The sequence below is a fragment of the Spermophilus citellus genome (assembly GCF_964194105.1).
Source record: "Spermophilus citellus genome assembly, chromosome: 10".
In the NCBI taxonomy this organism is placed as follows: domain Eukaryota; kingdom Metazoa; phylum Chordata; class Mammalia; order Rodentia; family Sciuridae; genus Spermophilus; species Spermophilus citellus.
The window spans coordinates 38,364,351-38,652,708 of record NC_138197.1 but is presented as its reverse complement, the minus strand read 5'-3'; the positions used below and the strand labels follow the sequence as shown (position 1 = coordinate 38,652,708).

Sequence of the window (288,358 nt, the reverse complement as noted above, 5' to 3'; positions counted from 1 at the left end):
GCCCATATGTGCTCTACTAAAACTTAGAAAAACAAGCTAAAAACAATACTTTCGCGCCTGCCAGGCTGAAATGTGATCTACTTCTTAATATTCACTCAACCCAGAGTCAAATGCTTTAAAATGGTAATGATTCCAAAGTGCAGCCCAGGCTCAGTGGATAAACAACAGACCTCAAAATTTATGTTTCATTCCTAGCTCTGGACAAGCCACTTAATCTCATGGTTCCTTCTCAATTTTCTCAGCTTTAAAATGGGGATATCGGTACTTGAGAGGTGTTTATGAGGTACACTAAAATGATTGTAAAGGCCTTTACAAATGTTTAATAACTGATGCTCTTTTTATAACTTGGCTTTAAAACATCTTTTATTATTCATTCAGTGGTGTAGAAATAAGTGAAGACAACCCAAGTGAGTACACAAGATATTTATTCAGGGCTTGCCATTACTGAGGGAGTCAGCCACCGTTATTTGCATTTGGCAGAGACTCAAGGCAGGGAGGGGAGTGGGAAAGGTTTCCAGTGAAAGAGGAAAGGCTTTGTGGACGCCAGGATTGCAGGGGATCAGCATGGGGAGGGGGAGGTGGGCTACCAAGAAGTCAGGCATCTTATGTGATTGGTTTGAGGGAGGACAAGTTTGCTTTCATATTTGGTTGGTCCTGAGTTGGAAAGAGGGTAGGAATTCTGAGTTGGAAGCCAAATGGTTTGGCACTCGCAGCTGGTTGCTGCTGAGGGTGTGGGCCAGATTTCTACGGCCATGTATGGTCTGGTCATTGTCCACTGTTTGTATATTCAGTCTCTCTGGAAAATTAAAGGTGAGAGAGAGGGGTCCAACTATCCCAGAGGAAAAAAAAATCACATACCTGCCTGGTAGCCTAGGGTGTAACTTGTATTTTTTACACCACTTAATCACTTTTGGAAGGAGCAAAAGACATATTACTAGAAGACAAATTACTGAACCAACAGCATTCACTCCCTTGAATCAATGGGCACACCACTGGAGTAGCAGTAAGGACGGCCGGCATCTGGACGGGAGGCTGTCATGTACTGGGGGAGGAGAGAAGAAGGAGGAAGAAGTGCCTGAGACAAGTCATATTCCCTCCCAGGATCTCAGTTTCCTCATAAATAGGCTGAGAATTCCTCCTATCTGTCTAGCCTATCTCAATGTTTGGTTTTGAGGCTAAATGGTCTAATGTTGTAAAAGGATTCTTATAAAACAGGTATTTAAAACCCTATAAAACAGGTATTTTAGAAAGCATTTTAGAAGTGTGGTAAGGAAAAATGTGGTGTAAGACTTTGAAGTTCTACCTAGTAGACTGGAGTCTTGAAAATTTCTATGTATCCTGGGGAGACTGCCTGCATCTCAAGCTCATCACCCTTCCCACCCCCACCTCCACCCAGCCCACTCCTTCCCACAACTCTACTCCTCCACTTTCAGTCCCAGTGAACGAGACCACCAGAAACACAGGAATCTGTCTCTGCAGGAAACCTACATGTTTGACTTGTACCTCTCACTCATTCATCCATTTATTTAAAAGTAATGATTTCTTATTGTTATTTAACATGCAGCAAATTGGGTTTTTTGTTTGTTTGTTTGTACTAGAGATTGAACCGAAGGGCACTCTACCACTGAATTGCATCCCCAGCCCTTTTTATTTTATTTTTTAAATTTGAGACAGAGTTTCACTAAATTGCCCAGACTGGCCTCCAACCTACAATCCTCCTGCCTCAGGTTTCTGAGTTGCAGGGCATTATAGGCAATAATAAATACTTTTTAAAATTTCTCTCTCTCTCTTTTTAATTTAATTTAATTTAATTTTATTTTATTTTTTTGGTACCTGGGATTGAACTCAGGGGTGTTTAATCACTCAGCCACATCATGCAGCCCTTTTTTATATTTTATTTAGAGACAGGGTCTTGCTTAGTTGCTAAATGCCTCACTACATTGCTGAGGCTGACTTTGAACTTGCAATCCTCCTGTCTCAACCTCCCAAGTCTCTGGGATTACAGGCATGTACTACCATGCCTGGCCTAAATTTCTCATTTTTAACTTCTAATATAGTGGATTTTTGATAGCAATCACTAACATAAATAAAATCTTTTTTGGGCCTTAAACAATAACTAAGACCACAAAGGCATCCTTACACTAAAAACTGCATCAATTACTGCTGTAGATAATCTAACCCTTTCCCCAGTAATTCTACATCTAGGATTCTAGTTTAAGGACATAGAATTGCACATAGAAATTAATGCACTATATTTTCATTGCAGCATATTTATCATTAGAATCAATCTAATTCTCTAAATAAGATTAGTTAAATTATTCATAATATTCATAAACTATAATGTTATATAGTTACTAAGTACATTTACAAAGACTTTTAGTGATATGGGAAAGTGTTAGCAATAGGAAGTAAAATAGCAGTATATAAGACCATGTCGAGTCTGATTCCAATTTTGTGTTTACATGTGTGTAAGGCTTAAAGAAAATATACTAATACAACAAACTGTTCACGGTGATCATTCATTTTTAGATTATCAGACTTTGGGTGATTTTGCCTCTTTATATTTTTTCTGTATTTTACTTGTCTATAAAAATGTAAATATCATTTTTATAATGAGAAAAACAAGTTATTTTTAAAACACATAGAACAGGGCTGGGGATGTGGCTCAAGCGGTAGCGCCCGGGTTCGATCCTCAGCACCACATACAAAAACAAAAGATGTTCTGTCCGCTGAAAACTAAAAAATAAATATTAAAAAACAACTCTCTCTCTCTCTCTCAAAAAAAAAAAAAAAACACATAGAACACACATTTATATTTTTAACACAGAAGCTTCCAGCCCCACAAAAGGACAAGGATCCACAGTTTACTTTTTTTTTTTTTGAGAAGCATTAGCTACAGCACTTACAGGTATAGAAACCTAGAGAGCTACTGCTTGCATAACGATCATATTTCTGGAGACTGAGAAATCTCCTTTATAAACAAATCCCAAACTACACCAGGACAGGCCAGAAATTAGACACAGATTGTGGGCATTGGGCTGGACCTAAATGCACAGCTGAGTTGGTTTTCTTTGGTATGAGACTTGGAGAAAATGGCAAGACCAAAAGATAGGCCTAAATGGGAAAGATAGACTCTCACTTCCAAGAAGTCAAGTCACAGAAGCATGGAGGATCTGTCATGCAGGAGGCACCAGGCCACTGTCAGGTGATTGAAAGGAGGCCAAAGAGGCAGGCCATTGGCAACAGGGAGATCTGACAGCAAAAGCACATTTTGCTAGTCCCAGGTGTTAGGAGCTATAGGTGACCTGAGGCAATGGAGGAACTAAGAGTGTATAGTACTTCAAGTGAGGGGGCCATGAAGAAAGTGGGAAAATTTGGCTCTCAGAGACATAGATGAAGTACCCAGCTCAGACATACTCAGCTCAGCCACCTGAACTGGTGCAAATTTCTACCTTATGGTAGAGATTAAATAAACTACAACAAGCCAGGCTCAGAGACGCAGGCCTGCAATCCCAGCAGCTTGGGAGACTGAGGTAGGAGGATCAGGATTCAAAGCAGCCTCAGCAACAATGAGGCACTAAGCAACTCAGTGAGACCCTGTCTCTAAATAAAATAAAATAGGGCTGGAGATGTGACTCAGTGGTCGAGTGCCCCTGAGTTCAATCCCTGGTAACTCCTCAAAACAAAACAAAAAAAACTACAACCGATGAAATACCCAGCGCAAAGTCTACATAGTAGAAATAAATAGAAGCCACCATTTATTGACATTTACATCATTATTACTTTCTTTTAAAAAATTTTTTTGTAGTTGTAGATGGACAGAATGCCTTTATTTTATTTGTTTATTTTTATGTGGTGCTAAGAATTGAACCCAGTGCATCACTTAGCCTAAGCAAGTGTTCTGCCACTGAGCTACAGCCCCAGCCCCTCATTACTGCTTTCTTGACTCTCATAAAATGGAGAGTTGGGTGTATATAGTAAGAATCAATGTGTCATAGGGATATTTTGCCTAATGAGATACACCCAGAAATTCTCCAGTAAAGACCACACCAGGACATATGCTATTTCAAAACCTGCAGAAACTCTTGGGTCAAAGTTCTTCAGGCGAAGTCTTTCCCCTAGAGCAGCAATTCTCCCTCTGCAGCACACATATGCTACCTCTAAAAATGAGACTTTACTCCTTTTGTTGCTTTGTCCTTGGTGGAGTATGACGGAACCAAAGCAGAGCTTACATTCTTCTCTTAAGTATTAAAGTCATAATAACACTGACAAATACCCCATATTTTGTGAATTAAAAACAGAATTACACATATGGATTATATATTATATCTTAGTTCAGAAGGGTATCCAATACGTAATATAGTGGGAACATTCCTGGGGATAGAGAGGGTTATAACTATTTACCTTAAAATTCCCAACCTTTGAGCTGGGGTTGTGGCTCAGCAGTAGAGTGTTCACATAGCACGAATGAGGCCCTGGGTTCGATCTTCAGGACCACATAAAAATAAATAAATAAAATAAAGGTATTGTGTCCAACTACAACTAAAAAATAAATATTTAAAAATAAATAAGTAAAATACAAAATAGGGCTGGGGATGTGGGTCAGTGATTGAGTGTCCCTGAGTTCAATCTTGGGTCCTCCCTACAAAAAAAATTTTTCCAACATTATATTAACCTTAATGAGGTGAGGGGCAGCGAAGATTTCCCTTACTAATCTTTATCCCCTTCACTCAAAGTTTAGAAAATATGCCCACATCTTTTTCTACTACCTGCCTTGGATCCTGCATTTCCCAGCATTGTTTAGTTACAGATTCAAACCCAGCCCCGCCTTGATTCTGAACTAAAAGCCAAGACTTAAGTAAGCAGCTAGCAATTTCTGTTCAGACCCAGCATACGGACTTAGAGCCCTAGGCACAATGATGCCACTATAATACTGTGGATGTTTCATTTTTTTCCCTGCCCAGTATAACCTCCCCCTTCTTCTGGTAAAACTATCCTAGTTTTTTCTTTGGGTGAGAGAATGGGAGAGGAGAGATGGAACTCTAACAGAGCTCTGCTCACCCAGCATAGGGAGGGGCTCTGTGTTTATGAAACATAAGATTCTTCAGACTTCAGATACATGCCTGGGTATTTAAGTAGTCGCTCTATAGGACATCCCCTGAGATTCTAATTAAATTGGGACCAAGGCAATTTTCTAAGGTATTTCTAAGTTCTAGTGTTTTTAAAAATCTAGTATGGAGACAGGTTTGAAATCCAGTTGATCAGAACAGAAAAACCATGACACAGGAACCCTGAGGTCTCCTACCCTTCCCCAACTCAACAGATTTTCTCTTTTCCCTTTCTCCAGGCTTCTCATTTTTGAATCTCTATCTGGCTTATCTATATTATAAAGTAGGTGTTTTTCTGCTTTGTTAATGCAGAATTAAGTTTAGATTAAAATAAAGACCTGTTAAAGTTGATGAATCAGTTGTGACATTCTTATTATTCCTAACCTAACTTTAGGGTTTTGTGCTATCCTTAATGGATATGTTAGTTAGCTTTCCATTGCTGTGACAAAATACCTGAGAAAACTGACTCAAAAGAGGAAAGGTTTATTTTGACTCACAGTTTTGAAGATTTCAATCTGTAGTTGATTTTGGGTCTACAGTGAGGCAGCACATCATAGTGGGAGTGCATGGTGGGGAAAGCCCTCACCTTGTGGCCAGAAATAAAAGAGAGAAACAGGAAGGGTCCAGTGTTCCAATATTCTCTTCTAGGGCACTCTCTCATGGACTAGAAAGCCTCCCAACAGGCCCCACCTCTTAAATGTGCCATCACCCTGCAATAACATCACAACCTGGGAACAAAACACACAGGCCTTTGCAGGACACTTAAAAACCATACCAATAGACTTAGTTTCCTCAAGGATGGAATATTTGTGTTAACAGGAAGTCAATTATGTCAGCAATATGAGAAGAGTAGTGAGAAGCAGAAAAGATGGTTTGGAGGCTGTTTTAATGGGCATATTTTGAAAATAGTACCCTAAAGTGGAGAGGGACGAATGGCCCCATCAGAAGAAAATGAGCCTAGTCATTCTGCAAACAGGCATACTTTTCTACTTTTTGTGCTGTCTGGACACCAGAATTTTGTTTCAGATACTCATACAGGGCTCATGTGGTTCATGTGTTAGATATATCTACATCTTCAAAATACATTTTAAATTCTTTAAACTAGGAATTTATAAATGTATCTAAATGGATTTGTTTGAAAAGGCAGAGCCCATGCTTGGGATGCAAACCATGTACAGCTTACTCTTACAGAAGTGCATATATGTAAACATAACCTGATACTTCCCATTAACATTATTTAGTATCTCCCCAGCAGCAGCAGCTAGAAATCACAACTTAAACATTTCACGCTCAGTGATCCAAGGACTCTCAAGGCACAGAGCTGCAAGTACTCAATTTGGTGTTCTGAGGTTTTCCTTCCGCCCGATTCCAGCTCAGTGACCAAGATACCAATTGTAAATCTGATGGAAACAAATAGAAGTCAATGATCTCTGGTTGAGCCACAATTTTTGTTGGTGAAATGCAAAGGTACTATGCTAACAGCTTTCCTCATTTCACTCATCCATTCAGTAAGCATTTATTAAGCAACTTCTCTCTGTCAGGGACTGGGGATTCAAAGACAATTAATACACAAATAATTGTAACCAATTGTGCCAACCAAGACCTTAGAGATAGAAACAAAATAGTATGGAGAAACAAACTTTTCTTAGGAAATGTAAGATATTTTTTCATCAAAAACAAAACAAAACAACAAAACAGGGAGTCACATATTTGTTGGGTTTCAAAGAGTCAATAGGAGTTTCCTTAGGACAAAAGTGGAGAATAGTACTGGGGGTGAAAAGAACAACATGTATAAAAGTATATGAGTGGAAAAAGCATGGAAACTTAGAGAACAGAGGAGAAATTTAGAGTCACTAGAGCAATGGGTATGTGGGAGTAAGATTGTACATGAGGCTGCTAAGGTACCTTTTGTGGTTTGAATGTGTTCCCAAAACACATGTGTTGGAAACTTAATCATCAGTGCAATAGTGCTGAGGGAACCTTAAGAGGTGATTAGGTCAGTGTCCTTGTGAATGGATTGATGTCATTACCTCTGGAAATGACATTGTGATTGTCACTAGAATGGGTTTGCTATAAAAGTGAGTTTGGTCCTCTCTTGCTGTCCTGCCATGTAATGCCTTCCACCATGTTATGATGCAGCAAGAAGGCCCTGGACAGATGCAGTTCCTCAATCTTGGACTTTCCAGCCTCCAGGAACATGAGTTCAATAAATTTCTGTTCGTTATGAATTACTCAGTCTATGTTTTATTACAGGAGTAAAATGTAGACTAAGTAGGATTTTAATTTTGTGTTTTGTTTCATTTTTGGTGAAGGGTTTTGGAAAGTATTGCTTGAGAATTTAGACTTTTACCCAATGAAAGCACAGAATAAAGTTGGCATTTCCAAGCACATCATATTTTTGTTGCCAAATAAGATCTACCAGTCATGTGAGAAAAAGACTAGAAATGAGAGGTAGAAAAGCCAGTGGTAAGATTATTTTTGCAGCACTGCTTCATAACTAGGGAGATTTTCTTTTTTTTTTCTTTTACTCCCTAAGTTTAGCCCATGACCCGCTTCATGAATGAAGGTTCGAGTTGTGAGAAACCACTAGGGAGTTTTGAATTAAAGAGTCAAGACTCTAATTACCTTTAAACCAGCTCCAGGACGGCTCTTCCTAGCTCCAGCCTCCAGCCACCTATTATGGTAGTAGGTTTACTAAAGAGGCTAGTGAGAGAGAGAGAGAGAGAGAGAGAGAGAGAGAGAGAACACATCAGGGAGTGGACTTTTATTGGGGAACAAAAAATTCTGGGGAAAATCCTATCCAATGAAGATTAATGGGGGGAACAACATGGCGGCGGGCGGAGAGGCAGTACTTTCAATACCCCCTCAGGGATGGGGTCATAAAGACGCATAGATAACGCTTAGATTTTACCAACGGAGAATCTCCTAGCAAAATTCCACTGAAGAGAGACCAGATGCAAGGCTGGTTCAATATACGGAAATCAATAAATGTAATCCACCACATCAATAGACTTAAAGACAAGAACCATATGATCATCTCGATAGATGCAGAAAAAGCATTCGACAAAGTACAGCATCCCTTTATGTTCAAAACTCTAGAAAAACTAGGGATAACAGGAACTTACCTCAACATTGTAAAAGCTATCTATGCTAAGCCTCAGGCTAGCATCATTCTAAATGGAGAAAAACTGAAGGCATTCCCTCTAAAATCTGGAACTAGACAGGGATGCCCTCTCTCACCACTTCTATTCAATTTAGTTCTTGAAATACTAGCCAGAGCAATTAGACAGACAAAAGAAATTAAAGGCATAAAAATAGGAAAAGGAGAACTTAAATTATCACTATTTTCGGATGATATGATAATATATCTAACAGATCCAAAAGGGTCTACAAAGAAACTGCTAGAGGTAATTAATGAATTCAGCAAAGTGGCAGGATATAAAATCAACACGCATAAATCAAAGGCATTCCTGTATATCAGCAACAAAACTTCTGAAATGGAAATGAGGAAAACCACTCCATTCACAATATCCTCAAAAAAAATAAAATAAAATACTTGGGAATCAACCTAACAAAAGAGGTGAAAGACTTATACAATGAAAACTACAGAACCCTAAAGAGAGAGATAGAAGAAGATCTTAGAAGATGGAAAAATGTACCCTGTTCATGGATAGGCAGAACTAACATCATCAAAATGGCGATATTACCCAAAGTTCCCTACAGGTTTAATGCAATGCCAATCAAAATCCCAATGGCATTTCTTGTAGAAATAGATAAAGCAATCATGAAATTCATATGGAAAAACAAAAGACCCAGAATAGCAAAAGCAATTCTAAGCAGGAAGTGTGAATCTGGAGGCGTAGCGATACCAGATTTCAAACTGTACTACAGAGCAATAGTAACAAAAACAGCATGGTACTGGTACCAAAACAGGCAGGTGGACCAATGGTACAGAATAGAGGACACAGAGACTAATCCACAAAATTACAACTTTCTTATATTTGATAAAGGGGCTAAAAGCATGCAATGGAGGAAGGATAGCATCTTCAACAAATGGTGCTGGGAAAACTGGAAATCCATATGCAACAAAATGAAGCTGAACCCCTTTCTCTCACCATGCACAAAAGTTAACTCAAAATGGATCAAAGAGCTTGATATCAAATCAGAGACTCTGCACCTGATAGAAGAAAAAGTTGGCTCTGATCTACATATTGTGGGGTCGGGCTCCAAATTCCTTAATAGGATGCCCATAGCCCAAGAGTCAATAACAAGAATAAACAAATGGGACTTACTTAAACTAAAAAGTTTTTTCTCAGCAAGAGAAACAATAAGAGAAGTAAATAGGGAGCCAACATCCTGGGAACAAATCTTTACTCCTCACACTTCAGATAGAGCCCTAATTTCCAGAATATACAAAGAACTCAAAAAATTAAACAATAAGATAACAAATAACCCAATCAACAAATGGGCCAAGGACCTGAACAGACACTTCTCAGAGGAGGACATACAATCAATCAATAAGTACATGAAAAAATGCTCACCATCTCTAGCAGTCAGAGAAATGCAAATCAAAACCACCCTAAGATACCATCTCACTCCAGTAAGATTGGCAGCCATTAGGAAGTCAAACAACAATACGTGCTGACGAGGATGTGGGGAAAAGGGTACACTTGTACATTGCTGTTGGGACTGCAAATTGGTGCAGCCAATATGGAAAGCAGTATGGAGATTCCTGGGAAAGCTGGGAATGGAACCACCATTTGACCCAGCTATCGCCCTTCTCGGACTATTCCCTGAGGACCTTAAAAGAGCGTACTATAGGGATACTGCCACATCAATGATCATAGCAGCACAATTCACAATAGCTAGACTGTGGAACCAACCTAGATGCCCTTCAATAGATGAATGGATAAAAAAAAATGTGGCATTTATACACAATGGAGTATTACAAAGCACTAAAAATGACAAAATCATGGACTTTGCAGGGAAATGGATGGCATTACAGCAGATTATGCTATGTGAAGCTAGCCAATCCTTAAAAAATAAATGCCAAATGTCTTCTTTGATTTAAGGAGAGCAACTAAGAACTGAGCAGGGAGAAAGAGCATGAGGAAAAGATTAACATAAAACAGAGGCAAGTGGTGGGAGGGAAAAGGAGAGAGAAGGGAAATTGCATGGAAACGGAATGAAACCCTCAACGTTATATGAAATCACATATAAGAGGTTGTGAGGGGAAAGGGGGGGAAAACAAGGGAGAGAACTGAACAACAACAGATTAGGTAGAAAGGGAAGATGGGAGGGGAGGAGAGGGGGGATAGTAGGGGATAGGAAAGGCAGCAGAATACAACAGTCACTAATATGGCATTATGTAAAAATGTGAATGTGTAACTGATGTGATTCTGCAATTTGTATTTGGGGTAAAAATGGGAGTTCATAACTCACTTGAATCAAATGTATGAAAGATGATATGTCATGAGCTTTGTAATGTTTTGAACAACCAATAAAAAATACAAAAAAAAAGATTAACGGGGGCAGCATCCCAAGGTCAGGGGCAACGATTGGCCCTTGGACCTGGAGAAGGGTGGGGAAAGCTCTGGACACAAGGATGTGTCTAAGCGCCTCTCACCTAGCCAGGGAGGTAACTCAAATCACGTGAGAGGATGGCCTCCCACACCTAAGGACATTTGATAATGTCTAGAGACATTTTTTATTGTCACGAGAGAAGTCTATATTAAACTGGTAGAAACTAGGGGTGGTGCTAACATCCTCTAGTGTATAGGACAGTCCCCCACAGTAAAGAATTAGACATCCCCAAAATGACAATAATGCGTAAATTTGGAAACCTTGTTATAGGGTAAAGTGAGAATTTTCTGCTTTTGGTTGCTCTGTGTCCATTCATTCCCTCTCCTTGTAAAAGCACCCTGATTTTTTATTCCACCATCCTCTGTAAAACCTGTGAACTTCAGGGGGAACTGAACTCACCCACAGAGATGAGAGTCCTGATTAAATTAATTCTGTCAGCTCCTCCTGTTCCCCTAACATTTTAATTTGTGTAGAAGCCAAGCTATGGGAACAAAGAGACTCAAAAGTAGTGGTTTAAATAAGATTGAAATTCACTTCTGACTCTTATAAAAAATAGTGATCAGATATCCAGGGCTAGCAGGGTAGCCCTATGCCATCTGACACTAAGGAGCAAGGATTACTTTTGTGTCATTGTACCACTATCTCCTAGGGGGCTGATACGTAGGTGATTATCTAGAGTTGCTCAGTCCTCTCCACATATACTGAACTAGGGAACATTAAAATATCATGATTGTGTACTTTTGGTGGAAATGTAAAACGGTGTGGCCATTATGGGAAACAGTATGACAATTCCTCAAAAAAAGTAAAAATAGAATTTCCATATGACCCATCATACAGTATATATCCAAAAGACTTGGAAGCAGGAAATTGAACAGTTTTATGTACACTCATGATCCTAGCATCACAGATACATGTACACCACGTTCATAGCATTATTATTCACAGTTCCCCAAAGCGAAAGCAGTCCAAGTATCCATCAATAGATGAATGGATAAACAAAATGTGGTATTTATGTTTGGAAAGGAACATTATTCAACCTTAAAAAGAAAGAAAATTTTGGCACATGATAGAACATATGGATAAATCTTGAGGATATTATGGTAGGAGAAATAAGACAAGAAGACACATACTTGGGAGGCAGTGCTGAGGCAGGCGGATGGTGAGTTCAAAGTCAACCTTAGCAACTTAGTGAGGTTCTAAAGCAACTCAGTGAGACCTGTCTCTAAATAAAATATAAAAAAAGGGTTGGGGAGGGCTGGGGTTGTGGCTCAGCGGTAGAGTGCTTGCCTAGCACGTGCAAGGCCCTGGGTTTGATACTCAGCACCACATAAAAATAAATAAAATAAAGGTATTGTGTCCCAACTACAACTAAAAAATAATTTTTTAAAAAAGGATTGGGGATGTGGCTCAGTTGTACTGAGTTCAATCCCTGGTACCAAAATAAATAAATACATAAATAGAAAAGACACATACTACACGTTATATGTTTCTATTTATACAAGTACTTACAATAGCCAAATTCACAGAGACCAAGTAGAAAAATGCTTGCCAGTGCCTGGGTGAGAAGCCAATTGGGAGTTGCTGCTGAGTGGGTATATAATTTGGAAAGAAGAAAAAGTTCTAGAGGCAGGCTATTGTGATGATTGTACAACAGTGTGACCATATATTGGAAATGCCATTGAACTGTATAATAAAAATTATTAAAATAGCCAGGCATGGTGGAGCACACCTGTAATCCCAGTGCCTCAGAAGGCTGAGGCAGTAGGATCGAGAGTTCAAAGCCAGCCTCAGCAAAAGCCAGGCACTTAACAACTCAGTGAGACTCTGGGTCTAAATAAAATACAAAATCTGGTATGGCTTAGCGGTTGAGTGCCCCTGAGTTCAATCCCTGGTACCTACTCCCAAAAAAAGATTAAGATAGTGGGGAGTGTGATGGCACATGCCTCCCCTGCCCTTACTCCCTCAACAACTGCTCTCCCTCTCACCTGTGCCTCTGTTGCTCTGCTGCCCTCAGAGGTGTTCCTCAAACACTCCAAGCACCTCCAGGCCCTTTAAGAGATATTCCCTCTGACTCAGATGCACATGGTTGTCAGACATGGTGGCAAAAGTCTGAAATCACAGCTACTCCGGAGACTGAAGCAGGAAGATCCCTGGTTTGAGGCCAGCCTGGGCAATTTAATGAGATCCTATGATAATATAATACAACAATATAAAATAGGCTCATTTTATGTGCAGCGCAGTGGTGTAGCAGCACTTTCCTAGCATGCATGAGGCTGTGGGTTCAACCCTGGTACAGAAGAAGGAGGAGGAGGAGGAGGAGGAGGAGGAGGAGGAGGAGGAGGAGGTTAAGATAGTACCACAATTAAAAGTGTTTAAATATTCTGACCACAAATTCATATATCGTTGAGTACTATTTAGCCATAAAACGGAAGGAAAATCACATTACCCTTGGTGCATATATGATTGCACAAATGGTGTGACTCTACTTCATGAACAACCAGAGAAGTGAAAAGTTCTGCTCCATTTGTGTACAATCAATCAAAGAGCTTTATGCTGTCATGTATAACTAATAGAACTAATAAATAAATAAATAAATAAGGAATGAAAACATTATCTATGTTTTAATATGAATGATGTGGGCTCCTGCCAGCTGTGCAATCACAGTACACAGTGCTGAATTCTGGGTTTGAGATGGGGGAAGGAAGCGGTCCAGTTCGGTTCTCCACCAGTCAGACCACAGAGGAAGCCAGCGGCCACCATCTTGGAGAGTTGACGTCATCATCCCTGTTTTCGACTGATGGCAGCTCATTCAACCATAGAACAGGTAATTTCAGGCTGCCATTTGCCTGCGTCTCGCAGACAAATTACTCAGGCGCAGTGCTAAAGAACCCGCGGAAATTGCTTCTTGGGGCCTGCTCCTATCAGAACATACATGGAGCCCGGGGCCGCCGAATTCTGGCTCCCGGAACTGCTCTGGCCCAGGGCTAAGGAGCCCGCGGAGGCTGCTTCTTAGAGCCTGCTCCTATCAGAGCATGCACGGAGCCCAGAGTGGCCGGGTTCTGGCTCCCGGAACTGCTCTGGCCCAGGGCTGAAAAACCCGCGGTAACTGCTTCTTGGGGTCTGCTCCTATCAGAACATACACGGAGCCTGGGGCGGCTGAATTCTGGCTCCCGGAGCTGCTCTGACCCAGGGCTGAGGAACCCATGGAGACTGCTTCTCGGTCCAGATCCTGCTGAGTGCTGTGGGGGCCAGAGGGGCAGAGCAGAGCTGCAGCCCGCATCTGGAACAGCCCCAGCGACCCGCCGGCGTGGTATCACTTCACCCCAACTGCGGTGGGGGCCGAGAAGAGCTGCCGCCCGAGCCCGCAAGGTAGGCAGACCACCGGCTGATAGGCGGAACGGGCCCAGCGGCCTGCCAGCGTGGTAGACACGTCACACCAATGGGAGTAGGGGCAGAGCAGGGCTGCTGCCCGCGCCCGGAGTGGGCCTAGTGACCCGCCAGCGTGGTATCACTTCACCCTAACTGCAGTGGGGGCCGAGCAGAGCTACCACCCGAACCCGCAAGGTAGGCAGACCTGCGACTGACCAGCGGGACAGGCCCAGCGGCCTGCTGGCGTGGTAGACACATCACACCAATTGGAGTAGGGGCAGAGCAGAGCTGCCGCCTGCACCCGGAACAGGCCTAGTGACCCGTCGGTGTGGTATCGCTTCACCCCAACTGCAGTAGGGGCCGAGCAGAGCCGCCGCCCGAGCCCGCAAGATAGGCAGACCTGCGACCGACAGGCGGAATAGGCCCAGTGGCCTGCCAGTGTGGTAGACACGTCACACCAAGTGGAGTAGGGGCAGAGCAGAGCCGCCGCCCGCGCCCGGAACAGGCCTAGCGACCCACCGGCGTGGTATCACTTCACCCCAACTGCAGTAGGGGCCGAGCAGAGCCACCGCCCGAGCCCGCAAGGTAGTCAGACCTGCGACCGACCGGTGGGACAGGCCCAGCGGCCTGCCGGCGTGGTAGACACGTCACCCCAATTGGAGTAGGGGCAGAGCAGAGCCGCCACCCGCGCCCGCAAGGTAGGCAGACCTGCGACCGACCGGCACAACAGGCCCAGCGGTCCGCAGGCATGGTAGACACGTCACACCAATTGGAGGAGGGGCAGAGGAGAGCCGCCGCCCACGCCCGGGACAGGCCCAGAGGCCCGCTGGCGTGGTAGTCACGTCACCCCAGTTGGAGTAGGGGCAGAGCAGAGCCACTGCCCGCACCCTGAACAGACCCAGTGGCCCGCCGGCGTGGTAGTTACGTCACACCAATTGGAGTAAGGGCAGAGCAGACTGCTGCCTGCGCCTGCAAGGTAGGCAGACCTGTGACCGACCGGCAGAACAGCCCCAGGGGTCCGCGGGCGTGGTAGACACGTCACACCAACTGGAGGAGGAGCACAGCCGCTGCCCTCCCTGCAAGGGAGACTTTTCAACTATACAAGAGTAATATAAATATATAGGGGGAAATTTTCAAAAACACAACAGTTTCACCAAGCAGAAAGAAACGCGAGCAGTATGAAACGACAAGGAAAGAAAGGACCACAAGCAATGCAGGTCAACTCAACTTTAGAAGAGGTAATAGCTGCAGCAGATGGAATGTCAGATAAAGAATTCAGGATATACATGCTTCACATGATCTGGAGTCTCAAGGAAGACATGAGACAGCAAAATCAGTCAATGAAAGATCACTTCGACAATGAATTACATAAACAAATCCAAGAAGCAAAAGATCAACTATACAGGGAGATAGAGGTAATAAAAAACAAACAAATAGAAATCCTAGAAATGCAGGAAGCAATAAACCAACTTAAAAACTCAATTGAGAATACTACCAGCAGAGTAGATCACTTAGAAGATAGAACATCAGACAATGAAGACAAAGTATTTCAACTTGAAAAGAACATAGACAGCTCAGCAAGACTGTTAAGGAACCATGAGCAGAACATTCAAGAAATATGGGACAACATAAAGAGACCAAACTTAAGAGTCATTGGGATACAGGAAGGTATAGAGGTCCAAACCAAAGGAATGAGCAATCTATTCAATGAAATAATACGAGAAAACTTCCCAGACTTGAAGAATGAAACAGAATTCCAAATCCTAGAAGCCTACAGGACGCCGAATGTGCAAAATCATAAGAGATCCACACCTAGACACATTATAATGAAGATGCCCAGCATACAGAATAAGGAGAAAATTTTAAAAGCTACAAGAGAAAGGAAGCAGATTATATTTAGGGGTAAACCAATCAGAATAACAGCTGATCTTTCAACACAGACCCTGAAAGCTAGAAGATCCTGGAATAACATATTTCAAACTCTGAAAGGAAATGGGTTCCAACCAAGAATCGTGTATCCAGCGAAATTAAGCTTCAGGATGGAAGATGAAATTAAAACCTTCCATGATAAACAAAAGTTAAAAGAATTTGCAGCTAGAAAACCATCTCTTCAAAACATCCTTGGCAAAACATTTCAGGAAGAGGAAATGGAAAACAACAATGAAAACCAACAGTGGGAGGTAGGACAGTAAAGGGGGGGAAATAATCAAAGAGGAAAACAAACCATGTTTAGTAACATAAATAAACAAATATGGCTGGAAGAACAAACAATATCTCAATAATAACCCTAAACGTTAATGGCTTAAACTCACCAATTAAGAGACACAGGCTAGTAGAATGGATCACAAAACAAGACCCACCAATATGCTGCCTACAGGAGATGAATTTGATAGGAAAAGATATACATAGACTGAAGGTGAAAGGTTGGGAAAAATCATATCACTCATATGGACTTTGGAAACAAGCAGGAGTGTCCATACTCATATCAAATAAAATAGATTTCAAGCCAAAGTTAATCAAAATGGATAAAGAGGGACACTACATACTGCTCAAGGGAACCATACACCAACAAGACATAACAATCATAAATATATATGCTCCAAACAATGATGCAGCTATGTTCATCAAGCAAACTCTTCTCAAGTTCAAGAGTCTAATAGACCACCATACAATAATCATGGGAGACTTCAACACACCTCTCTCACCACTGGACAGATCTTCCAAACAAAAGTTGAATAAGGAAACTATAGAACTCAATAACACAATTAATAACCTAGACTTAATTGACATATATAGAATATACCACCCAACATCAAGCACTTACACTTTTTTCTCAGCAGCACATGGATCCTTCTCAAAAATAGATCATATATTATGTCACAGGGCAACTCTTAGAAAATATAAAGGAGTAGAGATAATACCATGCATCTTATCTGATCATAATGGAATGAAACTGAAAATGAACGATAAAAGAAGGAAGGAAAAATCATGCATCACTTGGAGAATGAACAATAGGTTACTGAATGATCAATGGGTTATAGAAGACATCAAGGAGGAAATTAAAAAATTCTTAGAGATAAATGAAAACACAGACACAACATATCGGAATCTATGGGAAACATTGAAAGCAGTTCTAAGAGGAAAATTCATTGCTTGGAGTTCATTCCTTAAAAAAAATAAAAAAACCAACAAATAAATGATCTCATACTTCATCTCAAAATCCTAGAAAAAGAAGAGCAAAACAACAGCAAAAGAAGTAGAAGGCAAGAAATAATTAAAATCAGAGCTGAAATTAATGAAATTGAAACAAAAGAAACAATTGAAAAAATTGACAAAACTAAAAGTTGGTTCTTTGAAAAAATAAATAAAATCGACAGACCCTTAGCCATGCTAACAAAGAGAAGAAGAGAGAGAACTCAAATTACTAGCATACGGGATGAAAAAAGCAACATCACAACAGACACTTCAGAAATACAGAAGATAATCAGAAATTATTTTGAATCCTTATACTCCAATAAAATAGAAGATAGTGAAGGCATCGATACATTTCTTAAGTCATATGATCTGCCCAGATTGAGTCAGGAGGATATATTTAGTTTGTTTAGACAACCTAAACAGACCAATATCAATTGAAGAAATAGAAGAAACCATCAAAAGACTACCAACTAAGAAAAGCCCAGGACCGGATGGGTATACAGCAGAGTTTTACAAAACCTTTAAAGAGGAACTAATACCAATACTTTTCAAGCTATTTCAGGAAACAGAAAAAGAGGGAGAACTTCCAAATTCATTCTACGAGGCCAACATCACCCTGATTCCTAAACCAGACAAAGACACTTCAAAGAAAGAAAACTACAGACCAATATCTCTAATGAACCTAGATGCAAAAATCTTCAATAAAATTCTGGCAAATCGGATTCAAAAACATATCAAAAAAATTGTGAACCATGATCAAGTAGGATTCATCCCTGGGATGCAAGGCTGGTTCAATATACGGAAATCAATAAATGTTATTCACCACATCAATAGACTTAAAAATAAGAACCATATGATCATCTCGATAGATGTGGAAAAAGCATTCGACAAAGTACAGCATCCCTTTATGTTCAAAACTCTAGAAAAACTAGGGATAACAGGAACATACCTCAACATTGTAAAAGCAATCTATGCTAAGCCTCAGGCTAGCATCATTCTGAATGGAGAAAAATTGAAGGCATTCCCTCTAAAATCTGGGACAAGACAGGGATGCCCTCTCTCACCACTTCTATTCAATATAGTTCTTGAAACACTGGCCAGAGCAATTAGACCGACGAAAGAAATTAAAGGCATAAAAATAGGAAAAGAAGAACTTAAATTATCACTATTTGCAGATGACATAATTCTATACCTAGCAGACCCAAAAGGGTCTACAAAGAAACTATTAGAGCTAATAAATGAATTTAGCAAAGTGGCAGGATATAAAATCAACACGCATAAATCAAAGGCATTCCTGAATATCAGTGACAAATCCTCTAAAATCGAAATGAGGAAAAACACTCCATTCACAGTATCCTCAAAAAAAAAAAATACTTGGGAATCAACCTAACAAAAGAAGTGAAAGACTTATACAATGAAAACTACAGAACCCTAAATAGAAAAGTAGAAGAAAATCTTAGAAGATGGAAAAATATACCCTGTTCATGGATAGGCAGAACTAACATCATCAAAATGGCAATATTACCAAAAGTTCTCTATAGGTTTAATGCAATGCCAATCAAAATCCCAATGGCATTTCTTGTAGAAATAGATAAAGCAATCATGAAATTCATATGGAAAAACAAAAGACCCAGAATAGCAAAAACAATGCTAAGCAGGAAGTGTGAATCAAGTGGTATAGCGATACCAGATTTCAAACTATATTACGGAGCAATAGTTACAAAAACAGCATGGTACTGGTACCAAAACAGGCAGGTGGACCAATGGTACAGAATAGAGGACACAGAAACCAATCCAGAAAACTACAACTATCTTATATTTGATAAAGGGGCTAAAAGCATGCAATGGAGGAAGGATAGCATCTTCAACAAATGGTGCTGGGAAAACTGGAAATCCATATGCATCAAAATGAAACTGAATCCCTTTCTCTCGCCATGCACAAAAGTTAACTCAAAATGGATCAAGAAGCTTGATATCAAATCAGAGATACAGCATCTGATAGAAGAAAAAGTTGGCTACGATCTATATACTGTGGGGTCGGGCCCCAAATTCCTCAATAGGACACCCATAGCACAAGAATTAATAACTAGAATCAACAAATGGGACTTACTCAAACTAAAAAGTTTTTTCTCAGCAAAAGAAACAATAAGAGAGGTAAATAGGGAGCCTACATCCTGGGAACAAATCTTTACTCCTCACACTTCAGATAGAGCCCTAATATCCAGAGTATACAAAGAACTCAAAAAATTAGACAATAAGATAACAAATAACCCAATCAACAGTGGGCCAAAGACCTGAACAGACAATTCTCAGAGGAGGGCATACTATCAATCAACAAGCACATGAAAAAATGCTCAGCATCTCTAGCAGTCAGAGAAATGCAAATCAAAACCACCCTAAGATACCATCTCACTCCAGTAAGATTGGCAGCCATTAGGAAGTCCAACAACAACAAGTGCTGGCGAGGATGTGGAGAAAAGGGTACACTTGCTCATTGTTGGTGGGACTGCAAATTGGTGCAGCCAATTTGGAAAGCAGTATGGAGATTTCTTGGAAAGCTGGGAATGGAACCACCATTTGACCCAGCTATTCCCCTTCTCGGTCTATTCCCTAAAGACCTAATAAGAGCATGCTACAGGGACACTGCTACATCGATGTTCATAGCAGCACAATTCACAATAGCAAGACTGTGGACCCAACCTACATGCCCTTCAATAGATGAATGGATAAAAAAAAATGTGGCATCTATACCCAATGGAGTATTACTCTGCATTAAAAAATGACAAAATCATAGAATTTGGAGGGAAATGGATGGCATTAGAGCAGATTATGCTAAGTGAAGCCAGCCAATCCCTAAAAAACAAATGCCAAATGTCTTTTTTTTTATTGGTTGTTCACAACATTACAAAGCTCTTGACATATCATATTTCATACATTAGATTGAAGTGGGTTATGAACCCCCAATTTTACCCCAAATGCAGGTTGCAGAATCACGTCGGTTACACATCCACAATTTTACATAATGCCCTATTAGTAATTGTTGTATTCTGCTACCTTTCCTATCCCCTACTATCCCCCCTCCCCTCCCCTCCCTTCTTCTCTCTCTACCCCATCTACTGTAATTCATTTCTCTCCTTGTTTATTTTCCCATTCCCCTCACAACCTCTTATATGTAAGTTTGTATAGCAATGAGGGTCTCCCTTCATTTCCATGCAATTTTCCTCATCTCTCTCTTTCCTTCCCATCTCATGTCACTGATTAATGTTACTCTTTTCTTCCCACTCTTCCTCCCTGTTCTGTTCATATTTGCTCTCATTATATCAAAGAAGACATTTGTTATTTGTTTTTTAGTGATTGGCTAGCTTCACTAAGCATAATCTGCTCTAGTGCCATCCATTTCCCTGCAAATTCTATGATTTTGTCATTTTTTATTGCTGCATAGTACTCCATTGTGTATAGATGCCACATTTTTTTTTATCCATTCATCTATTGAGGGGCATCTTGGTTGGTTCCACAGTCTAGCAATTGTGAATTGTGCTGCTATGAACATCGATGTGGCAGTATCCCTGTAGCATGCTCTTTTAAGGTCTTCAGAGAATAGTCCGAGAAAGGCAATAGCAGGGTCAAATGGTGGTTCTATTCCCAGCTTTCCCAGGAATCTCCAAACTGCTTTCCAAATTGGCCGCACCAAATTGCAGTTCCACCAGCAATGTACAAGTGTACCCTTTTCTCCACATCCTCGCCAGCACTTATTGTTGTTTGACTTCATAGTGGCTGCCAATCTTACTGGAGTGAGATGGTATCTTAGGGTGGTTTTGATTTGCATTTCTCTGACTGCTAGAGATGGTGAGCATTTTTTCATGTACTTGTTGATTGATTGTATATCCTCCTCTGAGAAGTGTCTGTTCAGGTCCTTGGCCCATTTGTTGATTGGGTTATTTGTTATCTTATTGTCTAATTTTTTGAGTTCTTTGTATATTCTGGATATTAGGGCTCTATCTGAAGTGTGAGGAGTAAAAATTTGTTCCCAGGATGTGGGCTCCCTATTTACCTCTCTTATTGTTTCTCTTGCTGAGAAAAAACTTTTAAGTTTAATTAAGTCCCATTTGTTGATTCTTGTTGTTAACTCTTTTGCTATGGGTGTCCTATTAAGGAATTTGGAGCCCGACCCCACAATATGTAGATCGGAGCCCACTTTTTCTTCTATCAGACGCAGAGTCACTGGTTTGATATCAAGCTCCTTGATCCATTTTGAGTTAACTTTTGTGCATGGCGAGAGAAAGGGGTTCAGTTTCATTTTGTTGCATATGGATTTCCAGTTTTCCCAACACCATTTGTTGAAGATGCTATCCTTCCTCCATTGCATGTTTTCTAGCCCCTTTATCAAATATAAAATAGTTGTAACTTTGTGGATTAGTCTCTGTGTCCTCTATTCTATACCATTGGTCCACCCGCCTGATTTGGTACCAGTACCATGCTGTTTTTGTCACTATTGCTCTGTAATATAGTTTGAAATCTGGTATCGCTATACCACTTGATTCACACTTCCTGTTTAGAATTGCTTTTGCTATTCTGGGTCTTTTATTTTTCCATATGAATTTCATGATTGCTTTATCAATTTCTACAAGATATGCCGTTGGGATTTTGATTGGCATTGCATTAAACCTATAGAGAACTTTTGGTAATATCGCCATTTTGATGATGTTAGTTCTGCCTATCCATGAACAGGGTATATTTTTCCATCTTCTAAGATCTTCATCAACTTCTCTCTTTAGGGTTCTGTAGTTTTCATTATATAAATCTTTCACCTCTTTTGTTAGGTTAATTCCCAAGTATTTTATTTTTTTTGAGGATATCGTGAATGGAGTGTTTTTCCTCATTTCCGTTTCCGAAGTTTTGTTGCTGATATACAGAAATGCCTTTGATTTATGCGTGTTGATTTTATATCCTGCCACTTTGCTGAATTCATTTATTAGTTCTAGTAGTTTCTTTGTAGACCCTTTTGGGTCTTCTAGGTATAGAATCATGTCATCTGCAAATAGTGATAATTTAAGTTCTTCTTTTCCAATTTTTATGCCTTTAATTTCTTTCGTCTGTCTAATTGCTCTGGCCAGTGTTTCGAGAACTATATTGAATAGAAGTGGTCATAGAGGGCATCCCTGTCTTGTTCCGGATTTTAGAGGGAATGCCTTCAACTTTTGTCCATTCAGAATGATGCTAGCCTGAGGCTTAGCATAGATAGCTTTTGCAATGTCAAGGTAAGTTCCTGTTATCCCTAATTTTTCTAATGTTTTGAACATAAAGGGATGCTGTACTTTGTCAAATGCTTTCTCTGCATCTATCGAGATGATCATATGGTTCTTATCTTTAAGTCTATTGATGTGGTGAATAACATTTATTGATTTCCGTATGTTGAACCATCCTTGCATCCCAGGGATGAATCCTAGTTGATCACGGTGCACAATTTTTTTGATGTGTTTTTGTATTCGATTCGCCAGAATTTTATTGAGGATTTTTGCATCTAGGTTCATCACAGATACTGGTCTGTAGTTTTCTTTCTTTGAGGTGTCTTTGTCTGGTTTCGGGATCAGGGTGATGTTGGCCTCATAGAATGAATTTGGAAGAGCTCCCTCTTTTTCTATTTCCTGAAATAACTTGAAAAGTATTGGTATTAATTCTTCTTTAAAGGTTTTGTAAAACTCCACTGTATACCCATCCAGTCCTGGGCTTTTCTTGGTTGGTAGTCTTTTGATGGCTTCTTCAATTTCATCCATTGATATTGGTCTGTTCAAATTGTGTGTATCCTCCTGACTCAGTCTGGGTAAATCATATGACTTAAGAAATTTATCGATGTCTTCACTATCTTCTATTTTGTTGGAATATAGGTTTTCAAAATAATTTCTAATTGTCTTCTGTATTTCTGTAGCATCTGTTGTGATATTGCCTTTTTCATCCCGTATGTTAGTAATTTGAGTTCTCTCTCTTCTTCTCTTTGTTAACATGGCTAAGGTCTGTCGATCTTATTTATTTTTTCGAAGAACCAACTTTTAGTTTTGTTAATTTTTTCAATAGTTTCTTTTGTTTCAATTTCATTGATTTCCGCTCTGATTTTAATTATTTCTAGCCTTCTGCTACATTTGCTGTTGTTTTGCTCTTCCTTTTCTAGGGCTTTGAGATGAAGTGTGAGCTCATTTATTTGTTGGTTTTTTCTTTTTTTGAGGAATGACCACCAGGCGATGAATTTTCCTCTTAAAACTGCTTTTATTGTGTCCCATAGATTCCGATATGTTGTGTCTGTATTTTCATTTATCTCTAAGAATTTTTTGATTTCCTCCTTTATGTCTTCTGTAACCCATTGATCATTCAGTAACATATTGTTCATTTTCCATGTGATGTAGGATTTTTCCTTCCTTCTTTTATCATTGATTTCCAGTTTCATTCCATTATGATCAGATAAAATGCATGGTATTATCTCCACCCCTTTATATTTACTGAGGGTTGCCCTATGGCATAATATATGGTCTATTTTTGAGAAGGATCCATGTGCTGCTGAGAAAAAAGTATATCCATTTGATGATGGTTGATATATTCTATATATGTCAGTTAAGTCTAGGTTATTGATTGTGATATTGAGTTCTATAGTTTCTTCATTCAATTTTTGTTTGGAGGATCTGTCCAATGGTGAGAGAGGTGTGTTGAAGTCACCCATAATTATTGTGTTGTGGTCTATTTGATTCTTGAACTTGAGGAGAATTTGTTTTATGAATGTCGCAGCACCATTATTTGGTGCATAAATATTGATAATTTTTATGTCTTGTTGGTGAATGGTTCCTTTTAACAGTATATAATGACCCTCTTTATCCCTTTTGATTAACTTAGTCTTGAAGTCGATTTTATTTGATATGAGGATGGCCACCCCTGCTTGCTTACAAGGACTGTGTGCGTGATATATTTTTTCCTATCCTTTCACCTTCAGCCTGTGTATGTCTTTTCCAATGAGATGTGTCTCCTGGAGGCAGCATATTGTTGGATTTGTTTTTTTAATCCATGATACCAGCCTATGTCACTTTATTGGAGAGTTTAAGCCATTAACATTCAGAGTTACTATTGATATGTGGTTTGAACTTCCATCCATGTTTGATTGTTTATCCTTTTTTTAAAAAAAAAAATTAGTTTGTTTCTTCGTGATTATCTTTCTCCTCGCCCTCTGTCTTTACTGAGGCACTTCCCACTGATCGTTTTGGTTATTGTTTTTCGTTTCTTCCTCGTGTAGTGTTTTGCTCAAAATGCTTTGCAATGCTGGTTTTCTGGCTGCAAATTCTTTTAACTTTTGTTTATCATGAAAGATCTTTATTTCGTTGTCATACCTGAAGCTTAATTTTGCTGGATACAGAATTCTTGGTTGGCATCCATTGTCTTTCAGTGTTTGAAATACATTGTTCCATGACCTTCTTGCTTTCAGTGTCTGTGATGAAAAATCCGTTGTTAACCATATTGGTTTACCCCTAAATGTAATCTGTCTCCTTTCTCTTGTAGCTTTTAATATTTTCTCTTTGTTCTGTATATTGGATATCTTCATAACAATGTGTCTTGGCGTTGGTCTACTGTGATTTTGTGTGCTCGGTGTCCTGTATGCATCTTCAATTTGTATATCTGTTTCCTCTTTTATTTCTGGAAAGTTTTCTGTAATTATTTCATTCAGCAGGATTCTCATTCCCTTGGTTTGAATCTCTGTACCTTCTTGTATCCCGATGACTCGTAAGTTTGGTTTCTTCATGTTATCCCATAACTCTAGGATGTTTTTCTCGTGATTTTTTACCAGCCTTTCTGAGTTGGCTAGACTCTTTTCAAGATGGTATATTTTGTCTTCATTATCTGACGTTCTGGCTTCTACTTGCTCCACTCTGTTAGTGATACTCTCAATTGAGTTTTTAATTTGGTTTATCGTTTCCTTCATTTCTAGAATTATTGTTTGATTATTTTTTATAATCTCTATCTCCTGATAAAGATGCTTAACTTCTTCTTTTAGCTGTTTATGTAATTCATTCTCAATGTGTTCTTTCACTGCTTGAATTTGCTGTCTTGTATCCTCTTTAAGGTTCCATTCCATCTGTCTAAGGTGTTCCTTGAGGTCTTTATATGACAATTTTTCTGATGACTCTAGGTCCTCCTGAATATTTAGGCTGTCCTGCATTGTTTGTACTCCTTTTCTTCCTTGCTTCTTGAAGCTGCTCATGTTGCTTCTTGTTCTGTTTGACTGCTGAGTTACTGTTTACTCCTATAAATTTATTTGATGCTTGGGAGGAAAGGTATTAGAAGGGAAGGGAAGAAGTCACTAAAGAGAATGAGAGTAGGCAGATAGAATTCAAGGAAGGGGGGATAAGAAAAATGAAAAGACAAAAGAAGAAAGAAATAGGAACTAAAAAAATAAAAAAAAAATAAAAAATAATAATAATAATTGAAAAAATTAAAATTAAAATTAGAAGAGAAAGAAGAAGAAGAAGAAAGAAAAAAAGAAGAAAACAAGATAGAAAAATGAAGATGAAAGAAAAACCCAAATCAAAAAAAAACAAAACTAATAAATGCCGTCTTAGAGTTTGATTAACTTCTCTTCCACTAGGTGGCGCTGTGCCCACCAGGTCAAGTCTCTCCTGTCAGTACGCGGAACCAATCACTGTGCAGCAGCTCCTCCCAGACTGGGCGAGTCTCCAATCCTGAGTGCCTAGGGCCTCCTCTTGTGTCCAATCACTTCCACTTTTCCTCTATCCAGGCCCCTCTCTCCACAATATTGGCTACAGGCCAGGTCTGCTGCTCCCGGGAGCCCTGTTTTCATGAACAACTGGTCTCACTCCTCCAGTTTGCCATTCCCTCAGACCCTACGTTTGTAGAACTTGGGGCTGAGAATCCTCAGCGAAGTTTACTTGCCCTCCGGTAGCCACTCCCCCGTAGCTGGTGCAAGAGACCTCAGCTGTCAGCCCTGGCGGGAGCGGCAGTCCCACACCACGGGTCCCGCACCACCTCTGACTCCCTCGGGCTGACTGTAGCACTCACGGGAGAGCTGGGAGGGGCCCTTAAGGTTTCCCCGATGCGTGGAGAGGGAAAGCTAGGGGGTTACCCACCTGTAGCAGCAGGCTTCAATGAAGTTATCTCCTTCGCCGCAGCCCTGCGACGCCAGCCCTCCGCCACAGTGGTGTCCCCCGCATACGGCGACAGTTCGCCTCCCCCTGCCGGGCGACCAACGCAACGGGCGGGTCCCCACTGTCTCTCCCAAGCCCCACCTGGAACCTGCGGCCACTACCCACGAAGGCCCAGCAGGCATCCACCTCCGTAGGATGGGAAGGGCTGACCAGCCGCCTCAGCCGGATGGATTAATACAGAGTCGCAGCTGTCTGTCTCAGCTTTTCAGACGCGGCGGCGTGGGGCGCGGAGCACGGAGAGGCTTACTCACTTCCTGCCGCCATCTTCCTCTTCTCGCTATTTCAGGATGATGGCGGGGCTCTCTCTCCGCTCCCTCCGGTGTGTCTCAGCCTCGGGCTCCCACTCCAATCTCCGCCGCGGCCTCCACAGCCAGCGCTGCCCCGGTCACTCTCTCCGCCCCTGGCGTTCCTGGCTTCTGGCCGCACCGAGGCCCGCTCCGTGTCTCTCTGGCTCGCGGCTCCAGCGGCGCCCGGGGCCGGGGAGGCGACAGCCCCTCTCCGGCAAGTACTGCAGTCCCCGGGCCCCGAGTCCCGGCGGCCACAAACTGTCACTTTTAATAAACCTACCAGTTCCCGGCAGGACCCCTCTTCACGGAATTTTGCTAGAAGTTCCTCAGTAGGTAGACTGCCGCTGTTCCAAAGGGTCTTTCTGATCCCCTTAATGTGGAGACATTAGAATCGCTGCTTCCTCGTCGGCGGCCATGTTCTCTCCCCTGCCAAATGTCTTCTTTGATATAAGGAGAGTAACTAAGAACAGAGTAGGGATGAAGAACATGAGAAGAAGATTAACATTAAACAGGGATAAGAGGTGGGAGGGAAAGCGAGAGGGAAGGGAAATTGCATGGAAATGGAAGGAGACCCTTAGGGTTATACAAAATTACATACAAGAGGAAGTGAGGGGAAAGGGAAAAATAATACAAGGGGGAGAAATGAATTACAGTAGAGGGGGTAGAGAGAGAAGAGGGGAGGGGAGGGGAGGGGAGGAGGGATAGTAGAGGATAGGAAAGGCAGCAGAATACAACAGACACTAGTATGGCAATATGTAAATCAATGGATGTGTAACTGATGTGATTCTGAAATCTGTATACGGGGTAAAAATGGGAGTTCATAACCCACTTGAATCAAAATGTGAAATATGATATGTCAAGAACTATGTAATGTTTTGAACAACCAACAATAAAAAAAAAGAAAAGAAATTCTTAGTAGAGAAAATAATAATGGTGATAACCAATCAAATTAGTTAAGAGGGATCAAGGGCCTTCCATTCTCCACCCACTCCAATGCAAAAATTTGAGGTTCCTTTTTTGACTTTGAAGTATCTGTCAACATCTGCAGACATCCTAAGGGAAATTGGCACAAAATAAATACATGCATGCTATTTTTACTCCACTGTGTTAAAAAAAAAGAGCAAGGAGAAATTAAAAGTTTCTCTACATGAAACTAGGAAGAGAAATGTTTTTCTAGAGTCTACCTAAGCAAAAGGAGAAAAAGAAAATTAGTTTCCCAACCTCTCACGGCTATCTCCAAATGAAACAAAAACAACAACCACTACTAATCTCTATGTAATATATACCCAGGCTACAAAATATCCTGGATATTTGTGTGCTTCAAACTTTTTAATCTTTTTTTTTTAACATCAGGCTTTAAGATTTGTTGGTGGTGGTGTAAATGAAAAGGACTGGCAATTGCATTCTATTTTATTTTGGTCCTGGGGATTGAACCCTGAGGTGCTTTACTACTGAACTATCTCCCCTGACATTTTTATTTTTTTATTTTGAGACAAGTACTCACTAAATTGCTTAGGGCCTCACTAATTTGCTGAGTCTGGTCTTGAACTTGTGATCTTCCTGTCTCAGCCTCCAAAGGTGCTGGGATTATTGCTGTACACCACTATGCCCTGCTGGCAATTGCATTTTAAAGAAGATATTCAGTAGTATGTAGATGTTAGAGGTATTTATCAGGATGTACAAACCTGCAAATAACAGAATCCCTGACCAACATGAACACCACTTGGGAGTTTGATAGAAATGCAGAATCTCAGTGTGCCTTCTCTCTTTCTCTGTCTTTTTTCCTTTCTCTCTCTCTCTCTCTCTCTCCATCCATATCCCTTTCTCCCTCTCTTTCATGCTTTCTCTCTTTCTTTCCTGAGATAGAGTCTCACTGTGTTGCCTAGGCTGGTCTCCAACTCCTAGGCTTAAGTCATCCTTCTACTTAAGCCTCTGTCACAGGCCTCCAGGCCTAGAACATACATTTTAATGAGATCCCCCAGGTGACTCATATGCACATTAAAATTTGAGAAGCACTGCTCTAAATAAATAAATAAGAGTTTATTATTTCATATAGCAAGAATTCTGGTTAATAAGTTACAAAGTGGTGTTAACCAAGGTGTTTTCAAACTTTTGGCTCTGGCATCCTCAATGTATTGCTTTTTGTCCCCTGAAGTAAATTTTCATTATAACAAAATGACTGCCACAGCTCCAAACATCACATCCTCACAAAAAATGTAGTCAAAGGCAGGAAAGGCAAGGTCTCCTTGTGGTTTCTTTTTTTCTTTCTAAAGGGGGAAAAGCATCCCCAGGAATCTCCCAGCAGTCTTCTTCTATTTCTCATTGGCCAGAACAGAGTCATAGACTTATCATCAAACTAATCATTGGCAGTGGGAACAGGATTACTGTGTTGGTTTAAATCAATCAATTCCCTGGGTCTAGGAAGGGGCCTACCTTTCCTAGGCACATTGCCAATGGGTACCTGAACCAAATGAGGTATTATTATTTTTAGTCAAGGGGACTAATCTCTATTGAATAAGTGCTAATTGGATATATTACAAGAACAAAAGCAGTATTAATAAGGAGAAACAAAATTAGTTAATAAAGAGGACATGTGGAAAATGTTCCAAACCCAGAGCTTTTCTCACAAACTGGAGGACAGGTGGTCAACAATATGAGATCTGTGTCATATTATAAATTTAACAATGACTGGATCTGATGATGGAGCTACAAGAAATCTTCATGATAAATGGAGTGATAGACAGGGGATGGAGATTACAAGAGGATAAAAAATGAAATTAGTAAATTGAAACAATTTTAAAAGTGTTCAAGAAAAGAGAGACATGGAGTCAGCATTAAGGAGTAGCTCTGATGAGGAAAGATGAGTATTTGTCTTCCCTTGGTTCCCCTCCACCATGCTAGAGTGCAGATCTAAGAAAGTGGAAAGAAGAGTGAGTTAAGGAAGAGGGACAAGATGGAGCCAGGAAGGAGCTAAGTCCTGAGTCACAGGGGACCTTGATCTTCTTGGTAAAAGGACAGGCATGTTATCTATTGAAAGAGAGATGTGCTAGGTTGGTAGCCCTCAAAGTACACTCCCCAGACTTGCAGCACCATCTGGTAACTTGTTAGAAATGCAAATATTTAGGCCATACCTCAAGCTAACTGAATCAGAAGTGCTGGGGATGGAACTCAGCAATCTGTGCACTAAGCCCTGCAGGTGATTCTGATGCACAGTCAAGTTTGAGAATAACCATGCCAGGGAGTTGTTTACATAGTACCTACTTGTATGTGTGCCCTTGCAGTCTAATTATTTTGAGTTTTTTTTTAAAGTCAGGAAATATTCTTCACTTTGTTCTTCATTGCTCACTCCAGCCAGGTATACCTGTGGGTTCAGGTAAACTCATATGCTGAGGAAGGTGTCGAGAACTCTAGACAGACTAGAAGATCTTTAGTGTAACATTTTTGTTTTTATTCCTGCTAGGCTTGTTACCTACATATTTTTTCCCCTTGCCCAGGTTCTTTTTGAGTTCAAGGAAATAGGCCACTGATGATTTTTTTGTCCTGCTAATATCTCTCTATTTCTGAAACATGAAAGCTTATACCCCTTAGCATGGAGGGCCAAAATCTCAACTCTGCTCATTTCTTGAGTCTCCTACCTTGTTGATGATATAAGGGAAATTCTCTCTGGCAAGAGGTCTGTGGAAGGGAATTGAGAAGAATCCTAGCACTATTTGATCTGCTCAAAGACCTTTATGACCTGCCTACTATGTGCCAGGAATTCTACCAGGGACTGGGAAGAAGAGATTCTTTACAAAGAAGCATAACATATACTGAAATAAACAGCCTGTCTCAGTTTGAATTGCACATAGACTGGTAGCTTAAATAATAAACATTTATTTCTCACAAATATAGAGGCTGGAAATTCCAAGCTCAAGCACCTGGCAGGTCTGGTATCTGGTAAGGGCCCGATTTCTGGTTTGCAGATGGCTGTCCTCTCACTGTATCTTGCATGGTAGAGAGAAAAATAATCTTTCTCATGCCTCTTCTTATAAGGGCACTAATCCCCTTGGTAAGGGGTCTGCTCCCAAGGATCTATTTACCTACTGCAAAATGCTCTTCCTAATACCATCACATTGGATGTTCCGATTTCAACATATGAATGATGGAGGCACATTCAGTCCATATCATATCTAAAGTGGAAAAATGCTTTAAACACAGTGAAATCCAATGCTAGGACAAAGGTCTGAAGGGATAAGGTAGAATCACAAAGAAAGGACACCTGGGCTGGCATTGTGGCTCAGTGGTAGGGTGCTTGCCTCACATGTGTGAGGCACTGGGTTTGATTCTCAGCACTGCATATAAATAAATGAATAAAATAAAGGTCTATCAACAACATATAGATAGATAGATAGATAGATAGATAGATAGATAGATAGATAATAGATATAGATATAAAGAAAGACAGACACTTAAGTCAAGGAAGGTCTCCTAGAGAAATTAGCACCTACTCTTCAGAAATGGTTTTGAAGGTAGACAGAAGCTGAGAGAAGAAGGTAGAGGTATGCACTTCCAATCAAAGGAATAGCATAAACAAAGACAGGTAAGTTGAAACAGGACAGAAAAAGTGACCAGAAGTTGGAGCTTAAGAGTGGCTGATCAGCCAGGAAAAGAAGGAGATAGATAGCATCCCAAATCCTGTTTTGCCCAGAACTGTCCCAGTCTTTATTGGTAGTTGCTCCTTTCAGTTCTGGGAAGACGAGGATGACTGATCACAAAAGGATGGAAGCTATAATAGGAGCAGAAGTTCCTATGGGCCACAAAAAGAGATATATTCTTGATTCATTGTGAAGTTAGAATCACTAGAAAGGACAGGGTGTGTTTGGACAAACATCATAAGGTTGCATTATCAAGCACAGGAGCCAAAGTAGGCAAACCGTATGCAAGACTAGGGAAGGCAAAATCAAGTCGCCTAGATTTTACTATCCCACACATGTGAGAAAATGGACACACATAGAGAAAATTTGTTAAAGAGGGAGGAAGACAAGTCAAATAATCCAACTGAGGATGAGACTTAAAGTCTGGAGTCCTGTGTTCATTCTTTTCACTTACTCACACACCTCTGTAAGCTTCCACATCTGTGAAATGGGATAATACCTACCTCCCTGGTTTGTTTTGATGATCAAACGACAGAGTGCATGTGAAAAAGCTTGGTAAACTATAAAGCAGAATATGAGTATTACTAATAGGACCACTGCCACATTCAAAATGTGTCTAGCCACATCAATCTAGAAAGGTAATTTGGGGTGTAATTGCATCACATTGCTTTCTGCTTTTCTATAGCACTATGTCATCATTAATAACTCCTGGGTGTCAGCTGGCTCAAATGGGGTGGAGTGGATGGGAAGGATTTCTAGGGAGGAGGCAATCCAGAGTTTTCCTTTGATCTTACCACAAACATTTAAACCAAGTAAAATGGGATTAAAAAGAACAAGAGAGCAGGCATGGTGGCATGCACTTATAGTCATAGCTACTCAGGAGGCTGGGGTGGGAGGATTTGAGACCAGGAGTTTGGGATCAGCCTGGACAATATAGTGAGATCCTGCAACAAAAAAGAAAAAGATGGACTGGGGTTGTGGCTCAGAGGGAGAGCACTTGACTAGCATGTGTGAGGCACTGGGTTCGATCCTCAGCACCACATAAAAATAAAATAAAGGTATTGTGTCCACCAACAACTAAAAAATAAATGTTTTTTAAAAAGAAAAAAATAATAAAGGAAAAGACTAAGCAAAAAAGAGTAATAGGAGCAGGGACAGAAGAAAATGGAAGAGATTTGTTGTAGATTGCAAAGTACGGCTCAAAACATTGATATTTAGATCACACCCTGCTTATATACTTTTAATAATCCCTTTTGCCAAGAAGACAAAGTTTGTGCTTAATACGGCTCCTACTTAACTATCTGGGTTTTCTTTAGTCTTCTCGCCCCATAGAGCTTAGATTCCATCCAGGACTAACTACTCAATGTAGTGGAGTGCGTTTTGTTCTCTTTCAGATCTTCTTGTCCACACAAGCCCTTTCTCTGACTTTCCTCCTGGAGTACCTCTTCTCAGACTTCAAATATGAGCTCAGATGCCACCACCAACGCGAAGTCTACTTTGGCTTCCTCAGGCAAAGTTAGACATCAGTGAGCCCGTAGTACCACGAATGCTTCTCTAGAATAGAGAAGAGCATGCGATATTGTGTATTAGACAAGGGCATTGGATTTCCAGTTACACTCCAGATTTAAGGCCCAGAACTAGCATTTTCATCTTGGGATGAAATGTAAGAGGTAGTCATGAGAATTGTGAAGAGCATAGATTCTGGAGCCAGATGACTGGCTGTGGGACCTTACACAAGTTACATAAGTTCTTGGCTTCTCAGCATCCACAATAGGTAAAATGGGGATGACAATTAAGTGTCCACTTCATAGCATACTTGCGAGGAGATACACACACACACACACACATGCACATACAGACACACATACACATTTGAAGCACTGAGAACTGCCTAATACATGTTTGTTAACTTTTGTTGTTAATCTTGTAATTTCTTCTTTTGTGAAATGCAACAACACTTACTGGAGAGAGCTGATATGAGGATTACTAGAGACAAGAAGAAATGATGGCATAGAGAAGGTTCAAAGTAAACCTTTTTCTTACCTTTCACTTCTTTCCCTTTGTATTAGAATTCTTCATTTATATATACTTCGACACAGAAAACTCATAACTCCTTCAGGGAAGAAATGGGTTCATCCATCTCTGTGTCCTCAGCATTCACACATAGTAAGTGTTCAGTGCTGGTGAATAAACTGATAAAAATATATTAATAGGAAAATTCAAAATGGCTGGGCATGGTGGCATACTTGGGAGACTGAGGCAGGAAGATTGCAAGATTGATGCCAGTCTGAGCAACTTGGCAAGACTCCGTCTCAAAATAAAAACAAAGAAAGGCTGTGGGCATAGCTCAGTGATACAGTGCTTACTTAGCATGGGGGAGACCCTGGGTTCAATCTCCAGTGTGTGTATGTCTATGTAGAGGAGAATGTATTGTGTTCTTGTGTTTCTTTGTGTCTGTTTTTTCCTGTCACACCTTCTTCTCTGTACGCTGTACCCTGATGGACAGGTTTTCTCAACTTGGTTCCTAAGCATTCCTTATTATGGGAAGCAGGATATTTAGTAACGTCCCTGCTTTCCACCAACAAGTTGCCAGTAGCATTTTGCACTTATGAGTGTAGTTTTTTTCTTTAAAAAAATTTTTATTTGGGGGGTAAAAGTTACATTTTTATGTTTAATACTTTAGTAATTAACAAATGGATTTTTAGATTCTCTTATTTCTTTATAAATATGTATCTGATTGCTTATGTGTACAGAGTACATATTTTTAATTAATTAATATAATTTAATTTTTTTTGGTGGTGCTAGGGATTGAACCCAGGGCCTTGTGCATGTGAGGCAAGCACTCTACCATCTGAGATATATCCACAGCCCTCTAATTTATTTTCATTGACATGTATTATTTGTATAAATTAATGGGTTTCATTGTGATGTTCCCATATATGCATATATGGTGCATTGATCATGTCCACTCTCCATTCTACATTCTCTCATCCTCCCTTCTCCCACAGTTCCTTCCCTGTCCCTAATAGCCCCTCTTTTACTTTCAGGCTTTCAGGTTTCTTTTTTTCTTTCTTCTTTTTTTTTTTTTTTCAGTTTCCACATATGAGAGAAAACATGGGATAGTTGTCTTTTTGTGTCAGACTTATTTTCTGTAGCTTGATGGTCTCCAGTTCCATCCATTTTCCTGCAAATGACAGGATCTCATTTTTTTTTCTTTTAGTTTTCGGTGGACACAAAATCTTTATTTTTTATTTTTTTTATGTGGGTGCTGAGGATCGAATCCAGCACGCCCCACTCATGCCAGGCAAGCGCGCTACCGCTTGAGCCACATCCCCAGCCCGGATCTCATTCTTTATGGCTGAATGATACTGGATTGTGTATATATACCACGTTTCGTTTTAATCCATTCATCTGTTGATGAACTCCTAGGCTGACTCATATTTGGGTATTGTGAGTAGTGACACAATAAACATGTGTATGCAGGTGTCTCTTTTGTATGCTGACTTTATTTCCTTCAGATATATACCCAGAAGTAGATCATATGGTAGTTCCATTTTTAGTTTTTAAAGGAAACTGCACTGTTTCCAAAATGGCTTTAGTCATTTTCATGCCCACTAACCCACTTAAAATTTCTTCAGATACTGCTGAAAGTTAGGGGATGTGAGTGTGTTTGCATGTGTGTGTGGAAAATCTCCTACTTCTTTCCTAGCCATTAAAGACCACTTGTCCAGGGAATCTGTTGTAACATTTCCACTTAACGGTCAATTTTGCTGGGATTCATTTTTTTTCTTTTTAATCTCCAAGGAAAAAATTGGGCTTATATGTCTCCAAATGGAATAGATTCTGACAATAAAAAAGAAAAAATAATTTCTCTTTCCCCAACTACAATATTCATCTCCATCTTCACTCTCAGAAATGGCAAGGAGCAGGGGCTCTTGGATGGTGGGGGTGGACAGAACTCAGGACCACATTTTATTTATTTATTTGGATATGTGCTTCTAAAACAGCAATGGTCTATTTCTTTCATTTAATTTTTTGGGAAAATTGAAAGAATTCAGTGTTTTGCAATATGGATCAAGGCTTAAAAATGCATCAAACTGTATGATTTTTCTGGGAGTAAGAAGTGGAAAGGGTCTGTCATGGTATAACTGCTTGGAAACTTTTTAACATCAGAAAAAGTTTTTTACAGCATGAAAGAAAAATGTGTATGTTGAGAAAGAATATGAGGCTAAAACACATTGTTGTCATAAATCCTGAATTTGAGGCACAGTTCACAATGTTGCTTTACTAATAGTGCAACTTTAAACCTATTTAAGCTGGGAAATTTGTTATCAGGTGACTCATAAGTGGGGAAATCCAGTTCATTGGTGCCAAAGATGAAAGAAAGAGATTAGGTATTTAAATGCTGAGGTTTTAGTCAGTCTTATGAATGAATTGCAGCAATCTTGGATGGGGAGAAAAGAAAGGGGGCAGTTACACACCAAGTTAAAAAGTTAAAGAGCTCTCTGGATTTAAATAATAAAACCTTATACGTATAACATGTTTATCTTTCAAATAGCATAAGTACTTTTATTTCTTTTTTATTTCGAAACACAAAGTTTAAAAAAAGAAGTACAGTACAGTACAAAGAACATTTTGTCCTCAACAACTTGAGAATGGGGACTGGGTGCTCTATCATGCTCAAGTACTTTTTGGTGTTATTTCCTATAAATAGCACTCTTTTCTGTATCATCATAAAGCAACCATCAAAATTAAAAAATTAAAACTGAGACAAGACTATTATCTAATTCTCTGATTCTAATTTTTTTTTTTTTTTTTGGTGTCAGGAATTGAACCCAGGAGCACTCAACCACTGAGCCACATCTCCATTCAGCATTTTTATTTTTTTATTTTGAGACAGACTCTTGCTAAATTGCTTAGGGCCTAAGTTGCTGAGGCCAGCTTTGAATCTGTGATCCTCCTGTCTCAGCCTCCTGAGTCACTGGGATTACAGGTGTGTTCCACTGCACCTGGCCCAACTTAAGTTTTATCAAGAGTCTCAACAACAGGATCCAGTTCACAATCATACATTGTATTAAATTGTCATGTCTGTTTACTCTTTAGCTGGTATAATTCCCCAGTCTTTCCTTGGTTTTCATGACATTGATATTTTTTAAGAGAACCAGCCAGTTATCTTGCAACTTGTCCCTTAATTTGGGGTTAACTGATATTTCCTTATTCTTAGATTGAGGTTATACATCTTTAGGAGTATATCATTGTTATGGTTTGAATGTATCATCCCAAAAGCTCATGTGTCAATATAGAAATGTTTGGAGATGAAATGATTAGATTATGAGAGCTGACATCTAATCAGTGGATTAATTTGATGAATTAATAATTTGAATGGGTTATTGGATGGTAACTGTAGGCAGGTGAGGCATGGCTGGAGAAAGTAGGTCACTAGGGGCATGCCCTCGGGGATTGTATTTTGTCCCTGGCTACCACCCCCACTTGTTTTCCTGGCTGCCATGAGCTGAGCAGCTTGCCCCCGCACCATACTTTTCTGCCAAGATGTTCTTCCTCATCTGGGACCCAGAGCAATGGATTTGGTCAACTGTGGACTGAGACCCCTAAAACCATTAGGCAAAAAAATGTTTTCTTCCCTAAGTTGATCTTGTCATGTATTTTGATCACAGTGATGAAAATAATCATAGAAGAGATATCATATCAGGCAACACATGATTTCAATTTGTCCAACTACAAATGATGTTCACTCTGATTCCTTTGATTATGGTGGTATCTGTCAGACATCTCTACTGTAAACATACTCTTTTCCCCATTCCTCATAGAATTTTGATGCATTTATGTATGTATGTATGTATGTTTGGACTATAATTATTTTACACAATGAATTATAATCATTTACTGCCTTTTTTTTCATTTTGATGCTAGATTTATTACTGAGTCAGCCAGTGGAAGCCTTTTCAAGCTGGTATTTACATCCTTTTAACATGTTCCCATGGTTCCTTGAGCCCTTTCTTGTTCTATTGCAACAAGGTGTTCCAGACTATTCTTATACTTTCCTTGACCAAGATGTGGGATCAACCTCTCTGAAACCTCTGGTTACTTTTACAGGAAAAGTTATTTAGTAGCTAAGATCTCCACATTAGCTGTGCTCATTGCTGTCACTGCTCCTAGGCCTCTTATAGTGGCTATGACATGTGTCACTCAGATCTCCTGTTGAGCATAATAGATAGGCAGTCCCAACTCTGCCTCCTGAATCTTCTACCCCATTCACTAGGTTTACAAGAGTTGCTCTCAGACAATGGTTGAGCACAGCACTGGTACTAATGCAGGCCTTTCTGGTAAGACACAGAAATCCTCCAGTGGGCAACTCTGGCTTAAGAATTCCTTATCCACAGGTTAAATCTATTCTTGGATCTATGCTGCAGTACAAGACTCTTCTAACTCAATCTTTCCCTCTACATTTTTTTTTTCAGTGCTGGGGATCGAACCCAGGGCCTTGTGAATGCTAGCCAAGTATTCTAGCACTTAGCTACATCCCAGTCTGAAGAATCCTTCTTTCTGTGCTTCCTACTTTATAATTAGTTACCTATCACTGAATAACAATCATCGCCAAAATGTAGTGGTTTAAAACAAAATAAATGTTTATTATTTCACAGTTTGGAATTCAGGAGCAGCTTCATTGTCTTGGAATCATTTGTGCCTGGAAGATTTACTTGCAAGATGGCTGATTTGGCTATTAGTAGGAGGTCTCAGTTCTTCACCACATGGAGCACTCCATAGAGATTCTTCTTTTCTTTCTGTTGATATTTTTAAATTTTAAATTTTAAATTTTATTTTTTTGTGGGCCTGAGGATTGAATCCAGGGCCTTGCATATTCTAGGCAAGTGCTCAACAGGTGAACTACATCTCCAGCATTATTGATATTTAAAAAAAAAGTTTATTCTAAGCTGGATGGGATATCCATAGGTACTTGACATATAATTTCATTATATTTGTTCAATGTAAAAATAGTTCAAAATAATGGAAACTCTACCCAAAATCATATTAGATATAACTTTAGTGCAACAGAGCTGTCTAACATGACAGGACATAAAATAACAGACAAAAAAGTCTAGGTCAGAGAGAACCTTTGGGAAGAAAAATGCTGGGGATTGAATCCAGGGCCTGGTGCATGCTAGACAAATACTCTATTACTGAGTTATACCCCTAATTTGGGCAAGACAACTTGATGAAATTTTGAGGTATCCCCTTAGGATAGATAAGAGTGTTTTTTGATTTAGCAGCATACTAGGTTATTGACACTCAATTTTGACAAATTATTGACACTCAATTGACAAGTTATTGACAAGTTATTGACACTCAATTTTGTCCTCTAGAAAATGTGAATGAATTTAACAATTTCCTTACAAGGAACTCATTTATATTAAATGGAACAATGAATACAAATAAAGTACATAAAAGTGTTTTATGTACTTAAAGGTACATAAAGGTGTTTGATGAACTGCATCAAATCTTTCTGGAAATTAAACAGAACAGATATCATTTTAATGAGATAGAGAAATATGATACTATTCATTTCCCTAACCCTCATGGCAAAGACTCCTCCCTCATCTTTGTGTACTCTTTTTTGGTATTGGGGATTGAATCCACAGAACTCAGAGGTGCTTTATTACTGAAATACATCCCCAATCCTTTTTATTTTTTATTTTTGAGATAGGACCTCACTAAGTTCCTTAGACTTATCTTGAACTGTGATCCTTCTTGCCTCAGTCTCCTGGGCTCATACCTCATTATGTAAGCCTGTGGGCAGTACATAATGAATACTCAATTAACATTTGGAGAATGCAGGGAACATACTTGTATTTTTGAATATTGTCAAATCATATAAACACTGCAAATACATGAATCAGTTTCAGCTCTCTAGTTGGGAACTACCAAAATAATGAAAAAGGATTATGTTTACTCATACTAGTATACTGATTGGTATGTACTATTTATAGCAATGATTTGATTTAAACATGTTCTTTAACATATTTCATTTGTCAGTACTTCTGTTTATGTAACTCAGGTGTAAATAAGGTGAAAATTTTCTGAAGTTGAATGATGTAAACACGATATATTTGGGGCTGGGGCTCAGTGGTAGAGCACTTGCCCAGCATGTATAAGGCACTGGGTTCGATTCTCAGTACGGTATTTATTTTATAAATAAATAAAATAAAGGTCCATTGACAACTAAGCAGTATTTTAAAAAAACTGATATCTTCCCCTTTAATCTTCTACCTGTTTATAAAGAATACTCACATAAGTCACTCATTTTTCTTTCCTACTTATTTGCTCCCTTGAGTTTGGTGGGGTGAGTTTGGAGATCAGGTGGCAAATTTTCCAAAACTCCAGGTAGCAATAACACCCTTGATTTTCTGTGGTTTATTCCTGGGACAGGAAGTGCTCTCACACTCACACAAGGGGAGAGAGAGATAAATGAAACTGACAGGTAAGGAAAACTGTGCACCTCATCACCTCCCCATCCAGCACATAAAGCTTACTTCCCCCACAGGGACAAGGCTGCATCTACTAACCTGTAGGACCCAGGCAGATCTGTACCTTATAGATGTGAACATACACTGATTTCAGCAAAGAGATGGATTGGAACCTATCCCATTAAGATTTGTCTAGTCTTGGGTTTCTTTAGTGTTTTCCTGACATGATAGCTAATTTTTCCCCTATGGTGAGTGTTCCAGGAGAACAAAGCAAACACCACTATTTATTTAATTGTCTATTCACACTCTGTGTGATTGCTTCAATAGGTCAACCTTATTCAGTGTGGCAAGGGATTTGACAGAGGTGTGACTACCATGAGGTGAGAATCATCAGAGGCTATTGAACTGTCCAAATAAAACTCTTACACATCAAATCCTATCTTAGTGATTGCTTCTCAGTAGCAAGAACTAACACATTTGCTTGGTGGATGGAGATATATATATATATATATATATATATATATATATAGAGAGAGAGAGAGAGAGAGAGAGAGAGAGAGAGAGAGTGTGTGTGTGCGCTTGGTTTCTATTATTTTTAATATACTTATAAACTATATATATCAGCTATTTTTTTGTATGGATTGTATTCTTTGCATTGTATAGTCTCTGAACACTATTCTTTTAGCTTTGTGGTCAGCTAGTGGTTTACCGGGGGTTTTCTTCAATTCCTAGCTAACAAAATAAAACAAAACTCTCAGGTCTCTGCAAATTGGCTCTGTATTGGGGCCAGTGCTTCAGTGCTTAGCCAGACCATTTATAATTCTGTCTTAGCCTTCACTTTCTGGTTGTGGCAAGTCTAAAGATCAACCAGAGGTGAAAGCTTATGGTCTTTTCAGATATTTTCTGAGGATTTGTCTTGCCCTGGATATGCATATAGGCTTCTTGATTCTCCTGTATATACAGCAGCTTTTCAAAGCCCTCATTCCCCAAGCTTTACTCCTAGAATTTCAACATTTCCATTATTTACATAAACTGTTATCTTTTACTTTAGGAAGCACAGGTTTGTTCATTTGCCTTTCAGTATTTGTGAAGAACCTCCACTACATAGCCACTTTCTACATTGCAAGAGTTCTAAGTTAGATAAAACAAAGGTAAGTCCCTTATATCAATTCTTCAGGGAGCCCTAAACAGGTCAAAATACGCAAACACATTTTCTTAGTAACAAGGTTCCCTTTTATCACTTCCAAACTTGGAACCTACAATGTGAAAATGGGCTAGTATCTTCTAGATCACTGCTATACCAGGCAGGGGATTGGACTAGGGTATGTTAAAACATGACAAAAACCTCTCCTACTATGTTCATTCTCTTGATTATGTGGTTACTTTGTTGTCTATTTGCTAGACTTTCAATAAAGTTGATTTTGACACTTCTTACCATTTTTTTTTGTATGTGTGTGTTCTGAGGAGGAAGACCTAGAATTCCCTACTCCACCATTTTCACTGATCTTGGCTTGGCACCAATATCTCTCTCTTATATTTGTAACTCCCTTCTCCAGTACTTAGAAACCCAGATTCTATAATCTTTAATATAATTACTTATTAGATTTCCCTTCTATATGTAACCAATAGTCTAACTCTGTCGTTATCCTCTTCCCTGCACAGACACCTTTTTTTTCCCTTTGCTCTGACATTGATTCCCTATTCCAGGCAACCCTCTACCTGTACATGTTCTTTCATTCTGTTTGGGGGCTAACTTGAGAACTTTGATGTGCAGTGTTTTTATTTATTATTAATATTTTGATAATCATTATAGGGGTTCATATGATTGATGTTGAAATAAGGAAAAATATTAGCAGAAATAAGTAATACTTATTTTCAAATTATAATGAATCCTTCTTAGGCATCCACATCTTACTCTCATTCTGTAACCAGAAACAAGTATTATTACCATTCAAAGATGGAAAATTAGAGGCAAGAAGGCCATTCTTCATAGTATCCACCAGATTTATGGTAAGCAGAAGTTCCCTCTTCGATGTTAGGGAATCCTGTAACACGTCCTTTGTCAGCTCCCTCTTCTGTTCTTAGCAGCAGCTCTTCCAATCCTTCATCACCTTCCTGAACCTCACACCACATTCTTTTTTATTTCACTCTCAACAGATTGGCTTAGTTTCCATTTATTAAGACCATCAAATCTTTCTTTCACTATTTCTTCCCCCCAAACCCAATTTACAGTTATCAGGGAAGATTTAGGTTTTGTGGTGCCTAAGCATGTGCAATCAGGGAAAAGGGCATTTTAAAGAAAATAAATACAAAAATCCCATACTTTTGTAAATTTTACAAAAACCTATGATCATGCTGAATCATTGCTAAGGTCCCTCCCAACGCCACTGGAAGGAGTCTGTGAAAATGTGGGAGGAGGGAAAAAGTTAAAGGTTAAGCAACTTCTTATAGCCTCACTCATTCTCCTCTCCTCCAGATGCGGTGGTCCTCCCCACTCTCCCTCCTCTCTCTCTTCCTTCTCCTGTCCAAGGCTAATCCATTTGCTAAACTCCAGATCCTCTGTGAAATCTCTGATTCACTTTTCTTTGCCCCCTTCTTTATTGGATCACTCACTTCAGGTTATAAAGATGATCATGTTCCTCTTAAATTTGGAAAAACAAAGTAAGCAATCATCCTTAACCAAGTGAACTCCCAGATTCCTTTCCAGCCAAAGAATTTGCTCTTTTTCCTTTAACAACAAGATTTTGGAAAAACTACTGTCCTCTCTCCCTGTTTCCCCTTCATTTCTCAATTCATTGCACACTTGATTTGGCTCTCATAATGCTGTTGAAACTACTTTGGCCAAAGTCACCAATGACTATTTTGTTCCAAGTTTATTAGTGATTTTTAAAAAGTAGCTATTTGAATTAAAAGAGTAAGAATGTTCCTCCTAGTAGCTCAAATAATAATAAAAATGTCTAAAGTAGAATTAAGTCTCTTCCACCCTTTTTAAGTACACTGCTCTCTGTCCACTCATGTTTACTGCCCCTACTTTGTACTTTGTCTAGCCAAATCCAAAACTGACATGTATACAACTACATATGATTTCTCTCTTTCTCTCTTCCCCTTCATTCTTTTTCTTCTAAGTAAAAAATTCCATCATGCAGACACACTATTCTGTAACTTGCTCTTCAGTTAACAATATGTGACTGCTATATTTAAAAATTCATACATATTAATCTACCATTCTTTTTGGCAGTCATATGATATTCCATAATAAGGACGTATCATTGTGGCCTCTTATGCAGATGCAGTGGCACACACCTATAATCTCAGTGATTTGGGAGGCTGAAACAGGAGGATTGCAAGTTTGAGGCCAACCTGGGCAATTTAGCTAGACCCTGTCACAAATAAAATAAAAAGGAATGGGTGTGTGGCTTAGTGATAGAGGACCTCTGAGTTCAGTTCCTAGTACTGGGGTTGAGGGTTGGGAGGAAGACATATACTTGTTTATTAAACTATTCCTCCTTGAAGGGTATTTGGTTTTCTTTTTTGATAAGGCTGAATCATAAAACTTTTTTTTGTAGACTTATTTTTTTCTATTACATATAATGTTATAATAAATATCTGTGTACACACCTCTATAAACTTTTGCTTTTATGGATAAATTGCTAGAGATTTCTATTTTCTAGTTTGGAAAGTTTGTATATTTTATTTCCAAATTGCTTTCCCAAAGTGTTGGCAAAATGTATGGGTCCCCTCAGTGACTTTTTTTTTTTTTTTTTTTTTGGTGGTGGTACCAGGGACTGAACCCAGGGCCTTGTGAATGCTAGGTAGGCACTCTACCAACTGAGCTATATCTCTAGACCTGTCAGTGACCTTTTGGTCAGTTTTAAGTCCCAACATTCTTTTTCAGAGCTTTGTTACAAAACATTGTATTTGTCATTGTTGACTATACTTTCTTTCTTTTTTTGGTTCTGGGGATTAAACTCAGGGGCACATCCACAGCCCCATTTTGTATTTTATTTAGAGACAGGGTCTCACTGAGTGGCTTAGCACCTCACTGTTGCTTAGGCTGGCTTTGAACTCTTTTTTTTTTAATACATTGTAGTTGGGCACAGTATCTTTATTTATTTTTATGTGGTGCTGAGGATTGAACCCAGGGCCTCACATGTGCTAGGCGAGCGCTCTATCACTGAGCCCCAGCCCCAGCCCTGGCTTTGAACCCTTGATCCTCCAGTCCTCAGCCACTGGGATTACAAGTGTGTACCAGGCACCATGCCTGGGTGACTTTACACCTTCTTTTGTGGTAGTACTTTCAGCCATTTTCTACCTGCCTCTTTTTGGTCTCTTTTTCTAGCTTTTCTTCTGATTGCCTCTAAATTTTTTATACCACATAAATTCTGTCTTGGCTCATATTTCTAGTTATGGTTCTAGCCAGATTATTTTTTTCATTGTTGAGGACTGAATCCAGGGCCTCACACATGCTAGGAAAACATTTTATCACTGATCCCTTCATCTAGAATTTTACCCTCAGCCCATGGATAGCCCCAAAGGTGACTTCACCTGAATGAGAAAAGTTTTCCTTACTTCCTTTTCCTTAATTAAGATGCCTTTCTGCCACTTCACAGGAAATTTTGGTAGTAACTATTGAGTATTCTATAAGCTGTCCCCTGTGGTATCTAAGTTCCGCAATCATTGTTCATGATTGTTTTCCCCATTCCTCTGCTGAATCCTAACTTCTTGTTTTGTTCTTGTTCTTCTTCTTTTGGTACTAGGAGTTGAATCTAGGGCTGCTTAACCACTGAGCCATATCCCCAGACTTTTTTATTTTTTATTTTGAGACAGGATCTTACAAAGTTGCTGAACCTGGCCTTGAGCTTGCCATCCTCCTGCCTCAACCTTCTGAGTTGCTGGGATTACAGGTGTGTTCCACCATGCCTGGCATGTCCTAACTTCTGTACCAGATCTTTCTGCTGTGTATTTCCAATTGAATGCCATACAAATGTCTCCCATATTAAAGACCCACTGTGTAATTTATTACTCCCTCTCTTTAAAAATGCTTCTTATGCATTTCTTTTCATATTAAAATGAAACTCCCATTATACTGAGGTACTTAGAAACCTGGAAATTCATCCTAGATTCTCTCTTCTCTGTTGATAGATTTATATGTATTGATTTGGAAGTACAGTTGTGATAGTTTACCAAGTTCTACTGTTTTGATCTCATGTTTTTCAAAACCATATCTTTTTGAGTGTCAGTGCTGTTGTCCTGACCATTCCTTTCCCAGATTTCTCTACCATATGCAAATATCTTCAATGTCTACATTGTCAATAGGTTGATATCTAAAACTCTTAAGCTTGGCTTAAAAAGCTCTTTATTATTAAACCCAATGTCTATTTAGTGGTCTAGTCTCATTTCCTGACACACCATAAAAGCACCCCATTTAGCTATGTGGCTTTACTTTCAAATCCCCCAGCTCTCTAGTAATTCAGCTTTGCACGTGCAATCCTACTTGGAACTCCTTGTCAGTCTTGTTGTCCTGGCAAACTCTAACTTATATTTCCAGTCTCAGTTCTATAGTTATTTCCCCTTCTCCAATGGTCTAGAAAGACTTCAGTACTTTCTACATTCAGCAATTTTTACATGTTTAATTATTTGATTAATTAGTGTTTCGAAACTAGTTTGTAAACTTCCTGAATGTATGGACTATGATTGCTCTCATCTTTAAATCTCCAATACTTAATTCAGGGGTTGGGGACTGGCATTTAATACATTCTTTAGTGACTGAGAAAAAGATTAATTTTGTAATAAGAACAGCATCCTGGTTATGGATTATGCCTAAGCTCCAGATTTTCACTTAAGTACCTTTAAAAAAATTGTGATAAATATATAATGTGCTAAAAGAAATTGAAGAAAAGTATATCTTCATCCTAATGCCTATTTTAGTGCACTTACTTCTAGTCTTTGCTCAAATATGTGCTCTCTCTCTGTAGGCTTATATATTTGTATTATATATATTTTATATAACTATAAATAAAATTTATGTTCATGTTCCACTTTTTTTTTCTTCTTTGTTTTTTTGTGCTGGGCATTAAACCTAGGCCCTTAAGCATGCAAATACTCTAGCACTGAGCTATACCCCAGCCCCATTTTCACTTTTTAAAAGTTCAACTAATTGTAAACATTTTCCAACATTCTTGCACAATCCTCCAAATTGGGTTGGTCCTGCTAGTTACTACTTACTTGAGTGACCTTGGGTAAGTCACTGAACTTCTTTCAGGTTCTCATTTTCCTCCTGTGTGCAATGAATATAATAAATAACAAAACCTGTCTTACCCCCGGGTTGTTTTGAGTGTCAAATATGATAAAGTGTGTGCAAGCACCAGGTGAACTCCAGTGTCACTAAGATTTTAGTAACACTGGTAGTAGCTCGCTTCCTTGCCCATCTGCCTGCAGGTAAGGGCGTGTGACAGCTGGGCAGAATGCACTTGATGTCTCCATTATGGTTAACTCTTGGAGTGCCACAGCCTAGACTGAAGTCGGTTGGGTGATTTCATGAGGCGTCCAGGCCATTACTCCTGTATGCCCAGTGCACTTGGTACGGCAGAGGATATGCAAAGTTTTATTCTGGGAAATTCTTTCCTCAAGTAGAGAATTGATCATCAAAGCATACCAAACATTCACTATTAAATGCGATTTGTAAAATGCCCAATGCAGTCTTGTCCAATTGCCACTTGGTTCTGCTAGGGGAGCTGACGCCTTTATCTTGGAATTTTATCTACCAGTTTATAAACCTTTAGTCTTTGTCAGGATTAACTCTGGGGTTAAGTCTGTATTTCCAAAAACCCAGGATAAAATAAAAAATCTGTTTTGAGTTGGCGTTTCACCTGACCCACGTTTAAAGCTAGTGCAACCAGCATTTTTCTTTTTCTTTTAAGAAAAGAGATGCTTAAACCAATCTCCAACCCTGAAGACGGGATTCATCACCGGTGACAGGATCCTCCGCTGCTCCTGAAGCACAGACACGCGGCTCGGCAGCAGTTGGTCCCCAGCCCCCGGCCCAGGTGACTGCCTGCGTGGGCACGGAGCCCCACCTGGCTGCGCCGCCGCCCGCCGCACAAAGAGCGGGGCAGGCGGCGGCCGGGCCGAGCCGCAGAAAGTAGTCCCGACCACGCCGGCTCCAATGTTTTTCGACGTCGCTTCACGCCCTCCGCGGGGAGGGCCGGAGCCACCGGGCCGGGAAAGAATCCCATCGGAATGCGCCGCCGGGCGGCCTCTCCCCTCCAGCAGACCTCTGCTCACGCGGTACATCTCCCGTGGTCTCCAAGCACAAGTGTGCGCACGGGTCCCCACCTCTTTTCCAACCTGCGCGAGAGGCGGCGCTGAGGGAGGGGGCCGGCCGCGCGTAGGGAGACCTCGTCGGCGACCCTTGGAAGAGGCCGGGCGGATGTATCCCTGCGCGCTGCGCGAGAGGAAGAGACTGAATGAGGAGCAGCGCGGGGGAAGTGGGGCGCCGGGGGAGGAGGCGGCGGGATGGGAGCAGACGCTGGCGTCGCGCGAGCCCGGGGCAGAGCGGCGCGGTAGAGAGGGCGGCGGCGGCGCGCGCGGAGCCTTGACGTGCCTCTTTCTTTCTTCTCTCTCTGGAAAGCATGAGCGTGCAGACCTGCCGCTGCGGCGGCCGCCCGGGCTCCTCGCCTCCCCCTCTTCTGGCCGCCCCTCGCCGGTAAGAGTAGAGAACGCGAGAAGGGAAGATGGGGGCCGTCCTGAGGAGCCTCCTGGCCTGCAGTTTCTGTGTGCTCCTGAGAGGTGAGAAGAGTGGGGGGACCGGAAAGTTGGTGGGATTTTGGAAAGGGGGGTGCCCTTGTTTTGTGTGTCTGGGGGGAGGGGAGGGAAGAAGGGAAGGAGAAGACGGGGAAGAGAGCGAGGAGAGAGAGGCCTGGTGGTGGGGAAGGAGAGGGAGAGAAAGGGGCCCGGGAGAAGGGGCTGTGCGCACCGCCTGGCCACAATGCAGACCCCTGCCTGGGTTTCCAGACTGTCTGGACAAAGCTGAGCCTAGGTCTGGGCTGCTTGTCTTGGCAAACCCCTGGCACCCCATTCTATCGGAATGAGTGAGTGTCTTGTGTACCTCTTTGCCTGGAGTTTCTAGGGAAAAGGGTCTTTGTACGTATTTTGGCTTTAAAAATGTTTGAGCCCACGGTGCTTAATGTTGGCTTCTCTCTCGATGCTCTCACCTTTTCCATGTCTCTTAGATGAACTTTTAGAGCCCTCTTACTATTTTTCCGGACCTTGTTACAACTAATAATTGGCTTCCGTTTGGGGAATAATGATCCTGGGTGAGAGCACAGTTGGAAAGTGACTTCGAGGTTATAGGTCGAGCGTTTCAGCAATGGGAATCATCTGAGCTTCAGCCCATAATAAAATACAAACGTTGCCCTCGTAACCCCTGGTATTCAGGACTTGCCCCTATTTTCGGAGTATGCAATTGTATAGTTGGCACCAAGTAGGGAAGTCGTCCTTGTGTGACGAGGAGCCTATCCTGGGAACTAAATTATCATTTGCTGTGCACTCTTGGGGACTGCTTGGCACTTTGGTAAATATTACAGACCTCCCTGGATAATTTGCTCTGGGAACCACTCAGGTTTAGTGCCTCTGTGATGTTTTGAATTGGACCGCAAAGCTGACACATATGCTTTGACTTTTATTTTGTGACAGTTTCTAAAAAACAAATACCAAATGTCTTCTTTGATATAATGAGAGCAACTATGAACAGAGCAGGGAGGAAGAGCAGGGAGAAAAGATTAACATTAAACAGAGACATGAGATGGGAGGGAAAGGGAGAGAAAAGGGAAATTGCATGGAAATGAAGGGAGACCCTCATTGCTATACAAAATTACATATAAGAGGTTGTGAGGGGAATGGGAAGATAAACAAGGAGAGAAATGAATTACAGTAGATGGGGTAGAGAGAGAAGATGGGAGGGGAGGGGGATAGTAGGGGATAGGAAAGGTAGCAGAAAAAAAATTTTTTTTGACTAGCTGGCAAGATTGTCCACAGGTCGTCTCAAGTCTGTTAAGAGTTGAAGTTGAGATGACACTGATGCTATCAAGCATTTACCAGCAGAAGAATTTAAGTGCTGCTTGATGCAGTGGCTTGTAGTTTTGGTTTTCTTAATTTTGCTTGTGTTCATAGTCAATTTTTTTCAGGTATGGGACTTCAGGAAGCTTTGGAGATTTTTTTTAGCCATTAATTTAACAAGCTAACTTTGTTAAGTCCTCTAAAACTTAAGAAGTTTGTAGAACATGGTAATAAATAATCTGTGGTATAAATGTGACAGGTGTGTCATTTCTGTGTGTCTATATGTATTTTTGATGAGAGTGCCTTTTTTTTTCAGAAGGAACGTTTACTTTTGCTGCTCTTCTGCACCATTATTATGTTTACATATTCTATTTATACTTAATAATAATTATGTCTTGTAAGCATATTTTGAATTGTATATATATATATATATATATATATATATATATATATAAACTCAAGAAAGATAGTGCTTTAATTTTCATGGCAGAGTACTTAATTCAGTGTTAGGTACTTGAGGAATTTAATAAATGTGTATTATTTTAGTACACCCTTCACTGAAAGATTTTGCTTTAACTGTGAGAAAGAATTATATCTGATATAAGAATATGTATTTAAGACAGAAATTGATAGAAATTAAACAAATATGACACCAGTGGATTGTTAAGTCTAGGGAAAATTAAATCCATAACCTGCATACTTCTGGTTCCCCAGTTGTATTTCTTGGAGGGGAAAGGTGTGATATAAATGCCGTTTGTTTATTTTAACACCAGGTTTGAACCCAGATTTAAATTTGTTCATTACTTGAGTTTGGAGAAGTAGTTATATGTTTTGAAGTAATAAGAGCTGAAAGAGTTAATAGGAAGTCTCCTTTCTACTACCAAAGCTTTCAAAAGTGGAGCTCTTACTTTAGATGTAGCATAATAACCATATAAAGTGGTCTTTATATTTAACAGTATTTAATGTGAGTACATATCATTTGAACTAAAACTCTTTTGATGTGAAAAATTTTTTGTTCATTATTTATATTGTCGTGACTCCTTGATAGTGTGTGTCATCCTCTGTTTTGGTAGTGATACCTAGTCAACCTTGGACTCCAAGGAGAAAAATATTAATTTGTTTTAAGGTCATTTTTCTAAAGAGTTGGAGCTTTAACATTGGGTATGTGATGGGGTGTGAGACCGTTTGGGAAACCTGTTGTCCTGTAACCTTGTTTAATCAGTAGCTGAAAGCCAGGAAATACTATCATGATCCAGGCTGCATTCCTTTCTCCATCATCAGGTAGCAAAGTATAGTGGAAAAACTGAGGGATTTTAACACCAAAATCTTGATTTTTAAACCAAAGCTTCACTACTTCTTAACTTTGTGGTTTTGGTCCATTCAGTTTCTCTGGGTCTCAAGTTTTTTTATTTGTGAAATGTGGGTGATGATAGATATATGTCTGCCTAATTTGCAGGATTATTTGACATATTAAGTAAATGAATTTAAAGTGCTTTACAAGTTTTTTTTCCATCACAGAGCTGTATCCCCAACTCTTTGTCATAATCTTTGATTATTTGTGGATGTAACCTGAACTGCTAGGGATTTGAGGTTTAATTTGTGATTGATTGATGAATTCTTAAAGGTAGATGGGATCTTGGTCATTCGAGTTTAACTACTTCATTCATAGGTGGGGAAAATGCAAGATTCAGAGATATTCATAATGTGGTCAAGATTTTACAGCGAATTAATGGTAGAGCAACGAGATTTATTATTCTTTCAGCAAATATGTATGAGATACCTACTATACAATAGCTTCTGGTATAGTGGTGAACAAAACAGACATGGTCCTTGTTCTGATGGACTCTGCAGTTCAGGTTGCCATTCTTATCATTATTTTTTTCCACGAGAAAATACTATCTCTGCTTTTTTTTATTTTTTAAATTTTTTTAAATATTTTATTTTTTAGTTATCGGCGGACACAACTTTTTTTTTGTTTGTATGTGGTGCTGAGGATCGAACCCGGGCCGCACGCATGCCAGGCGAGCGTGCTACCGCTTGAGCCACATCCCCAGCCCACTATCTCTGCTTTTTGATAAGAATTATAAGTTTTGAAATACCATCAAAGTGTATATTTTAACCTTATTTGAGGAGGCTTTAGTTTTGTAAAAATTCTTTGCTGATTGCTTTTTTTTTGTTGTTGTTGGCTGGTGGTAATGGTACCAGAATAAAGCAATAAAGCACTGTTGTCCAAACTTGTTTTTCTATACAAGTGATCTTTTTAAGGCCCCTTCCCGACTTTAAAATCAGATATTTTAAATTTTTTGGGAAGAAGAATGAATTTTGGAGTGGAAATCAAAAGAACAAAAGTTATAGTTCTGTTTTTCCTTAGCTACTTTGTGACCTTGGATAAGTTACTGTCTTTGTTAGGGTAATGAATCTGTAATTCATATTATCACATTAAGGGCTCTGAGAAATCCTGAAGTAAAAAGAGACCAGTTTTAACTTTGTTTAATTTCATTTTTCCCATACTTGACAATGAAAATTTTTATAAGTTCTTTTAACATGCCACTGGACTTCTGCTCCAAGAAATACACTTGGAGAGTGTCTCTGAAGGTAGTATGGTGCTGTCACAGTAAACATTCAATAAATGGTCACTATTAAGATGGCCACATTAAGAGAATAATGCTTAGAAAAGAGTAGTAAAACATTTTAAGTGCCTGTTATGTTCCAGTAATTGTTTTTGGCAATAATTTTAGACCAGTGGTTTTTGAACTTCAAAAATTTTTCTGCAACGAAAACAAAAGCTCCATAAAATGCATTTACTTCTGATATTTTCTGTTTTGTTTTATATAAAATATGATGGCCAAACTTTTACTCTCTAAAGGGTAGCCATCCAGGGACACTGTACCACTGAACTATATCCCCAGTCCTTTTATTTTGAGACAGGGTCTAAGTTTGCTAAAACTCTGTTGCCTCAATCTCCTGAGCACCTGGGATTATTAGTGTGTGCCCTGTTAAAGCTGCGTCTGAACAATGCTTTTTAAAAAAGGTGATGATGATAGATAACTCAGTTAATTATGATACTTACTTGAGGGTTGAGTATGGTGGAGTCAGGCATGTTGTAATGCACAACTGTAATCCTATCTGGGTAAAGAGCATTGTGAGTTTGAGGCCAGTGTGGGCAATGCACTGAGATTCCAGCTCAAAAAATAAAGTTAAGTATGGATAAAATCACTTTACCAAAACATTTTCTAAGTGAGAAATTATTTGGCATTGGGGATTAAACTCAGGGGCACCTAACGGCTGAGTCACATCCCCAGCCCTTTTTTGTATTTTATTTAGAGATAGGGTCTCATTGAGTTGCTTAGGGTCTCCCTGAGTTGCTGAGGCTGACTTTGAACTAACAATCCTGTCTCAGTCTCCTGAGTTTCTGGGATTACAGGTATGTGCCACTGTGTCCAGTAGAAATTATTATTATTATTTTTTCTTTTCTAATTTATTTATTTTTTAGTTGTAGTTGGACACAATACCTTTTATTATATATATATATTTTTTTTATGTGGTGCTAAGGATCTAACCTGTGACTTACAGGTGCTAGGTAAGCACTCCAAAACTGAGCTACAATCCCAGCCCTGGAAATTATTATTTTTTTTAATAAGAATTTAAAATTATTCTGGGACCTGGGTTGCAGCTCAGCTATAGAGTGCTTGCCTAGGACGTGTGAGGCACTGGGTTCAATCCTCAGCACCACATAAAAATAATGAATAACTAACTAAATAAATAAAGGTAAATATATATGTGTCCATATACAACATATATATTTTTTAAAAAATTATTCCACACCAAGTAGGTTATGGGGCTAGGAGTCTTCCTCCTTATTGGAATGCTTTATTGTGAAGTATAATTTTAAATATGCTCATATATCCAACTTAAAAGATATTTTATAAGTCTGAGAAGGATGACAAGTGAACTTCATTACTATGCACTCTTAGCTGCATGTTATGTGGTCTTTATTTGTAAATTTTTTGATTTATGCTAATGAAGAAATAGTTTTTAGATGGTAAAGTTTCTTTTTTAAAATATTTTTTTAGTTGTAGATGGACATAATATCTTTATTTATTTTTATGTGGTGCTGAGTATTGAACCCAGTGCCTCACATGTGTGAGGCGGGCACTGTACCACTGAGCTACAGTCCCAGCCCCAGAAAAATTTCTTTATAATAGTTTTTTTTCCCCCTTCATATACTGCTGTGTACCATGGCTTTGGACATATTGGATACTGTAAATTTTACACTTAAAGCGTATAAAATATGTGAATATTTATAACATTTATACAGTCTTATTTGGAACTTAATTTTGTGTTTTGTCTAAAATCATTGGTTAGACATGGTTAAGTTATACATTTATAACTATTAGAAAGATTTCTTACACAGGTTAGATATGGAAAACAGACTATTTAGAAAAAAAATCAATGTATTTATACTGAGGTTTGAAATTGAAGTGTGGATTATGTATTTTCTGGTTTTAGAATGTAACTATTGCATTAATAATATACTTATTCTCACATATAGTTAGCCTTCCAAATCAGTGTTCCACATCCATAGATTCAACCAACTGTTGATTGAAAATATTTGGAAAAAACACTTTTTTTTCTTGTCATTATTCCCTAAACAATACAATATTTACATAGGTGTTACATAAGATATGTTATAAATTATATTAGGTAGTATAAGTAATCTTGAGATGATTTAAAGTATTTCGAGGAATGCACTTAGGTTATATGCAAATACTACCCCATTAAGGGAAAACCTTCAGATTTTGGGGTCCAGGAGGATTGATTGTTATTACTATTATTATTTGTGGTGCTGGAGATATATAATCTCTCTCACACATGCTAATAATAAGCAAGTGCTCTACCCCTGAGCCATACCCCCAGTCCCTGTGGGGTGAGCATGGGGTGGGGAGTGAGGTGAAAGGGAAGCATCTGGAACCAGTCCATCATAGATGTTGAGGGATGATTATACTTTTATCTTTTTTAGTTTTAAATGGACACAATACCTTTATTTTATTTGTTTCTATTTTTTATGTGGTGCTGGGGATTGAACCCAGTGCCTCATGTTAGCATTTGCTCTACCACTGACCCACTTCCCTGGACCCGTGATTATATTTTTTTAACCCGGTGTTTTGGAGATAAAAATCTATGTACCATAAAAATCTCCATTTTAAAGTATACAGTAGTTTTAGTATACTCACATGGTTGTACAGCTGTCACCACTGTCTTATTCCTGAACATTTTTAGCACCCTCCAAAAAACAAACAAACGAACAAAAAACAAACCGCACTCTAAAAATAACTCCATATGCCTCTTAGCATGACTTGTGGGGAAGGAGAGAAGCCTGACAAAACTTTGGTCAAGCCAAGATAATGGGTGAATAACAATAGCAATTGTGATGAACACTTCTTAGTCCCCCTGTTGCTTAAAACAAAACGTGTCACTATTAGGGATAGAACAAGAGTCACTGTGCAGTTGGTCTCATTAGACTTGGCTTGTAATGTTTATATTTGGTAGCAACAATAGTAATTTACTACATAGGTCTTTAAAGTTTTGCTGAAAGCTTTTCAAGGACTTTTAGATTGGAGATTGGAGGGCTTTTTTTCTTTTCTGTGTGTGTGTGTGTGTGTGTGTGTGTGTGTACATGTACGCCTGCCCGGCTGGAGATTGAACCCAGGGCCTTGTTCATGTGAGGCAAGCACTCTACCAACTAAGCTACATTCCTAGCCCTAGATTGGAGTTTTAAAACCCTCTTGAGGCTAGAGATGTGAGTCAGGAATTTACCTTCAGGTTTTACTTGTACCTGTAGATTTGAGTTATTTCCTGACTTGTTGAGGTTTACAAAATATTCTAGGGTTTCTGGGTCCTAGGAAGTGAGCATTCTTACTTCATCTGTGAAGCTAGGAACTCTGTAAGCCATTTACCTGGACAAGTTTCCCAAAAGAGCTATAAGCATGGCTCATAAAATCAACTGTAGCTCCTTTAAAGTGTCTAGTCATATCAGATTAAAGGAGCAGCACTTTCAAATATCCAAAGTTATATAACAGTGTTTCCAACCAGAGGCAGACTCAGTGAACCTATGCAAATAACTATGTTGCTATGAGAAGAATACTTAATAATTGAGTTTTTGAATTCTGGAGGTGACAGGAGAAACTGAGAGATAAATGTTTGTTTTACTTTATAAAACATAGTCTGCTTATATGATTATAGATAATTTCAGAGAAGAAAGAAAGGGGGTCCTTATATCCAGGAAATATAAAATTAAAATGAGCACTATTTTAAATAAAACCCATAATATTCCTTCAGCACTTTATTCAGTTCTACATAATTAACTCTTGTTCTCCTGGATCTGTGTTAGCAATCTCTTGAACTCTTCTACTTCTCTACTACTAGCTTTTTGGAAATCCTGACTCATATAACACTGATGTGTTCTCATCTGTCTATATGATGCCATCAGAAGAAACCTGTGTGCTAGTGTAACTGGCAGTTCTTTTTCAATAATACTGTTTTTTTTTTTTTAGAGACAAATACTTTGACCTGTATACTTGCAGGTATGTTCAGAGTAAAACAAAACAAAAGTATTTGAACTGGATGAGGTGGTGCATGCCAGTACTCCCAGACTTTGGAAGCTAGGATCACAAGTTTGAGGACTTCTCAGCATTTTAGAGAGACCCTCAACTTTTAGGGAGACCATGTCCCAAAATAAAAAAGACGGGGGATGTAACTCAGAGGTAAAGCACCAAAGGTTTAATCCCCAGTATTTGGAGGTAGTGTGTATGTGGGGGGTGGGGAGGCAATGACAACAAAACAAAACACCCTCCAATAAAGCCTATCTGTAGATAACCAAAAGACTTCAAATAGTATAATTAATATATTGCTGATAATTTTAAAAGTGAAAGATCTAATGAGTGGTTGTTATTAAAAAAAAAAAAAACCACACAATTTTGATGTGGATGTTGGTATGAAAACCAACATCAAGTCAATCCTAAAAAGTTTTGACAAAATATCTATAAGCAATAATGATTAGCCTTATTTTAAAGAAAATTGCTATTACATGTAATTTATAAATATAACCTCAAGAAAACAATCCTAAAGATATGTAATGATCTTGAGTCATAGAAGGTTATAAATTTATCAAGCAGAATATATGTAGAATATAACAAGATCATTCTATTATAGAATAGAATATAATAAGATTCTACCAAGATTATCAAGTAAAAAGATTTAGTCTATAATAGGCCTTTAACATCTGTGTAATAAAATTTCATACGTAAATATGAATTCTCAGTTGAGAACCACTGACCTAATGAGAAGATAGATTTTTCAAATTAAAGAAGTAGCCAGGTGCAGGGCACACACCTGTAATCCCAGCTTCTCTGGAGGCTGAGGAAAGAGGATTGCAAGTTATAGGCCAGTCTTGGCAATTTAGTGAGACCCTGTATCAAAATAAAAAAATAAAAAGGACTGGGGATGTAGTTCAGTGATAGAATGCCTCTGCGTTCAACCCCCTCTTCCTCTGCAAAACAAACAAACAAACAAAAATTAAAGAAGTAAAATTGTGATCATGTTAACATTAAAACAAACAAATATGGAATTACTAAAGGCACTATACTGTTGTTTAATGTCAGGCAAAGTAGTACCAGGAATCTGATCAATAGAAGTATACATCTACAATGAGAGCATCACTAAATTTCTAGGAACTTCATGCCGGTATACAGTGTCTGAAATAATTCGTATTAATAACAGTCCACCTATATAGATTTAATTTAGGGAGGATAAGCATCTCTTTATTTGACAGTGCTTCCCATTTAGCTTATAATGTTTTGATCAAATAAACAATTAGTTTTAACTTCTGAGTTTTACAAGGTGAAAAAATAAATTCCTTGTGATTTCCAGGGGCCCTTGGAAAAATCTCAGACAGTTGTTAGTATAAAAGACATTATTTAGGATTTGATTTGAAAAGGCAGAATGTCAAAAGTTCTCAGGAGATTTGAATGTTTAAATAGAAGCATGAGTTGATGAGAAAAACTATTTGACTACATTTTAATCTAAGTGACAAAAAGATGTTTAAAAGTAAACATAGGAAGTAACATAATGGTAAGGAATCTTAGCTCTTTGGAAAGGAGTATCAGAGTAAAATCAAAAACTTATCTGTAGGTGACAAAATACTCCAAATGGTATGATTAATCTGTTACTGATTATTTTAAAAGTGAAATAGCTAGAGTGCTTATTACAAAAAGTAATGCATTTATTGACAAGGATGTTTGGTGTTTTTTGTGGCATGCAAACCAAAATCAAGTCAATTCAAAAAAATGAGAAGACGTTGTTTTTTGAATAATCAAAGACATAATAAAGTCAATATTAAGTTCAAGAAATTCTGGTAAAACAGTCTTATGTCTTCCAGGGAGATTATTATTCAGAATGCAAAGACAAACCTTTTATAACCTCTTTATTAGAGCAGACCAATAATCCAGGAAAATTTGTTGCTTTATTATTATTTTTTTAGTTGTAGTTGGATACAATATCTTTAATTAATTAATTAATTTTTATGTGGTGCTGAGGCTTGAACCCAGGACCTCTCCTGTGGTAGACAAGTGCTCTACTGCTGAGCCACAACCGCAGCCCCAGTTTGTTGCTGTTAATAGAGCAAACCCAACTCTAATTTTGTATAAAGATATTAAAGTACATTTAAGAAAATCTTGTAAATAAACCTAGGAAATCTTAGCTGGCCTTGACCACAACAAATATAGTTCCTTTTTCATGAATTTAAAATACTTATATCCATTCAGGTTTTGTCCTATGTTTTCTTCTTTCTCATTTTGAAACAGTTAAGTCATTTATGAGAAAACTTTTCTTTTTCATTAACAAAAACTCATCCTACATACCTTGTATACAAAGTTGTTTTCCTTTCTGTACTATAGAGTCTCATTTACATGTAAGATTATAACTCAGTATAATTATAGTAACTGCTGTTTTACACAGAAAGCTATGGATGGATGGATAATTTTGAAACTGTCCCACACCAGCATTTTGTAGTAGACTAGCAGAGTTTATGGGATAATACAACTTTTGACAGTACAACATCTTATTGCGGCAAAACTGAGTATGTTCTTCTTTTAAAATTTTTTTTTTCATTTTTTAGGTGGACATCATATCTTTATTTTATTTTTATGTAGTGCTGAGGATTGAACCCAGTGCCTCATGCATGCTAGGTGAGCACTCTACCACTGTGCCACAATCCCAGCCCCTGAGTATGTTCTTTAATAAACTTAAATATATATATAGCTTCTCTGTAGCATAAAAATACAAGGCAGAAAACTGTATAAACTTGAAATTATGCTTCAGTGTTCAGTTTTACTTAGAAATGATCCGGATATTTAACGAATATCCATGAACTAACTTTGCACAAGTCAGGTTTTAAGTCACCAAAGATTTTCGAATCTGTCTTTAAGTTTGCTTATTAAGAACCTAATTATTTTTTTTAAATTTTTATTTAAAAAAATTTTTTTTCTAATTAGTTATGCACGACAGCAGAATGCATTTTGTTTCATGGTACACAAATGAAGCATAACTTTTCATTTCTCTTCTTATAGATGATGTAGAGTCACAACATTTGTGCAGTCATACATGTACCTAGAGAGTGATGTCCTTCTCATTCCACCATCTTTCCTACCTTCATACCCAGTCCCTTTCCTCCCTCCCCTTTGCCCAGTCCAAAGTTCCTCCCATATTCCTTCCCCCCCATAATAGATCAGCATCCACTTATCAGAGAAAACTTTTGGGTCTTTTGATTTTTGGGATTGGCTCACTTCGCTTAGCATTATATTCTTCTACTCCATCCATTTACCTGCAAATGCCATAATTTTATTCTCTCTTTTTTTAAAAAAATATTTTTTAGTTGTTTATGTACACAATACCTTTATTTTATTTATTTATTTTTATGTAGTGCTGAGGGTAGAAACCAGTGCCTCACATGTGCTGGGCAAGTGCTTTACCAGTGAGCCACAACCTTAGCCCCTTTATTCTCTTTTAATGCTGAGTAATATTTCATTGTGTGTATATACCACAGAAAAACCTAATTACTTTTGAAATAAAGTTTGTCAGATTAATGATTCAGTTTAGCTTAAAACAAATGGAGATGTAATGCTAGCATAGTCAGGCAAGCTGTGAAAATTTAGTAAAAACATACCCAAGTAAAATAAAGATGTATGTTTGTGTTATTAGACATTTAAAAAATTAAACAAGCAATTTATCAGTGTGGTCATAGGACATGATGTGTTTTCAGTTTACATGTTGAAAATATGTATGATGCAGATTATAAAAGAAATTTAGAGTCCTCATAGTGGAGGGCTGAGGTATGGAGGCTTTCTATTTTCGGCAAGGGGAATCAGAAAGCTTTTTATTTGGATCAAATATGAGTATATATTAGACATAGAAAAAGAAAGGGAAAGTATTAAGATCACTTACTATTGGGGTAGCTTAGGTATAAGATCATGAAGGTCTAGAGTAGCATAGTGGTTCTAAAAATGGAGAAGAGGCACATTTGAGGTACATGGTAAAGAAGAATCAACAAGATGGTAACTGGCAGACTGGGGGAAAAGGAATGAGGCAAAGATGGCTCTAAGGGACACCAATAAGATTTGGAGAATTGTACTGTTGGCTGATGAAAAATTTTTGGAAAGAAAGATGATGAATTTAAATAAATGGGAAGAAGATTGGTCCAAAAGAAGTTGTAGGCATAGAACTTAAGGTTTAGCTACAGATGATTTGGAAATTAGCTGCATAAAGTTGTTTGTTGACCAGGTGAACTTGATAGTTTTTCATACTCTGTCATTTGGAGAACCAACAGAGAAATCTTGAAATGCTATGTATGGAAAGGAAGAAGGTTTAAACCCAAAAGTAAACAAACAATAATGATTGCATAGTAAAAGCAGAACATTTTACTTCAGGTAGGGATATGGCCAACAGTGTTGAATGTTGCAAAGAAGTCAAGAAAAAGAACTAAGGGGAAAAAAACCCAAAACGTTGGATTTGGTTATGAAGGCTTAGAGAAAACAGTTTCAGCTGAGTTATGTGTAGGAAGTTAGACTAAGGAAATTTATAGCTGAAAGTACATACCAGTGTTATGAAATTTTTTTGGTTAAGAGAAATACAGTTATTCGCTTGATGGTAACAGGGTAGGATGTTTACGGCAAAATTATTGATAACAGGACCTCCATGAGCTGTTGAAGGTATAAGAAATACTAAACAACTGATAGAGCAAAGTTTCAGAGAGGAGATAGCTGAAATTTTTACTGTTGTCTTAGAAAGAGTAACTGGCCTTTGAAAATGATAACAAAGTAAGGGAGGTTAGGGAGAGATACAAAAAGTTTTTGAGAGGTATAAATTAAGATGTTGAAGATGTTTGACATTTACCTTTTTTCTTGCTTCATTGAGATTATGTGATCATCTGAGAATAAAATATTTAAGATATGAAATTTGTCTGCAGGAGTGCAGAAAGTTTGAAAAGGCTGCTACAGGATGTTTGGTAGGAGTTTAATAAAGGAGAACTAAAGATTCTTGAGCATCCATGAGTATTTGGTAAAGAGGTATATAATTGATTATTTGGGTTGTTTTAGGAATTCAGGAAGTAGTGTTCTGGAATGGAAGGCTTTGAGTACATTGCACATATATGCTACAATCGGGGCAGGTGTGTGTGGATCCAACTTCCTCTTTAGTAGATAAAAATAACATTACAGATCAAATTATATCTTTCAGTTATCCTAGTTATTTCTGAAAAGATATTGATGGTGATATGTAGAAGGTGTTCAAGCATCCGAGAAATGATTGTACAAGATGTACTTGGGTTTCCTTTTAATAGTGTATGGGTTTATAGTCCTTTAGTAACTAGTACCTTGCTTCCTGCTTTTTTCTTTTTGGTACTTAGAAGTTTTGTGAGTCAACTTTAAATAACCAGGATTATTCTTTGATTTAGTAGACCAAAGTTTAGTGGAAATATTAATATTTGACTTGAAAGTTAGAAAGACATTTGGCTGCCATCTAATATCATGTTCAGATTTGGTATATGAACACTCTTCCTAAGTTAGTGCCATAAATTATGAGTCCAATAAATATTCGATTATTATCATTCTTGGGTGTTAAAGTTAAGTGCACTGGGGCTATTTCTTGTTCCTCTCTAGGACTGAGCATTGTACCCCTCACTAATAGGAACTTTTTCTCCTTATGTTTATATTTGGCCCAAGCTAAGAGAAGTTCAATATAAGATAATGTGGGCACTACAAGATAATGTAGGCGGCACTATCAGGACTGATAAATCAGCGTGATGTTTAAAGGCCTGAAATGAATTAAAAGTGAATTTTTTAAAAAAATGTTTTTAGTTGTTGATGGACCTTTATTTTATTTATTTATATGTGGTGCTGAGAATTGAACCCAGTGCCTCACACATGCTAGGCAAACGCTCTACCACTAAGCCACAATCACAACCCCAAAAGTGAATCCTTATTAAGAAAATTTATAGTTTTGCCAGTAGCTACAGCAGAATATGCAGCAGAATATGCAGAAAAGATTCTTAGTCACTTTTGAAGAAAAAGTTATCTTCCCATTTTGGGGGGGGGCGGGGTACTGGGGATTGGACTCAGGGGCACTTGACCACTGAATCACATCCCCAGCCCTATTTTGTATTTTATTTAGAGACAGGGTCTCACTGAGTTGCTTAGCACCTCACTGTTGCTGAGGCTGGCTTTGAACTCCTGATCCTTCTGCCTCCACCTCCTGAGCCCTGGGTTTACAGGTGTGTGCCACCACGCCTAGCTTCCTATTTGCTTTTGAATGAGAAAATTGGATTTAAGCTTGATTAAAAGAGGATTTTATGTTGTACTTGTAGATGAACAGAGTGCATATTCATAACTCCATTTGGCAGGTACAGTCCATGGACTGACCTAAACATCACTATTTTTCTTTATACTTTTGTGAGCACTTTAATATTTTGGAATTACAGTAGTTTCTTTAAAAAGAGGAAATGGTTACTTTTAAATAGTAGTTGGACTTGGCTTTGGAAGTATAGCTTTAGAGTTTTAGTAATTATGAAAGGAGTTCATGTAGATTATTGCATCATAATTCTGGTCTTAGTCTTTATTCCATTTTTTATTCCAATCTCTAGATTGCTATTTAATATCACCACTAAACGCATTTGGTTATTTAAATTCACATTTAAGTGAATTAGTATCTATAAAGTTAAAAGTATAACTTGTTAGCTACATTTATTTTTTATTTTTATTTTTTAGTTGTAGGTGGACACAATACCTTGATTTTATTTATTTATATGTGGTGCTGAGGATCAAACCCAGGGCCTCATACATGCTAGACGAGTGCTGCACTGCTGAGCCACAACCCCAGCCCTATTAGCTACATTTTAAATACACCATAGTAACATGTGGCTGGTGGTACTGCGTTGCCCCAGTCCAGATAACATTTCTGTCATTAGGGACAGTTCTGTTGGACAATGGTACTCTGGATTTTTAATTGCTACTTGGTACCAGGGAAGTATATGTCAGAAATTTGGAATAGATATTTTAAAAAATTCCACAAAACCATAGAATTAATGCTACTTTAATCCTTAAATAGCTTCAACTTTCTCAAAATTAAATGTTATTTCTTTAAGATAGTTTAAATTTTTTTTTTAGTTATAAATGGACACAATATCTTTATTTTATCTATCTATCTATCTATCTGTTTATTTATGTGATGCTGAGGATTGAACCCAGTGTCTCACATGTGCTTGGCAAGCACTGTATCACTGAGCTACAACGTCAACTCTTTTTTTTTTTTTTTTAAAGAGAGAGAGAGAGGGGAGAGAGAGAGAGAGAGAATTTTTAATATTTATTTTTTTTAGTTCTCGGCGGACACAACATCTTTGTTTGTATGTGGTGCTGAGGATCGAACCCGGGCCGCACGCATGCCAGGCGAGCGCGCTACTGCTTGAGCCACATCCCCAGCCCCAACGTCAACTCTTAAGATGAGGTTAATATTTAGTTTTGGTATCAGTCATTCTAATAGTATAGAGTAGAATAAAATAGGTTAAAATCTGGCTCTGCTGAACTTTTTATTTAACATTTTTCAGGTATAATTGTTATACCATAAATTGTACTTATTAAGTATAAAATTTAATAAGTTTTTTTTGGGGGTGGTGTCAGTCTTTATTGTAGGGTTCCCACTGAGCCCAGCACTGGAAGGGAGTGCTACTATCCTCGTTTGGAGCTGGGGAGTTCTGGAGTCCTGTTGTCCCCTGGCACTCAGACATTGGGAGGGAGTAGGGGTCACTTGGGAGCAGTGAAGGGGTTAGTCTGTAGGTGAGCAGGTGGGTGGGTGGGCCGGCCCCCTTCTACCACAAAGAGGTCTGAGGTATCACTGTTCTGCTCTTGACTCATGAAGAAATAGCCATGGAAACTCAGGGGCAACCACATAGCACTGGCTTCAGACAAGCAAAATTTAATAAGTTTAACATGTATACATCTCTGGAACTATCATCATAATAGAGATAACAAGTCATCACCCACAAAAATTTTCTCATGCTCTTTTATAATTCCTACCTTTCATTCTTTTCCAACTCTTCTCCTCATCTCACCTTAAGACATTCAATGATTGGCTTTCTGTTATAATAGATTGGTTTGCATTTTCTAGGATTTTATATAAATTGGAGTCACATAAACTATACTTTTCTTTTTGTACCAGGGATTGAACGTAGAGGGTGCTTAACCACTGAGCCACATCCCTATCCCCTTTTATAAAAAAAAATTTTATCCGGCTAGGGTTGTGGCTCAGTGGTAGAGCACTTGTCTAGCATGTGTGAGGCACTAGGCTTAATTCTCAGCACCACATATAAACAAATAAATAAATAAAGGTCTATCAATAACTAATAAAAATATTTAAAAAAAGATTTCATCTAGAAACAGTCTCACTGAACTCAGTATACCTTTGGTAAGTTGCTGAGGCTAGCTTTGAACTCGTGATCCTCCTGCCTCAGCCTCCTGAGCCACTGTGTGCACCACTGAGCCTGTCTAAAATATACTTTTTTTTGATCTGGCTTCTCTCTGTTATTTTGAGACTAATTCATTTTTTAAAAAATATTTATTTTTTAGTCGTAGTTGGACACAACACCTTTATTTATTGTTATGTGGTGCTAAGGATCGAACCCAGGGTCTCGCACATGCTAGGCGAGAGCTCTACCACTGAACCACAACCCCAGCTCGAGACTAATTCATTTTTGATGTACATGTACATTACTTTTTATTCTATGATATATTACAATTTGTTCATTCATTAATTTGTTGATCATATTCCAGTTTAGGTTACAAATAAATTGCCAAGAACATTTATATACAAGTCTTTGTATGATATATATTTTTATCTCTTTGAGTTAAAACCTAGGTATATGATGGCTGGATCATATGGCAGATTGTGTATTTAAGGAAAGTTGGTAGTTTAAGAAATTACCAACTGTTTTCCAAAGTGTCTATATTGTTTTATATTCCCATCAGTGTTTCAGTAGCACAGTATCCTTGCTTATTTTTGGTATGACTAAGCTTTTAAATTTTATCTCACAGACTGTTTCCTTAAAAAAAAAAGAGACTATTCTAGTAGAATTGATTTCACCTTGTTGTTTTGGTTTTAAAGTGATGTAAAAATAAAATTTGCATGAAAGGATTTTAGGTATTGCCCTTGTCTGTTTACCCTTTCTAAATTTTTTATGGTATTTGCCACTAATGCTGATTTGAAACCTAGTTTATAAGAACCAATAAGTTTTCTTCCCTTTTTACTTACATGTTTGTCTCATTTTGTTCCAGCGGCCCCTTTGTTGCTTTATGCAAACAGACGGGACTTGCGATTGGTTGATGCTACAAATGGCAAAGAGAATGCTACAATTGTAGTTGGAGGTTTGGAGGATGCAGCTGCCGTGGACTTTGTGTTTGGTCATGGCTTGATCTACTGGAGTGATGTCAGCGAAGAAGCCATTAAACGAACAGAATTTAATAAAACTGAGAGTGTACAGAATGTTGTTGTTTCTGGATTATTGTCCCCTGATGGGCTGGCATGTGATTGGCTTGGAGAAAAATTATACTGGACAGATTCTGAAACTAATCGGATTGAAGTTTCTAATTTAGATGGATCTTTACGAAAAGTTTTATTTTGGCAAGAGTTGGATCAACCCAGAGCTATTGCCTTAGATCCTTCAAGTGGGTAAGTTTTTGTATATTGTTCAAAGGTCATTCATTGTATCTCTTTTTCCTGGTTTCTCCTGTCACACACCCCTCACTGCCAAATGAAAAGAAAGATAAAATAGGAAGTTGAGAATCTTTAGGTTTTCCCCAGTGTAGTCTTTCTTGTTTTCTCTCTCTCTCTCTTTTTTTTTTTTTTTAAGAAAAAGGACAAAGAAGTTTTATTGCTCTGCTAGCAAAGGAGAAACTTGGGGGACTCCTGTCCCAGAGACTGTGATTCTGCCCAACAGGGGAACAGGGGTTCTTCAAAGCCGTGGTTTAAAGGCTACATTCCACCTGTTCTCTCCAGAATTGTAATTTATTTGTTAATTTGGGAGATAGTAATTTCTGAAATCTTCTAGTGCCATACCCAAAGTCTGAATTACTTTGTTTCTGTGGTTGATGTGCTCAAGAACAGATAACTGCCTAGGATGGGGAAAAAAGGTAATCCGATTTCCCCAAGATTAGGGAGGGGGAGGGAGACATCAAGATCAAGTCACAATGGGCTGGAGTTGTAGCTCAGTGGTAGATTGCCTGCCTGGCTTGTGTGAGGCCCTGGGTTTGATCCTCAGCAATGCATATAAATAAATAAATAATCAATCCATTGACAACTAAAAAATATTAAAAAAAAAAGTCATAGTGGCAGAGCAGCAAGGGCTACATTCAAAGCATGAAGTGGACCTCTGTTATATTTCTCCACTGCCAATGTCTAATTCCGTTTCTTTGGAAAAGTGGGTGACAACATCTCCAAGTTGCTTCTTGCTGAGAGAGGGTAAAGTTGTGGGAGGGGAAGTGACCTGAAGTGCTTGTTCTCTGTCAGGTGGGGCATGGACAGTTAAGGATATTCAGCTTCAGGGCAGTTCAGAGGTCTGTGGTGACTGGACAAGACATACATAAGGCAGGGGTCATGTTGAAATTTTTCAGGCAAGATTTGTGAAAACCTAGGTTGCATACAAACCCCAAAGAGGCTTAAACCAGGAAGCAGAGAGAGCTTTCAGTTCATTTTAAAAAGTATATTTTGTTTTGAGATAGGGTCTCACTAAGCTGCTGAGGCCAGGCTCAAAATTGCAATCCTCCTTGCATCATCAGCCTCCCGAGTTGCTGGGATTACAGGATTGTGCTGCCATACTCGGTTTAAGTAGTCTTGAACATGGGAAGCTATATACTTAGAGTAAGATGTCTGGGGGCTGGGGATGTGGCTCAAAGGTAACATTGCCTGGCATGCATGGGGCGCTGGGTTCGATCCTCAGCACCACATAAAAATAAAATAAAGATGTTGTGTCCACCGAAAACTGAAAAATAAATATTAAAAAATTCTCTCTCTCTCTTCTCTCTCTCTTTAAAAAAAAGATGTTCTGTAAATACATTTATGCTTCTAACAGCATAAAAGTATTATGAAATAGCCATGTTTATAGTTCTTGCTTTTCTTCTGCATTTACTTTTTGTAATTATGAGAGGATAATTAGAAGAGAGAGGAAGGAATGGTGGCTTAACAAGACTTGTATTTGATACTTCAAGATGAGATTAAAAAAATTTACAGATTTTATAACTTTATTTAACAATTATATAGTAATAATATTTTGTAATACTAATCTTTTATATTAAACTTGAAACACTATTTAAAAAAAATTTTAGTTGTAGATTGACAAAATATCTTTATTTAATTTTATGTGGTGCTAAGAATTGAACACAGGGCCTCTTACATGCTAGGCAAACTCTGTCACTGAGCTACAATCCCAGCCCTGAAATACATTTAGTTATTGAATAACTCATCCCAGTCAGTACATGTATATTTGCAGTAAGAATATTTGTTTTTTAGTTTTAGGTGGATATAATATCTTTATTTTATATTTACGTGGTGCTGAGGATCAAACCCAGTGCCTCATGCATACTAGGCGGGCACTCTACCACTGAGCCACAATCCCAGTCCTTAATACTTTTTTTTAAACTTAAGTGTGTTGGAATACTTTAAAACTCATAATAGAAGAGAGTGTATTAATTTTATGTACTCATGTAGAACTCGGAGAAAATGAAAGGAAGGGTTGTATGTGTTCCTTTATTTTATTTCCACCCTGATTTTGTGATGAAGGTTTAAGATGATGCCATTATGTTGGAAAATGAAAAAATTCCTTTGATTATAAAGGATAAGATAACATGGCAGTATTATAGTGAAATTTTAGGGTTAGATGTTTGAGAAAGCACAGATAGATATATTTTAAAGAGGAATTTAAGGGGCACATGTTGAAGTCAGATAGTGCTCTTAAAGCACCAGAAAGGACCTGGGAGTTCTGGATGCATGTGCCAACCCCCACCCACCTGCAGCCTCCATTCCCCCCCCACACCCATCTCCACCCCAACACCACAGAGGCAAGGAAGTACCACCTGATCTGGGGAAAGTAATCTGTTTGAACAATTCCTGAATGTAGGTGTATATATATAGGAATCCAGCGCGGTGACAGTAACCGAGACTGCCAAGATGGGGTCTCCTTATGGTGCCTACACTGGTCTTCTGTATTCAAGTGATGCTCCTGCCTCATTCTCATTAGTGGATGGAACAACAGGCACATACAACTGCATCCAACTTAATTTTAAACTACAAATAAAAATAATATTCAACAGATACTTTTGAAATTTGATATTCAATTGAACCTCAATGACTCTTCTTGGAGTATAGCATAAATATGAACCATAAGTTTACATTTTGTCTGTTCCAATGTTTTACTTCCAGCATTGTTGATGTATATCTGATGAATAAAAATTGTATATTTTTACCATGTTAAAAACAAAACAAAAAAAAGAGCACCAGAAAGTATTGTAATGGCTGAGGTAGTAGCAAGAGGGTTGGACATTCTCAGAGGTTGTGATTAAAGAATTTGGTTATTGAGAACTTTTTAGATTTTTAAAATATATTTATTTATTTATTTATTTTTTATGTGATGCTGAGGATTGAACCCAGCACCTCACATGTGCGAGACAAGCACTCTACCGCTGAGCTATAACCCCAGCCCCAAGATATTTTTGAGAAATGTAATTTGTGTTGTGCTAACAGAGTTTGTAAGTCTAAGGGAATGTTGAAATATTTCTGAGGTTATTTCTTTGTAGAACACAGTAAGATTTGGTGCTTTTAGTGGTCGGAAAAGAGTACTTTGGTGAAAAGACAAATAGTACCTTTTTTTCTTTCTTGATTAATTCAATATTATCGAAATTCACCCATATATCTGTTATATGGTTAATGTGTTCAGACCTCTGTATTTTGTACTCTGATTGGGAAGAGGTGGGTATATCTTTAAGATTTACTGTATATTTAAGGACAGAAAACTTGGAGGAGACAAGTTTTTCTTCTTTTTTTTTTTTTTTTTGGTGGTACCAGGGATTGAATCGAGGGACACTTAACCACCGAGCTACATCTTCAGCCTTTTTTATTTTGAGACAGGATCTCATCAAGTTGTTGAGGCTGGCCTTCAATTTTCAATCTTCCTGCACAGCCTCTTGAGCTTCTGGGATTACAGGCATGCACCACTGTGCCTGATGCGACTTTTTCTTCTTTAAAGCATGTTTGTTTGCATTATGTTGTATGTGTGTGCAGAAGGGAAGGAAGTTAAAGGAATTAGAAGACCTACTACAGCCCATGCCTTGCAGGCCTGATTCCTGTAATTCTGGATTTCATCTTGATCATTTCCATAAGGGGTTATAAGTACGTGATAGTACATATCATTTACTATATATATATATATATATACACACACACACACACATATGTACTATATATGTATATATAATATTATATAAATTTATTTTGAATATTCAGGATTTTAATAATTTCGTGAGTAAATTGATCATTATCATTTTATTTGCTAAAATGAATGAGCTTTACTACTGGTCTGATAAGTGGCTTAGAAAATAAGTTTGCCACCAGGTACAAAAGCATATGCCTATAATCCCAGTGACTCTTGAGCCCAGTTCAGGAGGATTGCAAATTCGTGGCCAACCTCAGCAATTTAATGAGACCCTCTCTCAAAATAAAAAGGTCTGTGTTGTAGCTCAGTGCTAGAGTGCCCCTGGGTTCAATCCCCAGTACCAAAACCAAAAAGAAATGAAGTTTACCATATTATTAGAGGCTTTAATAAATCCATGTTCCTTCTCAGTATTGAATGAGATTTCAAAGACTCAGCTCTGATATATTACTGAAAGAGTCAATAATGTACTGCAGTTGGTTATGGTGGCACATGCCTGTAGTACCAGCAACTTGGGAGGCTGAGACTAGAGGATCACAAGTTCAAGACCAGCCTCAGCAACATAAATAAGTAAAATAAAGGTATTGTGTTCAACTGCAATTAAAAATATAAAAATAAAATATTTAAAAAAAAGGTTTGGGGATGTAGCTCAGTGGTAAAGTGCCCCTGGGTGTGATCCCCAGTACCCGCCCCCTGAAGTAGTTCATTTATACAAATAGTGTTATTGTTTCTAAATAAATTCAGTGAAGAATATTTTTTCCTCTGAGACCTAAAAGTTTGATAAAAACATCAAGTAAAATTATTATTATTATTTTATTCTAATTATTTATACATGATAGTAAAATGCATTTCTTTTTCTTTTCTTTTTTTTGGGGGGTACCAGGGGCACTCAATTGAATTCAGGGGCATTTGACCACCAAGCCACAACCTCAGCCCCATTTTTGTTTTGTATTTTATTTTAGAGACAGGTCATACTGAGTTGCTTAGAACCTCACTTTTTGCTGAGACTGGCTTTGAACTCGTGATTGTTCTGCTTCAGCCTCTTGAGCTACTGGGATTAAGGTTTGCACCACTGTGCCTGGTGTAGAATGCATTTTGATACATCATACATAAATGGAGTATAACTTCTCGTTCTTCTGGTTGTATATGATGTAGAATCACAATGGTTGTGTAGTCATATATGTTTATGGGTAATAATATCAGATTCATTCTACTATTCTTCCTTCCCCTCTTTATTATTTTTGATATCTGTGATTAACTTGTCTAGTGAAAGGCAAATTTGCCCCCCCCAAACCGTTTTTCTCAAAAGTTCTTTTAATTTTGAGAAGTTATTTTGAATCATGATTATCTTAAAAAAACCACACAACTGAAAACAAATAGAATTCAGCCAAATGGTAGACTTTTGATAATTAGCATGGTGGGGAGTGTGTTTGAAATTATATTTGAACTCATGCATTTAAAAGTACATTCAATCAAATAGTCTTTCATTGTTAATCTTAGATTTGTATAACATTTATAGTTTTAGTGCAAGTATTAAAGATGGAGTACACCACTTGTCAAACAGAAGAGGTAGTTTACAGATTTATTTTTTAGGGGAAATATGAAGTTTGCCTTTCAAAGTATGTGAAAAACAGTGCTGAGGAAAAAATGTAGACCTTAGCGTTCCAAAGGATCCTAGGTTATGAGGTTCAGAAGAGCTGAGTCCTCTCTCTCATCAGCTTACGTAAAAGGAAAGCTTTTAGAATGACTGGTATTGTTTGAGCCCTGGGAACTAGTGCGGACATCTGTGTGCTTTTGGATGTATCGAGTTCTTTGTGTAATCAGTCCATTTAGCATAGACTGAAGGAAGATTTTTATTTCTCTCTAAATTTGGGCACTATTAGTCTGAGGTCCTCCCCCCCCCCCCAATAGTGACTGGCAGTGTAGAGTTCAGATTAAGGAACAAGAAAATATGTGTACAAAAGTTGTTTCAGAAAGGGGATAACCATAGTTATAAGAAGCAGTGTTCTTATGTTACAGTGAGTAGAGGTAATTTCTATGTGACTGCTCCTTAATTATAAATCAATCTGATTCTACAGTTACTGTACTTATTTTGGTGATGTTGAGAACCTATTCCAGGTACAGATTTGTATGTTGTTCTAAGGATTTATTGTTTGTTGAGGAGCCTTTCATATTCCAAGTAATTTTAGATTTTTTTAATAAGTTAAGACAGTATAATATTAATAATATTAAAAATTCTGCTTTAGGGTTGGGGATATAGCTCAGTTAGTAGAGTGCTTGCCTCGCATGCACAAGGCCCTGGGTTCAATCCCCAGACGCCCCCCCCCCAAAAAAAAAAAAAAAAGAAAAAGAAAAATTCTGCTTTAAAAATACTGTGCAGATCTAGCTCAATAGGAAAATTATAGTTTATAATTTCCTTATCAATTTTATACATTATCGTATCCTGTATTTAATACATTTTTTAGTTGTAGATGGACACAATACTCCCCTCCCCCCCAGCCCCCCAGTTGAGCCCAGTGCCTCACACCTCAGGTGCTCTACCAGTGAGCTACAATTGCGGCCCCTCCTATGTTTAAAAGTACTTTCTATACTCATGCATCTCAGATGACTAAAATATTTCCTGTCACATAATAGGTGTTTAAAAAATACTTTTTTGAGTGACTGAACTTTATGTTTATTATAATATAATATAATATAATATAATAACCTCTTAGTTTTCCTTAGTAGGGGAGAAAGTATTTTCTAAGCAATGTAAATTTCAGCATTGTCCCTGGTGAATTCCAATCAGTAAGACCTTTATTATAATAATGTTATTTTGTAACAATGTTTAGCCTTTTTTCAACAAGTTATCAAAATCATAATTTATAAAAATGTACTCATTGGAGCTTGTTTTATGTTGTACCTAGCTTTTGTTATTTACCAGCATGGTATTTCTTTCTTTCTTTGTTTGAACCTCAATTACCTCATTTCTAAAATGATGGGTTCTTTTTAGTTTTGTTTGTTTTTGTGGTGGGGATTGAATCATGGCCTTGCCCATAAGCACAAGCTTCTTTTACTTTTGACATTTATTTTTTAAAGTGAGACATTTTAGGAAAATACTTTCAATATCTCATTAAAATTTTTATTTTACAGTTACATGTTGAAGCCAGTAATTTAGGTATGTTACCATCAGAATTGTGTTTCTATAGAACTGATTTTTTTTTTTTTTTAAATTTTAGATTCTTCTGTCCTTACTGCAATGTTTTCACACTGGGACCCCCCCCCTTTTTTTTAGAGCTACCCCATCCTAATATTTTAAACCCTTTTTTTTCTTTTTTCTTTGATGTAAACTGAAAAAAAAATCAGAATGTAAAAGTATATATTTTTAAAAAATAAAGAATGAAAAATGTAGCCAATTACTTTTAGAAAAATTGTATAGATTCATATGATTGGGGTTTAAAAAAATTTTTATTACTACCTAAAAATTCAAGAGTAGTGTGTTAGGAACACCTCCAAACTTGTCACAAAATCTGGATTACCTGTTTAGCTTGAGCAGCTTCTGGGATATGAATCAAGGCCATAGAAAATGGAACAAACACATGAGTATATTTAGATCTTTTCAGATGTTAGTATAGGGCTTTTCTACTTCCTCAAAACATCTTAACCTTGTCTAGTTTAAAAATAATCTTTTTTTTTTTTAGTTGGAGATGGACACAATGCCTTTATTTATTTATTTTTATTATTAGAGAGTGAGAGAGGAGAGAGAGAGAGAGAGAGAGAGAGAGAGAGAGAGAGAGAGAGAGAATTTTTTTAAATATTTATTTTTTAGTTCTCGGTGGACACAACATCTTTGTTTGTATGTGGTGCTGAGGATCGAACCCGGGCCGCACGCATGCCAGGCGAGCGCGCTACCGCTTGAGCCACATCCCCAGCCCGCCTTTATTTATTGATTTATTTTTATGTGGTGTTGAGGATCAAACTCGGTGCCTCAGTGTGCTAGGCAAGGGCTCTACCACTGAGCTACAACCCCAGCCCCCTACCTTGTCTAGTTTTTAATTGTTTATACCAATGATATTCATTCCTTGTCTCAAATTACTGATTTTCAAATATATTGTCTAATTTTCTATGTCTCACATCTTTAAGCCCACTTTTACAGATGGATTTTTCTTCCTGTTTTTTAGCCATAGTTACTTGAATCCACAGATATGGAATCCATGGAGTTATTGTCTTCTTAGTGTTTTCTAATATGGGATGTTTCTTTGTTGTTCATAAATTGGAAAGTTTTGTATTTGGAGATTAGTAGCCAGTCATTTATAGAATTTCCCTCAATTTTGTTTCTTTTTTTAAAAAATATTTAATTTTTAGTTGTAGTTGGATACAATTCCTTTATTTTATTTATTTATTTTTATGTGGTGCTGAGGATCAAACCTAAGGCCTCACACATGCGAGGCGAGCCTTCTATCACTGAGCCACAACTCCAGCCCCTCAATTTTGTTTCTTTTTTTTTTTAAAGAGAGAGAGAGAGAGAGAGAGAGAGAGAGAGAGAGAGAGAATTTTTAATATTTATTTTTTAGTTCTTGGCAGACACAACATCTTTGTTGGTATGTGGTGCTGAGGATCGAACCCGGGCCGCACGCATGCCAGGCGAGCGCGCTACCGCTTGAGCCACATCCCCAGCCCCTCAATTTTGTTTCTAATGATTAAAATTATACATTTTTTGACGAAAATCTTACACTTTGGAATGCGTAAGTGTGATACTGTGCCCCCTCAAGCTGTCATATCAGCAAGTACATGATATGGATGCTAAATTGATCCCTTGCATACGATGGTATCTGCCAGATTTTCTTTTGCAGTTGCTATTTTTCACCTTGAAATATTTGAGGCTGTGTAATTTTCCTGTTTCACATCCTATTTTTATCCACTAATTTTAGCATTCCTTGATGGGTTTTGCTTGTAGTAATTATTATAGTGGTGTTTGCCAAATGGTGATTTTTTTTTTCCTAGTTAGATTGCTCCTTCTGTATTCATTGTTAGGTAGGATTCTATCACAAGGGGATGAGCTGTCTTATCTCTCCCATATATTTTTCTAATTATTTATATTAATGTGTTATGAAAATACATTTGGTCATTGTTCCCTGTTCCTGGCATAGCTCCTAAAACTTTTTTGTTAATTTCCCAAGCAATAGCAGTGCTAGGTACATTTTCTTATCTAATATTTGGTCTTCTTGGACCCTAGTGCCCAGCATATGTCTCCTAATGCCTTGGAATTTCCTAGTTGATAGAAGTGTCTTGTTCTATGAGGCAACACTTGATGGACTCCTGGATGGGGCTGGTCACCAGAAAGATGAAGCTATGATTAGAAGCTTGGGACTTTCAACACTATCCCCTCTTCTCTGGAAAGAGTTAAGGACCTGGAGTTGTATTAATAATTGATTATGCCTATGTGATGAAATCTCCATAAAAATCCCAAAACACATTCATGTACAGGGAGGGTGGTGGACCCCAACTCCATAAAGTCAGAAGCAGTTGTGCTTGGGATCCTCCCATAACTTGCCCAATGTCTCTTTTCCATTTGGCTCTTCCTTTGTATCTTTTGTAATAACCTTTATAGTAAATTAGTAAAATATGTACACTCTGCTAGTACATTGTGGAACCTGAGATAATGTGGGACCCTCCAGTTAATGGCTGCTGACTGCTTAGAAGCACAGATGAAAGCTTGGAACTTTTGATTGGCATCTGAAGCAGAGGCAGTCTTGTGAGACTGAGCCCTTACTCTGTGGAATCTGGTTCTGTTTCTGTTAATTATAGGACACCTAACTGGTATTGAATTGCTTGGTATGTGGAAATCCTGTCCACCCCAAAATCTGCTGTCAGATGTGTTCTGTGTGGTGTTAACTGGGTAAGAGAAGAAAAAATATTTTTCTAATATCATTAGTATAGACTTTCAGGCATTTAGGCTTATTATTTATAAATACTTCATTTTGCATCTGTAACAAATTAAGACCTTTTTTTACCACTATAATTATAATACCATTATCTTTTACACACCTCATTTGAGAAAATCTTTAATATTATAAGTTGTTCTGTCCTCATTCAGATATCTACAGTAATCCAGAAAGCATTTTAGGTCTCCCATCTCCATCCTATAGCAGGGATTGACTTCAGGGGTGCTCTACCACTGAGCTACCACCACCCCACCTTTATTTTTTAAAATTTGAGACAGGGTCTTAAATTAGTTGCTCACGATGGCCTGGAACTTGTGAGCCTCCTGGCTCATCTTGAATAGCTGGGATTACCATTATGTACCATTGCACCCAGCCATTAAAAAGAAAATTTTTAAAATAGTTTGAATGAGGATCCAAACCAGGTTCACAAAATTGCATTTTGTTATGCTTCTTAAGTTTCACTAGAATAGTTGGTCCTCTCCTTCCCCGTTTTTCCCTCTCCCTGTTGACTTATCGAAAAGACAAGGCCTTTTATCCTATAGAATGTCTGATTTTAAAAATTTCTAACAGATTTTTGTACTGTTTGACTTAGTCTTATCGATTGTGTTTATTGTAAAGTTGAATTTTACAGACTTGATAAAAGATAGATTCAACATTTTGGCATAATTATCATAGGTTCTACTGAGTACTTTGAATTCATTCCATGAGAAAGTACATAAAATATTACTTTATTTGTAGTAATGTCAGGATTGCTTCAGATGGTGAAAGTTATATCTTTTTATGAAGGTTAGCTTTTCTTTTTCTGTTCTTCCATTTATTTGGAGATGATCCTTTTGTGCTTTGCCAGTATCTAGTTCCTCATTAACCAACCACTTCTCTGTTCATTGTTTCAGCATGCACTGAGGATCTTTTTTTATATTATTTTATTAGGTTTTGATGAAGTCTTGGTCCTATCTATTATATTTTATTCCTTTTTTTGTGTGTTTTTAATCCTTTTTGAAATATTTATGATCTCTATCAGATTGTTTAGTTGTCTGGGGTTCTTAGAAGTCCACTTCTCAGGCTGGGGATATAGCTTAGTTGGTAGAGTGTTTACCTCGCATGTACAAGGCCCTGGGTTCAGTCCCCAGCACCCCCCCCCCCCCAAAAAAAAAAAAAAAAAGTCCACTTCTGTTTTTTGTTGATTCCTGCTCATGGTGAAATGTTTCCTTGAATATGTCATATTTTTGTGAACTGATCTCTAGAGGGTTTGTCTGTGAGAATCCTGAGTGGCTTCAGCGGGGGAACATTTCTGCAGAAAGGTTTTGGTTTGCTTTTGCCAAGTACTCTAGAGGTGTTTGCAGTGACTATTTTAATTTTTTTATCTTAAAATTGAAGTATAATACATACACAGTAAAATGCACAGATCTTAAATATGAAGTTTGAATTTTGACGAATGAGCATATTTGTGTTATCATTACCCTGTTCAAGCAGAAATCACTGAATATTTTTGGAGTTGGGAGTTCTTGTACTGTACAGATAAAATAAATTCAGAGTCTAAACCTGTCCGAGGGCAACCTTGTGATTTACAAAGTCTCACCTTTTAAGAGACTAGGCCAAGACAGAAAAACTTCCTTGCTTCCTGGGTAAAACTTTTTATTCTGTTGTTCCCTAGGAGAGAGAGTGTGTGTGTGTGTGTGTGTGTGTGTGTGTGTGTGTGTGTGTGTGTGTGTTTAATATTTATTTTTTAGTTGTAGTTGAACACAACACCTTTATTTAATTTATTTATTTTTATGTGGTGCTGAGGATCCAACCTAGGGCCTTGCCTTGCACGTGCTAGGTGAGCACTCTACTGCTGAGCCACAATCCCAGCCCAGTGTGTGCTTTTCGTTCAGGAATTTTCTTCCTCTTCTTTGCCACTGCTGCAAACACCCTTGCTATACTGGGGAATGAACTCAGGGATCTAGGGTCTTGCATATGCTTGGCAAGTGCTTTGCCCCTGATGTACATTCCCAAGCCCAACTCCCTTTTTAAATTTTTATTTTGAGACGGGACCTTGTTAAATATATTGCCCAGGCTGACTTTGAACTTGCTATTCTCCTGCCTCAGCCTCCTGAGTATCTGGGATTATAGGCATGCATCCCTATATAGGAATCTTACTCCTAGCACACATCTTCTCCAAAGCCTAATCTTGTTTCCTGCTTTGCCACTGAAACAGAAGTTTTTCAGTGTCTGAGACCAGAAAATCCTACAGGATTGCAGCAGCATGCCCATCATGTACTGCTTTTTACTTTCTTGATCATTTCCCAGCTTTACAGTGAAAGAAGTGTTATATATTTTATTTTGTGTATATATATAAATAAGATAAAAAAGTTAAACAGTAGTAGTTCTAAGTGTTTTGTAAAAGTGGGTAGTGTGTGGTTCTGGTTATTTTGTTACTGATTTACCAGAAATAAAATTCTTACTTTTATGTTTGAAATGTTTTTTAACTAGGGGCTCTTTTTTGTTTGTGTTGGAGATAGGTCTTGGGTGTTGCCCAGGCTGGTCTTGTAATGTTGCCTGTTTTTATTAGGGATATATATGTGGGATTGTTGGGCTTGATATTCTTACTAACATGAATATTAATGACGTCTTTTAATTATATGTAGGATTATTTAAGTAATGTCAGGGAGTATATGCCAGTATAGATCTGGTTAACTTAGTTTTTATAGCTCAATTCTAAATATTGTAATTAGCCACCCTTGTGTGTAATTATATCTTATAGAGGGTAGAAATTTATCCCTTCAGTCTAGAGTTATTTATTTAATTGAAACTGAATATTTCTGAATATTTTCATTATAGGAAACCAAATTCAGATTGAGTACAGATAACAAATTAGGGACTTGTGAAAATTTTGGAAATTTTTTTTATCTTTACCTAATTACAGAAATTACATGTTTTGTAATATAATAAATTTGTGTCAGTTTGAGATATTTTTTCTTTCTTGGCATGAGAAATTTTGATGCTTGAAAACTTAACGTTTGCTTGTTGTAATCCCCTCCCAGTTGAAGTAGAGCCTATCTTCTACCCTTCACTGCATTTAAAAATTATTTTCCAGAAGCGTAACAAATGAATATCAGGCCAGACATAGCAATAAAATTACCTTCATATGGATACTAGTGAATAGCTTATAACAACCTGGTGCTGGTTTTCATGATTTTTCATTAATAACAGATGTGCGTATAATTGCAAAGTGGACCTGTGAGCACATATGTGTAATTCTTCACTATTAACTAAATATGTTTATCTTCTCAATTCAAAGCCAGAATAGAACCTATTGAGGACAAAGTAAATTAGGGGCCAAATAGAATACATAATTGGGGAATTAGTAATAATTGTTGATGAAGAGGGGCTGGGGATGTGGCTCAAGGGGTAGCACGCTCTCCTGGCATGCGTGCAGCCCGGGTTTGATCCTCAGCATCACATACAAACAAAGATATTTTTTCCGCCGAAAACTAAAAAATAAATATTAAAAAAAATTGTTGATGAAGAAATATTTCTCCTACATTAGCCTATAGTCTGGCTTTTGAGAATCCAAGGGAAATATTTATTTTATATTTTGTTCCCAAAGCATACTAAAATTGGCTTTTAAATAGGTTGCTGACATGAGCTCTTGCAGAATGTATTACTCAAATAGTTCAGCCTAGCAATTTTGTTGTTGAAATACTCCTAGGCATTTATACATTTCTAAGGTAGGTTAATTATGAAAACAACCAACCAAATTCACTCCTTAATCTGTGCATACCAATTTTTATTTTTAGGAAGAGTTCAAAATAAAATGAGTAGTCAGGGAGCTTATCTCACAGTCTAATTTTTAAATCAGTGAAGGGGCTAGTTTTCAAGTATCAGGTTCTTCATTTTAATGATAGCATATCCTAGGGGTTTTTTTTTTTTTTTTTTGGTATTGGGGATTGAACTCAGGGGCACTGGGTCACTGAGCCACATCCTTAGCCCTATTTTTGTATTTTTTATTTAGAGACAGGGTCTCACTGAGTTGCTTAACACCTTGCTTTTGCTGAGGCTAGCTTTAAACTCTCCATCCTCCTGCCTCAGCCACCCAAGCCCCTGGGAGTATGGGTGTGCACCACAGCACCCAACTTGCGAATGTTTTTTTTTTTTTTTTTTTCCTTCCCCCTGAACTCTGAAGTGTCTATTCTGCTGACGTGATATTCTCCTTTCTAATGTCTGGTGTTTAGACTGAAAGTGTACATCTTTCTCATACTGGCTATATTCTTTCTTTTTTAGGTCTTAACTGTTTTAAAAGTCTAAATATTGATTTTTATTGAATATAACACCTTAGGTATGTCATTTAAGCTTTTAGCAGTTGCCTTTCACATATCAGCCTCAAATTCTTTTACTTAGCTTAATAGGCTGCTATAGGCTGTTTTAGTCTTCCATTATATGTTTTAGTTTTCCAGATAATCTTCCCTCACTTCTCCATTTCACGTATAACTTGATTCGTTTGATGTTTATTGCCCTCATGATGCTTTCCACTGGCAGCTGTACCCTAGCTATAGAATTTCCGGAAATTTTGAAGCTGTAGAATTATTTTGAAAATGACAAAAATCTCAAAAGGATTCAATTTTGTTTTAAAATTACCTCTATAGTACACCGATGTGAAAAATGATAAAGTTTGCAGGGAGTTTTTAAAACTCTTGGATAAAACTTTATTTGGACTTTTTCTAGGCTACACAATCTCTTTATGATTCATAGTGTGAACTTTTATTTCAGTACCTAGACTAGTAGTCTGTTGAATTTTTAAAGGTATATTTGTTCCTCATGTCTAGATTACAAGTACTTGAGGGCCGAGTATGCTGGTCTTGTCTGACACTGCACTTGCTCCCAGGGATACAAATTTTTATTTACTTGACATTGTTTAAATATTATTAATTCAGCTTGTATGTTCTGGCTTAAATGAAGTCATCAGATAATCATAACCGACACTGTAAGCTGGAGGACATTTGTGTTTTCACCCACAACTGCTCAGTTTATGTTTTATTTCCTCTCTCCAGGGTTTTCCCTCTCTGCTCATGCTTAATAATGGGTTTAGGTTTGCAAAGTAGAAATAGGTGAAATAGGTTCATAGTTCTCCACATTGTCTGTGTAATGTCCTCTGAGTAAGGCTCAATAGTTTCTTCTATTCCTACGTGAATTTTAGTGGTACATCCTTGAGTGCCATGAGTGCCTGTCTTGGGGCTGTTGTCTTTTTTACTTTCCCTGGAGAATGGTTAGTCTCATAAAACCAGACCCTAGACTAAATACTGATGAGAAATATAGTGTATCTGCTCTGGAGAGGAACCAAGCAAACACCCCCATCCTACTGCCCAGTTGAACAAACTGAAGACACCTACATATTTGTTATGTTTTAGGCATAATGTTTATCTCTTTTTCTCAAGGCTGTTTTTTATTCGTTTCCTTGTTTACATAATTTAGCTACCCTTGGGGAAATGTGCAGAATGAGAATTTGGTACCAGTTTTATTGACCACTAAAAATGAGTTCCATGTTTCACAGAATAGCAAACTGAAGCAAAAAGGGCTTTGCCTTTTCTTGTTTCAAAATAAGACAAATGACTATTTTTTTATTTTTTATTTTTTTTAAAGAAAGGCCACCAGAATTTAAAAAAACAACACATTTTTAGCTGTAGATGGGCACATACCTTTATTTTATTTTATTTTTATGTGGTGCTAGGCAAGTGCTCTACTACTGAGCTACAACCCCAGCCCTTGTTTTTATTTTTTTTATGACTTTTTGAAGAGCAGTTTGGGTTCATAGCAAAATTGAATGGAACAAAATATTTCTAATTTCTCCCTTCAATCTACACATAAGCTATAATCATTAATACATTATTTTATTATTATTTTGAAGAAACTTATCTGTTAGCTCAATTAAGAATAAAAAAGTTTTTATTTTACCTTCACTTATTCCCTCTCTAATAGTTACTTTCTCTTTTGTGGATCCTGTTTCTTACCCATATGATTTTCCTTCTTTCTGAAGAACTACTTTTAAGATATCTTACAAGGCAGGTCTAGCAAAAAATTCCCTCAGTATTTGTCTGGGAAAACCTTTATCTTTCTTCTTCACCTTTGAAGTATAATTTTGTGGAGTACCTAATTGGATTGGCAGTTGTGATTTTTATTTTTTCTCTTTAAGTACTTTACTTTCTTGTTTCTTGCATGGTTTCTGAGGAGAAGATGGGTATAATTCTTACTTTTGCACTGGTATAGGTAAAGTGTTTTTTTGTTGTCTTCTGGCTTAAGAGTTTTCTTTATTTTCTATTTCTTTGATTTTTCTGAACTTTGTATTATGCCAGAATGAAGGTGTTTTTTGTTTTTGTTTTGTTTTGCTTTTATGCTAGATGTTTTGAGCTTTTTGGATTTGTGATTTGGTATCTGATATTAATTTTGGGGAAATTTGAAGGCATTATTGCTTAAAATATCTTTCTTTTGGTATTCCCATTATAGGCATTTTATATCATTAGCAGTTGTTCCACTATATTTAGATGTTCTGCCCCCCGTTTTTCCAGTCATTTTTTTCTATTTTCTTTGCAGTTTTGGAAGTTTCTATTGATGTTTTCTCAAGATCAGAGATTTTGTTTTCCTCAGCCAAGGCCAGTCTATTAATGAGTCCATCAAAGACATTGTTCATTTCTGTTCAGTGTTTTTGATCTTTAGTATTTCTTTTTGATTTTTTTGCTTAGAATTTTCATCTCTCCTCCTTACATTATTCATCTGTTTTAGCATGTTTTCTTTTTTTTTTTTTTCCCAGTAGAATTCTTAGCATATTAATTGTATTTGTTTGAAATTCCTGGTCTGCTCATTACAATGTTCCTGCCATATCTGAGTCTGGGTCTGTTGCTTGCTCTGTCTCTGCAGAACTGTTTTTTTTTTTTTGGCCATTAACCTTGTAATATTTTGTTGAAAGCTAAATATGATATACCTAGTAAAAGGAAATGTGGTAGATCGACCTTTAGTAATAGAGGTAAGGTATAGAGGGAGGGAAAGCCTTCTATAGTGCTGTGACTACATTAGTCTTTTAGGGGCCTGTGGCCTGCATTACAAGCTTCACAACTGCTTCTTAGCTTTTTTCACCCTTGGTGCGACAGGACAGTTAGAGAGGTGCCGCAGTCTGGCTGGGCACGATTCAGGAGCCACTTGTCAAAAGAAACGAACTTTATTTTTAGAACCACACATGCCAAACAAAACAGCTCCTCAGGAAAAACCCTCAGAGCCCAAATGCCACCACCTGGCTTCCCACAAGCCTCTCACTCTCACACACAAGCCTCTCCCACTCCCACAATCCTCCTGCTCTTGAGGTCGATTGGCTGGGTTGTGTGGGCAGAGCCAAAGAAGTCCCCCAATGAGCAGCTCCGTGGTCTGAAAGGGCAGGAAAACAGCCCAATGAGCATCACCGCAGAGGAGCCAATCAGCTAGAGGTTGCTGGGGCCGCTGTGAGCCAATCATCAGCCAGCAGCTGGAAGTTTGCTGGGGCCCCTTCGGTTGTGGCTCTCAACAGAGAGGAATGGAGTTAGTTGTTTCTCTTTCTACATGTGGAAGTCTTGAGTGGGTTGAGTTGGATTTTTTCCTTCCCCCAGGTCAGTTAGGCTCTGGTAAAGTAGATTAACTTAAGAACAGAGTACTATGGCATATTTAAAAATGGTTAATTTCCTTTCCTTTTGCTAGAGGCTTTACTTTTTTTCTAATCTTCATTATGAGGATCTGGTTGAACTCCTGGAGGTAAAAACACACATGGCCTCTCCCCTTCCCCCCATGACTGGTTCTTTCCGGAGTTTCAGAAAGCTTTCAGATTTGTTCATACTAATACTCCAGCAGTCATAAATATCAGTTTAGATTTTTCTGCCTCAGTTCTGGTTGTTGTGGAGGTTTCTGCCATTGGGTGTCTGCTTTGGTAAATTGTGATTCTTTGTGTCCACTCATTTATCTCCCATGTTTTGGGAACAGTGATTTGCCCTATAACGTTACCTTCTCTAAGAAGAATTTTTTTTTTTTTTTTTTTTTTTTTTTTTTTTTTTTTTTGGTGATACTGAGGATTGAAGCCAGGGGTGCCCGACTATACTATGTCCTCAGTCATTTTTATTTTGAGACAGGATCCTGCCTCATCTTCCTGAGTTGCTGGGATTCTAAGTGTGCACCAGCAGGCCCAGAAAATTGATTTTTCAGTTTGCTTAGCTTTTTATTAGCTATTAGGGTGGAGTCGTAGTTTCTAAATGCTGATCTGGAAACTGAATGTTGGGCTCTGCTTTTTGTGTTAAAATATGCATACATGAAACATAAGTGACAAATAATAAATATTTAGGAAATATAAGATCTTGTATAGTCTGGTCTAAGTTAATTGTAATAGTTTAATTCCAGGCATATTCAGAGGTTTTAGTTTGGATTAGCACATGCATCCAGGTTATAGAGCCTATATGCTCTTACCTTTTTTATATTTTTAGTGTGTATTCTAGTGCTCTGCATGTTGGTATTGGATCTACTGTTACTCTTATTTATTATTTTAAACTGTTTACCTGCAGTGAACTAGCATTGTTCAATAGGTTAGACTGACTTAGTTTAAAAATCCTTATGGTTAGAAATGAGCTGAATAAAGAAATTCACATCATCCCAGTTATAGGAAGGTCAAAGTGGCAATGAAAGCAGTAAAATGATGGTTAGTAATCTGGAAGTGGTGTTTTCTGAAATGAATCTCTTGAAGATTGTGAAAAAAGTGGTATGTGCATGGAGATAAGCCTGTAAACATGTAGGCTTGGTATTCTGTTTATTAAAATTGAGGAACACTTTGGAAATGTGTATGATTGTCCAAAGAATAGTGGTAAAATTTTTGTAGGATATTATGTATATAGAAAATAAGAAACATAAAAAAAGCACACTGCACAATTATTAAAAACCATAAAAGCTTATAGCAGAAGAGTGAACCTTAATGAATATAAATTAAAGACAAATCATTTAGGAGATTGAAGAATCCTGGGATGGTCTGCAGACTGACACAGAAGACTCTAATTGTATTAGGAACTTATAAAACAACCTCAATGAAAGATGATGGGAGGGAAAGGTATTGGCTTAGTTAACTGAAATGCATATCCACCTGTAAGACTAAAGGCAAAAGGAACTTCACATATTCTCTAGTTGTGTGTACTCTGGATGATGTTGTTTCCACATAGAGGCACAATGAACAATTCCATACCTTTAGTAATATCAACCAGAATCAAGCAATTAAATAAAATGGTTGGCAGGTGGTGGGATCCAGAATTTTCCTGTTGGAGTGATAAGCTATAGACAAGGAGAGGAGGGATTAGAATTGGAGACATTAATGTCAAAAGTATTTAAATGAGTTTTTTTCATTAACCTCAAAACAATGAAATAAAAAGTCTCAGCCCTGAAGTTACTACCATTTAAAAAAAATTAAGATAGGAATAGTAGAAAAGTGTACTAGTACTGTCAGCTTTTCATTTAATAAGCATAATAGGATTTGTGATATCTCAAGGGACAGGGGGAGGACCCTGGACCCAAATTTATGTATTACAATAATATTATTGAGTGACCTCCAGTATGAGGGAAATTTATACTGATACAAATATACACAGCTTGGTCGTAGAGTAGTGATTATATTTTGCGGTATTTGTAGTCTTATTTAAGTTATGTTAAATATATAGGTTGTCCCTTTTCCCTCATTTCCCAGAGAGAAACACAGCGACAGAGTTTTATTATAACTAATATTTGTACATATTCAGTTAAATACTTGGTTTGTGGCAAGACTTGTAGTATGGTTATTGCTAAGTCATTCTGGGAAGCTCTGATAAGTGACCATTACATGCATATAAAGGTTTAGGAAAATTTAGGTCCTTCCCTCCACCCCCTTCTGATGAAGTGAAAGGCTTGAATGTAATAATTAGGGAGATATTTCTGAAAAACCTTGGAGTAACTTTACAGTTTTTTTTCTTAGCTTTGGGATATGGTATTACCACATTGTCTGGGAGAATGATTTAAAATATTTTATTTTGGTGCTGGACTGTGTCATCTGTAATTTTGTGCTCAAGAAAATAAAATCAAATATGATTGAGATTTAATTGGTGGTTTTTCTGAATTAGGAGCAGTTTGCCAAATGCTTTGTATATTTTTCCTAGAAATTTTTCTTAAGTATTTTTAGAGTTTTACATATGCAACTTTTATAAGTATGTATGGACCATGTGTTTTCTGGTGTTACAAATTGCATCTTTGAGGGAAGGTAATATTTTGATTTTATTTGTTGTTGCAATGTAGATTCTGATTTAATACTTGGAGGGTGTGTAGCTTGAGATTTTGCTGAGGCTTTTGGTCCACACTTTTAAGTTGTAGGGCTTGAGAACAGAGGTGGGCAGATTTTTTTCTTTAAAGGCCCAAATAGTAAGTATCTGAGTCTTGGCAGACCACATATAGTCCCTACTGCTTGCTTGCCTGCCTGCCTGCCTGCCTCTTTCCTTTCCTCTCTCTTCCCCTTCTTTTCCCATTCTCCTCAAGAAATGCAGAGACCCGTCTGGGGTTGTAGCTCAGTGGTAAAGTGCTTGCCTTGCACTTGTGAGGTTCTGGATTCAATCCTTAGCACCACATAAAAATAAACAAAATAAGGATATTGTGTCTATCTACAACTAGACAAATAACAAATATTAAAAGAAAGAAAGAAAGAAAGAAACACAGAGACCATTTTTAGCTTGGAGCCATACACAAACAGGGCGTGTGCTAGATGTGACCTGCTGGTCATTGTTTGCTTACCTCTGAGAGAAAGGATGTATGTGTTTACCTGTTAATGGAAACCAAAATTCTAGAATTGATGTTTCTAATGACTCTTCAGCATTTCAAATAATATATGATTTTTCTTTGATATGTTGATAAAAGTGAATTATTGCTGGTGGTTTGAAAGCTTTTTGCTGTTGTTTCCAGATTTTTTTTCTTATCAAGATATTATTTACATGTAATAAAATTCATCCTTTTTAGTGTAGATATTATGAATTTTGACAAATATATAGAGTTGGGTACTGTCAAAGATGAATAGTCATTAAAGTGATGAGAACAGAAGTTTTAATCAATAATATTGGTGCAATAGAGTAAACTCTATACAGAGGAACTGAGTGTTTTAAAAGGAGAATGAGGGGAAGGGAAAAGGAAAGGAATACACAATGGGAAAAAAATGTATTTTCAGACAGGATTATGTATAAAATTAAAAAAAAATTCTACAAGTGATTTCTAGAACCAGTGAGTTGAGCAACGTCACAGGATATAAGATTGATATTAAAAAGTCAATTACAGGCTGGAGATGTGGCTCAAGCGGTAGCGTGCTCGTCTGGCATGCGTGCGGCCTGGGTTCGATCCTCAGCACCACATACCAACAAAGATGTTGTGTCCGCCGAGAACTAAAAAAATAAAATATTAAAAATTCTCTCTCTCTCTCTCTCTCTCCCCCCCCCTCACTCTCTCTTTAAAAAAAAAAAAGTCAATTACATAACTCTTTCCATAATGGTTGCACTAATTTGCACTCCCACCATCAACGTATGAGTGTATCTTTTCCCCCACATCTACACCAACATTTATTGTTGCTTGTGTTCTTGATAATTGCCATTCTGACTGGGGTGAGATGAAATCTTTGAGTAGTTTTGATTTGCATTTCTCTAGTTGCTAAAGGTATTGAACATTTTTTCATATATTTGTTGATTGATTATATTTTTTTTCCTGTGAAGTGTCTTCAGTTCCTTAGCCCATTTATTGGTTGGGTTACTTGTTTTTTTTTTTTGAGTTCTTTATATATCCTGGAGATAATGCTCTGAGTGTATGTGGTAAAGATTTTCTCCCATTCTGTAGGCTTTCTCTTCACATTATTGATTGTTTCTTTTGCTGAGAAGAAACTTTTTAGTTTGTATCCATCCCATTTATTGATTCTTGATTTTACTTCTTGTGCTTTTGGAGTCTTTTTAAGGAAGTTAGATCTTAGGCCGACAAGGTGGAGATTTGGGCCTACTTTTCCTTTTGTTAGGCGCAGAGTCTTTGTTCTAGTGCCTAAGTCCTTTATCCACTTTGAGTTGAGTTTCGTGCAGGGTGAGAGAGAGGGATGTAATTTCATTTTGTTACATGTGGATTTCCAGTTTTCCCACCGCCATATGTTGAATGTAAGTTATCTCTTCTCCAGTGAATGTTTTGGCGCCTTTGTCTAGTTTGAGGTAACTGTTAAATTATGGCATTTACTGGTAGGTAAATGGATGGAACTGGAAAATATCATTCAAAGTGAAATTAGCATGCGAAGTTAAATAAGCTGATCTCAAAAAACCAAAGGCTGAATGTTTTCTCTGATATGTGAATGCTAATTCACAGTAAGGGGGGAAGCTAAGGAAGACTAGAGTTACTTTAGATAGAGGTGAATGAAGGGAGGGGAGTGTGCGTGAGGGTAGTAAGGATAGTAGAATTAATCAGATATTATTACTATATGTACATACGTAACTATATGATCGGTGGTATTCCACATCATGTACAACTAGAAGAATGAGAAATTATACTCCATCTGTATATGATGTATCAAAGTGCATTCTACTGTTATGTATAACTAATTAAAATAAATAAAAGAGAAAAAGTCAATTACATTTCTATACATAACAATGAACAAATGGAAATTAAAATTTATATAGTATTATTTATAACAGAATCATAAAACAAAGTATTTAAGCATAAATGAAATAAAGTATGCTGAATTTATATGCTGAAAAATACAAGACATTAATAAAAGAAATCCAAGATTACTTAACTGAATTAAGAGACATTCCATAATTGTGGATTGAAAGACTCAGTAGTTAATATGCCAATTCCCCTAAGACTAACATTTACAGTCCTTTTCAAAATTCCAGCAGAATTTAATTTAGAAATTGACAATCCAATTCTGATATTCGTTTGGAAAATCAGAGAGTAAAATTGCCAACTCTTACTACCTGATTTCAAAGTCTTACCATCTTTACTATAGTGATTAACGTAGTATGTTATTGATAAAATGGTAGACAAAAAGATAAACAAAAACAGAGTTCAGAAATAGATCCACATATATAGTCAATTGTTTTTTGATTAAAAATCCAAAAGACAATTGAGAGGTACTATTTTCAATAATACCTTTGTATGTCAAGAAGAACTTCAGTAATATCTTGTGTCATACACAAAAACACAAAACTCAAAATGGGTCATGGGGCTAAATAAAGTAAAGCTAAAACTTAACAAAGTTTCTTTCTAAAAGAAATATAGGAGAAAATCTTAGTGACCTTATGTGATAGTCAGTTTTATGTCACTGTAATGAAACATCTGAGCATCTGAGATAATCACCTTTTAGAACGAGTTTATCTTTGTTCACAATTTTTGGCAGTTTCATTCTAAGATTGGGTGGACCTATTACTTTTAGACTTTTGATGAGAATGCTAGATGGCAATGACATAGAGGTTGGTGGAGCAAATTGCTCACTTCAGGGCCAGCAAGCAGAAGAGGAAGAGGAAGGGACTGGGGTCACATATTTCCATTAAGGACATGCCCTTGGTAATCTTAGAACCTCCCATAAAGCCCTTCATCCTGAAGATTCACACCCTGGGGATCAAGCCTTTAACAAATACATGGGCCTTTGGTGAACTTTGAGTGTCTATATAGCACGTTGGTTATATTTCATCTCAGTATTTCTTGGATTTGAACTGAAAGCACAAAGCACAATCCCTAAAAGAAATTCCTAGACTTTGAGTTTCTTTAATGGAAGGTTTTAAAATTATAAATTTAATTTCTTTAATAGATATAATACTGTTTGTATCATTTGTGTGAGTTTTTGTAGTTTGTATCTTTATGTTGCCAAATTTGGGGCATAAAGTTGTCTATAACAGTATGTGATGGTTTGGATGTAAGGTGTGAGAGCCTTAACTAATCAGTGAAATTAATGCCTGATAGGGATTAACAAAGTGGTAAACTGAAGGTGGATAGGGTGTGGCTGGAAGAGGTAGGTCATTGGGTGTGTACCTTTGAGGTATGTATATGGTGAGCTGAGCTTAGTCTCTGCTTCTGATCATCATGTGAACTTCTTCCCTCCACCCACTTCCACCATGATGTTCTGCTTTACCTCAAGCCTGGAGGGATGGAGCCAGGTGTCTGTGGCCTGAGATTTCTGAAACTGTGAGCTCCAAAATTAATCTTTCCTCCTTAAAATTGTTCTTGTCAGGTCTTTTAGTCACAGTAGTGAGAAAGTTGACTGAAAAACAGTATTTGGTTGTATTTAAAAAATTTTTTTTTTATTTGTTGATGAACCTTTATTTTATTTATTTGTATGTGGTGCTGAGAATGAACCCACTGCCTCGCACATGCTAGGCAAGCCTGCTACCACTGAGCCACAATACTAGCCCTGATTATATTTTTAATATTTGTATGATCTGTTTTTCATCCCTGATACTAGTAACTTGTGGATTCTCTTTGTCTCAGTCAGTACAATGTTTTATCAGTTTCACTGATATTTTCAAATAACTGTGTTTTATTTTTTTCTTAATCTATTTTCATTTCATTGTTTTCTGCTAATACTTTTCTTTCTTCTTGCTTTGTTTTTACTCTTCTTTTTCTAAATCCTTGAGGTGGAAGCCTAGAGGATTGAATGAAAAACTACTCTATTTCTTTCCTCTTGCCCTTCCCAGTTCCCTTATCCTTGTATGCTAGACAAGCACTCTGCCACAGAGCTAATATAAACATTTAATACTGTTACTTTCTTTTAAACACTTCTGACTGTATTCCACAACAATTGCTCAGTTGTCTTTCCAGCTTCATTCATTCACACAATTTGCCAATTTCCTTATTTTCTTTGTGTCATGTTTGGAAGTCAGAGATCCAAAACCAGTCTTGCTTTTGACAGCAGTTGCAAATTTGAGGTTCCCAAGACCACCCTCAGGCTTGATAATTCACTAGAGGTCACTGAATTTAATGAAAGTGTTACATGCACGGTTATGGTTTATTTCAGTGAAAAAAAATACTAGGGGGATTTTAAGTGCAGAGCTTCCAACTGTTCTCTCCCAGTGGAACCCTGTGGACAGCACCTACTTCTCCTAGCAGCAGTGCTCCACAATATGTGTATAGTACTTGAACTTTAGTTTTTATTGGAACTTGATCATGTAGGAATGATTAATTACCTGAATAGTTGACCTGAATTTCCAGCCCCTCTGAGCCAGAGCCTTCTTATAGCTCACACTGTTAGCATAGACTATTTGGGGGTATTAAGGCCCTTAGATAAACAAAGACATCTTTATGAGGCAGGACTTTCTAGAACTTAGAGATTACCTACTATCAGAGGGCAATGACCAGATATCTCTTTGGGCACACTTGTGTTTAGAAATATATTGGTAAATTTCCCAAGTTTTAGGATTTTTCTAGATGTTTATCATAGATATCTAGTCTAAATTCTGTTTTGGCTAGATCACATTGCATGATTTCAATTTTCCTTTGTTGTAGGGGCCAGAGTATGGTCTTTTTGAATATTCCATTTGTACTTGAGAAGAATGTTTATTCTACTGTTTTGGGCTATTCTCTTTTTGAATCTTGGAATATTTTTGTCTAAGATTAGAATAATTTAATCCTTGAAAATTTTATAGAATTTACCAGTAAATAACTGGCCTATATCTTCCACCTAGGATGATACGAATGATATGATATGAATGATATGAATGATGAATTACATTTTTATTTTATTTTTTAACTTTACCTTGGCATAATTTTGTTAGCTCTTTTTTCCTCCTATATATTTCTCTGTGGTATCTCCCCCCTCCGCCTTTTAAAATCTACCTTTTTACTCTAACCTTTGGGATTTCTTCTTTCTTTGTCTTATTGTGTTTTTGGATTAGCTTTTTACTTTTAAATATTACAACTTTTCTAATTTAAATATACTTAATTTATGTCTTATACCTTATGGTTTCATTATTTGTATATAATAATTTAGTTATCTTGCTATAATTTCCATTAAGATTTATTCCTTTGAATTGTTTGTTATTTTAGAAATGTAATTTTTAACCAGTGTGGCGGCACACACCTGTAATCCCAGTGACTTGTGAGATTTAGGCAGTAGGATTGCAGGTTCGAGGCCAGCCTCAGCAAATTAGGAAGACACTGTCCCTGCCTTCCCTCCCCTCCCAAAAAATTAAAATGGCTGGGATGTTGCTCAGTGGTAAAGTACTCCTGGTTTAAATTCCCAGTAATACCTCCCCACCAAAATAAATAAATTTTTTAAAAATGTAATTCTTAGTTACAAGACAGGGATTTCCCTTCTGGCTATTGATTTCTAACTTGAAGTCATCCTATGTGACAATGTGTATCAATCCTTTAAGACCTGTATTATGATTCCAGTAGTCAGATCTTTTAAATCTGCATGTGGCCTGGCATGGTGGTGCACGGTCTGTAATTCCAGTAGCTTGATCAGGAGGATCAAGGTTCAAAGCCAGCCTCAGCAAAATTGAGGTGCTAAGCAACTCAATGAGACCCTGTCTCTAAATAAAATACAAAAAAATAGGATTTGGGATGTGGTTCAGTGGTTGAGTGTCCCTGAGTTCAATCCCTAGTACCTACATGCCACCCCCTGCCAAAAAAAAAAAAAAAGAAAAAAATCTGCATGTGTACTTGAAAAGATGATGTATTCTGCAGTGAATGTAGTGTTCTAGAAGTGGCCATTTAATCAAGCATTTTTGTTCTGTTGAAATCTTCTGATTTTTAAAAGTCCATTTGATATGTCTTGCTGAGAGGATGTTATAAATCTTTCATTTGGAAATTGATAATTTCTTTTGCTTTATGTTGTTTGAGGTTCTGCTTTAAATACAGATAGGTATGAAATTATCTTCCAGGTGTACCTTATACTGTTTCCTAGTTATTCACATTATTGCTATGAATGTATTTTGGCTTAGAGTCTGTTTTGTCAGATCTTTGTAATTACACCAGCTTTATAATTACACAACCTTTGTTGATTTTTGCCTGATACATGGTTTTCCATCTTTTTATTTTTACTCTTTCTTGGTGTTTTTCTAGCTATTTCTTTTTTGAGGAGCATGTAGCTGGATTTTGAAGTTTGATTTTAAATCCTTTGTGACAAAATATTTTTGACACTATTAGTTCATTTTGCTTATTATAATTCCATTCACAGGTTGCTTAACAGTGGGAATATGTTCTGAGAAATTCGTTGGTAGGTGATTTCATCCTTTTGTGAACATCATAGTACTTAACAAAAACTCTTGGTAGCAGACTCTCTTTTATTTGTCTGAAAATGCCTTTATTTTGTCCCCCCGCCCGTCCCCCCCCCCCGCCCTTTTTGGTATATTGTACAATTTCAGGTTTACATGTGTTTTCTTCTCCCATGTGTTTTTTTGTGTGATTGATATATAGTAGTTCCCCCTTATCCACCATTATGCTGTCTGTGGTATCAATTACCATGATCAAACAAGAGTCTAAAAATATTAAATGGAAAATTGTTTCACTAGTGGTCTTGGGAATGTATCCCCTGCAGATAAGAAAGGGACTAACTACTGTAACCAGTTATTCTTATTTTCATTCCTCTCTGACTACAGCTTAAGTATGATTTGTTGAGATTCTTTATTTCTTATTCTACTTTTGGGTTTAGTGGACTGTCTTTTTATCAATTCTAGGAAATTCTCTTCAAATTTGCCTTTTACCCCGTTCTTCTGGAACTTTTAACTAGATATCTGTTCGTCTTAACTCTGTTTTCCATATTTGTTAACCTCTGTTTCATAAATCCATTTTTTCCCTTTGTGTTTAGCACTAAAAGGTTTATCCAGAATTCTCTCTTGTTCTTTGGTTGTCTCTAAATATAATAAAGTATTTCTACTGTTTCCTTTTCTGTGTGTGTGTGTGTGTGTGTGTGTGTGTGTACACTTGTGCTTTCATGTGTGCGTGTATTTTCCTTTGAAAATGTAAACCCATGATGGGGTTTCTGCCCTTATGTGGATTTTTCATCCAAAAATCTGTGTGTAGGTTAGAGACTCTCCTCTTGTAGGAAGGAGGTCTGAAACTCTAGTTTTAGGCCAGTGGGAATGGGGCAGATTCCTTTATCTCTGGATTACCTCTCTGGATATTTTTCTTTCTAATATTTGCTGTGCTCAAAATATATTTTATTATGAGCACAGGCATGAATTTAAAATATTACTTTTATAGTTTGTCTGGCATTTTTAGTTGTTTTGTACTAGGAAGATTTCCAGTTTGCCCTATTGCCAAAAACAGACTCTTATTTTCTTTCCTCCCAAATATTCAGTCTAAATTTTGGTGCATTTTAAACCACTACTAATAAATTATATTTCATATATATCAAAAATGAAAAGAATAACATAATGAATACTGGTATGTGTTCTGCATAGACTACACAGTAGAACCAGTACAGTTTGTTTCACCCTCAAACTGATTGTTTCCTTTCTTGCACCACATAGAGTATTTGATTTTTAAGATTGATTTGGGGATGTAAAGTAGGGTTAGATTTACCCTTTGTTGTGACTTTTAAAAGTATATATTGTATATTTTTATTTTGATAAATTTTCCTGATTTAGTCACATTTTCCTTTTCTCAGCCATTCCAACTTAAGTAAAGATTTTTGTTCTTTAGATTCCAGATGATTTTATCCTTTTCCTCTTCTTTCTACCTCTGGTAGGTTAATGGATGACTACTCAAACATATTGCTTCTATAGTATCCCGGGGATGGAATTGAACCTAGATTCACTGTAGCACTACACTATATCTACAACCTATTTTATTTTTTGAGATAGCGTCCTGCTAAGTTTCCAAGGCTGGCCTCTTAACTTGTTATTTGCCTTAGCCTCCTGAATTGCTGGGATTATAGGCATGCACTGCTGCACCTGGCTTGCTTATTTAGCTTCTTAAGTAGTATTTTGTTAGAACTTATTGACAAACTAGTTTCTCATTCATTGCTTTAAATTCTTTTGCAAACTCAGTCTTTGTTAAATTAAACAGGTTTATTCAAAATAATAATCCTTTTACTTAGGTTCTTTCCCAACTGGAGAATAAATTTAAAATAATAACTTAATTCAAATGTTTCTTTTTTCCTTTTTTCTTTTTAAGTTTAAATAAATGTTCCTGTTCTGTTTTTTCCTTCAGTTAACCTGGAAGTCTTTTTTTTTTTTTTTTTTTTTTTAACCTGTTTAACTCTAAGGTGAAATTGGAAGGAACTTATTTTTGCATCTTAGGCCTAGGTAATTGCTAAGGAACTCTAAAATTAAAATTTCCTATTGTGAGGAAACTGAAGATCTTCTGGGTACTCTTTGACTCTGACTCTTGGAGTCTCAGGCAGAAACTGAGTCTGATTTTGTAAAAGAATTTTAATACACCCCTTCCTTCCCCCTCACCCCACCCCTGCAAACGGATGGGGTAGTTTGGATGTATGTTGGTCTGTTGTTTATGTCTGAATAAGATCATGTGCTTTTCTCTACTGATATATATGCATTTCAAAAAGAGGGTAATTAGTGATGTCTTTTTATTTTCAGAAGTGTTCAAAAACTTGGAAGCACATTACTTCTCTTGTGAAAATTTAGAATTTTATCAATTGTTTTTTGAGTAATGCAGTTTTGTCATGATGGCTTTAAAAATAATGATCTCTTACTTGACTAGACCTACTTTAAGAATAAAAAGTAAAATTTAAAATTATAGCTAAGGGTAAATTCAAGTTAATCAGTATCATATTGACAAGTAAATTGTATATATTTTATTGAACATTCTGGCTATGGGTACCCAGCCTTTCTATTTGGCAGTGTCTTCTAAACTAGAGACAAACTTTGTACAGATATTTATCATAACTCTCTTTGTTCATGATGTTAGTAAAATGAGACTATGTATTTAATATATTGGACAAATTACCAAATTGAAACCCCCTTTTGTGTAAGCAATTGGGTACCAAAAGCTTGAAAGGTTATAGGAGAAAATTGAAAATCTATTTTTACCCCCATAAATACTTTCACTTAAATTTTCAGTAAATTGTGAACTTTAAAAATATTTTTTTCCCCAATTTATAAAGTTTTTGAAAGAAATATGGAAGGCTCTTGTGTGAGAAGGAATTTATTTGGTGCTTTGCTTGCTTATGTGGTCTGGTATTACTTAAGGGCTGAGTACTACCTGGGCTGATGATTAGCCAGTATTGTGGGCCAGCTGGTTAATGAGTTAAACACATTAACCTACCTGTACAAGAACAGAAGACTGTGGATGAACAGGTGCTTGAGAAAGTCACACTCTTATTGGTTTTAAACTCGAGCATGTGAGTCAGGGACCAACATAGGGACAAAGTCAGGGACCAACATAGGGACAAAGGACAAATGTTCTTTTGGGTCTTGGTCATAGTCATAGTGCCATCCATAGCCATTGTTAGCTTTGCTTCATTGAGGTCAGAGTGCCTTGTATGCATTCTTTTGAACAGCTGCAGTAACTTATCTTTAGCAGAGGGCAAAAGGCTTGTGTACACCTAAAGCTAATTAACATTTCCATCCATGCAAGTAACCAATAAAACAAGCTCCTTTCTTTCATTTAGAGAGCCAAACTGATTTCTTGTTGGAGCTGTCTCCCTTCCTAAAAGGAAGCTCCAATAAAACCCCTGCCTGAATGTTTACTTGTCTGTTTCTTTTTCATCATCATCTTGGTCAAAAGATCCTAGTGTTTGGTACAAATGCTTTATAATTGCTTGGGGGAACATGTAAACAAAAATTGATTCCTGGGTCCTAGCTCAGAATAATTTAAACAGAATCCCTGATGGAAGAACCCAAGTTATTGATATTTTTAATGTTTCCCGGGTTATTCCCTAGTGTTGTTGAGGTTGAACATTCCTCCTGTAGGTTTTATTTATTTGTCTTTTCCCCAGTGCTAAGGATAGAACTCAGGGCCTCAAATGTTCCAGGCAGGTGTTCTACCACAGCTGCACTCCTAGCCTTCTGCTGTAGGTATTTGCTGCTGCTGTTGCTGTTGCTGTTATTTTAATATGTGGTCATAGGGGAGGGAGGAAGGTGCACAATCTAAGAAACTTTGTGCTTCTTAGAACTTAATTTTCCATTAAATTCTAGTTTATTAATATGTTTAATAACTAGTTATGTCATGGTTATGTATTGGTGTTTATTGAAATTCTGAATGCATGGGTAAAGCAGTTTTTTCTCTTATCTCTATTGTTTCGTTGATTATGGTAACAAATATCAAATTTTAATGTAATGTTGGCTTTTTAAAATCTATCATAAATCTGTCCCTTTTTATTCGTTTGCATCAAGATACTGTTTTACATACTGGTATGATGTTGACATTGGTCTGTAATGAAAGGGGTCCTAAGATTGTGGAAAGAGCTATGAGACTTTTGAAACATGCCACTTGTTAAAAGGGAGTTCTAAGATGATACTTTGAGATAGTATTTGCTTTTAAGAATGTATGTTAGTGTTCATAGTTTTAAACAATAGAAATCCCATTACTTTAGTCACAAAAAGATTTGTGGTTGAAGAAGATATTGGCTAAATTTCCTAAGTAGCAGAAATAAGATTAAAATCTATGGGCAGGAACAGTGCCACAACATTACCACAGAGCTGGCCCAGTGAAGGCATCTCTTCTGTTGTATGGCATGCTCACCGCTGTTGGTTCTCTTTCTGGCATGAAGTGACTGACTCTGCTGTCAGTCCTGTGTTTAAACATTGCATTAAGAAAGGACTCATTTATTCAAATTGAATTGAGTAAACTGTTGCTGTTGCCCTCATTCTCACCAGAATGAATTGCTTGGGGTGCTTGCTGCTGCTGCTACCTCTTCTACCTCCTTTTTGTGCTTTCAGTAGGGGTTGGTTTGTCTGATTGGCAAAATCCACATCTCATGTTCCTGTCCCAATTGAAAGTTAAGTTTGGCAAGCAAATATCTGTTTTTTATTTTTAGTTTTTAAAGTTTCCTTAGTCTCAGAATGTGAAAGGTTCTTCAAACACAGGGAAGTAATTTAGATGCTGGGTAGTCCATCAAAAGGCCAGGTATCCATGACAGAATATTTTGTGAAAGTGAATGGTCATGGGATTGACCATGATTGTGGATATATTTGCAACAATTTCAGTCTCATTTGTTCTTTTCCCCTTGCTAATGTTGGGAGAATGAGGTGTGATTGTAAATGTAAAAGGGATGACAGTTAACAGAAGTAACAATTTTGTAAATGATGTAAGCCCTAGGAATAATCAATCTATTGTTATTCCCTCATTTTATTAAACTACTAAGGAAATACTGCAAATATATCAATATCTTGTAGTTTATAAAAGCCCAGGTATTTTAAGTGACTCGCTCAAAGTTATATAAACAGAAGGTGTGCCATAAATCAAACATTTTCATTGTTTTATACTGTCCTTATTCACATGAACTTAAAACTTAGTTGGGAGAGAAGAATACCATGCAAAATCATCATAAGACAACTCCAAGGAAGCACATAAGCAAGAGGATAGAGTGATGAGATTCTGAATGAATTCATAAAGGATCAGTGGTGAAGCTTTCATTACAGTTGTGGCTGAGCAGATATATAGGTTTTGGAATAAGAAAATGGAAAAGCATTTCAGAGTTTTTTTTAATAATATTTATTTTTTAGTTTTTCTTAGGTGGACACAATATCTTTATTTTTTATTTTTATGTGGTGTTGAGGATAGAACCCAGCGTCCTGCACATGCCAGGCGAACGCACTACCACTTGAGCCACATCCTCAGCCCCAAGTTTTTTTTTTAAAGGCTATGTTGAGCTGGGCTTGTGGCTCAGTGGTGGAAAGCTTACCTAGCTTGTGTGAGGCACTGGGTTTGATCCTCAGCACTTTATTAAAATAGATAAATAAAATAAAGGTATTGTGTCCATCAACTAAAATAAATAAATACATACATACATACATACATACATAAAAGAAGATATGTTTGCAAGTCAGCGATTAATTAGAGAATAAGATTTCTATGTTGTTGTCATGGATTTGGCATTAACCATTTGACAGGGTTGTTAAATATGTTGAGAGTTCGAATTTGCCTCCTCTGGATAGGAGAGAGGGAGTTCCTGTAGTTTTTAAAAATTAGATATAATTCACATACTATAAAATTCAATTTTTGGTTGTGTACATTTGGTGATTTTTTTTTAAGTACATTCACAAAGTGACACATCTGTTACCACTATTTAATATTAGAATATTGTCATCACTTCCAAAAGAAACTCTGTTCTTGTTAATAGGTTCTTTCCCTTCTCCCTTCCTTTTAGCCCTTAGCTAACATTAATCTACTCTCTGTCATGGATTCTGAACGTTGCATAAAAATGGAATTGTACAATGTGTAATCTTTTGTGCCTAGCTTCAGTTATGGTGTTTTCATGGTAGGTTTATGCTATAGCATGTTTAAATACTTCATTCCTTTGGATAACCAAACAATATTCTGTCATAGAAATATCACACTTTGTTCTTCCATTCATCAGTTGATCTTTTGTTTACATTCTTTGGCCATTATGAATAATTTTGCTGTGAACATTTGTGTACATGTTTTTTGTGTGAGCATATTTTTTTTCAATTTTCTTGTGTGTTGTTGGGCTGAGGTGCTCAGACCCTGGGAAACAGATTCGGGATCCTCGTAGGTGGAAGAAGATGTGAGGCACAATTAGGATGGTAGACATGCTTTAGTTAGAGGCTGCAGCAGCCCCCCAGTCCCCTGAATCCTTCTATAGGCCTCTTTTATGTGCAGGCCAAACAAAGAAGGCACATTGCCAACAGGTTACATAAGTAACTGTATGGCTCGCAAGCAGATGTTTATGGCCTTGAGTACATATGCTGAATCAGGTTGTTTATGACCTTGGCTACATAATGAAAACATAGCTCACTGCAGTCCTCAGGAAGGCAGCCTAACTACAACCATCTTGAGACTACTTTACATGTGTATACCTGGAAATAGAATTGCTTGGTCATACGGTGACTGTGTTCAACTTTTTTCCCCCTTTTAGTTATATTACTTTATGCGGAAAGTATTCCTGTGTTAAGTTTTTGTTTCTTCAGTTTCTTCTGGGATATCTTTTTCTTTTGTGTACCTCCCTCTTCTGGTTTAGGAACAATTTGTTTCTTTTTTTGTGAGGATCATCTCAGTGTGGCAGAGGGAATTTATATATGGGTTAATTCAACTATGGAGCTCTGTTAAGTATGGTGGTACATCTTCAGTGCTTTTATTACCTGGGTATATATATGTGTCCAGAGACTTCCCATCTAAACCCTTGAATTTAGAGTTACTCTGCATTTTTAAGCATATGCAGAAAAAAATTAGAACTTTTTTTGGACCACCAACAGCTCTACTGTTTGGGCTGGCACACCTACCACGTCTACCATTGTAATGCCAGAATGACACACAGTGCTTCTTTAAAGTGACATCTTTCAGATACTTGGTGGCATTTTGGATATGTATACCAGGGAAGTTTCATGATAAACATGAAGATTTAAATCTCCTGATTTGCATGATTTTGTAGGATTTTCAGTTTTGTCCATTGATTTCTTTGCCTGACCTTATGCTAGCTAATAGTACACTGTCTTGATTACTATGGCTTTGTGAAAGGTTTAGCATTTGGGAAGCTTGAATTCCTTTAGCTTTTTTAAGCTAAGAAAGCATTGTGAAGAAGCAGAGACAAATTAGAGTGTTATTATGTCAGATAAGTTTGGGATTCATTCTGAAAAGTAAAGAAATTGCCTAATAAGATGGCGAAGGTATATAGTTGTGACAATCAATAATTTCAGAGCATTGTGGATAAAGATTGGGTTGAAAGTTTAGTCAGCTTTTCATCACTGTGACAAAATCCGTGAGATAAACAGCTTACAAAGAGAAAAGATTTACTATGTCTCACAAATTCAGTCCATTGTTGGTTGGCTGCATTGCTTTTGGTGCTATGGCAAGCCAGCATATCGTGATAGGGGATATGTGGTGGAGCAAAACTGCTTATTACCTCCTGGTAGAAAACCTTTGGCTTTCAAGCCAAAGAGAAACAGGAAAGAATTGGGGGTGAGGGAGCTTTCCCTGTATTTCCTTCAAGGGTGCCCCTAATGACCTAACTTTCTTCCAGTAGTCCTTACTTCCTAAAGGTTCCACCACCTCTCAATGACACCACAGGCTGGAGAGCAAGACTGAACACATTGCCTTTGGGGATCATTCAAGTTCCAAACTGTAGCAGAAGACTCGATGCAAGAAGCTGTTGTAATTTTCCATTACTTTATTGGGACTTGAGAAATTGATCCTCAATTATTTTTATTAAAATTTTTTTTTGTAGTTGTAGATGGGCAGCATGACTTTATTTTATTTGTTTAGTTTTATGTGGTGCTGACAATCAAACCCACTGCCTCACAAGTTTGAGGCAAGTACTCTGCCACTGAGCTACAGCCCCAACCTTCAAGTAGTTTAAAGGAAAAAAAAAAAAAATTAAAACAGAGAGAGATGACCACGTCTAAGAAACCTGTGTAACAAAATATTATATACGGATTCGTGAACAACTGTACGGTTATTCTACTTAACTTCATTGCAGAAACTAAAATCCAAGAATCATTCCAGCTCTCTTTTTCCTCACTCATTCGGTTAGCAGGTTTTTTTTTTTTTTTTTTTTTATTGTATCTTCTAAATATCCCTTGGATTTGTCTCCACTTCTCAACTACCATTTATACTATCTTCAGGACCTTATATTTTTCATCTGAGTAAATGGTGTGATGGTGCATGCATGTAATCCCAGCTATTCAAGAAAGATGAAGCAGGAAGACCACAAGTTCAAGACTGGCATGGGCAACTTAGTGGGACTCTGTTTCAAAAATAAAAAGGGATAGGGATGTAGTTCAGTGGTAGGGCACTTTCCTAGCTCAGAGCCCTGAGTTTGATCCCCTGAACTGGGAGAGGGGGAATACTATATTATTGTTTTCTAAAAGTTGTCTTTAAATCATTGTAAAACAAGATTACATAATGTTCATTGTACGGTAACAAGGGCACTTCCAAATGTGCAGGAAGTTACTCAGAAATTTTATCAGATATGGAGGTACCCCTATATCTGCCCCTCTTCCTTTGTTTGTGTTTAATTAAGAGAACACAGGTAGAACAAAGTGAGGTAAGAGTCTCTGTCTTGGAGAACAGCATAATTGCTTTGAAGATTTTGAAAAGAAGTAGTAATTGGGCAAATGTATTTGTTACACAAATAGTTTTTTTTCTTAGTCTGTTTTGCATGAATATGTTTGTTTTGATAACAGAATATTGAGATTGGCTGATTTATAAAGAACAGAGACTTATTAAAGTTCAGGAGACTGGGAAATCCAGGATTGAAGAGCCTGCATCATATAGAAGGCCTTCTTTCTGCTTTAGCTATTGGTGAAATGTAGAAGTGCAGGCGAGTGTGAGAGCAAGATGGGGCTGGACTCACATTTATAACAACACCCCTCCTCCCAAGCAATGACATAATCCATTTATGAGGGCTCTGATCTTAAAACTTTAGCATCTCATTTAGCCCCCCCCCCCCCACTGTTCCTTTGAGGATTAAGTTTCTATCACTTGAACTTCGGGAGCCTTATCAGCTTCTTATAAGAAAAGCTAGATTTTTAATATCTGAAAAACTGTCTATGGAAATCTTAGTTTTAACTGATTGAGGGCATTATTAGTAATAAAAAAACAGTATTGTTTTTATCAGACCATTTTTATTAAATTTGTTTGCTCCATAGTTTGCTATTTTTCCAAATCTCAAGGATCAGTGGGATTAACTTGTGATATTTGTTTCCCTCTGATGTCCTCCCTTTAAGTTTTTAAAATTAGAAACTGTTCATAAAATTGTTAACTTTATGCTTACTTATAAGCATGTAAGCAACTGCAAATAAAAATGGAGAAGAGTTATTTCCATATAATAAGAAAATTGTTTATTTTTTCTATGCTTACTTACAGAAATTGGCTCTGATAGAGGGGAAAAAGTTCTCATGAGTTAGAAATTTCAAATAAATTCTAAAGATTAGTCTTAGCATATTTTATGAAATGGAGTCTAGTCTCTTCAAAATGATTAAGCTTATGTATTTATTTTGCATGAATGTATGTTTGTTATGATTAAAGACTTTACATTCTTACCATATATTGTAGTTCATTTATGAGATATCTGAAGATGGTAAGCTGACAGGGACCTTGGAATGGTACATTGTATCCCCCTGTTAGTAAAATGAAGCTTATTTTTACAGTGTAGGGGAATATTAGGCTTTACATGGAGGAAACATTTGTATGTAGTGTTCACAAATATTAACTGGAGTCTTTCTTTCTTTTAAAGGAAATTTTCTTGTTGAGTGAATTCTGCTTTGTCCTAAATTTTATCCCATGATATACTTGAATCCATCAGTTATTCTCTTAATTGTGACTTACTTTTGACAAGCTTGGTGCTTACCTCCTAATAGGAGCTTAGTAGTTTAAAAAAATTGAATAACATATCTTGGTGACTTATAAAATACTTGTCTTTTGTGGTTCTATGCCTCTTTAACTTTTTATATTTTTAACAAGTTTTTAACTTAATTAAATAACAAAATGGAAATCTTTGTTATTTATAGATGAAATTTACTAACTTTAAAATATTTTAGCAAATAAAAATACATCAGCAGGCTTCATTTACAAATTCTAAAATGTCTCAGTTTCGTTTATTGTAATTGCTTCTTTTATCTTGAGTATCAACCTTGAAGTAACATGATTTGTATTTTTCAGGGGTGGATAAAATAGGGATTTAAGTTAGCTTTGGTGAGCAGTGGCATGCATATGCTTTTATTTATTACTAAAATTCTTGTGAGGCTAATTCATTTTTATCAACATTTAATTTCACCACAAAGTAGACATTGAGTTTTGAAAGTTAAATTCTTTCTTGGAAAAGATTAGTGACAATTGTGAAATTTACATAAATTACATTATACAAAGCAGAAAACAGCCCTTATTACATTTTCCATCTTGGAAGTGGGAACTATTTACAAATTGCTTATGGTTTGTCCAGCTTTTAATGACAACATTTCAAACCTTGTATGATGTAATATCTTCATGCATGTTGCACATGAAGTGTCGAGTATGGTTTAGTAATTTTTGAAGTGCTGGTTGCTTGAAAATACTGATAATTCATTTTGTGTATGTATAGAGAGAAAAGAATGGTGGCCAATGAATTGTGACTTGAGCTTGTTTTTACTTATATTATTAAATTAAGATGAAAATTTACTTTAGTTCATTCTATTGGCATACACGTGCACACAAAACCATTTCACTGTTTCTGTCTGCCTGATGCTATGTATTTAACTGTGCATATTCCATCTTTCTTACAACATCTCCTGATTCTTCCTGTGTCCATTTCCTTGTGGATTGGGGTGGAGTGAAAGGGAAGATTGTACATGGGAAATAAGAGTGCATGGAGAAGGACAAAGTCTGGGTTCATTTTTGCTTTTGGAAAAACATGTGCTGTGTCAATTATTTTGATGCGGTAGTAAGACCTGCTTTTTACCTTTGAGTTCTTCATAATTTATGTAAAAGGTTAATGAGTACCATAGTGTAGCAAAACATGGTATGAAAGTACAGAGGAAGGAGTAACTTCACTTTCTACAGTTGGGAAAAGCATTTACAGAAATGAAGTGAACTTTAAAATATTTTAGCAAATAAAAACACATCAGCAGGCTTCATTTACAAATTCTAAAATGTCTCAGTTTCATTTGTTGTAATTGCTTCTTTTATCTTGATATCAACCTTGAAGTAACATGATTTGTATTTTAAATTTAACTTTTAAAAATAGTCTCATTTCTTATTCATGTTTTAAGAAATTTTATCAAGATAAAATTTGTATGCAAAAAAATTTTGTTTATAGTTTAATGGGTCTTGATAAATAACTGCTTTTTATCACCTCACTCCAGGAAATTGCGTTAGTCCTTTTGAAGTCAGTCCTTGCTTCCACCCCAGTAACTGCCAATCTGAGTTTTATATTATAGATTTGTTTTGCTGATTCTAGAACTTTATGTAATGGAATCATGAAGTAGTCACTCTTGGGTCTGGTTTCTTTTGTTCAACATAATTTTAAAATCCATCCTTGTCAGTGTATGAGTAAGTAGTCAGTTCTTTTCAATTGCTGAGTAGTATTCTGTTTTATGAATATATCCAAGTTTATCTGTCTACCTATTTATGGACTTTTGTGTTGTTTCCAGTTTTGGGTTATTCTGAACGAAATTTCTGTGACTGTATATGTACAAATCATTATATAAACAAGTTTTTATTTCTATTGGGTAAATATTTAAGAGTAGAATTGTTAGTTGGCAGAGTAAGGGTATGTTTAACTTTGTAAGAAACTATAAAATGTTTTCCAAAGTGGTTATTATTATAATAGCAGTGTATGAGCATTCTGGTAGCTCAATTCTTACCAATACTTAGTATTGTTAACCTTCTTAACCTAGTGGATGTGAAATGATATCTTACTTTGATTTTAATTTGCATTTCTCTATTAATTATTGAAGTTGAACATCATTGTATGTGCTAATTGGCCATTCATATATCTTCTATTTTAAGCATCTATTCAAATCTTTACCCATTTAAAAAAGGTGTAATTTATATATATTTCATTTTTACCTTTTGATGGAAACTTCTGAATTTAGACAAATGCATATATTTGAATAATTACCACCAAAATTAAGCTGTAGAATAATTCCATGCTTGTTCTTCCCCATTGATTATTTTCCTTTTGACATCTATTTTTTTCTGCCTATGCCTTAGGTAACCACTGATTCTTTTTCTGACTGTAGTTTTGTCTTTTCCAGAATGTCATATAAATGGGTCATATAGCATGTAGCTCTTTAAATCTGTCTTCTTTCTTTTACTGTAATGCACTTGTGGTTTATGTCTGTTTTGTGTATCAGGAGTTTTGTTTTATTGCAGAAAATATTCCATTATATGAGTATAGTATGGTTTATTCATCCATTCACCATTTGAAGGACATTTGGTAATCTTTTAGAATTATGAGTAAATCTGCCACAATTATTTGTATGTAGTTTTTTGTGTGAATGTATACTTAATTTCTCTTTAGTAAATATCTAGAAATAGAGTTAGTATATCTTACAGAAATGTTTGTTTACATTAAACTATCATTTTCCAAAGTGGATATGCCATTTTGAATTAAAACAGGTAGTATGTAATGATTTCAGATGCTCTATATACTCTTTAGCACTTGGAATAGTGAATTTCTTAGAGTTCTACTAGTACAGTTGGGTGCTTCTGCCTTGTTTTATATTAAGGTGCCATCAGTTTACTCACCATTGCTTTTGGGCTACCAGTACAGATAGCAACACAGTTGTTCATTGTATTCTGTATTATTCAGAAAGATTATTCAAAAATGAATATCCCCTCCCCATGTTTTTGTTGGTGTATTATAGTTGTATATAATGGTGGGATTCTTACATATTCATACACGCATACAATTGTCACAGTATAATTTGGCCAGTATCATTCCCTGTTATCCCCCCCATCCTGACCCTTTGCTTCTTTCCTTTGGTACTCCATTTGTTATATTGATGTATATATCTCATGTTTCTTCCCCCCTCCTCCTTTTTCTAGCTTTCATTTCTTTTATTTTGGATAGTCTTTTTTTTTTAATTAGATGGAATCTATTGCTTCAAATTTATAGATTCTTTTTGCTTTTCCTTTTCTTTCCTCTTCAGTACTGGAAAGCAAACACATGGGCTGGCACAAGCTAGGCAGGTACTTTAGCACTGAGCTATGTCTCCCAACCCCCTTTCCTGTTTCTTTGATGTTTTGGAAATTTTTATTAAAAACCAGAAAATTTGCATGTTACAAAATCAACATACAAAAATCAGTAGCTTTCCTATATACAAACAGTGAATATGCTGAGAAAGAAATCTGGAAAACAATTCCATCTACAATAGCCTCAGAAAAATTATATGTTTAGTTATAAATCTAACCAAAGAGGTGAAAGAACTCTACAGTGAAAATTATAGAAGAAGGAAATTGAATAACTTAGAAGATGAAAAGACCTCCCATGTTCATGGATAGGCAGAATTAATATTGTTAAAATGGTCATACTACTAAAAGTAATATACATATTCAGTGCAATTCTCATCTTCACAGAACTAGAAAAAACAGTCCTAAAATTCCTTTGGAAGCATAAATGACCCAGAATAGGCCAGAGCAATATTAGACCAAAAAGTAATGCTGGAGGCATTGCAATACCTGACTTTAAATTATACTACAGAGCTGTAGTAACAAAAACTGTATAGTACTGGCATAAAAACAGACACATAGATCAATGGTACAGAATAGAAGACAGAGACAAACCCACATACATATAGTCATCTTGTCCTGACAAAGGTTGCCAAAAACATGCACTGGAGAGATGACAGTCTTTTTAACAACCGGTGCTGGGACAACTGGTTATCCATATGTAGAAGAATGAAACTAGACCCTTAACTCTCACCCTGCACAAAAAATCAACTCAAAAGACCTAGGAGTTAGACCAGAAACTATGCAACTCCTAGAAGAAAATGTAGGTCATCACTCTAGCATTTAGGCACGGGGAACAACTTTCTCAATAGGACCCCCAAGGCCCAGGAAATAATGTTAAGAATTAATAAATGGGATGGCATTAAATTAAAAAGCTGCACAGCAAAGAAAACAGTTGAAAATGTGGATAGAGAACCTACAGAATGGGAAAAAATATTTGCTAGCTACTCTTCTGACAGGATTAATAACGATAATACATAAATGACTTAAAACTTCACACCAAAAAAATAAAATCACCCAATTAATAAATGGGCAAATGAATTAAATAGGCACTTCTTGAAAGAAAAAATACAAGTGGTCAGAAATATATGAAAAATGTTCAACATCATTAGCAATTAGGGAAATGCAAATCAAAACTGCACTGAGATTTCATCTCATACCAGTCAGAATGGTAGTCATCAAGAATATAAATAATAAATGCTGGAGAGGTTGTAGAGAAAAAGGAACTTTAACATTGTTGGTAGGACTGTAAATTAGTACAGCCACTATGGAAATCATTGTGGAGTTTCCTCAAAAGGCTGTGTATGGAACCACCATGTGATCCAGCTATATCACTCGTCGGTATTTATCCTGAAGACTTAAAGTCCTCATACTACAGTGATATATGCATTCCCATGTTTATAGCATCATATTTCACTATAGCCAAACTATGTCATCCTAGGTGTCTATCAGGGGATGAATGGATAAAGAAAATGTGTTTAATGTACACCATGGAGTGTTATTCAGGCATAAAGAAAAATGAAATTTTATCATTTCCAGAAATATGGGTGAAACTAGAGACCCGTATGCTATTGTGTATTCTTGTTTAGTGACTTATCTGTACTAATTCTGTTGTATATGTGTGCTCAATGTACTGTCTCTAAATTCATTGCTTGTATTTTCTTCTTTTAAAATACTTTTATGCCTGATTTTTACGTGTTGCCCTTATATCTCTCTTGTCTGAGTGGTTAGTTGATGACTGAGTAAAAGTTATTGTTAAAAAAATATTGGGCCAGTAAAAATATTGGGTCTTTGGATTGTGGAATATTTAAAAATTTTAAGCAGTTTGAAGTTTGTCTCACATTTAGCCAGATCAGCTTGCGAGTGTTCTTTCTGGCATCTTTTGAGAAGAAGCAGCCATGTACATACATACAGCCTTCCTGACCACCAAAGAATTATACTTCACTTAACAAGGCTCTCTGTCTCTTTCCTAGGACCTTCATGTTAAATTTCCAGTTTCTATGCTGGAAATTTTGTTGCCTGCCCCAGCCAGTGTCCCTGGGATAACAGACTGCCCTGACTGTCTATATTCTTGCTTTTGACAACATTGCTAGGCATAATTTTTTTTTTTTCATGGTTCGTCCTTAATAAAGTCATCCCCTCTTGTAAGGCAGAGTAACTGTAGTTCTCATGGCTTGCCATGTCTATGTAAGGTAGAATTTTTTTTTTTTTTTGCCACAAATTGACATTATTGGTAGGGATGCAGTTAGCTCTTAGCTAAAATATCACAGGTCTGGAGCTTTATTAGATTTTCCTTGAATACATGTTCCTCCTTTTATCAATTTTCTGAGACTTTAGTTATTTTTGGCAGTGTTGTCCTATTTTTTCATTACTTTTAGGTCAGAGGATTTATGGAGTTTGTCACAGAAACTTGTTGGTCTCCGTTCAGACATTCTCACATTGCAGCAAGTACACTTCCCTACCTGCAAAACAAAGCCAGTCATTTCATCTTCAATTTTAAAAGTGTTCAAGTGTCTTCATGCTGCTCTCAAAATAAACTTCCCAAATTATAACATGGTCTGGCCTGCTTTCCTATATAGTTTTATCTTATGTAAATATACTCATTTTTATCCTGTATTCTAGACTGTATCCAGTCAGTAGCCTCAATTTAAGGAGCACTTTGCTTTCTGTTCCTTAAAAGTCCAGCTCTGACTAATGTCATTAGTATTGACTTTTCATCCTGAGGAATATAGGTTTGGCTTTCTAGTCCCCATTTGTTAACCATGACTTTGAGGAATACACTTTTTTTAAAAAAAATTTTTCTTATATGAAATGTGATGATGAGTAATAGTCCATAAGGTTGTAAGGCTTAATTGAGGAAATATATGTAAAGCTATTATATTAGCACAGTACCTTGTATCTGGAAGGTATTTTTGTTCCCCACTTGATGTTCTCCTCCCAGCCTTTTTGAATAAGCAGCTTATATGAAATAGTAGAGATTGCAGTGTGCTTAAGTAAAATCAATCCATTATCACCAGGCTATCAATTATTTCAAAGTTAAACCTGTATTTCACTCTGTGCTCTAACACATTTTAGAAACTCATTACTCCTAGTTCATAGCACCCTCTTATCTTTTTTGGAAATAATACTTTTTAAAAATTTAAAAATTTGTTTTAATTAGTTATACATGATAGTGAATGCATTTATGCACTTTGATATACATAGATGGGATATAATTTCTCATTTTTCTGAGTATACATGTTGCAGAATCATATTGGTCATGCAATCACATATATACATACAATAATAATGTCTGTTTCATTCTACTGGAAATACACTTTAAAGTATTACAGAGTGTTTCCTTTATATCAAAGAAGAAATTGTTTCTTCCCTGTATTGAGACTGTTAAACTCTTTAATTTTTTATTTTGAAAAAAATTTTAATTTTGTACACAAAAAAGAAAGTAAATCAGTGAATTCCTGTAGATAACAATTATAGACAATTAGCGCATTTAAACATTTAACATTAATATAGTAGTACTGTATGATTTGATATTCCGCCAATTTTGTCTTTTCCCCCAATGTCCTTAGAATTTTCCCCCACCTTATTAGTCCATGTTGGCTTGATGTGCACTTCATATAGTTACCATATTTCTTTATTCTACTCCAGTCTGTATTGTTTCCTCAGCCTTTGATTTTCATGGTATTGTTTTGTAGAATACACCTTGAGTATTTTCCTCATAATTTTATTTATATGATGTACTTTTAGGCAGCAACAATAGGTAAGAGATTTATATAAGATTCCATGTTCTTGTCAGTGTATCACATTAAAAGATTTATGATGCTGTTTTAATCTCCATTGGTGGTGTTAATGTAGATAACCTTTTTTATAATCTCCATTGGTGGTGTTATGTCAATGTAGATAACCTTTTTATGTTAGTATACCAGGTTTGTCTAAAGGTATCATTTTCTCCTTTGTTATTAATAAGTAACCTGTGGGGAGACACATTGAGATAGTATGAATATTCTTTATCCTCTTAAATTTTGATCCAGTGGGTTTTTTTTTTTTTTTTTTTGCAAACTTTGATGATGCTTGTCTGAAACGGATATTACTGTGGTAGTTACAAAAAGGTTACTAACATTAAAAAAAATTCTTGAGGTTTTAGGTTTACTATTCTCTGGAGAGCTTTCTTTATCTAGTAGTGTTAATTACAGAATATTTTGTTGTTATTTGTTTATATCATGGTTTTAATTGTTTTATTACCTTTAGGTTCATGTACTGGACAGACTGGGGAGAAGTGCCAAAGATAGAACGTGCTGGAATGGATGGCTCAAATCGTTTCATTATAATAAACACTGAAATTTACTGGCCAAATGGACTGACTTTGGATTATGAGGAACAGAAGCTTTATTGGGCAGATGCAAAACTTAATTTCATCCACAAATCAGATCTGGATGGAACAAATAGGTAAGATTATTATATTAGGCTTTTTTTTTTTTAAATGTAAGAAAACTCCATGTTGGCTTGATATATAGTAACCAAAGTATAAAGCCTACTTTTCTTAAGAAATTAGTATATTTTTGGCTAAGTGTTGGGGAGGAAGAATAGACTTTTAGTTTTTTAAAAAGTAATTACAGCTGGGTGTGGTGGTGTATGCCTGTTATCCCAGCGGTTTGGGAGGCTGAGATAGGGGGATTTCGAGTTCAAAGCCAGTCTCAGCAAAAAGCAAGGCGCTAAGCAACTCAGTGAGACCCTATTTCTAAATAAATACAAAAAGGGCTGGGGATGTGGTTCAGTGGTTAAGTGCCCCAGGTTCAATCCCTAAAACTCACCCAAAAAAGTAATTGCATTTGCCATTCAAAGATTATATTTTTTTCCTTCCTCGCTGTGAATTGACTTAGAAGTGGTTTTCAACCGGGGATAGTAGTATCTCTACTCCATCCCAGGATATTTGGAAGTGGTGAAGAATTTTGGTTAACCCACTGCCTTGGCGTGTTAGCAGCATTTTAGTTCTTGGAGAACTAGGGTTGCTGAACATACTGCAATGTGCTGGACATAAACGCAACAAAGAATTGTTTACTTAAAATTAGCAGTAGATTCTTCAAGTACTATTTATGGAAGTTTGCTTGACAAGTCTCAATATGAGAACAGGGTGTCTTAAGTTTGTTTTCGTTACTGTAACAAGAATACCTGAGGGCTGGGGATGTGGCTCAAGCGGTAGCGCGCTCACCTGGCTCGTGTGGGGCCGGGGTTCGATCCTCAGCACCACATACAAAAACAAACAAACAAACAAAAAAAAAAAACCTAAAGAAAACTAAAAAATAAGCATTAAAAAATTCTCTCTCTGTCTCTCTTAAAAAAAAAAAAGAATATCTGAGACTGGGTAATTTATGAAGAAAAGAGGTTTATGTCAGGCACGATGATGCATGCCTATATTCTCAGCTACTTGGGAGGCTAAGGCAGGAGGATCACAAATTCAAGGGCAGCCTATCTCAAAAAGGATTGGGCATGTACTAAGTGGCAGAGCACTTGCCTAGCAAAATTAAAGTTGTGGATTTAAAGGCCCAGTACACCCCCCCACCCCCTATCCCCCAAAGTTTATATTTGCTCATGGTTCTGAAGACTGAGAAGTTCAAGATTAGACAGTCATATCTGGTGAGCACTTCATGCTATAACATGTCAGGAAAAGCAGAAGATCAAGTAGGCATGTACCGCAGAGGTGAAGGTCCAAAGGGAGCACAGATGGCTTTATAACAACCTGTTCTTATGATAACTGATCCATTCTGGGAACTATAAATCTCTTCTTAAAGAGCCTCCAGTGATTCAAACACTTCTTAAAGCCTCACCCTCTTGATACTGTTACTTTGCCAGTTAAATTTCATCTGAATTTGGGTGGGGACAAACCACATCCAAACTGCAGGCATTAACCAACTTTTTCTGTGAGGGTCTTATGATCCCTGGTTTAGCTTATTGTGCTACCCATAGTTTGAGAGGACCTATAGGTAATGCATAAGGGAATAGGTGTGGCTATGTCCCAGTAAAGCTGTAGTTATAAAATGGATAGTAAGCCTCTGGGCTGAAGTTCAGTGACCCCTGGATTAAGAGAAAGACCTACTGCATGCATCATATATTCCAGTTATCCCTAGGAAGACAAAGTCTGTAATACAGATACATGGAATTTCTTCTTAGATCACATTTAGGTTTTAATGACATTTTATATTTACTTTCTTGTGTTTGATCATGTGAGTTTTTGATGGTCTTTCTAACATTCTATCAGAGGTGAGTCTGAGGTAGTTGAAGGATTATTCAAACTGTAAACTTTTGTAAATTCTCTGAGTTATGAAAAGTTTAAAAACTTTAATCAAATTAGTCTTTTGTTATCATGGAGTTTTTTTGGCTCGTTTCAAAAAAGTGAAATAACCTATAGCCCGATGATTTAAAGAACTAAAAATAAATGTTAAAAAGTACATTTATGATGTTGCTCAGTGGTTAAGCAACCTTGAGTTAACTCTCTGGTACCCCCCAAACAAACAAACAAACAAACCCCCCAAAACCAACATTTATGAGGGCTGGGGTTGTGGCTCAGTGGTAGAGTGCTTGCCTAGCATGTGTGAAACACTGGATTTGATCCTCAGCACCACATAAAAAAATAAACAAACAAAAATAAAGGTATTATATCTAAAACTTAAAAAAAAAAAGAGTGCAGGTTGTTATAAAGCCTGTGCTTTCTTTGGGCCTTCATTTATGATTAATTAATTAAGCAGTTGTGTTTCAACTTCAAATTTGGTCATAAGAGATTCTAGGAAGAGGGATATTACTTTGTCGTCATCGTTGTTGCTGCTGCTTTTATTTTTAAAGGAAGATTGACATACTAGGTACAAAACCATATTTATAAAAATGACTATAAAACTAGTGTCAGGCATTAGAAATACAAACAGATAAGGAAGGTCAAGCCATCAACAGCCACAAGACCTCCATGGTATCATTCTCTGCAGGAGCGAGCAAATAGAATTAATAGGGTATCTCATAGGACTTGGAAGTGGGGGAATGTCAAAACAGCTTCAACTATTTGCTGGATGATGTGGTGACCTATTTTTAAAAGTGGTAATTTATAAAGAAAATTTATAAAGAAATGGAAAGGTATGTGGTTTTCCAGTGTAATATCAGGCACGTGTAGTATGTTCATGGTAAGAACAAAAGAATCTAGTATGGCCTGCTCCAGTGAACTCTCAAAATGTGTGTGGCAGACCTCTCATCCAGAGCAGGGTACCACAATGAGCAAAAATCAACAATGCTTATTTTCTAAAGAACTCCTAGCTTTTTTGTCACTGACTAAAATACTTGAGAAGAACAACTTAGAGGAGGAAAAGTTAATTTGGGGCTTTTGGTTTCAGAAGTTTCAGTCCATAGATAGCAGTCTCCATTGCTCTGGGCCCAAGATGAGGTAGCATAACATGGTGAAAGAACTAAGTGAAGGAAAGCTGCTCAGCTAATGGTGGAGTCAGGAAGTAGAGAGAGAGCGAGGGAAGGAGAGTGACAGACAAACGAAACAGGCAGACTGAGTTGGAGGAAAGGGGAAGAGGACACAGGAAAGATATACGCTTCTAGGGCATAACCTAAGTGACCACCTCCTCTACCTACGCCCCATCTGCCTACGGTTTCCAACCCAACAGTCCATTAAAACTAGGATGGACTAATTAGGTTACAGCTCTCATAATTCAGTCATTTCACCTCTGAATATTCTTGCATTAACAGGAGCTTTCGGGGATGCCCTATCCAAACTATAACACCAAGCTATCATATTTTTTGGTTTTCCTATATTTTTTATTGGTACATTATACATAATGGTAAGATTCGTTGTTACATATTTGTACATGCACAATATTTTGGCCAATATTATTCCCCTTTTCCTCCCTTTCCCTGACCCTGGGGCCTTTACTGATTTCCCTTCGATTTTCATGGGATGTCTCCCACCTTCCCTTTCCATTTTCCTCTCTAGTTTCCACATTAAAAAAAAAAAAAAGATCCTTGACTTTCTGAGTTCGGCTTATTTTGCTTAACATAATGTTCTCAAGTTCCATCAATTTTTCATTCATTATGTCTAAATAAAACTCCATTGTACATAGATACCACATTTTCTTTATCCATTCATCTGTTGATGGACCTAGGCTGGTTTCATAGTTTGGCTGTTATGAATTGTGCTTCTATAAACATGCATATGTATGTATAACTGTAGTATGATGACTTTAATTCTTTAGGACAAATACTGAGGAGTAGTATATCAAGCTATAATATTTTTGATTATTATGTGAGAAAACAGGAATAGATTTTATGCAGTTAGGAAAACCACCTTAAATACCACTTTCTTCTGAAAGTTCAGGAAAACTAATTGTTCACAGTTATGAGAATGAAATAAATATCAGGATAAAGTCTCATTAAAAGTTACTGCAAAGGAAAAAAGAGCGAGGAACAGAATATAGCCCAGTTGGTAGAGTGCTTGCCTCTCATGCAAAAGGCCCTAGGTTCAATCCCTAGCTACACACACACACACACACACACACACACACACGCACGCACGCACACAACACCCCCCCCCCAAAAAAAAAAAAAAAAACCATTCAACTGTAGATTCACCTGTCTCACATTTGCCGGGTTCAGTGGCGCTCACCTGTAATTCAGTGGCTTGGGAGGCTGAGGCAGGAAGATCATGAGTTCAAAGCCAGCCTCAGCAATGGCGAGGCACTAAGAGCTCAGTGAGACCCTGTCTCTAAATAAAATACAAAATAGGGTTGGGGATGTGGCTCAGTGGTCGAGTGCCCCTGAGTTCAATCCCCAGTACCAAAACAAAACACCCCCCACCCCAACCCCTAGAAAAACATGACCTTGGGGCTGGGGTTGTGGCTCAGCAATAGAGCGCTTGCCTAGCATGTTTGAGGCAGTGGGTTCTATCCTGAGCACCACATACATACATACATACATGATATTGTGTCCATCTACAACTTAAAAAAAATAAAAAAGGAAGACATAACCTTAAAAGAGATTCAACTTTTCTTCCAAAATGTGAGTTTTATCATCTCCTTTCTCAGCTTTTCTGATTTTATGTTCTTCCATATGTGTTTCTGGTTTCTCACCAACTTTTGGCATATTTTATTTTTTTATTCCCATATTTTTATTGGTACATTACAATTGTATATAATAAGAAGACTTGTTATATATTCATACATGCAAACAATATAATAATATAATTTGGTCATTATGGTTCCCCAGTATCTCCTCTGGTCTCCCTTCTACTTAATGAGATACTTTCCCTTTTTTTCTCTGTAGCTTTCATACATGAGAGACAACACATGACCCTTGACTTTCTCAGTTTGGCTTATTTTGTTTAACATAATGCTTTCAATTTTTATCCGTTTTCCTGCTAATGACATAATGTGTTCTTCTTTATGGATGAATAGAACTTCATTGTGTATGATATTAAAAAAAAAAATAAGGGCTAGGGTTGTGGCTCAGTGGTAGTGTGGAGAGCTACCCGTTGCCCTTGGGCTGAGCTTTCAGGGCTTCCCCCTACCCCACCCCACCCCCGTCCCTCTGGAGCGATGGGGGTACCTGTCTAGCACACCTGGGAAAGCTGTACAAAGCAAGTGGCCTTTACCTTCGCTCAGCAAAGGAACCTGCTTCAAGATGGACAACCCTCTGAAACCTGATTCCCTTTGCCTTATTTGGTGAAGAACATTCCATCCGACCTCCTTTTCTGTGTCCCTCTTATAAAAATAAAGAGAATCCAGGTGCATGCTCTCTTGCACTGGAGCTGACTCTTGGGGTCACTGAGCCGAGCTATCCTGCCTTAGAAATTTATGTTCATGTACTGCGAGGTTTCTTCGCCGTTTTCTTAGTTATTGATACAGCCAGCTCCTTTGAACCCAGTTCATACCACCGTCCAGCCAGCTGGTGATAGGGATAGAGTGCTGGCCTGGCACGCATGAGGTACTGGGTTCTATCCTTGGCAACACACAAAAAAATAAAATAAAAATTATTGTGTCCACCTACAACTAAAAAACAAATATTAAAAAAAATGAAATCAAAGCTCCATTGTATAAATATTTCACATTTTCTTTATTCATCCATCCACTGATAGCTAACTATACTGGTTCCATAATTTGGCTATTGTGAATTGTGATGTCATAAACAGGGTATTCATGTATTGCTATAGTATGCTGACTTTAATTCTTCAGGATAAATATGGAGAAGTGGTATATAGTTGGGTCATATGATGGTTCCATTCTTAGTCTTTTGTGGAACCTCCATACTAATCTCTGTAGTGGTACTGATTTATAATCCCACCAACACTGTGAAAGTGTTCCCTTTGCCCCACATCCTCTTCAACATTTACTACTGTTTGTATTCTTCATGACTCCTATTCTAACAGGAGTGAGATGATATCTCAGTGTAGTTTTGATTTGCATTTCCTTAATTGCTAAAAATGTTGAATTTTTTTTCATATATTTGTTGGCCATTTGCATTTCTTCTTTTGAGAAATGTTTGCTTCGTTCATTTGCCCATTTATTGATTGGGTTACTACTTGTTCTTTTGGTGGTAAACTTGAGGTTTTTAAGTATTCTGTTATTAATCCTGTCAGAAGAATAGTTAGTTAGCAAAAGCTTTTCTGCTATTCTTTAGGATCTCTCTTCATATTCTTGTTACTTCTTTTGCTGTGCAGAATCTTTTTAATTTGATGTCATCCCATTTTTTTATTCTTGGTGGTATTTGCTGAACTTTAGGAGTCCTGTTGAGGAAGTTGTTGCCTGTGCCTATATGCTGGAGTGTTTGCCCCACATCTTCTTCTAGGAGTTGCAAAATTTCTGGTCTAATTCTTAGGCCTTTGATTCATTTTGGATTGAATCAAAGATGAGAGATAGGGAGCTGGTCTCATTCTTCATATTGATAACCAGTTTTCCCAATACCATTTGTTAAAAAGGCTGTCTATCCTTCAGCATTTTTTTGGGGGGGGCACCTTTGTCAAGGATTAGATGACTTTATTTATCTCTGTGTGTTTATCTCTGTGTCTTCTATTCTGTTCCATTTGTCTATGTGTTTGTTTTTATGTAAGTACCATGCAGTTTTTGTTGTTATAACTCTGTAGTATAATTTGAAGCCAGGTATTATAATGCCTTCAGCATTGCTTTATTGGCATAGAATTTCTTTGGCCTTTCTGAATCTTTGGTTCTTCCACATGAGTACTGTTTTTTTCTAGTTTTATGAAGAATGTCACTGGTAATTTGCCTCAGTCTGGCTGGGCACAGAATCACGAGCCACTCAAGCAGGAACAAAACTTTATTTGTACGAGCCGGCAAGCCAAAACCGGTCCACCCATGTGCGCGTCTACCGGAACGGGGGGAGGGGCGACCTCCCCCGGAATTCCCTCCTACTATCCTTCCCCAACCAATGGGAACTCTCCAGGAGTCCCGTAACATGAGTCCCGTAGCAGGCCAAGGTGAACAGCAGGAGTCCAATTTCCATATGAATGTAAATCTTAACATAATCATATCATCTCAATGGCTAGCTGGCGTCACCTTACAACCGAAAGTGCCATGCATCATATTATTTGCTTGTGGCTCCTAGCATCTGCCCCCTTCTGTTTAATTAAGCAACAGGCAATGTGGCTAGGGACCGTGCCTGTTAGGTATGTCCAATTCAACATATGGTTCTTACCCGTCATCGGAAAACTGACCTCTAGGCGTCAGCCTCCTGTCGTAGGTTGATACCACTGCAACTGAATCATACCCGTCACTGACTACCGGTCCAGTATATAGCCATACCTGTGGATGGGCCTATGCATCAGTGGGGGGGCGAGGTTCTTTGCCTCACCTCTGTTGGCCCCCAAATTTAGACCATCACTAGTAGAAGGGAGGAGGATACAGAAATGCCACGACATCAAGTCAATAGACGGCTCTTTAGGAAAAATTGCATCACTGGTGACACTACAGCAAAGATACGCCAGCACTACCATAATTTGCTGCATCAACAGATAGAGCACAATGCATACAAGTGATATATAGTCCAAGCAAGTTTTGTAAACAGTTCAAAGTGGAGGAATCTATCAATATGTCCATTTCCTCCCAAAATAAATTGACTCAGTGATTGAGCATTATTTGTTGAGTTATTATTCATTGATGCATCAGTTTATACAGTTTATTGTGATAATTATTGAAGAAGTTGTAGTTTGGTTTCATCTTTGTCTTCACTGGCACTGGGATGAAAATAGGGATTGACAATGATGTTAAGAAAAGAGAAAAAAAATGTAACATTTCAACAGGTATTAAGAAAACAATTTTTAGAACAATTTACATTATCCTGAACAGAATTATTAAATATAATGAAAAGGAAAGGTGAAAGTAAACAAACAGATCTGTTAACCTGCTTATTTGTACACATATTAAAACAGTCTTCAACAGCTGTTTACCCAAATTAAATTAAACCATTAAAATCACATGAATAATAAAAAAAATTTGGGATCCATATTTTTATGAGCGCTCCTCATATATGATATATGGACATACGCACATACAGACATACAACACAAAACAGAAATGTGCACACGTAACATACAACATATAAGACAATAGTAAAGGCCTTGTAGATTACCTAGGTGAAATCTCCATTGGAATGTTTAAAAACTCCATAGTCAAAAAATAAAACTGATCAGAAAATCATTAATTTATGTCTGTATGAGCTCAAAATTAAAATGGAACTTTATGATGTGGGAAAAGCAATAATAAAATAGATATTGAAAAAAGCATCCTGGTTGATCACTGTCGAAGATGTAAGAATAGCCAAGCTGGAGTTCTGGATATCAGCTGTTATGGATTTGAGTCAAATCATCTTTTTCTGTAGAAATTGTTTTGGTTAATCTCTCTGGAATCCAAATTGGCTGCTGTTCCTCCTGTGGAAAAACACAGACAGAGCCCTGACTCCAGACTATCACTGGATCCGGACCTTTCCATTGTCCTGTTAGAATATCTTTCCAGAGTACCTTAGGCTTATGTACATTTTTTGGATACAAATGTCTTTCCGCAGCACTAAGTCCCGATGAATCCAAATTTAAAAAGTTTAGAGTAAAAAGGGTTATTTTAAGTTTATCTTTGGGGGATATATACCCCTTTCCAATTCCCTCCTTTTGTTTTAATAAGTACATTTTAATAGTTTGATGAGCTCTTTCAACTATGCCTTGTCCTTGTGGATTGTATGGAATTCCTGTTATGTGAGTAATGCCAAATGAAGAGCAAAATTGTTTAAAAGAGGTGGAAGTATAACCAGGACCATTGTCCGTTTTTAACTGTTTTGAAACGCCCACAGTGGCAAAATTTTGTAAGCAATGAGCTATGACATCTTTAGTTTTTTCTCCGGCATGAAGGGAGCCCATCAAAAATCCAGAAGAAGTATCAACTGTAACATGTAAATATTTTAATTTTCCAAATTCTGGCAAGTGTGTGACGTCCATCTGCCAAATATGGTTAGGTATCAGTCCTCTAAGATTGACTCCAAGATTAACTTGTGGTAAAAATGTCACACAATTTTGACATTGTTTTATTATATGTCTGGCGTGTTCTTTAGTTATTTTAAAACGCTTTTGTAAAGTATTAGCATTGACATGGAACCTTTTATGAAAATTTATAGCTTCTTCTATTGTGGAGAAAATATGTATGTCATGTGTAGATTTATCTGCTAGTTCATTGCCCATACTAAGGGCTCCAGGCAATCCTGTATGTGCCCTGATATGTCCTATAAAGAATGGATCTTTTCGGTCCCAGATTAGACTTTGTATAGCGGAAAACAAAGAGAAAACAGTAGAAGAAGGTGAAATCCTACCAGCATCTTCAAGGGATACTATAGCATTAACTACATACTGACTATCAGAAAATAAATTAAATACAGAATCTTTAAACATCATAAAAGCTTGTAATACTGCATTAAGCTCTACCTTTTGAGCTGATTGTTTGGGTACTAAAAATGTAAAAGTTTGATCAGGAGTAACTACTGCTGCTGTACCATTGTTTGACCCATCAGTGAATATATTTGGAGCATTTATGATAGGGGTTTTTCTTGTCATTTTTGGAAAAACTACAGGATGCTTAGACCAAAAAGACAACAAAGGATTAGATGGTAAGTGATTATCAAATGAAACACTAGTTTTACACATGATTATTGCCCAAGTATTTAACTCATTAGCTAACTCATCAATTTGATCCATAGTATATGGAGTAATAATTTTATTGGGAGAAATCCCAAACACTCCCTTTGCTGCTTTTATTCCTTTGAGTATTAATTGTCCTACAGCCTCAGGATATCTAGTAAGAATAGTGTTAGGAGAATAAGATAAATGTATCCACAATAATGGACCTTCTTGCCAAAATACTCCTGTAGGAATATTTTTTGTTGGTAGTACAATAAATAATAAAGGCAAACTTATATCAATTCTATCCAAATGCATATTTTCCATATATGTTTCAATGATTTTTTTTTTTAAGAGAGAGTGAGAGAGAGGGGGATAGAGAGAGAATTTTAACATTTACTTATTTATTTTTCTTAGTTCTTGGCGGACACAACATCTTCGTTGGTATGTGGTGCTGAGGATCGAACCCGGGCCGCACGCATGCCAGGCGAGCGCGCTACCGCTTGAGCCACATCCCCAGCCCCAATGTTTCAATGATTTTTAATGCTTTTCTTGCTTCAGGCGTTAACATGCGGGGTGAATTTGGATCTGATGGACCTTTTAGAATATCAAATAAAGGTCCCAACTCTCCTGTTGGTATGCCTAGATAAGGCCTTATCCAATTTATGTCTCCCAATAACTTTTGAAAGTCATTAAGTGATTTGAGTTGATCTACTCGTATTTGAATTTTTGGTGGACGGACCATGGTTGAGGATAATAGAACTCCTAAATAATTAATTGGAAGATTTAATTGTACTTTCTATTGCTATCTCTAGATTATAATTTTTCAATAAGTTTGTAAGTGTGGCATAACATTCTAGTAATGTGTTTTTATCTTTATGTGCCAATAACACATCATCCATATAGTGAAATATTTGTAGTTCAGGATTTTGGTTTCTAAGTGGCTGGATTGCTTTATTAACATAAATTTGACACATAGTTGGGCGGTTAGCCATCCCTTGAGGGAGTACTTTCCATTCATATCTCTGATCAGGACCTTCATGATTCAGTGCAGGGATAGTAAATGCAAAATGTGGACTACCCTCGGGATGAATTGGAATTGAAAAGAAACAATCTTTAATATCTATAGCTAAAACATGCCAGGTTTTTGGTAAAGCAGACAATTGGGGAATCCCTGATTGCGCAGGTCCCATAATAACCATCTCATTATTAATGGCTCTTAAATCTTGTAATAATCTCCATTTACCAGATTTCTTTTTAATGACAAAAATGGGAGTATTATGGGGGGATACGGAAGGTTGTATATGTCCTTCCGCTAATTGTTGTCTGACCAAGTCATGGGCTACTTGTATCTTTTCTTTAGTCAGGGGCCACTGAGGAACCCACACTGGTCTTTCTGATTTCCAAGTAATTTTGATTGTCTCAGTGGCCCTTTCTGAAAACCCAATCCATGTCTATTTATTTCTGATCTATTTGAATAGGTGCTGTCATACCTTGTTCTTGTTCTCTTAATCTTTTTTCTTTCCTAAAGCCTTATTTAGCCCTAGTACTGGGCGCGTTAGGATTGATGTTATTTGTTAATGTCAATCCTAATTGATCTAGGACATCTCGTCCCCATAAATTTACGGGAAGATGATCCAATACATAGGGCTGTATAGTTCCTTCACATCCTTTAGGATCCCTCCAATCTAATACCATAGCACCTCTATGGGGATTTGTTGCCACTCCTAGGCCTCGAAGCATTTGAGTGGCTTGTTGTAATGGCCAATGTTTTGGCCATTCTTGACGACATATGATGCTGAGGTCAGCACCTGTGTCCAGCAGCCCATTAAAGTTATGTCCTTGAATATTTAATTTTAGCATTGGGCGAGAATCTAAATTTAAAGACAGCATAGCCCAATCTACACCTGTGGAGCCTAATCCCTTGGAACCTCTTTCTACATTACAACTGGAAAATTTATCATGCAGGCTGGGTATTATTAATAACTGTGCTATTCTATCTCCTGATGAAATTACTGATATACCTCTTGGAGAACTAGCTATAATTTTTATTTCACCCTCATATTCGGGATCAATTACCCCAGGACTTATGATAAGTCCTTTTAGTGTAGAAGAACTGCGTCCCAATAATAAGCCTACTGTTCCCTGGGGAAGAGGTCCTTTTAATCCTGTGGGAATGATTTGAACTTCCATCTCTGGAGTTAGTACTGCTCTGGCAGAGGCGCAGATGTCCAACCCTGCGCTCCCTCTAGTTTGTCTGATGAGGGATTTAATGGATAATGCGTCCTGGGCACTACCTTGATGGTGCTGCTGGGTTCCTCCATTGCCCCGTATATTTGTGGTTTTGGGCCCCGGGGCATTGGGCCCTCTAGTCCGTTTTTTGGCAATGGAGCCTGATACCTTTCTCCACGATATCGTGGGTAAACACTTGGTCGTTGTCCGTTTTTTGATAACGGAATACCCTCTATGGTGGTTTGAGAACAGCATTCATTAGCCCAATGTTTCCCTCTATGGCATTGTGGGCAAATACCCGGTATTCTATTCCTTTGATACCTAGTTTTCTTAAACCCTCCTCTTATGGGGCAACTCCTTTTAAAATGTCCTGTTTGATTACAATTATAGCATGTTTTTGGCCTGGCATCTAAAGCCTGATGTACTGCTGCTAAGACTTGCCCTTGTTCATTAATGTCTCTACATAATTTAATATATGTGTTTAAATCTTCATGTCTCCATGGTCTAATGACCTCTCTGCAGCAACGATTTGTTTGGTCATAAGCCAGTTGTTTTTATAAATGGCATTGCCTGTTCTGTATTTCCAAATATTCTAGAGGCTGTCTGAATAAGCCTATCTACAAATTCAGCGTAAGGTTCATTAGTTCCTTAGATAATTGACCTTGTAAATCTCCATGCCCCTGTAAAGTTTTCCATGCCCTAACTGCATCTACAGCAATTTGTGCGTATACGCCAGGGTCATATTCAATTTGCTGTCTTTGACCCTCATAAGGTCCCTTTCCTAATAACATATCTAGATTTCTTTGAGGGTAATCGGCTGCTGCATTTCGCCTAGCTGTCTCCATGCAAAATTCCTCATTGGCAACCTTCCATAACAAATATTGTTCTCCATTTAGCACAGATCGACACATGTTAGCCCAATCTGCTGGTGTCATGTCCAAGTTGGTAACAGATTCGACCATGCTTATTGTGAAGGGAGCTTGCGGCCCATAGGTTGTTACAGCCTCCTTTAATTGCTTTACTGTTTTGAAATCTAAAGCACAGTGAATTCGTTGCCCTCCTGCCTGCTCAAGTACAGGGCATGCTATTCTTTGGGGTCCTGCCTCAGAATTCCGTCCATCAACTACGGGAGTTGAGGGCCGCTCAGCTGTAGATGGAGCTGTTGGTTGAATTACGCCCTCTGGTGATAGAACGGAGTTAGTAGCAGCCTCCTGTTATAATTCTCCACCTGATGGCTGTTTGTCCTCTAAGCTTTCTTTCTTAAATTTTCCTCTGTCTGACTAGCTTGAGAGACCTTCTCTTTTGCTTGACCTAGCATTTTTTCTACCATAGTTTGGACCTCTAACAATTTACTTAACAGTTTTTCGGTTTGTTTTTTACTAGATTCTAATCTACTATAAAGGTAACGTAACCCAATAAGATAGGATAAAAACAAAGCCAAAGCAGAATGAAACGAAAACGGAGCAGAGAATGGTTATATCAATTTTCTCTTTCTCAGGGCCGAATAACTTCAAACCTTGAGCCAACCATTTTTCCCAGTTCGCCTGAGAAAATTCTAGGGTTAGGGAGCTTGAAATAAAAACAAAATAAATCAAAACAAGAACACATTGTTTTTTGAAATGGTCACCCATTCTGTCGCCTTCCCTCAGGGGCGAGCAATTTTACTCCCCTCTAAGTTTCAGGCGTTCCCCGTCCGGGCCACCAATTGCTTCAGTCTGGCTGGGCACAGAATCACGAGCCACTCAAGCAGGAACAAAACTTTATTTTTGAAAAAGCCGCCAATACTCCGTACGTGCCGGCAAGCCAAAACCGGTCCACCCACACGCGCGTCTACCGGAACCGGGTGGGTGGGCCCGACCTCCCCCGGAATTCCCTCCTACTATCCTTCCCCAACCAATGGGAACTCTCCAGGAGTCCCGTAACATGAGTCCCATAGCAGGCCAAGGTGAACAGCAGGAGTCCAATTTCCATATGAATGTAAATCTTAACATAATCATATCATCTCAATGGCTAGCTGGTGTCACCTTACAACGGGAAGTGCCATGCATCATATTATTTGCTTGTGGCTCCTAGCAGTAATTTGATGGGGATTGAATTGCAACTATATACTGCTTTTTTTCCCTTTTAATCTACTGTGAGATTGTTTTCCTGATTTCTTTTTCAGCAAATTTATTATTGGTATATTGTAAAGCTATTGATTTTTATATGTTGATATTGTATCCTGCTGAATTTGTTGATTAGCTCTGGCAATCTTGTAGGGTCATATTGATTATTTGTCCTCTTCCTTCTTTGTTTTTATCTCTTTTATTTCTTCCTTTTACCTAATCACTGTGGCTTGTATTATATTGAACAGAGGCAGTGAGAATGAACATGGCTTCTCTTGTTCTATATTTTACAGTAAATGCTTTCATTTTTTTCCTCATTTACTATGATTTGGCTTTGAGTTTGTCATAAATAACTTTTATGATGTTGAAGTAAGTTCCTTTTCTCCCTAGTTTGCTCAGTGTTTTTGTCCTAAAGAGGTGCTGAATTTTGTGAAGGCTTTTTCTGAATCTTTTGAGAAGATTATGTCATTTTTGTCCTTAATTCCATTTGTGTGGTGGATTACAAAATTTATTTGCATATGTTAAACTATCTGCATCCCTGGAATGTTTGAAGACAACATGATTATAATGGACAATCTTTATAATATGTTGTTAAATCTGATTTGCTCATATTTTATTAAGGATTTTTGCACCTAGATTTATTAGGGATATTGGTCTGTAGTTTCTTTTCCTTGACGTGTTCACGTCTGGTTTGGTTTCAGGATGATACTGGCTTCATAGAATTTATTTGGAAGTATTCCACCGCTTTCTATTTCATAGAATACTTTGAGGAACATTGTAATTTGTTGTTCTTTAAAGGTTTGGTAGAATTGAGAATCCATCCCGTCCTGAGCTTTTCTTTGTTGGAAGGGTGCCCCCCTCCATCTCATCACTTGTTTTTGTTCTGTTTATGTCACTTTTGTCTAGAAATGTATACATTTCTTCTAGATTTTCCAATATATTGGAGTGTAAGTTTTCAAAATGATACTAATGATCCTTTGGATTTCTTTGATGTTTGTGGTGATATCTCTTTTTATACCTCTAGTTTTATTATTTTGTGTCTTTGTTTTCTTTTTGATTAGTTTGGCTGTGGGTTTACCAATATAGTTAAGTTTCAAAGAACCAAATCTTTGTTTAATTCATATTTATATTTTTAAGAATTCTCTATTTCTTTAATTTGACTCTAATCTTAATTATTTGCCTCCTTCCACTGCTGTTGGAATTGGTTTGTTCGTGTTTTTGCAGGGCCTTGCATCATTATGTTCTTTTAGGACCTAATTTTCTTATGTAGGCACACAATAGCTCTAAACTTACCTCTTAGAACCACCTTTGTAGTGTCGTAGAGGTTTTGGTTTCTGGTATATTGTATCAGTATTCTAATTTGATTTTTTTTTAATATTTATTTTTCAGTTTTCGGTGGGCACAACATCTTTATTTTATTTGTATGTGGTGCTGAGGATCAAACCCAGCACCCCACGCATGCCAGGCGAGCATGTTACTGCTTGAGCCACATCCCCAGCCCCTCTAATTTGATTTTAAGAATTTTAAAATTTCTTTCCTGTTTCTTCTGTCATCCATTCATTATTCAGAAGTGTATTATTCAATCTCCATGTGTTTATATATAAACCATATAGTTTCGAGTTTTTCTTGTCCCCCACCCCCCAATTTCAGTCTGTATGATAAGGTACATGGAGTTATATAATTTTTCCCCTGTATCTACTAGGAGTTGTTTTGTGGCCTTATGGTTTAGAGAAGGTCCATGAGCATCTGAGAAAAAAGTGAATTCAGCAGTTGTTAAATGAAATATTCTTCAGATATCTATTAAGTTCATTGGATTTATAAAGTTTTTTAGGTCTGAAGAGTGTTTTTGAGAGAGGTGTGTTGAAATTTCCTAATATTGATCTAGGGTCTGCATTTTTAAGGCTAGAAGTGTCTGTTTTATGTAATTAGGTGTACTGATGTTTGTGGCATAAATATTTACTATCATTATATCTTGTTGGATTGTTCCCTTTACTAGTATGAAGTGATTTTTCTTTTTTTTGTCTCTTTTGATTAATTTTGGCTTAAAGTCTGGTTTGTTGAAGATGAGAATAGCTACTTCTGCTTTTTTGGGGGTGCCATTTATATAGCATATCATTTTACATCCTTTGATTTTCAGCCTGATTTCTTGAAAACAATATATAGTTGGGTTTTATTTCTTAACTCATCCTACCAGCCTATGTCTTTCAGTTGAGGAGTTGATATCATTTGCATTCAGTGTTATGGTAGAGAGCTGTTTATAAATTCCTGCATTTTGATTTATTTCTAATGTTTAATTTGGTCTTTTTTTGTTTAGCTACTTTTCAAGTGAAATTTGTGTACATACGAGCTCTGGAATTTGTTTTTGATTTCTTTCTGTGTGTACTATTTAAGTATTTTCTGTAGTGCTGGCTTAGTAGTCACAAATTCTTTTAGTTTCTCCTTATTTTGGTATGTTTTTATTTCTTCTTCCAGCAATTGCTGGTTATTGTGATCTGGTTGACAGATCCTTTCTTTCAAGGCTTGGAACACATTCTAAATCTTTCTAGATTTTACTTTGTGCTGGGAATTCAGAAGTAATTCTGATGGGCTTGCCTCTAAATGTGATCTAATGTTTTTCTCGAGACTTTTAAAATTAAAAATCTATCCTGCTCTGGACATTAGGCATTTTAATTACATGTTGTTTTGTGATTCTTTTTTACACTTGTGTATTTGGGGTTCTGCTTGCTTCTTGTTTCTAGGTCTATCTTATTCTCAAGATTTGGAAAATATTTGTTATTAGTTCTCTGAAGAGGTTATTCATGTCATTACTCTGTGTCTGATGGCCCTCTTCAACTCTTGAGTTTGGCTTCTTGATGTTGTGTCAGAGTTCTTGTATATTGTAAACATGTTTGCTTATTTTCTTTAAATCTGCCCAAATATTCAAAGTTGGCCACTTTGTCTTCCAGCTCTGAGATTCTGTTTTCAGCATAGTCTACTCTATTAGAGGGACTATCAACTGAACTTTTTTTTTTTTTTTTTTTTGGTATTGTGCCTTTCATTTCCAAGGATTCTTTGTTTACTGAGGAATTTCCCATTTATATCCTATACTGACTACTTTAGTTCATTTAGTTTTTCTGTGTTCTTGAATTCAGTGATTATTTTTATAATCATTGTTTTGAATTTTTTGTTGTATTTCATTTGCTTTAATATCTTTGAAGTCAGTTGCTTGTAAATTATGAACTTTAGGAAGTGTTATCTGTTTTTTTCATATTTGTTGTATTCCTGTGTTGGGTTTTGTGTGTCTGTTGGGTTTTCTTCAACTCTTCTATTTTAAGAGCATAGCCTTCTCTTGTTGAAGTGATCCCATCTCTGGAATATCAATTACTGTCAGTTTTTAAATATATTTCCAAGTGAATTTTGTAGTATAGTTTCTCTGCTAATTCTTTGATAATGATTTGACATAGTGTATATTAATTACATGAGAACTTAAGAATCTCACTTTTTCTGTAGGTCTCATGAATGTGGTCCTTTTTGTAGATCAGGAAGTTGTGTTGTATACAGCAGCAGCAATAAGTAGTACTGAGCCAGATGTGGCATTAAACAACAGGAGTCAGTTATGCCATCTATAGTCCCAATCGCCACAACAACATGACTGATAGTATATTCATATTTCTGAAAGATTGTAAAATATAATTCAATAAGAGAAAGGAAAATGGGGTAGGAAGCCCTGAAAGAAAGGAACTGTCAACCAGATCACAGTAACCAGCAATGTCGTACCTCAGAATAGAGGAAGAAATAAAAACCTACCAAAATAAGGAGAAACTAAAAGAATTTGTGAAAGTTTTGAATATTTCAAATTGGAAAGCAAAACTGATATAAAGTAGGAAGAGAAAAAGCCAAATAAGAGAAGCTAAAAGAGAGAAACAGGGCTAGGGCTGTAGCTCAGTGGCAGATGCTTAGTATGTGTGAGGTACTGGGTTTGATCCTCAGCACCACATTAAAAAAAAAATAAATAAAATAAAGACATCCTGTCCATACACAACTACAAAAAAAAAGTTAAAAAAAAGAATAAGAGAATTATTAAAAGGAGAAGAATGGAGAGAAAGAGTGTGATAAGAGAAACCAAAGGGGGGGAAAACAAAATATCCTAACCCACAAAAGAAAAAGTAACAGATAAAAAATGATAAATATATAAAACAAGGGCTGTGGTTGGGGCTCAGTGGTAGAGCACTTGCCTACCTATCTGTGAGGCACTGGGTTTGATTCTCAGCATCACATGTAAATAAAACAAATGTATTTTATTCACAAAACCATAAGCAAGGCAAGAACACACAAACACATAATTCTTAATGAAAAATGGAAGAATTATTTCTTTCATTGAATAAAATAAAGGTCCATCAACATCTAATTATATGTGTGTATATATATATAAAACAAATATATTTTATTCACAAAATCCCAAGCAAAGCAATTACACACACATATAATTCTTAATGAAAGATGGAAGAATTATTTCTACTTTGGTGGTTAAAACTGTTGACAAGGATGGATGTTCACTGTTGTAAAGACTGTCCGTTCTGTTTCTTCTTTGGCTGTGTACCCCTTTAGAGAGCAAGTACTGGGATTATTAAACCTTTCCTCTTTTTATGTTGCTCACCAAGTTGACAGCTGGAAATAAAGTTCCTTGAAATAACTCTCTGCTTCCCTTCCCATTGATATAAGGTAGGATGGAATAGGAAGTACTCTTGATTAGAATTTTGCCCAGATAGACTAGATTAGTGCACTGACAGGGCTGAGTTAATGTACAGTTCTAAAAGGGGAATTCTGGTGGCTGGAGTTTAGCTCTGATGATCTTTGGGACTTAATTCAAGATATCTTTGGAGAGATTAGATCAACACCCTCCTCAGTCGGGTGGATTCTGGTCACTGTTGGATCTCTGAATCTTAGGGGCCTCTCAAGAATTCCACTTTAGTAGCCAATCCTCCACAGGTCTTGTACACTCTACCACTCACAAATATGGTCTTTCCAGGCTCAATTTCTGAGTGTGTAATCGCACACACTTGTTCAGTTTCCCCACTTTCTTTGGCTGGTTTTGTGAGCTACCAGACTCATAAAGAAAACGTGTTGTTCTCTGACTTAAATTCTCTGGGCACAATCTTCTCTGTACCTGTTTCAGTTACAATCTGCTGAGTATACCCTAAACCATACAGTAGGCTCTTGCCAGCACAGTATATAGTGTTTGCTGTGATTTCCTGGTATCCCACAGCTGCAAGCTGCAGTATGGCTTCCTCAAGAGGGGGTCTCATCTCTTGTTTGCCAGTTGGAAAACAGGGCACTTTTTTTTTTATACAGCCTCTGGTTCTGCTAAGTACAGTCAGCTTTTCTGTTTTGCAGGTTTTTCTGTGCTGTATTTGTACATTATTTTTCTGTCTGTTTGTGTTACCCCTCCCCTCTCTGGTGAACTGGCACTGTGCGTTGGTCTGTGGTGTCCTCATTTTTGTCCTCTGTCCTAAGCACTCAACTTCCTGTTTTTGAATCTGACCATTTGATACTGATTTCAGGGAATTTTCTCTGACACCCATTTTGCTGAGAATTTTGAGCCATGGGAGCAACTGGAAACCTCAGCCTTCCTCTAATCCGTCATTTTATATATCCCTGTCTGGGAGACTTTAAAAAAATATTCTTGAGTATTATACATACAGAATCATGTTATCTGTGATTAATGGCAATTTATTTCTTCCTTTTTCATTCTGAATTCCTTCTTTTCGTGCTTGATTGCATTGGCTAGAACTCTTGTAAAATATTGTTGCTTTCCAAATCTTTGGGAAAAGCATTCAATTATTTTTTGCCTTTAGACATAATGCTAGCTGTAGTTTTTTTGTGGCAGGCTTTCATCAGAATTGATGCCTGGATTGGGGGGAAGATTGTATATTACTAATTTATTTGCTTTATTTGTATAGATCTGTTGAGATATTTTTAAAATTTCTTCTTGAATCAGTTTCGATTGTTTTTTTCTAGGAATATTTTATTTCATATGAATTGTCCAATTTGTTGCCATAAAATTATCCCTGGTATCCCTTTTAATTTGTGTAAATTGATGGTGATGTTCCTCTGTTATTCATAATTTATTTGGTTTTCACAGTAGTGTCTTAGCTTTTTACTTGGCCACTATAGCTAAGGGGTTGTCCATTTTATTAATCTTTTCAAAGAACCAACTTTGAGTTTTATTGATTTTTTTTCTCTATATTTTTCTGTTTTGCGATTGGCATCTTGATGTTTTTGTTTTCCCCCTATGCTTGCTTTGGATTTAGTTTATTCTTTGATAGGTTCTCAAAGTCAAGCAAGTTGAAAGAAGATTTATTTGAGATCCATCTTCTACAATTGGCACTTACATTCTATAAAAATATCCCTAATTACTGCTTTGGAGGTAGTCCATAAAATTTTATATTTTTGTTTTCTTTTAGCTCAAAACTTAAATTTTTTTTTCTGTGGCCGATTGCTTATTTCCAAATCCAAGGAAAAATTTGGAAAATATAGAATTTAGAAAAGAATTTGATTTTCTAAATTTCCATCTGCTGTTGATTTCTTAATGAATTCCATTTGGGTCAGAGAACATGCTTTGTATAATTTCAGTCTTTTGAAATTAATTCTGTGAGCTAGTATGTGGTCTGTCCTGGATAAAGTTCCATGCATACTTGAGAAAGATTTTAAGTCTCTTGTTGGTTGGAGTGTGCAGTAGATGCTAGGCTATGATGTTAATGTTAGGTTAATATTGTTCACATTTTCTATATCCTTGATAATTTTTTGTCTATTTGTCCTTTTCTTTAATGAGAATAGGGTGTTAACATCTTTAGCTGTATTTTTGAACTGTTTTCCTTTTTCCATTCTGAAATGTTTTGCTTCATTGTACTGGGGCTCTGTTTTTATATGTATATGTGTTGTCAATTATATTTTCCTGATGATTTGATTCTCTGACATAATATAGCTTTTTTTTTTTTTTTTACCTCTAATAATACTTTTTTGTTTTTCTTCATTTTTTTTTCTTTTTTTGGGGGGGGGGGCGGAGTACTGGGGATTGATCCTAGGATTGCTTTACCACTGAGCTACATTTTCAGCCCTTTTAATTTTTTATTTTGGGAAAGGGTCTTACTATGTTGCTGAGGATCTTGCTAATTGCTGAGGCTCAATTTGCAGTCTCCTTCCTTAGCCTCCCAGGTTGTTAGGATTATAGTTGTGCACCATCATGCCTGCTATAATACTTCTTTTTGTTTTGTTATATTTCATCTGACAGAGCTGCTCCAACAAACTGTTTTGTATTACTATTACTGTTTGCCTTAACTTTTTACTGTCAACAGATTGTGTCTTTGTATCTAAAATGTCACTTGTAGACAGCATATAGTTGGATCTTAAGTTTTATTCAGTCTTGACAACCTTTGCCTTTTGATGTATATTCACATTTAATGTTAATTATAATGTTAGGCTTACAGCTGGCCTTTTTTTTTTCTTTTTATCTTAGGTCATTTTTGTCCTCTTCTGTCTTTAGTATTTAAATGTTTTCCTCTGCACTATTTTAATTCCTTTGCAATCTTCTTAAAATATATTTTCATTTAACAGTAACTATTTGATAGATTGCATTTTGACAAATTCTACTTCATGAAACTATTAGCTTAATTTTTGCTAATGCAGAAATTTCACTCCTGTATAGCTCTGTTACTTCTTTTCTTCATGGTGTTATTTATATTTCATTGCTGTTACAGTAATAGTCATGTTAATAATTGCTTCATACAATACATTTTTTTTTTGGTACTGGAGATTGAACCCAGGGGTACTCGATCACTAAGCCACATCCCTAGCTCTTTTTTGTATTTTAGTTAGAGACAGAGTCTCACTGAGGTTGCTTAGTGCCTTGCTTTTGCTGAGGCTGGTTTTGAACTCAAGATTCTCCTGCCCCAGCCTCCCAAGCTGCTGGGATTATTTTATTTTCATTAAAAACTGTATTTTTTTTTTTAAGCTTATGGAAGAAGGCAAAGTTCATCATCAGTTTTGTGACTTTACAGAGAACTCTCATGATTGTATGTGTTTGGGGAAAAAAACCCAGCAGTTTGCTTTCTGAGATAATTGTTTCCTTCTCCACTTTTTTCTGTGCCTTATTTTTCCATTTTTTTCTCTTGTACCTATCAAACTCACTTTTCATTCTATTACCAGTGACTTGTCCTCATTTCAAGGCTGCCCCAAAGGGAACCCTTCTAGGGGTCCCCTAGAAGGTCAATTTTGAGAGTTAACTGTTGTTGGAAATAATGCTAGCCCATTCAGTGCTGATAATGGGTTTGTTGTATTCACTTATTCTTAGAGTAGCCACAACTCCTACTATTCAGTTACTGTTCTAATTTTGTTTGCCATGCTTTCCAGTGTTATCTTGGATGTTCTGCCCTTAGATATTCTATATTCCTTTTTGTTTGTTTCTTCTGCAGAGGTTCTGATAACAATTAGTAATGTCTTCTGGCTGTTTATAGTTTTCCACAACTTTTTCTGTCTTGGTGTTTTAATTTGCCACATAGTTTTAGAAATGTTGTCTTAGGGTTTTTGATTTTGCTATCTAGTTTGTTTTTCTGTAGAGGATTTATGGAGATTTTTCAGTAAATTGTGCCACCATCATTAATGTTATCTTTCTAGGTGTTGCTACAGCCTTTCTTATGGGGGAAACTCGCAAGATTAGGTTAAGATGTTAAAACTGCATGACAGTGGTTCATGGTGTGGTTAAAATAAGATTTATTACCCACATAGGCAGGCAGTTCTGAGATGGGGCAGTATTTCCCAGAAGGTGTCCAGAAACAGCAAATGAGAGTGCGGAGATATTTTATAAAGAGTAAATCCAACTGGCATGGAATTTGAAAGTAGCAAATGCAGGATATAGGAAAAGAACTCTTGTATTCGGGGCATAGTTATATTAATGAGCTTTTTCAGTAAGCTGCAGAAACTGACAGACTAGCACTAAATCAAATCATCTGTTGGTGGGTCTATCTCAGTTTCTTTTCCTTGGTCTTCATAGTTGAGATCCATTTTTAAGCTCTAATTATTGTGACATACACTAATAAGCTGGACTATGTACAGTTATCTCCACTTTCAGCAACAAGTCCCCATTGACTGGACAAATAAGTAAATGACTCTCAACTGATAGTTTCATAGTACTGCTTTTTGTTCAGCTCTGTTAATTACATCTTTTCTGTTTTAAACATTTACTTTTATTAATCATTCACTAAGTGTTTAATAAGTACACTAAATTATGTATATCATGAGATTTTTGGAATAAAAATAAGCTAACATCTTCACTCTCCAAAAGTTTATCTGATACAGAATTGATGAACAAGTAAATGTTTAAAAAAATAGTCCAGTAACTTTATTTGAACCTAAAAGAATAAAAATAACTTGTAGATGAGGAGATTAAGGAAGGCTATGAAAAAGTGACATTTAAATTGGATATTAATATGTTGAGGGCCACAGCCGAGTCGGGATGACACATGGCATTTTTGCCAGAAGTAGTGGTTGAGAGGTGACGCCAGCGAGCCTTTAAGATGATGACTTTTGAGATCTCGTGGGGTTCCCGTTGAGTTCCGGTTGAGCTCTCGTGGGGATTCCTGAAGAGTTCGCATTGGTTGGGGAAGTGCCGGAGGAGGGGTTTTCCAGTTGGTGGTTCCTGGGGGAGCCACATGTGTGGAGTGTGCTGGTGGAGTTCAGAAATAAAGTTTGTTCCTGCTTGAGTGGCTTGTGATTTGTGCCAGCCAGACTGTGGTAATTGGCGGCCCGTGCGGGGAACGCCTGAAGCTCGGAAGTAAGTGAAATTGCTCGCCCCTAAGGGAAGGTGAGAGAATGGGTGACCATGTCAAAAAACAATGTGTTCTTGTTTTGATTTGTTTTGTTTTTGTTTCAAGCTGCCTATCCCTAGAACTTTCTCAGGCAAACTGGGAAATATGGTTGGCTCAAGGTTTGAAGTTGTTCGCCCCTGAGGAAGAGATAGAAATAGACCACAAATGCACGTCAAGAAAATAGGAAAATTGATACAACAATTTTTTGTTTCGGTTTTGTTTTGTGTTATCTTGTTGGGTTGCGTTATCTTTATAGTAGATTAGAAATTAGTAAAAAACAAACCGAAAGAGGGTTAAGTAAATTGTTAGAGGTTCAGACCATGGAGAAAGACATTTTAGATCAAGCAAAAGAGAAGATCTCTCAAGCTAGTCAGACAGAGGGAGAAAGACATTTTAGATCAAGTAAAAGAGAAGGTCTCTTGAGCTAGTCAGACAGGAAGAAAATTTAAAGGAAAAGGGGCTATTAGAGAAAAAGCTACAACAGGAGGCAGCTACTAACACCGTTCTATCACCAGAGGGTGTAATTCAACCAACAGCTCCACCTATGGAGACAGCTGAGTGGCCCTCAACCCCCGTAGTTGATAGATGGGATCCTGAAACAGGACCTCAAAGATTAGCATGCCCTGTACTTGAGCAGGCAGGAGGGCAGCGAATTCACCGTGCTTTAGATTTCAAAACAGTGAAGCAGTTAAAGGAGGCCGTAACAACTTATGGTCCCCAAGCACCCTTCACTGTAAGCATGGTCAAATCCATTACCAACTTGGACATGACGCCAGCAGACTGGGCTAGCATGTGTAAATCTGTGCTAAATGGAGGACAATATTTGTTATGGAAGGTTGCCAATGAGGAATTTTGCATGGAGACAGCTAGGCGAAATGCAGCAGCCGGTTACCCTCAAAGAAATCTAGATATGTTATTAGGAAAAGGACCTTATGAGGGCCAACGGCAACAAATTGAATATGATCCTCCTATATATTCACAAATTGCTGCAGATGCAGTTAGGGCATGGAAGACTTTACAAGGACATGGAGATTTACAAGGTCAATTATCTAAGGTAATACAAGGAGCTAATGAACCTTACGCTGAATTTGTAGATAGGCTTATTCAAACAGCTACCAGAGTTTTTGGGGACACAGAACAAGCAATACCGTTAATTAAACAGCTAGCCTTTGAGCAAGTAAACAGATGGTGCAAGGAGGCCGTTGGACCATGGAAACATGGAGATTTAAACACATATATTAAATTATGTAGAGACATTAATGAACAAGGGCAAGTCCTGTCAGCTTCAGTACAACAGACTTTAGATGCCAGACCGAAAACATGCTACAATTGTGAAAAAACAGGACATTTTAAAAGGAATTGCCCCATAGGAGGAGAGTTTAACAAAACTAGGTATCAAAGGGGTAGAATACTGGGTATTTGCCCACGATGCCATAGAGGGAGACATTGGGCTAATGAATGCCGTTCTCAAACCACCATAGAGGGTACTCCATTATCGAAAAATGGACAAAGACCAGGTGTTTACCCACGATATCGTGGAGAAAGGCATCAGGCTCCATTGTCAAAAAACGGACAGGGGGGCCCAATGCTCCGGTGCCCACGACCACAGATATACGGGGCACTGGAGGAACCCAGTGACACCATCAGGGTAGTGCCCAGGAACACATTGTCTATTAGATCCCTCATCAGACAAACCAGAGGAAGTGCAGGATTGGATATCTGTGCCTCCGCCAGAGCAGTACTAACTCCAGAGATGGGAGTTCAAATCATTGCCACAGGGGTAAAAGGGCCTCTTCCCCAAGGAACAGTAGGCTTATTATTGGGATGCAGTTCTCCAAATGTAAAAGGACTTATGATAAGTCCTGGGGTAATTGACCCCAATTAAAAAGGTGAAATAAAAATTATAGCTAGTTCTCCAAGGGGTATATCAGTAATTTCACCAGGAGATAGAATAGCACAGTTATTAATAATACCCAGTCTGCATGATAAATTTTCCAGTTGTACTATGGAAAGAGGTTCCAGGGGATTATGCTCCACAGGTGTAGATTGGGCTATGTTGTCTTTAAATTTAGATTCTCGCCCCATGCTAAAACTAAATATTCAAGGACATAAGTTTAATGGGCTACTTGATACACGTGCAGACCTTAGCATCATACCTCGTCAAAAATGGCCAAAACATTGGCCATTACAACAAGCCACTCAAATGCTTCAAGGCCTAGGAGTGGAGACTAATCCTCATAGAAGTACAATGGTATTAGATTGGAAGGATCCTGAAGGATGTGAAGGAACCATACAGCCATATGTATTGGATCATCTTCCTATAAATTTATGGGGATAAGATGTCCTAGATCAATTAGGTTTGACATTAACAAATAACATCAATCCAAATGCACCCACTATTAGGGATAGACAAGGTTTTAGGATAAAAAAAAGATTAGGAGAACAAGAACCAGGTATAGAAACACGAATACAAATAGATCAAGGAATAAATAGACATTAGGTTTTAAGAAGGGGTCACTGAGACAATAAAAATTACTTGGAAATCAGAAAGAACAGTATGGGTTCCTCAGTGGCCCCTGACTAAAGAAAAGATACAAGTAGCCCATGACCTGGTCAAACAACATTTAGTGGAGGGACATATACAACCTTCCATATCTCCCCATAATACTCCTATTTTTGTCATCAAAAAAAAAAAAATCTGGTAAATGGAGATTATTGCAAGATTTAAGAGCCATTAATAATGAGATGGTTATTATGGGACCTGCTCAATTGGGGATTCCTCAATTGTCTGCTTTCCAAAAACCTGTTATGTTTTAGCTATAGATATTAAAGATTGCTTTTTTTTTTCAATTTCAATTCATCCTGAGGATAGTCCACGTTTTACATTTATTATCCCTGCGCTGAATCATGAAGGTCCTGATCAGAGATATGAATGGAAAGTACTTCCTCAAGGGATGGCTAACAGCCCAGCTATGTGTCAAATTTATGTTAACAAAGCAATCCAGCCACTTAGAAATCAAAATCCTGAACTACAAATATTTCACTATATGGATGATGTGATATTGGCACATAAAGATAAAAACACATTGCTAGAATGTTATGCCATACTTACAAACTTACTAAAAAATTATAATCTAGAGATAGCAATAGATAAAGTACAATTAATTTGTCCAATTAATTATTTAGGAGTTCTATTATCCTCAACCATGGTCCGTCCACCAAAAATTCAAATACGAATAGATCAACTCAAATCACTTAATGAATTTCAAAAGTGATTAGGAGACATAAATTGGATAAGGCCTAATCTAGGCATACCAACAGGAGAGTTGGGACCTTTATTTGATATCCTAAAAGGTCCATCAGATCCAAATTCACCCCGCATGTTAACGCCTGAAGAAAGAAAGGCATTAAAAATTATTGAAATATATATGGAAAATATGCATTTGGATAGAATTGATATAAATTTGCCTTTATTATTTATTGTAATACCAACAAAAAATATTTCTACAGGAGTATTTTGACAAGAAGGTCCATTATTATGGATACATTTATCTTATTCATTATTCTTACTAGGTATCCTGAGGCTGTAGGACAATTAATACTCAAAGGAATAAAAGCAGCAAAGGGAGTGTTTGGGATTTCTCCCAATAAAATTATTACTCCATATACTATGGATCAAATTGATGAGTTAGCTAATGAGTTAAATACTTGGGCAATAATCATGTGTAAATCTAATGTTTCATTTGATAACCACTTATCATCTAATCCTTTATTGTCTTTTTGGTCTTCACATCCTGTAATTTTTCCAAAAATGACAAGAAAAACACCTATCATGAATGCTCCAAATATACTCACTGATGGGTCAAACAATGGTACAGCAGCAGTAGTTACCCCTGATCAAACTTTTACATTTTTAGTACCCAAACAATCAGCTCAAAAGGTAGAGCTTAATGCAGTATTACATTAGTATACTATATTTATTGATTCTAAAAAGCTGTTAATTTTAAAAAAGGTACTTAGGGACAAGGGATGTAGCCTAGTGGCACATGAGGCACTGGGTTCAATCCTTAGCACTGCATTAAAACAAAACAAAATAAAAGCATGATGTCCATCTACAACTACAAAATTTTTTATAAAAGTATTTAGAGATTACTTCTTGAAATGTTTACATTATAAAATGTTAGCCTTATCAGAAATATTAAAATATTAAAAATGTATATCCTGAAATTGATGTATCATTTGTGAAATGTTAGTTAGTAACAAACATAATATGGAATGGCTTTTGCATTTGTTGTGATTCAGTGAGTGATAGTGATTCAGTGAAGATACTTTATTATCTTCTATTTACAGATGAGGAAAACAGTCTTAAAAAGTTCTAGCAGAAATGATGTAAGTAGTGTCAGGGAGCATTTAAACTTACCTGGTTTATATAATTCTGTACTTTCAGATCAGTATGATAAGAATAATAACTTTTAGGGAGGCATTTTGCTTGTCCTATCTGTTTTCCTATGTTTAATTCAGCATAGTGATTTTTATTTATTTATTTATTTTGGTATCAGGGATTGAGCCCAGGGTCTTAACCACTGAGTCACATCCCCAGCCCTTTTTGTTGTTGTTGTTGTTGTTGTTTTGTTTTGTTTTCATCAGTCCATGTTTATTTTTTTTTATTGGTTGTACACAACATTACAAAGCTCTTGACATATCATATTTCATACATTAGATTGAAGTGGGTTATGAACTCCCAATTTTACCCCAAATGCAGATTGCAGAATCTCGTCGGATACACATCCACAATTTTACATAATGCCCTATTAGTAATTGTTGTATTCTGCTACCTTTCCTATCCCCTACTATCCCCCCTCCCCTTCCCTCACATCTTCTCTCTCTACCCCATCTACTGTAATTCATTTCTCTCCTTGTTTATTTTCCCATTCCCCTCACAACCTCTTATATGTAATTTTGTATAGCAATGAGGGTCTCCCTTCATTTCCATGCAATTTCCCTTTTCTCTCCCTTTCCCTCCCATCTCATGTCTCTGTTTAATGTTACTCTTTTCTTCCTACTCTTCCTCCCTGCTCTGTTCATAGTTGCTCTCATTATATCAAAGAAGACATTTGGTATTTGTTTTCTAGGGATTGGCTAGGTTCACTAAGCATAATCTGCTCTAGTGCCATTCATTTCCCTGAAAATTCTATGATTTTGTCATTTTTTATTGCTGCAGAGTACTCCATTGTGTATAGATGCCACATTTTTTTTTATCCATTCATCTATTGAAGGGCATCTGGGTTGGTTCCACAGCCTAGCTATTGTGAATTGTGCTGCTATGAACATTGATGTGGTAGTATCCCTGTAGCATGCTCTTTTAAGGTCTTCAGAGAATAGTCCGAGAAGGGCAATAGCAGGGTCAAATGGTGGTTCTATTCCGAGCATTCCCAGGAATCTCCAAACTGCTTTCCAAATTGGCCGCACCAATTTGCAGTCCCACCAGCAATGTACAAGTGTACCCTTTTCTCCACATCCTTGCCAGCACTTGTTGTTGTTTGACTTCATAGTGGCTGCCAATCTTACTGGAGTGAGATGGTATCTTAGGGTGGTTTTGACTTGCATTTCTCTGACTGGTAGAGATGGAGAGCATTTTTTCATGTACTTGTTGATTGATTGTGTATCCTCCTCTGAGAAGTGTGTGTTCAGGTCCTTGGCCCGTTTGTTGATTGGGTTATTTGTTATCTTATTGTCTAATTTTTTGAGTTCTTTGTATACTCTGGATATTAGGGCTCTATCTGAAGTGTGAGGAGTAAAAATTTGTTCCCAGGATGTAGGCTCCCTATTTACTTCTCTTATTGTTTCTCTTGCTGAGAAAAAACTTTTTAGTTTAAGTAAGTCCCATTTGTTGATTCTTGTTATTAACTCTTGTGCTATGGTTGTCCTATTAAGGAATTTGGAGCCCGACCCCACAATATGTAGATCGGAGGCAAGTTTTTCTTCTATCAGACGCAGAGTCTCTGATTTGATATCAAGCTCCTTGATCCATTTTGAGTTAACTTTTGTGCATGGCGACTGAAAGGGATTCAGTTTCATTTTGTTGCATATGGATTTCCAGTTTTCCCAACACCATTTGTTGAAGATGCTATCCTTCCTCCATTGCATGTTTTTAGCCCCTTTATCAAATATAAGACAGTTGTAACTTTGTGGATTAGTCTCTGTGTCCTCTATTCTGTATCAATGATCCACCCTCCTGTTTTGGTACCAGTACCATGCCGTTTTTGTCACTATTGCTCTGTAATATAGTTTGAAATCTGGTATGGCTATACCGCCTGATTCACACTTCCTGCTTAGAATTGCCTTTGCTATTCTGGGTCTTTTATTTTTCCATATGAATTTCATGATTGCTTTATCTATTTCTACAAGAAATGCCGTTGGGATTTTGATTGGCATTGCATTAAACCTATAGAGAACTTTTGGTAATATCGCCATTTTGATAATGTTAGTTCTGCCTATCCATGAACAGGGTATATTTTTCCATCTTCTAAGATCTTCTTCTACTTCTCTCTTTAGGGTTCTGTAGTTTTCATTGTGTAAATCTTTCACCTCTTTTGTTAGGTTGATTCCCAAGTATTTTATTTTTTTTTTTTAGGATACTGTGAATGGAGTGTTTTTCCTCATTTCCGTTTCAGAAGTTTTGTCATTGATATACAGCAATGCCTTTGATTTATGCGTATTGATTTTATATCCTGCCACTTTGCTGAATTCATTTATTAGTTCTAGTAGTTTCTTTGTAGACCCTTTTGGGTCTTCTAGGTATAGAATCATGTTGTCCGCAAATAGTGATAATTTAAGTTCTTCTTTTCCTATTTTTATGCCTTTAATTTCTTTTGTCTGTCTAATTGCTCTGGCTAGTATTTCAAGGACTAAATTAAATAGAATTGGTGATAGAGGGCATCCCTGTCTTGTTCCGGATTTTAGAGGGAATGCCTTCAACTTTTGTCCATTCAGAAAGATGCTAGCCTGAGGCTTAGCATAGATAGCTTTTCCAATGTCGAGGTAAGTTCCTGTTATCCCTAGTTTTTCTAATGTTTTGAACATAAAGGGATGCTGTACTTTGTCAAATGCTTTTTCTGCGTCTATCGAGATGATCATATGGTTCTTATCTTTAAGTCTATTGATGTGGTGAATAACATTTATTGATTTTCATATATTGAACCATCCTTGCATCCCAGGGATGAATCCTACTTGATCATGGTGCACAATTTTTTTGATGTGCCTTTGTATCCGATTCGCCAGAATTTTATTGAGGATTTTTGCATCTAGGTTCATCAGAGATATTGGTCTGTAGTTTTCTTTCTTTGAGGTGTCTTTGTCTGGTTTCGGAATCAGGGTGATGTTGGCCTCATAGAATGAATTTGGAAGAGCTCCCTCTTTTTCTATTTCCTGAAATAACTTGAAAAGTATTGGTATTAATTCTTCTTTAAAGGTTTTGTAAAACTCCGCTGTATACCCATCTGGTCCTGGGCTTTTCTTGGTTGGTAGTCTTTTGATGGCTTCTTCAATTTCATCCATTGATATTGGTCTGTTCAAATTGTGTGTATCCTGCTGACTCAGTCAGGGCAAATCATATGACTTAAGAAATTTATCGATGTCTTCACTGTCTTCTATTTTATTGGAATATAGGTTTTCAAAATAATTTCTAATTGTCTTCTGTATTTCTGTAGCATCTGTTGTGATATTGCCTTTTTCATCCCGTGTGTTAGTAATTTGAGTTCTCTCTCTTCTTCTCTTCGTTACCGTGGCTAAAGGTCTGTCGATCTTATTTATTTTTTCGACGAACCAACTTTTAATTTTGTTAATTTTTTCAATAGTTTCTTTTGTTTCAATTTCATTGATTTCCGCTCTGATTTTAATTATTTCTTGTCTTCTCCATTTGCTGTTGGTTTGCTCTTCCTTTTCTAGGGCTTTGAGATGAAGTGTGAGCTCATTTATTTGTTGTTTTTTTCTTTTTTTGAGGAATGACCACCAGGCGATGAATTTCCCTCTTAAAACGGCTTTCATTGTGTCCCATAGATTCCGATATGTTGTGTCTGTGTTTTCATTTATCTCTAAGAACTTTTTTATTTCCTCCTTTATGTCTTCTGTAACCCATTGATCATTCAGTAACATTGTTCATTTTCCATGTGATGTAGGATTTTTCCTTCCTCCTTTTATCATTGATTTCCAGTTTCATTCCATTATGATCAGATAAAATGCATGGTATTATCTCCACCCCTTTATATTTACTGAGGGTTGCCCTATGGCATAATATATGGTCTGTTTTTGAGAAGGATCCATGTGCTGCTGAGAAAAAAGTATATCCATTTGATGATGGTTGATATATTCTATATTTGTCAGTTACGTCTAGGTTATTGATTGTGGTATTGAGTTCTATAGTTTCTTTATTCATCTTTTGTTTGGAGGATCTGTCCAATGGTGAGAGAGGTGTGTTGAAGTCACCCATAATTATTGTGTTGTGGTGTATTTGATTCTTGAACTTGAGGAGAATTTGTTTTATGAATGTCGCAGCACCATTATTTGATGCATAAGTATTGATAATTGTTATGTCTTGTTGGTGAATGGTTCCTTTTAACAATATATAATGTCCTTCCTTATCCCATTTGATTAACTTAGTCTTGAAGTCGATTTTATTCGATATGAGGATGGCCACCCCTGCTTGCTTACAAGGACCGTTGTGCGTGGTATATTTTTTCCCATCCTTTCACCTTCAGCCTGTGTATGTCTTTTCCAATCAGATGTGTCTCCTGGAGGCAGCATATTGTTGGATTTGTTTTGTTTAATCCATGATACCAGCCTATGTCGCTTTATTGGAGAGTTTAAGCCATTAACATTCAGAGTTACTATTGATATATGGTTTGTACTTCCAGCCATGTTTGATTATTTATCTTTTTTTTTAAAAAAATTAGTTTGTTTCTCCATGATTATCTTTCCCCCCGCCCTCTGTCTTTACCGAGGCATTTCCCACTGATGGTTTTGGCTATTGTTTTTCATTTCTTCCTCATGTAGTGTTTTGCTCAAGATGTTTTGCAATGCTGGTTTTCTGGCTGCAAATTCTTTTAACTTTTGTTATCATGAAAGATTTTTATTTCGTTGTCATACCTGAAGCTTAATTTTACTGGATACAGAATTCTTGGTTGGCATCCTTTGTCTTCCAGTGTTTGAAATACATTGTTCATGACCTTCTTGCTTTCAGCATCTGTGATGAAAAATCTGTTGTTAACCTTATTGGTTTACCCCTGAATGTAATCTGTCTCCTTTCTCTTGTAACTTTTAATATTTTCTCTTTGTTCTGTATATTGGATATCTCCATAACAATGTGTCTTGGCGTTGGTCTACTGTGATTTTGTGTGCTCAGTGTCCTGTATGCATCTTCAATTTGTATATCTGTTTCCTTTTTTATTTCTGGAAAGTTTTCTGTAATTACTTCATTCAGCAGGTTACTCATTCCCTTGGTTTGAATCTCTGTACCTTCTTCTATCCTGATGACTCGTAAGTTTGGTTTTTTTATGTTATCCCATAACTCTTGGATGTTTTTCTTGTGATTTTTTACTAGCCTTTCTGAGTTGGGTAGGCTCTTTTCAAGATGATATATTTTGTCTTCATTATCTGACGTTCTGGCTTCTACTTGCTCCACTCTGTTAGTGATACTCTCAATTGAGTTTTTAATTTGGTTTATTATTTCCTTCATTTCTAGAATTATTGTTTGATTATTTTTTATAATCTCTATCTCCTGATAGAGATGCTTAACTTCTTCTGTTATCTGTTTATGTAATTCATTCTCAATTTGTTCTTTCGCTGCTTGAATTTGCTGTCTTGTATCCTCTTTAAGGTTCCATTTCATCTGTCTAAGGTGTTCCTTGAGTTCTTTATATGACCATTTTTCTGATGACTCTAGGTCCTCCTGAGTATTTAGACTGTCCTGCATTGTTTGTACTCCTTTTCTTCCTTGTTTTTTCAAGTTGCTCATGTTACTTCTTGTTCTGTTTGATTGCTGAGTTACTGTTTACTCCTATAAATTTATTTGATGCTTGGGAGGAAAGGTATTAGAAGGGAAGGGTAGAAGTCACTAAAGAGAATGAGAGTAAGCAGGTAGAATTCAAGGAAGGGGGAATAAGAAAGTTGAAAAGCGATGAAAAGACAAAAGAAGAAAAAAATAGGAAATAAAAAAAGAAAAAAAATTTGAAAAATAATAATAATAAAAAAATTAAAATTAAAATTAGAAGAAAAAAATTTTAAAAAAATTGTAAAAAAAAAATTTAAAAACCAACAAGAAAGAAAAATGAAAATGAAAGAAAAAACCCAAATCAAAAAAAAGAGAAAAAAAAACCTAATAAATGCAGTCTTAGAGTTTTATTAACTTCTCTTCCAGTACGTGGCGCTGTGCCCACCAGGCCAAGTTTCTCCTGTCAATATGTGGGAACCAATCATTGTGCAGCAGCTCCTCCTCCCAGACTGGGCGGGTCTCCAATCCTGAGTGCCTAGGGCCTCCTCTTGTGTCTCTTCACTTCCCCACTTTTCCTCTAGCCAGGCCCCTCTCACCGGTGGCGCTCACCACAGAGCTTGGGGCTGAGAATCCTCAGCGAATTTTACATGCCCTCCGGTAGCCACGCCCCAGGTTCCTGGTGCAAGAGACCTCAGTTGTCAGCACTGGTGGGAGCGGTAGCCGGGAGTTCTGCGCCGCGGGTCCCGCTCCACGTCTGATTCCCTCGGTCTGGCTATTGCGCTCACGGGAGAGCTGGGGGGGGGCCTTAAGGTTTCCCCGCTGCGTGGAGAGGGAAGGTTAGGGAATTACACACCTGTAGCCGCAGGTTTCAATGAAGTTATCTCCTCCGCCGCAGTCTGGTGACGTCAGTTGTCTTCCATGGTGGTATCTCTTGCCAATGGCGACAGTTCTTTTCCCTTTGCCGGGTGACCAATGCAACGGGTGGGTCCTTACTGTCTCTCCCAAGCCCCGTTTCAAACCTGTGGCCACTACCTATGAAGGCTCAGTTGGCATTTACCTCTGTAGGAACAGAAGGGCCGACCAGTTGTTTCAGCCGGATGGATTAGTGGTGAGTCACAGCTGTTTGTCTGCGGGAAGCAGGCGAACGGGAGCTTGAATTCAGCCGATTCGGGCTCAGTGTGTGTTCTGAGAGGCCCAGACTGTTCGCCCCAGATCCACGTCAGTTCAGCATTGCCTAGTGATCCTGAGCAAACAGAATTTAGATTGTTTACGACTCCCTATGCCTGCACAGCTGAAGAGGTCAGAGACTTGATCTCTCCGTGCCCGCCGCCATGTTGCCATCGGTTGTTGTTGTTTTTTAATATTTTATTTTTTAGTTGTAGTTGGACACAATACCTTTTATTTATTTATTTGTTTGTTTTTAATGTAGTGCTAAGGATTGAACCCACAGCCTTGCACATGGTAGGCGAGCACTCTACCGCTGAGCCACAAGCCCAGCGTCTCCCCCCCCCGCTTGCCTACTAGGTTGCTTAGGATTTTGCTACATTGCTGAGGCTGGCTTTGCAGTTGTGATCCTCCTGCCTCAGCCTCCCAAGCTGCTGGAATTACCGGCATTTGCCACCAGGCCAGCCCAGTAGAGTAAATTTTAACATTATTTAGAGGTATACAAAGGAGCCAGGTGGTGCATGCCTGTAATCTCAGCGGTTGGGAAACTGACAGGAGCATTGTGAGTTAAGAGCCAGCCTCAGCAAAAGTGAGGCACTAAGTAACTTAGTGAGATCCTGTCTCTAAATAAGATACAAAATAGGGCTGGGGGTGTGGTTCAGTGATTGAGTGTTCCTGAGTTCAATCCCCAGGATCTGCTCCCATTAAAAAAAAAAAAAAAAAAGATACAAAGGACTTAGACCTATTTTCTCTCCTCCAGAAAATTTCAAAGATCTGAATATGCCATTTGCAGTTTTTAAAAATTTGTTTAGTTGTTGGTGAATCTTTATTCATTTATTTATATGCAGTGTTGAGAATTGAACCCAGGACATCCGTAGGCAAGCACGCAACCCCAGCCCACCATTTGCAGTTTTTAAGGATAGTTGATGAACTGCTATATAACTAAGTATTTATTCTTTGTTTTTCATTGATATTACGTGCCTGTCTTGGCATCTTCTCAGAGTTCTGTGTCTTCCCATAAAGAATTTTGGAAGGCCTTAGAGTAAAATATTTAAAATTGGACTTAAGTTATGATATTACTATTGTAAATAACCTAGTTACTTTAATTAACATAATAACTGTCCATTTTAAAAGAGGAAACAAGCCCCTGTGTTGTAACTGTTCTTTTAGGGAAAGAAGAGGTTTAAGTTATATGCTGGGGAATAGAGAATAAGGTAAATAAAAGGAGAAAATTTTGGTGGTATGGGCTGTCAGAGTGATATGAAGTTCCAAAATATAAAGTTTGCTTGGTAAACTAATCATGCTAACCTATATTCAATTTTTAAAAAAAAAAATCTGGCCTGAATTTATGACACTTTAGACTTGGATCATCCCATGTACAATAACAGATACTATTTTTTGCTTAAATAAAAAGTTTGCTGGGAGCAGTGGTATACACCTATAATCACAGCAGCTCAGAAGGCTGAGACAGGAAGGATCACAAGTTTGTGGCCAGCCTCAGCAACTTAGTAAGACACTGTCTCAAAAAAAAAAAAAAAAAAAAAAAAAAAAAAAAAAAAAAAAAAAAAAAAAAAAGACTAGGGACGTAGCTCAGTAGTAGAATGCCCCTGGGTTAAATTCCTGGGACGTCCCCTCAATTATGTTATTGCTCTTGAATTTAATATATTAGTAGTCTGGTAGATATTAGAGATAAGCAAGAAACCTCATGGATCTAAAAATTCAATTATCTTCCTTTAGATATGTGATTATTATTTCTCTTCATTAGCTTATATTCTCCCTCTCTTCCTAGGGTAGACTTAGAAGAAAATCTGAGGTTATGAAAATATCAAAGCATTTATTTTCTTGAATATTATTTAGACAAAGCATGATTTGTTAGTTATTCTAGAACATTTAGTAATTATGTAACTGACACTTTGCAAAGTTCTGTGTCTTGATTCCTAAATGCTCTTTTCCTTTTATATAATATATATTGGTTACATAAATTCTGGGTCTCTTTTGTCTCATGACCATATCCTTTTAGGACTTCCTTTAGACTGCCTGAATTGGGAGATTAAATAACAATATAGCAAAAAGCAAACTTAAATGTTCATTTGCTGGAGGTTTTTGGGTTTTCTTCCTGAGTGCCATTTTTGTTTTATCTATATTTGCACTATCAGTTATTAAAACTATAAGAAGTGATGAAAGAAATGGGCTCAGATTCTTTGTTCTTCCACATCAGGAAGGAATATCTGTCTGTTGGCTGATTTAAGTCTACTTAAATCACAATCCCAGTTGTGACCCTTGGGATTTTCCTTACTACTCACCTTTTTTCTTCTGATGATATGTAAAAGAATGGAAGATGCGAGTCCAGAGATAGTAGTTGAGAGTGGAAATTGACAGCCTCGTGCTTGTACTTGGGCTTTCTATATCAGTTGGCTTATAGTGAACTTGGGACCTACTGTCATGTTAGAAACCATTCTGACGTGATTGGTTGGTTTTTGTTTTGTTTTCATGCCAGGGATTGAACCCAGGGGCACTTAACCACTAAGCCACATCCCTACCCCTTTTTATTTTTATTTTTAATTTTGAGACAGGGTGTCACCAAGTTACTTATGGCTTCACTAAATTGCTGATGTTGGTTTTGAACTTGTGGCCTCCTGCTTCAGCCTCCCAAGCCACTTGGATTATAGGTGTGTACCACCACATCCAGCTTGATTGGGGTTTTTGAACATCATCTGAATTTATCAGGTGAATTGTTTTCCATAGATGTATTTGACTTAAAGATATATGCTTAAGATTTGTGTGTGTTAATGTGGACAAAGACCATTTTAATGGAAGTGAGGATGTTATGATAAAAGAAGAAAAATTAAAAGTGAGTTTTTCTTTTTGCATTAATAGACAGGCAGTGGTTAAAGGTTCTCTTCCACATCCTTTTGCCTTGACGTTATTTGAGGACACATTGTACTGGACTGACTGGAACACACATTCCATTTTGGCTTGCAACAAGTATACTGGCGAGGGTCTTCGTGAAATCCATTCTAACATCTTCTCTCCCATGGATATACATGCCTTCAGCCAGCAGAGGCAGCCAAATGGTAAGTGATCTTAATTTTTAAATTGTAAGTTGGAATAGCTTTGTAGCTCTTGGATGTCTGGCTTTAGTGAGAGTCAGGAGAAAGGACATATCTGAAGGTAGTAGGAAAATATTTAAAAAGGGAAAACATTGAAGTGTAATTCAGGTTAAACAATAACCTAAATCATTTGTATCCTTATATCTATCACTGTTATTACCTTGCACTTTGTTTGGGGTAGAGGTAGTGGAGGTGCATAAAAAAATTGAGATAACTCATTTGCTATGTTTATACACAAATGTATTTCTTGTTCATTTTATTTCTCTGTGGGCGCTTGCATATATTCATGTGCGAGCATTTAGAAAACACTTTTCTTGAATGGAAAACACTGTTATTCTAGTTGGTAAATTTAAGCACCTCAAAATTTTGCTGAATGAAGTACCTGAATAAACAATTCCCTGCATATCTCCCTACCTCCTCCCCCACCTTTAAATTTAGTTTTGCTTCTATTTTTGGTCACCTTTTATGATGACTTGGGCTGTGTCTGTTGACAATGACCTCTTGTAAGAGAGGAATGGAATTAGGCTGAAAAGGAATATGAGAATGTTAAGTGTTTGGCACTTGTGTGTAGATAAATGTCTGGCATGTGTCTGAATATATTTCAGATTGTGTTCTGTAACCAAAAATGAAAAGCTTTTGGGTTATGTGTTGCTTTGTATTAGCTCTCTCCATTTAGGGGGAGTTAGTCAAATACTGGATGTGTTATATTGGAATCTCATGATCATGAGCCCATAAAAACATTTAAAACTGTATTGTGAATTACTCTTTTGTTAAAAAGAAAGAAAGAAAGAAAGAAAGAAAATGTTTAGTCACTTGTGAAATTTTTATTCTCTTGGTCACCCTAAGGAGAAATTTTTTCCTCTGTGTGTGTGTGTGTGTGTTTAATGTTGCTGTTGATCTTTTAGTTTTACTAGTTTGAAAATTTGCAGTTGTCTTTGATGTTACTCTCCTCTTTTCTCTCATATTCCATTGGTATGCATCTTATGTTGAATTTTTAAATTTGAATATTATTTGACATTCATTTCTATAGTTTCTACAAATTTACTGATTAGTTTTTTCTGCTTTAATTTTTTTTCCTCTTTTAATCAATTCTGCTCTCTCTTCTGTTAATCTTTCCAAGGAACAGCTTTTCAACATTCTCCTTTTCTTGGCTTTCAGTATCTTCTATTACAGTGTGTTCCTGTCCTGTATGCTCATTAATCTTTAGTTACTATTAGTCAATGGAAATTATAACTTCCAACTGTATTATTCACCTCATACCTTACTCAGTGTATGGCCCCCAAGATTCTGTTCATAGGAATTTAATGCATTTGAAATGTCCTGTACTTCCTGTCCTGCAGGCTCCTGCCATGTCCTCTATACTCCATGAAGCTTTTCCTCAATTATTTAAACTTAAGTGACTTATTTCATGTTTGACTGTGTACTTACATATAATGTGCAAGATTGCATTTAATTTCCTTGTTTTATTGTTGATTTTACCTTACTGATTAGATTTCGAGGATCTCCTACTTTACTTTTTGTTTATTACTTTTTGGATCTAAAGTGCTAAGTAAATTCTCAATGATTAATTCCTTACAGATGGTTTGGTAGTCAAGCACCTGGATGACATTTGGTAATAATTGTGGTTTATCACAGTTTTTCATGTTATAGTTGTTAACATTTGTGTACTGAGAGTCTGGGAGGTTATCCTTAATCATTGGTATTAATCAGTGTGATTTATATTTGACAGCTACAAATCCATGTGGAATTGATAATGGTGGTTGTTCCCATTTGTGTTTGATGTCTCCAGTCAAGCCTTTTTATCAGTGTGCTTGCCCTACTGGGGTGAAACTCCTGGAGAATGGAAAAACCTGCAAAAATGGTAAGAAGGAAAACATTTTATGACAGCAATTGAGATTCTTTTTTTTAATATTTATTTTTTAGTGTAGTTGGACACAATACCTTTATTTTACTTATTTATTTTTATGTGGTGCTGAGGATTGAACCCAGGGCCTCACATGTGTTAGGTAAGTGCTTTACCACTGAGCCACAACCCCAGCCCAGCAATTGAGATTCTTTATGATTTATTTCTCTATAGTAAACTCTACATGTTATAGTGCTTTGGGAGACTAGTTACTCACAAATGGTTATATAACAGGAGTGTTTTATGGCATTTTTTGAATACTATTTAATCAGTTTTAATATTTTAAGAAATGTACTAGTTTGGGAAAAGATAGGTACTATTTCTTTTCTGTCAGATTTCATAGTTACCAATATCATAGCTAATTACTATGGGAATTGAGTATTATATCTCATTAAATACATTTTTAACTATAGGTGGCACTTGTAAGTAAAGAGCCTCTGTAAAGGAAAAAATGTTTATTAAACCGTTTAGCTATAAAGAATATCATGGAATAAATATATTTTCTAACAATGGTTGAATGATATTTTTAATTGCATTTTTAATGTTAGAGAAGTGCTTCCAGAAGAAGAAAAAAATTCCATATTACACTTTGCCTCTTCTCCTTACTTATTCTTAATTCCCTATATAGAGAGAGCATGTTGGAGAAGTGTACTGATTTAGGACATTTCAAGGGACTTCTGATTTGGAAGAACACCAGTTCTTCTCTTTTTCTTCTTAATGAGAATATTATTCTTCATTATTACCCCTATGGATTACCATCTGGTTCTCTAGGAACCACCAAGACCTGGTAAAAAAAAAAAAAATTGTTATGTTTAGCAATGGCTTCTTTATCTAACTATGAAAAGCAGAAGCCTTTATTTCATCGCAATAGAGAGTTCCTGGCAAGGAGGTCAGGGAGTCAGAAAAATGGAATTGAGTTCATGTACTAGATGTTTGTTAAGACTTGGCATTGATAAATTGTCCTCATAGTCAAAGGTGAAGCAGGCTGACTCTAGCCTGATAGTTTCCATGGCAAACAATAATTTGGTTTCAATTTAAAACAAAAGGTTTTTGTAACATTGCTTTTTTGTTTAAAAATGTAGCTTGACTTTAAAACAGAGGATTTATTTTAGCAATTGTGTTCTGTCTACTGCTTCACAGTTTTTGCAGATGTACATATTTAACAGTTTTGAATTTTAGGCATACATTTGTCAGGTAGAGTAGACTGAAGTTAGCTATTATGTTTTGATCATAATACCCATATTAACAGCTTTATGACTTATTCATTTGCTGAGTTTTGACTGGTTTCTTTTGGCAGTCAGCAGGACCAGTGAATTGTATAGTATTCCTAGTTTGTACTTGATATATGGCATTTTGGGATATTCTTTCTCCATGTTAGAGTTCATTTGTAATTAGCTCTGGAGTTAAATAGCTGATGTTATGTTGAGAGGTGTCATTTCTCTAAGTTTTTACAAATATAATTCCAGATGGATGCTTGAAGTTTATATACCTGTATTTTCTTTTGGACACTTTTTTGGAGGGTGGGGTGGGTTAGGAATTTTTTCTTGCTCTTTTAGTTGTCAGTATGCTTATTATTTTTAATTAGTGTTTTATAGTTACATGATTGGTGGTGATTTACTTGAACACAAAAAATGAAAACAGAGTGAGCTTAATTTTCTCATTCCCAGTTATCTTTTATTGAATCCTAATTTAGGTTAAAAACAGTTTGTAAATAAATCCCATTTAAAACTCAATGAAATAAAAATTTTAAATTTTTATTCATTTTTTAATAGTACCATCCTGATTTTTGTTGAGTACTTATATGCTTAGTATCTTCCTGAGTTTTATATTTATCTCCTTTAATTTTCACAGCGACCTTATGACATTTAAATGTAGAAATGAGGCTAGAGAGAGTCTATAAGCTACTTGAATCAAATTGGATTCACTACTCCTGCTACCTCCCGCCTCCCCCACCGTCCCACTACTCTTACTCTTAAACACAGTGCTATGTTTATCTGGTTCCCTCTCTTCATTGCTTTTTCCTTCTCCAAACTTCTCTGTCCTCAGTTATGTCAGGTGTTGCCTTGTATTTCTTTGTTAAGACTGCTTTATTAAGATCTAATTCATATTCCATAAAATTCTTCCATTTCAGGTGTATTATTCAGTGATTTTTAATAAATTACAGAGTTGTTTAACCATCACAATACTGTAATCCAATTTTATAACATTCACATTGAACTCAAAAGATTTTTGTCCTAGATTTCTGTAGCTTTCAAAACATGCTTCTTGAACAAAGGCTCTGTATCCTACATCTCCTTCTTCCTTTAAATATTTAGCTACTCAGAAATTACTTAGTCATTTTTTATTACATTTAATAAGTAATTAGATAGCTGGGTATCTAATTAATGAAACCAGGAAGTGTTTTCATTAATTCGTCCAATTCTTTTTTTGGAGAGGTTAGCCATTATAGAGCTTGACCTCAAATAAACTCTTTCTATTTCATTGTGTTAGTTTTCATTTCTACTTTAAAGAGAACTAATTTCCTTTTGTACTCATGTATTTTATATTTCATAAAGAAGTTCTGAGTTCTTTCTTTAGAGAGGCTAAATTTTGGCTGTGGCTTTCAAGTGATTTTTTTTTTTTCCTTTCATTTCACTTTGTTGTTTTAGGTGCTACTGAATTATTACTTTTAGCCCGCAGGACAGATTTGAGACGTATTTCTTTGGATACACCAGATTTTACAGACATTGTTCTGCAGTTAGAAGACATCCGTCATGCTATTGCCATAGATTATGATCCTGTGGAAGGCTATATTTACTGGACTGATGATGAAGTGAGAGCTATACGCCGCTCCTTCATAGATGGATCTAGCAGTCAGTTTGTGGTTACTGCTCAAATTGCCCACCCTGATGGTATTGCTGTTGACTGGGTTGCACGAAATCTTTACTGGACTGATACTGGTACTGATCGGATAGAAGTGACACGGCTCAATGGAACCATGAGGAAAATCTTGATTTCAGAGGACTTAGAAGAACCCCGGGCTATTGTGTTAGATCCTATGGTTGGGTAAGAAACTCTGCTGATAGTAAATATGTCTGGTGTTTCTGTTTCCTACAGGCATCTAAAAACATCAACTCAGACAATGTGAAATACATAAAGTTTATGTTAGTTTTAATAAATAGTTTTTTAATGGCTGTTTTTAGAATATAATGATTGGAATAAAATCTTTCTAGGGTTTTTTTTTTTTTTTTTTGCCTCGGATGTCTTAAATAATTTATCTTTCTAAATTAAGTCCATATTTGCTGACTTTGGGTGTTGTCTGCAGATTTTGCTCAGATTGCATCATGACCATGAAAAATGTGGAAAGAAATTATTTTCAGAATTCTTTCCCTTCCTGTAGAAGATTTAATTTCATTCCATTTCAGTATTTATGGTAAAAATATTATCTTACTTCATATTTCTCCAAATATATGAATGATTTGGTTTCTAAAACCTTGTGAGGCCATATAGCTTTACTCCATTTTTGAGGGGGGCAGGGAGCATACCACCCGGACTTTGGTCTGAGGTAGCACAACTTTCTACATACTTCCAAATGTTATTGTGGGATTCATTGTGGGGATGAACATAGTGACAAATTATTATACCTCATTGTATACCAATAATCATCCAGAAGCCACAGGAATGACTTGGCTTTTCAGGGAGAATTAGACGAATTCATTTTGTCATCTGGATATTCCTACTAGGATAACTTTTTTGTCAGAGAATGATAAGCATCAAGAAAGTTCATGGGAAGAGGCACACAATATTTTTTTAAAAATCATGAATAAATATGGAATCTTATTGGGAAGCATTTTCAGGATCAGTGTAGAAACAGTGTTCTATCTGAACATTCCCTACAAGCTTATCTACTTCTATTATAAGTTTCTTAAACATAATCTTCACATGTGAAGACCATGTATGTGTTATTTCCTTTTCCTTCTATGGCATTGACTTATGATAGCAGTGTAATATGTGTTGTGGATATCATTTCTGTTTTCTATTTTAGGTTCAATTTCTGTATACTTCTGCAGGTACATGTATTGGACTGACTGGGGAGAAATCCCGAAAATTGAGCGAGCAGCTCTGGATGGTTCTGATCGAGTAGTGATGGTTAATACTTCTCTTGGTTGGCCAAATGGTTTAGCCTTGGATTATGATGAAAGCAAAATATACTGGGGAGATGCCAAAACAGACAAAATTGAGGTTTGTTTCTTACTTTTTTACTTTAAAACCAGTTTTGTATGTTTTTGACTTGGTAGTAATTTGGTGCAGATACTCTGGCCTCTTAATAGTTTTCTGGGGTACCGAAGGTGTCTTTTAGAAGTTTTACTTGATTTCATGTTTCTAGGGATAATGTATTATCTTCCACCTAGTCCCATGATTTCCAGGTTAGGCAGGTATGAGAAAGGGAGGTTCATTTATTTCTAGTCTTAAAAGCTAATGTGATTGTCCTCATTTTGGATAAAGCCATGTCCTGAATTTCCAATAGGCAGTTTTAGCAAACTAAAATTTTATTCTATTACTGGAAGAGCTGGCTGTCCTAATTTGGGAAAATAAAGCCCATATGTATATGTAACTTTTGTTGGTGTTACTGGTATAAAGGCAGGAGGTGAAATATATTAAATATTAAGTGGTTACATATAAACACTTTTTAAATTAATTTGTGGACTGTATGGGGGAAAGATTAATTAACCAAAGCTTAGGAAAGATATTTACCAAGTGGTAAAGTTGTTTGTGGCAATCAGATAAAATTATGGTGAAAATAACCAGTAATGAATATTTTATCACAGTGGTTTGTAAATATATTCCTTGATATTGATGTAACATTTAAAATTCACAGTTTGAGTTAGGCTGTGTCAAAGGTTTCATGTATCACAAACTTAAGACAGAGTTAGAATCTTATTTTTCCTTTGAGGGATGCATGACTTCCTCCTTCTCGTATAAGGAAGGGCCTTGAATGGCTCTTCAGGGAGCCACTGCACATATCTTACATATAGAAAATTTAGGCTCTAGAGCAGTTATTTTAGAAAGGTGGTTCTGTGATGCACTGGGAACTCTGAGGGAATAATGAATTAAAAGGATTTTCTTCCAGAGTGGAAAGTTGGAATAGAAGAAATCCATTAGTATTCCACCAGGCCCAGACACTGAAAATGGCATCTCTTATTTTTGCACCTGGTTTCCATTAACAGAAAATCCTGTATATACTAACTATATAAAATTTCTCCCTGTTGTGTTTCACTGTACTTCCTTACCTCCTTCTTAAATCCAAGTTAGTGTTTGAATCTTGGAGGACGGTGCTAATGAGACACAGGTGATGGATTCACTTTTCAGATACGCTGTTAACTTCATTTGGATCAGCTTGAGTACAAATTACCCACCTAATTCCAGCCAGTTCACAATTGTGTGTTGTTCCTCAGCCATGGACCATACTTGAATGTGTTACCATTAGGAAAACAGTTTAAAGCCCAAGTGTACTAGAAGAATGTCTGTAGCAATGAAATTTACATCAGGAAAGAACACTTGATTTATTATCTCATAGGGATTTTTAAAATTCCACATTTAGTCTTTTTTTAAAGCTTCTTATAACTTTTTGATTAGCTTGAAAATAAAAGCATTATTTCTTAATGGGAAATTCTCAAGTCTTATTTTCCCCACTTTAGGTATATTTAATACTTTATATATAGCAATTTATTCCTTATCACAAATTTTAAAGGAGGGAGTCAGAAAAAGAAAAGAGTTTAGGTTCTGAGTAGCAGTGATTAGGAATAAAAATGAATATTCATTTAACAATATAAAATATTAAAGAGAATTTATTTTCTTTAGTTCACAGTGAGAACAGGTCTTTTTTTTTTAAAGAGAGAGAGAATTTTTTTTTAATATTTATTTTTCAGTTTTCGGTGGGCACAACATCTTTATTTTATTTTATGTGGTGCTGAGGATCCAACCCAGCGCCCTGCGCATGCCAGGCGAGCGCGTTACCGCTTGAACCACATCCTCAGCCCGAGAACAGGTCTTAAAATTAGCATTCCTTCTGGCCTCCTTGTTCTGTCTTTTTGAATTGACCTGTATAAGTGAACAGTGGTGTCATTGATCCCTCACCTCTTCTTCCTTCTTCCCTAAGTGGAACCAGCATCCTTAACCTACCTTATTTTTCTTCCAGATTTCTAGCACATAACTGTTTGTTATTTGTCTTCTTAATGACAGGTTGTTTGGTGTTAGTGGTGAATGTACTTTCATTAAACTATATACATAGGACTTCCCCTTATTGTTTCCCCTGGAGATTCTGATGAACTTTAACTAGTTTAACAAAAACTTTTGTTGTTTTCCTTTCATAGGCTCTAGGAAATAGTAGAGCAGGTATTATTACTTGTTCTCTTCTCTACAATGAGTAAAATTGCCTATACATGACAAACTAAAGAAAGCACAGCTCTTCATCTAAATTAATCTTGTGTAATTTGAGAAAAACTTAAGTTTTTCATCCTGAGAATAGTAGCAATTATGGGAACAACTGTCACCACCGTTTCATCTCTTTTTTACTTGGTTATAGGCAGAAAATATTGAATTTGTAAACTTTTTGAAAGAAATACAATTTTTAAAATGCTTTTAAGCCATGTGCAGTGGTACACACTTGTAATTCCAGTGATGGGGGAGACTGACAGGAGGATCACAAGTTTAAGGATGGCCTTGGCAACTCAGTGAAACCCTGTCTAAAGAAATAAATAAATAGAAAAAGCCAGAGTGTAGCTTGGTGGTAAAGTAACCCTGGGAAAAATAAACTACAACCAACCAACCAACAGCCAACAAACAACAATAACAACAAAAACCCCACTTTTTTACCTCAAGAAGTAGTCCCTTACAGCTTTGTCATGACCGTGAATGGAATGGGACTATAAAAGAGTATCAGGTTGTGATTGTGGTAGCCCTGTCCTTTTCTAGAAGACTTCAAATTTTTATATGGGAACAGACTGCTGTGTATGTGTTAATAGTACACGTGAGAAGAAAAGTAGTTGTTTGGTGAATTGTTATATGAATTATTGTATGGCAGTGTAAAGCTCTTTATGTTTTGAGTGGAGCCTTTGGGAAGAGTTCAGAATGCTCATTCACTCAGGTTATTGTTTCCTTGGTGGGGATGCCTTGGATCAGCTTCTTCCTTCCTCTTTTTATAGGTATCGATGTGGCTAAATGCTGGCTATATTAGGGTGTAGATCTAAGAATTCGGTTATCAGGGTAAAGGAATGGGGAACTGTGGATTTCAAACTTGATTGTTTCACTTATTGTTATAGGGTTTTAGAAAGAATGAATAGATTTACCTCAGATGTAAGTAACATCAGTTTCTGGAAAGAGAAGCTATACCTAGGGCATTGCTAATGATGTCACAATAAAAAAAAAGGTGGTGGACATGCTGCTTTAATATAAATATGTATATATGAAGATATGTCTTTACTTGTCAGCTGATATTGGCCACTTATCTCTAGGTGTTATTTAGTATTTATTTTTAGTTCTTGGCGGACACAACATCTTTGTATGTGGTGCTGAGGATCGAACCCAGGCTGCACACATGCCAGGCGAGCGTGCTACCGCTTGAGCCACATCCCCAGCCCCTCTAGGTGTTATTTAGAAGGTATTGACTGGTACTTGTTTCTGTTTGTTTTTCATTACATTGAAATGATTTCACTGCCTTTTACAAACAAACTTTCTAGTTTACTTTTTTTGTGTTGTGTTCTAGCACCTTCTAGTTTTTATTAGTGCTCTAGGGCCTCCTGTATTAACAGGAAGAACACTTTTCTGATAGTGGAAGCCTTTATTTTGCATGACCCTACAGTACTCAGAATAAAATGCATCTTAAGAACATTCTCATTTAGTCATTTTTTTCTGCCCAAAACATCTGTTGTACCTAGGATCTACAGTACTGCTTTCCAATAGCAAAGAAATGTTATTGGTAATTGAAAGTGTAAAGCATTCCTTGCCTTGATATAAAATTCAGTACGTATTGTTAGCTTGCTTGTATTTTCTTGAGGATGCTTTTCTCATTGTATTCCACTTTAACTGAAAAAAATTCATGTTAAATCTTCTTTCTCCCACCCCTTTATTTCTGAGCTTTGCTGACAGTGCTGCAACATCTGGCAGTTACAGGTAAAAAGAGAGCTTTTCAAGTCTACTTTAAGATCTTGAGGATTTATTCGAAATCTCTGTTAATATAAGTTTCCTTACTTTAGAGGATATAATATTCATAGGTAGTTATGTGCAAATCTAATTATACCTGGCACAACTTTGTTGGGAAACAGACAGAGATTATTAGAACTTTTAATGCCAAGAATTTTTGAATAAAGAGTGTATTATTGTCTATGATGTGTGCTGAAAAAACTTGGCATTTGGTGAATGTTCTGTTTCATATTCTAAGCCTGAAATTGCAGGGCTACATTTTCCTCTGATGACAACTTCCTCTGTTTTATCAATACCCTAATAAGGAAATTTGTTTCCCAAGTATTCAGATTTCTTTTTGAAGGAATTTCTTTGTCTGGAATCTTTAGCTGGCATATTGTGAAAGTCTGTCAAAACACACAAGGATCTTTTTATGATTTTTTCCTACTGTTGATTTCTAGGATTAATTTTCTTAAATAATAGTAACAATTATCTATTGTTGAGATAAGTTTTTCTGATTATATAGCAAGTATCCACAAGAAATCCTTTTGAATCTTGGCCAGTTCATAACATTCAGTCTTCCTTAAAATTGATTATACTTTCAGTTTGAGAAATCTCTGAGATAGTGAACTTCAGTTTCTGAATCTTTTGTCCATTTCTGCTATTTTACCACACATATGTATGTGTGTGTGAATATGTATTCCTCCCCCATCTTCATGTCATATGATCACAAAATGATTGATAAACTTTATCATTAGATTTGTCACCAGAGTACTTTGATTACAGACCTGTATTCATTGAGTTTTGAATATGGTGTTGTTGTATTATATCATTTTGCAGGTTTTTTTGGTGGGAATGTATCTCATGAAAATGAATTTGTGAATTCCTTTTATATACAGTTATCACAGCATCATTTAATTTGTTATAACCTCAGTAACCAAAGCAGTACATCATTCAGTTATATGCTATTGTCTCATTTATCACTCTGCTTATCATAGCTCTTTTTTAAAAAAAAAAAATTCAGGTATATAATCAGAGAAACTTACTTGACGATAGTTGTAATTATGCTGTCCTGAACTGCCATGGCAAACCCTAGAGCCTCACCAAACAAAATGCTTTGCCTCAGTTAGGAGGTTTTGGATAGTTTCGTAAAATTAAGATAATCAGATACAAGTTGAGACTTAGCACTTTAGTGATCAAGTTTGAACTTGCCTTTAACCGTTTTTTAAAATGAACTGTTGGGCTGGGGATGTAGCTCATTGGCAGAGTGTTTACCTAGTATGTGCAAGGCCATGGATTCAGTCTCCAGTAACACAAAAAATAAAATAAATAAATGTATAACCCCAAACCCCCCAAAAAGGTCAACAAATAAAGTGTACTACTGTTATACTTTTTCAACTCATGTTTAATGTAAAACCATTGAATATTTGTGGAAGTGTTTTTAGTTTCAATGTGATTATTTTTAAAATACTTTATTCCTTTGGTTTTTGTAACTCCTGAAGGAAAAGAATATTGTTTTTAATGTACTACTTTTGTAGCAATTTATAACAGTATTTAGTAATAAAGAGTGGTAATCTCTAAATCTTTTTTAAATTTTTGATACTGGACATTGAACTAAGGGGCACTCAATCACTAAGCCACATCCCCAGCCCTATTTTGTATTTTATTTAGAGACAGGTTCTCACTGAGTTGCTAAGCTTTGCTATTGATGAGGCAGGTTTTGAACTTTGATCCTCCTGACTTGGCCTCTGAGCTGGTATCTAAATTTTATTGAAACTGTTTTTTAAGTTGTCAATGGACCTTTATTTTTTTTTAATTTAAAAAAGTCTTTAAATTTTTAAAAATATATATTTTTAAATTATAGATGGGGAGATGGGGTTGTGGTTCACCGGTGGAGCACTCACCTAGCACGTGTTAGGCCCTGGGTTTGATCCTCAGCACCACATAAAAATAAATAAAATAAAAGTATTGTGTCCAACTACAACTAAAAACTAAATATTTAAAAAAATAAAATAATATAATATAAGGCCACATTACCTTTAGTGTGCTTATGATTGAACCCAATGCCTCACATGTGGGAGGCAAGCTCTCTGCCACTGAGCCACAACCCCAGCCCTGGAACTTTATTTTTATTTATATATATGCAGTGCTGAGAATTGATCCCAGTGCCTTACTTGTGTGAGGCAGGTGCCCTATCCTGAGCTACAACCCCAGCCCTATTGAAACATTTTGTAGTATTGGACCCTACCTTAGTTTTTGTTTGACACTCCCCTCCCTCATTCAACAGGGTGACCTTAGATAATACTCATGATTTCTGGTCTTTGTATTTTGGACCAGATAATATGTAAGATTCGTTGTAGTTGTAGCTTTTCCAATGTTACTGTATTAACTCTTGTCTTAATTTAAGAATGGATAGTCTACTTTACTTTGGGAGAATGTAAAAAAAAAATTTATATCACAGATGATATGAGTATTTTGTTTTTTTTCTTTCAACTCTTCCTTATTTGCTATGGATGTACTCCCCAGTTAAAGAGAACTTCTTGTTAGGGGTTTCAAATTTTAGTAACTTAATTTTACTGAAATAATATCCATTTAGATTTTGTACTCACCTATATACAGTCTACTCCATTACTAACATGGTTGTTAAGTTTTAATAAGTGTTTGAAAGCTGTTATTTGATCCTTGCCAAGCATATTAATGTGTCTTTTTTTAAAGGGAGTCCATATAAAATATTGTTTTTCAGTGCGAAGATTATTTAGACTAGTGGGAACCTACTATCATTGTAAAAGGTCATAGATGTTTTATTTTTATTGTTTTTAGAATGGTTGGAAAGGGTAGGTGGACAGAAAATGGCAAAGATCATAGTAATTTAAACTTGGGAAGCATAGCTGGTAGGTGTTTTAATGTTTCAGTTTAAAGTTATCAGCAGCTATTTAAAGATTCTGGGTCTACTTATTTTTAGAGTTATCTATGATGAACAAAGGATTTTCTTTCAGTTTGTTTTCTACTCTTTAAGTGTGGTGTGCAAAAATTTAGAATTGGAAAGAATGTAATAATGCAGATCTGTAATTTTTTTTTTTTAACTGAACTCCAACATAGACTTTCCAAACTCTTCATTCATGGTGTTATAAACTTGTCATTAGGTTTGATTTGAAATCATTTATTATATTTTTGGTAGAATGGTATTGTTTTAGCATTTCACTTATAATTTTGAGCATTAGAAATCCATCAGACTTTTAAGGTTTTTAAGTAGAAATAATATTAGAGGCTGTCTGTAATTAATGTAGCCTCTGTTCAGATTTTTTTGTTTCTGTTTATTTTTATTTTTGAATTGACTGTGATAACTTGGTTTTTATATTTTGTGAAAATATATAATATTGCTTTTGTTTAGCTACTGTGTTATTCCTAGAATATAGAAAAAGTCCTTCTGTGCCACATAGATTTCACTAGTGTGCAGATAGTAACTAAATATGTTTCATAGATTTTCAAAGTTTATTTTATTTGAATTTTAAAAAGCTGTTTTTGGATTTCTTTCTACATAGTGTTCCCCACTCCCAACATTTCCTCTTTCTATCCAGGTGTCTCACTGAAAATTCAGCAATACTGGATCCTTTTTGTTCAGCATTTTTTTGTTGCTCCAAGCTATATATCTTTCTATTTAGAAAGAATAGAATTTGGTTTCCTAATTCTTATACAGTACTTTTTGTGTTGTACTCTTCTGTCTTATTTTTTACTGTTCACTTTGAAATAATTTCAGACTTAGAAAAAGAATAATATCTTGTACCCAGGTTCATTTTACATAATCAATGCAGTTATTAATGTTGATGCTTTTTTTCTGTCACTCTTGCTGTGTTTATTAATTGGAATTTTGTAAGGAAGTGCTATCCCTTCTCCCCTGTTCACTTAATAAATTATTTACTTATAACAGTATGCATGGATGTTTATTTTATTCTAGAGGTTATATCTCCTTATGATTACTGTTGCAGGAATTGTCAAAGATTTGACATAGAAAACCATCTTTTTTTTTTTTTTTTAAGTTGTAGTTGGACACAATACCTTTATCTTATTTATTTATTTTTATGTGGTGCTGAGGATTGAACCCAGGGCCTCGAACATGCTCTACTACTGTGCTCTACCACTGAGCCATAATCCCAGCCCCCAAAACCATCTTTTAGTTGACTTTTCTATCCTTTTCACATGCCCCATCTTTTAAATACCTTTTTTTGTTTGTTTGTTTTTGTAGATGGACACAATACCTGTATTTTTTTCTTTATGTGATGCTGAAAATTGAACTCAGGACCTCACACATGCTCAGTAGTGCTCTACTACTGAGCCACAATCCCAGTCCCCCATCTTTTTTAATTGTGATGAAAACCACATAACATAAATGTTTCATCTCAACATTTTTAATTGTGCAGTACAGTAGTATTGACTGTATACACATATTGTCAGTAGCTCTCTAGAATTTTGTCCTCTTGCAAGACTGAAACTATAGCCATCTCCTCTTTTCCTTTTCTCCAACCACCACTCTCTGGCAACCACCATTCCACTATGTGTTAAGTACTTTATAGAGTTTAAGTACTTTATAGATACCTCATAAAAGTGAATCATGTATTTTTCTTTTCACAAATAATTTATTTTACTAAGCATTGTTCTCAAGTTTCGTCTGTGTTGTAGTCTGTGACAGTATTTCCTCTTTTTTATTGTTGTTAAGCCTGAATGGTATATACCACATTTAATCTGCTCATCTGTTGATATACATCAGTATTACTTCTACTTTTTTATTATTGTGAATTGTAATACAACAAATGTGGGAATGCAAAGATCTCTTTACGATCCTGATTTCAGTTCTTTTGGATGTATACCCAGAAGTGAGATTGTGGGACTATATGTATGAGTAATTCTGTCTTTTAATTTTTTTGAGGGGGCTGGGGATGTGGCTCAAGCGGTAGCGCGCTCGCCTGGCATGCGTGCGGCCCGGGTTCGATCCTCAGCACCACATACCAACAAAGATGTTGTGTCCGCCGAGAACTAAAAAATAAATATTAAAAAAAAAAATTCTCTCACTCTCTCTCTCTCTCTCTCTCTCTCCTCTCTCTCTCTCTCTTTAAAAAAAAAAAAATTTTTTTTTTTTTGAGGAGCCACCATCATTTTAAAAGTACTTTCCAGAACAACAACATATTCCAGCTTTATCTTACATTACTCCTGCCTCAGCCCATCAGCTAGTTCTCCAAGGAGCCCTGTGTTTTTTTTTTTTTTTTTTAAGAATAATATTTAAAATTCAGTATTTGGGCATAAGCTTTTTGTATTGGTACTGGAGCAGTCTGCCTTTTATTACTAACCTATTTTTTTTTTTTTAGAGAGAGAGAGAGAGAGAGAGAGAATTTTTTAATATTTATTTTTTAGTTTTCGTCAGACACAACATCTTTGTATATGGTGCTGAGGATCGAACCCGGTCGCACGCATGCCAGGCAAGCGCGCTACCGCTTGAGCCACATCCCCAGCCCCTATTTTTTTTTTTTTTAACTCAGATTTCAGATAAAATTTGTTCTGATTGTGCTTGAAAAGAATGAAAGGGAAGGAGACAGTTTTCCTTTGTTTACATGATGTTTTCTCCCTTAGGATTTATGTGGGACTTCAAGATAGTAGGGCTCTCAGAGAAGTATCTTGTGAAGCAATTAAGTATAATTGATCAAGGTGTTGTTGATATTCATCATAGTAATGCCTTTATTTGGAAAACAGTTCTTAATTATGTAATTTTACCAAATAATTCAGATTTTAGAAAAATTTGATAACCTTAATAATTCTGAATCCCCAAAAGAGCATAGTGAATTGTAGATGTTTAGTATTCTAAGCATGATTCTTACAAAAAATATTATAAAACTACCTGGTATAGCTATGCTACTTTTGTTCTTTTTTCATACTAAAAATCACCTGTATGAATTCATATGATATGTCTTGAACTTAACAGGTTAAGATGGTTTGAACATAGCACTGTAACTTACGGCTCTTTTTAATTTTATTGTTTTTACTAGTTATACATGACAGTAGAATATATTTTGACACATTATATGTATAAGGAGTGTAACTTCCCATTCTTCTTGTTGTACATGATGTGGAATTACATTGGTAAACACAGGAAATTAATGTTCTATTCATTCTTTCTTTCCTATTCTCATTTCCCTTCCCTTCATTCTCCCTTGTGTAATCCAAAGTACTTCTAATCTTCCCTACTCTCCCACCCCCTTATTGTGATTTAGCATCTGCATATCAGAGAAAACATTTGGCCTTTGGTTCTTTGGGATTGGCTTATTTCACTTAGCATGATAGTCTCCTGTTCCATCCAATTACTGGCAAATTCCATAATTTCATTTCTCTTTATAGCTGAGTAGTATTCCATTGTGTAATTGTACCACATTTTCTTTATCCATTCATCTGTTGAAGGGCACCTAAACTGATTCCATAGTTTAGCTATTATGAATTGAGCTGCTATAAACATTGATGTGGTTGTGTCACTGTAGTGTGCTGATTTTAAGTTCTTTGGGTATAAACCGAGGAATGAGATAACTGGGTCAAATGGTGGTTTCATTCCAGTTTTCTGAGGAATCTCCATACTGCTTTCCAGAGTAGTTGCACCAATTTGCAGTTTCACCAACAGTGTATAAGTGTACCTTTTCCCACACATCCTCACCAGTGTTTATTGTTACTTGTGTTCTTGATAATTGCCATTCTGACTGGAGTGCGATGGAATCTTAGTGTAGTTTTAATTTGTATTTCTCTTAATTGCTATATATATAATTTGTTGACCAGTTTTTGTATTTCTTCTGTTCTTCCTGCCCTTTTTAAAAATTAATTAATTAATTATAATTAGGTATATATAATAACAGAATGCATTTTGATTTATCGTAAACAATTGCAGCACAACTTTTCATTTCTCTGGATATACACAATGTAGTGTCCCTCCATATGTTCAGTCATACATGTAATTTAGGGTAATGATATCCATCTCATTCCACCATCTTTCCTGCTCCCATTCCCCCTCCCCACCATTCCCTCACATTTACTCCATCAAAATTCCTCCATCCCCACCCCCACCCTTATTATGGATCAGCATCCACTTATCAGAGAGAATATTTAGCTTTTGGTTTGGGGGGATTGGCTTACTTGGCTTAGCATGATATTCTCCAACTCCATTCATTTACCTGTAGATGCCATAATTTCTTTGTAGTCTTTTAACAAGTGCATGGTATCTATTTACTTTACCTACTGAGTAGAAAACATTTCTCTTTGTTACCTCTGTGAGATTTGGCATCATTGAAATCTTATTTCCATAGATGTTTATTCTATTTTTATTAAATTCCATTTATATTCAATTATTTTGTATCCCATAAAGTTGTATTAAAGAAAAAATACACTTCCCTAGCCTCTAATCTTCTCTCTCTCATGCATAAACTTTTAATCAACTTCTTGTTTTGGATATTGTCTGGAATATTTAAAAAATGGTTTATTTTGAACATAATTTGAGTTTACTGTCTGGAACTCTAGCATTCCCACTACTGTTCATTTCATAATGGGTGCTTGGTTGTCTTGCTGTCATCTGTTGCTTGAACGTGTTTAGTCAAGTGAAGTTACATAGCAGCAATTTTGGTAGTAGACTGGCTGCATTCCAAGATTTCATGGGTAATTCTGTCTTGACATTTAATGAGCCGATGAAACTGCTGAAAAACTGGATGTGATATCTGTAGAAAGTTTGCCCTTACCTTGTCTTTGTGCAGATAATATTATGGTTAACCTACATCAACTTCCTGTTGTAGCCTATATTCTCAGTGTGGTTTACAGTATTTGGGGGTGCCTGAGAATTTTAAATTCAGGCCACAATGTGATTGAATCAGATGAAGCCACTGGAGTTTCTAGTACAGATTTGGAGTTAGATTTTAGAAATGACAGAAGCCTAATTTCAGTTTAACTAATTAAACCATTCTGAGGTAATGCAGTAAAGCATACTCTCAAGAGTTGCCAGATTTAATTAGCACTGACTCCACTTTTAAAGCATGAGGTTAATCTTCAGCATCACCTAAACTTTTTCATTTGTTCTGGGTTCAGAATGTTCAAATAAGCTTTTACAACTATTTATTTATTTATTTTTAAAAATATGGACACAATGTCTTTATTTATTTTATTTATTCTTATGTGGTGCTGAGGATAGAACCCAGTGCCTCACATGTGCGAGGCAAGTGCTGTGCCACTGAGCTATAACCCCAGCCCCAACTATTTTTTATTTTATTTTAAACATAAGGGACTTAAATCCATATTTACAAACCTAGTAACCTGTCTAAAACTGTTACTTGTTGGATATAACTATAATAGTGTTTTTCTTTGAGACACAGCAGTGTGTTCTTGCTTCACCAAGTTGCTTCTGCCTATTAGAAAGAGATTGTATGGCCAAATAGTGGAGAAGCCAATTTTCTAACACATGTGACAACTCTGCAAAAGTAATGGAGGATTTCAGAAAAAAATCATTGGACTTTGTATAAAGGGTAATGTCTAGTTCTGCAGATGCAAAGTCTCACAGTCAGAAAAGCTGTCAGTCCTTTAATCTCTTCAGAGAATCCTTAATATGCTTTCCACATCATATTAGCAACAAAAATGACAAAAGCATTTATTTATAACAACAGTTATCATCATCATTAATATTGCTATTATTCAAGTGCTCTTACCCCTTATTTTTCTTTCTTTCATTTTTTTTTAATTTATGGAAAATTTTAGATATATAGAAAGCAGACTAAAGATCAACATGAACCACCTAGCTTCAACTAATACCAGTACCAGGCTAATATAGAGTACAACATGTCTTAAGGGAAGTGCCAAGGAAATGGTGGAACTGGATTCATTGATGTAACTTTTTTCTTGATACTTCAAAGAAATGGAAGAATTAGGGTTTGTTTGTTTGTTACTCTTACAAATGTCACCTCGTGTTTTGAAATGTAAACTTGTAAATGTGATATAAGAAGAAACTTCTTTGGTTTTTTTCATTAGAGACTTTTTTTGGGAGTGGTTAGTTTAACCTGTAGTGGAATTAAGTATCAGATAGCTGGGAGGAGGGAAAGATCAAATGAACACAAATGAACAACATTTAATTGTTCATGACTTTCTGAGCATGATAGCTGTAGGCCAAGCCTGAAGGTAACAGGTATGATCTATAAAATAGGAACAGATTAATTTCATTGTAGGCTATATTGTCACCAATGTGAAATTCTAATCTGTACAATCCAACATGTACCACTAGCCAGATGTAGCTAAGCTATGGAGTACTAAAAGGATAACTAGTCTGAATTGAGATGCACTTTAAGTAAATACATAATAAAAAGACCTAACTAGCATCAAAGACCTCATAAGATCTTAAACTACTTTAATATTATATCTTGAAATGTTTTCATTTGGGATATGTTAGATTAAGTAAGACATATAGCATTATTAAGATTATTCTCTGCTCCCTTTCACTTTTTAAAATGTGGCTTCTTGAAAAATTAAAAATTAACACATAGTCCACATTTGTGGATTGTATTCTATTTCTCTTGGAAAGAACTATTTCAGACCCATCCCTTTGTAACATGTGCAACAGATGAGAACAGAAAGAGAGGGAATTAGAAGAAACAATGTGATAATAAAATTGTTTTAAAACTCTTTAGCACATCTTAATTACATTGTTTAATTTGAAATGGACAGGAATTGATGTATCTTGTTTTAGTATCTTACTTCATTCCTGTCCTTTCTCCTCCTCCCAAAGAAAAGGGAAGGAAGAAAATCGGGAGGGGAGAACAAAAAACCTTTTATTAGTTTTTGCTTTAAAAATAAGAGAGTAAGGAATACCTGGAATGGCCTGTTTTCTAATGGATAAAACAAAATATCTTCAGTTGTAGCTTTTCAGATATTTTAGTTTCTGGCTGATGCCATTCTAAAATCCTTATTGCATTTGTTGAATAGGTATTGCTGAATACCTCTTCCCGTTCCTTATTTTTTTTTCTTAAGTCCTTTGCTCCCTTTTCTTCTTCCTGAAACTCTTACTTACATAGAGCATCCCATTAACTCTGATCCAAATCCCAGTTTTATCACGTAACTGAGGTGAATATGAACAGAGCATTTTTGATTAATCCATTATCTGCAGTTCTGAAATCCACAAGCTCTGAAGACCAAACATTGATTTTTGTTAATTCAGCTAGTGGAAAACTGATCTAAGCAATGTTAGACTATTTATGGTCTTTATGTATGCCAATTTGTTGGAGCACTCTCTGTTATAGAAGTGGTACTATGTTTGTCAATGAATATCTTCACTGGACCCAAGCAGAGGTGTTAGTGCTATGGAGGTGTGTTCTAAATACAGCCCCACCCCCCAGAGTTCTGAAATATAGCTGGCCCCAATTTAAACAGAAATTGGAAATGCTTTGCTAACCATATTCTATATTTAAAATAAGATATTTCTTTTTAGCATAAACAATCTAAACATGGTGGCAAAGGTCAATGAGATGTCCCTGACACAATAGCTTTGTCCTGTCATTCTCCTTAGTGGGCTTTCAGATACAACTTGTTTTTATAGTTTTCTTTGTCCTAGAATTGAATACCTGCTGCAGGGAAATAACCTGCTTCATGCTGTCCCCTCTGAGTTCCAATGTGTTTTTTCTGCCTCATTCAAAGCATTTCTTTCATAAGCAGTCAAATATATTGTGTGCATCTTTTATTCTATGCTTCTGTATGTTATTTGATTCTGAAAAACCTTTATCGTTTGTCAAAATTCAAATTCTTCAAGATGGATTTCTTTTTTTTATTGATTATTTAAAGCATTACATAGCTCATGATATATCATCTTTCATACATTTGACTCAAATTGTGTTTTGAACTCCCATTTTCACCCCAAATACAGATTGCAGAATCACATCTGTTACATATTCACATTTTTACATAATGCCATATTAGTGACTGTTGTATTCTGCTGCCTTTCCTATCCCCTACTATCCCCCCTCCCCTCCCCTCCCATCTTCCCTCTCTACCTCCCCTGCTGTTGTTCAATTCTCTCCCTTTTTTTCCCTCCCCCTTGCCCCTCATGACCTCTTATAATTTTATGTATCAAGATGGATTTCAACTACTATTTTCTGAAATTTTTCCTGATTACGTATAGGCCGGAGAGGGTGTCTTTGTGGTTATCATATGAAGAGTTTACCTTCCTGATAGATTGTGGTAATCCCTTAGCACTAAGAGGCCCTGTTCCAAATGCTTAGCATTTATCATATCTTCTATGGTGATTTGCATTCTTTAGATGTCATTGTTGATGTTATTTGATTTGGGGGGAGATGGGGTGAGGGTCTAGTAGAGCAATAAAAGGAGACTCCAATCTGATCCTTTTGTTTACTCTTTTATTACTTTGTGTTAACTAACAAAAGCAAATAACAAAGATAGGCATAGGAAATGGGAATAAGGTGCCCAGGAAATAGAAAGTTCTATATTGGTTTTATTGTCCATTTTAACAGACCATTATCACATAGTCTTTTCTATTTATTTATTGATTTTTATTTTGAAGCACTGTAGTTTAATAATTAAATTTAGCTATTTACATTTAGGGACCAAAGCATTTCAGTAATAATTTTAACCAGCAGGAACTAGCATTTACAAAGCACCTACTATATCTGATATTGTATGGTATATTTAACATTATTTTATTTAATCTTTAAATAATTCAGTGATGGTAGTGACTCCCTCTCTGTTTCACATGTGAGAAATTGCCCAAGAGTATTCAATGAATGATAGAGCTTATATTTGAAATCCAAATTTTAATTTCTGACACAAATCATTTGCTGATCATGTAAGATCTACATTCCTCAACCCCTAAAGGGGATTGAACTCAGAGCCTTTTGTGCAGGCTCATGAACACTCTACACTGACCTACTTCCTCAAGACTTTTGGGAGAGGTGTGTGATGGGATACTGGGGATTGAACCCAGGGCCTTATATGTGCTAGAGAAACACTCAACCACGGAACTGCATCTCCAGCTTACCCCCAGACCTTCTTAAATTTTATTTTTGAGTCTGAGTCGCTCAGGCTAGCCTCCAATCTGCAAGCCTCCTACTTTAGTTTATCAAGTAGCTGAGATTACAAATGTGCATTTATGTGGGCCAGGAGAGATTTTTAAAAAGCAGAGGAATGAAGGGGAACTGCTGAGTTGAAGATGAAGAATTGTGTGAACTGAAAAGATCTTTTGGAACTGTGGCTTTTGTTATTTTTCTCAATGTGATCTTCAGTTTCATTCTTAACTCATTATCCAAATTCTTAATCATACATCTTTTGTTTAAGGTATTTATTTATCAATATGAACAAGCAACAAATATTTCACGGTGATATAGCAGGAATTGGTAGACCCGGTGGTGTTTTTGAAATGGAAATATAAATATTATTTTTTTACGAAGGAGTTTAGTGTTTGGTAGTTTGAGAGGTACAGACTGGAGGATCACAAATTTGGGCTAGACTGGGCAATTTAGCAAGACTCCATCAAAATAAAATTAAAAACAAAAACAAAAAACAGGGTCAAGGATGTAGGTCGGTTATAGAAGTTGCCTAACATGTATGAGGGTTCAATCCTCACTATGACTGAAGCCAAAAAAAATCTTAGATCAACAATTAAATTTTAGTTTGATGGCTAACCTTTGAATGTAGTATTCAGCAAAATTAGTTTAATTTGTTAAATGTAAGCTAATACTGAATGATTTGAGATAGTACTAAAACTAGGAATAAAGTCATAATCCAATTTTTTTTTTTTTTTTTTTTCAGTACTGGAGACTGAATGCACTCTACAATGGAGGTGCATCTCTAGCCCTCTTTATTTTTATTTTTTTTAATTTTTGAATCAGGGTCTCACTATATTGTCCATGCTGGCCTCATACTTGCCATTCCTTCTGCCTCAGCTTCCCCATGTTGCTGGGATAATAGGGATGTGCCACCAGAATTTTTTAAATATCCCATAAGTTTATAAGTAATAGTTAGAGTTTTATGATAAAAAGTTATTTAGCACCTGTGTTGGGTGCTCTTTAAAAGGATGATAAACTCCCTCTGATAGAGAACATTGTCCACTGGTAAGTATATTACATTTTAGATGTGGTTTCAATACATTTTCTTGGAGTTGCAGATGGAGATATTGCAATAGAAACTGCCCAGACCTTAGACTAGAATTTATGATTTTGTCAGTTTTAAAAATGAGGTAATAGCAGAACTCATAGAACATGGTAGGCTCTTTGAAAGGTGTTTCACAGAGAAAAATCCAGGAAATCTTCAAAAAAGGAAAGAGAAACTGGTGAAATGAAGAGATAAAAAGCAGTCCTGGTTATAGAAAAAGAAATAGGATAATATTGTGCCATAGAAGCTCGGTGAAGAGTTTTAGTGGGTGGTGAAGAATATTGACTATTAAAATGAGGCAAGAGCAAAGACACAAACAAACAAACAAAAAAAAAAACCAGAAAGTAGTCTTTGACCATTTTCAGCAGTTATCTCATCTGAGTAATAGTTGGAGGCCAGTCTCAGGGAGTTTAGGGAATTAATGTTAAAAGGTGGAGGCAGCTGTCACAGGTCATATGCAAGAAATATGGCAGTAACAACAGTGGAGTAGTTATCAAAGGGAGCACAGAGTCATTTAACTTAGAGACAGTATCTTTCTAAGATGGGAGAATTTCTGTATGTTAAAGGAAAAAAGGAAGGGGGCTCTATAAAGGGGAAATTGAAGCTTCTGGGAAGAAAAAAGTATTTAGAAATTCTTGAAAGAGGGGTTGAGGAAAAGACACTTGAGACGAGATAATCTCCTTATTAGAAGGGGGGCAAAAATAAGTTTTAAAGTAAACTTCCCCACTAAAATTTCCTAAACTGAATATTTAGTAAAGAAAAGTTTTTTGTTTTGTTTTGTTTTGTTTTTTCACTCTGATTAAAATTTCCGGGCAATAATGATTAAATAGGATTAGGAATTCTTTTCTTTTCTTTTTTTTTTAAATTTTTTTAGTTGTTGATGGACCTTTATTTTTTATTTGCTTATTTATATGTAGTGCTGGGGATTGAATGCAGTGCCTCACATGTATGAGGCAAGTGCTCTACCGCTGAGCTACAACTCCAGCCCCAGAAATTCTTTTTATAGGAACTCTGCTTTTAAGAGGAGTGAAGAATGTATCTGTTCTCCAGAAGTGGATGGTATGCCATTGTTTTACATTGATTTAAGTTTTGGACAAGAACACTGTTCAGTGCAAAACTATAGGATCTGAGGATATGAATATTAAATAAGTACATTTTCCTTCCTGTTTTTAGAGGAGGTTTCTTAGGAACTCTGTACAACTGAGGTTTCTAGTGAGGCTCTGATCCTGCTTCTAGCATTATAGGCATTGACATTTTAAAATGTAAATTCAAGTCCTTTGCATTTTATAGATACTACTTATAAGAGCCTTGATAAACTATAAGAGCTGTGGGGGGATCTTTGTATAGGGATGATGATAGTAATCATGGTAATCAATTAAATATGCTTTTTCTCTTAATCAACAGTTATTTTGTTCCACATGTGTTGTCTTCATTCTCCCTAGTCCTTCTCTGACACGGGGTTTTTCTACAGATAGGCACCATTTAAACCCTGTAGTTGGAGAAGCCAAGTGTTTAAAGTAACCATTTTAAACATTCAAGGTTAAGAAAGCACAAAAGGTTTTTAAAAGATAGGTACAGAAACAGAGGCTATTTTATTTATAATAAATGTTTTATTTATAATAAATGTATTAATTTCAACATTAAAAAATCATTTAAAAAATGTTTATAGTTTTTTGACAGGCTCTTTGATGGGAACTGTGGAATGAATTTGAGGTTCCTGTTATCCTAGAACTCAAGTTCTAATCAGATACATAAACAAATATTCAGCTCCTTTTCGCTTCTTAGTCCTTTACTCTTTCACATTGTTTTGATATTTGACCCAAAATTTCAAGATATAATATACATATTATAAAAACATCCAGGAAGGGTCTAAAAAATAAATTTATGTTTCAAATTAAAGAGAAATTAATTTAAGAGAAATGGGATTTGGATGAGTATTTAGTGTTTTAGTTATGTTTTTGACTTTGGGAAAACTAATTTAAGTACAGATTTATATAGTTGGGCTTAATAAGTGTTTTTATGTCTGATATAGACAGATTTAGTAAAATGTCTCTTCCATCAGATATAAACCAAATATTTATTGAAATTTGCTAATGAAAATGTAAGGATATAAGACAGTTTTGCTTGATCAGTTTCCAAGTGCTGGGTTTGTCTGTTCTTAGATGTTCAGCAAGTGTTTTTAAGTTTTTAGGAGAGATAAAGATAATATCTGATTGTCCATTTAGTTAATAATAGTGTTGAGTTACCTGGACTATTACTAATTTTATGGGTTTAAAAAGTTAATATTTGTATGTCAGCTTACATCTGAAGTCTTTTTTGGCATCATTGGGGGACAGATGTGGTTCATGTGTACATGTGTTTAGTACCAGAATAACATTTTTGAGGCTAATTTGCCAACCACACAGGCTATTTTAAATGGTAGGAATAGTCTCAGTTGAGGATTTAAAGTTGGTATTTTGGAAGGTTTACTCCATCTTTGAAAACAGCTGTGTTAAAAAATAGTGTTGCTGTTGGGTGATTGGAGATGTTAGTTTATCTTTGTTTTTGGTACTCAGATTCTAAACTGCATATACTTTTATGATAACTACCTCAGGGAAAGAGAGATTTATTGAGACAAGTTTTACCTGTTAATTCTTTGGTGGGTTTTTTTTTTTTTTTTTTTTTTGGTGGTGCTGGGGATTGAACCCAGGACCTTGTGCATGTGAGGCAAGCACTCTACCAGCTGAGCTGTATCCCCAGCCCCAGTGGTAGTTGTTTTAAAAACAACATAAAATGAAAAGTATGTTGAATGAAAAGAGTCCTTAAAACACATCTGTTCACAAGCTAAATGGCTTCATACGAATCTGTTTCCTAAGATGTAAAAAAGGCAAAACTCCTAGGATGGAACTAAAATAAGTTGTAAAACAATTTATGTGGTAATGTATGTTAAGATACATCATGCTGGCCATGGTGGCACAGGCCTGTAATTCCAGCATTTGGGGAGGCTGAGGCAGGAGTATTACAAATTCGAGGACAGCTTCAGGACCTGGCAAGGCCCTAAGCAACTTAGTAAGACCTTGTCTCAAAATAAAAAATAAAAAGGGATGTAGCTCAGAGGTAGAGTGGCCATAAAATTCAATCCCCAGCAATATGTTCCTTCCCCAAATTATAATTTGAAAACAAATACAGAAACTTAAGGTGATCCCAGTACATTTTTTCCAAATTTTTAATTGGTGCATCATAGTTGTATATAATGCTGGGATTTATTGTTTCATATGCATATAACAATATAATTTGGTCAATATCACTCCATGTTTTAGTTTGATTTTGGGTGTTTTGGGGTTTTTTTATACTGAAAATTGAACTCAGATGTGCTTTACCACTGAGCTACAGCCTCAGTCCTTTTAATGATTTATTTTGAGACAGTCTCAATTGATTAGGGTTTTACTAAATTGCTGAAGTTGACCTTGACCTTTGAATCCTCCTGCCTCAGGTTCCCAAGCTGCTGGGATTATAGGGGTGCACTGCCATATCCGCCACTCCCTGTATTTTAAATTTTCATTTAATAGAAGAATTGCATACTAAATCTAAAATTTCCAGAATTTTTGGAAGGAAGAGCAATAAGAGATTGAAGGGGAAAATGTTTGTGTATGATGAGTATTTGAAATAATTCTCATTAAAACATGATGTTGTGAAAGCATTGCTAATAGTGTTACCAGAGTCTTAGGCCAGAGAGGGCCTGACTTTTAGGAGTCCCAGTAAACCAAGTCTGGGCACTTTGCCCCAAACATCAAACAAAAAAAGTATTGGTGAAGTAAGAAAGGAATTTATTCACTATAGATATGTTGGGGAGATTGTGAAAATCCAGTATCTTCAGCCCCATCTTTGGGGTTACTGACAAGAGTTTAGGGCTTAAATAGGGGAAGAATTAGGGCATAAGTCACAGAGGTATGTATGCATAATTAAGCAGTCTTGGTCAGACTGAGGTTTGGTTGATCATTATCTCCTGATTGGTCAGGCTGAGCTTTAGAATGCTGCTGATCCTGGTGGGTAATTTCTATTTATCACAATCTGGAATCCAGATTGACTTCAGGAGAGAATGACTCAGAGAAAAGGACAGAGCCAAAAAGCAAGATAGTGTTAGTTCTTTAATGTTCAGGGCAATAATTGGAGACTTCTAGGTGCTAGGTTTGGTATAGGACATTGTTTACAATGGCATTTTTTTACAGGCATTGTTTACAGTGGCATCTGAAAACCTGTTAATTATGATGTCCCTGTAAACTTTAAAAATACCTCGGTTACTTTTATTTTAGAGAGGATTACCAGGTTTACTTGTTACTTAGTTGCAGAGAGGGTGTCATAAACTCTAGATACTTTTGTGATAGTAACCTTAGGGGAGTAAGAGCTTTATTGAGACCCCTTTTATCTGTTAATTTTTTTTGGCGGTTGTTATTCCAAATAATAACAACAAAATAAAAAGCATGCTAAGTGGAAAGAATCCTAAGAACACATTAACTGTTTACAAACTGTGTGACTTCACATGAATCTCATTTTCCTGCTACCATGAAGATTAAGGAAGCAAAGGAGACAGGCAAAAATGAAGGCAGAGAGGCCATGCTTTTTTCCTGCTTTTAGTTACCCATGATACTTGCAGGCCCAAGTGAAAAGCAGCCTTTAAATCCTGATACAATAGGAATAACTAGGATATCTCTTGGATTTTGATTGAATAAGCAGTTGTATAATACATTTGAAAGATAAATACCTCATCCTCTTCTTTCTCTTCAAATTTAAACTTGAAGGTTATGAATACTGATGGCACTGGAAGACGAGTACTAGTGGAAGACAAAATTCCTCACATATTTGGTTTTACTTTGTTGGGTGACTATGTTTACTGGACTGACTGGCAGAGGCGAAGCATTGAAAGAGTACACAAGCGAAGTGCAGAGAGGGAAATCATCATAGATCAGTTGCCTGACCTCATGGGACTAAAGGCCACAAATGTTCATCGAGTCATTGGTAAGTAAGTGCAAAATATCTTAGAAATGGAAACTAGAAAAGAGGAAAGATAGTTAGCAGCTTGTGAAGCAGCAGTGTAAGTTGTTGATGTTCAAGGCATTATAGAAATCTTTAATTTTTTCACATTGACTTACCATTCTTGGCCTCACAGTTTGAATTAAGGGACAAAATACACATGAATAAGCATTCATACACCTTCATCAAAATAATTTTATTCTATGGTGTGAATAATGCACCTTATTTTGAAGCTTACTGTACAAAGGAAAGTATTTTGTTCCAGGTATGATAAGGCATGCCTGTAATTTGAACTACTCAGAAGGCTGAGGCAGGAGAATCACAAGTTCTAGACCAGTCTGGGCAATTTAGCAAGACTTTGTTTGAAAACATAAAAATGGCAAGGAATGTAGCTCAGTGGTGAAGTGCCCATGGGTTCTATCTCCAGTGATGGGGGGTTCGGGGGAGGCACTCTGCTATACTTTTATTCTCTATTAGTCCTCAAATTGCTTGTTTTTTGAGAAGAGAATTAGAACTCTAGATTGGGAGCAACATAGTCATAGGTCTTTGTGAATCAAATATGTATTAATTCAGAAGTGAAGTGTGTTGATTAGTCAACATGTGTGTCCTTCTGTGCCCTTTCATAAATTAATTTAATCTTTTAGGTTCTAATCCCTGTGCTGAGGAAAATGGGGGATGTAGCCATCTTTGCCTCTATAGACCTCAGGGCCTTCGCTGTGCCTGTCCCATTGGCTTTGAACTCATCAGTGACATGAAGACCTGCATTGTCCCAGAGGCTTTTCTTTTGTTTTCACGGAGAGCAGATATCAGACGAATTTCTTTGGAAACAAACAATAATAATGTGGCCATTCCACTCACTGGTGTCAAAGAAGCTTCTGCTTTGGATTTTGATGTAACAGACAACCGAATTTACTGGACTGATATATCACTCAAGGTTAGCAGAAAGAATTGGAGTATTAAAGCTGAGACTAAGAGGGAGAATTTCTTGAATTTCTGAATCTGCATGCTATTATGGCCTCTATCTCTCATTGCTCAATAGAGTTCAACAAATGACTTTAACTTTTGTAAGGAAGTGAAGGGGAAAGCCTGCTTAGTATATTACTAGGAGCCTTTTATGCAACATACTTTACTAGAGGTTCTGAATCTGCAAGACATAATCTTTATCCACTTTATTATATTTCAGGATGATAAATGTTATTTTTTGCAGTTAACTGAGTAAAGAGTTGTATGCTTCACATAAAGTGGCTTATAAAGGCTTCACTCTTGACTTAATTTAAACAAAATTTTGAAGCCTGAAAGGTAGAAAGTGCCATTTGTGAGTTACAGCATGTCTTAATATTCTTTTCCCTAGACTAAATATTGAGAAGCATACTGGGATAGAAAGAGAAACTCCTTACTAAAATCTGGAATGTAATTTTTCCTTTTTCCAGATTGTTGGGGGCTCATTCAGATACCTTGTGTAAACTCCTGTGTAATTTGCAAAAAATATGAGTTCTTGGAGCCAGAATAAAGTGTCTACAGCATTATGGTCACATGTTTTTCACTGATTACTAATAAATTTTAAGAAACTCATTCCATTGTTTTAGTAGAATAAATTTTTGTTTTTTAAGAGTTTTTCATGATTTTTCTCTCTAAAGTGGCAGTAAAACTCACACAATTGGATTTATTAGATATTGACATCAGATTTTTCTTTGCTTGTAAACTATATGAATTTTATTAGGAATCATTATGTCTCTTGACATTTCTGCATCTTTCCATTTTCAAGATAGCCAGACCAAACCTTTCTGAATAGTGTTTTATACTTGTAACATGTAACTCAGTTGTGAATTTTATCTTTGCAGACCATCAGCAGAGCCTTTATGAATGGCAGTGCACTGGAACATGTGGTAGAGTTTGGTTTAGATTATCCAGAAGGCATGGCAGTGGACTGGCTTGGGAAGAACTTATACTGGGCAGACACGGGAACAAATCGAATTGAAGTGTCAAAGCTGGATGGGCAACACCGTCAAGTTTTGGTGTGGAAAGACTTAGATAGCCCCAGAGCTTTAGCATTGGACCCTGCCGAAGGGTAAATAGCTTTATATATGCATTTTTTGAAACTACATTGCACATTTTGAGGAACATGACCTTGATTTCTTAAATAATGCTCATAAGTTATATGACAACTAAATAGCTGATAGGCTTTATCTAAAACCAGTAATTGAGATTTCACTGGTTAATATTAATTATTAACTAAAGTCTATTTCTGTTGTTACTTATATTGGGTGAAGAAAGAGTAAAATGGATTCATAATCATATATTACTGATAAGTATTTGTAAAGTAAAGAATAGCCCTTTTAAACATAGAATCAACCTGTATTTGCTTGCACCCACTTCCAGAGTAAATAACTAGATTACAAATCTATGATAGTAAACTCACTAAAACAACATTGTATTTGAAGAAATTACTATAGCTATGCCCCCTTTCCCAGGGCTTTGCTTTTTACAGTTTCAGTTAGCGTGGTTCAAAATATTAAATGAAAAATTTCTTTCTTTTTTTTTTTTTTAATTTGGTAACATTTTGTTTTATTTTATTTTATTTATTGGTTGTTCACAACATTACAAAGCTCTTGACATATCATATTTCATACATTAGATTGAAGTGGGTTATGAACCCCCAATTTTACCCCAAATGCAGATTGCAGAATCACGTCGGTTACACATCCACAATTTTACATAATGCCCTATTAGTAATTGTTGTATTCTGCTACCTTTCCTATCCCCTACTATCCCCCCTCCCCTCCCCTCCCATCTTCTCTCTCTACCCCATCTACTGTAATTCATTTCTCTCCTTGTTTATTTTCCCATGCCCCTCACAACCTCTTATATGTAATTTTGTATAGCAATGAGGGTCTCCCTTCATTTCCATGTAATTTCCCTTTTCTCTCCCTTTCCCTCCCATCTCATGTCTCTGTTTAATGTTACTCTTTTCTTGCTACTCTTCCTTCCTGCTCTGTTCATAGTTGCTCTCATTATATCAAAGAAGACATTTGGTATTTGTTTTCAAGGGATTGGCTAGCTTCACAAAGCATAATCTGCTCTAGTGCCATCCATTTCCCTGAAAATTCTATGATTTTGTCATTTTTTATTGCTGCATAGTACTCCATTGTGTATAGATGTCACATTTTTTTTATCCATTCATCTATTGAAGGGCATCTGGATTGGTTCCACAGCCTAGCTATTGTGAATTGTGCTGCTATGAACATCGATGTGGCAGTATCCCTGTAGCATGCTCTTTTAAGGTCTTCAGGGAATAGTCCGAGAAGGGCAATAGCAGGGTCAAATGGTGGTTCTATTCCCAGCATTCCCAGGAATCTCCAAACTGCTTTCCAAATTGGCCGCACCAATTTGCAGTCCCACCAGCAATGTACAAGTGTACCCTTTTCTCCACATCCTTGCCAGCACTTGTTGTTGTTTGACTTCATAGTGGCTGCCAATCTTACTGGAGTGAGATGGTATCTTAGGGTGGTTTTGATTTGCATTTCTCTGACTGCTAGAGATGGTGAGCATTTTTTCGTGTACTTATTGATTGATTGTATGTCCTCCTCTGAGAAGTGTCTGTTCAGGTCCTTGGCCCATTTGTTGATTGGGTTATTTGTTATCTTATTGTCTAATTTTTTGAGTTCTTTGTATACTCTGGATATTAGGGCTCTATCTGAAGTGTGAGGAGTAAAAATTTGTTCCCAGGATGTAGGCTCCCTATTTACTTCTCTTATTGTTTCTCTTGCTGAGAAAAAACTTTTTAGTTTAAGTAAGTCCCATTTGTTGATTCTTGTTATTAACTCTTGTGCTATGGGTGTCCTATTAAGGAATTTGGAGCCCAACCCCACAATATGTAGATCGGAGGCAAGTTTTTCTTCTATCAGACGCAGAGCCTCTGATTTGATATCAAGCTCCTTGATCCATTTTGAGTTAACTTTTGTGCATGGCGAGAGAAAGGGATTCAGTTTCATTTTGTTGCATATGGATTTCCAGTTTTCCCAACACCATTTGTTGAAGATGCTATCCTTCCTCCATTGCATGCTTTTAGCCCCTTTATCAAATATAAGATAGTTGTAACTTTGTGGATTAGTCTCTGTGTCCTCTATTCTATACCATTGGTCCACCCGCCTGTTTTGGTACCAGTACCATGCTGTTTTTGTCACTATTGCTCTGTAATATAGTTTGAAATCTGGTATCGCTATACCTTCCTGCTTAGAATTGCTTTTGCTATTTTGGGTCTTTTATTTTTCCATATGAATTTCATGATTGCTTTATCTATTTCTACAAGAAATGCCGTTGGGATTTTGATTGGTATTGCATTAAACCTATAGAGAACTTTTGGTAATATTGCCATTTTGATGATGTTAGTTCTGCCTATCCATGAACAGGGTGTATTTTTCCATCTTCTAAGATCTTCTTCTACTTCTCTCTTTAGGGTTCTGTAGTTTTCATTGTATAAATCTTTCACCTCTTTTGTTAGGTTGATTCCCAAGTATTTTATTTTTTTGAGGATATTGTGAATGGAGTGTTTTTCCTCATTTCCGTTTCAGAAGTTTTGTTGCTGATATACAGAAATGCCTTTCATTTATGTGTGTTGATTTTATATCCTGCCACTTTGCTGAATTCATTTATTAGTTCTAGTAGTTTCTTTGTAGACCCTTTTGGGTCTTCTAGGTATAGAATCATGTCATCCGCAAATAGTGATAATTTAAGTTCTTCTTTTCCTATTTTTATGCCTTTAATTTCTTTCGTCTGTCTAATTGCTCTGGCCAGTGTTTCGAGAACTATATTGAATAGAAGTGGTGATAGAGGGCATCCCTGTCTTGTTCCGGATTTTAGAGGGAATGCCTTCAACTTTTGTCCATTCAGAATGATGCTAGCCTGAGGCTTAGCATAGATAGCTTTTACAATGTCAAGGTAAGTTCCTGTTATCCCTAGTTTTTCTAATGTTTTGAACATAAAGGGATGCTGTACTTTGTCGAATGCTTTCTCTGCATCTATGGAGATGATCATATGGTTCTTATCTTTAAGTCTATTGATGTGGTGAATAACATTTATTGATTTCCGTATGTTGAACCATCCTTGCATCCCAGGGATGAATCCTACTTGATCATGGTGCACAATTTTTTTGATGTGTTTTTGTATTCGATTCGCCAGAATTTTATTGAGGATTTTTGCATCTAGTTTCATTAGAGATATTGGTCTGTAGTTTTCTTTCTTTGAGGTGTCTTTGTCTGGTTTCGGAATCAGGGTGATGTTGGCCTCATAGAATGAATTTGGAAGAGCTCCCTCTTTTTCTATTTCCTGAAATAACTTGAAAAGTATTGGTATTAATTCTTCTTTAAAGGTTTTGTAAAACTCCGCTGTATACCCATCTGGTCCTGGGCTTTTCTTGGTTGGTAGTCTTTTGATGGCTTCTTCAATTTCATCCATTGATATTGGTCTGTTCAAATTGTGTGTATCCTCCTGACTCAGTCTGGGCAAATCATATGACTTAAGAAATTTATCGATGTCTTCACTGTCTTCTATTTTATTGGAATATAGGTTTTCAAAATAATTTCTAATTGTCTTCTGTATTTCTGTAGCATCTGTTGTGATATTGCCTTTTTCATCCCGTATGTTAGTAATTTGAGTTCTCTCTCTTCAACAGTTCATAAATTTCATATAACTTTATTACAGTATTTTCCCCATTTTTTTTAAATTAGTGGTTCTTAATCTCTTACTGGGCCAAGAAATAAATAAAACTTTGTAAATAAAACTTTGTTATATATATGTATAGGAAAAAACTTAAAATATATAGTATTTGGAACTGTCATGGTTTCAGGCATCCACTGGGAGTCTTGCAGTGTGTCCCTTATGGATAAGGGAAGACTACCATGTCCATCTAGTCAGAAACCCACATCAAAAACAACTTCTTTGCACTGACATATTGTGGAATTATGGTGATCTTTGTTCTAAGCATTAGGTTTCAGATAAATTTAGTAGTTGGAACTAAGAATTCTAATATAGGTTGCTGCTGGCAAGGGTAAAATTTCTTACACGGTTGTTTTTCTTTGGCTCTTTTGATGTACATATGCCTTTCAACTGACAAGTACAAATGAAAAAAAAAAAAAAAGCCCAGGACTACTTTAATTTTCAGGAAAGCATGTTCATACACCTTTACCAAGTTAGCCATCAGCTGACAGGCTGATGAGTGAATGTCTTTCCTCAGTTAACTTCTTGAGAGTTGGCATGTGAAATGTTTTCCTTGTGCCAGTATTTAGTGTCTTGAGAATTAGCATCTTCCTAGGTTAGTTGAAAGGGCATTTGGCTAAGGATGAGGTTCTAGTTCTAGGTCTACCATGAAACTGGTTTGGAAACATGAGACAAATCCATTCAATTTATTTTAGTCCTTTGGTCTCCCCATCTATAAAACACCTATACTGTGGGGTAGTTCTAAGATTAAAGTGAACAACTTAAAAGAAAAAAAAAAAAGGAATCTTAACATTTCACAGGGATAATGGTAATAGTATTCATTACCCCACTGACACATCAAGGGTGATTGATTGTTCTTATACATACAATATGTTCCCTGGGATGGTATGACCAAATGCATTTTCAGGCTTTTCATTTGACTTGAGCCTTTCAAAGACTCATTGTTTATTTTTACATTTGATGTACTTCTGCAGCTTGTTTTTGAGGCAAACTTATTATATAAGTTAAGTTCAACAATTAAAAAGTTAAAGTTATTTGTATTAAAAAACACATAAAGACATTTTAGTCAAAAGTGAACCAGATTCTTAGACTGGAGCTTTAATCTTTTGCTTTTTCATGAATAATCGTTTTATAAATGCCATAGCTGCAGTAAAGAAACCATTGATTTGTTTCCAATTCCTAGGTTTGGATGGAATAAATTCATTGGAAAAACTAAGGAAAGCTGACTCACTTCCTTTTTGGGGAAGTGAAAAAATAAATTTAGTTGAAAGTTTGTTTTACCCATTTTCTTGATATGTATTTCTTTAAATTTATTTAGTTACTATGAATGAATATAACCAGTTTTCCCAGAAAGCCAAAAGTGAAATGTTAATTGTTAATTGTTTTGATTCAGATTTATGTATTGGACTGAATGGGGTGGAAAACCTAAGATTGATAGAGCTGCTATGGATGGAAGTGAACGTACTACATTAGTTCCAAATGTGGGGCGGGCAAATGGCCTAACTATTGATTATGCTAAAAGGAGGCTTTATTGGACAGACCTGGACACCAACTTAATAGAATCTTCCAATATGCTTGGTAAGCTTTACTACTTTTTACTGGGATAGTATATTCTTCACACAAATATCAGTGACAGCTATTCATTATTGGTTAGACAACTTCATATAGATGTTTAGCTGCTTTCTCTGTTCTGGAGTTGTATCATTATTAATAGTAACTACTGGGATTCATATCTACTTCATATGCAAAAATTTCACTATTGTTAGGTTTGTAATAACATTTATAAATCCCTCTAGTCCTGAAGTAAATTTTTATACCAGTAAAAAATAATAATAAATATAATTATTATACATAATTAAAATAGACCATTCATGGGGCTATGGTTGTAGCTCAGTGATAGAGCGCTTGCCTCACATGTGTAAGGCACTAGGTTCTATCCTCAACACCAAATAAAAATAAAATAAATTTTTTTAGTTGTAGGTTAGTTGAAAGGGCATTTGGCAAAGGATGAGGTTCTAGTTCTAGGTCTACCATGAAACTGGTTTGGAAACATGAGACAAATCCATTCAATTTCTAAAAATTGTGTTCACCTATAACTAAAAAAAAAAAACCACTCAGAGGAATTTAAACAGTTATTTATAGTAGGAATACGAGTTTGAGACATGGGGTCAGACTACAAATAGATTAATTTCAGAGAACCAGTCTGGTTTTAGAGTTACTTTCAAATGAATTGTTCTGTTTTATTATAATGTAATGTTTTACATATTAATATTTTTTTGTGGGGGGGGAGACAACAAGATGCTTGTATTTTCACATATTTCATCCTTGTGCATCTCCCCTGTCTACTGCCTTTCCAAAAATAGGACTCAACCGTGAAGTTATAGCGGATGACTTGCCTCATCCTTTTGGCTTAACTCAGTACCAAGATTACATCTACTGGACGGACTGGAGCCGACGCAGCATTGAACGTGCCAACAAAACCAGTGGCCAAAACCGCACCATCATTCAGGGCCATTTGGATTATGTGATGGACATCCTCGTCTTTCACTCTTCTCGGCAGGCAGGGTGGAATGAGTGTGCTTCCAGCAACGGGCACTGCTCCCACCTCTGCTTAGCTGTGCCGGTTGGAGGTTTTGTTTGTGGATGCCCTGCCCACTACTCCTTGAATACTGATAATAAAACTTGTAGTGGTAAGCAGCATTTTGAAAATACTTTGTCTTTTTCTAGGGTAAATAGTTGTGGATGTCAAGTTGGTCATCTGTTTAATTAAGGGGAAGGCCAGAGGGAGGGTGGATACAAATTTTTGTCACTTATTTGATGATAGCAACTTGATATTGTAGAAAGACTAAGTCTTTTACCTTTGGACATTAATGTTTAGTGTAAAATGTACATAATTTCTGAGAGGCATGCATGCATGCATGTTTGTACATAATTCATATTTATTCATTATTAAGGAAGGGAAGAACAGAACAAATAGTACACAAACAGAATCCCAAAACATAAACTCCTGTTCTTTAAAGTGTATAGAATAGGACAAACAAAGATTTAATTGCATATGAGGCCAGGAAGAAAATGCATATGACAAAATTTAACCCAGTATTACAACATAGTCAATAGATGGGAAACTAGAGAGCACATGTTCTCCAAACATAGTGAATGGTGCTGCTTAATTCCCGCTGGTGTTCTTATCTATTAAAAAATCTAGTCTTTTGGGTCTTTTCATTTTTAAGTATTGGCAAGTAATTCACAATAAACATTATACACATGCAGTGCTAACAGCATAGTGTATAGAAGAACATTTGGCTAGGGTAAACTTGGTGTATGACTTAATTATGTATGAAAGCCCATGTCTTAATAGGCAGACATGAAAAAATTGGTATGTCTGATCAAGAAATGGGTAGAGGTCAGAAAGTAGATTCATAGGAGACAGAGGGTATGTGCTAATATGGGAGAAAATAAGGAACTTGTTACAAGATACTGATATAATTAACTACTTTGTTCTATGTCTGAGAAAATGTATCAGAAATCACACAGGCAAAGATTTAATCTATTCTGATAAAGAATTCAATTGTGAAAGAGAATGCAGCCATATAGTTTAATGATTAAGAGAATATATTTTTGAATCTGTCACAATTAGTGTTTTACTTTACACAAGTAACAAATTTTTTAAAGTCTTAATTTTTCTCATTTTAAAAATGGGGATAATAATAAATACCTTATAGGGTTGTTATATAGATTAAATAAGATACATGCTCTGATTCCTGGGAAGAAGAAAGGGTAGCCTGGAAGTCAAGAATAGCATGGTAATTCAGGTAGACTTAGACTGTGGTGGTGGCTATGGTAAGGAGAGATTTGATGGTCTCAGGGTATACTTTGGAGCTAGAATGAATAGAACTTAGGGTTCTATTCGAAAAGAAAAGAGAAGAAGCAAAGATGACATCTCAGGTGTCACTTTTGATGGACTATGAAAAGATGAGATTAAAGGTATGAATTTTTTAATTGCCAGGTATATTTAAAATGAATGAGATTACCACCTAGGGAGAAGGTAATTTTTCTATAAAGGACCAAATTGTAAATATTTTAGACTTTGTGGGTGTGTAGGCTCTGTCATACCAACTCAGTTCTGCCCATCTATCCACTATAGCTTGAAACCAGCAATGAACAATACATTTTTTAAGTGGGCATGATTAAATTTCAGTAAAACTTTATTACCAAAAAAAGAAAAAAAGAAGAAAGCATGCTATATTGGTTTATAGGCCATAGTTTGCCTGTTTCTGGTGGAGAGGGAAAAAAAGGATCTGGTAACCTATGGAACTCTGGTTCAGAAGGGAGAGTTTGTAGAGGACACTGAAAAGTTGCAGAGGTAAGAAGAAAAGCAGGGGAGAATTGAGGCACTGAAGAGAAGAGTTAAAGTTGTTTTTTAAGGACCATTGACTACTGCAGAGAGGTTGAATACGTTGATATTTAAAATAGTATCTATTTGAGTTTTGGGTAAGATTATTATTAGTAACCCTCAAGAGAATGATTTCAGGGAATTAATGGTAAAATGCAGATTTGAGTAGTTTAAAAAATTAATGAAAGAAAAAGGAAGAGGCAGAAGTATTTACAGACATCTCTTTGAAGAAATCTGGCTTTGAATGGAAGAAGAAATTAGTCTTGTAGTTGCTTATGCCCAGGCTTGTTGGTTATTGGGTAAGGGCCATGAGAAATCACTGCTGAATGTCCCTAAAATCTGTTGACTGCCTTTCTGAGACATGTAAGCAGTGTTTCAAGAGATTTATTGTGTACTCTTTTTGGGGGGAGGGGTACTGGTTATTGAACCTAGGGGCGCTTAACCATTGAGCCACTCCCTAGCCCTTTTGTATATTTTCTTTATAGACAGGGTCATGCTTAGTTGCTTAGGACCTAGCTAAATTGCTGAGGCTGGCTTTGAAATCATCACTCCTGCCCCAGCCTCCCGAGCCACTGGGATTACAGGTGTGCTCCACCTTGCCCTGCTGTGTGCTCTTTTCATAGTGAGTACTATTTAATTTTTGTGTAGAAATATATTAGATTCTAGGGCATATTATAAGAGAAGTTTAGCACAATGTTCTTGCCCTCCAAAATTTCTAACATTGTGTCCTTTGCTCTTTGACCTGTTTTAAAATCTAAATCAGACTACCTTGTTTCTGTACTCAAATCTTGCAGTGCTCCCCATTTTACACAGAGTAAAAACCTAGCTCTTATAAGGGCTGGTGAGTCCTGCATACCTAATCTATGCCCTTTCTTTATAACCTCTGAATGAAAAGGCAAGATAGGTTCTACAAAAACACAAGTGCTTTTCTCTCAACTGCTTTATGGCTTTGGAAAAATTATTTAACTTTCTTTTTTTTTTTTAAGAGAGAGTGAGAGAGAGAGGAGAGAGAGAAGAGAGAGAATTTAACATTTATTTTTCAGTTATCGGCAGACACAACATCTTTGTTTGTATGTGGTGCTGAGGATCAAACCCGGGCCACACGCATGCCAGGCGAGCGCGCTACCGCTTGAGCCACATCCCCAGCCCCAATTATTTAATTTTCTGAACCTTGATTTGGTCACCTGTAAAAAGGAAATCTTGGGAATTATTAAATAACAGTATGATATACCTGTGAAACATGTTGGAGGCCCTTGATAGTTTTTTTTTCCCTCTTTTCCTCCTCTCAAACAATTTTATTTTCTTACTTTAAAAATTAAGGTTGTAGAGGCTGGGACTATAGCTCAGTGGTAGAGCACTTGCCTTGCATGTGTAAGGTGCTGGGTTCAATCCTCAGCACCACATAAAAATAAATAAGTAAATAAAGATATTGTACCAACTACAACTAAAAAATATTTTTTAAAAAATCAAGGCTGCAGGGCTTTCCTTGTCATCAAATGTGTGTTTCTTCATTTATTTCTTCAGTGAATATTTATTTAATATCTAATTCATACTGGACATTATTTTAGTCAATGGAAAACACAACAGTGAACGAAATAGACATAAATTCCTGCCCTCACAGAACTTACCACTCTGACAAATAATGAGCTAAATAAATTGTATCAGTGTTAAATGGTGACAAATATTATGTAGAAATATTACAAGGAAGAAAGGGTGGTGGCAGCAGAGTTGATTGTTAAATAAGATGATCAGAAGAGTCCTTACTGAAAAGTGACATTTATGTCAGAACAAGTAAGGAAGTGAATTATAGAGATACCTGGGAGAAGACCAGTCAAGTCAAAGGGGAGAGCAGATGCGAAAGTCCTGGGAGGAACAAGTCTAACACAATACAAGAACGTTTAAGATGCTAGTGTTGCTAGAGCAGAGTGAATAAAAAGATTAAGTGAGATGAAATAGGGAGCCAAATTGTGCAGCCCCTTTTTTAGTACTGAAGTGGCCTCAATGGCACCTTTGTGCAGATTGGGAAAAGATGTTTCCTCTGGGCAGACTTGATCCTACTGGTGCATGACTTGGCTAATGAAAGTGTGTGCTGAATTTCAGTTCCTGCTCAGTGCCCTTGGCATGCACAAATGGCATAGTCATATGTGGTGGGTTTTACTTTGTAGTTTATTCTGTTCTCATCTAAGAGCAGCACTTTCCTTTAAGGTACAAGTAAATATTGGTGCCTTCAACACATCCTATTCTACTACTGCATGTTGCTGTCTTTGTTGTGGGAATGGAAGATTCAGACAACATGCTTGTATAATTTTTAAAGCAGCAATTGTGCAAGAGATGGGGGATTTGTGTTTAGAGTTTACATAAGTTAGAATGGATTTAGTCTTTAAAAATGCCATATTCTGTGTCATTGCAAGCCCCAACTCATGGTAAAATAAGTCAGAACATTAGTTGAGTTTTAGAAATAGTGTAACCATTTATAATTGTAAATGTCTTTTGAGTAGACTTTTTGAAACAAGCATTTTCTTGGAGTTACAATTGACTTCATCTTAACTTGCAATTCTAGAACAAGATCTGCACCCAATTGTGAAATCTTATTGAAGGTTAAAACTTGTCTTGGGGGAGGGGAAGAAATCCTACTAGAAGCCAACTGTATATTTGATAAATTGTTTCCCAGATAGGAAAATTTGGGAACTAAGATTATGGGGTCTTTCTGCTAAGTCTCATTTTCTTAGTATCTACATAGTGCTTATGCCGTTGGAAACTTATCAATTTACAGTCTTTTTTTCTTTAAATTTACTAAGAATGTTACTGACAAAAATCAGTCCTTAAAAAAAGTTGTAGGAGACTTTGCAGCTACTTTATGTGAAATGTTCTTAAGGCCTGGACTCTTATTACAGTTGTTAAAAGTTAAATAAATACATGATGGGCTCCATAATGTAGAATTCTAGTAGATCGTTGACATCCTTTCTAAAGCTTCTGAACTAAATATGGACTTTTAATTAATGAAGAACTTAAATGAAGCAGAATTTCATTGTTGTGAATATCAAGTTTTTTGTGAGTGCAAATGAATTCCTTTGGGGTTTAAGTCAATATACATATGAGTGTGAATGTAAAGTAATCCAGAGAACCACAAGTAGTGGAGCTGTAAACAATGGGACATAGATTAAAATAGGCCCTTAGTTCTGACTTGGTTCTTTTTGGGATTTTTTGTTTGTTTGAAGTCAATACTTTTTATTTAAGGAATTTCCCAGGGTGATTGTTTTGTTGTACATCTCAAAGATCCCTTTTTAGAAGAACTGATGCTTAATTTAGTTGTCCCATCAGCCCACAATTCTTTGGCAGGGAATGGGGGGGCTTCTATTTCCACTTGAATTATGCACATATTGATAATGATTTCAGGATTCTTCATCTAAGATATTTGGGATCTAATTTTTTCAAGTAATTGATTTTAGGATCACTTTGGAATAAATGGATCTGTCTGGTTCTCAGTTGCTGCAACTTCTCTAAACATCAGTGAGTTCAAATCATATTCATTCCTATTATCACCCTCAGGAATGTCAATATGACAGTTAAACAAACATGATCCAAACACAGTTAAGATATATCTTCAACTCCACATATCATTTTTTGAGGATAGAAGCTTTTAAGAAAGAAGCCATTTTCTTATATCAGTATGAAAATTGGAATATTGAATCAATGTATCTGAGATTTCTTTCATGACTTGTTCTTTTTGTCAACTTGTCTTAAAACCAGCCTTTTTAGTTATTAGTATCCCATCACTATAAGCTATCTTAGGTATGACATTTCTGCTTGCGTATCCAAACTCATACTGAACAATGAGTTCTGGATTGCAAAGGGGTGTTTTTTTTTTGTTTTTTTTTTTTTTTAATGTTTGTATTTCTGAGAAGGACAAAATTCTACTGGATTTAGGTGATGACTGGAAACCGAGAGAATGGAATATAATTATGGAATTTATATATATACACACACACACACACACACACAAACAGTGGTATTCTCATCTGATTTCACTTTCCAATGTTTCAGATATCTTACCTGCCATTTAGAAATATTAAATGGGACATCCTAGAATTTATAAATTTTAAATTCCATGTAGTTCTAAGAAGCATGATGAAGTCATTTTCATCCTGCTTAGAATGTGAATTCCTTTGTCCAACATGTCCATGCTGTATATGCTACCTTGCCTGTTAGTCACTTAGTAGTCATCTCTGTAATCAGATCATTTGTCACTTAGTACTGCAGTGCTTATATTCAAGTTGTACTTATTTTAATTAATAATGGCCCCCAAACATGAAAGTAGTGATGCTGGCAATTTTTAATAAAATTATATAGTATTATAAAAGAATATTATTTAATAAAAATATATTATTATAATTATTCTGATAATATTCTATTCTTATTGTCAATCTCTTACTGTGCCAAATTTATGCATTAATTAATAATAGGTAGGTGTGTGTATATAGGATTCAATACTGTCTGTGTTTGAGGTATCCACTGGGAGTCTTGGAATTCATCTCCCACTAATAAGGGGAGACAGCTGTATTTTAGTGAGGATTTAAAAATGCTACTAGATTTTGTAGTTGTTATCACTGGCATTCTTTTCTAGATGTTTTCCTATGATAAAAGTGATTACATAATAACCAGAAGCCTAGTCCTTGGGAAAGGGAAGTGTTTGCAATGTATTTTCCCAGTTCATGAATTTAGGGAATCAACTTAGCATCAAAGGAGAATTTTATTTTAGTGAAAATATAAATGTAAGGTTTCTTTTGAGGATTAAAAATAAAGAATGTGGGGCTGGGGTTATGGCTCAGTGTTAACGCACTTGCCTAGCATGAATGAAGCACTGGGTTCGATTCTCAGAATCACATTTAAACAAAGGTCCATCAATAACTAATAAAAAAATTTTATTTATTTTTTTTTAAAGAGAGAGAGAGAGAGAATTTTTAATATTTATTTCTTAGTTCTCGGCGGACACAACATCTTTGTTGGTATGTGGTGCTGAGGATCGAACCCGGGCCGCACGCATGCCAGGCGAGTGCGCTACCGCTTGAGCCACATCCCCAGCCCGATAAAAAAATTTTAAAAAAAGAATGTGAAGTGTCTATATTATTAATTTTGGGATAATTTTTATCTGCCTTTTCTCCCTGCAGCCATTATATACACTACAAAGCAAAATAAAGTCTATATCTGCATTTCATGAAGTTTTGTCTAATTCTTGTTAATCTAAGTTTATTAATGCTACTAATAATAATTGATAATAATAAACAATAGCTATTTGTACTTTTATATCCTGGCTTCCAGTTTTTAAAGTGTTTTCATTTCTGTGATAGAATTTTTATAGCAACTCAATGAGAAGGGCAAGGTGGCTATTATCTTTATTTTACAGTTGGATAAAATTTGATCAAGAGGAGGGTCAGTGACTTAGTAATCAATGATTAGATAATGAACAGTCTGAATCTAAAATAATAATGAAGATTCTTTTTTGACCTATGGAGGCCCAGGTTTTCGGCCACACACACACACAAGAATAGGTTAAGGAGGAATAGAGTTATTCACCTGATGGACTAGAATTAAGTTTACGTTTATTAAATGTTTCATTGAAATCTCCTATGATATCTGTGATAGAAGAAGAAAAGTAGATTATGTCACTGGGTAACTGGTTTGGTAACCAGAGTGCTCATCATTGTCGCTCTGAAGAGAGTTTTGGATTGCATATTCTGAATCCTGCTATGTCTGTCTGTATTGTACGCAGGAAATAATATACAATAGTCTAGTCAAATATTTGAGTAATGCAAGACTCAGAATAACTATATTTTGGATTTGCTCTTTTCTTTTTTTAAGCCCCTACCACCTTCCTGCTCTTCAGTCAAAAGAGTGCTATCAATCGCATGGTGATTGATGAACAACAGAGTCCTGACATCATCCTTCCCATCCATAGCCTTCGAAATGTCCGGGCCATTGACTATGACCCCCTGGACAAGCAGCTATATTGGATTGACTCACGACAAAACATGATCCGAAAGGCTCAAGAAGATGGAAGCCAGGTAATTCAGGGTCCGTTAATTTCTCCCCTCCCCTTCCTTCTCCTCTTTCTCTTCCCTCTCTCCTCCTTTTCTCTTTTTCTTTCTTTTATTTTCCCTCTCTCCCTTTCATCTGTCCATCCATCAGTCTTTCTGTCTTTTTTTCTTATACTGGAGATTGAACTCAGGACCTCACACATGTTAGGCAAGGGCTCTTGAGCTATGTCACCAGCCCTTTTAATTTGAAACAGGACCTTGCTAAGTTGGTGAGGCTGGCCTTGAACTTGTGAGCCTTCTGTCTGAGCCTCCCAAGTAGCTGGAATTAACAGGAGTGTGCCACCATACTTAGCCGGGCTCAGTTCAAAATCCATTTCTTCTGACTGGTAATTGGACTAACCAATTATACTATTTTACTTGGTTCTTGCCACAGAGAGAGAGAGACAGAGACAGAGACTGAAATTCTGAACCTAGTAACTCTCTTTTATTCCTGATGATTTTTCTGAGTGAACAATTACTTGACAGTGGTATTGGGATGGAAATTATATTAGGAGAACTTAAGCTCACGTATCAGTAATGACTGTCACTGCTACCCACATCCATTTATATAGTTTTTTTTTCTTATGATTTCATTTGTGTGGAATGTTAGAAGTTTTGAAGTCAAATAGGCCTTAGTTCTGATCCAAGCTTTCTCCTTCCCTGGGAATCTCATAAATTTTTTTAACTGAAAAAAATGCAAAGTTACATAGTGCTTACCTTTATATGATAGGGACTTGACAAATAAGTGTTACATTACTAATTACCTATTATTTAAAAGGTTCAGAGGACAACATATATAGCATAATTTTGTAAAATTTAAAACATCTAGGATGTGCTGTTGATCAAATATTTTTTGGTAAATATTATTTAGTGACTATGAGATGGGAATGAGAATATTGTCAGTCTTACTTATGCCTACACACTAGTCATGGATTTATATACCACTCTAATACTTAACTTCCTTGCGTTCTGTGACCAGTCAGGGTTAGACTGGAATTACAATACATATAACTATTGTCTTCCTTATAGCAGTGATGTTAAATTGAATTTTGAATGTACTAAAATATAGGAGGATTAAATTACTAATTTTTGTTACATCTTTTCAAACAGTTAAGAACAAGATGGTAATATATTTAGAGCTACGGAAAGATCATTTAGGGGTGAGGTTATAGTTGTGTATTCTATATACACTTTATACTGGGTAGGACAGAATTAATGATTGATAACTAGTAGATAGAAGTTATGGTTATTATATAGCCAAGGACATTGCAAATAAATTAAATAACCTCATTAAGGAATGTTAATAGTAAAGTCCTAGTAAAGGAAATGTACTTTATTCAGATGGATAAATCTTCCTATGATTGACTTTGTTAAAAAGTATATATTTATTTTATTTATTTGGAGGTGAGTTTCTGGATTAGAGAAAGAGATGATTGATAGAGTTGGTTTGTAGCCCTGACTAGCGTTATCATTTCTAGAGCAGTTTCTAAACTCTTTAGACATTGGGGGCCAGATAAATCTTTGTTGTGGGGGCTATCCTACATGTTGTAGGATGTTTAACAGCATCCTTTGCCTCTACTCACTATATTGCCAATAACATCACCATAGATGTGACAACCAAAAATGTTTCCAAACATTGCCAAATGTCTGTAGGGACAGAATTTATCCCTGGTTGAGAACCATTGCTCTAAAGGTATTTCTAGGGTGTGGTTCTAGCCTGTAAGTCTACAGTTTGCTGAAGGTTGCTGTTACTTTCTTCCTTCTGTCTCTAATCAAGGCATCATTAGGTTCTTGGAGCAACTAATCTATCCTCGGCTCCCTCTTCTGCCCTAGGCCATAACAATCCCACAGAATATTTGAGATGCATGTTAATAAAGAAGTGCATTATCTATAAAAAATAGTATAAGTAAAAAAAGCTCCCAGAGACTTGAGAGCTCCTTCTCAGGTGTGTAACCACATAGGCGGAAGCATTATGAGTAGATACCTCAGGGCTATTTGTTACGGAGTCTTTAACTTTCTGTGTGTGACTTTTTCTTTCCTTAGGGCTTTACTGTCGTTGTGAGCTCAGTTCCGAATCAGAACCTAGAAATACAGCCCTATGACCTCAGCATTGATATTTATAGCCGGTACATCTATTGGACTTGTGAGGCTACCAATGTCATTAATGTGACCAGATTAGATGGAAGATCAATTGGAGTGGTGCTGAAAGGCGAGCAAGACAGACCTCGAGCCATTGTGGTAAACCCAGAGAAAGGGTATGTTACTAAAGTGGCATTCAGATATATTTGCATCTGAGACCCTTCTCAATCTTCCTTTTCAGTTCTTTATTTATCTTTTAAATATTCTGTGCTCCTGTGAACAGCTCATTATTCTCTGTCCACTTGCCCATGCATTTTCTTAACAGCTTTCTTATATTTTCTTTGATTTCACTGCCTAGAATTTCCTTTCTTGGTTTAGTTCTAAATTTGATCCATACCTTCAGGACCATTTCAGCTCCTGTTTCCTCCATGAAGTTTTCCTTGGTCTTTCTACCTCCTGCCAGATGTGATTCTCCTCTGTCCTAGATACCCAGTGCTCTGTGTCTGTTCCTCTCTATTCATATTTAATTCTTTTCAGTTTGTCTTCTACTTAACTATTTTTCAGTTGTATATTTCTTATTGGACCGTAGACTCCTTTATGACAAAAATTAATGTTTTTTTTTTCACTTAATACAGAGCTTTGCATTTAATAAATATTCAGTACTCAACTGCATCTGAATGAAAGATAAGGAATTCAGCAGGGAAAGTAGCTTATTTAAAAAGAATTACAGGAAAGGGATGAAACCTATAAGTTAATATAAGAAATGATTAATATATAACTTATTTTTAGTTATTAATAGGAAAGGAACTTAAAATTTTATGTCCAGTTTTCTCTGGCCACTGATTTCTTCTTTATTGTAGTATTCTGAAAACATTGGCATACTGTATCTAATACTCTTATATTCAAATCTATGAAAGTTAATTCCCTATGAAATTGTGTATGCTCTTTTTTACTTCTATGAAAGGAGAAGTATACCAAGACCTTTTTTAATATTAAATTTTAGGGGGGAGGGAGAAATGGGGAAAGGTGAATCAGTGAATACTAAGTTGTAGTTAGATCAATATTTTTTAAAAAGCTAGAAAAAAGAATTTTGAATGATAATTAAGATAGTTATACTGGGTTATGCATGTATACATGTATTCAAACATCATATGTTACTCCATTAATATGTACAGTTTTTATTAGTTTAAAAGTAAATTAGGGGGCTGTGGTTGTGACTCAGTGGTAGAGTACTTGCCTGGCATGTGTGAGGTACTGGATTTGATCCTTGGTGCCACATAAAAATAAATAAAATAAAGGTATTGTGTTCATCTACAACTAAAAAAAATTAAAAAAATAAATTAAAACAGATTTAAAGATATCTAAAAGATATTAGTTGACCTTCATTTATCTTCTTTTTTTTATATAGAGATGGGAATCAGACCCAAGAGCTTTATGCTAGTAGGCAAGCACTCTACCACTGAGCTACATCCCCAATGCCATCTCTATTTGTCTTAATCATTAAGAATATTCTTATTTTACATGGTTTCTTACTTTGATAACTTCTTATTTTCTTCTAATTACTCTTCAGGTATATGTACTTCACCAATCTTCAGGAAAGATCTCCTAAAATTGAACGGGCTGCTTTGGATGGAACGGAACGAGAGGTCCTCTTTTTCAGTGGCTTAAGTAAACCAGTTGCCTTAGCTCTTGATAGCAGGTTGGGCAAGCTCTTTTGGGCTGACTCAGATCTCCGGCGAATTGAAAGCAGTGATCTGTCAGGTACTTAAGAAGTGTATTTCCCTATTTTGATTTGAGTTTTTAAGATGGTTTGTTAGTAGCATTTGTATTTTTCTTGCATTGTATTTCTGATAGATTTATTTGTAGTTTTATCTTCTATAGTATACACCAAGTTGGTTGGATAAAAGCTTTTTCTTTTACTATCTAATTATTTGCCAGTTTTCTTGATAGGGTAGTAGTATATTTCTAATGTATCTTTCTTTTCTCTTAGTTGTTCTCCTCTAGTTCATGTTCTCATCATCTGATTGATGGTCTCCCCGCTAGATTTTCCTTGAAAAAGTATGTGTGGGGCTGGGATTGTGGCTCAGCAGTAGAGCACTTGCCTAGCACAGGTGGGACCTGGGTTCAATTCTCAGCACCACATAAAAATAAAAGCATTGTGTTGTGTCCGTCTACACCTAAAAAAATAAATATTAAAAAAATAAGCAACCGTTGTTACCAGTTTCTTATGTATTCTTCCTGAAATATGCTGTGTACCCACAAGAAAGTACAGTTATGCACTCTATCCTCGCTGTCCTTTAAAAAAAAAAAGTGTGTGTGTGTGTGTGTATGTATCCATATATATAAATAAACATCCATGAACATAATTTTTTATATATACAAACATAATAATCTAAAATGTGGTTTTCTTGTTTTGTTTTGGGTGTTACTGGGGATTGAACCCAGGGCCTCACACATGCTAGGCAAGTGCTCTACCACTGAGCTACATCTCCAGCCCTTTTTATTTTATTTTGAGACAGGGTCTCACTCAGTTATTCAGGCTGGCCTTGAACTTGGTTTTCTCCTGCCGCTGCCTCCTGAGTAGCAGAAATTACAGGTGTTTACCATTGCTCCCAGCCAGAAGTATGGTTACAAATGTCATCAATATACTCTAAAAATCTTCAGGACAGTCTCATAACCTACAGGAGAAAGGTCCAGATGTACACTTAATTTGGTATAAATTGATATTTGCCTTTTACAAACTTAACTTGACCTTTACATTATATTTTAACCAAATTAAATCATTCTTTACTTTTAAGGTATACTTTAATTTCTCATTTCTCTGTAGTCCTCTATGATCATATTTACTTCATCTACCCTAATTTCTTATATCTTAACATTTTATGCAACCTTACTAGTGATTAGGGAAATTAATTTAAAATAATACACTTTGTCTATCAGAGTGACAAAAATTTGTTAAAGTTGATTGTAGTTAACATTGGCCAGAATGCTAGAAAATAACATATTCTCAAATGGTTTAGTGAAAATGGGAATAGGTAGAACCTTATGGAGGGTAATTTGCCAATAATTATCAGCATTTAAAACAAGCATTCCTTTTGATTCCTGGCAGTTTCCTTTTTAAATGGGTGTCTTAGAGAAATATAAACCCAAGTGTACAGAGGCATTCATGAATACCATTTGTAATCATTTTTCATGGAGGAACATTCTACTATATCAGTGTATAGAATATTATAGTCCTTTAAAAGATTAAGGTAGATCTACGTGTACTGATGTAGAGGATGATTTTTAAAACAAATTACGCAACAGTGTTTATTAAGATCCAATTTTGTTTAGAATTTAAAACTATATAGTATGTATGCATGTACCCCCTGCCACACTCACACACTACACACACACACACACACACACACAAATATATATATATATATCAGTAAGAAATAAGGGCATGTCTATATGTTCACTTTGAAATATGTAAACAAATATATCTTAAGAAAGGTCTGGAATGTTTGCATATTAAAATGTGAAGAGTATTGTATTATATGAAATTTTTTATTTCTGAATACATTTATAATTAAAACAAAAGCAATAAATAAATAAAAAATTCTGGCCAGGTGTGTTGGCACATACCTGTAATCCCAGCAGTTCTGGAGGCAGAGGTAGGAGGATTGCAAGTTCAAAGCTAGCCTCAGCAACTTAGTGAGGCACTAAGGAGATGAGTGAAACTCTGTCTCAAAATAAAAAAAATTTTAAAAAGGACTTGGGGATGTGGTACAGAGGTTAAGTACCCCTGGTTTCAATCCCTGATATCAAAAAAACAAAATTCAAAACAATTTTGTCCTTTCTTTAGGTACCAGAGTCCCCCTTTGCTTTCTCTGATTCTGAGTATTCATATACATAGTTACACACGTGTTTTCACATGTCTGGCATGGTATATCCTTTCCCTGATCTGATTTTCCTATGTCTCTTATATTACCTCTGTTTTGTGTAATAATTGTTTATATCCACGTTTCAGCTCTTTTATTAGTATTGAAGATAGGTTCCCACACCCTTGCCTTTTCTTTCTCTTCTTTTATGATGTTTGGTTTTTGTTATTAAAGTAATGCATATCCAAGCTGGGCTCCGTGGCACACCCTTGCAATCCCAGCGGCTTGGGAGGCTGAGGCAGGAGAATCGCTAGTTCAAAGCCAACCTCAGCAAAAGCAAGGCACTAAGCAACTCAGTGAGACCCTGTCTCTAAAAAAAATACAAAGTAGGGCTGGGGATGCGGCTTAGTGGTCGGATGCCCCTGAGTTCAATCCTCAGTACAAAAAAAAAAAAGTAATATTAAATATTTTTATTAAAGAAAGTTTGGGGGCCTGGGGTTGTGGCTCAAGCGGTAACGCACTCGCCTGGCATGCGTGCAGCCCGGGTTCAATCCTCAGCACCACATACAAACAGATGTTGTGTCCGCCAAAAACTAAAAAATAAATATTAAAGAAATTTAAAAAAAAAAAGAAAGTTTGGGAAATAACTTCTGATAATCAAGAGATTATCTGATACACTATTATTATTAACTTTAGTCTTCAGTGAGTTAACTTCTATTTTCTTTTATTGTTTTTTCAAACATTTTTTATTGGTGCATTAGAGGTATACATAATGATGGTATTTGCACACAATATAACTTGGCTAATATCACCCCCCACACCCTTTCTGTTCCTTCTGTTCTCCTCCTTCTCTATCCCAGAGGTAACTTTTGATGTTTTTTTTTTTTTTTGCCATGCATGTTTTGAGGTGTTTGTGTTTATTTTACTATATATCTATATCTATCTATCTATACACACACACACACACACACACACACTTGTTTATTTTTTCATTTTGTAATATAAATAGTCCCATCATGTATTCTTTATAGGTTGCTTTTTTTTTTTCAGGAAAATTATGATTTTGAGATGATCCATGATTATCCACACCTCTGTTGTTTATTTTCAATGCTAAATAGCATTTTATTGTGTGACTTTATTCTGTTGTCTGTTTTGCTATTCAAACTGTCTAAAAAAAAATTTTTTTTTTTTTTTTTTTTGCCATAAAATACAGTGCTGCAAGGGATTGGGGGTTGCCTAGTGTAGGTGAGGCTGAATTCAATCCCTAGCACCAAAAAAAGGGAAAAAACAAAACAGTACTATAGTACATGTCCCTGTGCACACATGTAAACATTTCTCTAAGGCCTAATATTATTAGTGGAATTTCTAAAATATAATGTGTACATACATGTGTATGTGTATCTGTATATGTCTATTAACAGGTATAGATTAATCTCCAATGTGATTATATCAATTTGAAGTTTGTATTAGCAATATATGAGAGCTGCTACTCCAGAATCTGGTTATTGTCAGACTTACAGATTTTTTCCAGTCTAATAAATTTAAAAGATATATTACATTAATAAAAATTTTTATTATCCTGTTTCTGGTGAGGTTTAACAAAATCTCATGTTTTTATTGGTAATTCACATTTCTTTTATGAATTTGCTGTTCATAGCCTCTGCTCATTTTAATTTTCCCTTTTCTATTTTTTTGAGACAATATCTCCCTAAGTTTCTCTGGCTGGCCTTGAACTTGTAATCCTCCTGCCTCAGGCTCCAGAATTGCTGGTACTACAGACGTGCACCACTGTGCCCAGCTGCCATTTTTCTGTTTTAGATTTCTAGAAATTCTTTATGTATTCAAACTATTAATTTATTATTAGTAACATATGTATTGGAGAATTAGCATGTTTAATAAATTTAATCTTTTTATCCATGACCATGAGAATCCTTCCTTTATTTTGGTCTTTTTTAATAGCTTTTAGTACTTTTTCATAGTTTTTTTTTCTGTAGTGATCTTATACTTTACTTGCAGACATATAGGAGTCTTCTCTTACTTACAAGGAACCAAGTTTTTTTTTTTTTAATCTATTTGGCAAATTGGTTTTTCAACACCATTGACTAAATAATCCATCTTTTCTGTTCTGTTGTATAACTTTTATTATATATAAGATTCTTGTTTATCCACTAGTCTTGTCTTTTTAGTTCTGTTGCATGAATGTATTCTCTTGCATAGATCTACAGTCTTCCCCCTTCTCCTTAGAGGATATGTTCCATGATTCCCCAGTGGATGCCTGAAACTTGGATAGTACCAAACACCATGCTATTTATTTCCTATATGCCTTGTAGCATAGTCAGAGAGTACTAGAGTTAATCTCTCTTTCCATATTTTATGCCCTGTACTCCTTTACATCTTGTACTTTGGGACCACTATTAAGCAAAAGCAATGTTTTTTGAACATAAGCACTATGATACTGAGATAGTTTTATATAGAGATGACTACCAAGTGACTAAAGGTAGATAGCTTATATTGATAATGCTGAACTTTCTTGGCTATAAATATTTTTTTCTCCTATTATACATCTCTTTTTCTTCTGCTTTCTTGGAGAGCTTTTTAAATTTGTCACCCAACTTTCTTACTGAAAAAAACAAATTTTTAAAAATTTTTTAGTATCTTGTTTAATTTGCAAAGTCTGGTTTGTTTTTTTTCCCTCTGAGTGCTCTGCCCTCAAAGCATCCTGTTCTTTAGGGTTATAATGGCTAATTTATTTATTTTCTTCTGCTTTTAATTGTGTCTTTGTCTTTTATTTCAATTTTAAAATTAGTTTCAATTTTATTTTTTTAGTTGTCAATGGACTTTTATTTTATGTATTTTTATGTGGTGCTGAGGATTGAACCCAGTGCCTCACACGTGTTAGGCAAGCACTCTGCATCTGAGCTACAACCCCAGCCAGTTTCAATTTTAATACAGAGGTTTTCTTTAAATATTTGGTGATCCTTAGTTGTCTGTTTAATATTAAGCACCGAAAATGCTGACTTAGACTTGCAGATGCTTTGATTACAATTGCTTTCTTCTACAGGCCTGGAGTTCTAATGGGACTCATAGGCAAAACTGTCTGAAGTTATTTTCTTTAGTGTATTTCAGGGTCTGTTTGTTTGTTTGTTTTTGTTCTTTAGTTAATAGTTTTTCCTATAGAAAATTCTTCCAGTCTTTTGTATTAGGATAAAAGTGGGCTGCTTAGGCTGGGTGTGATGTTGCAGCGGCTCAGGAGACTGAGGTAGGAGGTTCACCAATTCAAAGCTAGTGTCAGCAACTTTGTGAGGCCCTAAGCAACTCAATGAGAACTTGCCTCTAAATAAAATATAAAAAGGGGTCTGGGGATGTGGCTCAGTAGTTAAGTGCCTCTGAGTCCAATTTCTGGTACCTAAAAAAAAGAAGTGGGCTGCCTAGTGTTTTTGAAAGATGTTGGGAATGGTATTATCATTAGAAAGTAGATTTTTTAAAAAGTGATTCCCTTGTGATAATCCATTTATGGCACTAACTTTTTGTTTTTGCCTGGTATATTAAGGTCTCGTTATTTTTAGTCTTCTGCAGACTAAGGGAGGAGTTCTAGGAGCTATTTAACTTGAACATATTTTCAGTTAATACTCTTTTTCTAGCCCCAACCATATAAATCCTCCCTTTGCTGCATTCTAAAATACCTGGTGCTTCCAGATCCTCAGGATGGTTTTATGCATTATTTTTGTTTATCACTACCAGTTTAGTATTAGGAGAGAGCACAAGTAACCTTGTTCTTAATCTATTTGCCATGGATATGAATGTTGACTTAAGTAATGCCTGCCTGTCTGGTTTTCTCACTATTCTCCATTTATTAAAATTTAGCATTGTGCTTGCCTCTTTCCTGGAGCTCTCCTTGTTATTCTTAAAATATAAGCTAATGTCTTTCTTTAACTGAACTCATTAATTAGAAATCATGAAATATGAAGAAAGGGAATCTTATTTGTTTATTTATTTTGAGTGAGAGAGAAACTATGAATAAATGAATAGGTTATGTCGACTCAGATGTCAGCCTCCTCTCTGGAAGAACTTTCACACTGTCAAGCAATAAAACAAGTTGATTCTTCTAGTTCTGTGTTTTGGATGTTATAGGAATAATTCTTGTCTTGGGGTGAGACTTGACCCAGTGAGTCAGTCTTCTTTCTGTGTTCTGAGAAGCCAGGTGTTCTTCATAAATGGTCTCTCCAAGTAGGGTGTGTCAAGCACAAAACTGGGCTCACCACCACTGCTTCATTTAAAGAAATGTCACTTTTATCTGTTTTAGAGTTTTCATAAAATTAAGTTTGAAAAATAGACTCTACTGAAATAAAAATAAGCTGCTTTAAATTCTTTCTACGTTTCTATAAACTAGACTATTAACTGACTATTGAGCTCACTCTCTCTTTTTTCCCCCTCCCTTTATTGTGGTACTTGGTAATGAACCCAGGGGTGCTCTACCTCTGAGCTATATCCCCAGCCCTTTTTATTTTTATTTTTGTTTTATTTCATTTTATTTTATTGTAGTTGGACACAATATCTTTATTTTATTTATTTATATGTGGTACTGAGGATTAAACCCAAGGCCTTGCACATGCTAGGCAAGCACTTTACTGCTGAGCTACAATCCCAGCCCTGCCCCCCTTTTTATTTTTTAATGTAAGACAGGGTTTCACTAAGTTGCCCTGGCTGACCTTAAACCTGTGATCCTTCTGCTTCAACCTCCTGAGTAGCTGGGATCACAGGTGTATGTATACCTGTACCCAGCTTACTATTTATTCTTGATAGCACATTAATGATTTATTACCTGTTTTCTGATGTGTGTATATATACTCGCAGGATTTTTAAGCCTTGTGGTAAAGAGCTCATGCTTTCTTTTCCCATACTTTTAGAGTCTGATATTCATTAAATGATTGTTGAAAGTATGATTTGACCAAATTAATCATTGTTGTTGAATATTCTCCTTTTCCAAGGTGCCAACAGGATAGTGTTAGAAGACTCCAATATCTTGCAGCCTGTGGGACTAACTGTGTTTGAAAACTGGCTCTATTGGATTGATAAGCAGCAGCAAATGATTGAAAAAATTGACATGACAGGTCGAGAGGGCAGAACCAAAGTCCAGGCTCGAATTGCTCAGCTTAGTGACATTCATGCAGTAAAGGAACTGAACCTTCAGGAATACAGTAAGTGCTGATGGACTAATGCTAATTGGAGGACTTGTTTGTGTTGTAAGAAACTAAGATACACTTTTATGTCTTCTTGGACTCTTGTCTTTAAGATTTTTATATACTTTTAGTTTTGCCATTAAAAAAAAAATCTTCCTCTTTTTAAAGCTTTATGTCAAACTCATCTGGAATCTTTTCCAAATGATTAATCATTTCCTTGTAAAGCAGGAATGGGAGAAAATCATGTTCATGCTCATTTGAAAAATTTTGTGCTGGGGGTGTAGCTCAGTGGTACACTTGCCTAGTATGCATGAAGTCCTGGGTTTCATCTTCAGCAACACACAAAACACACACAAAGACTAAGTATTAACTCTGCTTATCATGACTTTTCTTTATCTCCCTCAGTCACTTAGAGACACTGGTAGTATTAACATTTATTTATCTTTTCCTCCTTGCCCTTACGGTTTGAATGAAGTAAAAAATTATATAATGATTAATTAATATGCTTACTGTGGATTAATCATATTCTTAAGCAAAAGCAAAATAAACTACAATTAGTATATAAACATAGAGAAAACTTTAATCAGTAAGTGCTTGTTTACTTTTTTCTCAGATAAAATTTTTTAATTCCCAACTTAGAAAAATAGTTATGATTTTTAAATTTTATTTTAAAACTTTGGAAAATGACTAAGCATCTTGGCTTAATTTCTTTTTAATGCATGTATATAACCAAAAGTGCCCTCATAGCAGTCACTAACAGGTCTTACATTATGTAAACTAAACATTAGTTTAGTCTTACACTGATGTTTAGTGGAATACTAGAGTCAGAACCATTATAACTTCTTACCTCCTCAGCTTAGTGCTTTCCAGTGGAATTGAAGCATGAAAAGAGAATGAGGGAATGAGAATGCCATTCCTTTTTCATTTCAAATGTTCATTAGGTTGCCACCATTCATGAATTTAGATATAAAATTAAAGATATTTGAAAATTAGAAAGAATTTTTTGTCATTTTATGTTATAACTTGGATAGGGCTTTTAATAGAAATAAGATAGTATTGACAATACCTGCATCATTCAGTTGATAAATGAATATTTGTATTTGCAGAAAATCTCAGTGGATTTTTTTTAGAAATTCAGCAAAGAGTATCTTCTTTATATAACTTAATATATTTTGGTTTTATCTTTAGGAAAACATATCTTAAAATTTCTAATAACATAAGACCATAAGGTTTTTGTTAATCAAAAGTGTAGGAATTAAAAGTTGAGAGACATTGCTGTATAGGTTGTATTTTCTAATATAATAAGTGATGTCTCTTTTGGACAGTCTTTTTCATAGATGGCTGATTTTATCTACCTCATCAGCACAAACTGAAGCACAACACATGTTATTGTAGATGAGAGTTGAATAGTAAATTATGGTACATTAGATGCTGTTTTGGGTTTTTTGTTTTTGTGTGTGTGTGATGACAAAGGTCAAGTTGCTTGTAAAACAAGCTAAATAGAAAATTCAGAGCAATTATTATTTTTTTTAAGAAAGAGAGAGAGAAAAAATTAATATTTATTTTTTTAGTTTTCGGTGGACACAACATCTTTATTTTTATGTGGTGCTGAGGATCGAACCCAGCGCCTCACGCATGCCAGGCTAGTGTGCTACTGCTTGAGCCACATCCCCAGCCCAGAACAATTATTTTTAAAAATATAATTTGTGAAACAGATTTCAAAATGTTTTACCTATGTTTTGTTTCTCTTACTTTGCCCAAATATGAGGAAATTTGACATTTGTAATATTGTAGGTTATCCTTTGCAATTAACCAAGCAGTAATTTTATCTGTCTCTGAATGGTTCAGTTCCATGTAATCTTCAGTTTTTCCTTCTAATAATTTAATTCTTAGTGGATTCCTCACTAAAATATACCTTTTAAGTGAAATCATTTTATCTTTTGAAAAAATGAAGTTTCTGAGATAAGATGTTTAGAAATAGAATAATATCCAGGTCTCAATGGTCTCCTAACAATGTTTCTAGTTCCAATGATCAGCTTTTCTTATATACAAAATTAACATAAGCCTATAATATTGTGTTGTAAAAATATTTTTAAGTGTGTGTGTGTATAAAAAATAGTAACAGTGGTTAGGTATAAATATATTCTTGTAGGTATGGGGATGGAATGAGAAATTATGTTGTGTGGAAGTAAAGTCCAAGCTGATTTTACATTTGGGTTTCATGTAGTTCATAAATAATTGATTTTTATAATTGTCCCCTTTTCCAGGACAGCATCCTTGTGCCCAGGATAATGGTGGCTGTTCCCATATTTGTCTTGTAAAAGGAGATGGCACTACAAGGTGCTCTTGCCCCATGCACTTGGTTCTGCTTCAAGATGAGCTGTCTTGTGGAGGTAAATACATCATAATTTTCTTGTGGAAGCTTACATGTCACTGTATTTATTATCTTGGTTTTAGCCTTCTATGATTAGGGACTGAAGTTAACCTTTCTCCTAAATTAATTGGTTATTTGTGTTCTATTCATCTGCATTGTATTACGTTTTTTAATTATTTTCTCCCTCTCCTTATCCCCTCATCCCCCATCCTTCCATCCCCCCATTCACTGAAAGCCATTTCTATGAGTTTGACTTTTACACTCCATATATAAGTGAAATTATGTGATATTTGCCTTTCTTTGCCTTATTTCACTTAGCATTATGATGTCCAGGTTTATTTGTTGTTGTAAAGATAGCATTTTCTTCTTTTTAAAGGCTAAATAGTATTTCATTGCATATATATTTACCACATTTTCAGCCTGTGAATGAGTATATTTTCTAATAATATAGTAGCTTCTGTATCTCCCCAGAGTGTTGCAAGATAAATTAATATGACTTGTTGTAATCTATATCCACTGAATTCTGGATTCTGTCAGTTTAAAGTATTATTGTTGAGATACCATCTGGTGAAAAGAATGCTCTTTTGTTCTATCCATCAGTAGTTTGTTATTGTTTTTCTTATTTACCTAACTAATAATAATAATAAAATAATAATTACAATCATATTTTTTAAACTATCAAGAGTATAGTGATTAAAATAAATAAATAAATAAAAAGAGTATAGTGATTATATTGTGAAATTTGTTTAATCACAAGGTATAACAGATTGGTACATTTCTTCATTAAATCATAATATAGCAATATCATGCACCATAATAACATTCTTACCCTTAATTCAGAAATCTTCCTCTTGGGGATAGTTCTCAGTTAATTCAACTAAAGGAAAAAGACTGTGTCATGTTGTTACTTACAGTGATAGAAATTTTGAACAATCTAATTTCTATTGTTTGGGAAATTCTTAAATAAGATAACTGAGTTCATGCAGCTTCTAAGGGCTGTGATCATGAAGCTGATGCAAAAATGTATTTGGCTCAAGTGGAGACTACTCAAATGTTGTAGATCAACAGTAGAGCATTTGCGAACCATGTGTGAAGCCTGTGATCCCCTAGTACCTCAAATGAAAGAAAAAGATAAGTGTTTTCTTCTATGATAACAATTACATAAAATATATATATCTGTAAGTCAAGATTTAAAGCTAACATACACTCAAAATTATAAAAATTGTTGATAAAGTCGGATTACAAGTAAATTTTATTTTTCTAACTTTTCCCCCCAACTCTTTAGCAAAAGCTTTTTATTATGAGTCAAAGTGTGAACAATTTTTTACTATATACAAGCTTATTATATAAAAAATCTTCCCCAATCTGTTCAGATTTATCAGTTTAGATAGTATTGAGAATTTCTCCAGGGTGGGCATGGTGATGCATGCCTCTAAGTTATCCCAGCAGCCTGGGAGGCTGAGGCAGGAGGATCACAAATTCAAAGACAACCTCGGCAATTTAGTAAGGCCCTAAGCAACTTAGGGAGACCCTTTCTTTAAATAAAATACAAAAAAAGGGCTGGGGATGTGACTCAGAGTTTGAGTGCCCCTAATTTCAATCCCCAGTGCCAAAAACAAAATCAACTCCAATTATTTAATGACTATCTGGTATATTTTAATCTACCCATTTTTTTTATAACACAAGAGTCATAAAAATAGCTTGTTTTTCAAGCTCTTACTGGGTATAAAGAAACATTCCAGTAGCTTACATCTATTAAATTGTGTAGTAGGAGCTTAGTAGGTAAAAGTAAAAATTACTGCCAGTGTTATTCTTCCAATTTTGTTTTGACTTATTATTTTTTAAAAAATTTCAATAGCTTACCAATCTTGTAGCCTTATTAGAAGCTAATGTAGTTATTCTCACATAACTTGCTTTAATGAGTCCAAAATTGTCTTAATGATTACTGTTTCCGTCCATACAATTGTTTGTGTTTTCAGCCTTTTATTGATGTATTTTAAATTGTAACATTGAATAAAGGTCAACTATTCTTGTTTACGAGTATACATATTAGAATCACTTTTTCCTGTCTTTTGATTTATGATAGACCCTTAGAATTTTACTTAGCATTGTCAATGAGAGAAATGTATAATTACTGAGAATCTGGAGTCAGATTATTTATCAAGGCCTATATATTATTTGAAAGGCTAATATGATTAATATTTTAATACTATATAGACCATCAGTCATAGGCACAGTAATTTTTTCCAGATAATTCATTCATTATATTCTGAGGACAAATTCATCATTCTCATCAAGGCATATGTGATTACTATAGGGTTTTGTTTGTTTGTTTGTTTTGTACCTGGGATTGAATACAGGGCACTTAACTATTAAGATACATTCCCAGCCCTTATTTATTTATTTATTTATTTATTTATTTATTTTTAAATTTTGAGACAGGGTCTCATTAATTTGCTTAGGGCATTGCTAAGTTGCTGAGCCTGACCTTAAACTGATGATCCTCCTGTGTCAGCCTTGAGCTGCTGGGATTACTGACGTGGGCCACCATGCCTGGCTTGTGAGGTTTTTAATCATTAATTTAATTCAAGGCAACATTTATACATACACTCAGTCTCTGTACAGAGGTTATATGTAACAACTAATGTTAAGAACCACCTCCATTCCTCTGGTTTTGCTTCTTGTGCAGATTGACAGTGACCTTCTCACTGTCTCTTTCCTCATTCCTTCTTTATTCCTCTCCCTATAGAAAATAGTGAAGTATTTGTTATTCGTTGACAAAGATCTCACAGCCATTGATCCATATTTTTGAATTAGCAAAGCTATCTATTGAACATACTAGCCCTGGGGATTAATTTTGTTATTTCCTCTCTGCCCATTCAAGGTAGTTATCCTAGGTAGTATGTATGTTTAGCAGAGTTTCACTTGGGTGAGTTTATCAAGTTCTTTGGCCTGGAAACAAAAGCTATATTCTACGATTAGTTTTATCAGTATTGAAGTCAATACTATCTTCCCATCAGACTGTCTTCCATGTCTTATTATTCATTTCATTCTAAATTCAGGACAAGGGGGAAAAAACCAAAGTGATTTATTGCTTTCTCCACATCCAGCAATTTCAATTATTTGAACAGCTTTCTTGATGAAATTTCTGGGAATCTGCCACCCTATAGCCATGCACCTAAGAGAACCCACTTCACTACATTACTCTGTGAATAGCTGGCACTAGGTTTTCTAAATGGTTGTTCTGGGTTTTGTGTGAAGGCTCTACACATATGCTAGTATTTGATTCTTACACTGTCCATCCTTGTAAATAAACTCATTTATAAGTTCACCTAATTTATCATCTTCACATCAAAACAAAAGTAGATCAGATGTTACACAATAATAGGCAGGTATTACTCCTGGTGTTTCTTTCTGTGGATGGCATTGTGAAATATAATCAAATAGATATTGAGTATACTGTGTCTGTGTCACTTCGTCTCTCACACATAAACACATGCTGAACTACTTAACTATTACACTGCTTGGGCTGGAGTTGTGGTATGAGGCACTAGGTTCAGGTCTCAGCACCATATATAAATGAATAAAACAAAGGTCCATCAACAATTAACAATACATATAAAATAATATTTCACTGCTTAATAAAACTCTTTGTGGGAGAGAGTTATTTTTTTCTCAGCTGAAACAATAGCTATGATAATGACAAAGCTATATAGGGGAACATCTGGGAACTCAGAAATTTTTCTGAGTGGTAGTTAAATTGGTATTGATAACTTTGTGACATTTTACCAAGCTGTACAACTTATTATTTATTTAGTCATCAATGTGTATGACACACCACAAAGAAGCTACTCTAAAAAGTCATACCATAGTGAACAATGAGACTTCAAATAGTGTGTGCAATTTAAATTTGAAATCTAATTGTCCCTTTTAAGTATCTTGACTTATAAAAAGAATGGAGCTTCTGTTTTTACTGGATATATTATCCACTAGAATGTAATAACATAGAGTTCCTGTATTCTTAAACACTTAACATTTGATAAAACATTAAAAAGTAATCACAAAGAGCCAGGCATAGTGTAATCCCAGTGGCTCTGAGGGCTGAGGCAGGAGGATCACAAGTTCAAAGCCAGGCTTAGTTACTTAGCAATTTCTTTCTCAAAATGAAAATGGCTAGGGATGTTGCTCGGTGGTTAAGTGCCCCTGGGTTCAATCTTGGTACCAAAATAAAAATAATTACAAATGATGACAAATGACTTGATGTCTCCTGAAAATGTTTGTCAAAAATGTTAATCTACACAGAAACAAAAAGACTATACTTGTGATCATAACTCTGTTAAACTATTTACATATTTTATTATGGGAAAAAATTGACCATAATTTACCTTTAGTAGAATTTTCCATGATTTATTAGCCACAAAAATGCAACTCTGAAAAAAACTGAAGGAAATGTTACAAGAAAAAAATAGATCATAGTCGTACTGGGGTTGTGGCTCAGTAGTAGAGCACTTGCCTCACATGTGTGAGGCACTGGGTTCAATTCTCAGCACCGCATATAAATAAATAAAATACAGGTCCATTTATTTTTAAAAAATAGATCATAGAATAAAAGATTGTTCAGAAAGATTTCAAGTACCTGATCTTGGAAATGTGGCTAAGAAAGGTTAAAATTTACAGTATGCATTACAAATAATTATTCATCTAGTATAATTTTTTTATAATTAGTCAATGTTTTTTTTTGCTTTAATGTATATAGATATGTTTTCTTTATTTTTACAAAGCGTTTATTCTTTTACAATTTGAAATAGAAATGTCGTAGGTACATCAGTAAATGAAAGTCAGTTTGTAAATAATCACAAAATGTAATACTAAGTGTGATGGTTATTTTTATGTGTCAACATGGTCAGACCATGATACCTAGATAGTGGTCATACATTCTGCATATTTCTGTGAGGGCATTTTTGGATGAGATAAACTGGAGATAAAATTACTGGATTTTAATCCACTCCACAATGTGGGTTAGCCACACTTAAATAGTTGAAGGCCTGAATAGATTAAAAGGCTGACCCCACCCAAGGAACAATAAAATTCTGCCACTAGTCTGCATTCAGGGTTCATCTGCAGCAACAGTTCATTTTGTTCATCAACATACTGCCTTTGTTCACTGGACCCAATTGGAGTAGTTTTTTGAGTTTTCAGCCTGCTAATTTCCCCCACCAGATTCTGGACTCACTAAACCTCCATAATCCTGTGACAGTTCTTTAAAATAATCTATTTAATTCATCTGTTAGTATATGTAATCATCCTATTGGTTTTCTTTTTTCTTTGTCCTTCTTAGTTATACATGGCAGTAGAATGTATTTTGACATATCATACATATGGAGTATAATTTCCCATTTTTATGGTTGTATCATACATATGGAGTATAACTTCCCATTTTTGTGGTTGTACATGATGTGGAGATACACTGGTCATGTATTCATACATGAACATAAGAGAGTATAATGTCTGATTCATTATACTGTCTTTCCTATTTCTATCCCCCCTCCCTGCCCTTCTTTCCCCTTGTCTAATCCAGTGAACTTCAAACACTCCCTCACCTCCCTATCCCCGATAATTGTGGGTCAGCAACCGCATTTCAGAGAGAACATTCATCCTTTGGGGTTTTTGGAACTGGCTTATTTCTGATAGACTGCAGTAGCGTCCATTTACTTGCAAATGCCGTAATTTCTTTCTTCTTTATGTTTGAGTAATATTCCATTGTGTATATGTACCACATTTTCTTTATCCATTCATCTGTTGAAGAGCACCTAGTTTGTTTCCTATTGGTTTTCTTTTTCTGGGGAACCCTGATTACTAAGAATTAGGAATTTATCATAATTTTCTCAAAAAAGGTAATATTTGAGTAATCAGGCAAGGCAAGAGTATTCTGTGGAGCTTCAGACTGTTATCTCAGTTTTACATTCTGCCACAGCATGCCCAAAAGAAAGAAGTCTGTCAAGGGGGCTTCCCACATCCCAAGTCCTCAGGGCTGTGTTTTGGAGGCTTGACTGCTTTTACCTCCAGGCTTCCTTGATTTCAGAGGTTTAGCCCAGGATTGGCAGAGTCTACGGCTGTGGGTCTTAGGTGAGGCAGAACATCATGGCCGAAGGGTGTGGTGGGGGAAAGCTACTCATCTTATGGTGGCTGGAAAGCAGAGAGCTCAGTTTTTTAAAATGTAAGTAATGCATGTATTGATTAGCAGCCACAGGTGTTAGTTTTAAACTATAGGGATTTGAAGAACTTCAAGATAGAGTATAATCAAGCCAAAGTGTAATTAAGCTGGGCTTGGTGGCACATGCCTGTGATCCCAGTGGCTTGGGAGGCTGAGACAGGAGGACCACAAGTCTGAGGCCAACCTGAGCAGTTTACCAAGACCCTGAACAATTGAGTGAGACCTTGTCTCAAAATTAAAAAAAAAAAAAAAAAAAAAAAAAAAACATAAAAAGGGCTGGAGATGTAGCTAAATAGTAAAGTGATCCTGGGTTCAATCCCAGTCTAAAGAGAAAAAAAAAGTAATCAGAGGGCCACCCATGTATGGTAGAAATTAAGCTCTGCTATTTGGGGGAGGGAAAAAAAAATACTGCACAATAATGTGAATCTATTTAATGCCACTGAACTATATATTCTGAAATGGTTAAATTGGTAAATTTTATGTCACGTATGTTTCACTACAACAAAAACAACAAAATCATAGGTTTCCATATCAGAGTGCCTGTTACTTTAAAAGTCAAATCCTAGAAAAAGTTCCTTTATGTTAATAACAGATAAAACTGAATCAAGGATCTCATCTTCCAGTTAGAAAAGGGCTTTTGTTTTCATTTTTCATTTGTGGTTATTTTAATGTGTATATTGAATTGGATAATTAATACGTTTTGGAAAAGTGTACAACTATGATACCAACACCCAAATCAAAATATAGAATTTTGCCATTGAGAAAAGAACTCTCAGGCTAGAGCTTGTGTCTCATAGCAGAGAGCTTGCCTAGCATGGGCAAGGCCCTTGGTTAAGTCTCTAATGCTGCAAAAATGGGGCTGGGGATGTGGCTCAAGCGGTAGCGCGCTCACCTGGCATGCGTGCGGCCCAGGTTCGATCCTCAGCACCACATACAAACAAAGATGTTGTGTCTGCCGAAAACTAAAAAATAAATATTAAAAAAAATTCTCTCTCTCTTTAAAAAAAATAATAAGTTAATACCTTCATGTCCCTTTCTTATCTTCTTCCATAAGTAACCACTGTTGTGATTTCTAGCTCCATACACTAGTTTTGCCTTTCCTTGGGCAATGGAATTATTATATGTAACTTTTTTGTGTCTAGGTTTCCTGCATAGTATTTTAAGAGTACATAAAATTTGAGTATTGGTAATTTATGTTTTCTATTTCTGTATAGTACATTATACAATACCCAGTTTATTACTCTCCTCGGAGGCATTTAAATTGTTTTCAATTTTGGATTATTTAGACTGAAACTGCAATGAAAATTTTATACAAATATTTTTGTAATTTAGTATTGATTTTATAGTGGAGATAAAGATAAAATCTAAATTCCTCTACTTTACTCTTAAAACATTGTTTCATCTGAACCTGTCTTAACCTCTCCATCTCATTTTGTATTTCTTCTCAACTTGCTTACTCTTCAATATTTTTGTTTGACTGTTTTGAGGTTGAGAACCACTGTGGAATGTTCTTTTTTGATTTGCTTCTGTGGCTTTTCTTCTGATATTTCAGGGATATATTTCTCTTCTTGCATGCCTATCCTAAATCTCACTTGTGTCTCATAGCAGAGCGCTTGCCTAGCATCTGGTCTCCTGGAAATCTACAAAAACTTTGCCAGCTGTTCTTGTCTCCTCTTTTTTGGAATTACAGCACTTGTTACCACAGTTTTCATGACATATACTTCAGAGTAATGCTATCAGTTTTATGTTTATTAGTTCCTATCTAAAACCAAATTCAAAACTATTTTAGGACATGGATCATATTTTATGTATTTTTAATTCACTGTATGGTTTACCATAGTTGCTGAATACATAATAGGCTCTTAGAAAAGAATTCTTGAGATTTTCTAAGTTCTCAGCGGACATAACATCTTTGTTTGTATGTGGTGCTGAGGATCGAACCCGGGCCGCACGCATGCCAGGCAAGCGCGCTACCACTTGAGCCACATCCCCAGCCCAATATTCTGTTTTAGAGATAGAGTTTTCCGATTCATGGTCACATAATAAAGTTGTGTGTTTCCTAGAAAACTTAACGGATAAGTTTTAAAGAAATGTGCTAGAAATAAGGGCATAGCCTTCTTATCTCTCTCTTTTTTTTTTTAATCATCCATTATTTTATAAGAAGCTCTCTGACCTTGGGCAGTCACTTAGCTCCACTTAGTTTCCTCATTTATAAGAACAAGGAAATTTAGCTTTAATTTCTGCACGTAAACTATTTGTTCTTGGTATATTTTTACATTTAAAAAAAATTGAGGGGCTGGGGTTGTGGCTCAGTGGTAGAGCACTTGCCTAGCATGTATGAGGCACTGGGTTTGATCCTCAGCACCACATAAAAATAAATAAAATAAAGGTATTGTGTTCAGCTACAACTAAAAAAAATTGTTTTAAAAAATTGAGGACCCTAGAGAGGTTGTTTTTATATGTTGTGTTTATATTTACTGCACCAGAATTTAAAACTAAGAACTTTAAAATCTATTAAAAGTAATAATAATAAACCTTTTTATACTTTTAAATCAAAGATTAAAAAATTAACTTTTTAATGCAAAATAATTTTGGTGAGAAGTTTTATGTTTTTGTAAGTCTTTTTAAAATTGGACGAGATTCTAATGTCCACTGTGCATTTATTCTGTTGTGATATGTAGTTTTGGTCTAAATATATGAATAAAATATTAGTTTTACAACAGATACATAGTTGGAAAAATAGACTACAACAATAGCCTTTTCATATAATTATGGATATTTATCTGGGATTCTATACCAAATCTTTACAAGTGATAGCTTCCTTTAGGTTTAGTTGCAGTGCAGAATTTGAAACCATTATCAATTAACTTTTAATGATCTGTTATATTAAAATGAACTGATCTGACTGGGTAAGGTAGCACACATCTGTAGTCCATGCTACACAGAAGACTAAGGCAGGAAGACTTCTTGAGCCCAGGAGTTTGGGCAACATAGCAAGACACTTTAAACAAACAAAAAAGCATAGATGTATTTTGTACTCTGAATGGATGTATGGATATTTTTACCTAGGCATGACTTTATCCCTTGATCGTTTGGAAATATTAGAATTTCATTAAAAAATTCCCAGGTCTTCAGATTTTCACCCATTTTGACCCATTTTACCACATGATATCAAAAAAATAACATTTCTTAGTTGGGTATGGTGACACATGCCTATAATCCCAGAACTTGGAAAGCTGAAGCAAGAGGATCAAAGTTCAAGGCCAACCATGGCAATTTAGCAAGACCCATCTCAAGATAGATAAATAGACAGGCAGAGGACGAACGGATGGACAGATAGATTTAAAAAAAGAAAAAAAAAGATGGCTAGAGATGGAGCTCGAATATAGAGGACTCCTGGGTTTGGTCCCCAGTAACACACAAACACACATACACACAAACAAATCACATTTGTTAATATTACCACCAGTCTCATCAGAAAAAAGGTACTGGGAATCTGTCAAGATAAAAGTGTTGTAGAGATACAAGTTTTTCAAAATGTAATTTCAATTAGAAATTAAGTTGGAGGTTGGTGATTATAGTGATTTAATGTAATTTGCCACAAATATTAGAAAGAAACAGGCTCATTTGGTTCATTTTTTAAAAAATTCTTGCCTAATAACCAAATGTAATTAGCTATAGTTTTATCAGTTACTCTTTCAAGTAAAAGTATTCCATTTTGATTTGTGCTTACCGTTCGAGAAAGGCTTTTCCCCTAGAAACTGTTATGCTTATGTTTGCAACATGAGCTTTTTGGTTATTTCCAGTTCATCAAATGGTATTGAAGAGACATGCACTCAGAATTTGATTTTACCACAAGAATGGGTTCCTAATTAGAATAAGTTATACTCCATGTATGTATAATATGTCAAAATATACTCTACTGTCATGTATATCTATAAAGAACAAATAAAAAGATATTAATAAATTTAATATTTTTATTGATTCTTCACAAACATTTTTCCCTGAAATACTGGATATTAAGCCCAGAAATATTCTACCTCTGAGCAACAATTTATTTTGAGTCAGGGTGTCACAGAGTTGCCCAGGAATTTAACAATCTCCCTGTCTCGACTTCTCAAGTAACTGGGATTACAGAGGTGCACAACAATGCCTAGCTCATCACAAACCTTCTTAAGTGAAACTGGCTTTTTTTTTTTTTTTTTTTTTTTTTTTTGCTTAAACTGTGGGTTCGTGGCTATGCAGAGTACAGTAACTGCCAGTATAACTTGGTGCAATTGCCTTGAGTCTGCCGAGATACCAACAGTTTCACCATTCCTTTTGTAGCCTTTGTGCAAATGTAGTGAAAAAAGCAAATGACACTTAGAACTATTGCTAAAATAGTTCTAGCATAGCATATCCACTGAAGAGGTGTCAGGGATCCTGAGGAGACCATGGACCACTCTAGAACCTCAGAGCTAGGAAAGTTATTAGTTCTAGGCTAACTTTAAAATGTTTGGAGGGCTAGGAATATAGGTCAGTGGTGCAGTGATTGCCTAGTATGCATAAGGCCTTGGGTTCAAGTTTAAGCAGCACAAACAAATAATAGAAAAATTTGTTTAAAGTTGGAGGTTGGTGATTATAGTGATTTTCCTAGGTTATGTTTGAAATCATAAAGTGCTTTGTATATGTTAATTATTAAATGAATTCATTTGAGTATAGATGTTTGACCTTTGCTATGCTTTTGTTGCTCCTCCTTTTTCATTTGAAGAACCCCCAACATGTTCTCCTCAGCAGTTTACTTGTTTCACTGGGGAAATTGACTGTATCCCTGTGGCTTGGCGGTGTGATGGGTTTACTGAATGTGAAGACCACAGTGATGAACTCAATTGTCCTGTATGCTCAGAGTCCCAGTTCCAATGTGCCAGTGGGCAGTGTATTGATGGTGCCCTCCGATGCAATGGAGATGCAAATTGCCAGGATAAATCAGATGAGAAGAATTGTGAAGGTAATCAAACTTCTCAGAAAATTCTTTTTCCATAAAGTTGTTTAAAATTCATTGCAGGGCTGGGGTTGTGGCTCAGTGGTATAGAGTGCTCACATAGCATGCATGAGGCATGGGGTTTGATCCTCAGCACCACATAAATATAAAATAAAGACATTGTGTTGGGCTGGGATTATGGCTTAGCGTTAGAGGCCCTGGGTTCGATCCTCAGCACCATATAAAGATAAGTAAAATAAAGGTATTGTGTCCAACTACAACTAAAAAACAATTTTAAAAAAACATATTGTATCCACTTAAAACTAAAAAAAACAAATATTTTAAAAATCCAGTGTAAATACTGGTGGTAGATTTTGGGGTGTTTCTAGTATGTTTGAACATACCATGAACATATACCATGTTCCAAATTACTTGAATTCATTTCACACGCATAAGGTTTTACTGATTAATAAATGTGTTTAGTCAGTTTTTTCTAACTTTAATGAAATACCTAAGGCTGGGTAATTTTAGAAAAAGGTTTATTTAGCTCATAATTCTAGAGGTTCAAGGGTATGGTGCTGGCATATCAGTTTGGTGAAGGTGGCAGCACAATAGAGGAGTACTTGTGAGAAGAAAAAAATCACATCCCAAGATAGGAAGTCAGAGCAAGGAGGGTGGCCAGATTTGTTCTCATAACAACCTGTCTGGAGAACTAACTCAAAGTTCCATGCCAGCTACCTTAATCCATTCTGAGGACAAGGCCCCAGTGACATCCTAAATAGGCTCCTCAAGGTTCCTCCACCTCAACACCATGTCATACTGAAGACCATGCTGCTAACATGTACATGAATCTTTTGAGGACATACTCAAACCTTATCCAGTCTATAAGCTCTGAAAATTGAGAAATGGAACCAAAATATTAGGCTCTGACTATTTTAAAAATAGTCTGTGTGAACTCTGATTTCATAGATTTACTTACTACAATCTAAATTTTTTTTTTCCTCTCTTTCCCTCACTAGCCTTACACAGTACAAATAAGTTCTCTAGAATTCTCCAGGGTAAACAAGGAAAATGTATTGCAGTGAAAGGAATTTAAAGAACAAAGTAAGAAATTTCCTGTTGGGTTCCGTTTCTGCCATTCTTTTCTTTGTATCAATGGGAATCCCCAGAAAACATTTAGAGTATGTGTAAAAGTTTAATGCATTTTTCATTTGTATTCAGAAAGCACCTTTGAACTCTTGCCAAAATTTGGCTTTATATAATGCTAAAAATAAGAAAACTATTTGCATTTTTTTCAGTGCTTTGTTTAATTGATCAGTTTCGCTGTGCCAATGGTCAGTGCATTGGAAAGCATAAGAAATGTGATCATAATGTGGATTGCAGTGATAAATCTGATGAACTGGATTGCTGTAAGTAGGAATAAAACTTTATTTATAATTTACTCTCAAGGGAAAACTTGAAAACCTTTATAATACTTTTCCATTTTCCTTATGTGTTTATTATCAAGATTTTCTTATTAAGTACTAATATTAAGCTCGTTATATGTGCCAAGATTTCTTTGTTTTGTTTTTAATAATTTCTTTTTTTTTAATATTTATTCCTAAGTTTTAGATGGACAGAATATCCTTATTTTACATTTATGTGGTGCTGAGGATCAAACCCAGTGCCTCATGCATGCTAGGTGAGCATTCTGCCACTGAGCCACAACCCCAGCCCTCTAATAATTTCTTAAAGATAGCAATCTTCTGGTCTAGTTTTTTGTAGCTCAGTGGTAGAGCACTTGCCTAGGATGTGTGAGGCCCTGAGTTTGATCACACCACATAATAATAAGTGAATAAAATAAAGGTGTAGTGTCCATCTACAACTAAAATATATATATAAAAGAACAATTTTCTTATGCACAAAAATATTCACAGAAGTATTTCATAAAGCACCAGGAATGAATAAGCATAGTTGTGCCACAACTAAAAAATCATAAACATCTCTAATAATTTAGATAGGATGAAATGTTAGTAGTCTCAACTTAGTTACTGAACATTATTCCCTGCTTAACCATTGACCATTGTTTCTCTAAGTGTTTCCACCAGGTTTTCAAAGGCTAGAAAAATTTAATAAGAGTTTTTTAAAATGCAGCCTGAGGATGCTTAGACATTCCTGGAGACTTAGAGACCCTTGGCTGAACAGCCTGTAGTTTCTTCAAGGTTCATTACTGTTAACCAATGCTGTAACATGTGTCTATCTCAAATCAATAAAAGTTCAAGTGGAATGTTTACCAAGACTTTTAGAATCTACTTGCCGCAGTCTGGCTGGGCACAAAATCAGGAGCCACTCACAGCCTTGTAGATTCAAACAGCAATTCTTTATTCCCGAACTCACACCGGCACTCTACACACTTTCTGGGGAAATCCATGTTCTGGGCTCTAATCAGCAGGATACGCCCTATTCCCAGCAGGGTACACCTTAAACCTGGAACCGCCCTAAACCCAAGGAGCGGGATACTCCCTAAAACCTGATCCGCCCTAAACCCGGATCCGCCCTGGTCCTTGAGCAAGGTCACCTTACTCAAGCATACATGCAATGTCACTGCAAATGACCTGAGTTTAAGGCAAGCCCATTTCCACAATGGAGAGTCCTTCCTCTAAGCAACATGGGGTACACTGGCAAGGAAATTGTCATACCTACTTGGCTAATGGCTCTCAGCATCTACTCATTGATTCAATAATGATTTACTGCCCTGTGCTGAGAATACATTGTACCTGCAGCAAGGTTCCCAGAGTTGTCTCTATTGCCTAGGCAATATTCTACTCACAATGGAGAATCATTGAAAATTCTAAGAAAAGGATCTGCAAGACTACATAAATCAATAAATACATAAAGGCTATATTAGATATGATATTTCAGGTATATTGGAGGTGATAAGATTGTAGGAAGGGAAGTCATTTAGGTTGGTTGTTTTCAGACTGCTTTGGATTACATCAAGAGGAATATAAAGATGTGATTATATGCATAAACAAAAGTGTCACACAGCAGTATGAACCCATATGATGTCAACTGAATCCCAATATTTTCTTTCTTTTTTTTTAAATGCTGCTTGCAACCCACTAAATTGTTTTTATCATCTACTAATGACTTGTTGTCTGTAATTTAAAAGTGCTTAAGAGGTAGTTTAGACAGAAGATAAGATCTAAATCAAAAACAGGAGCAGTGGTGTTAAAAGAAGGAATAGATTTCAGAGTTATTTTAGAATTGGAATAAAAAGGATTTGGTAACCACCTAGATATAGCTGACAAGTTTAAGATGATCCATGGATACCTTATTGAGTGGAGTCGTTAACTAAGATAAATAGCAGGAACTGAAAACTGAAATACTGAACCCTATCCTGGATGTAGGTGTGATGTTTAGTTGATGAAATGTTTTTTGTTAATTTATTTTTGTTTTTAATTTAGCCTAAATGCCTTTAGGTAGACATGCCCTTCACAGCTTGCCACAGGCCCCACCACTCTTCATTGTCCTGTATTACACTGTTTCTTTCATTTGTGATCTGTTTCACCTCTGGAATATGAGAGAAACAACAAATGGTAGTAATGGTGAATTCATTTTGGGATATGTTTGCATTAAAGATAACCATGGGATATCCCATTGAAGCTATTAGGAAATTGTTGATATATGGCTCAGGAGGATCTGGCACTCTTTATTTTATTGATAATAATTAAAGCTGTGGCAATAGACAAAATCTCCTAGGAGAGTAGATAGAGGAGGAAAATATTAGGTGATAGATCTCAAGTAAACACAATTGACAGGAATGAAACAACCAAAAAAAATGGAGAAAAAGAATAATCAGAAATAATAAAACTGGAAGAGTGGTGTCTTTGAAGGATATTGATCAGACATTTTTGAGAAAAAAACAGGATCCAGCATTATTGAATGTGTAGAGGAGTCAGTGAGATGAAGTTTAAAGAGAATGGCAAATGGAGGAACTTTGACCTTTCTTACAGCAGTTTTTAGTGCTGTGGAGAGGGTAGAAGCCTGACTTCGGTGAGTTACACATAGCCCAGAGCCTAGAACCTAGAAATGGGGGTGGTGGATTTAAATAATTTTTTTCTTAAAGCTTGACATTGGAAAGGAATACCAAGGTTCTAGAAATGAATAAAAAAGGTGGGATTGCTGCTTAGCAATTATGTGCCTCAGATTCCACAGACTAAATTTGTAACAGATAGTCCCTATATATTATATAACTTAGTGCTATCATTTTCACCTTATTTCTTTGATATAATCTATATAAATTAGCTGTGTGTTTGGGAAATTCACAGTAAGGTGAAGCAGAAGAAAAAAAAATTTAAAGGATCTGCAGCTGTGAAATATGTTAACTAGTCAGAATGGAAGCATTTTCCCTCTAAATAGAAACCCTTCTAAATTTGATAAGTACATTTGCTCTTTCTGTCTACCTCTGATGTTGATATACTCTGCATTTAAAAAAAAAAGCCGTCTCCTTCTTAAAGGCTTCTTAAAGGGATCCAGGGAAGGTGAATATCCTGGGCAGAATTCTTCTCTAGTGCTCTAGCTTTTCTCTGTGAATCCTCTAGTAATTGGGTATCAGAGACCTATGTTTCTTGCCTTTAGGCAACTAGACATAGACAGCCTGAGGATAGCAGCTTATTGGCTCTGGGAATCCAGGATCATCTGTAGTTTCTAATTTTCCTTTACTAGGCCTAAATGTCATCATTAAAACCTAAACTCCAACATGTGCTCAGAGCTGTTTTGGGCTTCTTCAGCATTCCAAGTCAAAACATTTGATGACTTTTCTAGGTCCATCCCTTCTGGCATATAATGTTGAAATTCCAAAAGAAACCGTAGGTTTTTATGATACATAGAAAAAAGTCACTTTTATCTGTTTATGAATTTAAAGCTTCTTAATGTTTAAATTTATATTTGCCATCTTTGTTTCTGTCAGTTTATAGTTATACTTACCAATCTATTTTATTTCTGTCTTCACTTAATGTGGTTCATTTTGATTCCTAATGATGACATTCTTATTTTCATGGAGCATGGTATATATATGGATTCATAAAAGAAAAATATGTGAGTTGTATTCATTAATTTTATAGTTTCACATTGTTAGTAAACCCTCTTTTTATTTGCTATTTTGAATATACAGTTATTTTTCTATTAGATAACTATACAATATTCTCCATTTTAGATCCAACTGAAGAGCCAGCACCACAGGCCACTAACACAGTTGGTTCAGTTATTGGAGTAATTGTTACCATTTTTGTGTCTGGAACAATATACTTTATCTGCCAGAGGATGTTGTGTCCACGTATGAAGGGAGATGGGGAAACTATGACTAATGACTATGTGGTTCATGGACCAGCTTCTGTGCCTCTTGGTTATGTGCCACACCCAAGTTCTCTGTCAGGATCTCTTCCAGGTGAGTTAAGACTGATCCATGAAAATCAAGTCTTAGATCCTGGCAAGATTATTAAGTCTCTTTTGTGAAAACAGAATATTACCTAGGTTTTCTTTGAAACTAGATTATTTGGGGTTTTAAAAAAATTATAAGAACAATGTTCTTGTTTACTTCTTGCACGTTCTCTTTTACACAAAGAGTTTGGTAGAAATTTGCAAAGGATATAAAGCAAATATATCTGCAAGCTCTGAGTCCTCTATCCTCTGGAGGCATGCTCCTGAAAGCGAATCAGCCAATCCTTTGGTGAAGAGTTATAAACATACATTCTTCAGGTTCATAACTACCAGGAAACCTCTTACTCTTGAGCCCAGGAATAAAAAGTCACCAAATAGGTAGACTTCCCTTCAGCAGACAAAGATTCAGAAATAAGTGGGTGACTGAAGGGAGGGATATATTGTTTTATGTTTTTTTTGACTTAACAGATGATAGTAGGACTAGGACTGATTTAGGCATAGCCAAATAGCCAGAAGTTTTATGCTTGGGTAGGCACTATTGCTCAAGGGAAGTGTAACTTACATTTCAGTGTTTTCTGGTGCCCTTAGTGAAAAGAAGCCTTCCTTTTAATGAATATGAAGAGGAGGTTCCTGGCCAAAGACCTGAAAATAGGAACATATTTTGGGTATAATTATTAAGTAAATAATTATTGTATTTAAGCTGATTATGATAGTGTTTTCTTGGTGCTATACCAATTTTCTGGATGTGAAATTTAGGGAAGCTACTTGGAAGAAATAGAATTTTTTCTTTAAAGTTGCTAGTTTTGATTCCAGCAATGTTTGCATCCAGTAGGTGAAGAAATATCTTCCATACATTGTGTTTAGGCCCTAAATTTTTTTTTCTCCCTTTTAAACAAATGTTATTTAACCTACCATGCATGACAACCTCCATCCTTTCATCCTTTCTCCTTCAAATCCTCCAGGCTGTTGAAAAACCTCACTTTGAAGGTCTCTGTTTAACTATTGGTGTTTGGGACCCTAGTGTTGAGCAAAATTATTTCATACATTTTTATAATCTTACTCATCCTGAGTTTTTGTCCCATATTTTTATAGATGCATTGTATTTATGCATATTGATGAAATTTGTTGCTACATATTTGTACATATATACAATATAACAATACAGTTTGGCCAGTAGCGCTTCCCTCCTCCCTCCTCACACCCCTCATCTTCTGTTTTTGTCTCTCTTTTATGTTAGGAATGTCTCGAGGTAAATCAATGATCAGCTCCCTCAGTATCATGGGGGGAAGTAGTGGACCTCCCTATGATCGAGCACATGTCACAGGAGCATCATCAAGCAGTTCTTCAAGCACCAAAGGCACTTACTTCCCTGCAGTAAGCAGTCTATCTTGCTGTGTTTTTCTCTGAATACTAAAATAAATAGCATTTTAGATTAATCTGTGGGTTTTCAATGACTGTTTCTTTTTTGCTGGTTTGTTTTCTTGTTTTGGATACCAGGAATTGAACCAGGGGCACTCAACTGCTGAGCCACATCCCCAACCCATTTTATATTTTTTATTTTGAGACAGTTGCTGAGCCTGGCTTTGAACTTGATCCTTCAGTCTCACACCCCACCCCCAGCCATTGGGATTACAGGTGTGTGCCACCATGTCCAGCTGTAAAAATAGTTTTTTAATAAAGAATTTAAGTATGTAAGTCTCAGAAGGATTTACCACACTGTTCCTGCTTATAAATATTTCTTTTAAGTTCACTGACCAGCAGCATATTTGAAAGCACTGGGCATTACTTTTCCATTTCAAGTAAAAATAGAATACTGAATGGTATCTCTTAAGAGAATAAGTACCTTCATTTCATGACCTCCCAAAAGAGGAAGGACACCTAGAATTTCTCTTAAATTGTTAATTTTTTTCTAAATATTTAAAATTTTTTTAAAAAGTTACAGGCGTGGTGGCACATGTCCTCTAATCCCAGTGACTTGGGAGGCTGAGGCAAGAAGATTGCAGTACTGATTTGAGTCTGCAAATTAGTAAGACCCTTTCTCAGAGTAAAACATAATAAGGGCTGGGGCTGGGAGAGGTGCTGCATGCCTGTAATCCCAATGGCTCAGGAGGCTGACGTGGGAGGAACACAAGTTCAAAGGCAGTCTCAGCAAAAGTTAGATGCTTAGCAACTCAGTGAGACCCTGTTTCTAAATGAAATACAAAATAGAACTGGGGATGTGGCTCAGTGATTGTGCCCCTGAGTTCAATCCTTGATACCAAAAAAAAAAAAAAAAAAGCTCAGTGGTAGAGCGCCCCTGGGTTTAATCCCCAATATGGCAAAGGGAAGGTGTGTGTTTGTATGTGTATACAGTTTTTAAAAATCAGAACCTAGCTATGCTGAACTTAAACCAGTAACTCACAGATTATAGATTTTCTTTTCCACTTTATACTTTTTAGCAATGATAAGATTGTCTTAGGGAAAGTGGAGCCACAATCATAAAATACTAATTGAAGTCAGTTCTTTGGAAAAGGATTAGTGTTATTATTTAACCTCATGCTTAAAGTTAAATAATTTAACTTAAATATATTATTTAAATTAAATATAAGGATTATAAATATATAAAGTTAAATATATTTAAGGATCAGTGTTAAGCTAACATTAAGTGTAATGAAACACAATAGGAATAAAAAAAGTAAAAGAAAATCCAAGTCTCTCATCTGGAGTAGGCTTATTATTTGAATATGTTAATTATTTTTCTTTCTAGATTTTGAACCCACCACCATCCCCTGCCACAGAGCGATCACATTACACTATGGAATTTGGATATTCTTCAAACAGCCCTTCTACTCATAGGTCATACAGGTATGTACATCCTCTTTTAGTGTAAGTTGAAGTACTTATTAGAGGAAAGTATTCCAGTTGTGGCTTGAAGAAGACCCAAATGAGCAGTTGTTGGTCACCAGATGGAGAATAGGCATTTTGTCTTGGTAATGCTGACTACCTTACTCACAAATCCTTTTCTTTCTGGGCATTTTACATTTTTAAAAGAGTGTTACAGATGCTGGCAATTAGAGTAATGAAGTAGACTCCAGGCTTTGGCAGTGTTTACCCACCAAAATGACTAATTCCAAAATAAATTACTAGTCAGATGTGTGATTGATGCTCTAAGGATAGAATATTGGGGTAAGATTGTTCAAAGAGTTGTGTGAGCTCTCAAACAGCAGGGGTATTAAGAGCACAAAATTCTTTTAAGAGAAGTACAAGGTCAGTTCTTGCTTGCATGTGTTATTGTGATATGGAGTGAAAGATTTCTCATGTTCTTGTATGGAGAATATTAAGACTGGCTAAAATAAATGAAGTATATTTATAAGCCACAACAGGGGAAATTATACATTTATGCTAATTTTGTGAGTCTATAGAGCAAATTGAACAGGTCAGTTACCATTGTGTCTGCCTTATTTCATCTTCCTTGAAAGGCCAGCAGAAAGTCAGCATCTTTGTATTCTCTGTCTTGACATAGTATTATGTCTGTGGGTATCTCCAAATGCCCATGATCATTCAGATAAGATGTCCCCTAGCATTTCAGTTGAATTGATCGGATATAACCTTACACATGGACGAAAATACAATGGAAACTACTTAGAGTATTATTTGAATTATATTTCAGTTAATTATATAAAGCTGTTGAGATAGACTTGGCTCTGAACTAATTGTTTTTATGGTTTATCATACTGTTGATTTCTGCCACAAGTTTGTTCTAAAATGTCAAAACAGAAAAGCAGAAGACTGAAGACCAGAAACTGAAAAACAAAAGGAAAGAACCAAACTTTTATTTTGAAAAAGGAATTTCTTTAATTCAAATTGAATAAAACACTTTGATAACAATAAACATAACTACATGGAAAACAGTTATTATTTAAACATTTCTCATGTTTCATTTAAGCCCAATTTATGTTTGTTCTATATCAAGTCTTTTATCATTTGATGAAATTTTTGTCTCAACCAGAACTTTAAAAAAAGAATTTTGAAAAAGCAGAATTATATTTGGCCTTTTTACTGCTTAGCCGGGACATTTTACCTAGTCTTTGACACCTGATTTGATAGGACCAAAACAAAAGTAGAAACAAAAGCACTACAACATACTATCAACATTGATCGAAAAAGCCTCTGAGAACCTGCTCAGCAGGTCATGTAACTTCTGGTCTTCTGGAAGTCATTTCTTTTGAGACCAGGTAGAGTGGCAGTAGATGGTTGTGTCTTGGAATACTATTTCCTGTGCTCATATCACTAAGTATTTTATAAATTATTCTATCAATTATTCTTGGTCTTGCCCCTTCTCTTGTAGTCACTTTGGTGAGAAAGTTTATGCATAAATCTTTGGGATAAATATGAAATAAGGTACCCATTACCACATTTATAATAGAAAGATACAAGAACTTACATCTAGAAGTAGGAAAGTATGTTCCTCTCGTTCCGATGCCTTTTTCTTAGATAGCCAGGCTACATATTTAGCAACTATGGATTACTTGTAAAGATTTTTTTTAAAAAAATGTAAGAAATATATTAAACCTCTGAAAATATATATTAGAAATTTACTGGTCCTCTATGAGTATTTAAAATTTAACATTTTGAGGTTCAGTTAAAGCTGCTCTTATGACAGTATTCCCGTCTATAGTGAATTAAAACTATTTTCCCCAAATTATAGCAGTTTCCCTTTACTAGTGGTAATAGTAACAGGGTAGATATGCCCTTTAGGTTGTCTACCAAAATTCAGCCTGAATTATGTAATATTCAACTTTTTAAAAAAGAAATGAAGACTTCAAGCATCATTAAATTATTTGTCAGGTAACTATGGAGCATTTAGAGAATGTTGAGGGAATGCTACCATTTGTAGTGTAAAATCCAGAAAAACTCATTCTTCTCATAGGCTATAAAACTATAGCAATTGGTAAGGTCTACTCGATACACTATGCAGAATGTATAACAGACACATTTTTCATGACCATTTAGTATAACTTTGTCTTTTTTAATTTCTTACTTTTTTAAAAATGGTACTAGGGATCAAACCCAGGTCTTCATTATGCTAAGCACACACTTTACCAGCCCAAGCAGAACTTTGAATAGTTCCTTTGTATTTTGTGATAAAGTTTAACTTGAAGATATAAAAGCACATCTAGATTGAATTTACCTCTGATTTCTCATTCTATCCATTTTTACTTACCTCTAATTATGTTTTATTTGCAGATAGGAAAATGCATGTTCTTTTCTCCTCTGCTAATCCACCATTGCAAATTGCTTCTTGAAATGTGCAGATTTAAATTGCAAGTGAAGTTTGTATCTAATGTCCCTGAATTCTGTTAAAGAAAATTGTTTTTCCATAAAACTTAACTCTGCTTCTCTATATTTTCTTCCTGTACCAGCTACAGACCATATAGCTACCGGCACTTTGCACCCCCCACTACACCCTGCAGCACAGATGTTTGTGACAGTGACTATGCTCCTAGCCGGAGAATGACCTCAGTGGCAACAGCCAAGGGCTATACCAGTGACTTGAACTATGACTCAGAACCTGTGCCCCCACCTCCCACACCCCGAAGCCAGTACTTGTCAGCAGAGGAGAACTATGAAAGCTGTCCACCTTCTCCATACACAGAGAGGAGCTATTCCCATCACCTTTACCCACCGCCACCCTCTCCCTGCACAGACTCCTCCTGAGGAGGGGCCCTCCTCCTCTGACTGCCTCCAACATGAAAATGTAAATACATATCTGGTTGAGATCTGGAGGGGGGGAGGGAGCAATTAGAGAAGGATGAGGCAGACCATGTATAGTAAAAGTTATAAAATGGGGTAGGGAATACTGGAGATATTTGTACAGAAGAAAAGAATATTTATATATTTTCTTAAAATAGCAGATTTGCTGCTTGTGCCATAAAAGTTTGTATAAAAAAATAAATTTGTACTAAAAGTTTTATTTTTGCAAACTGAATACACAAAGCATGCCTTAAACCCAGTGAAGTGACTGAGTACAAAGGAAACAGGAATAATAAAGGCATCACTGACCAGGAATGTCTGGACTTTATTGATACCAAAAAAATGAAAAAAAAAATTTTTAGAAAGAAATTAAGTCCATCTCAGAGCAGCAAACCATAGATGCTTGGAAGTAGCCAAATAGCCTTCAGGTTAACTAACATTTGAGGGCCAAGAAGTTAAGAAATCATGAGACAAGGGGAAAAAAAAAAGGAATTAAAACTAACCGTGGACAAAGGGCTTTGTTTTCTCTTACGAATCCAACCATTTTAATAAGGAAGAAATATACTTACAAGAATCCATTCTGGATGGTGGTGCTGTAGGCAAGATTGTTGGTCTGTGAGATGTTGGGGGCTGCATATGTGCACATCTTCTGTCCCTACTTTAGAGCCCACACCTTTATCAAAATTAAAGTTTTCTCTAGATGTTTTTCACCTTGCTGCCTCCCCCAGCAACTTAGGCCATTTGCTAAGAGAACATGGTTTATTCAAGCTTTTTATCTGAGGAATCAATTAAATGGTGTTTTCTAAACTAGGTTTTGACTTTAATATTTCTACTAGCTCCATCCTGCAATAGGCTTAGCTCTTCAATTTGACTGCTGTTTTTGCATAAATGATCAAAAGTTAGCCATATTATTGGTCTTCTTTACATCCAAGATTGTTTTAATGCTCATTAAAATGTCTTTTTACAACACATATAGACAGTGTTTAAAAATTACAAATCTAATCATAACATTTTTGTTGTAAATTAATCATATATCCTTGCAGTACTTTCAGCATATGACAATATGAAAATCATTTTTATATATATATTTTTTTGAGTAAAGCGTTTAAATATGTTCTGGTTATAAGCAATATTAAAAATTTTTTGTTGTTGTTAGTTTATCCCTAATTAACTATTTGTGACATTTTCATGTTCTTTAGACCAGTTTTTCTCAGAATGCTGTCTACATACATACCTCTTCTAATGTGTGACATGAGTTTAATATCTTCTTGTTACCCACTGTGAATAGTAGGTTATTTTGATTATCCACAAGTAATTCTTATAATCACCTCATGTATTTTTTTGTGTGTTCTCTTTTATCTCGTTATGAATTGAGATAACTTAACAAATTTAACAATGGGGTTAAATTGAGCAGATAAACTATAAATATCTCAGCTGTCAGAATTTGGGTGGAGGGGAATGATGGAAGTCTCTCACATGCCCTGCCTGACCTGCTGTTGTGTGTGGTACTGGGGCTGCTACATCTTCAGCTATCAGGGCTGACCTGTGGAATGATTCTAGCACTGCTGTGCCACCTTACCAGAAATTGGTTTCCTGCTTTTTACTTGTGTCTAGCATTTCTCTGCTAAAATTAAACGTGTTTTTAAACTAGCATACTTTTATCTTACAGGTGTTGGTTAGTTAGTCATTGAGTGATTTTAAAATTCAATCCTGAAGAGGCCCCTCTGGGTTTCAGGAGCCAAGAGAAAACAATAAAAGAAAGGATTCACAATTGTAGCAGAGGTGAAGTAATTTTTTAAGCAATTAAAAAAATACCTATGTAAACAATTTAAAGAGGGGAAAAAATGTGGTTTCAGAATGTTGCTCAGATTGTTGGGGGCAGCTTGATTTTACATTTAAATAAATGGTAATCCATCAGTGTCTTGCATTTCAGTCAGACAAGCATTACTCTTCCTGTTGGTGGAACAAAGTGCTACTAGTCTTAAAATGAACGTTGAACTTGTATTCTGTGACACACAGGGGCACAAATGAAGATGGAAAGGTTAGCAGTAACTGGGTATCAATTAGAATTTGAGAATTCTATATGTTTACATTTTTAATGTGCATCTTTATCTGGTGGGCTTCCCATGTGGAAACTTGCACTATAATGAACTAAGAAGAATATTGCCTTGTTGTATCTCAGTCCAAATGCTTGTACTGCGATGGCAATGGCCTCTTCTTGCAAAATACTAATTTGTGTGCCAATTTGTTTGAAATTATTTGAAGGCAGTTCAGCTTAATCTCAGTATCCTCTTTCTGGGGTGGTTGAAATGGATTCTTAATATTTCTGAGAGTCCTTTTTGATGAGAGTATTATCAAATTTGGGGGTGATTTGTTGGTTCTCAGTTTACATGGACAGTTATACTAAAGTAAACTACATCTTAATTGTTAAACACAGAGCTTTAATTGGAAAAAGTGAGGAAAAAAATAAACTCGAAACCACAAATCAGAAAAAGATTTAAAAAGGGGGGGGGAGTTCTAAATTTGGTGTATTGCTAGATCCATCATTCAAGAGGAAAAATGAATAAAATTTCATTAGAGTCATTAAATATACAAGTATCCCTTTTGAACCTGTATCTTAAAGTATGCCTCCTTTTGATTCAGTTAAAATTATCACACAGCATACCTTCTGTGCACTACACATTGAAATGGTCTTTTATCACTAAAGTTCTGGACGTGGCTTCTTAAGGTCCTTCTTAACAGTGGCCCAAGGAGTTTTGTTGGTGAAATAAGAGAAAGGCACATTCACAGGGAAAAAAGGAAAAAAAAAAAAAAAAACCCTGTTGTTGGATAGAATTTTGTCAGTATTAATTTTTCTTCAAGAAATTTTAATTGTAGTTTTGGCACTTGGTGGCTCTCTTTTATATGGTGTGTCACAAGATATCTGGTTAAACACAGAATATTATACTGTTACTTTAATTTTAATATAAATACGCTTTGTGATGTACCACCAAGAGATAGATGATCCTTGAATAAGTTTAAAAACGACTGTTCTAGGGCTGGGGTTGTGGCTCAGCGGTAGAGCACTTGCCTAGCATTCGCGAGGCCCTGGGTTCGATCCTTAACACCACAGCAAAATAAATAAATAAAATAAAGGTATTGTGTCTAACCAAAAAGTAAATATTAAAAAAAAAAAAACATCAACTGTTCTAGAGGGACAATAGTGTATTAGAAATAAAGACTTTAAAGTACATTTTCATCTAAAGTAAGCCTGTAATTTGGGAGGAGGGAGCTTTGAGCAATAGAATTTAAGGTGGACAGGTCTTATTTTAAAATACTCTTAAGTCAATAATTTGTACAAGGGCAACTCATTCCATATTAAGTTGTAAGAATAGCCAGTATCTCTTAGGTAGCAGTGGCCTTGGGGGAAATATCTTTTGTTTTGCTGTAAAGGCACATTAATGAAGACCATTTCCAAGAACTTTTCAGGTAGTTAGTAGCTGTGGCTTACCTTACCTGTAATGAGATCCTTTTGTTTGTGTGCCCTGATACCAAAGATGATTAATAGAACTGGAGAGCCTTGCTGTAAGCAAGCTGCTTCTCTGCAGTTAGGTGGGTTGCTGTTGATTCCCTATGTAGACCTTGCTTAGATTAAATTCCTATAAGTGTAGTTTTTAAAATCTTTTTTGTTTCTTGGAGGGGAAACCTTACAAGATTCTGAAACAACAAACTTGGACTTCTCACATTCCCAAATAGGCCATTCTTTTAGTAAATGTAAGAAATCCATAGTTTGAGGTATGGATATGGGTGTGGAAGTATCAGTTGACAGGCATTTCAGGATTTACAATTGACACTATACACTAAATGTAGGCACAGACTAGGTCCTAAAGAAGTTTATAATCAAGTATTGTTTAAAACTTACTATGCAGAATTCTTAAACTCAATAAATTTAATTTTTATTTGTTGTTCTTTTTCTTATCCCAAGCCTAAAATAGGCCAAGAGAAATAACAAATAATTTTAGAAAGTACTGGTAACATGTGTGGTTATTGGCTTCTGGTATGGCACTGTATCATATTAGTCTCAAAATTTGGCTTTTGAAATTCTCAGAGTTTTAAAGTAAAGAACTTTGGGCCTCAAGCATAAAAGTACATGTTTTTAATTTTTAAAAAATTTAAGTTATGAACATTATGAATCCATATTGTGAGGATGTTTCTCCTTGACTTGATTCCACATGTTATTAGAATAATCCTGTACCTGACTGGAGGGGAAGGTAGATTCTTAGGTTCATCTTAATGACTTAGAAGCAAATTATTGACCCAACTCTTCACCCCCTTTAAATCCAGGTAAACTAATCTGTTTTCCTCACAAGGCATTCTTAATCTACAAACTAAGTGGTTGCTTGTACTCAGGAGTGAAATATGGACCTAACATAAGCCAACTGTTAGACTTCCCACTGTCACATAGACTTTGCCCAGAAGTTAACACCAAAGAATATAGATAACATGCTTTTTTTTAACTGTCCATTTGGGTTATTTTGTTTTTTAATCATATAAGGTCAGGGGATATAGATATGTATCAATATATTAATGCCTCAATATGGGTACTAAAAAGAAAGTAAAGCAAGTATTGTTAGTTCCACTATTACATGAAGTTAATTATCTGGGTTAGTGAGGGAAATTTAAGAAGAGGAAAGAGGATACCATGAAGCTTAAACTGTACTAGCCTTACTTGCAAGTGAAGGATCTGGTGCTGCTTTCAGATGTTTATCCTTTATGTTTTAAAATTTTTTCTTAAGCTTTAATCTTTGTCATTGTCTTAAAGTCAACTGGTGTTTCTATGTTCATCGACTTTGGTACGATGGTGCTTTGCAAGGATGTATTTATATTATAATGGCCAACATTTGGTCAGCCCTTGTCCACTTATTCACTTCCCCCTTTTGTAAAATAAGTGCTTTAATTATAAACTGTATAAAACTACCTTGTATAGATTCCCTTTTTGATTATTTCAATAAGCTGAATTGTAACAAATGAAATGTTGATTTTTATAATAAAACAGTGGAAAAATAAGTGTCATTTATTCTCATCAAGAAATTAAAACAGTAGATGGTGTGCTTTGCTGTGATATGAATAAGATTCCTGTGTTTCAAATACAACAAAACCCAGCTGTATTGGCTGTATTTCTTCTAGATTTCTATTGCCCTAGAAAAGACAGACTTGAGAAGGTCTGTTGCCCTTGTCAGCGCTGAGGGTACCTGTGAGTGGTAACAGAGAAGGAGGAAAAAAAGCTGTGCTTCAGGACTGCTCTTGCTTTCACTGAACTGGAAGGAGTCCTGATGTGGACTCTAAGCAATCCTCTTCCATTCCCCTACATCTGCTTATAAAGTGAACATTACTTGTCCTGATGTAGAGCCCAGTATGATATAACACTTTCCATGAGGGTGGGTTGTGGTAAGCCAATAGGAACCTGAACTACCAGGTTCTGGCTTGAGTCTTGGTATACTGGTTTGATAGCCAGGGAAAAAGCTACTTGTTTTATTTGTAGTAGTAGACCTCAAATGTCAAAAGTGTAAAATGGATCTAGTATGACCAAGTATGCTTACCCTGGTGTTTGCTGACTTATATTCTTTCCCCTGAAGGGAAAAGCTATACAAACCATGCCATTCCCAGTTAAATCAGACAGGCAGAACTCTGATTGGTTTGCCTGAATTGAAGATGGTCTCAAGAATGGGGAAAACCCTAGAATGTGGTTTGTGCCCTTTCCCCAGATAGATTTTTACACGGTCCTTTTTATTTTCATTGCCTTGAATATGGTTGTCTTTTTTTTTTCTTTTGGTGGTGCTGGGGATTGAAACCAGGGCCTTGTGTGTGCAAGGCAAGCCCTCTACCATCTGAACTATATTCCCAGATCCTGTTTGTCTTGTTTCTGTAACTTTAATTCATATGATAAATTAATGTAGTCAGATCTCTCATCATTTATACCATTATGCATTCTGCACAATTCCTTTTCACTATTTGGAAGATTTTCTGCTTTGAGATTTGCATCTGCAAATTAAGATTAGTCACAATAGATAAATGGTTTCCCCCAACAAAGAGACTAAAATAAAAGACAATTTTTAGTAACTTTTTACCTGCATTTACTGTACACCAGGCACTGTTGTCTTCCTCCACCACCACCACCAAGTGATTAATGACCAAATTTAACAAGAAATGTCAGGTTTGAGCATGAAAACCTCCAGTGCAATATTTTGGTCAAAAACAGGTTGGCAGTGGGTACTAGGACAGAGATCTAGATTCTAATGTTAGGTTCTAATCAGTTGTCAAGGCATACCTGAATTCATTCTCTTGGTATTTATTTCTTAGTTGTAGTCTCTAGTGTAGTTACCTGAGCAACTCTCATCATTGATCAGTTCCGCCACCAAGTCTAGAGAGGGCCTTTCACATGAGGCATTCAAGGAGCCAGGTGTAAAGTCAAGTCTGCTGGAGCCCAGATACCTGTGTGGTATTCTATTCCATGCAGATCCCTACTGGATGCCTCCTTTCCCCTGGGTCCTGGCTCTGCTTGCCAAAGGAATTGACACCTTTTGAAATCCAGACAACCCCATGCCCATCTTACATCACAGGCTCTATAACAGATGGGAGTGATTACTTTGAGAGCTTTTAATAACAATTTCTCCACTAGATATATTCTATTCCTATGTCAGTTTTAGTAACTTGTGTCTCAAAGAATTTGTCCATTTCATCTAAGTTATGGAATTTTTGACATAAAGTGTATCCCTTATCTTTTTAATATTAGTTTTCATTTCTGATATTGATAATGTGTGTCTTTGGGGTTCAGAGCACAGTAACCCCCAAATATGGCACCTTTGCATACTGAATATTTTAAGCTGAGAGAATTCAAGAATAGTCTATTCAAGAATGGTCTCTCTGAAACTCCCTCATTTCTTCCCTTGAATCAAGGGGGGAAAAAATCCAGGCAGTATTTTCTGATCTTCCACTGAGGCAGGTCCCTCCCTTTAACCAGAGGAAAGGAACATTCTTATCTTTGAAGACATAGGGTCTCTAAAACTAACAGGACTTGCTAACTTTCCCCAGATTACTGTTAGATCATATCATTTGTGCTCTGTCATGTTTTTCCACAACTATCTACGCCTGTTTCTTTCAGTATTTATTCATTTATTTATTTTTGTGGTGCTTGGGATTGGACCCAAGGCCTTGTGCATGCTAGGCAAACACTCTGCCAGCTGAGCTGTATCCCCAGCCCTGGGACTTCATTTTCTTTATAATAACGTTTGTCACGTGAGACATATTACATACATTTGGTGGTTTCCTCTTATTAATCTACCGTTTGTTGTAGAGACTTTGGTCATGAACCTAGGAGAAGTAGAGAAAAAAGATTCTTTTTTTCTTCTTTTATCTGGATTAGTCAAACTATAGGAATATTAGTATTATTTAGCTTTTCAAGAAATCATCTCATAGTAGTTGCTTTTCCTCCCTTATGTGTTCATTTCTACTTCAATGATTTCTACTCATTTCCTTCCTTTTACTTACATTGAGTTAATTTTGCTAGCTTCTTAAGATGGAAGCTGAAGTCCCTGATTTTAGACCTCTCTTTTCTGATGTAAACACTTAAAGGTAAACATTTCCTTCCCAGCTTACTTTAGCTATATCCCATAGATGTTGATATTTTCATTATAATTCAGTTCAAATATTTTCTGATTTTACTTGTTTCTTCTTTGAAACATGAATCACACAAAAATGTGCTTAATTGGGCTGGGGATGTAACTCAGTGTAGAGCACTTGCCCGGTACATGTGAGACTCAGGCATTTCTGTACCATGTGTTATTTTAAAATTCCATAATGATCAAACTATGTTAGCTTTCTGTTACTATAACAAAGTCCTTGAGATAATCAACTTATAAAGAGAAAAGTTTTATTTTGGCTTGCAGTTCTAGAGATTTCAGAACATGATCAGTTGTCCCTGTTACTTCTGGGCCTGTAACAAGAAAGCACATCATGCCAGCAGTGCATGTCAGTAATTCACCTCATGACTACAAAGCAAAAGAAGAGAGAGGAAGTGTCAGAAGTCCTACAATCCTGAGGACATGCTCCCAATGACCAAAAGACCAAACAACAACAACAACAAAGCAACAATATATTTTGTCCATAAAGTTCTGTAATATCCTGTCATCCATCTCTATAACCTTATTTTTTTATTTTTTGGGGGTGGCAGGGATGGAACCCAGGGGTGCTTAACCATTGAGCCACATCTTGAGCCTTTTTAAACATTTTGAGACAGGGTCTTACTAAGTTGCTGAGGCTGGTCTTTTTTTTTTTTTTAAGAGAGAGAATTTTAATATTTATTTTTTAGTTTTTCGGCAGACACAACATCTTTGTTTATATGGGGTGCTGAGGATCGAACCCAGGCTGCAAGCATGCCAGGCGAGCGTGCTACCGCTTGAGCCACATCCTCAACCCTGAGGCTGATCTTGAACTTGTGATCCTCCTGCCTCAGCCTACTGAGTTTCTGGGATTATAGGCATACACCACTGCGCCCAGCACTCTTTCCATCTTATAAAACTGAAACTCTATACATTCATTAAACAATAACTACTCATGTCTCTCTTTCCCTAGCCCCTGCCAACCACCATTCTATTTTAAATCTCTGATTCTACTACTTTGTGTACCTCTATAAGTAAAAACATACAGTATTTGTCCTTTTGTGAGTGGCTTATTTCACTTGTTATAATGTTCTCAAGGTTCATATGTGTTGAAGAATTATGTTAGAATCTCCTTTTTTTTTTTTCCAAAGAGAGAGGAGAGAGAGAGAGAGAGAGAGAATTTTTTTAATATTTATTTTTTAGTTCTCGGCGGACACAACATCTTTGTTGGTATGTGGTGCTGAGGATCGAACCCGGGCCGCACGCATGCCAGTCGAACGCGCTACCGCTTGAGCCACATCCCCAGCCCCAGAATCTCCTTTTTAAGGCCAAGTAATATTCCACTGGGTATACATACCACATTTTGTTCATTCATCCATTAATGGGCAATTAGGTTGCTTCTGTGTTTTAGCTATTGTGGAATAATGCTGCCACAAACATGGATATACAAATATCTATTCAAATTTCTGCTTTCTATTCTTATGAGAATTACACCTAGAAGTGTGATTGCTGTATCAGGTAGTAACTCTTTTTTTAATTTTTTGAGGAATTGCCACAAAACTTTTTTTCCACAGCAACCATCGGTTATTGGATAGAGTGTTCTGTATATATCTGTTAGGTATAGTTTATTATGTTAAATTCTTTATTGGCTTATTTTCTGATTGTTCTATCCATTATTGAGAGTAGAATGTTGAAGTCTCCAACTATTATTTTAGAACTATTTATCCCTTCGATTCTATTGGTTTTTGCTTCCTATATGTTGATGATCCTGTTAAACATAAATGTTTAAAATTGATGTGCCTTGACCTGTAATGCTAGCTACTCAGGAGGCTGAGGCAGGAGGATTGTAAGTTCAAGGCTAGCCTCTACAATTCAGCAAGAACTTGTCTCAAAACAAAAAAATAAAAAGGTTTGGGAATGCAGCTTACTGGTAGAGCACTTGGTTAACATGCCTGAGCTCTGGGTTTGATTCCAAATAACAACCATAACAAAAATTTATATATCTTCTTGCTGTATTGAACTTTTTTAACAATAATGTCCTTTGTCTCTTGAAACATTTTTTGATTCAAAGTTTAGTTTGTCTGCTATTAGTATAGCCACCCATGCTCTCTTTTGGTTACTATTTGCATGAAATGCCTTTTCCATCTTTTAATTTCAGTCTTTGGATTTAAATTGAGTCTCTTATAGATAGCATATAGTTGGACCCTACTTTTAAATCTTTCTAATTTCTGTCCTTAGTGTTCTGGTTAGGATCTGGATTGTCCTCCGTAAAGCTCATGTGTTTAAAGCATGCTCCCCAGAGCAGCAAGGTTCACAGGGGGAGCTTTTAGACTCTGACTTTATCACTGGAGAGCTGAATAGACTTCTGGGGGCTGGGCTCTAGTTGGAGGAAGTGGGTCACTGAGGAAGTGCCCTGAAAGGATCTGTCTTCTTCCTGTTCCCTACCTCTCTCTGTGCTTCCTGGCTGCCATGAACGGAGTAGTTTTCCTCTGCCATATCCTTCTGCCACGATGTTCTACCACTCCTCTGGCCCAAGGAAGTGGAGTTGGCTCACCATGGACTAAACCTCTGAAACTGGGACCCAAAATAAACTTTTCCTCCTCTAAGTTGCTCTTATCAAGTATTTTGGACACAGGGATGAAAAGCTAACACAGAATTTAATACATTTACATTTAAAGTAACAAAAAAGGACTTGCATCTGTCATTTGAGATTTGTGATATGTCTTGTAGCTTTTCCCCATCCTCATTTCCTGTGTTACAATCTTTTGTGTTGATTTTTTTTTTTAGTAAAAACATTTAATTTCTCATTTCCTTTTGTATATATTCTGTAGCCATTTTTCTTTGTAACCTCCATTGCTACACTGGACTTTACATTTAATATCCTAAAGTTATAACACTCTAATTTTTGTTTATAGCAGCTCAACTCCAATGACATACCCAAAACTGCTCTTTTTCTGCTGTTTCACAAAGTTCCATCTTTATGGATGTGTGCCCCCCAAATATAAACTGTTTTAAAAGTATTAGTCTCTTAAATTATGTACAAAGTAAAAAGTGGAGGTCTGAATCATTGTCACAATAATAGCTTTTATAATTACCTTTATATTTACCTTTGTGGGCTCTTTTATTTCTTCTTAGGGTGGCAAGTTACTGTCTAGTGTCCCTATATTTTACCCTGCATAGGACTCCCTTTAGCACTTCATTCAGAATGGTCTAGTGGTAACTAACCCCTCTCTGGCTTTTATCTGAGAATTATTTTCCCTGTCATTTTTGGCAGATAGTTTTGCTGAATGTAGGACTCTTGATTAACAGGATTGTTAAATTGTAGAACTTTGAATATATTGGCCCATTTTCTTCCTGTTCTCCAAATTTTCTGAGGAACCTGCTGATGGCCTGACTGAGGGTCAGTGATGAGTCCTTTCTTTTTACTCTCAAGATTCTCTGTCTCAAATTTTTATTAGTATGTATTCAAAGGTTTCTTTCTTTCTTTCTTTTTTTTTTTTTGATACCAGAGATTTTACCAGGGGTGCTTAACTACTGAGCCACATCCCCCAGCCCTTTTTTATATTTTATTTAGAGACAGGGTCTCCCTGAGTTGCTTAAGGGCCTTGATAAGTTGCTGAGGCTGGCTTTGAACTCACGATCCTCCTACCTCAGCCACCTGAGCTGCTGGGGTTACAGGTGCGAGCCATTTCTTGGAGGCATATAGTCACATCTTTCATCAAATCTGGGAAGTTTTCAACCATTATTTCTTCCAGTGTTCTTTCTGCCCCTTTCTTTCTTCTGGTAGTCAGTCCCCAATGAGCATGTTGGCCCACCGATGTGTCTCACATAGCATTATGCTCTGTATGCCTTTCTTCAGTTCTTTTTCTCTTCTTTTTTTTTTTTTTTTTTTGAGAGAGAGAGAAGAGAGAGAGAGAATTTTTTAATATTTATTTTTTAGTTCTCGGCGGACACAACATCTTTGTTTGTATGTGGTGCTGAGGATCGAACCCGGGCCGCACGCATGCCAGGCGAGTGCGCTACTGCTTGAGCCACATCCCCAGCCCTTCAGTCCTTCTTTCTGCTTCTGAGGCTCAGTAATTTCCTTCATCCTATCTTGAAGTCCACTGATATTTCTTTTACCTGCTCGAATCTGCCTTTAAATTCATCTAGTAAATTTTTCTTCTCAGTCTTTGTACTTGTCACCTTTTGAATTTCTTTTTGGCTTCTTTTTTATGTTGACAGTCTCTTTATTGATATTTCTGTTTTGTTGATACTTCATATTCTTGGCTTTCTCTATGTCTTTCTTTAGTTCTTTGAACGCCTTTTTTTTTTTTTTTTTTGGTGGAGCTGGTTGTGGGGGATGCCAGGGATTGACCCCAGGGGCACTCAACCACTGAGCCACATCCCCAACCCTATTTCGTGCTTTATTTAGAGATAGGGTCTCACTGAGTTCCTTAGCACCTCGATTTTGCTGAGGCTGGCTTTGAACTTGTGATCCTCCTGCCTCAGCCTCCCAAGCTGCTGGGATTGCAGACAGGCATGTGCCACTGTGCCCGGCATTAGTTTTTGAACATCTTTAACATAGTAGTCTGAAAGTCTGTCTAGTAGACCTGCATTGAATCTTTATTGTGATTGGCTTCTGTTGAATTTTTTTCTTTCTTTTCTTTCCCTTGGTGCTGCAAATTGAATCCATGGTCTTTTACATGCTAAGTACACACTCTACCACAGAGCTCCATCCCCAGACCTATTTTTTCCCTTTGAGTCAAATTTTCTTCATATGTCTAGCAATTTTGTTGTTAAAAACTAGACTTCTGAATCTGATAATGTGGTGTTTCTGGAAATTAGATTGGCCCTCTCCCTCGTGTTTGGTGGGGGTTGTTTTTGTTTTTGTTTGTTTTCCTTTTTACTGTAGGCTGCCTCTGCCATGGATCTGCCTGAGGTGTAAACTTAAGATCTTCTTGAATCTTTTGAGTCTGTGCCTCTCTGTGGATATGCAAGGTCACTTTTTTTTCTTTTTAATCTTCCCAGTATATACAGTTGCCTTTGAATGTCCCAGTCTTTTCTTCTTTGGTTTCTTATTGGGAAAAAAGAGAGAAATGATGGGGAGGAAAAAAAAGAGGTTCGGGCCAATTTAATTTCTTGAAAATCATTTCAGTCAGAGCCAGAGGGGCTTGTAACCAACTTGGGTGGGGGAAGCAAAGACAGTGACTGCCCCTCTCTTTGCACCTCTGTGACCAAAGCACCCAACAGCCAGAGCACAGATCCCTGATAATGGGAGGATGAGATCCTTTTGTTTCCCTCTTGGTTACCCCAAAGCTATGTGCAAACTGTTCCAGGAACCAGTGTGCCATTCCTTTCCATGGAAAGGAGATACATAAATGTCAGTTTGTTCAGAGCTGAAATGTCAGTTAGCTGCAGTTTGCCTGTGGAAGCCTTCCCCTGGATGTTGCAAGTCTTTAATAGACTCCAGAGTTCCCATATAGTTAGTTACACCAGATAGATTCTGCCAGTGTTGTTTAGATGGGTTCCAGATTTCTGGTGCTTCCTACTTTACCATCTTACCAGAATGCTCTCTTGTCTTTTATTTATTTATTTTTTATTGTCATAAATTTTTCTTCACATGCTGTGAATATCAAGTGTTGTTATTCATGCTTTTTATTTTTTTATTTTATTTTTTTTTGAATTTTTAATATTTATTTTTTAGTATTTGGAGGACACAAAATCTTTGTCTGTTTGTGGTGCTGAGGATCGAACCCGGGCCGCACGCATGCCAGGCGAGCGCACTACCGCTTGAGCCACATCCCCAGCCCCTATTCATGCTTTTTAAATGGTCAGTTATCTTTTAAAGAAATTTAAATATAAGAAAAATATTTTTATTTACCCACATATTTTTTGGTGTTCCTCCATCTAGTATAATTTTCCTTCAGGCTGGAAATTTCCTTTGATATAGCTTCTACTGTTGGTCTGCTCATGAGAAATTCTACTTTTGATTGTCTGCAAATGTTTTAACTTGACCTTTAACTTGGAAAAATTTATAACAGCCTTGAAGAGCTATAAATGACATACAATAAACGCATGAGTATGACATACGCAGTGACAGGTTTTGTAATATTTACAAACACCCATGAAGCAATAAAGTAATCAAGATAAAGAGCAGTTCTATCACTCCAGAATACTCATGCCTCTTAAATCCCTTCTTCCCATTCCTTCCTGTCCCTAGGCAACAATGATCTATTTTCTGTCATTTTTGTTTACATTTTTTCTAGAATTCTACAGAAATAAATTTACATAGTACATGCTTTCTTTTTAGTATCTTTTACTTTGTGTAATTATTTTGAGATTCATCTGTGTGACAGCATATAGCAGTAGTCACTTGTCTTTATCATTGGATAATATTCCATTGTATGGATATGCCATGATTTACTTGTACATTATTCTGATTGTGGACATTTGAATTGTTTTCTGTTTGGATTTTAACAAATAAAGCTATTGTATATATTACAAATTTCAGTCTATGTTCCTTTTCTTTGAGTGACTTCCTAGCAGTGAAATAGAGGAGTCACAATATAGATGTTTATTTTATGCTAAACTTTGAAGAAACTACTGAAATATTATAACATTTCTCTCCCACTCTCCCTTCCCTCCTTTCTTTCTTGTGCTAGAGATCAAATCCAGGACCTCACTTATGCTCAGCAAGCACTCTACCTCTGAGCTACATCCCCAGCCTCATTTTATTTTTTTTTCTTTTCCAAGTACTGGAGATTGAACTCAGGGGTACTTTACCATTAAGCTACACACCCAGCCCTTTTTATTTTATTTTTTCAGAAGTTTGAGCTTTATATTTTTTAAACAGAAAATTGTATACTTTATTTTTATGTGGTGCTGAGAATCAAACCCAGTACCTTGCATGTGCCAGGTAAGTGCTCTACCACTGAGCCACAACACCAGCCCCCAACCCTTTTTATTTTGAGACAAGACCTTGTTAAATTGCCCAGACTGGCCTTGATCTTGGGATCCTTCTGCCTCAGCTCCCATAGAATGGGGGAGGGGGGCTGTGTGCTACCATGCCTGGCCCCCAAATCTGTTTTCATTGAGTGAGCTTTGCTAGTTTCTGTCTTACAAGAAATGTGACCATTTCATCTGTTGTTGAATTTTTGCATGAAAATATTTATAATGTTCTCTTACTATCTTTTTATTATCTGTAGAACCTAGAGATATTACTTCTTTCATTCCAATAATTTTGGACCTTCATTTTTTTTTTGTTTTGTTTTGGTTTTTTCCTCCCCTCCCCCAATCAGTCAGGCTGGAGGTTTTATTGATCTAACAAACCAACTTTTCGTTTCATTGATTTTTCATAGTCTGCTCTTTGATTCTCCTTTTTAACTTCCTTTCTCATACCTTTCTTGTGCTTTTTCTAGTTTAAATTGCAAGCTTAAGCTGGGTGCGGTGGTGCATGCCTATAATCTCAGCAGTTTAGGAGGGTGAGACAGGAGGATCATGAGTTCAAAGGCAGCCTCAGCAACTTAGAGAGGGCCTAAACAACCAGTGAAACCCTCTCTCTAAATAAAATACAAAAAAAGTATTGGGGAGGTGGCTCAGTGGTTAAGTGCCCTGAGTTCAATCCCCAAGTCCAAAAATAAATAAATTGCAAGCTTAAGTAATTAATGAATGACTGTCCTTTCCTAATGTAGCTGTTTACTGCTATAAATTTCCCTCTGCTAAAGTACTAGTCTAGTGCCTGTAACAAATTCTGGTATGCTGCACTTTTCTTTTTTTTCTTTTCTTTTTGTACTTGGGATGCACCCAGGGCACTGAGCCACCTCCACAGTCCCTTTTAGGGTTTTATTTATTAAAACCCTTTTAGGGTTTTATTTTGAAACAGGATTTTGCTATGTTGTCCAGGCTGGGCTCAAACTTATGTCCTCCTGCTTCAGCCTGCCCAGTAGTTAGGATCACACATGTGCACCACTGCACCTTACTTTATCTTCATTTTTAAACCATCTTTTTGCTGGGTATAGAATTCTGCGTTTAAAGGGGGGTTTACACATACACACACACACACATTAGAGAGGTTTACTCTATTTTCTTATATAGTCTCCCAAGAAGTTTGCTATCATTTGAGTTTTTGTTTTTCTGTATACAATACACCTTTTTCTCTGGTTATTTTTAAGATTATTTTCCTCCTTATCACTGATTTTGAGCAATTCTGATGTACCTGGGTGTCATTTTCAACATGTGTTTTATGCTTGGCACTCACTCAGTTTTGGGGGTTCTGTGGATTTACAGTTTTCTGTGAGATCTGGAAACTTCACTCTGCTTACAAACACATTAGGCCATTAGAAGTCCTATGATTTGGGTTACAGCTCGGTGGTTGAACACTTGCCTAGCCTACCCAAGGCCCTTGGTTCAGTCCCCAGGACCACATGAAGTCCTATGATTTACTGTTGCTTTGGTTTTTTCCTCCTGCTTTTATTTTAGATCTATTGCTATGTCTTCAAATTACTTGTCTATTCTTCTGTAATGTCTAATCTGCTATTAATGCACCCCAGTGTACTTTCTTCTGAGGTACTATAGATTTCAGCTCTGCAAGTGTGGTTTTAGTCATGTTTATAATGTGTACTTTACATATTCCATCATTCCTCTGGCTTATTGAACACACGGACTACAGTTAACAGTTTTAGTGCCCTTATCTAATAATTTTATAAGTGGTGTTATTTCTAGAGTGGTTTTCTTGTTTTCTATGTCTCTACCTTTCTTCTTCCTTGGTGGTTCTGGGGTGTGAAGCCAGAGCAAATGTTCATGCCCTGCAAATGTTCTACTAAACTACATCACTAGCCTGATATCCCCCCTCATTATTAGGATCACATTTTCCTGCTTCTTTGCATTCCTTGTAATTTTTTATTATATGCCAGACATTGTGAGTTATCTGTTGGGTGTTGGATATTTTTGGCAATCCTATACAACTTATTAAATTTTGTTCTGATATGTAATTGAGTTACTTGATAAATTTAATCCTTTCAATTTTGGTCTTAGTCTCTACTGAGCAGGCAGAAGAGTGTTTAAGACTATTTTTTTTTTTTTTACATTTCTGAGGAGAAATTCTTTTGAGTATTCAACATGTTGCTGAAATAGGTACTACTCCTGTTATGTGTAAGTTTGGAGAATATTCCTTTAAATATTTTCAGGAGGTTCTTTCCCAAGCCGTGGGTAATTTCTTCACATGCATGTACTGATCAGTACTCACCTCTAGACATAAAGGGAACCATCTGCATGTCTGGAGTGTCATGTGCCAGTCTTTTCTCCTTTATCTTCCCTGCACACATTGGCTGCTTTGGCCCTCCTGGACTCCCAGCTCTCCCTGCTCCACTGAGAAAGACTGCTGACCCCTGAATGGGTTCCCCTCTCTCTAACATGGCCCGGAAACTGAATGTGCAATACTCTAGAATAAAAGTATGAGCTCACTTAGTTTCTTACCTGTCCAGGTGGTAATCATGCCAATGTCTTGAAAATTGTTGTTTCATTTATTTTGTCTGTTATTTAGTTGGTTCAAGAAGGAAATGAAATCTGATCACTACCACTTCATCTTGACTAGAAGCTGCAGATTATATTGGAAAGACTTGGAGAACTTGTAATGACTATGCATATCTTGGGCCATACTCCAGTCATATATTGATTTACAAGCAATAAAAGCAAGGCTAGGGTATGGTTCTGCAGTTATGTGCCAGAAATGTGCCTGGCATTAGATATACAAAGCTAAAGTAGATATAATGCTGTTTATAAGAGTTTATAATCCTCTGAGAAAGACTGGGAAAAATCAGTTCTTGTGGGACACTTGTGTTAAGTATAACATATATATGCAGAGGGTTTTGGAACATTTATAGGAGGAAACTCATCCAAATAGAGCCCCCATGATATTCAAGGCAGAGTTAGTAAATGGTTCAGGGGAGAAATTAAGTAGTAAATTTGGAAAGATGGGCTGGAGTCTTTTGGATTAGTGGCAGTAGGGGGAAAGGAGGCAGGCAGGCAAGGACATTCAAGCAGAGAGAACATCACTCATTCTGAAGGCTCCAAGTGCAAGGTTGCATACTGCATTTTGGAAACGGCAAATAGGTTGGCATGGTTAGATTAAAGGAGGAGAAGGAGAAGTCTTTGGCGTCTCCATCTGTAAATAGACTCCTTTATTCCTAACATTTGTGACTTTCACATGACAGAATAGAAGAATAACGCACTTCATTGTGATAAGTTATTGGAAACCAGCTTCCCCTTGAATCTGAAAGTATGTCTGATTGACTTATTTATTTTTTTGTTTATCAGAGTTTTGTTAAGCATCTATTTTATGTCAGGTTGTATCATAGGCGCTGGAAATCCAGAAATGTGTAAGACCCTATAATATGATAGTATTTTTTAAAAGCATGACTTAAACACTATTGAACATATTTCACTTATTAAAAATCTTCATTCTGAACAGTATCCATTTCAGAAAATCAGTGACTGCTTTGAGAGAAGAGTACATTTTTGGCTTAGTGGAGGGCTCATACATATTAAGGAACATAAGCAATCACTTAACACTACACCAAGGTCAGTTCCACTTTATGTAAATTAACTCATTCGATCTTCACAGATACCCTAGTATCATTACTATTATGTTAACCAAAAAGACACTCTTTCCACAGTAGTCTTTCTATGTGTTTATTTTACCAGCTACTAATCATTATGCTACCACCAAGAATAATAAAGGAGGTTCCAGAGGCCTTGTGAAGTAGAGGTATGTCAGGGAGATGCAGGTTGAAGGCCATGGGGATGGTGCTATTGTTCTAAATTGAAGTCTTTCAAAACTGCCAGAAAATGTTTTGAGAAAAGTGGCTCAAAAAAGCATCTATAGCTGTATCTCCCCCAAACTAGTGGACACAGTAAATTTAAGAATTTCTTTCAGCTATGTCTGCTAATACAAATAACAGCATCTTCCTAAAGGTAGGCTTGAAATGTCATTTTTTTTAGACCATTCCAAGTGTAGTTTAAAAAATAAATAGTACTAGAAACTAAAAAGTAAACATGTGCATGATTTAGCATTTCATCCTTGTGAGGTCAGCAGACATCTCCAAAGGAGCTAACAGAAGCAGGAGGATGGTTTCCGTTCTGAATGTTTGAAAGCAGAATGACCACTTATCTTTATAGACTTCTTCCCACACTCAGTGAAGGACCTGAAAATCATCAACGTCAAAGCCCAAGATCATGCATCTGTGTCTTGTGAGCCAGAGAGGCCCAAAGCCTCTCCCCATGCCTTTTTGAGTCACAGGACTGCTGTTTACATTTTAATTTTTTCCTGTAGTTTCTGCTGAGACTGATGTGCACAGGACCACCATTGGACAATGAATATTCCATGATGACAAATCTGATATTTCAGTCTACTTCTTCATGTGATATCCCAAGTATCTTTTCCTAGAAGAGGAAAAGAGAAATAAATTCTTAAAATTCCAAGTTTGATTCACCGTTGAAGTGAAAACATATGCTTGTTAACTCTGCTCTTATCCCAGGCATGACCTGAGGCTTGAAGAGTATGTTCGGGTTGGGGGAGGGTTTGGAAAGGTGACAGACATCCTTGGTATGCCTGCAAGGAAAACATTAGCTAAGGTCTTATGTTACATATCCAGGGCTAACAGACTGGATCTTTTCTCCAAGATGGGAAGGCTTGGAGGCCTTTTTAAAAAATTCAACAAAGTACCAAAAGGTTCATGACTGTGAAGGTTGCAAACTTCTCCTTTTGAAGTGCTGCAGAAAGAAAAGAGGAGAGGTTGTGGAATGCAGGATAACAACATGAACGGTGCCCCCACCATGAGGAAAAAGAGGCCAGGAGTAAATTAAAATCTCACGGTAGCTTGATTAGCATGCTTTGGTGATGGAGTTGCTATACATTCATTTGGTTGATTCTTTTACTATTTCACAAGTATTGGTTGAATATCTATGATGTAAGTAAAATGATGTGATCCATGGGAGATAAAAGGGGGTGTAAAATACATCATGCTGCCCTCATAGACTTATTTGTAGTTCAGTTGGGAAGATTAGATGCCCTCCTAGGAAATGTGGGATGTTCAGGTAGTTAGGAGCCCTGAGCTGCTAGTAGGCTTGTGCACCACTGAGAGCCACCAAGATACTGGGGGCCAATCGTCCCCTGATCCCTGTCCAGAGAGAGGGAGCACAGGTCCACATCTCCTTCAGACCCTTATAGCTTATATCAGTTCATAGCTGCTCATAAAGATTCTTTTATAAACATCTTTTATTTTTTCAATCCGTTTCTGGCAGTTTGGAAAAATGAGTCCTTTCTCACACATTCTTTTTCTTCATTCTTCTAATTTCCACTTATATGTTCCAAATTAAACCTAACCATGGCCAAGAGTTAAGATTCAGGTTTCTGATATCCTGGATAAGTCATAAAATTTGGATGGAAAACTACAGAGGATAGAGAACTAACTAGGGCCATCAGTTGTTAAAGCCTTGGGCAATCCTCTTTAGCATTTTTACTGAAGAATTTATTTTCTCTAACTACATCTGATTTTCTAACCCCAGAAGCCAAATTAAAATAATAAAAATACTTGTATTCACTTTTCTTTCCTTTTTTGATGACTAGAATGAGAACCACTATTTATATTTACTGAAATAAAATTATACCACAAAATTTACCCTGCTAGAGTATATAAGTTAGTTGCTTTCACTATATTCAGAATTGCATAACCAACACATCTGATTGTAGAATATTTTCACCACTCCAAAAAGAAACTTCATGTCTGTTAGCAGTTACTCCCATTTCCTCATTCTCCGGCTCCTGGCAACAATCTACTTTTTTTCTCTATGAATTTGCCTGTTCTGGACATTTCCTGTAAATTGAATCATACAACATATGGTCTGACTTCTTTACTAACATGGTGTTTTTAAGATATATATATACTATCGATATATGTCAAAATTTTATTCCTTTTTATGGAAGAATCATATTGCACCATGTAGTTGTATTGATTGGTTGATGGACATTTCACGTGTCTCCTTCTTGGTTATTATGAATAATCAATTCTGCAATGAACATTGGCAGACAAGTGTTATGTAGAAATGTGTTCTCAGTTTTCTTGGTTATAGGAGTGCTACTGGCAACACTTTGTGTTTTTGTTTTTGTTTTCTCCTGTGGTACTAGGGATTGAACTCAGAGCATTGCACACTTTCAGCATGTGCTCTGCTGCTGAGCCACACCCTAAGCCCCTCATAACTCTGTATTTAACATTTTGGAGATCTGACAAATTGTTTTCCAAAGGGGCTGCACCATTTTATAACTCAACCAGCAGTGTTTGAGGGTTCCAGTTTCTCCGCATCCTCACCAGCTTTTATTTGAGCCATCCTGGTGGGTAGAGATCATCATGGTTTTGATTTGCATTTCCCTACTGCTGAAATGAAGGTGTCAAGCATCTTTTGTGTGCTTATTGACCACTTATATATCTTCTTTGGATAAATGTCTATGTAAATCAATGGCCAAATTTTTAAAAATTGGATTACTTTTTGTTGTTGAATTGGAAGAGCTGATTACGTTTTCTGAATATATCATTACTAAAATATGATTTGCAAGTATTTCTTTTCCCTACACTGTGGGGCTTCATTTCTTGTTTTTTTGTAGTTCTAGAAATGGAACCCAAGGCCACACATATGCTAGGCAAATGCTCTACAAGTGAGCTACACCCCCCAGATATGATTTTTCATTTTGCTGGTGGTAGAGGCCTTGGAAGCACAAAATGAAACCCAATTTTTTGTTGTTGTTGTTGTTATACTTTTGGTGTTCAACCACTGTTTGTTTTGTAGTACTGCGGATTGGGCTGGGAGGGCACTCTGCCACCATGGTATGCCCCCTTCTTTTTTCTTTTTGAGACAGGGTTTTACTAAATTACCCAGGCTGGCCTTCAAATTGCAATCCTCCTGCCTCAGACTCCTGAGTAGCTGGGATTACAGGCCTGTTCCACAGCATCCAGCCCACTAATTTTTTTTTTTTTTATTGGTTGTTCATAACATTACAAAGCTCTTGACATATGATATTTCATACATTAGATTGAAGTGGGTTATGAACCCCCAATTTTACCCCAAATGCAGATAGCAGAATCACATCGGTTACACATCCACAATTTTACATAATGCCCTAATAGTAATTGTTGTATTCTGCTACCTTTCCTATCCCCTACTATCCCCCCTCCCCTCCCCTCCCAACTTCTCTCTCTATCCCATCTACTGTAATTCATTTCTCTCTTTGTTCCACTAATTTTTTTTAAATGGAACTTTTATGACATTTCGGCAGCATTAATGAGTCAAATAGACTTATGAGAGGTGGCCTGTGAACCCAATTGATACTTATCATTTCTTCACAGAAATGCAGTAATAGGACCAATAATGATTTAAAAATGAACACTTGAAACATGGCTGGGAATTTGATTGTTGTATATTACTGTCGTGCAGCCATGAAGTGTTACAGCCAGAGACTGATGAGAGCACATCAGATCCCATGAAGGGATCCAGGGAGGAAGATCAGGGAGAACCAAAGTCTTGTCAAGGAATCTGTACTCCTTTCAGAATGGGTTAAGGCAGCTTGGATTTACAATGCATAAGGGGGTTAGTTGTTCAAATCAGCCGCTTAAGTGTTATATATGATAACACTTATGTATGCACAGTGCAAAAGTGGAAGACAGAAAGGAACAGTAGACTAGGTAATCCCAATGGGCAGCCAACGAAGACCATAGTGGGCACTTTAGCCCTGTAGGCAAGATCAACTGCACTTTTCTTCCAATACCCAAGAGACTAAGCCTGTTTGGAGGTCCCAGGGTCACTGTGAGCATGCCTAGTGTGAACTCAAGCTTCCTGTGGTCCCTGGACCATTCTCATGGAAGGAGGATTAATGATAATGTGGAGCAAAGTCCTGTCCTCCTGGGCCTCTGGGATCAAAGGTTCCGGGATATAGCAATGGGTAGCATTTAAACATGGCCATTTTAAGGAGCTCTCAGGGATAAAGGATGGAGGAGGAGAAGATGTCTGTTTTGATTGATACTGGATAAGTAAAAATAGATGAAAGTTTAACTTTTGCCTTTTGGTTTGTATCTCAATGTCCCTGTCAAAGTGAGTGGGTCAAAGTAGTGATGACAAAATACCGTGACCTCTGAATCTCTGCATGAGGATTAGCCCCCACAGTCTGTATCCGGGAGCGCGAGGCTGCATCTCCCTACCCTTGTCTCACAGCCAGACTTCCGCTGCCTTCAGAATTTGTGAAAACAGAAATTACATCTATCTAAACATTTAATATCTCAGCATCTCCTCATTTCCTGCTTTATCTGACCAGTCTCTTGGCACCCCCAGCCCCGCCCCCCGCATACCCTGAGAGAACTCAGTAAATATTTATGGTCAATGAAGATAATCACTAAAAGTATGTTTCCATCAATGGTGTATATCTCTTGCCACTCAAGTGTCCTAAATCCATGAGAACTGCTTCACAGATGTGTTCCCTTCGCTTTAAAAACAAACCAAAACAAAAAGAACCTTTCCCATCTCATTCCTTCTGAGTCCATAGAAGAATCATTTTTTAAATAGAAATGCACTTACCCATCCACCATGCTGCTGAACCCAGGGTGAGAAGTTCTCTTTCAGGTACTTGGTTCCGAAGCCCAGCACCCTGTTCATTGGGTGGTTGTCAATGGCTGTGAGCTTGCCTATGGCGTCAATTGCAAGGGCAGCCTTGAAGCCCTGTGCCTTTACTTCTGATTCTCCTCTGGTGTCCACATTCCCTAAGAACTGGTCTGTGATAGTCTTGAAAACAGAGTAGGACATAATATCCCGGAGGTTGCTTGGCAAAGCCTTGTCTTTCTTCAACTGTGTAGGAGAGGAGAAGCAGTCACTAAAGTGGCAACTTGGCTCACTGAAGCAGACAGAAGGCTACTCTCTAGCTTCAATGTGGGCCACTAAAGAAACGAATAGAGGGGCTGGGGCTGGGGCTCAGTGGTAGTGCTCTCGCCTAGCACGTGTGAGGCCCTGGGCTCCATCCTCAGCACCACATAAAAATAAATAAATACATAAAATAAAGAAAAAAAAAAGAAACCAATGGAAAGAGGCTTGAGTCTGGTCTCAATCATGGCACAATGTCCCACAGAACCAGACAAAGGCATGGATCTGCTTTGTGGATTCATTTCATCTGGACAAAGAAGTGATTAAATTGAACAGTCCATTCATTCAACATTTAACAATATTTCTCGAGCACTTACAGTGGACAGGGACCATGGAGAATTGAGACTTGGGCCCTTACTCAGGGGACTTACAACTATAAAACAGAGGTAAGTGCTTTACTAGAGGTCAAAATGGACAGGATCTGAAGCTCAGAAGTCACTGTCTTGACTTGTAAACCTCTGCCCCCCTCTTCCTTGCTTTGCAATTTTGGGGAAGTCACTAACCTTTCAGGTTTAGTTTTGACATCTCTAAACCAGGATGATGATAGCACCTATAACACAGGGTAACTGAGTAGGACACTTAGCATAGTGCTGGATGTGGAGCAAGGGCTTTGGGAATTATCTTTGTGTGTGTGTGTGTGTGTGTGTGAGAGAGAGAGAGAGAGAGAGAGAGAGAGAGAGAAGAGACACAGAGAGAGACTGGGGATTGCACACGCCTGGCAAGTGCTCTAACACTGAGCTATGCCCCTAGACCTTTTTACATTTTTCATTTATTTAGCAGTACTGGGGATTGAACTCAGGTGCACTCCACCACTGAACTATATTCCCAGCCTTTTTATTTTGAGATAAGATCTTGCTAACTTGCTGAAGTTCTTAATAAGTTGCTGAGGCTGACCTCAAACTTGTGATCCTCCTGTCTAGGCTTTGAGAGTAGCTGGAATTAGAGGTAATGTACAACAACATGCCAAGCCAATCATTTTTCAGGATTCTGTGGGAGCTGGGGGTTTTAGGAAGCCTCCCTGAAGTACACATGTTCACTTAAAAAATCAAATCCATTGGTTCCTTTCCCATTTTTCTACCTCCCACCATTCCTACAGCCTAGTATCTCTGTGCTTCACCTCCTGCAATGTCTGTTAGTATGATGATTGCCAAGTGAAAACAGAGATTTCTCAATAAGCAGACACTAAATGCTTATTTGAAAATCCTCTAGTTCTGTCCTTGAGGAATGGCACATTAAATAGATTTTCAGCAAATATTTAACAGGGGTAGCTGGGGAATGAGTCAGATGCTATATGAAGATTTTGGTCGATAGTGTCCGTTACCTGAGCCAAGCTCTCCTCCCAACTTCAGAGACACAGGGTCCTATTTGAGTTATAAATCTGAGCAGGAATGACCAACTTCCTACACAAAGAAAGGGCTCTTCTTTAGTGGCCCAATCAAAGAAGTGAGACTCAAAACCTTAGCCAGCACCTGGAAGTCTGAAGTCTGCCGGAACAGTGAAAGAATCAGATGCCAGAAAGAAAACATCTTCTGCAGAGCACCTCCCCTGTTCTGTCCCCTCTCAGTCACACCTGGCCCTGGCCTCTCAGGAGAGCTTCTTTGCAGATGCTCTGCAGCCAGGGCTGGTCGACCCTCCTCAGTGTCAGTTTCCCACCATACAGTGGGAACTCACAGCCACATAAAACAAGGTCACACCTACCTTATGTTCCCACCAAAGTCTTCAATTGGGTAAACATGCCAAGGGAATAAGAACCAAAGTTTCTAAATAAATAATGTAAAATACCACCAAAGAAGATAAAGCATCAGGCAAAGCGAGGTTTCTGACCGTGGGAATTTATGGGATGGAAAGGAAAGCCTCTTCCTTCCTAACCAGAAGGGTTACCTTCACACCACCCCTCCCTGACCTCAGCTTGGCTACTGCAAATCTCTGCCTTCAGAAGCCAGGAAGAGGAGGTGGCCAAGTCAGAGTTTCAGGGTTGTAAAAACCTCTGGGGTAAAGGAGCCTTCCTAGTTCAGGTCTGAACTGCTGACTAGTTTTTGGCACCCACTTGCAATTCTAGTGACAATATCATTCTTTCACAGGCAGCCCTTGAACCTGAGGGGTGGCCTTGAGAACTAAAAACATTCTTCCAATGGGAAGAAATCAATTGCCCCGTAACTTCTGTATCCATAATGCTGGCTCTGGAGAAACTCAAGTTGTCCTCCAATCATGTATCACGTTCCAGTCCCTGCTTCCTTTGCATGTGCCCACCTCGCCATGTGGCCCTGGAGCTCACACACATGCAGTTCTTTTTTCTTTAGCTTGATACATCTGTTTTTCATTCTGCAACTTTTAATACCCCTGTTTTTCATTCTGTACCATCTCCCAGGCCCTTCATCCTCCTGGTCATCATCCTCTGGGCACACTTCTGACAAAGCTTATGAGAAGAGCTGTTAACATGCTGTGGCTGAGTAGGGTGGCCCACTAGTTCCTGCTGTCTCCCCCTACTGCAGAAGCTGCCCTGGGCCTGACTTTCTCCCCATAGATCCTGGCAAAACAAAGGCAAACATCTACAGGCCAGATCCTGATTGACAGCCCCTACAGATGTTGCATTAGCTTGGGGGAAATGGATACAGAAGAGATGGCGTTCTTAAGAGAAGCTCTGTGATTACACTGGGGTGTGTGTGGGGGGGGGGCGGTTGTCATCTCCTTTCTCTGAAAGCAACTCTCACAGGTTCCTGATTAGAAAGATGGTTCTCAACTTAGAAATGGCAGGAAGTCTACAAGTTCTCCAAGTGGTACTGTCCTGCTTCCCCGGCCAAATGGCTAGGAGAAGACTATAAGCAGACAACAAATAGTTCAGCAACTGTAGGGGATATGATTTCAGAAGTCTTCAGCCTTTTGTCCCCTGTGGAACATATATATCCAGGCTGCAGGGCAAATGGGAGAGTCTAAACAGCACTGAGGATCAGTTACATGGGGAATGAGATTAATAATCCTATTCAGCAAATTTTAATTTACTGGTGTTTTTTTTTCTTGCAATAACACAGCTACTTTTCTAGTTTCCAAAAATTCCAGGGAGGCTCCAGAAAGTTTACTTATGTTTTCCAAAGTGATTCATTTTTGAGATGCAGCCAGCATGAATGTGGACTCCAAGGGAAATAAAATTTAGGACTAAGTGGAAACCAGAACTTTGAAAAGGAATAAGGTTACAACCTGAAGTACAGTTCTACTCTTGTGCACTGGTACATGGAAGAGAAAGACATCTCATTAGTTCAAGGTACTTCATACCTCTCTGTCCAACTGATCGCCTGAAAATTTCAGCAGTTCAACAATTTTGGATATTGTTTGGTCTTCTCCATCTGTTGAGGGGAAAATGGCAGTTATTTCTTTCAAGAAAAGCACAAAATAGGGACTGGGAATATAACTCAATTGCTAGATTCACATGTACAAGCCCTTGGGTTCAATCCCCAGCACCACATAAAATAAAAAAAAATTGTTAAAAAAAAGGAAGAGAAAAGCACAAAATAATCTTAAATTTTCCCAGTGGCGATGCTTGTGGCTTGGTTTGGAATCAAGGAAGAGGAGTGATTTCTAATTCCTAGCTAATAAATTTTACCTTGCTTCTTCCAATCAGACACAAACCATCTGAGACTCTTCTATAGCCCTTTCTTTCCTTGCCCACTAGCCCCTCCCCACCCCTCTGACTATAAGAATGTTGTTGAAGATACATGATCCTATGAAGATATTAGAAAAAATTTCCCTCTGGTTTTTATTTTGGTTTTATTATTTTATGTATTTTTTGGTGCTGGAGATCAAACCCAGGGCCTCATGCAAGTTAGACAAGCAGTCTACCACTGACCTACACCCCAGCCATCCCTCTGGTCTGTAGCCTTTCTTTAGCAATGATGTTTTTCCTTATGGACACCACAGATTCCATACTTGATCATATTTTCACCTTTGTATCATCTACCAGGAAGAGCCAAATTTGTAGCTCAGATCTAAGGGAAGATAAAAATCTTCTGTCCTCCATTTTGGGATTAACCTAATTCCTAAACCCATCTTATTTTCCTATTTTTGTTTTCTCCTTATATTCTCTTTGAAATTTGATTGATTTTTAACTGACTGGAATATAAACATGATATGCCATGTCTCTACAACGAGGTGGGATAAAATAAATGAAATTAATAAATCCTCCCATCCCCAAGTCTCCAGTGGTAAATAGACTGAAAATGGCTATCATTTTGCATAGCGTAGAGTTGGAACCAGGGAAGCAGACTGATTTTTCTTGTCTCACAACTTGCTAACAAACACGATGAGAAAAGTCATTGGAGGTGTGGCATGGTGACACATGCCTATAATCCCAGGGACTCAGAAGACTGAGGCAGGAGGGTCACAAGTTCGAGGCCAGCCTCAGCAATTTAATGAGGCCCTGTCTCAAAATAAAAAAATAAAATGATTTGGGGGTGTAGCTCAGTGGTAGAGCATTTGCTTTGCATGTGTGAGGTCCTGGGGTCTTGACCCCAAGTACAGACGAAAAAAAAAAAAAAAAAGAAAGCAAAGAAAATGGTCATTGGTATAGAATAAAATCCAAACAGAGAAAGGCCAGTTACTGAGAGAACAGTATTTCTTACTTATGGCCCAATCCTGAGGTCACGGAATCCACATTTGTCCACTTATTAAGAGAATAAGAGAAGAGAGGTCAGGGAATTGGTGTGGCCAGTCTGGTGAAGGGAGAGGGGAGCAGGACACCTGGGGCTCACATTATTTGAGAGCAGCAAGAGCAGACTGCTCAGTCTGGTGCTGCCTTCCTCTGGGAAGGCTGCTCTGAGAGAGCCCTGGATTCTTCCCTGGGGAGGAAGAGCACCTTCGCTTCATCGTGGTTTAGGAGATCACTTCCCATCACTTCCTACACTGGAGATAGCCATAAAGTGTCGACATTTTCTTTTGGGCAGATTCAGAGGGCTCTTCCTCTCCTCCAACTCCTCACCCAAAGCCTCAGTGGCAGTGTGTGTGTGCCCCACAGTAGGGCAGAAGGTGGACAAAGCCACTGCTGTGTGCCAGCAGTTACAGGGAGACCTTCTGCCTTGATCTTGAAGGTGCCTCCAACCCAGGAGCCACCTCTGCCTCACAGCCTCCACTGGAGGTGCTGGGGAGGAAATCACAGGAGAGGAACCTAGTTGGTAAGGAAAGGCAGGAACCAGCTTTTCTTCCTGTGGCACTTGGTCCTTCTCTCCTTAATTCTCCCCTCAGAGTCCCCAGCTGCCATAAGTCTCATGGGGCCTACAGCCCTAGCTACAGCTATTGCTATGGTTTTGGTGACAACTGACCTAGTCTGGTCACTACTTCTCAGTTTTGCTTCATGTTCTTCACCAGACCTGCTATTTGACAGACCCCTCCTTTTCCATAGGATCCCAAAGCAATATTTAAATCTCTGGGTTGATGTTCCAACTCTATCCAGTGCAAACTGGTCCAGAGCCATTGGTAACAGGATCCAATCTAATAAGACATCCCACATCTCCCAGGACAAGGTTGAACGCACACTTCATGTTTCCTCCTCTTTCACTGCAGGAGACTTTTTGACTCAGCAGTGAGCTCTGCATGTGGGTTCATCATGTTGGTGTAGTCCCTGTGCCTTGGGCAGTTCTCAAACTGTAGCTCAGTGCCTAGAGCATGTTGCTGGCAGGTCTGCTGAGACTTGCAAGTTTCAGAGCGCTGAGCTAAACAAACACATGAATACTTGTATACCTCTGCCTGGCACACTCACCCAACACAAACACACGGAAGGAAGATTTACCTTGCTTAGAACTTGTACTTGTAACTTTTAAGCTTTCTTTTGGGGTACGAGGACCCTGTAGCTCAAATTTTAAGCTTTCTTTTTGGGTACGACGACCCTGTAGCACAATTTTATCTTTGAATTCCAAGCCTCCTCCCCGGAGGTGGGTCCTTTCTGATGGTGGCCAGGAGTGAACAATGTCAGCCACTCGGTTGGCAATGGAAGCAACTTTGGGGTCCACATCTGAAACAAGAGAAAATGGGGCTGAGTGGCCTTTCCCAGAATGTCATCTGGCTCGTTGGTATGCAGTTTCCTGGAATGAAGAGGTCATCCCAGAATGAGAAGAAATTGCCCAGGAGTGAGAGAGAGAGAGAGAGAGAGAGAGAAAGAGAGAGAGAGAGAGAGAGAGAGAGAGAGAGAAGGGATCATTCTTCAGAAAGGGCTGGCAGTTGCCTGGCAGAAGCTGGGATGCAGGAGGAATATTCAGAAGAATGATTGTCCCCTTGTAACAATTACCTATTTGTATCTCATTCTGACGTTTTCCAAATTATGGTCCCCTTTCCCCTTTGCAAAGGAAGACACACAAAATGAAATGTTTTAATGGAATGCTCATTATGATTTTATTTTTATTCTTTATTTTGTTTTGATTTGGGAAATGTCCCAGATGTTAGGCCATATTCATCGCCTAAATTCATTATTAAATAAACACTTAATTCCACCTGCTCGTAAAATCACACATGTCTTTCCTCCATGTCCACTGGGAAACATTCAATTAACGCTTATGGGTAAACAAGGATACACAGAGTATGACCCATCCTTCAAGAATTTATAATCCACGAAAAGGGTTGCGCATTTGCAGGCAGAGGTATAGAATAAAGAAAGCATTTGGGAACAGGAAAGTTTACATGGCATTGACCCCCTGAATGTTGTAGCCGGCCAAAGACAAGTCAACTTTATACCTGGTTGGGGATGGGGTAGAGCGTGGTGGGCAGGTACATGGCTAATTTGTTGGGTAGTAAACTTTTCCTTATTGATGTGTCACTAAGTTCTTAACTGGTAGAAGCTTGCACAGGTTCTGTCTTTGGTGCCATATGGAGCAGCTGAGTTGTATCATGTCTTATTTGAAAAATAACACTAGCTTATTCACAAGACTTGAAGATAGTAATGGAGTAGAGTTTTGGCCAGAAGATTGATATACCCAGGGGAAATCCTAGACTCTGTAAATCATGATAGATAAGAGACAAGGCCTAAGTCCTGGGAGGAATGTGTCATAAGAGAAACAGGCAGTGCTGCCAAGACAATCTCCAGTCCTCTGTCCTTGGCATTCTTCCCTAGCGTGAGAGCTTCAGCGCCCTCCTTTGCCTTCACTGGCCACTCACCCAAGGACCATGGAGATAATGCTCTATCTATCAAGCCTTCCGTAGGTGGACACCTGGCTTAAAAAAGTGGTATTCCTCATGTTCAAACCACAGGGTTCAAAAACTGGTAAGGAGTGAACTAGAGAGAAGTCAAGGGGAAAAGGGTCAATACTCTTCCTTCTCATTTTAACAACCAAACCAAATGTACTTCCCACTTTAAAATCACCTTATTGCAGCCAAATGAACCTCCTGCTCCACACTGGCTACCATGGCCTCTGACAAGGAAATGGCAAGAAGCTGATTTCCCAAGCTAAGTATGCAGTTTTATCAGGATATGAGACAGGACAGCTTAACATGTGCCCCCTCTGTTACCTTGCACAGCCTCTCTAGGGGTATCAGTGTGTGATTCTCCCACCTGAAGTCACCCTGTGTCCATCTTCACGATGAGGGGCCAGGCTGATGAAGAGCCTCAAAGGCTGTTCCTCATCACTTTTAGCACAACCAGGGTGATCTCAATTTCACCAGCAGGCATAGGAGTACCCAGTGCCTATTGGACTAACCTGTAGCCAGTGTGCTCATTTCTGTGGATCTGTGAACATGAGCAGAGGATGCAGAGGAAATATGTTCAGATCAAGTTAGATGAAAACTTTCTCAGATGGACTAGCTAACATTCCCATCCAGAATACCTTCACTTTAAAAAAAAAATGAAGGGAGGAAAGATTCTAGATATGGTCCTATAGGATAAGTAAGGAATATTGGATGGGGGTGAGGAGAGGACAGAAAGTCTGTCCATCCTCGAGCGTCTATTTTGGGGGATATTGTGGGGCCAAGAGGAGCAGAGAGCAGGATTTGGAAGGTGCTTCTCAGTCCTTGACCTGAGACATTAGCTTTAAAGAGAAAGGGCAGGGAATTTGGGTGTGATTTCCATATAGAGAGTTTGCTATTTCCCACTTAGCATCCATATTCTCCTTCCTTAGTAATAGTCTCGGAAAATGTGAAAGGCAGCTGTGGTACCCAGCTCAAACAAATATATTCCGGCCTTCCTTGCAGCAGTGGGTGACAAATGAGATATAAGGAGAAGTCTCAAGAAGGCTCTCTGAATTATCTAGCTGAATTATCTAGAAATTAGGCACCTGGGACCTTCCCTTGTTTCCTTTTTCTTCCTGCTTAAAATGTAGATAGACTGGTTGAGATCTGAGCAGCTACTTTGGAAGTCACTAGCTGAGGCGGGGCAGAATTCCTAGGAATCCCTAATGACTTCATGGAGCAGCCGTATCAGATTTGGGCCTCCACGCTTTGGTCTTCTTTTATGGGAAAGAAAAGTAAACCTCTATGTTATCTAAGCCATAGTTGTGTGGATTTTCCACTCTATCTTGCTGAACCTAATCTTTTTTTAAAAAAAAAAATTTATTTTTTAGTTGTAGTTGGACACAATACCTTTATTTTATTTATTTATTTTTACGTGGTACTGAGGATTGAACCCAGGGCCTTACGCATGCTAGGCAAGCGCTCTACCGCTGAGCCACAACCCCAGCCCTGAACCTAATTTTAACTGTAACAGTCCACATAAGAAATCAGAGCTGTAGAGAAACAAGATTCACAAGTCACAGAACCTGGGCTGATAGGTTAAGATACGTGTTAACTTCCATTTCTCTACATCTTGAGAACTCTCACCAGAACGTTTTGGTCTTGGGATGTACCTCACTGTTGCCACTGAAGATTGGATCTGAGTACTGGTGGAAGCACAAGGTTATGTTGTAGCCTTTGGTTAAAAGAACCAGGTGAAACTAAGCTCTGCCTGATGTGTGGCAACACAGAAACAGAATGTGAGGCTCCCTTGGATCACACCCAGTAAAACCAACACAATTAACATAAAAACCACATAATTAACTAAACAAGAAAGGGAGGAGAGAGAAAAGGGAGAAGATGAGCTGTACATAAGTGTTTAAAGCAAAGTTTCCTTAGGAGATTTGTGTGTGTGTATGTGTGTATGTGTGTGTGTGTGTGTGCGCGTGTGTGTATTTTAGCCACAGATATTATTCAGCTTATAAACCCTCTGCTTTTTAAATTTAATATTTTATTCTTAATCTCAAATAAAAGTTAATTTTATTAACCTACCTCCCCCCCCCAAAAAAAAAAGCAAAGAAGCTACTTTTGAAACTTCAGAAAATTAAACAAGGGCATGTGATTCTTTAGTAAATACCAAAATACAAAATGTCATTTATCCCAGGAAATGTCTAAGGATGAAAGTCTGTGGAGACCTTTGGTCTCTGGCACAATCCACATGGTAGGCCTGAAGGCCTTTCTGTCTGCTGCAGGGTTCAGATACACACACACACACACACACACACACACACACACACACACACAGGTCCAGTAGAGTCACGGTTGCCACCCTCAGCTGCACAGAGTGCAGAGCACAGATGCCCTGCTGTGAAGGTTAGACAAAGGCCTAAGGATGATCTCTGAGAGGTCCAGGTTCTGCATTTTCTTTGGCCAGGCCCTCATATTACCTGTGCAAAAAGGTCCCCCATGCAGTCCTGACCCTGATCTTCCCTGGTCTAGGCGTCTACAAGTCTAACAGGAAGTGGACATTTCCCTGATCCTAACAGGTTTTCTCAAGCTGTTCACTTGTGGGCTGATTCTCCAAGAAAATCAGGACAGTCGTATTTTAAAAACGAGACATTACTGCCACCTGTTGACTCTTTATCAACAAGTTACCCAGGGCAATCCAGGGGGCTTTCTGTTAAAATGTGGGCATCTTTGCAGACGGAAACCCTGTGCAGGGCCTGAGAGGTCAGCTAACTTGGGGAGGGAGGCAGCCTCAGCCCCTGGCCAGAGCTCTTCCCTGTGGCTGTGTGGCTCAGGGGATGAGGCATTTGAGCAGCAAGCTTATTAACTGACAGTGGAGCCAGGAAACCAGTCCCGGCACTCCTCACTGCCATCTTCTCCCTCTCCTGCAGTCTCGAGCAGAGTGGGGTGATTATTACTGAATACTACCCAACTGGAAAGTTGCGGCAGGAGTGCCCCAAGGCCTGTCTCTCCCACGTGGGAGAGATGAGTTGTTGTGCACATACAGAGGGGAAAGATTTGGGGGTGGGAGAGAAAAACTTCCCGAAGCTTACCTCCATTATCCAGGTGCCGTTCCACACTGGAAAGGGACCGGGACCACTGCTGACCATGGATACCACCCTGAGGTGCCACTTCCACGAGGCCCTGAAAACAGAACTGAGGTGAACTCTGTGGACTCTCCTCCTCCGTTCCTCCAAAGAGAGTTTTCCAAGAAGATTTTTTCTTGCCAAGCTGTATGGGCTTCTCACTCGAGGAAGATTGTCTGCAGGGCCATGGCATCTGGGTCCATGACCCCGCTGCCCAGCTCCCCAGCCCCTTCTGGGACAGACTTCTTGTTCTTGGCAGCTTGGGTGAGAAGGCAGCAGGGGCACTCTTGAGGATGTGGTGTTTGGTGTAGAATGCCAGGATCTTGAATTCTATGCTGTTGGGGTCATCATCGTCCAGGGGGATGTCTTCTAGGTCACAGGTGCTGGTGCTGCACATGGTGGGCTGTAACGACAAAGTCCACATGTTTCCTTCTCTGTGTGGTGACATCAGTTCTTTGTAGGGTAAGAGAGAGGGTGAAGACAATCTACGCTTCCTGTGCACCTATTCTGTTTTGCTGGGCAGCCAGGGATAAAGCAGAGATGGAATAGCCACAGTCTGACTGTGGTGGGAACAGAGAGACGAGCATGGATTCCAAAGGAAGAGAATAGGATCAGAGCTGTAATGAAGACTGTGGGTAGCTCAGCACATCTGGTAGAGGCAGGTCAGCTTCAAACAGAGGAGCCAGTAAGGGCTTCTTGAAAGATGGAAGGGTTAGACAGTGGGCTAAGAACTGAATGCACAGGGAGTAGAGTGGGGGACTTGAGGATATGTTTGAAGACTAGTGTGAGGATGGCAGGCATTAGGAGGGGATGCTTGGGCATAGTGGAGGGAAGATAAATCAGGACTGGATTGTGGAGGCCTTTGAACATCAGCAATACAGCTTTGCATTTTCTCATGTCAATCAGTACCTTTCAAAAGCAGCCATAGGGCTGAGGAAGGGGGTAAAGGTCTTCTTGGGAGAGGATGGGTGAGCAAAGGGGGAGGCCAGTCAATGTCTGAGCCCACTGACCCTTCCCTTCCTCTCTCCTTTGTCCTGTGCCCTCTGCTTTAGTTTGTCTAGGTTTGATGCTATTTCCTGCTCTATTTGGAATTCCATGTAAGATTTCATCTCATAAAAACATCTTGTTGTTGTTGTTGTTGTTATTGCAAATTTGAAAAGCACTGATGGAGGCAATGGAGAGCTTTCCATTGTCATTGTTTTGGTGGGAGAGTGATTTGTCCACAGGCATGCTTTATAAACATGGAACACGCTCTAAATGGCAGGAATGGAAGTGTTTCATCTTGATTTCCATCCAAATAATTAAATAGAGATAATGAACTGATTTTTTTTTCAATTTTTTCCTGGTCAAGCTTTCATAAAGTAATTTCTTTCTAGTTTCCTGCTAGGAAAACATTTATTTTTTGCTAATAATATTCTTTGCTTTTTTCTATTATAGGTTAAGGACTACATTTACCTTTTTTGTCTCTAATGATAGAAAGCCCAGTTCTACTTGTCTGCCACTGGGTTAAAATTCACAGCCAGTAGATATATTGGAAAACAACTCAGGCTTTTAGTCCAATAGTCTTGAGTTCAAATCCTGGCCATGCCAGTGATACCTTTCTGACCTAGGGTGGATTACTTCATCTCCCTGAACTTGAGCTATCTGTAGGTAAATTGTAAATCATAATAGTCATCTTTCAGGAATATTGTGAGGGTACAGGATAATGCATGAGAAGTCTTGGCACAGAATCTTGCTCAAAAGTGGTAGCTGTTCTTTTATTCTACTACAAACAATCATGCATGCATCAATTAATGACAGGAATGTGTTTTGAGAAACACATTGTTAGGTGATTTCATTGTTGTGTGAATGCAGTATGCTTTTATGCAAACTAAGAGGGCTATGACGTTACTTGGCAATATAATCTTATGGGACCATCCTCATATCTAGGTCCAGGTGGACCAACATGTCCTGATGTGGCACATGACTGTGGAACTGTCATACCAGGCCCTCTGGCTCTGTCACTGGCATGACTTTGACCCAGGTTCCCTTCTCTTACTGCACCTACTGATCTTTTGGTACGATGGTAAGTAAGCTGTAGTGATATTGATGGGATGGACTGACAGGCCCCTCCTTTTTTCCCCCCTGTACCCTGTCATACCAGGACAAAACTGTAAAGGAATAGGACAGTAACTGCAGTCCAGGTTTGAAGTGGTGTGATGTGGTACAGAAAAATTGGATAGGTGTCTGTAGGACCACAGCCAGGGTCCTGCTGCTTCTAACTTGCTATGTCCCTGGGCATGTCAATCGCCTTGGTACTTGGTTTACATATAGACTGAGAATATTCTCTAGTTCTGCTATTTGAAGGAGTTGCAGGGGCTGGAATATCTTCCCTGCAGATCTGCGGATGCTTCCTCTTCCCATTGTGGTTTCCCTTCCTGTATTTGAAAGAGGCTCTTGCTTGCTGAAATAGGAGCTGTTCAGCTGAGGAACAGCTCCTTCACAGGGCCCTGAGAAAGCAATGGTACCTGGCTAGGTGAATTCTGATGGAAGTGAGGTTGGGGAGCTGCAGGGGGCTGTGCTAAAGTGTCAGGTGAAGATGCAGGGGCAGAAATGGATCTCCCAATGCAGCAATGGGCAGAGTTGCAGAACCCAACACACCTACTACACATGCAGACAAATTTGCACAACTTCTCGAAAGCACTACAGACCTGCCTCAGGTAAGTGAGTGTAAGCTTGTGTAATACTTGAGGAATGTGACATGAATGGGGACCATAGCCTCCTTCTTCCTCCTCTTCTGTTTCTTCACATTTCTGACCTATTGCAACACTTGACAATCTGTCTTCCCTTGACTCTCCCAATTTCCCACTTGTATTAGGTGAACTTTGGCTCTGTCACTTCAGTGTCTCAAAAAACATGCTCCTTTCTTCCTTTTCCACCTCTGCCCCTCCTCCCACAGGTACCTTTTACAGGTCAGCTGGTCTCCCTCTTCTAGCCTGTAGCCTGGTCCTGACTTTGTCACACATTTTGTGTTCCTACACACTCAGTCCTACTTCCCTGTTCCAGGCCACCATCGTCTCTGACCTGGAACACTGCAAGATCTTTTTTTCCCCCTCCTGTCCTTCCTCCAACCCAGACTCTATCAGCAGCCAAATGATCTCTTGAAAATATACTGGATAAAGTCTGGATCATATCAACAGCACCTGAACCCAATGACCAATCTTCTCTTTGCTGAAGGTGAGACAACTATTTCGTGCCCACCCTTACCTGATGCAAAAAAAAGTTAGATCTGAATTATTCAAGCATTTAGATGTAAGTACAGTTTGCAGAAAATGCAGGGGATAGAGGAATAAACTGATGAATGGATGGAAGCAATGGTACAAATTCTGGATATGGTAAATTCTACAAGATGAATGAACTAATTTCTTCAGCAAATATATAGCACATGCACACACATACAATCACACACAAGGGGAGAGGGGAACTGTTATAGACTAAAAGAGACTTAAGAAACTTATCAGTCACACACAATGAATGGTCCTTCTTTAGATTTAAATTCAAACCTATTTACCATGCAATGGTATAGATGTTTTTGAGACAATAGGGGAGATCTGAATATGTGTCTTTTAGATGGTTCTGAGGAAATATCAATAATCTTGTTAAATGTTTTTCAAAAGTATTTATTTGAAAAAGCCTATACATTTGTAAGCATATATATTACATATGCATATATGATAAGAGCATATTTACTGCAAAATATGAAGACACTTTGGCTGACTTTCCCAGAACCTAGTATTGCACTGGACACGTGGCAGGTGCTCAATAAATATTTGATGAATGAGTGAATGAATGATTATAGGGCTGCCAGGTGAAACACAGGATATCTGGTCCAATTTGAAATTGAGCAAATAAATTTTATAAGTAACAAGTAAATTTTAGTATATACATGTCCCAAATAAAATATTATATTAAACTAAAAAATAAAAATTTGTTATGTACCCGAAATTCAAACTTAACGGGGAGACTTGTATTTTTATTTGTTAACTCTGACAACCCTGTGAATGAAGGATGTGCTGAGAAATCCCGAGATCTGAGGTATGAATAAAGTGGACTGAGGGTTGAGACGGAGGAATTGAAAACAAGCAAGAGAATCAGCTGAAAACAAATTGAGGCTGCAGTGGGTTCAGTGGTCACAAGGATGAGCAGCAGGTGCAGTGGGCAGGAGGCTGAGCCCAGGCAAAAGACCAGAGCTGGAATTTCTCAAGGCAGGATTCATGAGGTTTTTAATATGATGCTTCCTTTTAAATTGGGCATCTCCAGACATAGTAGGCAGGAAGTACACTCTGGTCCTGTAGGAGGAATGTCCTTGGGTAGGAAGGGTGAGCCCTTGTCTTGAGTGTGTGTTGTTAGTGGAGAGAGGAAGGGTCTGGCTTCTTTGAGAAATAAGTTTGCTAAATGCTGATTCAGGAGCAGCATCAGAAGTGTGGGGACTGCAGGGCATAGTGGTGCACATTTATAATCCCAGCTATTTAGGAGGCTGAAGCAGGAGGATCACAAGTTCCAGGCCAGCCAGGGCAATTTATAGAGATCCTTTCTCAAAATTAAAAACAAAAAGGTCTGGGGAATGTAGCTCAGTGGCAGAGCACCCCTGGGTTTAATCTCCAGAAAAAAAAAAGTTGGTGGGAGCCACTAAGGACAAAATGGTGCTTGTGGTTCTTTCACTTCATAAATGAGAATCTGTTGTTTTATGGGCTAGAAAGGAACTGAAGACTTGGCCCGATCAACTGGCAAAGCCAAGAGTGAGAGAAGCAGAAAGGAAGGCAACACTTGCTCAGGACATGGATGCAGAATGTGGCTGTAGAATGAGGGAGGAGGGACAGGCTGCTGTGACCAGAGCCTGGAATGTACAAGAGTGAAGAGAACAGTGCAGACATAAAGATATTAATGTGTAAGATACTTCAAGTGTATTGAAGGAGGGTAAGCGAGCGCTCCTGCTTAATTGATAGCTAAGTCTTACTTTAAAGCAGCGGTGAGCAAGTCAGTTTATAACATATTTGATCCAACCTGCTCTCAGCAACTCCTGAGGACATTTCACTTTACAGAAGTCCAACTTCTGGACTTAAGGAATCATAAACTATAAATGAACCCTGAGCACTGGTTCAGAATCTGGGAGATTTCACTTCCTACAAAAGGCCTGTGAGGCTTATGCTAACTCTGACTCAGAGACCCCACCCTACTTATAACACCTTACATCTATATACTTTCTCCTTATCAGTAACAAACTCACACTTTCTTTTTTCTTTTCTTTTTTTTTTTTTTTGTGGGGGGCGGGTACTGGGGATTGAACCCAGGGCTTTAACCAGTGAGCACATTCTAGCCCTTTATTTTCGATTTTGAGACAGAGTCAGCTCTCTAAGTTGCTTAGGGCCGCTAAGTTGCTGAGGCTGCCTTTGAACTTGCAATTCTCCTGCCTCAGCCTCTGGAGAAACTGGAATTACAGGCAGGTGCCACTGTGCCTGGATCTAAAAACCACTCTCCAGAAGCCAAGGTCACAGAGCTTCTTTTGTTGAACTTTTTTCCTTTCTGAGGACTCTTCCTTCCAACCTGTTAATGGGCCAAGGCCCCAGGGTCTTCCTGTCTCCCCAGCATGTCCTTGGGGAACACGACTGTATGGCTGGCACCAGGCTTCCCCTGAGAAAACCTAACCGAAGGGAACCTCTAAGCTCTGGGGGTTGCCAGACACACTTTGGGATTTTTCTACTTCTGTGGAGGTTGGATTTCCCTTCCCTTCCCATGGTGGGTAACAGATGAGCACACAGAGGAAATGACAACTGAGGCCCCCCCCCCCCCCCCCCCGTGACAACCTATTACCCCAATTACGCTGGAGTTTGGATCTACCCTTGGTTCTCTTCACCTCTGCCTGTCTCAGATGTGGGGGACATGGAGACCCTTTGGGTGGCAGGCCCAGTAAAAGAACTGACTTCCATCTGCCCTGAACATGCAGCTGGGAAGTGAGTGTGACTCACGGTGTCCATGCTCTTTCCCATGGGAGGTTCCTATCCCAAATCAGAAGTTGCATCTGTCCAGTTGCCTTGAGCCCCGTCCTCAGCACCCTGGGCCCTTCTGACTTGTGGAGGCTGGCTGCCCTCCTCCCTTCCCCTCATTCTAGAACTCTCCAGGCCTTCATTCCTTTCTGCCTTGTTTGCCATCTCAAAGTACGACATGTTCTTTAATCCTGAAGGTGAAATGAGGAATAAGGCAAAATGCCTTAACTTCCTGCCCTAGAAGCTAAGCTCAATGCCTTAACTTCTTGCAACTGAAGCTAAATACAAAGAAGTTAAATGAAGCCTCAGGTCACATTCATCACACAGAAGGAGCTCAGTGTGTGAAAGGGAACTCAGGGAGGAGGGAGCTTCTCCAGGGTCAGCAGATGGATCTCCCACTTCATCTGAGCCTTGTATTCAAGGAAGTCCTTCGGGGGACTGCCAGGTCCCCTTTAAGGTACTCGTCCCTGCTCCAGGGGAAGGGGTCAGCCAGGCAGCAGCACCCAGCCACTGACCAACTCTCAGTCCTCCTGTACCTTGTTATACACACAATGAAAGAGGACAGCATCATGTGAAAAGGGACTGAACTAGCCAGGTGCCTGGTGTACACCTGTAATCCTAGTGGCTGGGGAGGCCGAGACAGGAGTTCAAAGACAGCCTTAGCAAAAGCGAGGTGCTGAGCAACTCAGTGAGATCCTATTCCTAAATAAAATACAAAATAGGGCTGGGAATTTGGCTCAGTGGTTGAGTACCCCTGAGTTCAATCCCCGGTACCCCTCCCCCCTCAAAAAAGGGACTCAACTGGTTGCATATTATTAATTAAACTATCTATTTAAAACTCACTCCTGAGGACATTTCATTTTATAGAAGTCCAACTTCTGGACTTAAGGAAACATAAACTATAAATGAACCCTGAGCACTGGTTCAGAACCTGGGAGATTCCTACAAAAGGCCTGTGAGGCTTATGCTAACTCTGACTCAGAGACTCCAACCCTACTCCTAACACCTCACATCTATATATTTTGAATGAAGCAAAGAGAAATGAAAGAGAAACCTTCATGACTGACCTTTCTCATGCTTCCTGGAAACCCAATTAACTAGATTTTCAATGTCATTTTGATTCCTGAGACAGACATAATCAGTTTGTAATAAAGCCAGTCAATCACTCCCTGAGTTCTGCCTTTTTTGGCAAACCAGGGCTGAAGCCCCACCTGTCCCTCTGAGAAGGCTGAGCAGGAGACTGCTGCCTCCTGCTGTTACCTGGTCTGGAAGCTGTCACCGGTGGCGGCAGGGCAGGTGACAGTGTGGCTATTTCTATCTCTCCACAAAGCTTAAGAGGAAACAACTCTGCACAGGTCTTCTTAGCTTCTCCTTTAGAAAGGCTTATGTGACTTAAAGCCTCTTCAGGTTTAGGACAAAAGGCTGAAGGGAAGTTTGGGGAAGAGAGCCACTTCCTTATTAAACCCCGCCCTCAGCCTTTTCACCCAAGGAGCACCAACCTTTGCTTATGTCATTTGACTCCAAAAGGAATTTCTGTATCCTTTACCAGACACTTTGGTTGCCAGTAGAAGCAACGAGATGGTGCTTTCCTAATACTTTATTCTCTTGTGGTTTCATCGGTTTAATAAATACCTACTAACCACACCTAGAATGCCACAGGTACTGTTCACACAATTAATCTTAACCCCAGCGAGGGGTAGGTATTAGTATTCCTATTTTCCAAATGAGGTTAACTGAGGCTCAGAGAGGTAAAGAATCTGTTGGGGATCCCTGTCACTGAAGTTGAGATCCAAATCCTGGTCTTTCTGGCTTTACATGATATTATGTTACCTTCTCCTGTGAGAGTCAAAAATTGTACCAAATGGACCCACTGGAAAAGCTTTAAAAACTAATCTAATCTCAGCCATAATAAAAGCCACCCAAACTCATTTAGGGACAATATGTCACTATTTGAGTGACTGAATTCTGTATGTATGTGAAATAAGAAACTCTTAAATATGGGTTAACCCTCTATCCAGATTCTTAACTGAAACAGATGTTTATGCCATCCTTGTGATCATGAAACCTTGAGCATGCTGACCGAAATGTGAAGATAAAGGAAGTGTGAGTGGTGAAAGGGGAATTCAGGCTATTTTCATCAAAGTAGGGGAAGAATTGGTCATTTAGATATTAGGCAAACTGACCCACGAGAGACCAACAGATGGTCATTATGGGAAAGATTGTTGATGATTCAAAAGTGAATTTTCCCCAGCACAGTAATATTTATTGAACATAACATGCACCAGTATGGTCAACTTAGGTGTTAAAGAAATATTAAAAATGGCTTTTCTCTTTAAACAAATTCACAATCAGAGCTGGGGTGTAGTTGAGTGGTAGGGTGCTTGCCTAGCATACGTGAGGCCCTGGGTTGGATCCCTAGCACAAAACAAAACGAAAAAAAAACTCCCCAAACCTACAGTCTTTTTTTTTTTTTTTTTTTGCAGGGGGATAAAATAGTGTGTATTTATTTGAACAGTTCAAGTATAATGAAATGAGTGTAGTCAATAATTAAAACACACAGGATGGACTACAGTTGTTACTGGGTTCAGAATTAGGTAACCAAATGACTCTGGTTGTAGAAACTGGTAGGAATTCCAAAGGTCGTGGCACAGCAGCCATGAACATGAGGAAGGGGCAATCACCACGAGACAGTGAGCTCCGAGAGGGTGGCCCTGTCTCGTTCACCTTCATATTTCCCATGCCTAATAAGCTGGCACACTACAGTGATCAGACTCAACAAGCCATGTTATGCATTTAAAACCCCAAAACAAAAATGACTTTTCTCCTGATCTTAAAAATATACATTGTATCATAGAAAACTTGGAAAACCTAAAACAGCAAACATAATAGGATTACCACAATCTACCCATTCATTCATTTGATAATAAATACTATTTAAAATGTGGTATACTTCTTTGTTTCCATGACAGAGAGACTGGCTAGCAGGCGCTGGCTGTCCTGCCTGTGGCCCTTCTTCATGCTGCCCCTGGGGGGGTTCGGAATACCACCCCCCCTCGCCCCCTCCTCCCGTCCCTATCCAACTGTAGCATGAGAATTTTTCTGAGCTGAAGGCAATTATGGAAAAACAGACATAGGGGCAAATTCTCTGCCCTCCTTTTCTCTATGAGGCAGAACAGGACGATTCTGCCCAACTCCAGCCTCTGTACACCCGGAAACAGCACCAGAGCAGAGTACATGACAGACCTTGCTAAAACTAGCCCTGCTTTCCCTCTTCTCCTCTTACTCTCCCCATACACTTACCTTTCTACAGCTGGCTGCCTGCGGAAGCCTAACACTCTTTTCCTTTTTATTTTGTCCCTGCTATACAAATTTATGGGTTTTTTTGGTCAAGATCTTTATATAAGCTCCCCATTCTAACTAGCCCTTTGTTACTCATCACTGAATTCTGGTGTGTGTGTGTGTGTGTGTGTGTGTGTGTCCAGATTGCTGGGTTGCTGTTGTTGTTAATCTGCCTTTTGCCAGTCTAATTTGTAGGAACTCAGATGAGTAAACCTCTAACTTGTGTTTGAGTGAAGACAAAATAATAGGAGACTTGAGGTGAGTGTGCTGACCGTGTTGGGGTTGTAGCAGCTGGCCCAGCCGCAGGAAAGGCTGGCGATGTTTTTTGATGCAGAGCTGTCACTGGCACAGAGCAAGACAGAATTGTGATAGGAGGTTTAATGACCTCAGATGTCTGTTGAAGATTCCTGAGAAACAAGGAGCAATCCCATTCTTGATGCTAATATCATCTCTTAAGCTGGAGAAAGCCGGGATGGTAAACATCGTTGTACATCTTAATCAATGGGAAGCTTGGAGAAAGAATAGAATCCACATTCGTTTTTTTATAGAGTTATCATCATTAAGAGAGAATTCTGGGCCAGGCATAATGGTGCACACTTATAATCCCAACCACTCAGGAGGACCACGCAGGGAGGATCGCAAATTTGAGGCCAGCCTCAGCAATTTAGCAAGAGCTTGTCTTCAAAATAAAAAATAAAAGGGACTAGGGATATAGCTCAATGGTAAAGTGCGCCTGGGTTCAAACCGTGTGTGTGTGTGTGTGTGTGTGTGTGTGTGTGTGTGTGTAGAGAGAGAGTGTGTAAGGGAGAGAGAGTGTGTGAGAGAGGGAGAGGTGGAGGGGTGGGGGGGTAGACTTTGGGGCATGGTCAGGCATCAAACCTCAAAGTAAAGATAGGCATGGTTTTATGGTCACAGGTTCCAAAGAGGCATAACCATTACAGCTCTCATTTTACTGAGCCTCTGTCAATGATTAATTCAGCTGGGTAATAGGCACTTACACTTATGCCCAGTTACAGATGAGCGAACCAAGGCACAGATGGCTAAGTAAAATCGCTCAAGATAACAAAACCATGTGAGGCAGAGCTGGGATTCGAGGGAGCCCAGGCAGTCTGTTTTTGGAGCCGGTGACCCTACGCTCTTGACAACATTTAGACAGATTCCCTTCCTTAATGCCTTTTGTCTTGTTTCTTTTACGGGCCCTCGGTCACTGCCATTTGGAGTAGGGAAAAACTGGGAGATTTGAAATGGGCAACAGAGAGTACCAAATATGCTTTTGATGGAATGTTAGCAACTTTGGAGATTATCCCATTTTATAAAGATGCCTCTTTGCCTGGCTTAGTCTAGACTTTTTCACAACTCCCTAGAGATACAGGTTAATTGTAGAAAGCTAGCAACCATGCAAATAATTCCTCCCATTGAAAAGAAAGTTGGCTTCTGCGGAGTGCCATGGTTTATCGTCTTGTAGATATTGACCAACCTTTCCAGTTTTGCTGCTTTTTGTAGATTCATTCCAGTATTTCTTATCTGACTATAAATGCTTGGTGGTTGGAGTTCTCCTTTGAACTGCTTGTAATATTTTATTGGTTTCAGTTCAAGGAGTTCTAAAAAAAATATGACACAGGTTCTTTTCGTGGTTTTACTCTTAAATTTTTTGTCTTTTATTTTTTATACCAAGGATTGAACCCAGGGCTACTCAACCACTGAGTCACACCTCAGACCCTTTTTATATTTTATTTAGAGACAGAGTCTTGCTAAGTTGCTGAGGCTGGCTTTGAACTCACAATCCTCCCGCCTCAGCCTTCGGAGCCCCTGGGATTACAGGTGTGTGCCACTGCTGCTGGTGCATTTTTAAAATCTTTGAACATTGGTTAAATCACTTAAGTTTCCTGGCTTTCAGGTCCTCTTCAGTCTCTTCTTGGATTATGTGCTTAATCAATTGAGAGGCATTTTGACAGCAATCTCCTGCTTCTGTTACTGATTCTGACTCTTCTTAGGTGAAGGATGTGAGGGAGTGATGAGGAGCAAGAAGCACTAAGAAGACATTTGATTTTGAGATTAAAAAGGAAGGTTTGGGATGAGTTCTCACTTTATTTTAAAAGTATGTCTACAAAAGGTATTCAAAGGAGACCATAAGAAAAAGTTCTTCTGGTACTTGTTGAAATGGTGAGGCAGACTTTATTCAGGACCATTGCCATATGGATATGGAGCTTTGCAGGAGGGTAACCCTGACGATAGCATGGGCCGTGGGAATTAAAAGCCAAGGACTGGGTGGGCAGAATCAGTGGACGGAAAGTTACTAAGAGGAAGCACCAGAGTAAACGAGAGACTCTGCTAGACCCACCAACAAAATCCTGGCTGAAGCAGCCAAGTGATCAGACATCTCCTGGGGGATGGTGGGGAGGACAGTTTATTGGACATAGGGTAGGGACATGCCCAAGCACAAGGCCCAGTTGGGCTCAGAGGACTACAGTGTGCTCAAGGAGAGAGCATTTGTCAGTGGTTCTGACAGAAAACAAATGCTAAAGAGTGGCTCGGGATTGAGGGGGAGTGTCAGACCAAACAGAGGCTCCTGAACAAGCTCATGACAAAAGAAGAGATTTTTTCAAGTTTATTCACAACAAGTTTATTTACAAGCAGATCTGCTGTGGGTTGATTTGATTTCTGTCTTTGCTGTCAAGGAAAACTGTCAAGTTTGGAAATGACTGAGGGACATTGAAGCTTTGGATACATAAGAAATGGCACAGGTATGCTTAGCAGTGTGAAGTGAAACTTGGGCCTGATGTGGGCAGACCCAGGGCCACCATTAAGAGTGCCTGAGGACGGGGCATGACTCTAACAGCTTGAGGGAGTTGGTGGGTCTCAAAAATCACACTTGTGCTAACGTCCAGTAAAATCCTACACTGGGTTATTATATAGATGATTTATGAACTGTTAGGCTGGTGAATTTCACATGTTCCCAAAGAGTCGGTCAGGGCAGATGAATCTCATCTCCCACAGATCAGGGGTGTTTTTGATGAAGTGCACATTCTCTCCTGCAAGGCTTTTGACAAAGATCTCAGGAGACATGGGGGAACGAGTTGGAGAACTGCAGGCTCAATGATACTGCAATTGCAAAACTTTTTTGGGTGGTTTCTCAATAATATTCAAAGTGTGTGTTGATGGAATGAGGAGGGACTTGACCTTGTGGATTATTTATTTCTTCTTCCTTCCCTTGGTGTGTGAGAGTGGGCAAATTGTTCAACTTCTCTGGCCCCCCAATACTATGTAAAAAATGTCTTATCCCTGTTTATGACTAGGTGAGTAATTGGTTCTTGTACACCCAGAGGGATGCAATTTGCCTCTGAGTTCTGTCCTTGATTCTGTTTGACACTTTTTATGATTGATTTAGATAATGACAAGTTTACAGATGGTGCAAAGAGGTGGGAAGAGAATATGGATGAAATTCAGGCCCTGGAGTCAGATCATTCTGGATGTGAATCTTGGGTCTGTCACTTCCTAATTGGATCTTGAGCAAGTTTTTGAACCTCACCAGCCTGGATTCCATGTTCTGTTAAATGAGGACAATAATCATAATTTGGCTTTGCATAAAGACTAAATGACTATAAAGGTGTTTCATGAAAACACCAAGCAGGTGCCTTTTTCAAAAGTGGTGCTCCAATACATGTCAGCTGTTGTCATTACTACTATGTGGGGAGAGGTAACACTAGATAACATAATGTTCCAAAATTACTGCAGCATGAAATGTGAGATAAAAGCTGGACTTTTGTAAGATTGAATGTGAAACTCAGTGTTTAGGATTAACCAAACAGCTGCATGTGAACAGAATGGGAGAGACCTGGCTTAAGAGTGGCTCAAGTCTGGGCTGAGGCTGTGGCTCAATGGCAGAGCGCTTGCCCTGCACACGTGAGGCACTGGGTTCGATTCTCAGCACCGAATGTGTGCTGAGAATAAAAATAAATAAATAATGATATTGTGTTAATCTACAAGTAAAAAAAAAAAAGGCTCATGTCAAAGACACACGGTTTTAAGTGATTATCAGCTCCATTTGAATCATCAGTGTGATGTGGCTTCCCCAAAAAGCTACCTTGTCTTAGGATGAGTTAATGGGAATGCAAAAGAAGCTATAGTGCACTCTACCTACTATAGTCCAGATGTGGACATGTGAACATGCAGAGCTATGTTTAGCCTTGCTCTCGCAGCTTTAAGTGAGGATTGAACCCAGGGCTTCATGCACACTAAGCATGTGCTCCACCACTGAGCTACATTCCCCAGCCATACTCTTATGCTTCCTAGTTGAAGAAGTAAAGCAGGTAACCAGACTGCGTGCATTTAAATCTCAGCTTTGTTGTTAAATGAGCTCTAGGAACTTGGGTAAGTTATTCAATTTGAGGTAAAATAAAAGCAAGAATAATTGTTATTTAGGTATAGAATAGACTTACAAATCAGGAGACATAGGTTCAGTCAGAAACCAGACAAGTGCCAAGGGTAAGGAGGATTTGGGTCTTCAAAGGGAAAGGGAAAAAAAAGGACAATGGGGTGGGAAGAAGTAACTTTTTTTTTTTTTTCCAAACAATTTTCCATGAGCCCTGTAGGTTATACAAATTGTTTTAAGTGAATTTAGATTGGCTATGGAAATACACTCCGATATTGAGTTATGGTAATTGGTGGCTGGGGGCTAGGGTGACCCGGCAGTTCTCCAGGGGAGGAAGTAACGTAACCTGGGTGTGCCACTCTTTTCTGTTGTGTGGAGATACAAATTAAGATGGCTGCAGTTTGGTCAAGAGAGACAGATCAAAACCTTGAGCTTCAGATATCACATTGATAGGTTGCTGTTTACTTCAGAGGCGCAAGTTCTTTGATCTTTGACTTCCAGGAAAAGAATGCTGCCCAGAAAAGAAAGTGCTTGCAAGACTGCAAGACTGCAAGGGTTTCCATGCCTAGGACTTCTGCTGACTTGCTGTGGTCAAGACTTACTGCTTACTAATAAGTCTTCATGATTGCCCCCTAGTGATAGCCCAATCTCCAATCACTATGGCTATGTCTGAACAGACCCCCAGCACCCATCTACATTCATTTAAAACAACTGGTGTAACCTATAGGGCACACCAAAAATTGTTAAAAAAAAGAGTTATTTCTTGTCATCCAATTGTCCCCGTTTTCCCCCTCTCCCTTTAAAGACCCAGTTCTTCTTTCCCTTGACATCTGCTTGATTTCTAACTGAACCTGTGACTCCCGATTTCAAATCTAGTCTGTATCCAAACAAAAACTGTCTTTGTTTTTTTTTTTATTTTAGCCTTACGTATGATTTCTTAATTTACATTTGTAAATGTGAATAATACAGATTGTACCTATCTCATAGGGCTGTTAGGAGGATCCATGGGAAATATAATGAAGGAGAATGTTTCTTTTTTTTGTCCAAATTTTAAAAAATTATTTATTTATTCTAATTTATCATACATGAAGGCAGAATGCATTTCATTTCATATTACACATATAGAGCACAATTTTTCAAGTCACTGGCTGTACACAAAGTATTTTCACACCATTCATGTCTTAGTACAAGTACTCAGGGTAATGATGTCTAACTCATTCTACCATCTTTCCTACCCCATTGCCCCCTCCTTTCCTCTCCCTCCCCTTTGTCCTATCTAAAATTCCTCCATTCTTCCCATGCTCTCCCCCACTCCCATTTCTACTATGAGTCAGCATCCTTATATCAAAGAAAACATTCAGCCTTTGTTCTTTTGGGATTGGCTAACTTCACTTAGCATTATATTCTCCAACTCCATCCATTTACCTGCAAATGCCATGATTTGATTCTCTTTTAATGCTGAGTAATGTTTCATTGTGTATATATACCAAAGTTTCCCTTTCCATTCATCTACTGAGGGGCATCCAGGTTGGTTCCACAATATAGCTATTGTAAATTATGCTGTTATACACATTGATATGGCTGTGTCTCTGTAATATGCTGTTTTTAAGTCCTTTGGGTATAAATGGAGGAGTGGGATAACTGGGTCAAATGGTGGTTCCATTCCAAGTTTTCCGAGGAATCTCCATACTGCTTTCCAGATTGGCTGCACCAATTTGCAGTCCCACCAGCAATGTATGAGTATGCCTTTCCCCCCCACATCACGTCAACACTTATTGTTGTTGTTTGTATTCTTGATAGCTGCCATTCTGACTGGAGTGAGATGATATCTTAGAGTAGTTTTGATTTGCATTTCTCTAATTGCTAGAGATGTTGAGCATTTTTTCATGTGTTTGTTTATTGATTGTATATCCTCTTCTGCAAAGTGTCTGTTGAGTTCCTTGGCTCATTTATTGATTGGATTATTTGTTTTTTGGTGTTAAGATTTTTGGGTGCTTTATATATCCTAGAGATTAGTGCTCTATCTGATGTGCTTGTGGTAAAGATTTGCTCCCATTCTGTAGGCTCTCTATTTACCTCACTGATTGTTTATTTTGCTGAGAAGAAGCTTTTCAGTCTTGGTTTCAATTCTTGTGCTATAGGAGTCTTATTAGGGAAGTTGGGGCCTAATTCGACACAATGGAGATTTGAGCTTACTTTTTCTTTCATTAGGCACAATGTCTCTGGTTTTATTCCTAGGTACTTGATCCACTTTGAGTTGAGTTTTGTGCATAGTGAGAGATAGAGGTTTAATTTCATTTTGTTACATGTGGATTTCCAGTTTTCCCAGCACCATTTGTTGAAGAGGCTATCTTTTCTCCAATGTACATTTTTGGCACCTGTTTCTAATATAAGATAATTGTAGTTTTGTGGGTTAGTCTCTGTGTCCTCTATTCTGTACCATGGTCTACAGGTCAATTTTGGTGCCAATACCAAGCTGTTTTTGTTACTATTGCTCTGTAGTATAGTTTTAGGTCAGGAATAGTAATGCCACCAGCTTTACTCTTCTTGCTAAGGATTGCTTTGGCTATTCTGGGTCTATTATTTTTCCAGATGAATTTCATGATTGCCTTTTCTATTTCTGTGAGGATTGTCATTGGGATTTTGATTGGAATCACATTAAATCAGTATAGTGCTTTTGGTAGAATGGTCATTTTGACAATATTAATTCTGCCTATCCAAGAACAAGGCAGATCTTTCCATAAGAAGGAGAGTGTTTCAAAAGGTGTCTGGCTCACAGACTGGCCTGAGGAATGTTGCTGGTTGTGCTGGTGGGACCATCATCACCAAATTTTTTTTTTCTTTTTTTGTGGTATTTGGGATTTAACACAGTGGTGCTTTTACCACTGAGCTACATCCTAGCCCTTAATTATTTTTTTTAAGTTTGAGATAGGGTCTTGCTAAGTTGCTGAAGCTGGCCTCAAACTTGAGATCCTCCTGCCTCAGCCTCCTGAGAGTCTAGAATTACAGGCATGCACCACCATGACAGGCCCATCATCATCATTGTAAAGATGAAAATGGTCAGGGTCCCACAGAGATACGATCAGAATGGTGACAGGCACTGCATCAGTGCATCAGGTAGAATATAGAATCTTTTTTTTTTTTTTAAGAAAGAGTGAGAGAGAGAGAGAGAGAGAGAGAGAATTTTTAATATTTATTTTTTAGTTCTCGGCGGACACAACATCTTTGTTGGTATGTGGTGCTGAGGATCGAACCCGGGCCGCACGCATGCCAGGCAAGCGCGCTACCGCTTGAGCCACATCCCCAGCCCAGAATATCGAATCATTGATCTCCCTTCCTGTGTCAGTCAGCTTTTCCTCCCTGGGGCCAAAATACCTGACAAGGATAACTTAGAGAAGGGAAGCTTTATTTGGGCTCATGGTTTCAGAAGTTTCAGTCCCTGGTTGGACAACTCCATGGCAGAAACATCATGGCAGAAAGGTGTGCTGTCCACTCATGGCAGCTGGGAAACAGAGGGGTGGGGTGAGGGAGAGAACAAATACAGTCCTCAAGGCCACACTACCTCTATGACCTAATTCCTTTGCCATGCCCTACGTGCCTACAGGCACCACCTAGTAGTCCATTCCAGTTACACACCCCTCATGATCCAATCATTTCCTCAAAGCCTCACCCCTGAATCTTGCCACATTGGGGACCTTGCTTTCAACCTATGAGCTTTTGGAAGGACATTCTCCATCCAAACCTTAACAGTATCTACACTGTCCTTGCTTCTGATACACACCATACTCCCTTGATATGAGCAAACTTTACACTTTGGGGCTCTTATCTAAGTTGAAATGCTTAGACTTACAGTTTCTATTCTTAGACGACTTACAGTTTCTATTCTCTATCACTAGATTTTAAGTTCAGGATCCTCCCACTTTAGATATTCTCAAGGTCAAACAAGTTAAGAGCCCAAGGTTCAGATTTAGCAATCACGCCTGTGCGTGTCTATCCAAAGGAAATGAAATCAATATGTTGAAGAGACCCCTGCACCCCAAGTTCCCTGTAGCACTATTCATAATAGCCAGCATCTGTAGAATCAGCCAAGTGTTCATCAACACATGAATGGACAGAGAAATTGTGGTATGTAAACAAAATGGAGCCTCAAAAAAGTAAGAAATCCTATTATTTGTGACAACATGGATGAATCCGGAAGGAGTTATGGCAAAGGAAATAAACCAGGCACAGGAAGGGAAATGCTGCTTGATCTATTTAAATATGGAATCTAAAAAAGTGGATCCCGTAGAAGTAGAGAGGATAATGAAGGTTACCAGATGATGAGGAAGGTGGTGGTTGGGGAAAGGGAAGATGGTCAAAGTTAGGAAGGAAAAGCTTTCGTGATCAATCACACAGAATGGTGATTTTATAACAGTGAATAAAGTGAATAATAGCACATGGTCTATTTCAAAATTGCTAAAAGAGTAGATTTTAAATGTCTTTCAGCATACTGAAATGATAAGTACATGAGTTGATGGGTTTGTTAATTAGCCTAATTTCATCATTCCACATTATAAACACATACCAAAACATCCACAAATATATACATTCAAAATATATACAGTATTCGTTGTCAATTAAAAATAAAGAAAACCCCAAAATTAAATAAAGCAAAGAGAAAATCGATATTTTGAAAATAGAAACAGAGGCACCAAGGTGCTCATGTGGTGCCCTGAGCTCTTTCCACCCCTTGCCCCCTTCTGCACATCTGCTTGTTGAAGTCTTTCAAAACTTCAACTCAAATCCCACCTCTTCTAGAAGCGTTCCCAGATCCTCCAAGTTGAGTGGGTCTACTCTTTCTCCATACCTAGAGCATAGTAAGTTTTGAATGTTTATTACAATACTTTAGAGTATGGTCTTCTTTAGCGTCTGCTGTCCATGCCTCTGTCTTCATCCTGTTTGCCTGAAGAGTAAGGAAAGGCTCATTTTAGGATCCCACTCAGCACGTACATGGTGCTTGGCCTACATCAGCCATCATGAAATACTCCTTGAGTTGGTGATTGAGGTTGTGTGTGGTGGACTACTTACCCTGGAAGACAGAAGGTGTAGGAGGACTGGAACCCACTTGTCTGGGGATGAAGGGTTAGGGTTAGATTCATAACCCAGAGAGTAGACTGAGGATTTGGCAGAGGGAAAATAGGATGTACTCTTAAGATGACCAGTTTATTACTGGGTTTTGCCATCACTGAGGGTTTTGGTGACATTTTAGGGTTCACATATAGTCACAGATATAACAGATAGATGGGATGCCTGGGGCATTAAGCCAACAGGGCTGAGATGGGGCCCAACTCTGCCAGGCGGACCTGAGTCTCAGTTTTGTCCTGGCTCTTGCATGTTCAGGGTGTAGAGACTGTGCTCCACAAGAAACCAGCCTTTTCCCCACTTCCTCCCTTCCTTTGCGCACTCCCCCCCTTCCCTTGCCCACTCCCCCAATGCTCACTGCTGGCTGGTGTGCCCAAAAGGCCAATTTCATGCTGAACTTCACTACATTGAAAAGTCCTGAGATTCATCTAAAATAATTTGGGGTATTCCACTATTGAATTCTAAAACCTCTCAGCTCAGCTTCAGTTATAGTGCTATTCAATCCTTACCAAGAACTTTCTCAAAACGGCCCTAAATCTGTTTTTTCTAGGTACTCAGCCTTGGAACTATAGTCTGATATTTCTTCTTACTCTTCTATTTCACTCTCAAATTGTGGGTGTAGTTCTGTATTTACTGTTGGGCATGCAGGTGTGCAGTCAGTTGTCTCTCAAGATCTGTAGGGGTTGGTTTCAGGACCCCCATGGATACCAAAATCCTTGGAGGTCAAGGCATAATATTTGTATATACCCAGCCCACATCACCTTGTATGCATTAAATCATTTCTAGATTGCTTGTAATACCTTATACAATGTCAATGCTGTCTGAAAAGGTGGTACCCTATGTACTTAGGGAAATGTTAAAAAAGTCTATACATGTTCAATGCAAATGCAATCCACCCTACCCAAATACTTTAGATAGGTGGTTGGTTGAATCCAGAAGGCAGAATGTGGACAGAGTGGAGATTGTGCTCCTCTAAGTTTCTGGTTAAAACCTGGGAAGATGGCAGAATAGAGGAAGTCCTGTTTCTGGCTGCTATGTGACATGAAACCAAGAAACAGGCAGCTTCTCCACAAGGTCTCACCTAGATGGAATACAACATCTCAGAGAGTGTGAGGAGACCCCTATACAATGGATTTTCACAGAAATCACCAGCGCTGTGACCAACTGTGCAGAAATCAGAGCCTCTGATCTCAAGTAAGTCTCTGGAATCAAAAGCCCTCAGTTCTAGCTCCCATACTGCTCTCAAGCGGCTTTGCAGAACCACCTGTCAGTACCTCTGCAAACTCCAGACTGCACTCCACTCCCACAGAGGTCATTCGGCTGCTACCTATCCACAGAACAAGGCCATCGCCCAGCTCCTCCCATATCACCAGACACCCTGGAGCTGGAGGCAGACTGACTCCATCTTGGAAAACCTTCCTTGCCATTTTGTGGTGGGTGCGGCTATCAGATGGGATCACCATTTGAGCTGGAGAGATCTTGGAACCCTATAAGAGCACTACAAATCTATAGGGTAAAAACAATAACACACCAGATCCACAGCGCTGGAAAGAAAGACACATGAGCAACATGAAAAGACAATGGAAGAAAGGATCAAGACAACACATCATTAGAAGCATCAGCAGGTAAAGCAGAAAAATAACAGCAAAAGATTTTGGGATATACATGGTTAAAATGTTTTGGGATCTCAAAGAAGACACAAGAGAACAAATACAGGCAGTGAAAGATCACTTCCACAATGAGCTATATAAACAAATCCAAGAAGCAAAAGTTCACTTCAACAAGGAGATAGAGGTTCTACAAACAAAACAAAACAAAACAAAAACCACAAACAGAAATCCTTGAAATGAAAGAAGTAATAAACCAAATTAAAAACTCAAATGAAAACATTACCAACAGAGTAGATAGACCACTTAGAAGGTAGGACATCAGACAATAAAGATAAAATAAATCATCTTGAAAAGAACATAGATCACACAGTGAAAATGATAAGAAACCACAAGCAGAACATTCAAGAAATATGAGATAGCATAAAAAGACCAAATTTAAGAGTTATTGGGATAGAGAAAGGCATAGAGGTCCAAACTAGAGGAATGAACAATCTACTCAATGAAATAATATCAGAAAACCTTCCAAACATGAAGAATTAATTGGAAATCCAAATTCAAGAAGCCTACAGGATGCTGGATGTACAAAATCACAACAGATCCACACCAAGGCACATATAATGAAAATGCCCAACATACAGAAGAAGGAGAGAATTTTAAAAGCCACAAGGGAAAGGAATCAGATTACTTACAAGGGAAAACCAATTAGGATAACGGCAGATTTTTCAACATATACCCTGAAAGCTAGAAGATCCTGGAACAACATATATCAGAAAGTTAATGGGTGTCAACCAAGAATCTTGTATCCAGCAAAATTAAGCTTTAGATTTGAAGATGAAATATAAACCTTCCACAATAAACAAAAATTAAAAGAACTTATAGCTAGAAAACTGGCACTTCAAAACATTCTTGGCAAAATATTTCATGAAGAGGAAATGAAAAACAGCCATGAAAATCAGAAGAGGGAGGTAGTGTACTAAAGGAAAAACTAATCAAAGAGGAAAACCAATTCAAGTAAAATAACAAAAATAAACAAATATGGCTGGAAATACAAACCATGTCTCAATAGAAACCCTAAATGTTAATGGCTTAAATTCACCAATCAAAAGATGTAGGCTAGCAGACTGGATTAAAAAAGAGACCCAAAAATATGCTGCCTACAGGAGACTCATTTGATAGGAAAAGACATACACAGACTGAAGGTGAAAGGTTGGGAAAAATACCACTCACATGGACTATGGAAGCAAGCAGAGGTTTTTATACTCATATCAAAAAAAGTAGACTTCAAGCCAAGGTTAATCAAAAGGGATAAAGATGGACATTACATACTGTCAAGGGAACCATATACCAACAAGACATAACAATCATAAATATATATGCCCCAAACAATGGTGCAGCTATGTTCATCAAACAAACTCTTCTCAAGTTCAAGAGTCAAATTGTCCACAAGACAATAATCTTGGGTGACTTTAACACACCTCTCTCACCACTGGATAGATCTTCCAAACAAAAGTTGAATAAAAAAACTATAGAACTCAATAACACAATCAATAACTTAGACTTAACTGACATATACAGAATATTTCAGCCTGCATCAAGTGGATACACTTTCTTCTCAGCAGCACATGAATCCTTCTCTAAAATAGACCATATACTATGCCACAAAGCAACTCTTAGCAAATACAAAAAAGTAGAGATACTACCATGCATTTTACCCAGATCATAATAGAATGAAATTGGAAATCAATGACAAAATAAAAAATAAAAATTTCTCCATCACCTGGAGACTAAACAATATGCTACTGAATGAACAATGGGTCAAAGAAGACATCAAGGAGGAGATTTAAAAATTCTTAGAGGTAAATGAGAACATAGACACAACATATCAAAATCTCTGGGACACTATGAAAGCAGTACTAAGAGGAAAATTCATTGCATCGAGTTCATTCCTCAAAAGAAGAGAAAGTCAACAAATAAATGATCTCACACTACATCTCAAAGCCCTAGAAAAAGAAGGCATAAAGATAGGAAAAGAAGAAGTTAAATTAGCACTATTTGTGGATAACATGATCCTATACCTAGCAGACCCAAAAGGTTCTACCAAGAAACTTCTAGAACTAGTAAATGAATTCAGCAAAGTGACAGGATGTAAAATTAACACGCATAAATCAAAGGCATTCCTGTGTATCAGTGACAAATCCTCTGAAATGGAAATGAGAACAACTACCTCATTAACAATATCCTCAAAAAAAAAAATACTTGGGAATCAACCTAACAAAAGAGGTGAAAGATCTATACAACGAAAACTACAGAACCCTAAAGAGAAAAATAGAAGAAGACCTTAGAAGATGGAAAGATTTACCTTGCTCATGGATAGGCAGAATTAATATCATTAAAATGGCCACATTACCAAAAGTACTCTATAGGTTTAATGCAATGCCAATCAAAATCCCAACAGCATTCCTTTCAGAAATAGAAAAAGCAATCATGAAATTCATCTGGAAAAATAAGAGACCCAGAATACCTAAAGCAATTCTAAGCAGGAAGAGTGAAACAGGTGGTATAGTGATACCAGATTTTAAACTATACTACAGAGCAATAGTAACAAAAACAGCATGGTACTGGTACCAAAACAGGCAGGTAGACCAATGGTACAGAATAGAGGACACAGAGACCTAAGTGCTTTACCACCGAGCTACATACCCAGTTTATTTTCCATGGTTTGAGGCTCCTTTCCAGGATTCATCCTCAACCTCTGCAGATCTAGGTACTGATAATGACCCCTACTGAACACTCCCAAGTCCATCTAGTTCTCTCTCTTTTTTTAAAAAAAATTTATTTGTCTTTTTTAGTTATACTTGACAGTAGAATGTATTTTGACATATTATTCATACATGAATATAACTTCCCGTTCTTTCATCTAGCTTTTTTTACAACATAGTTTTTCTTCCTACCTTTGGCCTGAGCTTCTCTACCATCTGCCCTCATTCTTAAGGTTCTCAGTGGGATCAGAAGACTATCTACTATATGTTAGCCTGATAACCTAGTGTCCCCAAATCATCTTCCCTTAACCATTAAATTCTAAGCAGTAGTTAACGGACAAGTGGGTCCTAATTCAAAGCCTTGTTCCTGAGGAACTTGCACAGACTTACTTTTTCTCCTAGCAGTGATGTTCTTCATGGTGGTTAGTTTTCCTAGGCTGGTGGAAGAGAGCCCATTTAACCTATAGGATTAAGCTGAAGTACTGGAGCCAGAGATCTTTAGTAGTAACAATAGTTGTGTAGAACACAATCACAATGTAGAACAGTATTTCCATGGAGAAATATTTTCAGAGTTCCAACTTGGAACTCTCTGAAGTTCCAACTTACCTGTGTAGTGAGACTGAGCATACCCCAGTCCCATATTCAAAACAAAAAAAACAACCTACAATTTTTAAGGGATTGCTGCTCACCAGGCAGTGTAAAATCAGTATGTGAGTTATGTTGTTTTGTCATCCCATCAAGGCCAAGGTAGGAATTGCTTGCTATAAGCCACATTTTGCAGACAAGGAAATCAAACTAAGGGAACTGCTTTCAGTGACTGGAGCAGGAATTCTAGTAAAATGAAATGTGGTAGGTCCTGGGCAAAAAAATCAGATTCTAGAAGATGGAAGGGTTGAGTAGAGAACCAGAGATGGGGCAGCAGACGGATTACAGATTGGTCAGGCTGGTGAGGCAGTGGGCAGTGGGACAAGGCAGAGGCATCTTACCTTAGGGTAGGGGATGTAGATGCACGCTCCCTTGTGACTTGGTTTTGGCAAGGGGACATCCACATCCTGTTGTGTGGACTTTGCAGCAATGGATGATAGTCACAATTGGCCATGAAAAGGAAAGTATTTACATGGCAGTGGCTCAGGTTCAGGTTCCACTAAGGGGAGATTTCCAAGGACCACTCCAACACATCAAAACACACACACACACACACACACACACACACACACACCCTGTTCTGTTCTTCTCCATCCTCTTCTCATTTCCTCCCTCACTTGGATGAGGCAGGGATTTGGCAGAACAGGTAAGAGCTGTGGCGGTAGCAGTTCTTAGTCATGGCTGGTCAGGGATGGTGTGGTAGAGGCCCCAGGGCCCCAGCTTTTTGTCCTTCCCTGAATCAATGCCTGCTGTCAGGTAGCTTTGCAGTGCCCCTATCATGGGTAGAATGACCCACCCTGACTCTTGATTCTGGACTCAGTAGCATGACTTGCTTGGGCCACCACAATGTAGGAGCCATGCCTCAAGCCCAGGCCTGGGAAGTGTTTGTCTATTTGAGCTTGTTTTCTTGCGCATCTTCTGTCAAAGCCACAAGAACAAGCCCAGGCTTGTAAAATTGTATCCTTTGGCTGCATGCTAGGCATTTTCATTATAATGTGCCTTGGTGTGGATCTGTTGTAAATTTGCACATTTGATGTCCCGTGAGCCTCTTGTATTTGATTTTCCAATTCATTCTTTATGTTTGGGAATTTTTCTGATATTATTTCATCAAAGAGATTGTGACTTTCTTTGGTCTGAAAAGAAAAAGGAAGGCATCTCTGTGCTTTCCTCTGTCCTGATAAATCTTAGATTTGGCCTTTTGATGTTATCCCATAATTCTTGGAGGTTCTATTCATGGTTTCTTACTATCTTCACTGTGTGGTCAACTTTATTCTCAAGATTGTATATTTTGTCTTCATTATCTAAAGTTCTGTCTTCCAAGTAGTCTAGTCTGTTGGTGATGCTTTCTATTGAATTTTTTTATTAGGTTAATTGTTTCCATAATTTCAATGATTTCTGTCTTTTTTTTTTCCAGAATCTCTATCTCTTTCTTGAGGTTATCTTTTGCTACCTGTATTTGCTCTCTTATCTCTTTGTTGGAGTGATCAATTGTTGCCTGTATTTGCCTTCTTATGTCATTATTTGATTTGCAGATCATTTTAATTATGTACATTCTGAACTCCTTTGCTGACATTTCATCTACTGTGCTGTCAAAAGATTCTATTATTGTATCATCTTGGTTTGTTTGGGGCACTTTCTTCCCTTATCTTTTCATGCTTTCTATGTATCTGACCTTCTAGCAGTGCAGATCTTTAGGTCTTACAGTTTCTACCCTATAATCTTAAAGCATCCCTGCAAGTTTCTGGTGTCTCACCTTTAAGGGGGAGATCAACACTAACCGCTCCTAATGCAAATGATATACGGCTTTAAACCAACTAGTTCCTGTTTAGACAATTACAGTTTTGTAATAACAAACAGAAATGATGTGTTCAGTTATTATCTGCAAGTATAAATAGTAGGTTTGCAAAAGGGCCTGAAGTTTCTTCTGGTGGACAAAGACAGAAGTGGGGTGGGGTGTAGGGTGTGATGTTTATGAGGTTGGAGGTGAGAATTTAGAGGTAATAGATCATAGGCAGAGTGAAAGATGAATCCAAAGAAGTTGGCTGTTAACAGGAGAAAAGAGAGAAAGAAGCAACCCCATGTAAGGCTCTCTCCTGCCTCTGAAACAAAATGGTGGCTATTATCACACCTGGCAGAGATACCACTGGTGGAATCAAGCCTGCAGGG

General features: G+C 37.2%; 2 protein-coding genes across 2 annotated transcripts; one reads left to right on the top strand and one right to left on the bottom strand.

Moving 5' to 3' along the window:
* The first annotated feature begins 47,159 nt into the window (after positions 1 to 47,159).
* On the top strand, positions 47,160 to 233,543 carry LRP6 (LDL receptor related protein 6). The gene is made up of 23 exons (XM_081311482.1): positions 47,160 to 47,644; positions 64,789 to 65,182; positions 109,898 to 110,095; positions 148,007 to 148,203; positions 149,969 to 150,100; positions 152,791 to 153,187; positions 154,192 to 154,363; positions 176,239 to 176,455; positions 177,115 to 177,404; positions 178,312 to 178,538; positions 183,579 to 183,763; positions 184,549 to 184,875; positions 192,438 to 192,640; positions 194,696 to 194,907; positions 196,302 to 196,492; positions 203,583 to 203,792; positions 206,042 to 206,167; positions 217,113 to 217,349; positions 218,621 to 218,731; positions 222,520 to 222,750; positions 223,981 to 224,117; positions 225,490 to 225,587; positions 228,146 to 233,543. The coding sequence occupies exons 1-23, from the start codon at positions 47,590 to 47,592 to the stop codon at positions 228,438 to 228,440; spliced, it is 4,842 nt and encodes a 1,613-aa protein (XP_081167608.1). The 5' UTR covers positions 47,160 to 47,589; the 3' UTR covers positions 228,441 to 233,543.
* A 13,761-nt stretch (positions 233,544 to 247,304) lies between these two features.
* Positions 247,305 to 269,712, bottom strand: BCL2L14 (BCL2 like 14). Its single transcript, XM_081309370.1, has 6 exons — positions 269,607 to 269,712; positions 262,291 to 262,726; positions 257,829 to 258,050; positions 255,323 to 255,393; positions 251,714 to 251,980; positions 247,305 to 247,534 (listed from the first exon to the last, which is right to left on the bottom strand). The coding sequence occupies exons 2-6, from the start codon at positions 262,718 to 262,720 to the stop codon at positions 247,496 to 247,498; spliced, it is 1,029 nt and encodes a 342-aa protein (XP_081165496.1). The 5' UTR covers positions 262,721 to 262,726; positions 269,607 to 269,712; the 3' UTR covers positions 247,305 to 247,495.
* Positions 269,713 to 288,358: the final 18,646 nt, after the last annotated feature.

Bases quoted from the DNA above. Each gene is read 5' to 3' on its own strand.
- LRP6 (XM_081311482.1), top strand. From the start codon at position 47,590: ATGGGGGCCGTCCTGAGGAGCCTCCTGGCCTGCAGTTTCTGTGTGCTC. The intron at 196,493-203,582 runs GTACTTAAGAAG...TCCTTTTCCAAG, and splicing joins TGAAAGCAGTGATCTGTCAG to GTGCCAACAGGATAGTGTTA. The intron at 217,350-218,620 runs GTAATCAAACTT...CATTTTTTTCAG, and splicing joins AGATGAGAAGAATTGTGAAG to TGCTTTGTTTAATTGATCAG.
- BCL2L14 (XM_081309370.1), bottom strand. From the start codon at position 262,720: ATGTGCAGCACCAGCACCTGTGACCTAGAAGACATCCCCCTGGACGAT. The intron at 258,051-262,290 runs GTAAGCTTCGGG...CTCTTGTTTCAG, and splicing joins ACGGCACCTGGATAATGGAG to ATGTGGACCCCAAAGTTGCT. The intron at 255,394-257,828 runs GTAAATCTTCCT...TCCCCTCAACAG, and splicing joins AAGTACAAGTTCTAAGCAAG to ATGGAGAAGACCAAACAATA.